Source organism: Syngnathoides biaculeatus, chromosome 23 (assembly GCF_019802595.1).
Source record: "Syngnathoides biaculeatus isolate LvHL_M chromosome 23, ASM1980259v1, whole genome shotgun sequence".
Lineage (NCBI taxonomy): Eukaryota > Metazoa > Chordata > Actinopteri > Syngnathiformes > Syngnathidae > Syngnathoides > Syngnathoides biaculeatus.
The window spans coordinates 10,845,579-11,052,667 of record NC_084662.1 but is presented as its reverse complement, the minus strand read 5'-3'; the positions used below and the strand labels follow the sequence as shown (position 1 = coordinate 11,052,667).

The 207,089-nt window shown below is 44.6% G+C and overlaps 5 protein-coding genes and 1 long non-coding RNA gene across 19 annotated transcripts; 4 read left to right on the top strand and 2 right to left on the bottom strand.

Annotated features, from left to right (window-relative positions):
* Nucleotides 1-32,979: 32,979 nt before the first annotated feature.
* slc25a47a (solute carrier family 25 member 47a) lies at nt 32,980-38,587 on the bottom strand. Of its 5 annotated transcripts, XM_061812085.1 has the most exons (7): nt 38,546-38,587; nt 38,278-38,369; nt 36,756-36,799; nt 36,605-36,676; nt 36,284-36,463; nt 35,758-36,013; nt 32,980-34,617 (listed from the first exon to the last, which is right to left on the bottom strand). In XM_061812085.1, exons 3-7 carry the CDS (start codon nt 36,786-36,788, stop codon nt 34,304-34,306), a joined length of 855 nt encoding a protein of 284 aa, XP_061668069.1. In that variant the 5' UTR covers nt 36,789-36,799; nt 38,278-38,369; nt 38,546-38,587; the 3' UTR covers nt 32,980-34,303. The 5 variants fall into 5 exon arrangements, with proteins under 5 accessions (XP_061668069.1, XP_061668068.1, XP_061668065.1 ...); XM_061812084.1 differs by lacking the exons at nt 38,278-38,369; nt 38,546-38,587 and adding an exon at nt 37,696-37,817; XM_061812081.1 differs by lacking the exons at nt 38,278-38,369; nt 38,546-38,587 and adding an exon at nt 37,430-37,673.
* Nucleotides 38,588-38,633: 46 nt separating this feature from the next.
* LOC133496459 (mitochondrial basic amino acids transporter-like) lies at nt 38,634-44,009 on the top strand. Of its 2 annotated transcripts, none has more exons than XM_061812087.1 (4): nt 38,634-38,725; nt 41,614-41,657; nt 42,365-42,448; nt 42,742-44,009. In XM_061812087.1, the coding sequence occupies exons 1-4, from the start codon at nt 38,698-38,700 to the stop codon at nt 43,405-43,407; spliced, it is 822 nt and encodes a 273-aa protein (XP_061668071.1). In that variant the 5' UTR covers nt 38,634-38,697; the 3' UTR covers nt 43,408-44,009. The 2 variants fall into 2 exon arrangements, with proteins under 2 accessions (XP_061668071.1, XP_061668070.1); XM_061812086.1 differs by having other exon boundaries at nt 42,664-44,009.
* On the bottom strand, nt 39,255-106,791 carry LOC133496464 (uncharacterized). Of its 4 annotated transcripts, XR_009793795.1 has the most exons (6): nt 106,632-106,791; nt 97,926-98,049; nt 51,982-52,110; nt 46,741-46,930; nt 46,011-46,126; nt 39,255-39,724 (listed from the first exon to the last, which is right to left on the bottom strand). It is a non-coding gene; the product is annotated as an uncharacterized LOC133496464 (long non-coding RNA). The 4 variants fall into 4 exon arrangements; XR_009793794.1 differs by lacking the exon at nt 46,741-46,930 and having other exon boundaries at nt 51,912-52,110; nt 106,632-106,790; XR_009793793.1 differs by lacking the exon at nt 46,741-46,930 and having other exon boundaries at nt 51,940-52,110; nt 106,632-106,788.
* Nucleotides 46,831-51,632, top strand: LOC133496457 (uncharacterized). Of its 2 annotated transcripts, XM_061812079.1 has the most exons (7): nt 46,831-46,945; nt 47,775-48,029; nt 48,364-48,660; nt 48,736-48,789; nt 48,886-48,990; nt 49,086-49,126; nt 49,201-51,632. In XM_061812079.1, the coding sequence occupies exons 1-7, from the start codon at nt 46,888-46,890 to the stop codon at nt 49,306-49,308; spliced, it is 918 nt and encodes a 305-aa protein (XP_061668063.1). In that variant the 5' UTR covers nt 46,831-46,887; the 3' UTR covers nt 49,309-51,632. The 2 variants fall into 2 exon arrangements, with proteins under 2 accessions (XP_061668063.1, XP_061668062.1); XM_061812078.1 differs by having other exon boundaries at nt 49,086-51,632.
* vrtn (vertebrae development associated) lies at nt 54,265-59,861 on the top strand. 3 transcript variants are annotated; one of them, XM_061812077.1, is made up of 3 exons: nt 54,265-54,416; nt 56,460-56,773; nt 57,655-59,861. In XM_061812077.1, the coding sequence occupies exons 2-3, from the start codon at nt 56,462-56,464 to the stop codon at nt 59,314-59,316; spliced, it is 1,974 nt and encodes a 657-aa protein (XP_061668061.1). In that variant the 5' UTR covers nt 54,265-54,416; nt 56,460-56,461; the 3' UTR covers nt 59,317-59,861. The 3 variants fall into 3 exon arrangements, with proteins under 3 accessions (XP_061668061.1, XP_061668060.1, XP_061668059.1); XM_061812076.1 differs by having other exon boundaries at nt 54,267-54,567; nt 56,441-56,773; XM_061812075.1 differs by having other exon boundaries at nt 54,268-54,567; nt 57,655-59,860.
* Nucleotides 106,792-112,029: 5,238 nt separating the features above from the next.
* syndig1l (synapse differentiation inducing 1-like) lies at nt 112,030-142,214 on the top strand. Of its 3 annotated transcripts, XR_009793908.1 has the most exons (6): nt 112,030-112,141; nt 112,888-113,321; nt 122,376-122,973; nt 134,886-135,023; nt 138,405-139,313; nt 140,891-142,214. XR_009793908.1 is itself a non-coding variant. In XM_061813127.1 (5 exons), exons 3-5 carry the CDS (start codon nt 122,470-122,472, stop codon nt 138,561-138,563), a joined length of 801 nt encoding a protein of 266 aa, XP_061669111.1. In that variant the 5' UTR covers nt 112,030-112,141; nt 112,888-113,321; nt 122,376-122,469; the 3' UTR covers nt 138,564-142,214. The 3 variants fall into 3 exon arrangements, 2 of the variants coding, with proteins under 2 accessions (XP_061669111.1, XP_061669112.1); XM_061813127.1 differs by having other exon boundaries at nt 138,405-142,214; XM_061813128.1 differs by having other exon boundaries at nt 112,888-113,325; nt 138,405-142,214.
* Nucleotides 142,215-207,089: the final 64,875 nt, after the last annotated feature.

Sequence of the window (207,089 nt, the reverse complement as noted above, 5' to 3'; positions counted from 1 at the left end):
ACTTGTTGAGGAATGCAGGTTGAACGCATAAAAAATAAAATAAAAGAAAAGAAATCACCATGGCGGGCTACGTGTGGGCGGAAGTAAGATGAAAGACCGCGAATATGATCTTTGTGTGTCTGTCGCATAAAAAGCATAAAAAAAACAAACAATGGTACAAAAACCATGAAGGATTTAATTGGTATTTATTTGCATCACATATTTTTGCTCTACATACTGTACTTTATTTTAGGAGTAGACAAAATCACTTGTTAGAGCGACGGTGCATTGAAATTCATTATTATTATTATTATAGTATAATAGTCATTAAATATCCTCACGTTTCCATTAGACGATACAAAATGGCCACCGTCACGGGTGACAGTCAAATAACAAGCGGGGTGCGCCGTTAACGAGAAAATCGAGGCGCAACGTCGAAGTCGCCGAAGAGCGGAGAAGGAAAATCGATCGACTGCTTTAATTGCCCGAGCGCCGAAAAGAAAACGACAACCGCTCGGAGCCCTTTTGATCTGAACGGAAAATGAATATGCTTCGCACGTCAGAGATCCTCCGTAGCTCGGCGAGGATCGGCTGAAAAATCATACCTGCGCCCGACGGGAAACATCAAAACCTTTGAGACTTGCTGATTCGAAGCCCATCAAGAGGCTCGTCACGTCAACGCTACGTTCGAGATCTTTGATCGCTCGAAGAGGGTCGTTTGGTATCGGAGCGGAGAGAGCCTCTTGCGTCGATGTACGATAAGGAGCCTCTGATTGTTTGGAGAGGATCAGCTGAATTTGAAGATCAATTAAAAAAAAAAAAATGCACGTGTGTAAGCGGTGAATAGAAAAGCGATAAAACCTTTGAGCCCGATTGAGTTGAACCTAAAATCGAGAGACTCAAAGAGGATCGCTGACTTTTGAGGAGAGCCAGTTGGGAACGGCAATCGCTCGAGCGCCGAACAGAAAATTACCCCAAGAACTTCAATATGCGACTGTGAACTTTGATCGCTTGAAGAGGATCGTTTCAAAACTGACACAAATTATTTCAAAACCGCATCGGCTCGAGTTATCCGATAGAAAACGAGACAATCGTTGAGACCAACATGCACTGGATCAGATCAGTGTCATCGTGTCTCGTTGTTTTCTCGCCGTTTCTTGTTACTCAACATCCCGATGGTGGCGGAACGGGACGTCACGTGATCGAGCCCCGGAGCGTGATTGCGTGATGAACAAAGTCGGTGGAAAAACAAAATAATCGTGATTTAGTTCCGGATGAGCGGCACGGTGGCGCAGCAGGTAAAGCGTTGGCCTCACAGTTCTGAGGACCCAGATTCGATCCCGCCTTTGTGGAGTTTGCATGTTCTCCCCGTGCTTGCGTGGGTTTTCTCCAGGCACTCCGGTTTCCTCCCATCCATCCGTTATCTACCGCTTTTCCCGGTCAGGTCGTGGGGGAAGTAGCTTCAGCAGGGATACCCAGACTTCCCTTTCCCCAGCCACTTCTTCCAGTTCTTCTGGAGGGACGCTGTGAGCGTGCAGGGCGCTTGTCACTTTCGGTCTCTCTTGAGTAACGAAGATTCTCATTTTTCAGAGAACACTCGGTCCCTTGCGACCCGACAGGTTGTCACGGAAATACGCGCGAGTCTCCCGAGCTCGTCGCGTCCGACGGCTTGAAGACCGATCACGCGCACATTGCACAAAAAGCGCACGCACGAAAATGACAAGCTATTCATATTTTTACGATTAGACTATTTTGCACAAGTTAAAATGCCGGGCCTGTTCCTACTGTCTCAATTTATTACGATTATAAATATGATGTATTAAGTGATTAAATTCTTGAACAGCCAACCTACAATTCCACTGCAACATGCTGCCAGTTTTTTGCCTTGGCCAATAAAGCTGATTCTGATTCTGATGATCATAAGTAACACTGCAGAAAAAGCGAAGAGGGAAATGAAACGACAGCCTCTATTTACATATCAATGTAGTATTATAGTTATTGTTGTTCTTTCAATTATTTTCTTAGCCGCTTCTCCTCACGATGGTCGAAGCATTTTCTGGGCAATCGCAGCTGACCTGGGGCGAGCGGCGGAGTACGCCCTGATCCGGTCGCCAGCCAATCGCTGGGACACCCGTAGACCAAAAAAAAAGCATCGGCACTCACTCCGGATTTAAACCGGGTTCTCACAACTGTGAGGCAGATGTGCTAACCGGTCTTCCAGTGTGCCGGCCAAACTGCAATATTTAGCTCAATGAAATATAGGAGCTATTCATTGATCAATGTACAGTACATATTTGTACACCTTCCGAGCAGCTTATCCTCACAAGGATCGCAACAGTGTTGGAGCCTATCCCAGCTATCATCGTCGGCAGGGTACACTTTGAACTGGTTGCCGGCCAATCGCAGGGAACATAGAGACAAACAACCAATCACAATCACACCTAGGGGCAATTTCGAGAGTCTGATTAATGTTGCATGTTTTTGGGATGGGCGGCACGGGGGTTCAGCTGGATAGCATTGGCCTCACAGTTCTGAGGTCCTGGGTTCGATCCTGGACCCGCCTGTGTGGAGTTTGCATGTTCTCCCCGTGCCTGTATGTTTTTTTTTTTTCCAGGCACTTCAGTTTCCTCCCACATCCCAAAAACATGCAACAAGAATTGGACACTCTAAATTGCCCCTAGGTATGATTGTGAGTGCGATTGGTTGTTTGTCTCTATGTTCCCTGCGATTGGCTGGTAATCAGTTCATGGAGTACCCGCCTCCTGCCCGTTGACAGCTGGCATAGGCTCCAGCACTCCCTGCGATCCTTGTGAGGATAAGCGGCTGAGCAGATGGATGGATGTTTTTGGAATGTCTGAGGAAACCGGAGTGCTCGGAGAAAACCCACGCAGGCACGGGGAGAACGTGCAAACTCCACACAGGCATGCCCGGGATTTGAACACCGGTCCTCAGAACTGTGAGGCCAACTCTTTAAGCAGTTGCTCCACCGTGCGGCCCATGCCTGTATAATCAACCCCCCCCCCCCTCCCAAAAAAAGAAATGTTAATTTTGTTGTCCCGTTCCCACCATTCCATCCCTCGTGAATTGACTGGACAAGCTGTGCTTTACGAACAAACAGCCATCTTGTCCCACCCCCCTCCCCTCTCTCCCCTTGCTCCCCACCTTTCTTCTTCTTCTTTTTTTTTTTTTCCAAATAAACTGTTGGAGTCCTTCTTTCATTAGACGCAGCCCCGATGCTGGCAAGGGACCCGGGTTCACGCGAGGACATCCCAGAATAGGAAAAGCAGGCTGGAAAGAGCCGGCAGCAAAGCACAAAGTGTGGCACGGATCCAGCTGAAACCATTAGGAAGTATGACTGGATTGTCATTGACTGCTATGCGTGTTGAAGGTGGCACACACACACACACACGCGCACACAATATCACACACGCTGTATACACAGTACTGACATGGTACATACGTCCTCACTGCGTGCGTGTGTGAACTAGTGCCACGATTCCAGCTAAGTCGAGTCTGCGACTTGCGCCTATTCATGGGCAGTCGGCTCCCCAGGCGGAGTTCGAGTGGGTTTGTAGTTGCCCGGCAACCGCCACGTACTCCTTCCCGGCCTAATCCGTCTGGACCGCTGCGGATGCATCGGCAGGCCTGCTCGCGCCCGCCGTCCTCCCTGTCCACCTCGCCCCACTGACGGACGCCGTGCCACAGTGCAGGTCATACAATTAGTGCAAAAAATATTTACAATTACCATAATTTACGTCTTATAAGCCGCGACTTATTTCCTGCGGCCTATGCGGTGATGCGGCTGTTTTGTGCATTTTTTTTCTAACGGCCACAGGGGGGGCACTCGAGCGGAAAAGGTAAGAGTGAGACCGGTGGAATATATGTGCCGAGGAAGGGACTTTTACTGGTCCGGCCCTGTTAGCGCAGCGCTGGCGTTAGCGGGGCAGCAGTTGCGTTAGCGCGCACTGCAGCGTTAGCATTAGCTTTATTGCGCGCGGCGGCACTAATGTTAGTTACACGGCTGCGGCGTATGTACCAAATGGTATTTCACAGTCGGCATCTTGAAAAAAAATAAAAATTAAAACCTGAAATGAAAACTTCAACGAATAAATATCTCCTGAAAGTTTTCTACAGTAATCCCCCCCCCCCAATAATTCAGGATAACTTGAAATGTTAATATTTCACCTATCATTAAAAAAAAAAGATGAAAAGATTCCCAGTCAGCAGCGTCACTTATAAAGTTAAATGAAAATGTAAATCAATAAATTGTCCCTTGCAGTTAACCCAGTTCTTTAGTTTTTAAAAACATCTGCGAGAAACAAAATTAAAAAAATCTCTCCACTCATCGCCAAACGATCTGGGCCATGTACCTATTTAAAATATAATAATAACAAATGTGGCAGCTTGAGCAAAAATGCTTGCCAACCTCTGATTTGGGAATCATACGTGCCAAAACAAATGTTTTTTTTTTTTTTTCAACTATCATCTGCGATTTCGCCAAGATATCAAAAAAGATGCTGATATGTGTCAAAATAGCAAATATAGGCGCCGATAGTTGGCCCAGATGACATTAAAGTGCTGCGGCCTTTTGCCTTCTGTTGCTTACCAAAACAGGAGCACCGACCAACGAACCTGAGCACTTTTCGCAGTGTTGATAATTACTGTATGGTAGGATTAAAGTGAGATCCCTGCGCAGTGTTTAAGTCGAATTTAAGATGGCATCATTAACAAAAATTTGTGTTTCAATGGACTCAAAATGTATCACGTTGTGAACCAAAAAATACCAGGGGAATTGTCTGTATCGGCGCGGTCATTAAGACCTTAAAAGTGTCTGTTGTGGCGCTGATAAAGTTGGCTAACCCTAAACAAAGCGGATAACAAGGTCTGATGCTTGACATCAGTGCCGACGCGGTAATCTCGGAGTCATAATTTAGGTTAGCGGCAAGGTTGCGCAATCGAACGGGATCCAAAACAGGAACAGGGACAACAATCCTGGCGATATCACAGATGATAATTAAAAAAACAACTTTGTTTTGGCACATATGATTTCTTAATCAGAGGTTGGCAAGCGTTTTTGCTCGAGGTGCCACGTTTGTTATTAATATTTTTTAAATAGGTACATGTGCCAGATCGTTTGGCGATGAGGTTGTCAAAATCTTGTAAGTGCAAGATTTTTTAAATTTTGTTTTTCACAGATCAAATTATTGGTCTGTTCCAATGCCATCTATTTTTGACACATTATTAACCAATTTAAAGTGTTCAAAACACCTTGAATATATGTACCGTAATTCCCGGCCTACAGAGCGCACCTGGTTACAAACCTCACCGACTACATTTGTAAAGGAAATACCATTTGGTACGTACATACGCCGCAGCTGTGTAAAAGCCGTAAGTGCCCACGTTGAAACACGAGATATTTACAAAGAAATATGGTACACAGAAAGAGGTTAATGCTAGCGTGATGCTAATGGTTACGCTAACAGGGCCGGTTAAAATAAAACTTACCGGTAAATATCACTGAGAAAAAAAACCAGCAACACAGTAGAAACACGCTAGCACAGCGCTAACATGCCGGTAAAAGTCACTTCCTCGGCACATATATTCCACCAGTCTCATTCTTACCTTTTCCGCACGAGTGCCCCTTCGCGGACGTTAGAAAAAAAAATGCACAAATTAGCTGCATAAAGCCCGAGCCGATAAACACAATAACCCGATAGAGAGATTTAACATAATGGGAATTTTAAAAAAGTGTTTTTTGGGGGTGGAGGAGGAGAGCTGAGAAATGTTTTTACATTATTTAGTGGCCACTTTTTCCAACTCCTCGTCCTTGTTCTCTCCTGAGCTGCCGCCGCCTCAAAATGCATCGTTCGTGGAAGATCGCACACACGCGCGTGCCCATCCGTAAAGTGTTGGAAGACGCGGTTCCACTCCAGTCCTGTGGGTGGCGGTTATGTGCATTGCAAAGTTTGTTGCGATCTTTTTAAAAACATGTTTTAATTCAGGAAACGTATTGGAATGCAAATTACAGATCAACATTTATTCAATTCTCAGCTCCCCCAAAATGCAGCTGCTGGCAATCTAAATCTCATTAAAAAAAAATGTCATAAACAGGACTTTATTATATCTAACGAACTTAATGCTGCATTCAAGAAAACTACAGCACAGGGAAATATAACACCTATTAAACCGAGCAAGCTCGGTCCTTAATGCATTCTTTTCCAACGTAGACAAAAAAACGTGGCTGGTGAGTGAAATAAGTGTGATATCCGTTACCGCGGTTATGCTAATAGCTAGCGGCATTGTTGATAGCCTTGTTAACATTTCTGTTTTACCAATTAACCTCAGGACGAGAGGTAAAAACCTTTCACACACACCCCCAACCCCACCTCAAGCGGCATTCCGTTAGTTTTCTCAGTAGGAAATTTCACAACTTTATTGAATCCAATATCACAAATGTCCCAAACTTTCTTTAAATGCAGCGTGCGAAGTCAGAGGTGAATTAATGTCTTTTTTTTTTTTTTTTTTTTGCACTTTTCCTTTCCTGAACTAATATTCACAATGGGGCCAACGCCATCGTTTTGCGACATTTCCCATCTGTTTCATTTTCCGGCCTCGTTTTATTTTTTTTTCCCCCTTTCCCAAGCGAGGGACTGCAAATGTCCCCGTTTTCTTGAATGAAACATAAGTCATGTTGACGAGCGGCCCCATCGGGCACGTTAGGTACATCCCGTTCAAAAGAATGACCTCGAGTAGCTTTCCGTCGCACTCATCCGAGTGGCGGCACGGAAATTTCCAAGCTTTATGAATGTGGCGTTGCGGTTTTCCACGTTCTCTTGAATGCACCACACTTTACATTTCCAATCAGCGCTGCGTCTGTAGATTATATATTCTTTTTAACCTTTATTTATTACGGTGAGACGATTGAGAAAAGGTTACGGCAATTTGTCAACTGAGTGTCAGTGAACGCAACATTGACAATGACAGATTTTGCCGTTTCGGGTGCGTCAATGTTAAACGCTGACCTGAAGTGACGTTCCGTCGCTAGCGGGAGATTGCAAATGTCCCACTTTTCTAGACTGCAACTGTTTTTTTTTTTTCCTTGGTCTTTGGATCTCATTGACTGATTCTCTTTGTAGGTGTGTTTTGATCTTTCCACTTCGTTACTGAGGGTTCAAACAGAGGGTAATGTGTAAATAACAAACGGGTGGGTTGGTGGGGGGGGGTGAGTTATCGGGTTCACATGGGGTTAAAGTGTTGCTCAGAACCGCTTAAATGGTTGACTCACGCTATCATCGCCGACATAAACAGGCAGCGGAGAGGCTTAAAAGATCAACTGTGTTTTATCGTCACGGCGAGAGAGGTCTCGCTGTCGTTCAAAGCACCTGACGGGAATACACGGGGGTGGGGTGGGGTGGGGTGGGGTGGGCTGGACTGCTGGGTTTGGGATGGAGATGGCGACGGGGAGGGGCGGGGGCGTCCGAGATGTTATCACAGGGAAAGTTCCAGCCTTCGGTGTCAATGACGTGCATTGTGACCGATGACATTTTAGAGGGGATCCGTTCACGAAAGGCGGGACGGAACAAACGGGCATTGATACTCGCCGGGCATAATATTAGATACACCCATGCCGGCCACTGTGAGGCGAGTCCGTTAAAAACATTTTAGGTGCTGTATTTTCCACACGATAAGGTGCACCTAAAAGTCTTTAATATTTCTCAAAAGCTGGCAGTGCGCCTTATAATCTGGTGCACCTTATATATGGATCATTTAGTGCAGCTCCTTCTAATGGGTGCATAACGTAACCCCAGCCTCTACTGTAGCGTCTATTCCATGCGCCTTATATATGAAAAAAGTTTTAAAATATGCCATTCATTGAAGGTGCATAATGGGGTGCGCCTTATAGTGCGGAAAATACGCTATTTATCAAATATCTTTTATTATTGTCCAGCTCACTTATCAAATTAATAATAGAAATGGAAAAATTGTGGAAATGATAGCGCTTCAAATAATTTATTCCATTGTCAAATATAGCTAGTTTTTGGAGGAACATTACAAAGGCGGTTTGAGCTTCAGGATAAGACTCCAAAACGTTAAAAAAATGTCAAATAGATTCACCAGTGAATTTAAATCTATATTTTATTGCAGATTTGTTCATTTGTATTCATTTTTTTGTCATTATTTTTTTCTTTTTTAAATTTGTTACTTTTATGTATTTAAAAATATATAGTTTTATTTAAAAAATATATAAATATGAATATATATTATGTAACTTTGATTTGTTTTCCATTGCACAAACCTTTTTGCAAAATATTTTATCTTTTTATTTATTTTAATTTCCTTGTCATTTTTTCTAAAATGTTTTCTTTTCGCTCTGTACTGTTAAGCATGCAACAACATTATTGGGCATCTTTGTCAATCAAACGTTGATAAATTTTTTCCAAGGGCAGAATTTTTTAAATCGGATCTTATGATGGTCATTCGGACTGGTTTGCCTAAAAAAGTGACCAGTGTAGCGTATATCACAAGATTAGCTTTGAAGTCGCGATTGTGAAGCTTTTTTTTTTTTTTTTTTTTTTTTTTTTTTTTTTTTTTAACCATGTTTGTGAACTACCGTTCTCTTGAGCGTCCTCTTAACACACGTCGGCGGAACAATAAAAGCCGGACAAAGTGCGCCCACGGCGTTTTTTCTCAACATAGTTAAAGTTGATCAACTACTTTCGAGTCAATCATTAGCTCGACGGAATCTGCCGAGCTGGTCCCTGGTGGAAATAGCGAGGCAATCCCGTCACCCCGGCTGCCCCCGCGCCGTATCGTGACGGGATTAGCGGGCCGGTGCGTTCAAGGCCTTCGGCCCCGGGGTCAAGGCTGACACGCAGAACTTGGGAGCCTTTGCGATACGTTCACGCGACGCAACATTTCAGATGAACATTGACGGAATGCAAGCAGAAAATGCGTCGGGCTTGTAATTTTAGAAATTTCCCACTTTCCCTCAATGCAGCATAACGGAGAGTCCCGCCGCCATTGTTGCGTGATGATCTTGCATTTAAAACCAATCGATTTCTTTTTCTAGTCAGAGATTGAAAATGTCCTATCGCATGGCGTGTTTCCCAGTTATCTGGAATTTAACATTGGGGGTTTCCCAGTGTCCTTGAATGGGGCATTAGTTCCAGTCACATTGGGTGCTGCCTCAGTAGGGAGACTTTGTGCGGTTTTCACAGCAAGAACTTTAATCTTGAAGATTTTAATATTCACAGCAGTTCTCTGAAACTAATAAAAATTAGAAAGCTGGAAACCGGTTCAGGGTGTGCCCTGCCTCCTGCCCGAGGACAGCTGGGATTGGCTCCAGGAATCCCACGACCCCTGTGAGGATAAGCGGATCAGAAAATGGATGGATGGATTTAAAAAAAAAAATTGTTCATTTTTTTGGGAACTAACTAAAAAACGTAATTGTTGTTTTATCCCTATGTATTCATGATGTTTTGGTTTCCCCCCTCCCACCACCCAAATCAGTTTCAATGGCCAAGTATCATCCATTGAGTCCAGTCACCCGGGTGGGTGGGTGTGGGGGGTGTGGGACACACCAACGCCTAAAGAAAATAGAGAAACTGTAGTCCAAACGGTCTAAGCTGAGTTGTTACGCCTTTATTATGATGTAATTACAATATAACAAGTAAATATTTTTATGTAATTACTATGTAACAAACTGTTTTTATGGAATGTGTACAGTTTTGTCTCTTAAAGTTGACCTCTTTTTTAAATTTTATTAGGAATCATTTAATTTTATTTGGTTAGGGTTATTTATGAATAAAAATATTAAATTGATGAATTGATTTCCACTTACAGATTCAGAGGAATGTTTGTTAGTATTAACAACAATAATAATACAACTACAAATACTGCTGCTAAAACTAATGCAATATCGTCATTCTATTTTTATGACTGCAGTTAAAACAGTTAACCTCATGAAGGCACGAACAGAATGTGTAAAATTTTAATATTAATATAGATATACAGTCAGATTTTCTCCGATTGGCATGTGGGTTGTAAAATGTATGCATGGCTGCAATGTGTTTTCGCCGTATTGCGTTCCGTAAAACGTACACGTCACATGTTAGTCATAAAACCTGAACGGCAATATCTGTTCGGTGAGATAACGTGGAAAAAATGTCCCAGTTTTCACTTCTTGGAATCTTGACTAATGCATTTAAATCTGACAACACTAGATGAACATTCATCTTCTACTTGTCATTAGCGGCGGCGGCGCAGACGTGCAAAAAAACAAAAAAAGTTAGCATTCAAACCAGCGGAAGTAACGCGTGTTTTTATTGGCCCGCAGCGCGACGACGAGCGCGTGGAGACGCGTTCTGCCGGTGACCTGTCGGAGCACGCTCGGATCATGTTAGGACACACGCGCGCGTTCGCGGGTTGAGTCGCTTTCACGCACGTGGGCCCGGGGTAAAGCGGTGCTTTCACGCTCAGGTCGTGCGAGATGTGACCCTGCACCTTGTTGTTGTGGTACTTTGGTCACTTCGTGTTCCCATAAACGGATCCCATGACGTCAACTCCTCAAACAGAAAGTCGCGCTAGTTGTTTGTCCGCTAGCGAGGGGTCAAAGGTCAAGCAGATAGCCGTTCACCATCCGTGGGCTTGCAAATTTGTTGACTTGGTGTCCAATCCTATGCAACACCCCCCCCCACCCCCTCCAAAAAAGTATTGTTTGGGTAGCAAAATTGTTCAGTTGAAAGAACGCTGGCCACGTTGCGTTTTAACATTTTCGACTGGCGCGCAAGTGTAAAAAGTAGCTTGCAGGTAGAGGGCGCTAGGACACTGCGGCTCCACTCATTAAAAAAATGCACATTTTATAAAATAAACATTTAAAATAAATTTTGACGCAAAAACGTATTGTTTTTGTTTTGCTAAATGGAAGTCAAATTTATTGCATTTTAACATCACTTTTGACATTATAACCTGAAACTTATCACGTTATAATGCAATAGATTTCCTTATAAATGTTTAGAAATGCATATTTTTAGATAAGCATGATGAATGGTTTTTTAGTCAATGTACAAGAAAAGTTGTTACCCCGGTCTCATAGTTCCCTTTCTTCTACATATAGGGAGCTAACATACGTTATATCCTAAGCCTAACCTAAAACATATACACATATGTGTACGTTCGCTGTGTTCATCTTTCTGAGATGAACACAGCGAACATGAACACTTGGCGGCAAGTTGTTGAATGGCACACGTTGAAGCATGCATGGGGATGTTTCAGACTGGCCGGAAGTTTACAAAATATACGCGCATTAATAGACTAATTAGACTTTTCAACACCGGGAGCGATCAGACTGTCATACTGGCCCCGTTAGCACTGCGCTAGCATGTTACTCCCGTGCCTCAGTGATTCTCATCTGTATGTTGTTTTTTTTTTTTTTGTTTTTGTTTTTTTAACCGGCCCCGTTAGCGTGGCGTTAGCATGCGGCTTAATCACAAAGAGACTTTTCAGCACTGGGAGCGCTCAGACCATCACACCCATTTGGGGCGCAAAAGTTTTTAGTCACAGACGCTCATTAAAATCTTTACAATCTTCAATTTTAGAGGTAAACACATTTTGGGTCTGCTGGCATGTGAAGTTTTTATCGGCGCTGTTTGTGTCACATCCTCCCTTTGTGACCTGAAGGAAATTTTTTTAGGGTACCGCCAAGTGCACCCACTTAAAATGCCGGTCGGTCTCGTAAATCCATTTCTTGAAAATCCACGCAAAACCGCAGCGTCGTGCCAAAATGGCTGACTTTCACACTGACACAGTAGTGCAGTGGTTCCCAAACTTTGTTTTTTTTTTTCTGGTCCGCCGCCCCTTTTTTAGGGAGATGAAACTTTCGGTGTGGCCCCGAGTTGAACTTGCCCCCGAGTCTTGTGGGCTCATTTGTTTCTAACTTTCCAGGGGCACTAATGAGTGAGTTTGGGGTGTTTTGTGAATGGAGAGCCCCCAAAAAAGTCAAATGAAACGTATAAAAAAAAAAAAAAAAGTCTCCCTCAGCTTTGGTTTCATTATTTGATTTCCGTATGACATTTGGACTTGACACACATCCACAGTGACACACTTGCACACAAACATACGCACGTAGTGGTTGGCAGAGTTTTAGGAAGGAAGGAAGTGCATGACATGGAGCCTCATCTCAAGCGCGCTATGTTGTTTGTGTGTGTGTGTGTGTGTGTGTGTGTGTGTGTGTGTGTACACAGCTGTTACGACACGATCGCTGTTGTAATTTTTTTTTTGCGATAGCTGCATGCGTGCGTGCACCCTTTACTCCCCACGCATGGCCAACCCCGGCGAGCACATTTCACTTGTTTGTTGACGTTACACAAGCGCAATCAACCGGTAAGGCGAGTCATCTATAGAAAAAGAACCACGTCGCACAAGGAGAACTCACGTGTGACGGTGAGGCGAGGGAAACACCCGCGGAAAATAGAGAAACTGTAGTCCAAACGGTCAAAGCTGAGTTGTTACGCCTTTATTACAATGTAACTACTATGCAACAAGTAATTATTTTTATGTAATTACCATGTAACAAACTATTTGTATGGAGTAATGTACATTTTTGCCTCTTAAAGTTGACCTTTTTTAATTTATTAGCAATCATTCAATTCCATTTCATTAAAAACGTTTGTGAATTAAAATATTAAATTAATGAATCGATTTCCACTTACAGATTCAGAGAAATATTTATGTTAGTATTAACAACAATAATAATACGACTACAAATATTGCTGCTAAAACTAATGCGATAATGTCATTCTATTTTTATGACAAGAAATATAGTTCTCCATTAATTATTTTTAATGAATTAAATTCAAATGACTTCATGATCTGTTTACTATCCATGCAGGGCTTGTAATAATATGCACCATTTTTTGTAAATTTTAATAACTACTTCACATACTACAATAATTGCCACTACGAGTGATAATTGGGCACAAAGCAATTTTGTGGCCACACCGAGACCACAAATTAGGAGGAGACTCGGAGACAAATTTCCCGTCATTTTGTTTCCCCGTCAAATCGCTTTGCTGCTTGTCGAACTGTGCGCTCATACACGCTGGAATGTTTATGAACCATAATTGTTCCCCGCCACCAGATATGTATGAACAAGCGCGCTTTCAAATTTGCGTCGCACGTTTGCAACAGTTTAACGAGGGTGACTGGTTCAGGTCAACTCGTAACGCAAGCCAAACCAGTTGCTGTTAGCACGCATGCTCGTGCTGTACATATAAGACCGTGAAAAGGTTTTTGCACCCTTCTCAAATTATTTTGTAATTATTAGCTCATCAAATGTAATTTTCAGACAAACTCAGTTTTTACATGATCATTTTATTTATAAAAGGGGAAAAAAGGCTGCCCTTTGACACGGGTTTTGTTCATAACTTTTATCGATAGCCGAGGCGTAGAGGGTGTCCGGTTTGGTGACCTCAGGATGGCATCTCTGCTCTTTGCGGATGATGCGGTTCTGTTGGCTCCATCAAGACGTGATCTCCAGCTCTCACTGGAGCGATTCGCAGCCGACTGTGAAGCGGCTGGGATGAGAATCGGCACCTCCAAATCCGAGACTACAGTCCTCGGTCGGAAGAGGGCGGCGTGCCCTCTTCGGGTCGGGGATGAGATCCTTCCCCAAGTGGAGGAGTTCAAGCATCTGGGGGTCTTGTTCACGAGTGAGGGAAGAATGGAGCGGGAGATCGACTGACGGATGGACTTTGTATCGGTCCGTTGTGGTAAAGTCCACAAGTCGAAAGGTGAAGCTCTCAATTTACCAGTCGATCTACGTTCCTACCCTCACTTATGGGCATGAGCTGTGGCTCGTGACCGAAAGAACAAGATCCCGGATACAAGCGGCCGAAATGAGTTTCCTCCGCAGGGTGTCCGGGCTCTTCCTTAGAGACAGGGTGAGAAGCTCGGTCATCCAGGAGGGGCTCAGTGTCGAGCCGCTTCTCCTCCGCATTGAGAGGAGCCGGATGAAGTGGCTGTGCCATCTGATCCAGATGCCTCCAAGACCCTTCCTGGTGAGGTGTTCCAGGCACGTCCCACCGGAAAGAGACCCCGAGGACAACCCAGGACACGCTGGAAGACTCGGGATCCCTCCGGAAGAGCTGGAAGAAGTGGCTGGGGAAAGGGACCTCTGGGTATCCCTGCTGAAGCTACTTCCCCCGCAATGGATGGATGGAAAAAATGTAAACATTCTGACTGGTTAGGCCAATTTAAATCAAACGTTTGGTAGAACTGCCAATGCGTCTTTCATTTCGTCTCACGCTTCCTTCCAGAATTGTTTCAATACAGCAACATTGGAGCGTTTTTGAGCGTCGTCAGTCTTTTTAAGGTCACATTTCACCCAGATTCAAGTCTGGACTTTGACGAGGCAACTGCAAAACCTTCATTTTGTACATGTTAAGCCATTCGGAAGTTGACTTGCTGGCATGTGTAGTCAAAAACTGATTGCCGTTAAAGAGGAGAATTTACGGTTCCATCAATCGCAGTCGTCCAGGTCCTGAATGACCAAAGCAGCCCCAAACTATCCCTTTCCCACCACTACCACGTTTGATTGTCTATATGACGTTCTTCCTTCTAAAATGCTTTGTCGGATTTATCCTAGATGTAACAAGACCTTCAAAAAAGGCCAACTTTGGTCTTGTCAATCCAGAAAAATGTTCAGGTTAGGTACCGACTTATTTCCTGCACCCGTATCGCACCTCGCAGTTTGTCCGTCAGTGTTTAGCGTTCTGCTGGGGGGTTAAGTTTACGGTTGCGTTTATGTCCTGCACCTGTGTTTGGTGCGCGAGCGCATGTGTAGCAGTTTTCCAGCTGTGACCAGCAGGTGTTTTCAAAGTGTGACTCATGCGATGAACGCGCCGGCCATTGCAACACTTCTCCCCGCTCTCCTCGCCGATGTTTACGAGACGCCGTGTCCTAGTTTGCGGAAGGAGAAGACGCGTTCCAGCTTGTTGCTGCGCTTGACCCAGTGTTTGTTTGCCACCTGGTTTCTAACCCCCACACCCGGCTGCAATCCGTCGTCCCGCGTCTGTCAAGCATTAGCCTCGCGCGGAGCCGTAAAAATCTCCTTCCAAGTAGCCGACTGGAAGCGGGAACTGTCGACAGACGCCCGTTGGAGCGCCGTCAGCGCTTCGCTGTTGTTCTTGTACTCATCTTCCCCTTGAGACGTTTCCACGAAGGCTGGCGTTTTGGGCTCTGGGATCGTGTGTCGCTCCAGGAACTGGCTGCCTCGCCGCTCGGTTCACGTCGTCAAATGCGCAAGACGGCCATTCGCTTTGCTCATCAACCGTGAAGGCGTGGTGCGAGCGCGGCGGCCACCCGCACGATCGCAACCGCATCCATTCTTAAGTCGTTGGAACAAATACAAGATGGCCCACTTTTTGCTTATTTAATCTCGCTTGTGACGCTTTATGGGGGAAGAAACAAATAAAATAAAACATTTTGAATAAATTACATTTGAAGCACTGGGCTTTGCCTTTTGTGATTTAATTAGACTTTTATTCTGTTAAAGAAAAAACAATTCAATTTCAAGGGTAAATGATAACCTAAAATAATATTGCCAAAATTACAAAATTGAATCATGAAAAGCATTTTTTGTTGTTATTGTTGTTTCAGGATATTTTTAATTTTTATCCTAGTGTAAGTCATCTTTTGGATTAAAGAAAAAAGTGCTCTACAAATGTATTATCATCATTAGTCTATCATTATTATACAATTGAAGAGTTTGTTTTCAAAACGAGACGTAGGCATTTTTTTCAGATTTACGAAACTCGCGCCAAAATTATCCATTCGGAGCTGGATAATTTTGGCGCGAGTTTCGTAAATCTGAAAAAATGCCTACGTCTCGTTTTGAAAACAAACTCTTCAATTATATATTAAAATATATTATTATTATCATTTTACTTGTTGTTTTTACCCAGGCAAACTGCACACAGGGGCACCCGGGATTTGAACCCCCGGTCCTCAGAACTGTGAGGCCAACACTCTAACCAGTTGCAAATGCATCATATAATCATTCATTATTACAGTTCTCCCCCCTCCCCCCATGTTGTTTTTCATACTTCTGTTCGTATGAGGAAAAAAATATTTTGTTCATTGCATTTGACGATTTTGTGGGCGCGTCAGTATAGGTATTCGATTGTCGTGAATTATGGTTTAATCGATTTTTAATCACATTGTTCATCTTTTCGAGAGATTTATTTGGGTCATGTCATGTCATTATCCAAGCCACTAATCCTCACAATGGTCGCGGGAAAGCTGGAGTTAGCGAGCTTTGGGCGAAAGGCGGACTACACCCGTAACTGGTCGCCGGTCACTTGCTGGGGAGATATCGACACCATCACTGAGCGGAAATCAAACCCACGCTGCCCGCACCAAAGGCTGTCGTGTGTACCACTATACTATCAGTGACTCAGCCTTTTTTTTTTTTTTTTTTTTTAAATATCATAATGTGACGCTTTTGTTACCCACCCGACCCCCAGCATATGATTGTGACATTTGGCTTTGTGGTTGCGTCGCATGATTTCAGGTTCCACTACCGGCAAAAACTACCGTTGAGCCGCTTGGTCCTGGACCAAGTAGCAAAGGGCCCCTTCCTCGTCCTCGCTCGTCCTCCCTTCCTCCTCGAGGTTTTCCTTTTGGTCCCCGATCTAGTTTCTTCTGGCTTTTCATCTGTCTTGGCCATTTCCCGTCCTCTCTTTTCTTGTCCTGTCCTCGGCTCACCTTCCCCCGCCTCTTGGCGCTCTCCGAACGCTCGCATAACTCAGCGACGCGCCGCGTCGGGTCCGGCGTGAGCGCTGAAGCAATGCGAACCATCTCCTCTTTTTCTCGCGGAATCCGCCTCATGAATTATTCGCCAACGCTTTTTCCGCCCTCGCTACCCGAGTTGGACTTCCATCACGTCTTCGACTGCGCGACGCCATCACGCCTTGGCGCCCGCAGTTGAAGAAAGAGAGGAGGTTTTTCGGTTCCTTTTGGACTCCGGATACGAACTCCGAGCCAAGGCCCGAGGACGCGAACTTGGCCTAAATGTCTCCGCTTGGGGCCTTTCGCTGGATTTTGTTGATACGGGGTGGATGGGTGCGTGGGGGGGAGACTCGCCTGACCTGACCCCAAGAAACTGGGTGAAAAACAAACGTAGATTCTCCCCAAAAGTGCCGATAACGTATTCAACCAAAGGTCAATTAAATCTTTTCTTTTTTAGGAAAGTCGGGCAGCAAGATCTTTGTAGCAAACAAATCATTTGTCTTCTTTTTTGGAAAGTGCAACAATCATACTTCATCTTCATTCAATTCAAAACAGTCAAATTTAAGTACAACATCATGAGTTTTCCATCTTTTTAGGACAGTGCAACACCAACAGTTTGTCTTCTTTTTCGGAATCATGAATAGTTTAACTGCAACATCAATAGTTTGTCATGATTCAGTCAACAACCATATCTTTTTTTAAGTAACGCGCAAGATAAGAAGAATAATTTGTCCTAAAGTGTAACATCAGTAGTTTGTCTTTTTAGAAAAGCGATTTCTTTTTAAGAAAACGCAGGAGAAATAGTTTATCTACAAAAAGTGCATCATAATGACAATCTTTTCTTTAATAAAATACAATGTATAGTTTGTCTTCTTTCTTATTCGAGTGCAATATCAACAGTTTTTCTTCTTTTTAAGAAAATGGCAAAAATAAAGAGTTTATTCAACTTTTTCGGAGAGCTACACATCAATAGGTTGTCTTCTTTTTAGCGGTGCGAAACATCAATTGTTTGACACGTTTGACTCGGTGACAAAAGCAGGCCACCAGCCAAAATGTCCAGCGAAACAACTTGATTTTGCCATTTTCTTAAAAAGAAGACAAACTGTTGATATTGCACTCCCCCTAGGAAAGAAAAAAAAACTATATGTTGTATTTTCTTAAAGAAAAGATTGTCAATATGTTGCACTTTTTTTAAGATAACCAGCCAGAGTTGTTTACGGAGTCGATGTGCGGCCGTCGGTCGACGAGCCGACAAGCTCCGTGCGGCAGAACAAACTCAACATTTGAAACATGGAGTTTGTAATTTGTCATTGTGACAGATGAATTGGAATGAATACTGTTGAAGTTTAACTACTTTTTTGTGTGTGTGTTTTATCTTTTAAAATGTCGCAGGCTGTGAAAACAGATCATGGGAGGTGAAGAAAGCTTTTGGGGCGTGATGTGGACTCCAAAAGCTGGAAACAAACATAGCAACCAAGTAATGTGCTTCTATTTATGTATATATGTATTTAAAAAAAAAGCCCAATTTGAATCAACACGTAAAAAGACATGATTTTTTTTTTTTTTGCATTTTTAGCTAAAACAAACAAAAGGTCGAAATTGTAACTTAGCTGAGGCAAATGTTTGTCATGTTTGTCAAATTGAAAAAACGCAATCAATTATAGTCATTCATTGTAACATTTTCTAACCAATTATTTTGCTCAACTGAAACTTTTGTATTATGATTATATTTTTTTTCCTCAAAAGGTAATTATCACAATGTACTATTAAAGTCAACAGATGTGTAAAGTAAATGAAAAAAAATACAATAAGTCCAATTTACAAAATTATGAATGAAAAATGTTAATCAAACCTAATGTAAATAAAAGTTTTTGATTCGTTAAAAATATCCAAAAATACTAATGATTTTCATTTTGTTCTTAGTGAAGTGATACAACATGTATTTTAATTATAAATGGTAGTTAATGGTGTATGACTTCTCTTATTGTTCTGCCTTCTATCGATCTTTGTGACATCAATTTCAACTACAGAAAGCCAAATATTGCTCCCTGCCCTCCCTGTAAAAGTTATTAGTCCAAGCATATTGCAGCTCAATGGCTGCCTGGCAAGATAACTTCCTGGTACAAGGTTTCCCTCTGTTGGTGAGGGGCGGTAAGTGCCCCACACAGTATCCATTACTCCACACAGTGCCTTCAAAAAAGACAAATCCTCTGCTTGTTTTTTTTTTTCTTCCTCTTTTGATCTTTTTTTAATCTCAGCCATTTTTAACCCCGAGGTGAAAATGTACGCGTGAGCATATGTGTTAAGTCTATTGACCGAAGCTTCTCCCGCGTATTTACGTTGAACTAACCGGAAAGGCAAATATGCATATCTGATAAGATGCGATCACGGCGAGTGGATGTGACCCACCGGCGTTCATGACAAAGATATTTTAAGGCGCTAACGCGTCGTAGATCGCCGTGCCAACCGCAGGCTGACGCCGAGACTACGGCGGCCCGGCCAAGCTTGCCCCTCTTCGGAACTGGTTGCTAAGCGACCAAAAAGGAAGTAGCCTGGTGCCGTTTCCCAGGAGGCCACAGCTTGACAAAATGTACTTGTCACAGTTTACTGAAAGTGGGATTGTGCAGACGAACATTTGTATGATTTAAAATGCAATTCATACGTTTCCGCCACTTTTGTCTTCGTCCTAGAGCTCAGAACACTGAGGACTCCGCTTAAATCCTTTTCCCCCCACTTTTCCAAAAGTGCTGCTTTCACTGCACTGGTTAGAAATACGCCAAAATCTGTGCCAGAGAAATCGCTCAACCACCCTACGTGCCGGATGATTCCGTCCACCGTCGCGGTGGCGCCGAACCGGAATTCAACACGGTTCTGGTGGCCAGCGGCCGTGGCACGGCAAAATGTTGAGACAGCATGTGCAAAAAAAAAAAAAAAAAATGGCACACTCAACGGTGCACTTCTTGCGCCAAATCTGAAAAGGCCTGCAGCCTTCAACAGAAATGATATAATCCCTAAATTATTCGTTTCATGCGCAAAGCATTGCAATGCGACCGTACTTTCTTACTTTTATAACGAGACGTATTAACATAAATACCGACTAATCTCCCCGGTGCTGAGTTATTTACCCCTGCGTAATGCTGTATATTTCCAAATATTTACATCCTCGACACTTAGCCGAGATGTAAGCGCCGTCTTTCTGTACCTAGTTCAGCTCGAGGATCAGAAATCAAGTTAATCGCCTCGTGTGCGGATTATTATTGAATTTAACTTGTTCCAATTACTGACGCGAACAAACACGTCCCGAACCATCTTAAAGCCTCGGTCATGTTTAATTAGCAACACAAACGATTTTTTTTAGAATAAATTGAATTGAGTTTAATGACCAAAAATGATTTTTAATAAATAACAACAAAGGAAAACAATTACAACACAAATATATCACATCAGAGACTCTAATGGGTGTTAAAAAGCCAGAGTTAAAGAAAAAAAAGTTAATTTAACATGAGACAAAGGCTTCAAAGGTAAATGAAAGCATTTTGAAATACATTCTAAAAGCAACAAGCAGAAATTTGACCGAGGGTCGTTTCTGAAGGACTGATTCGATTTTTGCTAGCTGCCGTAACCGGAAAAAGCTGGATTGAACCGCGTGGATGTCAAATTATTGCCAAAGTCTCGTCCCTATAAACATTCTAAAATAGAGATTGTAATGAAAAATACATATAACATTATTCACTTAAATGTCTAGAGGAAAAAAATAAATATGAGTGGAAAGCGCGTCATCCATGCACAAAGTTGCGGAAGTCTCATTCGACATCCAAGTGGTCGCCATATTGGCTGTATCTCCTGTCCGTGACATCACCCCGGACATTCGCCATTGAAAACACGCTGTGGCCCCTACTGTAGGACACGGAAGCTCTTTTCGAAGAAGAGAACATCTCGCAATCGAGTGAAGTGTCCGGGGCAATATCCCCCTATTGTTTCGAGCCATATTTAGATGATATGCGGATCACCTCTAACTAACGACAGACTCCCAGTCAGTATGTATGAGCCAGCCCGGCCGAAGCCGTCCGACGCGCACATTGACACATTTAGCACCCCTGTCATACGTACGCGGATCTTTTATGTTATGAGAGACGGATTACGTGGTCCCCCACCAAGCTTTCATTTTTTTTGAGAAGCTGTATACACACCTACCTGTCATTTGTAACCCACGATGCTCTCGTCCTTTGCACCCGTGCAATCCATTTTTCACGACAAAACGGGTCTCTTGGAAACTTATGAAGGGTAAATCCGTCCTCCCGAGTGTTCGAGCAAAGTGCAGCAATGCAACGAGCTGGCATTTTGGCTGACACGAAGGAACAACGAGCTACCTTCCCGCAGGTAAAACTAATAGAAACAAATGAGTCCACTTCAGGGCGGTCCATCCATGTACGTCACTTCCTGCTTCTTGTTGAAAACAAATCCCTGGAGAGGATTTTCGTGGTGGGAGTTACAAAAACCAATATAAGCCAAAATCATGTTTTGTGGTGGGGGAAAAAAACCCCACATGGGTCCATACCGGCTGCCGTTTTTCCATTAATAACATACTAAAAATCATGCATTTCATGACAGTGGCCCTTTAAGATTAGGTTGTTTAACGATGGACTTTTTTTTTTATATCACGGTAAGGCACCCATATCGTCGTCGTCATGTCAAAGCGGTATGTTTCATCGCCGGTTCCGGATCGGTCTTATCGGTCTCTCGGAAAGGTGGCGACCATTCAACTGTAGACTTTTAACGGGTGGTCAAAAAGACGACGGGACAGTCCAATTTGTGAGGACCACGCTTGGATCGATAAATGGCCGACTGATGGAAGCGGGGTCCGATGGTTGGACGGGTTGAGAGAAGGATTGATTGATGAGTGCAAAGATGGTTGGATAAATACTTTTCAAGTAAAAATGGATATCGATAGATACTAGCTAGATGACGATGCGCTAGCATTGGCTACTTTGCGTTTGCTCCCGAACGCTACGTGCACGAGCTCCTTCTTTCTTTCCTAATTGAGGCTTTTCCTGTCCCACTCTTGAAAACTACTCTGAGGGGCTGACAGAAATTCATCGGGACCCTAAAGTGTCGGGGGGCGGGGGCTCATCGAGGCAGCGTCATGCAAAAAAGCCCAAACAAAAGGAATTTGGTCAAAGTCATTGAGTGATTGCTATTTGGTGTGCGGCCGTGCCAGCTCTCCAGATAGATGCGGACAATTAGGCTTAATAAGGGCCCTTGCGTTTGTTCTCATGACCCCACAAAGGCAACAGCGGGGAGATACTCGGTCCCGGACTCGGGCGACAGTTGGGCCGCTTTGACCACAAAAGACTTTAAGTAGGGCAGCTTTTTAATTTGGAGCGTTTACGACTGTTTGGTGATATCCAAAGAATACCAGCGCTAGTTGTGCGATGCCAGCCTGCTGTGTCCGGCCTTTTGTACGAGCTGGAACACACGCTCGGATGACCCGTTGCGATGAGGGGGCGGGAGTGGGGGGTTCAGCATGCGAGACCTGACGTGAACTCTGCCGTAAGAGAACCGTGTTAGTGTGTGAATGAAAACTCACACTTTTGACTTAACTATAAGTACGAATGCGAGCTGAGTTTCGGTGGCTGTGGTAAATCTCACCAGGTTTATTTCACACCATGACAATGAGGCACTCTAAAGAGGCCACGCCTCCAAAGGGAAGAGGCCTTTTTGGTATTGAGGAAGCGCTAGCTAGCTAACAATCATGCGGGTAAAGGTGCTTAGCAGCGGGAGGGGAAATTAATGCCATACTTCCAAGTGCATGGGGGACCATTTAACCCCCCACCTCCCAGCTCCACCCCCCGGAAAAAAAAAATGAAAAATCACAAAACGCTTTATCTGCAGCATTAACTACCTCCATAGTCTTTGGACATTCTTTGCAATCATTTTCAAATATATAACGTAATATCTTTATGAACACCACTTGGAATTCACTTTGCAGGGTCTGAGACTCATTTCATCCCAATGACGTAGTTGTACGTCATTTAAAACGCAATCATTTGACGTAAAACTATGTAATTGTTTATTTATTTTTTTGCCATAGGCAACAGAAGGTGTTGATGTAACTCCTCAGTGAAATATTTGCGGAGGAGGATGAGAGTGAGTCAGCGCTCGATCCGGATTCATCTAAGTATTGGATACCGAACCAAAATACTCAATGAACAATGAACAAGTGCAACACCAAAGCATCGGTAATGATCATGTAAGTTGAAAAAGTGATTTTGCATTTGCGTGTGACAGGGAGCGTCCACACTGTTACAAAATATTTTGTGGTAATTGTTTATTTCTAGGAATGAACAGAAGAGGCAACCAGTAGCTGAGGTGACACGATTGGTCGCAGCAGCTCTCAGCGACGTGGAAGAAGAAACGCTCACGAAGTCGGGCGCCTTACAAAAGTCACCCACCAAATTTAATCATCTGAAATATTTGAAACCCGCCAACAAAAAGGTCAGATGAATTTCATAATACAGAACTCTGCAAATTGAATTAGATTTTCAAATGTTTGTTTCTATCTGAAATGAACAATGCATTTAGCTTGTATTTTCCCATTATTTCCAAAAATATATCTGACTGATTGACTGAAAATGTAATGTTTTTATGACAAAAAATGTTTTGTTTTTTTTCGCTACGTTATGAGGATAGCGCTTCACAGCGTATTTTGGGAAAAGTTAACCTGCCACGGAAATCAGGCCCTAGGTAATATGCAAGGTTTCTTGGTAGTCACGGTGTTCTATGTCTTTCCTTTGCACTTAGCATTTTTTTGGCTGACCAAATCAAATTAAAAGTCCTTCATGTTACCAGAACTGGAAAAATGTCAAGCTCAAACGACCAGTTTTAGTTCTACATGCTGAACTTTGAGGAAAAACCTTGCCATAATCCAACCTGCAAACCATATTCTCCACACGTTTTGGGAGTACCAAGATGGCGGCCAATTGGCTTCAACCAATCAACGATGTGTATGCGCTATTCAGTCTTTTCTTTTTTTATATCAGAGGTTGGATGTTGCAAGGTGCTTCTTTCTGCTGAGATCCCTGTCTCGCCCAATCAAAAGTTTTTGTTGTTGTTGTTGTCACGTACAGCTTTTGAAAAAGTCCAAACTTTTGAAAAAGCAGACGTCCACAGTTGGTGAAATGTCGTGCATATATCGCGTGCTAATCATCGGCGAGTCCCGCCATCCATTAGTTTGTTTGCATCGGCGAAGACGGCGACAAGAGCAAAGGTCCGAGCGGCGATGCGCGCGCCATTATGCAATTGTCAAAGCGCTCTGCGCAGGAATGTCGGCCATTATCTTGGCCGACATCCGCCGCGTTCCCATATGTCCGATTCAATGCCTCGCGAGGCATGAGAACGGAATTGTTTGTTTGTTGTGGGATAAAAAGTTGCCCCCCCCTCCCACCCTCACCCCCGCCTCTATCAATTATCATGTAGGGTGGTGTTGTTGGACAAACACGGCTGCCATGCAGGGATTGACAGCATCCGCCGTTTATGTTTATGGGAATAATGCGCGGGCATAATGCGGAAAAATAGCGGCCGGGCGTAATTGAGCGTCGTGGCTGGGACGAAAACACTGCGGGATGATCTGATAGGTTACGCAATAAATTGGGTCCTGACTATTATTTTGTCGTCGAGGGGAGGTCAGCATCAAACGGCGGTTTGAAGCTGCGCCGGCGGGAAGACAAAAACATAGTGGACACAAGGGTCCTTTTGTAAGGAAGCGCGCTGCCCTCTTGAGCCCGGGGGGGTGGGGGTGGGGGGGGGGGGGGTACACGAGGGTAGACTGACGCCTAGCTTGAATCGGTCTCTCGTGAGGCACGCTGGTGAAGGCGCTGGATTGAGTGTAACCATTATTAAGATAGTCGTGCTCTTATGGAATGGTGGACTAACGATGACACGATTAGCATTTATCCGCTAGCCTTGAGATCCATCTCAATTGTATTGTTCCCCCTCCATCCTCCACCCCATTAGCGCCATGTTTGGCTAAATATTATGTAAACGAACCCAAATGTCAACTAATGGTTTTTCTTCACTAGTAACAACAGGTTACTACTAGTCTGCACAAATGTCATACAAAACTTCTACTATTGCATGAATTTCCATACCTGTCAGCATTTTGGAGCGCCAACCTGTATAAAGTACAAAAAAAATCCTGAGCTGATCTGTATGATAAGGCTAACAATAACTCACTGACATTAGCTATTGTTCCTTGGTAGCCATTCTCAATGCCGACAATGTCAGCTCCAATAATCCCATGTATTTGTATTGAGGCCCAGGCGGCTAACTAGCGAGCATGCACGTTACATTAGCTACGAGCTAAGTCAAATTAATTTGAGCCACAAATGATCAAAGTCAAGATAAAAAAAGACACTCACTTTTTGTTGCAGTCAAGTAATATCCCCGTATAGCTCCTATCCCGATAGGTGAGCGTCACCGATAGCGTATCGTTAACAATTTGATCGATCGGGACAGGTAGCCGACAACCGGCCGGCGGCTCCTCGGCCACAGCCGCCATGTTTCCCGTGGTGAGGTGTCCGGCTCGGCGGCGCTCGATCCGGGGCCGAGGATTTACTGGAAAGTTACCGGAAATGAAAGTATTTTGCTCATCTAAATCAACATTTGCCGCTGCACTAAACATCATGCCCGCTTCGACAAAAGTCTTTGATGCAGGCTACGTTTGGAATTCCCCAGCTTTGGGTTTTCCCCACAATAGAGTCGACTAGCGCCGTTCTGGGCAAAAGCAAACGGAAATTTTCAGAATCCGGATGATTTGTGACATACGGCCGTATACGTATGATTCACCACAAAATCCGTATGAACTACGGCTAAACCGTACGAGTTGACAGCTATGAATTTCGGTACATCACAGCACAGAGTTCAACTGTTGTCTGTTGTAGTACCAAGACTGACCTGTAAGAGGCAGAGCAGTGCGCGCACACGGTCGGGAATTACACTAACATACACAGCACACACACACACACACACAAGTTGGTGTGTAAGCAGCGTGCCACAAACGCTGCATGTCGACCGTAATCCTTAATCTGGCGTGGAGACATACAGAATGTACACAGCCGCCAATTAATCGCTACTTACCCGGTTTGCGTAACGCAACACATCAAGGCTGCGAGACGCACTAATGACACACGTCCACTTTCCGATGTCGTTAATTAAGCGCAAACAACAACACAACTTTTGTTCAGGTATTATTTTCTTTTTGTAATCAGCCGGCGCTCGAGCCGGGTCACCGTCCGAGCACAAACGGCGAGGACATTCTTACGGAGGAGCGCGAGTTCAAGTTGCGTTTGCGGGCGCCAGACCAAACGCGGGTGCCGTCCTTCAAGGGGTCCTCCAAGCGAGGGATTTACTCGATGATTTGTGGGCCGTTCCCAGGAAATAGCCAGCCACCAAAGCCGCTTGTGCATAGAACCACAATAACCGAACTGATGATTGTTCGGACCAGGGTTGAGCAAAGTACGGCCAACGTGCGTGCGGCCTGTTTTCGGTTCTTTAATCTGGCCCAACAAGAATTTACGTTCATTTTCCAGAGTCCTTTAATATTTGTTGCGTTCATTTTGCACGTTTTTCTGAAGATTGGTTGATTAAAGTGTACCGTAATTTCCGGCCTAAAAGCTGCGACGTTTTTCACACGCTTTCAACCCTGCGGTTTATGCGGCTAATTTGTGCATTTTTTTCTAACGGCCGTAAGGGGACACTCGAGTGGAAAAGGTAAGAATGAGACTGGTGGAATATATGTGCCTTTTATATATATAATATATGACTTTTACCGGCCCTGTTAGTACTGCGGTAGCGCTGGCACTGTGCTAGCATGTTGCTGCTGTGTGATTGGCGTGTCTCAGTGATATTCACTGGTAAGTTTTATTTTAACTGGCCCTGTTAGCGTTAACGCGGTGCTAGCGTTATCACTAACATTAGCGCGGCGTTAGCACCGTGCAAGCTTTAAACTCTTTCTGTGTACCGTCTTTCTTTGTAAATATCTAATGTTTCAATGTGGGCATTTGCGGCTTTTACACAGCTGCGGCGTATGTATGTACCAACTGGTATTTCCTTTACAAATGTACTCTGTGAGGCTTGCGTGCGTTAATGCGCCTGCGCTACCGTTAAACTCGCTGTGTGCCGTCTTTGTGAATATCTCATGTTTCAGTGTGGGCATTTGCGGGTTTTTCATGGTTGCGGCCTATGTATGTACCAAATGGTATTTCGCGAGCGTTAAACTCTGTGTACGGTCTTTCTTTGTAAATATCTCGTGTTTCAGTGTAGGCATTTGCGGCATTTACACAGCTGCGGCTTATGTATGTACCAAGCGGTATTTCCTTTACAAATGTACTCATTGAGGCTTGCGTGCGTTAGTGTGGCGGCACTAGCGTTAAACTCTCTGTGTGGCGTCTTTCTTCGTAAATATCTCGTGTTTCAATGTGGGTTTCAACGTGGGCACTTGCGGCTTTTACACAGCTGCGGCGTACCAAATGGTATTTCCTTTATAAATGTACTGGGTGAGGCTTAGGCCGGGAATTATGTGAATCTCAATTTCTGCAAAAATAGGAAAACTATTGAGTTTCCTTTTCAAGATTGTTATTGCATTACATTATGTCGAGAGCAACCTCTTTCCCGACAATCAAACCACATTTGGTGACAGAAGTGGGGACTCAAAAACGTAGCGCAATGTTGTGAACGAATCCGCTGCGCAATACCAGCGACGCGCTCACGTCATTGAATTTCACGACGTAAATTGCAATTTACGACTGACGTTGTTTTCATTTTCTTCCACAAATGCGCAAATCAAGCCGCCCACCCCAAGGGGGAACGATATAGTAAAAAAACTACACCGGTGGCACTTTTACTGGGTCGGCGGCTTTGTGAGGTCATTAGCATTCACGGCAGCACGCTGACATCATCGCGTTTTCAGAATGAAGCTTGCGCAGTTGTAGCACGCCAGCTGTCGGTCGGCACGGGTGGAAAAACAACAACAAAAATATGACAAAAGGCGACGATAAAAGTTTGCCGAGCAAGCACATGAACAACTTCACGACATCGGCCCGCAATCTTATTTGCTTGTCCGCATCACGTTTGCACAGCCTCGGTCCTTGGTAACCGGCACTCGGGGTGGGGGGGGGTGCTTTTCACGCTAATTGCAGTCTGGGTCTATTTTGGGACATCTGCGCTCTCACGGCGGTGACGTGTGCTGCTGGGTAAAAAAAAAAAAAACAAAAAAAAAAATTTGCAGCAGCTCGGGCGGCCCCGCGCCCCGGCGGAAGCCGCACACGGGCGCGATCAGCGGGGGTGGGGTGGGGAATAAATAGCGGAAGATGAGAGAGCGACGGGGAGTTTACCGCCAGTGAACGGCGTCGCGCTACAAAAAGCGCAATTCAGCAGGCGTGGAGGCGATTCATAAAATGGAGCTTTCAAGATAACATCTTCCAGACCGAGTAATCTCGTATAATGCAACTTTTCATAAGCACAAAGAAAAATGACCACGTGTCTCTAGCGAGGGAGCTAAAAATAAGATTCTTCAATCGGAATTTTTGGACCGTAATCAGAACAAATCTTAAAATATCATGCTGCAACTGGTGACACGTTGACTTTGAAAAACATGTAAACATCACGATTATAAGTTTCAAGACAGTTTATGGGTGTCGCCATTTTGATTTGCTGCGAATAGCTTCGCTTGTGTGCACGTTTGTCATTCCTTCTGGTAGTTGATCATGGTTTCTGGATGCGAATAGTCAACTAGATCTCGGCACCAGAAAGCGTCCCAATAGCCGATCTCAACGAGCTGCGACAGTGGTTCACGACAATGGCGCAACCGAAACCGCAATGGAGGCCCCGACGGCTGGTTGCAGGCAGCGAGGGTTCACGGCGCCCAAATGCTCAAAACCAACCCTGGTTCTACATTTGGCCGAGATTCAGTGAGGGATCCTGGGTAATGTAAGCCATTTTAAACTCATAAAATAAGTACTTTTCCAGAGGGAGGAGCGGAAGCCAAAGTGCGCCAGCGTACATGCTTTCAAATTGGAGTTTTTATTTGCTAGACTATAACTTAATTTTGGAATAGTACAAGGACTAACAATAGTCATTTGTTACTGTCAGTACAACGAACAAATCAGTTGCGATAGGGTACAGCACTCCCACAACCCTTGTAAGGATAAGCAGTTTTGGAAATGGATGGATGGATTTTGAGGCCGGTGCAAGCGGTGGTTCATACCACATAAAATACAAAGCTAATGTCATCACCTGGTTCCTTTGAGATATTGTAGGTCGACATCAAGCGGGATTCAGAAAGGGAAGCAGATGCTGAGACCAGATCTTTACACCCAAGGACAGTAATGAGCAACACGCGGGGCAGCAAAGGCGGCGGTACGGGAATTTCACGGACTTGGAAAAAGCCTTTGACAGCCTACACACGAACACCCTCTGGAGGATTCTTTGTGCATAAGGAATCGCGAACGCGCGAGTGCTCATCAGCGAGTGCTTTTATGTACTTCACATGCAGACACCAGGAAAGGGCAACCGCACATTTCATGTGAGGGGGGGGGGGGGGGTATATGACAGGAATGTGGATGTCGATAGCGCTCTTTACCATCGGGGTCGACTCGGTGATTAGACAAAAAACTGATGACTGATCAAGAGGACTGGTTGCTTTTCTCTACTGGGTTGACATCTTGGTTCCTCAGTGCCAAATGTGATATCCACAAGTTAACAGCATGCTGTACTTAGCATGTAGCATAGTAGCTAATGACTAGGTTGATAACAAACTTATTAGAAGAACAACAATACCGGTTTAAAAAAAAAAAAGCTACTGGTTTGTCGAGTCCCCATTTTTAATGTCATCTTCAAAGGTGGATTCATATCATTTTAATCTAGTTTTATTACACATGATTAGCACGGCAATGTTAAAACATTGTACAGTGAATAAAGCTCTTGATGTTTACAAGGGACAATTGAGCTGGGGGGAAATAATGAATACATACCGTAATTCCCGGCCGACAAGAGCGCACCTCGTTACAAGCCTCACCGAGTACATTTGTAAAGGAAATACCATTTGGTGCATACATACGCCGTAGCTCTGTAAAAGCCGCAAGTGTCCAAATTGAAACGTGATATTTACAAAGAAATACGGTACACAGAAAGAGTTTAATGCTAGCGCCGCGCTAACGCGAGTGCTAACACCACACTAAAGCTCGCGCTAACGCTAACAGAGCCGGTTATATTAAAACTTACCAGTAAAAATCACTGATACACGCCAGTAACATAGCAGCAACATGCTAGCACAGCGCTAACGCTAGCGCAGTGCTAACAGGGCTGGTAAAAGTCACACATATATAAAAGGCACATATATTCCATCGGTCTCATTCTTACCTTTTCCGCTCGAGCACCCCCTTGCGGCCGTTAGGAAAAAAAAAAACCCACACAAATAAGCCGCATCACCGCATAAACCGCAGGGTTGAAAGCGTGTGGAAAAAAGTCACGTCTTGTATGCCAGAAATGATGGTAATATTATGTTTCCGGAATATGAATTAAACAGATTAGTTCACAAGTTTTCAACTATTTTGAGAAGCCACCTGCTGTCGAACAAAAGTGCGTGGAATTTGTTTACAACCAGCGCACTCTGCACAGTCCAGCACGAAAAATAACTCAAATCTATGTATTTCTACTCACAACAAATTTTACGAGTAGAAGTACATGGATATTGAAAGATGTCGCTTATTTTGTGTAGTCTTGACCAATGTGTCGAAGCGAACCACACACTGACGTCTTTTTTTTTTTTTTTTTTAGCACTGAATGAGCTGCTGCTCAGCCTCACTGATCTAAAAAAAAAAAAAAAAAAAGACTGGTGGCTCATTGGCCACCAAAACTGAAGTCGCCATCTTGATACACCCAAAACAACGGTGCCGACCTGTGCAGCGACAGCGATTAATCGCCAGTTTCTTTGAGAAAACATTCCACAGGTAAGTTAGAAAGATTTACTTTGACACTGTTATAGTTTGTTTGTAAAGGGGATTTTTTTTATTTTCTGATTAGCTTAATTCACTTGAACAAAGTTTTGTTTACGCTTGTTGTTGTTCACTGTTTACTCTCTACTTCACCTTTATGTGCCGACAGTTTTTCGCGAAAGTGTTGTAAATAATTTCCCAAACTTCATCAGTGATTAAGCAAGAAACGCATCTGATTGACTTAAAATTCAATGTTTTTATGACAAAAAATGCTTAGTTTTTTTGCTATGTTATGATGATAGTGCTTCAGAGCGTATTTTGGGAAACGTTAACATGTCACGGAAATCAGGCCCTAGGTAATATGCAAGGTTTCTTGGTCGTCACAGTGTTCTGTCTTTCCTTTGCACTTTGCCTTTTTTTTTGGGTTACCAAGTCAAATTAAAAATCTTTCATGTTAGCAGAACTGAAAAAAATGTCACGCTCACACGGTCAGTTTTAATTCTACATGCCAAACCTTAAGAAAAACCCCACCATACTCCAACCTGTAAGGCATGTCCTCCACACGTTATGGGAGTACCAAGATGGCGGCCAACTAGCTTCAAACAATCGACATACCGCGCGATGTGTATGCATTATCCAGTTTTTTTTTGTTTTGTTTTTTTTTTTAAGATCTGTGCTTAGCCTACTTCTACATCCTAGTTTACCTGACACCGCCCACCTCCGCTCTTAAAGCGATACACTCATAATTACAAACAGCACACAGCTTTATATCTGCGGGCATGACTGACCACACCCATACAGTTTCTCAAATGTTCTGTTTCGAGGCCCACGTTTGTCACCGATCGTGCGTCAAGTGCTGCGCTTAGAGCCGTGCGCATTTGCCGGAACGTTCTTGCTCGTCTGCCGTTTCCATATGCAATTTGTAAAAGTAAGTTTCTTTCAGCTTGCCTCGTTAGAGGCCGCCACAGCCGTGACATCTTATATGAAGGCTCATATTTGTTTGCTGCAGTTTTTACGCCGGATGCCCTTCCTGCCACAGCCCCTCTTGGGGGGCACCAGTGGGATCTGAACTCACGGACATTGGTTTACCAAACCAATGCTCTAACCACTGAGCTATGGGAACTCTTTCCATCTGCAATTTGTCCAGTTGTCGACTTGTCTGCAGTGGAGAATTATTTGCGGAAATGCACGAGAATACACTGGACTCATTTTGAGGCCTGTGTTCCATTTTTTGCCCCCAGGCCAAATGACATGCAGGCTTTAATGAAAAACAGCTAGCAAAAGGCAACATTCTGGATTTTTTTTTTTTTTTCAGAGCAAGACGGACTCCTAGAATTTTAGCACGGTTCCAAATTGTGGAACAAAAGTGCTTTCTCAAAGCCATAAAGTCGGTGTAATTGTTGCGTGAGGTAACCAGAAAAGAATAAACACATTTCTAGAGGCGCCGCAAAGCCTGTTATCATTAAAAACAACATAAAAAGCACGTTGGAAACCAATGCTGAAGGTATTTATGGCTTTTTGTTTACAGTCGGCAGGCCTTGTCCACCGCGCCAACGTTTCACGTGACTATTTTCATGTACGGCCAGCGTAAACGTGCATGCAAAACACAAACTTAATATAATGAACACGGCACGGATGACGCCTCGTCAAAATTATCAGTCGCCTTGGTTACGTGATGATGCTGCGGTCAGGTAAACATTCCTGAGACACGCTTGACCTCGGTTCATTTTTTGTTTTAATTATTTTTTTTATTCACTTGACCTTTGTAAATGTCATCCCTGTTCTAGGCACACAGAAAGCAAGCAAACAATTCATCCCCAAGAGGGCGCCATTCCCCCCTCCCGTCCAAACGCTGGCGAATGACGTTGGCGTCGGTTGTGTAACGTGGATTTTCTTTTTTTGCCTCCCGAGCTGCTCTCATATGCATTTAAGCGTACGTTTTACAGGTACGGGCATGTCACGCCGTTACACAACGGAAAAACATTTCACTAAGCAATTTGGGGCTGCCGTGCTCAACAGCTTACACACGCCAAAAACCGCCACCGTACGCGTCAGTATGGCTGTAGAACAATATTTGTACTCCCCACATAATTCACTCTTTTTTTTTAATTTGAAGTTTGAATTTTGACAACCATATGAAATTAACTTCCAAAACACGGAAAATCTTACAACATGCCCCTTCTTTGCTTTTTTTTTTTTTTTTAAATAACATTAACACATCTTCATCGAAAACCTTTATTACTCAAGGCACATCAACATTTAACAACGGATAAATTCAATGAGAAAAGCATTCATAGTAGGATATAACATATTCTCATGTTGTCAAGTCATACATAATTACAGAAAGCATGGTAATTTGCAGTGTTGCACCTTTTTTAATTTTTTTTTTTGCAGTTCTTACCAGGCTTGGGCTGCAATTGGCTTAGACGAGGGCGCCATCTAGAGGCCGCGGGTGGACTATTACACGAACAATGAAGTGACTTTACCTGAGCTTTCGTGACGTCGTCACATATTTAATACGCAAAGTATTAAGGAAACAAAACGTGGACCCTCAACAAATTGAACGATTCGAGATTATCATCACATACATATATATATAACGTGTCCAATATTATTTTTTTGCACCTACATGACGAGGTTCTAAAATGTTACTTAAAACATAAAAACACTTAAAACCAGTATATCAAAATCAGTTTAATTCTAATTGCTTTTTTTTTTTTCTTAATTTTGACATCACGTTCAACTTCTGAAGGCCCAACTTAAACACGTTGTTCTTAAACTGCGGTCTGCAGAATTATTTCCCACAAATTGTGTTCAATCAGTGCAATATAAAAAGTCAACGTCAATGTTTGAATGGCAGGATTTTGAGATATAAAGACACCAGTGAGCGAGATGAATTTCAAAACCTTTTGCCAAGTAAGGTGATTGGGTTGCAGAAGTGCACACACCCTCCTATATCTGCTGATGTGGACGTGTTCCAAGTAGACCAATTCCATTTAAACTTATGGGAAATGGGAGTCAGTACACACCATTGAAAGCGGCGCTGAAGAACCCAAAAGCATGATGCTTGCCAACGTCTTGCTTCACTGCAGGTAAGATGTTCTTTTGGTCATAAGTGATAAAGTTCAGGTTGAAATTGGGAAACGACTTGTCTTTTCCTCATTTTTCATAATCCTGGACTTTGGAACAGGGGTGTGTAGACTTTTTATATCAGCGGGTTGCATTGTGCCAATAAAACAAAAACATCAACTCGTTACTCCTGATTTTAGCTTTGAAGAAATTCAAATCTCTGACGTGCTGTGATGTATCATCAGCTGTCATGAACTCAATGTACATTAATATTGATTATTATTTTTTAGAAAAGGCATTATCATTATTAGGCATTATTTCTCCCCAAAAACATGAATTTCGAGGTCAACTTTTCGGACCTCTCATTCACATGTAACTCATTGTGATTCATTCGCGATTGGCGTTGCGACGATGAAGGACTTCTCACCTGTGACGGGTTTCTGCACCCCAAAAAACCGTCAACGGGACTCGCGCTCTTATTCCAGGCCCACCGGAGGGGGGGCGCCGCTGTCCGGCGTGGCCTGGAGCAGGCCGGTGAAAAGCTCGTAGGTGACGAACACCACCATGTTGACGGGGAAGGCGCGCACGCAGTTGATGCCCATGCTCCGGAAGAAGAGGCCCACGCCCTCGGCGCGCACCGTTTCCGCCACGCAGTGGACGAGCCCCCTGTAGCGCCGCGTCCCCCGGACGCCGTCCACCTGCAGACGCGCCTTGATCACGTCCATGGGCGTGCTCAGGGTCCACGACATCATACCCGCAAAGCCGCCGGCCAACATCACGGCGCTCCAGGCTGCGGGACAAAGTGGCAGATATGCCCGTCACTATCAAATGTTTTTACATTCGACTACCCAATAGATAGTTTGTCTTGGGGGACGGGAATTACGCTTGAAAAGCAGACTGACTAAGATCAGCTCCGTCTGCGCTAAATGGTGAGTATTCGCAGTTAGCATTGGAGTGCTGGTGATGACCATTTTTGTTTTAAACAACAAAAAACACTAGCATTTGCTCACTTGTTCAATCATGTTATTGTAATTCCCGGCCTCCAGAGCGCACCTGGTTATAAGCCTCAGCCAGTACATTTGGAAAGGAAATACCATTCGGTACATACATAAGCCGCACCAGTGTAAAACCCGCAAGTGACCACATTGAAACACAAGATATTTACAAAGAAAGACTGCACAGAGAGTTTAACGGTAGCACTGCCACGCTAATGCTAACGCTGCCGTGTTAATGGTGCCACACTAACGCTAGCGTGGCGCCAGCCTCATGCTAACAGGGCCAGTTAAAAAAAAAACATACCGGTAAAAAAAAAAATCACTGAGACAAGCAGTAACAAGCTAGCGCAGCGGTAACAGCTAAAAGTCACTTCCTCGGCAGATATATTCCACTCTTACCTTTTCTGCTCAAGTTCCCCCATGCAGCCGTTAGAAAAAATGCACAAATGAACTGCATCACCGCAGGGCTGAAAGCGTGTGAAAAAAGTCGCAGCTTATAGCCTAGAAATTACGGTAATTGTACATTACACATTTAATAGAGCCCTAAAACTCATTTGCCAATGCTCCTGTATCGTGACTGCCGACGTTTTCACTGGCCCAACAGAGCGTGTCCGTCCGGTAAACACGGACACCGCCTTAATGGTGCTGGATGGCGCAAATGTGCTTTTATTACTTTTTTTTTTTTTACAAGAAACAATTTTGGTGTCGACTAGCCGAGCTGATCTTAGTCAGTCTGCTTTTCAAGCGAATTAAAGTTGCTTTATTATTTTTATACAGCTATTAGAAAACTAAAGCTAAATAAGTCGGTTCCACGTTAGTGTTTCCCGGTTTCCAGCCGTGTTGTGAGCGTGAGCTTGGACTACAGAACCCGCTGACAACTAAACCCAAATGATCGGATAAAACTGACCGAGCGCTCGTCGGGCGTCGTGCTTCACCTGGCTTTGCTTTTCCGCTCTCCGTCAGCCACTCGCAAACGGTGTTGTACGTCAGAAAGTAGATGGCGAACCCGGGGCCGTCCCTCAGCGCCAGCGGCGTCGCCCCCCGGTAGAGCCCCCGCAGGCCCTCCTCCTTGAGGATGCTCAGCAGACAGTGGAACGGCCCCCGGTACTTGGGCTTGGTCCCTCGCCGCACGGACTCCGTCTGGCACTGCAGGCGCACTTTGACGATGTCACCGGGAGCGACCAGCAACATCTTGGCAGGGAGGAGGAGGAGGAGGAGGAGGTCACAGGTCAGGTTGTGATATTAGTAATATCCATCTGTCCATTTTCTGTAGTACACTTCCAAGGTGATATTATTATGTACATTATTTTAGGGAGATACGGTGAAAACAACAGTTCTGTATTTTAGACAATGTGCCTTTTTGTGCTTTTGTTTAACGGAAAGTACACAAAGCTATTCAGTGAAAATTGTCTTTTTAGGGATGATCAAATATTATCCGTACCGTGCAGTCGTGCGTCTTACCTGCGTTATTCCGCCCACCAACCCCGACAGGAATATCTCCGGCTTGGTGCTGGGACCGTGGGCGGCTCCCCGAGCCTGCTTTAGGCACTGCAGACAGTTCCTGTAGGTGCCGAACGCCACCGAGGACGTGATGGAGATGGTTGCCATGGGGACCGACATGCCTTTGAAGAAGCCGTGCGCCTGGTGACATCACGGAACTCATTACACAGTGAAGCGCCGCTTTATTAACGGAGATCAGTTATCTCCCTGCTACAACGCAGACTTAACCAAAATGAACGGAGAACTGTGCCATCACACCTAAAAGTGTTCGCATTCACTCACCCCTTCTTTGGAAAACGTGGTGGCGATGCACTGCCATATTCCCGTGAACTGTCTCTGGGTTTGTATCCGTACCTGGAGAAGGCACGAGATGATTTATTTGAAAATCATATTTCCAATTCCACATTTAAGTTAAAAAAGAAAATAAATGGACCTTGACAGTGTCCAGAGGGTATCCCACAATCATGCCACAGGCCCCTGGAAAAGGAAAGAAGCGCATCAAAGGCATTCTCAAGCATTTTCTTGCAACCTTGCATCATTTACTTTCCTAACTTTCTGACTTATTCTCATGTTGTCATAGCTTCACTGCATTCTCACAACTTATATAACCTTGCAAATTTATTCTTGAAACTGTCCCCCGCCCCCAAGTGACATCACTTCATTAGTCTTTGACAACTTAAGCTGTCAGGCAGCTCTAAATAATTTCCCAAAAACAAGGCAAAATTGACTAAATTGCACATTTTCCTTTTGTCAAACCTAAAGTATAGAAGGATAGCATATGAGGAAATGCACCCAAGGTTTCACGAGTTTGTTTAGGGCTCCATGACATGCTTTGGCTCCGTGAACGACTTAGCTGCGCCTCTGCCTTAGGCACCTGATTGAATACGGAAGCCGTCTCGCTCAGTTTACACCGTAATCTCGTATGCGAGTTTTGCCAATTTATACGAAAAATAAACACCGCGGTACAAGACAAAGGCGGGTCACTACTGCTTGACTATTACCTTAATGTTCTTGATAGCTACTTTTACGGTGTACTGTGGAGATATTAGCTAAAAAGGGAAGTGTAAGGTTACATGCAATAGCCGCCATGCTGTCGTTTGCTGTTACCTGCCAACGAGCCGGACACGAAATCGGCAACGTGCATCCTATCAGCATGTAGACACAACCCGAAATGAATGAATTACCGGGCGGGTCGCCATTCTGCTCGCCAGACTGTCGCCGCCTCGTCCCGCATCAACTTAACCTTGCTTCGCGAGTCTGTGACGTAAAAATCACGGGTTGGGAGCGTTGAAACGCAATGTCAGGGCCGCCCAAACAAGCGTCACCATCACTTCCGGGTTAAGTACACACAAAAAAAAATTGAATATATATACCACTTCAAAATCTCTTTTCAAGTAGGAAGAAATTCGCTCATACTGGCTGTTAACATCATACTGCGACGCATAAGTTTATTAAAGCCGTTATTTCCTCTTGCGCTAGCCAATGGCAGACGAGAAGAGCGTACGCAAGTAGCTCAGCGTCATTTCCTGAGCAGTGATTGGTTAAAAAAAAATAAATTGCAACTCTTACCTCATTTCCGATTATGCTGTGATGTCGGAAAAAAAAGATACCTTTGTGTTTTACAATCACATTTCACTTTACAAAAAACGGCCTCGTGTATCATACATACTGAGCTGTTCCATGTCAATTTTCGACACCAAAATATCAAAGCCGCTTTTTCCGTGACGTAACTTTTGCGGTGGTAGCCAATCGCAGGAGAGAAACAAGCATAAACGCAGGTGTTGGCTTGGTTTCCGGCCTCTGATAGGTCAAAAAGCAACCAAACTCCGCCCCCGACGTAATTCAAAAGAGTTCTCCCCGCGTGAGCCAATCGCGAATCCAGACACACAATCGCGGGCGGCTGTCGGGCTCGTACACGGTGTCTGATTGGCCAGAAAGAGGCAAAACCCGCCCACCTTGTCACGAGTTGACTTCCTGTGACGCTGTCTGCTCCAATCAATCTCTTTGAAGCACGTGACGACGCACGCACAAGGTGTTAAACGCGCTTCTGTGAGGACAACAAGGTCACACACTCCAGTCGCATTAGCATAAATAAACATCAAATTAGCGATTTGAAGATTTGCGCGACAAAAAAAAAAAAAGTCGTCGGGCAGGGAAGACGGCGCTAGAATAAACGTCGCTTCAATTATTTTGACAGTTCAGATTCACGCCTTCGTTACTCACGTGGGCGCCCAGGCAGTCCATTGACTGGGTGTGTGGAGGGGGGAGTGGGAGGTGGAAAGAAGGAGGCCAGATTCGAGTGTTTTCCACCAGAGCGGGGGGGTGAAGGGGGGGATTCACCACCGACGAGCAGGTGACAACGGTGACCAGCGCCGATGGACTTCCTGGCTGGCTGCATCGGCGGTAAGTGCCGATCTCCTTCACGCACACACCCCCCCAAAAAAGTGATGCAACTCCGCGTTCTGATTACCACGACAAAGATCGTCCACTCGGGCTTTTTTTTTTTTTTTTTTTTTGGCGTTGAATCAGGTGAGCTCGGTTGATGGTTTGAGGATGCTCGTGGGACTCTGAAGGGCCTCCACATCAAAACAATAACAAAGCACGAAGAGACCGACAATCAGCTGACTGTCAAATTCACGATTATGTTCGGCAGGTCACATTCGCTGCAGTTTGCTCTCAAGTGACATGGCTATAAATAGCAAAATATTCCCATTATTTAGGTGCAAATGATTGAAATGTCTATACGCAAATTAAAAAAAAAAATCAGAAATTTCTTAAAACACTTTTGCACTTTTAACGGTATGATGAATTAAAAAAAAATCATGTAAACATGCAAGATAAAGCGGTTCTATATTAGTACTGTTTATCCTGTATTTTATATAGTTATAATTTTTAAACTATATTATATAATATGATACATATTTATACAACATGTGCTGAATTTTTCATTATTATTTGAAATATACATCAAGTAAATGCAGTTTGCAGCAATTTCCTTCGATTTATAAAGAAGCAGCTTGTGTTGTTGTATGGGTGACTAATGCTGTGGTTGGAAAATACATATCTCGAAATAGAGTGTAGGGGGTGGACAACAACATTAACAACAATGCGTTACAGGGTAAAAAAAAAAAAAGATGGTGGCTCGGTAAATGATTGTCATGTGTTCAAGGATACGTCCTCCTTGAGCGTCCTTCTGTTTGAGGTGAGAGTGAAACGATAACTTAGCTAGCTAGCTGTCGGCGGCAGGTGTTGATAGCTGACACACGCGCGCGCGGATACGACACGACAAAGATGATAGGGTGGCCTTGGCGCGCACGCCCCTCCGCTGACCAACGGCAGCCGTCGTCTTCGCGGATGGACCGCGTGCCCGTCGACCTTTGCCCGGCCCACTTTGTGACAAAACTAAAATTGGAAAAAAAAATAGGTGTGAAGTTCATGTTGTTTTAACGATTGCATGAATACCACGAATAATAAAATCACTTGCTTCAAGCTGTTTGCCACGCGTATGGGTGGCAGCAAATTGGTGGTGCGCATTGTACATGGGTAGAAGGGTTTTCCTGATTTTTTTTTTTTTTTTAGGTCAAGTTTATGGGTGCGCATTATACTCGAGAAATGACTGTACATTGAAATAAACAAAATGACGTACTTAGCATGACTGATGAGAGTTGGATGGAGAAGAAGAAGGGGAGGCTGTGCTTAGCTATGGCGACGGAACCTGGTTCTCAATCCTCTCCATCTCGACAAGTATCAAAGAAGTTTTGTGATCTTTGTATCCGACATAGGAACGGAACCTTCAACATGCGCTAAAATACGGGCTCTGTCTTTAATAATTGTCACCGCGGTCGACCGACTGAAGCCTCGGTGGGCTTGGTGTCTCTCCTTTCTCCAATCTTTTTATGATCTCGAGCTCCGTTTCCGTGGTCATGGATTTTCTTTTGGCTGCAGAAGCATTGATAAAAAAGACACAGCTTTTTTCTTTGGGGTCGAAAAAGGAGGGCGAAAATACTCCCGGCGGACAAACATTAGCCAGACAAAATGGCGGACGGGGGACGGTCGTTGTAAAGTGGAAACATCTTAGGTCGAGACCGTCTTAACCCGAGGACTCCCTGTAAATAATTTTGACACTTGCTTGACGCTAACGTCGATTGTAAACCACCATAGACTGGCTGACGCAAATTAGCATAGCTAGCATAGCATTAGCACGGTAACTACGGACCTCCAAACAAGTGTTCCACACATTCCGACGGAGCGTAGAACAAACTTCACGGGCGTTTGTGAAAACGGATTCCTTAAACATCTGCGACTTAGCGACGAAACCTGATCTAGCAAAGTTCCGCTCGGCAACATTTCCCACGGCACCGTCCTTTGTCTCTTTCTTTTTTGTTGTTGTTGTTGTTGTTGTCGTCCCAACTTGTGTCCGTGACGCACTCGATCGAGGTCAACGACCGGCGTCGTTTGGGTCAAACGCGCCCACACGCGGCTCGTGTTCTTTTCCTGGCAGCCCGGGCTTGACGAACGGGGGGGAGTCACGTGACCCCCGTCGGACGCTTATGTCGGATTAGCTTTCGGACGTTTGTTTATGACCGAGGGTTGGGAAGCGCCCCGCGGTTTGATACGACCCCCCCACACTCCCCCCCCATTTTGAATCACGAGGTTTCTTTAAGGTCTTTATTTCTTTGAGATCACATTTGGAAGTTACATCATGCAAAAAAAAATTGCTCGCATCAACACACGTTGATTATTACTAATTATATATGTGTACTATTATTTTTAATTATTATTATTACTATTTCAACAAGTTATTTCAGTGCTTAATGGCATTTTTTTATGCTGTCAAATGATTTTCACCTGCGACGCATACCCTGCGATACATAAACGGCGTTCATTACTTCATGATGATGCTAACCAATGGTGGACTTTTGTCAGTTTTGTGGTTTTATGAATTTTGCTTGTCCACTTCAGAATCAGAATCATTCTTATTTTGTCAAATACATAAAAAAAACAATGCGTCTCCCGGTTGTTATTTGGATGCATTTTTTTTTTTTATAGATAAAATATTTTACATCCGTGTCTTGCATTCTGAGCGGCTTACGGAACGGAATCTACACTCACGGCATAGTCATCGAGTGTGAAGATTCTGTGCAGGATTCGGGTGACTCGGCCCGTCAACGGACCGGAAAGACGACAGTTGAATACTTTTGCCGCGTGCCAGCCGCATTCCTTATATGGGCGACGAAATCGCGTTCCACGCAAATGTTTTGACTTTTGAACGCGTTGTTGCTTGTCTTCAGGTGCTGCCGGAGTTTTAGTTGGCCACCCGTTCGACACAGTCAAGGTAAGAAAATCTCGGTGGGCGTTCATTTCCACGCGGAGTACAAAATACAGCAAAATTATTGGTACACACGAAAAAGAGATCAAGATCAAGATGTTGCTTTTAAATTGTGGTTCAACGTAATGATAGTTAAAAAAAAAAAAAAAAAAGGCAAGCGTTTGTTTCATGCTCTTTTTTTGGGGGAGCCCACTCAGAAGACTATTACAATAGTCAAGTTTAATTGAGGCGGCACGGTGGATCAGCTGGTAAAGCGTTGGCCTCACAGTTCTGAAGACCCGGGTTCGTGGGTTTTCTCCGGGCAGTCCGGTTTCCTCCCACATCCCAAATACATGCAACATTAATTGGACACTCTAAATTGCCCCTAGGTGTGATTGTGACTATCTCTATGTGCCCTGCGATTGGCTGGCAACCAGTTCAGGGTGTACCCTGGCCTCGAGCCAGCTGGGATAGGCTCCAGCACTCTCCGCGACGCTCGTGAGGATAAGCGGCAAGGAAAATGGATGGATAAGTAATGGATAAGGCTGGAAACGACGACGGAACCCTTAATTTAATATTTTGTTTGCGCAAACTTTTGAGCCAAACACTGCATTCAAAAGATTTCAGCATATTGTATTTTTTTCCATTTTCAAGTTACTCGAGTATTTTGGGCTGTACTTCCACGAAGCGCTCGTGACGTGCGACCTAAAAGTCGCCTTGTGTTTTTCCTCCAGGTCAGGCTGCAGGTCCAGAACGTGAACAAGCCGCTATACCGCGGCACCTTTCACTGCTTCCAATCCATTATACGCCAGGAGTCGGTACGTATACAACCGGACCTCGGGTGGGTTGCAATTTTTCGTTGGCATCAGAGCGCGAAAATACGGTGCATTCCGCTGTATGATGTGATAAATACTTGGGCGCTACTTTGTGGATTTCATCTATTGTCTGTAATGTAATGGATTTTCCCAGAGCAACGTCGTAGTTCAGCGTGTAACCCAGAATCCGAACCAGAATCGCGTGTCCTCCTTTGCAGATACTCGGCTTGTACAAAGGAATCGGGTCCCCCATGATGGGCCTCACCTTCATCAACGCCATCGTGTTTGGGGTGCAGGGCAACGCCATGCGCATGCTGGGCCGGGACACTCCCACCAACCAGTTCCTGGCGGGGGCGGCGGCCGGCGCCATCCAGTGCGTCATCTGCTGCCCGATGGAGCTGGCCAAGACGCGCATGCAGATGCAGGGCACGGGCGAGAAGAAGTCCACCCGGAAGATGTACAAGAACTCTGTGGACTGCCTGGTGCGTATCTACCGCCGCGAGGGCGTGTGGGGCATCAACAGGGGCATGGTGACCACCCTGATCCGGGAGACGCCCGGTTTCGGCTTCTACTTCCTGGCGTACGACGTGCTGACGCGGCAGCTGGGCTGCGAGCCCGAAGACCGCTACATGATCCCCAAGCTGCTGTTCGCCGGGGGCATGGCGGGCATCGCCTCGTGGCTCTCCACCTACCCGGTGGACGTGATCAAGTCCCGGCTGCAGGCGGACGGGTCGGGCGGCGTCCGCCAATACAGCGGCATCGCCGACTGCGTGCGGCAGAGCGTGCGCGACGAGGGCTACGTGGTTTTCACGCGGGGGCTGACCTCCACGCTGCTGCGCGCTTTCCCCGTCAACGCCGCCACCTTCGCCACCGTCACGCTGGTGCTCATGTACGCGCGCGGGCCCGAGGGGGGCGCCGTCGACTGCGAGGCGGCCCCCCAGACCCAGACGTCCGGCCTGTGAGCGGGACGGCGCTTTAGTCAAGGTCAAATGCCGTTGACCTGTTAAGGTTAGCGCGCATTTTTGGCTCGTTCTGAAATGTCAACCAGCAAATATCTTTCAAATAACTTTTTGTGAGTCACTACTCGCAAAGTGTGGGGAGGGAGAAAGATGAGATACATTTTTAACTTGTAATAATTATTTTTCCTCTGTACTGGACAACTGCTTTCCTTCCTGTACGAAGGAAATTTTAGGGCCACACTCAAAAACAGTAGAAAAAAAATGTGAGAATAATCCCATTTTTGAAAACAAGGTTGCAATATCATAACTGGAAAAAAAAAATATTATTTAAAAATCCAAATTTTGTTAGGAAAGTCTTTTTTCCCCCAAGTTTTACTGTATTCAACATATTATTAAAAGAGTAAATTATTAGAAAAAAAGTTGATAGAAGTTGATTTTTTTTTATTCAAAATAGTGGTATTTATTTCAAGTTTCAAAAATATATATTTATTAAAACTATACATTTTGTTTGGAAAGTCTTTTTTCCCCACCTTTTACTGTATTCATCATAATATTAAAAGAGTAAATTATTAGAAAATAGTTGATGGAAGTTGAATTTTTTTTTTTAATACAAAATAGTGGTATTTATTTCAAGACAGACAGTATTATCAAAACTGTACCAAAAAATAAAGTAGAAAGTTGAAATTTTTAAAAAAAAGTTTTGAGAATCCACATTAATTTTAAAAAAATGTTGCATATTTTCTAGGTATTTTTTCCACCCTCAAAAATTGAAACTTAATTTTTAAACTCATTTTTCTCCACCAAAAACGCAATTGTACGACCACAATATGCTTGTTTTCTTCCTATTGGAAAAACAACACAACTTTAATCTCGCAAGACTTTATATTAAAAAAATATATTAAAAAATTAAGCACCCTTATTAATTATTATTATATTATTACATTTACAGAGACGCTTGTGGAGGTCAATGATATTTTTTTTCTTTTGACTGTGGCCCTAATCCTGGTTGCTCTTCCTTGCTCTTCCTGCCTTACTAAGGACGCTCTTCTCGATGATATCGCCGAACGGCGTCCGATTGACGCCAGCGAACAAAAAAGCGCTTTTGAAACGCACAAGGTCGCGGCGTCATTTTGACGACGTAGCGGGAAAACGGACCAAAAACTCCCAACGGGGCGAACTCGGAAAGACGGATTCAACGTCGGGTTCTTGTTCTGCTTCATGGGTCAATGCGACGAATGTACTGTTATTTGCGCTCCAGCGGCTTTGATTGGACTTATTTATGTTCTGGGGAGGAAAAAAAAAAAATATCCAAATGAATCTCATTTTGTTTTCTGCTGCTTTTTGAATCCTCAATGCTGAAGTCGCGAAGAAAGTGCAAGTCAAGCTATGCAAACCGCTGAAAACAACTCCAAAAACAGTTTTATTATTAACTTTTTTTTGTAATTTATTGTCTGAGAACGGTTTATAGCTTCCTGGTGCACAAAGCAAACTTATTATTAATTTTTTTTTTTGGGTTACTGTGGCACTTGAAATTGTACAAAAGAGGCGTTAGACCTGCACAGAAAATAAAATAAAATCTCAGCTATTCATGGATGCATATTCGAGGGAGACAGTTTATATTTTTCACAAGTTTCTGCTTTTGTTGTATAAATATTTATTTAAAATTTCTTTCATTTTAGAGCCTTTTTTAGAAGATTTTTTTTAAAGGGAAAATGTATTATGCAGATGGAAACAAATTCCCTGAGAAAATATCTTTGTTTTCAGAATACAGTGTTAACTTTGAGGGGAAAAACAAAAAAAATAAAAACAAAGGTTTGAAATCATAATTTGTTGGGGGGGGGGGGGACACAAATACCTTTGTAGTGTTGACCATTTTTTGTTTTAATAATACTGTAGATGGTCCACGCCTTAATATTACAACTTTATTTTAATGTCTTCTTATTTTATCTCTTTTTGCTCAAAAAGAATTCCAAAGCATACCTGGACTGTTAACTTTTTTCCTGTGTGTCGCTTTTTTTAATTGCCTTCTGGCCCGAGCCCACTTCAAACATGGAAGCGCTTTTTTTTTTTTTTAACCACTGTTGTACAAAGAAATATGTAATTTAAATACCCCCCACTCCTCCCAGTTTCTGAATGTTCTAGTTTATTCATAATGTTGGAATAATCTGCACAATGTGGTTAATAAATTTATTTGTTGCAATGGTTTGGTTTTTAAATGTATTTATGTATTTTTTTTTCCATAATGGAATGAAGTAATAGTCATGTAATGTTATGAGAAAAAAAAATTCTTGTACCCTAACCCTAACTTTTTTTTTTCGGAAGTCTTCAATTTAACAACGAATTTTAATTTTAACAAGTTTTCTTTTCTTTGGAAATTAGCAGTGCTCTGCAGATTGACCACAGGGGGGCGACTTCATCGCCCGCAAACAAACTGCAAGATTTCAGTCTAAATTTTAACAAATTAAGAAGTAGAAAGTACAAATATTTGGTAGATACTACAAATGAAATGTGTCTTCAAAATACAATCCAAATCTATCAAACCTTAAAAAGGAAGGATGCAGTTATTTCCAAAAGAAACCACGGCACCTGAAGAAAAACAACTTTACCTGAGAGAGATCGGGCAGTCGATTTGCTTTCCATGAGCCATCATCCATTGCAGCCTCATAGTAACCAGTAAGCTTGGGCTTCGGGAGCTTTGCTGTAGCCATTGTGGAGTATCAAACTGAAATAAATGTATTAAAATATACATATAGATGTTATATACAGTAAAGCCGCGGTTCTTGAAGGTCCCCGTTTTCGAACAAATCGGTTTTCGGATGAAAATTTCGCCCTTTGTTGTGAATTCCCACGATACCGAAAAAGAAGGCAAGTTGCTTGTTTAAAGTTATTCTGCACTTTTGTTAATCAAAAAAGTTGACAAGGCCGGGGGCCGAGTCGCTACAGATACTTGCAGTGCACTCCCAGCCTAGCGTACTCTACTATTAAAGTGTACATTTGAAGCAAATAAATAAATATATTTCAAGTTATTTTATTATCTAAAGTATTTGAACTATACATGTATTTCTACGATGTAGTTTATGATCAGGAAAAGCTAAAAAAAAAAAAAAGCCAAATTTTTTTAGGGTTGGAACGCATTATTTCTTTTTCCATTCATTGGAATGGGAAACAACGATTCGGTTTTCGAACAAATCCCTTCTCCAACCGTTTTCTGGAACGGATTGTGGTCGAGAACCGAGGCATCACTGTATATATGTATGAAAATGCAGAAGAAGATAGGCCAAGCGAAGTGGAAACCCGCACACGTCCCTTTTAAGCAAATCCACCAACTCACGGTACCTCCAAAATAGCGACGGACGAGTCATCTTTTCACTCAAGGCAGTTGTTTAGCGAGCGAGTCAGAGGATGTTGCGTGCGTCGGCAGGAAGTGCGGCAGAACGACTCCCGTCAGCGGATTGACGGCGGCGGCAGTCGAGCGCGGCGCTCATGATGCTGAAGCGCTCCGCCATGCGACTGCTGCTCGTGCTTCCTTTCGTCGTCGCGGGTGAGAAAAACAAACATTTTTCGTGGCAAAACGGGCACGATGTAAATTTTCTTATCGTTGCAGCGAAGTCATAATGCTTAATTGTTAGTTTGGATTAATCATCAATTAGATGAGTATGCTTATAAAACATGAATTCCAGAAAAAAATGTCATCTCATGAGAATCGAATTGTATTTTTAAAAGAATAATATTTTTGGAAAAAACAACTTCTTTATTCAAAGATGTTGACTTCATTCACACTAGACAAAAGAAAAAAAAAGACGAAACAAAAAGTTTTATCCTGGAAAAAAACAAGTACGATATAAGAATATTATTCTTCCCAATTCAAAGTTTAATAATCATAATAATTTTAATTTTATTTCTTAATAATTGAATACATTTAGAGACAATAGTTGAATTCTCCCTAAGCTGGAATTCATGCTGTCTCATGATATAAATATATATTTTATACTTGTATATTTTTGCGTGTAATATATATATATATTTTTATACATCTATATATATTTTTTTCACCCCCGGAACAAATTTTTCATGAAAAGGCATTTTCATCTTAAAAGAATTCATCATGATTTGTCTATTATTTTTGCCTGGAATAAACAAGGATGAAGATTTTTTTATTTTTAAATGCATCTTAAAAGTTCCATTTTTTTTGTTACTAAATTATAAAGTTGTCACAAACTATCCAAGATTTTGGAAAAATCTGATATTTTGAAAAAAAAACATTGCATTTCTTTTAAAGGGATGTTTGAAAAAAAACTTTTTGAGTCTGCTCCAAAACGCTTAATAATCATAATAAAGCGCCGCACGCGTCACCCCCACCTCTCTTGCAGGCCTCAACGGCGGCGCGCTCGCTTTGGAGCTGTCGTTTCCGTGCGGCGACTCGGTGTGCTACCACATTTGGACGTTCACCCCGAGAACGGCGAGCGTCGACGTCGCGTTAGTGAGCAACGCCGAGATGAAGGCGACGGCCGCGGGCGTCAACGACCGGGACGCAAGATGCACGGAGAGGCTCCGGCCCCGGACGCAGAAGACGCGGGAACTTCATTACTGCAAATTCCCAGGAGAGGCCTTCGTGGCTCAAAACGGTTGGGAACGCCGTCATCGCACTACAACCTTTTGTGAGAATCGAATCGAGAATTACGCGTGGATGAAGTCAAATACATCCGTCCAAGCCATTCTCTGAGCCGCTTATCCTCACGAGGGTCCCGGCTGTCGTTGGGCATTGCACGTTTTCGGGATGTGGGAGGAAAGCGGAGTGCCCGGAGAGGAGGAAAAAAAAAAAAAAAGGGACGGGGAGAGCACAGGCGGGGCCGAGATTTGAACCCCGGGCCTCAGAACCGTTGCCGCCAAGTTTTTAGGGGAAAGAAAATAAATTTCCTTGAAAGTCAAGTGGTCTCACCCCTTGTGCTGTTTTTCCAGACGTTCCAGAGGTGAAAGCGACGCCGGGCGACGTCGTGTCTTTCCAGTGCATCCTGGTGTCGTACTTGACGCTGGGCCATTGCTTCGTAGCGGACCGGCTGGAGGTCTTCTTGCTGTGGGTGGACCGGGCCGGCGCGGTGGTCCAAGACACCTCCGGTCACCGCATCCGGCGAAAGTCACCGTGTGACGTCAGGTTGACCGTCACCTTGCAAGCTCCCGGGCGTGAGGCCTTCAGGTGCCGGGCTCGCGTGGGAGCGATCACGTGGACTTCGGTGGACATGCGAGTCCAAGTACCAGGTGTGCACCGATTCCTTAAAGGATCCAGAACGACATTCCGACCAAAACTAATAATGCCATTTTGACTGTTTATAGCTCCCAAAGGAAAGGGCAGAGGAGGCTTCACATTAGAAGGTGTAGAACCTCAGGGTATGGAACCAAGTCCGCTCATTTTTTCCCAAAAAAAAAAAAAAAGATGACCGCTGAAGTACAGCTCGGAAAGTGAGGTCCAAATTGTGTTTCCAGGCAACAGCCGCTTCCAAGTCGGCGTGGTGGTGGCGGTGTTGGCGTGCGCCGCGCTGACCGCCCTGGCCGCCATGTTTGTCGTGGTCAGGCGACGGAAGGCCTCGAGTAAGTCGAAAGAAAAAATATTACGTTGCGATACGACTTGCACAGTCGTGACACATGACATATTTTTGATACTTTTCGTCAAATGTGCATTTCAGACTTGGCCGAAGCCCCCTGCCCCATCGCTAATAGCAACCAGGCAAGTTTGGAGATTTCACGACTTGTTCGCGCTTGGACACGCCCGAGCTCACCGGAAAGTTTTCCGTCCCGCAGGTCCCGGACGACGTCGTTTACGCAGACGTGGTCCTCCCGGATGCGCCGGAAACCGTTTCCTTCTCTCACGCCGAAGACACGGAATACGCCTGCGTTCGATACCAGTAGTCGCGCATATGGCTTCGTCTTTTGTTATTTTGGATTTAATTTAATATTTTTGGGAGGCAAGCGTTGAAATGTGTACGTCAATGTGTTTAAGTCGTCTACCTCAAGCAACACCACTTCCCTCTTTTTCGGTGACAAAAAGAAATTAAGAGTTTCCTCTTTATGGGGGAACTGTCTGTTCTTGTTTTTCTCTTTTTTTTCAAGATTTTGAACAAATTTTTTTAATAGTAAACTATAGTCAAATGTATAGTAAAATTTCGATTTTTTTTTTTACAATAAAGAAAAACAAAATTCACGACTTTTTCCCCACATAAAGTTACGATCATACCCTCCTAAAATGAAAGCTATTTGCTTGGAATAATTTTTATTGACTCATGCTTTTTAAAAAAAAAATAAATTAAAGGCGAGTTATTGTAGGAAAAAATTATTATTATTACTATTGCAGAATCACGATTTTTAATGTATTATTTGCTTAATTAAGACTTTTTTTCTACAAATAATTGTATTTATAAATAAAATACATTTATAAATTTATTTATAAATACATTTATTTTATTCTCATAAAATTATACAAGTATTTTCCTTGTAAAGTCTTCAGAACTTTAATCTTTAAAAAAAATAAAAATCTTTTCCTTGAAAAAAAATGCCATCTTATTGCTGTTAAAATCCAGTCATTAATTTCATGACATTCTCATAATTAATGATTTTAAAATGAACAAATATTTCCAAGCTTTGTAGTTTTTGAACAATCATTTTCATAAATATATTTATAAATATGTATTAATTTATTTGCTACAAACAAACATCTCATTGAGAAATTTGTTGCTATAATTTAATAATGACCTGACTTGTTGGGGAAAAAAAGCCTTTGAATTTTTGCCAACATCAAACACTTGATTGCATAATAATAATGAATATTATTATTATAACTCATTTTAACCAGTTTTGTCCATCTGTTGTAGTACATTGTGTGGTTTATGTTTGAATTGGAGGTTGTTGCAGAAATGCAATTTTTTTTAAACATACTGTCTACAGTCTAGAAAATATCGTTGTTGACTAAATGCTCTATTATGAACTTTAGCCTTGAGGGCCGTTTTTTATTTTATTTTTGTTATTTTTAACACACAGAGACACACACACACACACGCCTGCCACACGCATACACCGCAAGACACACTCCAACACAGACTCAGCAGGCGAGAGACTGCCGGAGCCGGTCCCGGCGTTGCCCGATTTGCATTTTAAATGTTGCTCTCGGCGGCGCATCCCCACACCTAAGAGAGGTGTGTGTGCGTGTGCGTGCGTACGCGTGTGTGACATCAAGACAGAATTGTTTACAGGAACAAAACCCAACAGAACATGAAGTTCACTTTTTTTGTGATTATCATCCATGTGCCCTGCGATTGGCTCGCCTCCTGCCCGTTGACAGCCGGGATAGGCTCCAGCGCTCCCCGTGACCCGCGTGAGGATAAGTGGCAAAGAAAAGGGATGGAAGGATACATATTACACGAGAGAGTTGAGTACGAGAACTGCACGTCTGTAAAATACTGCCTCCAGGTGGCGGAGGCGTATTTTGCACAACAACTTCAGACAGTCCTCATAAACAAGCACAAACCAATGGAGAAGTCACAGATTTGCGCATCAAACGTGTGTACTCACAGATACTACACTCATCTGTTAGTTATGTTTTAAAACTTGGACTTGCAGTAGATTTTTTTCCAGTTTTGGACCGTAGCTTTGAGTCTAATTACTTTCATGGACTTTTCTAGTTTTGTCATGACAAAGACCTCTTTCAAAAACCTTTTTGATTGCAAAATTTTTTAATATGATATTCCAGATTCGCCTCATAATTGCTTAATTCAGTGATTTTCTTGTGGGGAAAAAAAAATCTCTAAATTAAATACTCAAACTGCACAACTGGCTAAAACTTTTCTTAACGAAATAAATTCTGTTAAATTTAACTTTAGTCCCAAATTTTACAATAGTAATCTCGTACAATAATTTTCAAATCTTTATTTAGGTGACATTTTTACATTTTTAATTATATGTCCGCTATACTTTATCTGTGCATATTTACATACATATTTTCTAATTTAAGGGCAGTATTAATGACAGAACTGTGGATCATGTTACAGCAGCTAACAATTTTACGTATACTTTTTAGAAATAAAACCTCTGCCTCATTTTTGATAAACACTGTATTTTATGGGGTTATTATTTTTTTATTGGTCATTATGGTGGTACTTAGAATTATTTGATTTATATTAAAATGTAAATGCCCACATTAAAATGATTTAGCTTTAATCTGTATTCAGAAATGTAAAATTCGGTTCTGGTGGTAATTTCCATTTTATGCCGGGGGGGGGGGTGATTCCGGTGACCCTTCCTTGGCAGAGGTCAGGAAAAAGCGCCCGAAGGAACGCCGAGTCTCTTTCAAACCTCCGAATGATGCACTTTCTTGCGCAACGATTTCACCATTGTCATTTCAAAACTCTTTTTTTTTTTTTTTAGCGAGCAGCGCGTAGAAAACGTACGGCGGCTTTCGACACGCGCCGCAACAATTTCAGCGGCGGAAAATCTTGCACGCGCTGTTTTGCGCAACTCACGCGCGGCGCAGGTCCGCGTCGTGCTTACGCAATCAGCTGATAAGGTCAAAGCCGCGAAGCCCATCCGAACCTGGCACCGGCGTGTCTGATGGGTCAGTGGGGGCCAAATGTTGCTGTCCCCTGCTGTTTGTGTGTGTGAGTGACTTGGGAGGGGGGCAGGGGGGGGGTGTGGAACAAAAGAGCCTTGATGACTGAAAGCCTGCAAAAGACAGTAGAGAGAGAGAGAGAGAGAGAGCGAGAGAGGTGTTAAAAAAGTGGAGGATGAGCTCCACGCCCAGTCTGAACACTTTACGCTCCAATCCACAAACGAAACTCACACTCCACTGTGTGCACGCGGCACAAAGCCCCCCCCCCGGAACAAAGCCCGTTTGGATGAGCACCGAATGACCTCGCGTGAGGGTTTCGGGAAATACTGTCAGCGGCCTTCCCTGTGCGTGGGGGGGGGGGCATCTTTTGCTGGATCCAGACAACCAACATCGAGCTAGCCCAGGTACACGGGCCCGTTTCAGGTCGGCAATCGGCTGCGCGAATCCCGGCGAGGTCAAAAATCGCACCGCCGACAGAGCAAAACCCTAATTAAAGAGTAAAAAAAAAAAAAAAAAAAATGGCAGCCGAGGGAAAGGAGAAGGTGCAATTCCAGCCGAAGTGCCAGGGATGGAACCGATTAAGAGCCGGACTGGGCCTTTGGACCGTCATCACGTGAAGCACAACATCTAAACGTGTCTTGAGCGCAATTAAAAGAGTAGCTAAAAAAAAAAAAAAAATCAACAGAAGAATGGTTGAGGAAATATGGCAGCGGCGTGCGGTAGAATGACGCCGCGATCCGACCCGCGCGACGTCCTCGACTGGAGTCGTCGGCGCCGCCGGGCGGACGAAACGCAGCGACTGGACGCCGGGAGGGGAGAGCTGAAATGGGGCCAGTCTAACTCCTGCTTAGATGACGCAAAGATGGGAAATTTGGAAACGCCTAGCAAAATGTCACAACCCACAACCGCGTCATTTTGCGTGAAGGTCTGCGAGCTCACGGGAGACGTCATAGACGGGCTAACGAATAGCATCTACGTGGCGGCCTTCTCACGCTTTAAGTAATGGACATTTGAACACAAACAGGACAGCAACACATGTAGACAGACAACACTCACTCTGCGAAGAGTTATTATAGTTTATGCAGTTTACTGAGCGTCTCTTATTTAGTCTCTCGGTGGCCAAGTTGGGCACGGCAATTAATCATGACGCAGAAACTGTCTTAAATCTTTAGATTGTATTTAGATATGTTACGCTGATTGATTGATTGATTGATTTTTGGGCGGCTAAAACAGATGAATCACATTTTGTTTAATTGCAATGGGGAAAGATGAATTGTTATACAGAAGTAATTACATTTGTATCCCTGTACTGCACTGTAGTCTACAATACAAGATAATCAGTACGTACATTCAAGAGATTTGACATGATTATATTTTAACATATTATAATACCGCCATTTAAAAAAAAAATGGGTGGCACGGTGGATCAGGAGTTATATGCTCTGACCGCTTTGTTCCGGTCACAACTGGAGCTGCTCTTTTTGGGGCAGCCCACTCAGAAGACTATTACAATAGTCAAGTTTACTTGAGGTGGATCAGCTGGTAAAGCGTTGTCCTCACAGTTCTGAGGACATGGGTTCGATCCCTGTTCTCCCCCGTGCCTGCGTGGGTTTTCTCCGGGCACTCCCGTTTTCCTCCCAGATCCCAAAAACATGCAACATTACTTGGACCCTCTAAATTGCCCCTCGGTGTGATTGTGAGTGTGGCCGTTTTCTCTTGATGTGCCCTGCGATCGGCTGGCGACCATTTCAGGGTGTACCCCGCCTCCTGCCCGTTGACAGGCGGGATAGGCTCCAGCACCTCCCTCGACCCTCGTGAGGATAAGTGGCAAACATTACTGATGAATGGATAAAAAAAAAAAAAGTTGGACTATAAAAAAGGGGGTAATGACAAACTCTGGATGGATCGCATTCTGTTGATCTTCATAGACTACATATGAAATATGAATAACACTAATAATAATAATAATTTAAAAAAAGGTTTTTGAGTATTTAAACGCGAACAACAAAGCAGCGTTACAGAGACCAACCCCGCTGAATGAATTTTATGTGAGTAACGGAGTGAGTGGCCTTTACTTTTAATCCCAAGCGCCGTTTGACAAACAACTTTGAACCGCTGACAAAACAACAACTAATCCGACCGAAAGTCCCCCACCGGGGGTGTCCTTTTGTTCACACTTCACATTGAAGTTGACCCTGACTGCAAGTCAGTCCTGAAAGTGGGAGGAAGGAGGAAGGAGAGGAGGAGGACGAGAAGGAGGAAGGAGGAGGAGGACGAGAAGGAGGAGGAGGAAGAAGAAGAGGAGGAAGGAGGAGCAGTTTCTTCCCCGATGGACAATTTCCTGAGGCTCTTTCTTCCCCAGCTGCGCTTAATTGTCTGTCACCTTTGGCTCACGCGATGGAGTGACGACGCGCTCGAGGCAAGCCACACTTTTTATTTTTTGTTATTTTGGTTACACCGGGGATGCCCGACACACTCCCACCCAAAGTACTCTTCTTTAGATTGATTTTGTTTTTCTTTTAAAACTGCGACCTTTCGATCCCTCCGCGACGTGAGCTCATCCTGCGCAGGTACGTTTGCCTTCGAAGCTTTCGCGACTTTTTGGGCGTTTGGAATCTTTCACGTCTTCGGAATTCGTCTTCAAACTTCGCTCGGCCGTGTTTTTGTTGTTAGTTTTAGTAGAAGATTTGATTCTCGGGGTGCACGAGCGGTTTCGAACGTGCGGAAAGGAAATATTGGTTCCCACCTTACGTTTTACGATAAAACATACACTATATACTTGAAAATTGTGTACATTTATCAGTTGTTATGATACAGCCCGATTAACCAAAATACAACTGTTTGTCGTTAAAACGACAATTTCACACGTTTCTGGCTGAGTTTGCAAGCTAGCAGTGATTTAGCTTGCATGTTTTGAATTTCAACCATAACCAAAATGATTCGTTTTAATTGATTAATGTATGAATCGAGTCTCACTGTGTTTTTTGTATTCGTGACACCATTCCAATCCCTCGTATGAGGTGTCCATTTTGAATAGTAGTTAACCGACCAAATGTTGAGTTAAAGTTAAAAATTCCTTTATTCTTAAAATAATAATAATCATCATCATTTTTGTGTCATAAGAGGCGAATCAACCGGTTGGAAAACGACCATTTCACCTCTCGTGCTCTTGTTTTAAATGAATTGTCACCATACACTATATCTGTTGAATTTACATTGAATGTAAATTTAGTAAAACACACTCAAACTTGTTTAAAGACACTTTTTTTTTTTAAAATCCATCCTAAACTTATTTGAAGATGGAAAAAAAAAGGGTGGAAATGATAGCACGGGGGCTTGATGTAGCGTGAATCTGGGTGAGTGATTTGCCCGTGACCCGTTTGAGTTTTCTCACGCCGTTTTACTGGACTGACACAACTGGGGCTCTCCAGGAAGTAGGAACTGTGGTACCACAACATACAGTACCGATGACCCAATTGAAGAACCTTTCACGATAAGAACCGAAAAAGAGCTCGTACATACTCATATTGTACATGTCATTAATCACAAAACTTTCTCTGACAAGAGTCTGCTAGCTTAATGCTAACACACTATCCAAAACACCACGGACGGGCTAACAAAATGGCGTTTAATATCACCGTGGCATGTATTCTTTACCGTCGAGTATTAATGCAGATTATACTGTATAGCAGTTGAAGAACTTTTCAAGATAAGAGCTCATACGTACTCATATTGTACATGTAATTACCCACAAAACTTTGTCTTACAACAGTCTGCTTGCTTAATGCTAACACACGATCCAAAACGCCACAGATGAGCTAACAAAATTGCCGTTTGTTATCGCTGTGTCATAACCCTTTTAAGAAGGTGACACGAATGGGGCAGCAACCCACGTGCACAGGCATTACTTAATAAATCATAGTTCCAGGCGTGTATTTTTTACCGTCGAGTATTAATGCAGATTATATAGCATCTGAAGAACCTTTCAAGATAAAAACCGAAAAAGAGCTCACACATACTCATATTGTACATGTAATTAACCACAAAACTTTCTCCGAGAAAAGCCTGCTAGCTTAATGCTAACACACTATCCAAAGCGCCACAGACGAGCTAACAAACGTGCCGTTTCAGATCACCGTGTTGTAACCCTTTTAAGACGGTGACACAAATGGGGCAGCAACCCACGTGGACAGACAATACTTAATAGCTCATACTTGCAGGCACATATCCTTAATGCAGATTATATAGCAGTTGTGATCGTATTCTTTATTTATATCTTGAAGTAAATGTTCTACAGCCTCCTGGTGCCCAAGGAATGTCAACACTTTGTTTTGAATGAGGTAGAGGTAGGTACAAAAAATAATTTTGTTGGGTAGAACAGACGACGTGTCCGTTCATTTCCATGAGGAAAAGTCCTCGATGCGTCTGAAAACCGTTTTCCAGCTTCTGTGATCTCCGACAGTCATGATCCAGAGGAACGAGGTGGTTCTGTCCGTCCTGAGGGAGCTCCAGGAGGCCACCGAGAGCTCGGGGCTGGACGCGCTGGTCCTGAAAGCCCTGGAGGTGGACCGGCTCCTGGCTCCCATCCCGCTGCCGCGCCTGCCCTGCCGGAGCTTCCCCGAGTGGGCCGGCGTGGACGACGTGGCCCGGGGCCTGTACCCGCGGGACGCCCCCGCCGACCTGGTGCCGCTGCGCTGCGAAGGAAAGGGCAACCTGCTGTTCGACGCCGCCAGCATGCTGCTGGTGGGCAACAGTGGGCTGAGCTTGGAGTTGCAGGTGAGGGCCCGTCAGCAGGTTCCCGTCGACTTTGACCAAGTTTGGGTTCCGGGTGTCAGGGGGACAGCACCAAGAGGCGTAGCGCTAAATCAGGGGTGGGCAACCATTTGACGGATCCTCATTCGTACGATAGTTCATTTCATTTAATAATAATGTTTTTGTTTTTTACTTTTGTATCATTTGTACAAAAATATTTCATTTAATGAATTTAATGAGAGGTAATTTAAAAAGTGACACATTTCACGCTCTTTGTAAAATATCATTTGACCTAATTGAATCAAAACATAAATGAAACAATTTTAATTTCACTAATGTTAGGATTCACGTAAACACTTTGGGATAACTGAATTGATATTTTAAAACAAAACAGCATTTAATAATAATGCTGATGTATTGTTATAATTTTAATATATTTTATATAATTGTTTTACCAATATTCCTTCATTGTATTGGTTATGATACTCCATGTCAATTAAATTATTGAACAAAAAACATGGTTAGATATTTTGATGAAACAAAAAAAACCCCACTGACAATAAAGAAGCTAATGTAATAATTCATTTTAATGCTCTTTTATTGTATTTAGTTCAAATACAAATTTGTTCATTTTAATAATATATATATTTATGTATTTACAAAAAAATCTATCCATTTTTGGTAAAAACACCAAAGTGAATGTACCAAATATTACAGGACTCCTCAAAATGTAAATGTCCAGCGGGCCGGATTAAACAACAGAGAGGGCCACTTGTGGCCCGCGGGCCGAACCTTGCCCACCCACCGTGCAAGTGCTGGGATTTTTTTAAAAAAAAGTTTATTTTTCTTTTTTTTTCTTTTCTTTTTTTTTTTTTTTTTTTCCTTTGTCTTCCCCCAACCATCAGGTGAGGACGGTCGTGGAAATGGTCCTGTGGAAGCGGTACTACCTGTCCGGGATGATCGACTCCAAGATGATGCTCCAGGCGGTCCGCTTCAGCCTCTCGGCCGAGGAGTGCGAGGCCACGCTGAACCTGTCGGCGAGCGTCCTGGAGGCCATCTTCGACGCCGACGTCAAAGCCTCGTGCTTCCCGGACTCGTACGCCAACATGTGGCACGTGTACGCGCTGGCGTCTGTGCTTCAGCTCAACATCTACTCCGTCTACCCCATGTTCAACCACAAGATCCGGTCCTATTTCAACCGAGTCATCCGGCCCAGGACTTGCCCCAAAGAGCACGAGCCTCAAACCTTTCACATCATGTGGTCCGGCGAGCTGCAATCGGAGACTTTGTTCCGACCCGATCACTTCGTGGCGCTGGTCCACGTGAGCGACTTTGCGTCGAAGAGCGAGGAGCCCGTGAAACAAGACTCCAAGTTCTCCTATCCAAGTCTGAAGGACAAGTACAACATCACAAAGAGGACCTTCTACCGCTGGAAGAGGCAGTCTCAGGAGCACTGCAAGAAGTCCACAGCCCGCTACGAGGCCAAGTACTTCCTGCAGGCGTGCTACCTGGAAGGGAAGCTCATTCCGCTGCACCAGTTCAAAGAGTTCTTCCCAGAAATCTCCCGGTCCTCCTACTACAACTGGAAGCAGGAGCTCCTCAAGTCGGGCGGAACCTTCTCCACGTCGTCGTCCACGGGCGAGATCAGCCCCGGCGAGAGCACGGAGCAGGAAGCCTGGTCCTCCCCTGAACTCAGACAGGACGAGTCGGACCAGCAAGACAGCGTGGCCGGCATGTTCGGCCTCAGCTTGGGGCCTCTGGATCTGGAGCGGGCCCAGAGCGTGGCCCACATGCAGCAAGCCAAACGGTGTTTGCAGAACTGCATCGCTACCAACGCCTCGTTCCCCTTCAGGCTTTTCAAGCGCAACTTCCCCGGCATCTCCAGGTCTACGTACTACAACTGGAGGAGGGAGGCCCTGCTGTTCAACGGAGGCTACAAAGCCAGCAGCTCCGACAGCTCGGACGCCGACAAGAGCCAAAGTCCCAAAAGCATCTCTCCGGTGTTGCACAACATCGGGGAAACGGCTTCACGGACCAAGATCTGGAGGCGGAAGCACAGAAGTTTCCAGCTGGCGTACATGAGTAAGAAACAGCTCAGAGATGTCGCCAAGCTGCTGGTCCGGAAGTCCAAATTGTCCTTGAGCAAGTTCAAGTTCAGGTTCCCAACTTTGTCCCTCTGCTTCTTCTGGCTGTGGCGTAACGGTAACAAAAAGAGGATGGCGTCGGAGGTCAACGCGTGGGACATCGAGGAAAGGCCGACAGCCTTAGTCAATTTCCGAGGTAGCCGCAAGGCGGCAGAGGTCCCCCCGCACGTCGGCGGATCCGGCGCGCCCCACCCCGCCCGCGGCCCGGCGGGCTCCTCGCCGGACAAGCAGAGGGTGGTCGTGGACGTCGTGGCTCTAGCCAACTTCAAAGCCAAGGCCAAGCTGTTTCTGCAGCGGCGCTTCGAGGAGAAGTCCTTCCCCACGTTCAAGGAGTTCCGCTCCTACTTCCCCTTCACCCCGCGCTCCACCTACTACATGTGGAAGCGGGCTCTGCACCACGGGGTGTCGCTGGTGCACGGCTGAAGCCCGCCACGTTCCCCGCGGTCGGAACATTTGCACGGGCGTGCCGGAGACCCGCGGGCAAAAGGCAGTTCAAAGCCCGGACTCCCTGCTAGGCACCGTACCGGGCACCCTTTACTTTTATCGTTGCATATCATTTGGATTGTTTGTATGAGCCAGGGTTTTTCCTTCTTTTTTTTAATTTTTTTTTTTTTTTTATTTTTTTAGATACTATTGGGGCTTGTACCAAAGACCAACACACTGTGAATGTACCATTTTTACCGAAACGCACCTTTGTGGTTATTCCAAAGACGCCTGAATGTTTCAAGACTACCTATTTTTTTTCTCTACATCCAGTGTTACATATTTGTCCTCACCTTGTATAAAAATAAAAAAAAAAAGTGCCTCAGAACTTGTTTGTATTTATTTCCAGTCAGAGGTCGAAGGCAAACTCCGCTGTAAGCTGGGAAAATATGTGCCAACATCAACAATTTGGCTTCAGTTTAGAGTGGAATTTGTTTTATTTATTTTTTTTTAAATCCTGCAAAACTGGACCCGAAGGCCACCATAGTTTGAGAGCGAACCACTCAGCATGCGTACGACGTGCAAACGCTCATCTTTTAACGGAGGTTTTGTGTGTTTTTCCCTCTTCCGTGCGGCTTATTGTGCTCATGCTAATGGTCAAGGGTGGAGTGGGGGGGGGGGTCTTAATTGTATGCGAGGGGGATCTCAGCGGTAGAGATAAGACTGGTGAGGTTTTTTTTTCTTTTCTTTTTTGTGAGGGGGGCTGAAGAAATGTAGAGGACGGGCGGGGGTTTGTCTCAGACACTTTGATCAAGTGATACCGCCACTCACTTGTAAAGTGGAAAAGTCAATCGTTCACTAGGTGGAAGTCAAAATTGACATCCTCCCAATCAGATCACATTTATGTCAATCAAAACGGGAAGATTATACCAACATAATAAACACGTTGTGAATTCATCTCAAATTGGAGCATTATTGTCTCGGAAGACTTTTACAATTCTTGTTTTAAGGCCAGTGAGGCGAGGCCTGAGAGCAGGGGTGCTCGATGCGTCGATCGCGACGGTGCCGAGGCAAAATTAAAAAAAAAAAGACATCAGCCGAAGTTCGTCTGCCAGCGGAGTGAAATATGTATTGTATGTATATGTATTATGGCCTCGGTGTCAAACTCTGGCCCGCGGGCCATATGGCAATTTCAAATTAATATTAGAGCTGGCCCGCCGGTATTAAAACAGGTATTACGCACTTGTTCGGTTCGATATTAAAAGGTTCATTTGTCCAACCTCGGCCCCGCGACTTTGTTCGATTTAAAATTTTGGCCCGCTGTGAATTTGAGTTTGACACCCGTGGTTTACGGAAAATACGACACCGACATTCCGCCGAAAAGCAAGCTGAGAAGGAGTAAAGTGAGCGAACTAAAATCCCAAATGACCATACGGCAGTCACTTTTCGCACAATGTAGTTCGACAAGCGTCGTTTCACATCATCGTCAATAACAATAATAATAATAACGTCGTCCCCCCCGTCGATCGCGAGAGGCTGCCTGCTTGAGAAGTAGATCTTGGGGTAAAAAAAGAAAAAAGTCTGGGCACCCTTGCCTTGGAGTCTTGATTCTGACATTCACTTCCAAATTTATTGTAGCACATTTTGTGCTGTAATCAATGACAATATTTCATTCATCATTACACAGATATAAAAACTGAAAATATGAAATTTCTAACCCTAGTTTATGAGCGATCGCCCAGTGTCAAAGTGCACCAAAGTAGAAGTTTTAATCAAGTTTATGCTTGTTTTTTTTTTTTTTAAACAATTTCAACATGAAGACAATTTTTAACTAACTGCCATTAATTCCAGAAAAATACTATATTTTGACCTGCATGTTATTTTTCTATCGCACAAAAACTTAATATTGCTGTGTTGTTTTTTTTGTTTTTTTAATTTGACGAACGCGTCTTTGGTGAGCACATTTTCAAGTGTTGTGTTGTGAGCGTTCGACTGCTTGGTGTGGGAATAACGAGCCTTGCATGATCTTGGGAGGATTTAGTGTCGGCGTTTGTTTACGAGTGAGTGGATAGCGACCGTTTATTCGTGGACAAAAGACTTGGGGGAGCCTCCATAGGACTCCCGCTTAAAGACTTGATTGGATAAAGTGGTGCTAACGTTTGATAACAGAAGATCGGATTTTGGCTGGTCTTCTAAGTAGTTAATCATCTTTTAATCAGTGCGGGGTTGAGCGAGCGATTTCATGACTTTTAATGATGGGACAGCACATGTAACTACACATTTTGTCCACTAGAGATCAGTATTGTGCTTTTCACAAGACTGCATGCTTTAGGGCTGGAAAGGGCTGCAAAACTTTTTTTGGGGAAAAGTTTATTCAACTAAGGCTTATAATGTAAGTTTTTTTTTCTTCAATGCAGTAAAATGTACTGTAGCGCCTCAGGAAAAAAAGTATTTTTAAATGACATAACACCTTAGCGCTAATGGTATAAAAGTACTGTAATTTGGAAATAAAGGGTTAGGGTTAGGGCTAAAACCTATGTAAAACATTTTCTGCCACGTTCGCTGTTACACTTGACACCTGCCCACCTTAAAAATTTAAATAAAGTTAAATCTTAAATCTCACCATGCGAGGAGACCATTTCAGCGTTAGCTGTTGTGCCCATGGCGGCCGCTACGAATGCTAATTGGAGCATGTTTCACGCTGGGCAGCAACTGCGCTGGAAAATCAACTTTGAGTTAGTAAATGACTGTCTTCATCTGCCGTGACGGCGCTTCAAACGCCAAGATAATAATTAGTAAACATAAATAATAAAAACGATCTTATGTGTTAGTGTTTATTGCCACTGTCCTCAAGCTAACCACGCTAGCTTACTATTTTTCACTTAATTATGTTGCTTTTTCCACTAAACCAGCTATTCTGCAGGATTTTGTCTGCTTTTACCAACCCAATGCTAAAGAGTGAACAAATATCAATCATAACTAATTCAAGTAATTTCTGGCCGATAAGCCGTGACTTTTTTTTCACATGCTTTCAACCCAGCGGTTTATGAGGTGATGCGGCTAATTTGCGGATTTTGTCTAACGGTCGCAAGGCGGCACTCGAGCGGAAAAGGTAAGAGTGAGATTGGTGGAATATATGTGCCGAGGAAGTGACTTTTACTGGTCTGGCGATGTTAGCGCTGCGCTAGCGTGTTACTGGCGTGTCTCAGTGATTTTTACTGGTATGTGTTTATTTTAACCGGCCCTGTTAGCGCGGCATTAGCGTTAGCACGACGGTGCTAGCGTTAAACTCTCTGTGTACTGTATTTCTATATAAATATCTCGAGTTTCAATGTGGGCACTTGCGGCTTTTACACAGCTGTGACGTATGTATGTACCGAATGGTATTTCTTTTACAAATGTACTGGCTGAGGCTTATAACCAGGTGCGCTCTGTAGGCCATGAATTACGGTAATTGTTTTATTTATAGCCTAGCCGGCTAACATACACATTCTGACGACGACGCATCAAAGCGCTGATGGAGCTCAGTCCCAATTCAGTGGTCGTGAATCCAGATTTTCCGTGACGGTACAGAGGAGTATTGAGGTACTATAAATGTGGAAATGTTTTTGTCTGTGAACACAGCGCAGCTTGGTCTTTGGGTCAAGAAGCCGACAGCTAGCGACATGCTTCTGACAGCACATCGAAATTTTAATCCGTACGAAAACGGCAGCATGCCAATGTGAACGTCAACAACTAGCATGGCACTAATGCAACTTGCAACTTCCTGTCGTTTTTGAAGTTTTTTCTTTTTACAAAGCATTTTGGTCTGTATGCAAAACAGCTGGTCTCGTTTCCTAACTACCACAACCTGCTGGCGGCAGAACATATTTGACGGTGGGGTCCCCCCCCTCACATAAAAAAAAAAAAAAACTCATTTTTCTTTTGGGATTATAGAAAGGGATTATGTAAACAACAATGGCAACAAAAGTGTGCGTGTTGCAAAAACCTGCGTGAGTTGGCGACAGTCATTTTCAGGGCAAAACATTGAGTGAATGGCATTAAGTGTATCCATCCATCCATTTTCTTTGCCGCTTATCCTCACAAGGGTCGCGGGGAGTGCTGGAGCCTATCCCGGCTGTCGACGGGCAGGAGGCCCGGTACGCCCTTGAACTGGTTGCCGGCCAATCGCAGGGCAGATGGAGACAAACAGCCGCACTCACAATCGCACCTTGGGGCAATTTAGAGTGTCCAATCAATGTTGCATGTTTTTGGGTTGTGGGAGAAAACCCGGACTGCCCCGGAGAAAACCCACGCAGGCACAACGAGAACATGCAAACTCCACAAAGGTGGGGCCGGGATCGAACCCGGGTCCTCAGAACCGTGAGGCCAACGCTTTGCCACCTGATCCACCGTGCCGCCTTCAAGTGTATCGATAATGGAAATAAACCAACCCCGGATTGTGTTTAATATGTTGAAATTGTGTCTCGGAGGACTGAATCATAGCACTGTCACTTGCAATCAAGTGTGTATTGTTTCACCAGAAGCCAAAGGGAGCTCTCAACTGGCGCGTCTGATTGCATTTGTTCATCCGCCTTCTTTAAAAGGTCCCGTCTGGGGATTTGGACCGTCGCACTCTTGTGTTCTATCCAAGAACAAGTGAAACAGAGGGGAAAAAAAAACCCCAAAACGTCCTCACGTGTGCATGCGTGGATTTAATGGCTTTAATATACAGCCGCGCGCGATGTAGTTAACGCGCATGAAATCACTCGCTCACATTTACAGCTGCGTCTAAATTGAATGCGGAACCAGACACGCAAAGGTGTTAAGATACACGCGCGCAACCTGAAGCCGTCTTACGACGGCGGAACTCCTCCGTGGAGGCCGCACGCAGCACATAGACACAAACGTGTCGAATCAAGTCGCGTATTGTGACAAAGACGACAAAAACATTGCACATCAATAAACAGAGATGTCACAAAAAAGGTTTGCACGTAAAATATCAACATTCCCCCCTCTAGTTTCTATGGTTAATATACGGCACTGGCATAGATAGTGCAGTTTAAAAGATACAATACAATAACTGCCTTTCGCTAGCCTAATGCAAAATGCCATAGATGGGCTAACGATTAGCATCGATAGTCGCTACATGTAGAATAAAATAATAATAAAAATAATCTAAATAACAATAATAATAAATAATAAAACAATTAAAAAACTAAAACAAAATAGTATTAAAAAACCCAAAACAAAAATGTGTACATTAGTTACTTTATGGGGATGGGAAACTTATTTGTCTGTGTATAACTTTTTGTACACACATTTACAATTGATTATTTACCAACCCAAACGTTATTTAAAAAGTATTTTACATCCCTATTAAATTACTATAAATTTATATAAATATTCTTTTACAGTAACCTTTTTTTCCACATCTTAGACAGTGCATTCATACACATTTACCATGACGAAATATATCCCAAAAAATCTACCATATCTACAAATGAATCAAATGTGGCACTTCAGCGCAAAACCTCGCTCAGTCATACTTGAGGTCCGACTTGTCGGGGTTCTGCTGTCCCGATCTGGGTCCTCCCCCTTTTCGTGTGGAGTCGACTGGCCGAAAAAGCCGCCAAGGCCGAAGGAGGAGGAGAGACGGGACGCTCGGGGGAGCCGACGGGAGGGCTGTACGACTGCGTCGGGATTCTCCCGCGACGGCGATCCCGGTCGGCCGGGGCTTCGCCCGGCGCCGCTTCGGCTAGCGCAGGACACGCACGCTCTCGGGCTGATAACGACTAATGGCTTCGATGCTCCCCTGACGGATCGGGCTCGTTTCCGATCGGACGTGCTGCCCGGCTATCGGGATTGGGACGCTCATCTGCTGCGCGGCCTCTGGACTTTTGTCCCCGGCGCTAATAAATCAAACGGCGGTGAAGTTGCAAGCCCACCTGGGGGAATGTTCCATTTAATTTACACTTAATGAAAAGAAACCGTCGCGTTTTCCCTCCGTCCTCCTGGACACAACAATAGGAACACCTACGCCGTCCAATACGTCATCAACAGATTCTTCGAGGATAATTCAAGTGTTATTGTTTTCTTGTGAAATGTTTTTCTTCCATTTTTAGCTTTCGACAGTGTTTTGGGGTTAGAAGATCAACGTCAATGTTTTGACGGAGGGGGTGGTGGTGGTGGGGGGTGTATTTGGGCTTCAGCCTTGTAAGTTTGCCCGTTTTCTCGTGCATTCCCCAAAAAGTGTAACGCCGACGAAAACTTACAGTATTTATTTGGGCTACATCCTATCAGCTTCTATCGGAATGCAGTAAAACACAACGGGAATACAAAGATATATGATAACAAATAACTTTGAACAAGATGTCCATATATAATTCCCTAAACACAAATTATTACGGTTCTCCCGGAGGTTCGCCATCAAACCCAAATATTTCTGCTCATTTGGTTTGTTTTCCCCATTCCGTACTATTCTAATCTAGCGTGGTCTTTTGTTTACTCAAGGATGTGTGATGTGTTTGTGCCGCGGATGCCTCAAGGCATCGCTGGATTTCAAACGACATCGCAGAAGGAGGGGAGGTGGGGGGGGGGGAGTATCAGGAGACGTTCCAGTAATAAACTTTGGATGTAAAATTAGTCATTTCTCAAAGTTGAGAGCTGTGAAATATAAACAGACTAATACAAAGTAAATAACTCACCCTTTAAACGCCTTTGCCTCGCTATAGACCGTTTTTGACCATGTGACTACATCCCGGGGCATGCGGCCATTTTGGATGGGTTCACTCTACTGACGCCCCGTTCACTCTACGGCTTTTGCATACAGACCGGAGTTACACAAATGTTCGTACAACTGTTAAAAGTGACGCACAATGGCTAAAAAGACTTTTGGAAAGTTATCAGGGCTCATTCGATGTTTCAAGAAAGCATTACGACAAGAAGGGCGCTTTGATCGACAATATCGACCCATATGTCTTGGAGGAACACAAATGCAAGAATTTCGAACTGTGGGCGTCAGTAACCTATCCAGACATGGTCAACTATCACCCAGTGTCTCCACACTGCTAAGGCTGGTCGACCGCACAATACAATTTAAATATGTATCGCGTGATTACAGTCAGCGTTGTGTTAAACTATGGTGATTATACCAACGAAAGAGGTGTAGATGATTATTTTCATTTTTGTTATCGAGAGGTAGAGAGAGAGAGAGAGAGAGAGAGAGGTTCGATGGGGACGAGTCCCAAGTGGAGCCCGCACCTCTTTCTCCGTGTCCACGGCTACATTTTTAACACAACTCACGAAACAGCTCGCGGTGCGGTAACTCGTTTTTTTCTGCAAACTTATTATAATAAAACGGAAAATGCGAATTTTGAGACACATTGACTGCATTCAGACACGAGTATTATGTATGCCCTTGGCCCGAAAGAACTTAGTTATTGGTAAGTAGGTGTGAAAATCTAAAAGGTATCCAATACTTACCGAGAACAAACTGCTCCGAGCAAACTCGGACATAAGGAATGACTTGGCTGCTCCATCGGCTCTGCTAATACGAGACAGTCACAGTTGTCACCGTTTGGTTGCTAACTGCTCCCGTTTCTCGCACTGGTTCTCGATCACAGCTGACAGTCGAATGAAAGACCACTTTCGTTTGAGCGCCCCCATTCATACGCCTTTACGGTTTGTTTGCCCAAATTCACCCGACCAGAATGGCGACCGCGTTCTAAACCGGAAGGTGTGTGACGTCATTGACTTATACGTACAGTAGCCCAAACTACTACAATCTAAGGCTAGCATAGCATTGTAGCATCCAATACTAAAACAGTCCCATCATAGCATAGCACAAACTGACTTAGCCTAGCAAAGCACTGACAAATGCTATCACCGGCTAAACAGTGACAGTAGCGCGGAATAACAACAACGTAATTGAACTGTTCCGTATTGGAGCAGAATTTAATACAACATGATACAAATGCTAATATCATGTATTAGTATGACATAGCACGTCACAGCAATACGGTGTAGCTTAAGATATGTATCGCAGTGATCAATGCTTTACGGTGTATGCTTAAAGGGATTAAAAAAGGATTTAGCTTTCTGTTTTGTTTTGTTCTCACGGCGGGGAAATGTTTCCCCGGCTCATCCGAAGCGAAACTCACATCCTATCGGAATATGATGGATGAATTGATGAATACCCCCAGCAGCTGCGCGGCCGCACTGGAAAGTGCGAGGCACCCCCCGAGGCTCCCGACTCGTCTCGCTAATTGCACATTTCATATTCAAGCAATGCTAAATGCGGACGCACGCTCCCGCTAAAGAGAAGCGTTCTGTAAGACACAGTTCATAAAAGATCAAGAAAGCCACTTGAATATTTCATGTTCATCTTCCCCAGCCGGCGGAAAAGTGACTCAGCACGGCCGCCTCGTGTTTATTTCCTCGCGCACCGCAAACTAACACGCGTCGCTTTCGTTTTTACGGGTGAGACCTGTGAGAGTGAGATTAACATCGTTGACGATTTGGAGAGAATTTTGACGCGCGTCTTGTAGGTCGATGCATCGATCCGAGATTTGACGGAGCGCTCGGAAGCACTGTCGGGGAATCAATCTGGTCGGCAATTTGCATTCCAAAAGTAGCTTCTTGTTAGAAAACAATTCAAGAGGAGGATTTATTTCTACTTTCACCCCCCCCCCCACTCGGCTGCACCACAAATGCACTCTATCAAAAAAAAGAAGCAGACAAAGATGCAGCGAGAGACCCCCCGAGGCGTCAATACTTGTTCCCAAGACCCTGAACCACGACAGCGCGTCAGGGCGCTCTAATTGGCAATCAACGTGCGCGCCTCGAAAAGCTGCTTTTCCCGTCTTTTGCTTTTTGTGTGATCGTATTTGCGAGGGTACAAATGAGGATGTTATCTAGCGCCTGATGCAAACAAAATAATTAATGTCACGATGCTTTGACACGAGCAAGCGCCGCTCTTAAACGGAGCCGCCGCGTTTAGCCCAAAAGTGGGTGGTTTGAATTAGCACCCCCACGTCGTGGTCTTTCACCTAATGAACATGCGGAATTATACACGGCGTTTCCCGAAAAGGTGCCGCAATCAGTTTGCCTCCATTTGACAGAAAAAAAAAACAAAACAATTGGAATTACTCCTAGCACCATACCGTACCGTACACACGTGATACCAAACATTAGCAAATTATACAAAACCAAAATGTGCGCTGTCACACCGTAACAGACTTTACACCGATTTTATTGGCCTGATCGCGTCGGCTAATACTTTGAAGTGTGATCCGGCTCGCAAGCCATGAACAAAACATTATGTAGCCTAGCAAGCTAGTGCTAGCACTGACGGTTGCGTGTAAACACGCTGCTGTTCTGTTGGAAACATGATCTTGGCAGAGCAGATCTTTAAAACTGACAATATAAACATCTTAAACCAGAAATAAAACACAAAATATGATTGCAAACCATATTAATATCATCCATCCATCCATCCATTTTCTTTGCCGCTTATCCTCACGAGGGTCACGGGGAGTGCTGGAGCCTATCCCAACGGGCAGGACGCGGGGTACACCCCGGAACTGGTTGCCAGCCAATCGCAGGGCACATTGAGACAAACAGCCGCACTCACAATCACACCTCGGGGCAATTTAGAGCGTCCAATTAATATTGCATGTTTTTGGAATGTGGGAGGAAACCGGACTGCCCGGAGAAAACCCACACAAGCATTGCGGACAATATGCAAACTCCACACAGGTGGGGGCAAGGATTGAACCCGGGACCTCAGAACTGTGAGGCCAATGCTTTACACACACAGTGAGCAATGATGCTCCATAATCTTTGCTAGCAACTCTGGCTAAACAGTTCCTCAAGAAAATAAAAAGCTTTGAAATAGTTGAGATGGATCACTTCAACATAGTTTTTTGACACTAATTATGACTTTCCTATTTGCATGACCAACACATTAAGTTTTCCAGCAAACAGCCATGAAATAAATGTATGTGATGACAAAAAATAAAATAAAATGGAAAAAAATGTCACACTTAAGAGGCTTTTCATCCCAAAAATGGCCGCTTTGGATTTGCCCAGCGTGACATTGGGCATTTAATCTGATGCAAATGTGAAATAAAATGCAGGGGTTGTCGAAACGGCGCCACGGCGAGTTTAATTGCCGCCGTTTCTAACGAGACACTTTCACGAGCGATCACGCTGCGAATCGGGAAATAAACCGCCACGATCCGACCCGCCGGAGCGCAGACGAAGACGCAAAAGCCTGGAGCCGTCCACGTGGACGGAGTCGCGCGTCAGGGGTCCCGAGACCCGCGCCTGCTCCTCAAAGCCACGCGAGCGGGTACATGATGCTAATCGCGTGGCGTGAACCCCGCAGGCGCCCGCCTGTATCATCTCCTCTAATACATTTTTGCGTGAGTTATTCCTCCGCACATCCAAGTGAAAATGAGGAAACGACGCGCTCCGAACGGTGCGCAAACGCCGACTGCCGAGGCCGGAGAGTCCTTTGGCCGAAATTTGCATTCGCGGGGCACGGTCAACCTTTTAGTCTTATTCTCTTTGTCCGCTTGTGGCGAAATAAAAACGTTAAAGTCATTTCAGTGGCATGGATGATGACTGAGCCTTTTAGCTAACACAGTCAGATTTCGAGGCATAGTTGGACTTCATTTTGTTCCTAAAAACCGATGCACCCTAAAACCTGAATTACTAATCCCAGGTAACGTGTTCACATATTTCAGTGGAAACAATTTTTTTTGGAACGATTAGCATAATAATCATTTTTAAAACCATCACAATCCATCCATCCATTTTCTTAGCCGCTTATCCTCACAAGGGTTGCAAGAACCATCATAATAATTTTAAAAAAACAATTACTAAATAAAAATGGTACCTGAAGTTCAGAAAGAGTAATATTACAAGACTAAATGTACCGTAATTTCCGGCCCATAAGCCGTGACTTTTTTCACACGTTTTCAACCCTGCGTTTTATGCGGTGATGCGGCTAATTTGCGCATTTTTTCTAACGGCCGCAAGGGGGCACTCCAGCGGAAAAGGTAAGCGTGAGACGGGTGGAATATATGTGCTGAGGAAGTGACTTTTACTGGTCTGGCCCTGTTAGGGCTGCACTACCACGTTACTGCCGTGTTGCAGTGATTTTAATCGGTATGGTTTTTTTTTGTTTTTAACCGGCTGTGTTAGCGCGGCAGCGCTAGCGTTAAACACTGTGTACCGTCATTCTTTGTAAATATCTCGTGTTTCAATGAGGGCACTTGCGGCTTTTACACAGCTGCGGCGTATGTATGTACCAAATGGTACTTCCTTTACAATTGTACTTGCTGAGGCTTATAACCAGGTGCGCTTGGTAGGCCGGGAATTACGGTAACTTTTTAACAATAAAGGCTTTGTTAGTTATTGGAAAACGTAAGCTTTACAATGACAAGAATGAAATCAAAATGTCCAGAAACTACTACAGTAATCCCCCTCTACTTCGCACTTCACCTATTGCGGCTTCAGCGCATGGCAGGTTTTTTCAGACCCCCCCACCCCAAAAAAAAAAAAAAGTCAGATTGGTTTCCAGTACGTAGTATTAACCATCATGTTTTTAGCAAATAATAAGATCAGTTGCTCTTTAAATTATATTACTGACAATTCCCTTCAATATTTTGATGTAATTCTCGTAAAATGTTTTTTTCACATAAGAAACAAGTAACTATTGAAACGTTTTCTTGTCTAACCAACCAATTTCTCTTAATTTTGTATTTTTTAGCAAATTTTCTGACTATGAATTAAAGGACGTGGATTTGCACCGCTGCACCGGAAGGCCCCCCCCGGCCGGCAGTTATTAGATGAAATGCCGAGATTGTATCGAAGCAATTATTTGAGCATCGGGAGAATTGTTGAGGGGAGCTAAATGACATTTGGGCTATTTTGCATTGAAATGAGATCCTGCAGAGCATCTTCAGTCATTCAAAGAAAACAAAACAGATTACGCGTGTACGATGCAGCCTCCTGAATCGAGAAATACTCCAAACTTATCTCCGCCTCTTCGACCTCTTCCTGTGAGGACAAATGGAGACAGAAGCAAGTCCCATCACTTCCCTCCGTTCCCCTGATTAATTAGTTCCAAGTTATCCGTGAAACTAATACGCCGATAAGGGCCCCAAAGATACACCCGGGCCAACCGCTGACGTGTTGCCCGCGAACTCATCAACGGCACAAAAGCGTGTCAAAGTTGCTTCCGTTGCTCGTTTTGGCCGGACGCACCCTGATGGCGACGTTAGCGCGGCTGATGAAGATACGATAGCGGAACCTCGGTTGCACCTGAAGGAAATGGATGTGTCAGCGACAAAGGCACGCCTATTAAACCAATCACCAAGTTGCTGGACGTCTGGTTTCACCCGCTTGGTTGTGCATCACCCCTGTGGATAACTCAATAGAGGAAGAAGGAAATAAATAATGGGCTCAAAAGTGGCTATCCATCCATTTTCTTTCCCGCTTATCCTCACGAGGGTCACGGAGCGTGCTGGAGCCTGTCCCAGCTGTCAACGAGCAGGAGGCCGGGTACAGCCTGAACTGGTTGCCAGCCAATCGCAGGGCACATCGAGACAAACAGTTGCACTCACAATCGCACCTTGGGGCAATTTAGAGTGTCCAATTTATTTTGCATATTTTGGGGATGTGGGAGGAAACCGGAGCGCCTGGAGAAAACCCACGCAGGCACGGGGAGAACCTCCAAACTCCGCACAGGTGGGGCTGGGATCGAACCCGGGTCCTCAGAACTGTGAGGCCAACACTTTACCGATTGAACAACCGTGCCGGCCCAAAAGTGGCTAATTAATTAATTTAAATGATTTCAATTGTAGTGAGCTCGCTAATATAATCATCATCAAAAGTAAAAAAATAAAATAATGTTTTTTAATACATAATAATAATATATATAATAATAATAAAATATATACACACATATATATATATATGTAGTCATTTTAAACCAGCTTTAAAAGCAAATCTGCAATTGTGAGTAGAAATACATACATATTGAGTACAAAGTATGAGGATAAGTAAGTAAATAATAATAGAAAAAAAAAGAAATATATGAAAAAAGTTAAAAGTGTAATCCTGCAAAACAAGCACAAGGAGGATTCACTTTTGAGCCCTAAAATATTTTTTTTTGTTCACTCACTGTTTGGGGCCCGGTACCAATTGCCGCGTGAACCAGTATCGTCCCGCGGCCCGTAGATTGGGGACCAACTGCTAAATAGGACACAAGCGAGTCTGTCTTGTGTGTTTAGTGCGTCGGTTTTTGTGCGGTGTCGCCGCGCCGCGATGTGCCTGCTGCAGAAGGCTCGATACATCGCCTGCGCTCCCGCCACATGCTTGGCTGCCACCTTCTGACCCCAGCGGCGAGTTTTTTTTTTTTTTTTTTTTTTTCCCCCCACCAGCCAAAACAGCTCCAGGCCTCTCCGCTCTCACTCGCGCAATAATTCAGGACGGGCTCCCGGCAGAGTGCTCGACTCAACTCCGGCCCGTCTCCAACTGTGCGCTTTCATCCATTTTAGCTGGAAAGCAGCACGAGCAAATCCCTCCACTTGGTCAATATTGTTCGTTCTGATAAATCAAAATAGTCGAGCATGACTAAGCGCTCAGCAATCGGCTCCTTTTTGTTTCCACCAGGGACTGGTGGAGTAAATTGCTTTTTTGGCTGGTTGGATTATTGTTTTAAATGAAACATTTAGCACGCCTGGCTCACAATTTATTTACAATTCAAGGCAAAAATAAGCCTCCCAGTCTGCTTGGCAACAAGCCGGGCTAACATCAGCATAACGGATCCCAGCAAAAGCCACGTTTTCAAAATAAAGCATGGCGGGATGATAATTACACTATTTGGCCCTATGGTGGCTTATTTAGCAATTACACTCAAATTATGAAGCGCTTATTTATTGAGTGAAACTGTTAAATAATAATGCACCACGTGACCCAAGAAAGTCTAGTAAAATTACATATTCATACAGCACTCTTTCATGTTACAGTTCTGACTTTTGTACAGATGCGTTAAGCAGATGTTGTCTGAGTGTTGCAGAGCAGATCGGGAGGGTTATTGCTTTGCGTTTTAATAAAACAGCCCATTATGGACTATTCCTCGTCATCTGCTGAACCTTTTATAGACAATTTATGAAATACTTTGGATGAACGCCCATTGAGAAATGATTGGCCAAGTCAAATTTTTGTTCTTAAAAGAAAATCAAGCAGAGGAATGAAAACCTTGACGGGATTTGGATGAAAGAAATTGCTGAAAAACAAATCACACGTGAATCAGCCACTGTCGACATTTTTTTATTTGGTTGTTATTCCGCTGATGTCGTGTCAAGAACGTAGCGCATTCACGTTGCTGTTGCCGTGCGTCAATCGAAGCTAAAATCACAGCTATTTTTCTGATCCCTCCCCCCCGTAATACACTTATTTCAGCGTCACGTTAAAAAGATGTCGCCGCTCTGAACATAAATATGGCAACATTCCGCGTCGACGTGGGAAAGGAAAAGAAAAAGCCGACGCGCGTGCGTTTAGAATTGCTTCTGTGATGCTAGCTCGCGACAGTGCTATTTGCGGGGGAATGTTTTTATTTGACATTGTCGGCGGAGAGTTTTTCCTCTGATGTTGGAAAAGCCGCGCGACGGGGAGAAAATTAGCATAAAAAAAAAAGCAAACCTGGAAAATGCAGCATCACAAACACGATGAGATCTCACAACAGACAGGTTGCAATGTTTTTAGTCGAAGGATGAATATGGAAGAATTTAACAAACGAAACATCAGCTTCAAAATAATTTGGGAAAGAGAATGAGCAACGGCTCTGACTGACTTTGTCTTTTATTTCTTTGTTTCTTTTTCCGAGATTGTATTTTGCTTCCAGTCCAAGACGTAATGTCAGAATATATCGACACGATGAAACGTTCCCCCTCCCCCCGTCGTGTTTACGATGTTTCACCCGACAACGCCAAGGAGCAACTTTTCGTCCTAACCTGGAACCGGCCGGCGTCCCCTCGGCAAAGATTGCTTCCCGGAGGAGGTGGAGGATGAAGAGAAAGATGAAGATTAAAATGGACTCTCACTTCACGCCTCTGCCCTCTTTCCACGCCGCCAGCCCTGAGGTATCGCTGCTGTAAATCTTTTATGACCGGCGGCGATCGGGATGGTCGAAGCTAGCAAGGCTAACCGCCGTTCTCATGCAGTACCATCTTAATTTCGTCCTCGAACCCGTGCAGATGTGCGAAGACAATGTCGCCCTTTTTCTGGACATTTTGCTGCTTCATTCTGTTGTAGTAGGCGACGGCAGCAAAAATCCCAGTGAAAAACTGCAATTGAAAGTTGGAAGATTGGAAGATGAGATACCAAGAACAAGGTTTTAGCGATTAGTCAGCTTCAAACATTGATGCGGAGTCGATCAAGCCAACTCATCGGTTGACTGGGGCGGTTTACTCATGACGGATGGATCAAAACAAGAAGTGTCTTTGAGAGATATTGTTCGATTGGTGAGTGTGGTAAGGAAGGGAAGAGACACGGGTCCAACCGGGTTGGAACAGCGGGCGGAAGGTGTGTGGTGAGGCCGGCCATGATGTACGGATTTGGGACGGTGGCACGGAAGCAGAACTGGAGGTAGCAGAAATGAAGATGTTGAGGTTCTCGCTCGGGAGCGAGCAGGTTAGATAGGATTAGAAATGAGCTCATTAGAGTAGGATGTTTTGGAGACAACGTTCGAGAGAGCAGACTTCGATGGTTTGGACATGTTCAGAGGCAAGAGAGAGTGAGGAAATTTGTAGGAGGATGGTAAGGATGGAGCGACCAGGCAAAAGAGCGAGAGGAAGACCAAAGAAAAGGTGGATGGATGTTGTGGGGGAGGACGTGAGGACAGTTGGGTGTCAGAGAGGAAGATGCACGAGATGGGCTTGGATGGAAAAAGATGACACGCTGTGAGGACCCATAACGGGACAAGCCGAACGGAAAAGAAGAAAAACATGATTATTAGTTTTGGTGGGTTCATGTTGAATGTTAACAGCGAGGTACGGACGTTTTTGTCCAATGTGGCGTTACGATCCTATTTCGGTCCTGCAAAGTCACATGACAAAAACCTAAACTTTCTGTCTTCATTTCCAGGGTGTCCTGTGCTCCGGTCCACATCACAATGCACCCCCACAACCCCACCCCCCCCCACCCTTCACCCGTCACTCCCCAGTTTCTGCAACAGTCCATTCGCTCTCCTTTTGCGTACGCGCGTAACCATGGCGACTGACGCACCGCTCAGGTTCCTTTGACTTTCAGCAGTCTTATTCTCTCCCCTAAGGAGCTTGTCTTTTTATCACGCCGAGGAAAAAAAACAACAACTGTAAATTCCAGGGCCGATGTTTTGTTCAAAGTGAAAAGAAAGCTGATTGATGTTTGGCTCGCCGGAACGTGTCACGGTTTACACAATGAGTGTGTGGAAACAAATTATGAATCAACCTAGTATCTTGCCTTACATTTTTGTTTAGTTTTGTGACCATCTTCATTTTTCACTTAAGTGTGTCTGAATAAAATATCTAAAACATTCTTTCATCAAAATTCCACAAGGTTCAAGACTTAAAGCCCAGCCACTTTTACACCATAATTTTATAACGAGAGGCAGTCCTATCTCGTGCAAATGAGCCACTGCTCACCCCCGCCCGCCACTCCTCGACTGCAAGGCCAAAGCTGGGTTGGCTCAGGAAAACCCTCCGGACCCATCTCAGCAACTTCACTCGACATTGGAGTCTGTGCCACTCATCAGGTACCACGCATCTCTGTCCATCCATTTTCTTCGCCGCTTATCCTCACGAGGGTCGCGGGGAGTGCTGCAGCCTATCCCAGCTGTCAACGGGCAGCAGGCGGGGTACACCCTGAACTGGTTGCCAGCCAATCGCAGGGCACATCGAGACAAACAGCCGCACTCGCAATCACACCTTGGGGCAATTTAGAGTGTCCAATTAATGTTGCATATTTTTGGAATGTGGGGGGAAACCGGAGTGCCCACCCGGAAAAAACCCACTCAGGCACGGGTAGAACATGCAAACTCCACACAAGCGGGTCCGGGATTGAACCCGGGACCTCAGAACTGTGAGACCAAGGCTTTTACCAGCTGATCCACCGTTCCGCCACCATGCGTCCCAGTTTGTGACATCATAATCTAGAATAATGTTGAACGCTCATAGAAATTTTATGAAATCGGCAGCCAACTAAAGATTTACCTGCTTTACAAGAAATGAGATGGTCAATTTTCTTTGTGTGCCATTTAAACATTCTGCTTTTTTTAAAAAAAATGTTTAGGAACATAGCTGTAACCGGAAACTACTAAAACATAGATAACTGACCTTGTCATCAGTTATTACAATAGGTTGTATTAATGTACATAGAGTGTTGCTGGCTGGAGGGATGCAGATGGGTTCTCACAACACTCCTATCACCGACACCGTTCACGCACGGCGCAAAAATACACCGCCGACCAACCGTCCCCTCCTCCGGAACGTCTCCCCGACCCAATTAAATCCTCCCGCTAAACTTTCCCCCGCCGTCGTCCCTTTCATTAGTCGCGTGGAATGGCTTTAAACGCGCTCCTCGCTTAATTGTTTCCGCGTGACGGCAACCAAAGCCGGGACGGTCATCAAAAGAGAAAACCCACGGAGGGAAGATAAACCGGGTGGGAGTGGAGCGAGAAGAGACAAGTGGAAACGGGGGAAGCCAAAAGAGGTGATTTTGCTCGGACCCTGATTGGAGGTACTGACGGATCGTTCCACGAGCTCGAACTGATCGGATTTGCGGAGAATTTATCGTACATCCACCGAGGGGATACGCCGACTAACCTTTAATGAGAATTGAGGCCTTTTGGATACACATACAGAGAATAACTGTCCCGCAAATAAGGAATTAGATTAATGTCAGATCCTCAGCATCCAGCGAGCGGTAAAAAAACCTTCTTCTTTTCCGACAAGAATATGATGATAACTAATTAAAAGATACACTTGAAGGTTGTCCCTCATTGTGAATGTCGTTCGCATTTGCCATCGGCTGTTTCATGAAGCACTCATGAATAATCATTTTTTATCCTCTGCCCGCTTTTCTACAATGTACGTACTCTCGTTCTTTTTTTTCTGAAATCCTCGGTGTTTGTATGTAGACGCCTTTCTCTTCCACCTTCCAAGGTCACGGTTGTCACTTCACCAGACGATTTTGCAGGTTTAAAAGAAGACTTTTGGACTTGAAACTTCAGTACATTTCAGGGTCGTTCCTTTTTCCTATTTAAAAAAAAAATATCTGCACTTCTTCGATTTCACCTGAGATACTGCAGATGTGCACAGTAGAAAAAAAAAAAAAAAAAAAAATAGCTCGGTGCTCTTATCTCCACTTTCCCCCTGAATAACTGCACCACTGTTTGTAGCCCACCGGTCCAACTCAGGCCTGAGTGTCCCCCCCCCGAACTCCCCCCGTCACCCGGCGACCATATCCCGTTACCCACTTTTGGACCATCACCATCAAAAAGCGCCATTATCTCCTCGCCGCGACCCCGGCGGCCGACCTGTTCTCTTCACGGTTCTCCGCCGCAAAGCGCTGACGCGGCGTTTACTCCTAATGGGATTTCCTTATCTCCAGTTTGTAAGTATTCCGTCACTCGGGATGGATCGGCCCGTTTTGCCTCTCTAATTCATTTCTTGACTCTCTCGTCCGCTCTTTGACTGATGAGATAAAATTGAAGTAGCCAGATGTTTACAGATTGTAGCACGTTAGGCACGTACTATGTTCCGCGTAAGCATTTGGAAAAAAAACCTCTTATTAGTAATACAACGGGGACCTTAAGGGTCTTACTGTTTGCCGGAGAGCTGTAGTGCTTTGGACTTGGAGTTTGAGATCACACTAGATTTAGAGGCGGGGTTATGGATTTGGTAGAGAGTTCTACTGATTCTGGGTAAGGGACGGATTTGGGTTTGAGGTTAGGTTCAACCAAAGAGTTGCACTGCTTCAGGATTAGGGCTGAGATTCGAGTTCTATTCCCTCAAGGGCATTGTACTGATTAGAGATTTGACCTTGTCTACGTCATCTAGTGCCGTACAGGTAAAGCTAGAAGAAGAAAAAGAGGAAGAGGTGGGGCTGAAGACAGAGTATTCTAATGACGTCGTCCTCACCGTCACCGCAGTTCATCCTGCCGACAACAAAGCAGCCCGACGGCGGCTCCCTTTTGCTCAGGTTTCCCGTCAAGGTCGCTAATGTGCCGTCACCGCCTTCTCCCGGCGCATTCTTCAACTTTAATAAGGCGTGCATTCTCTGGTGAACAGATGAGAGAAGCAAGAAGGAAACCGTCTGGGCTCATTTGGGAGATTGACCTCCTTTACGCCCCCCCCCCCTCTCCGCCAATCCATTACCGGCCGACCATGTTGACGGCGAGCAATGGCGACGCTCTCCTCCTTGACATTGATTCTGGTGATTTAAATCCTTCAAGTCATGACACAAATTACTGGTAATTTACGGCTACACCTCCGTTTGGCTCATAATACGCTCCGTGGAGTGTTCAATGTTCCTCCTTCTCTTTGTTCTCACGTCGCGACGCCTTCGCTACAAGGCCACTGACGCGAGCGTAAAAGGCAGGCGCAAAGTCGCGTACGGGTCTCTCGTGAAGCCAAAAGGAAAATGTAGCGTCAGCTCGGCCGCTTGAAATAGACAAAGACTCTATCTGTCCATACTCAGCATAAGATTTGCTCTTATTCATCTTTCTTTAAAAATGCCCGAGTAAGACAGAACTAGACCTTTTCATTCGACCACTATAAAAAGCAGACATGGTGTTCTGTAAAGAAATTATAACGTGTATTCGTCCAGGATAAAGTTCTCCGATGAGAGTATGAGGAATACAGTAGAATCATCCATCCGTCCATCCATCCTTCCATTCATTTTTGATTCTGGCCGACATCATCAGGGTCATCAGTAAATTTGAAGCTAACACAGAGGACTTTGGACAAGAGTGGTGGGGAACGTTCTGGACTCGTTGCCGGCCAATGGCTGGGCAGATACTGAATACATAAACAAGTGTTCAGACTCACAATCATACCCGTGGACCACTTTTACTTTTCAATGAAATGAAAAATGCATTATTTTGCAACATGCATAGGTCACACTGGAAGAGTCGGAGCTGAGATTCAAATCCTAAACCTCAAAATCCTCAAGTAGACTCGGCCTTCGCTGCAGTTCTTTCAGTTCTGCGCTGTGATTAATATAGCGCGTGCAGCTATCGCCCGCTATATCCCGTTGGATGTATAACTGTCCCGCCATCTTGTGTTTTTTTTCAAGTTAAACCCATGAAAAACCTCTTTGCTGAAGATTGCAGAAGCGACAATCACTTCTTCTTCTTCTTTTCCTTTCGGCTTGTCCCGTTAGGGGTCGCCACAGCATGTCATCTTTTTGCAATCTAAGCCTATCTCGTGCATCTCCCATTAGTCATCATGTCCGCCCTCACAACATCCACAAACCTTTTCTTTGGTCTTCCTCTCGCTCTTTTGCCTGACACCTCCAGCTTCAGCACCCTTCTACCAAATATACTCACTCTCTCGCCTCTGAACATGTTCAAACCATCGAAGTGTGCTCTCTTTAACCTTGTCCCAAAACATCCCAATTTGGGAACTGAGATGTACTAAGATAAGACTTGCTAAATTTCCTATAAGTCCTCACTGCCCTCGTCGTACAAGTTGTGAAGTTACTCACGTTCGATGTTTCTTCAACATCCACAAATTGATCACAAACGCGTCTCGTTGTTAGCAAGCTAAGCTAACGAATACTAGGCCGATATGCAAGTTTAAGTTGACGTTTCCACTCGCCCAACTTCTTATGAGTATTCACTACCCTCGTTGTATACGATACGTAAGGTTTTGCGGCCCGTGGAGATTCTAGCGTTTGATGTTTTCCTCCTCAGTAAATAGTCAAAAAACAGACGCGTTTTGTCGTTATCGGTTTAAGCTAGGCTAACTTTGGCCGAGCAGCTTCGACGCGAACGATAAGGCTCCAATTTGGGTACTAAGATTGCACAGATGGTGATTTTAGTCCACTGAAGTCGTCGCCAGGAGTGTCCCACGTCGAGGATTCACGACATTTGGTCCAGATTCGCCAGGATTTATAGAATTACAATCGGGCTGGTCAGAGCCCTCTGTTTACGCTGCTACCATTTGAAGACCGGAAGCAACCCCAAAGAAGCGATGATCACTATAACAGTGAAAATGGCTCCTTTTACACCCTTGGTCAAGTGACCCAGGAACACGACTGCGATTCCAGAGAGAGCAACATGACAGGAGGGCTGGAAGGGAAAATTGCTACTGAAACAATCAAATGCATCTTGTATAGAATACATGTCATTTGTCACATTCAAAGCAGCGCATCGGGAGACGCCTCCTCACACTCGGGCACCCCGGGAGGAACAAAACAAAACAAAAAAAAAAAGAAAAGAAAGGTGCTGTCATAAAGCGCTGAGCGGAAAATGTCCTTCCTCGCTTTAGTGTCGGGTGCAGGTTTTGGAGGCCTTGCAGATGCGCCACTCCAATCACCTTCGAAATGGAATTACGGAGCTCTTCACAGCTCAGTGGCATTTCAACGCTTTCAGCGATGTACGATGGGTAAAAAATAAAAAAATGAGTGGGGGCTTAGACAGGCAGGAAATTATTCCGGTAGGAGACTCAAATGTGCTCTCTCGTGTCTCATCTTTTTGTCTCTTCTGTTGCTTCCTATCCGAGTGCAAATCACAGTATCTTTAACCCAATGGAGATCGCATAGTTGGGGAAACTTCAGCGACGGATCCTTTTGAACCGGATTGCCGCAGAAATGCACTTCGCTTATCAAAAGCCGGCTTTCCGTCCCCCTAAAAAGCGTTCCGTCTGGTTCCGGGCGGCGGATGAAAACAAGCTCGGCGGCGAGCCGGCGAGAATCGCAACGGCGCCGTCAAGGAGGGAGATAAAGTCAAAGTAACCATTCGCGCCTGCTGAGAGATCTCATTTAAATGATAATGAAATCGGGCGAACGTAAAGTCCGGAAAAAAACAAGCCCGTTCCGTGCAGAGATTCTGACAAAGCACTTGACATTTCTATTTACATTTAACGTTTAGCTGAAATAGCAACGTCAAAAAATATCCATAACGTGGGTGCATCTTGGACTGAGAACCAAAATGGATTCCCTGACCGTAATCCGTCCGTCCATCCATCCATCCATCCATCCAACCATCTTCAACAACACTTATCCCGATGAGTTCCAACCTACTAACAATAACCTTACTTCTAAACCCGAATCCTAACCCTAACCTAAACGCCCAATCCTATCAGGGTTAGGTGAGGTTAGGTTGAAGCTTGGCCTTCGAAGCGTCGACATCTCTAAACCTGCTGCGCTGTGTGCCAATCGACCTGAAGAAGGCTCAGAGAGCCGAAACGTTGTCGGGCACGCATTACTGATGACCGGTCATAGCGATTCATCAATTAATCGATCATTGATCGATTTTGGATTTTTTTCATTTTTTGTTTCTTTTTTTCAACACAAATGATTGTTTTTTTCTTTTTTTTTTTCCATCTAAAAACATTCATTTTGGACTAAAATTCTACTAAAAAAACAACTTTTTCAGCATGAATACAATTGACATTTAAAACTTCCTTCATAAATAATGAATTACTTTAAGAAATAAATACATACAAAATGGGCAGAGACAGGGATGAGGGAGAGTTGACCCTTGTCCGGTATGGACGACGTCGTCAAGGCAACCGTCAAGAGCAGAGAGGTGGAAGGGAAGATGGGGAACGTCAAATTAATCCCGATCCTGGGACCAGTACTTCGTGTATCCGAATTCCAAGAGAGGGCGTACTCGGACTCCTTCGCCAAACCCCCAACGCTATCAATCTTAACTTATTAGCAGGTGTCCTCACACTAACTCTCCGGCCTTGCTGGGTTGACAATTCTCACGTTCCAGGACTAATCGTGACCGCTAACCCGGTCTTTACCCACAAACCCAACCCAATCCTGGCCCGGTGAGTAGAAAATGATCCTTGTGCATCAGTATTTCTGGTGGGATGATGCCTGAATTCAAGGGAATGGTCCAATATTCACCTGTAACCTTAACCTACTAACCCAAATACTAACCTTTAACCCACCGCTAACCCAGTAACCTTAAGACAAGACTCTCCTTGCAATTAGGAGTCTCTTGCGACTTTATAGCGGTTAATGGAAACTCATTCAAAAACCTTTAGACCGGCGGGGTGTCCATCTCACCTCAAGCTCGCACCTTCACCCCTGACCGCTTTGCTGTGGGAGATTTTAATTACCAGATGTCGCGACTTTACTCCGGAGAGGCGTGCGACGACCCCTGGGGAGGACTTAATGAGGGGTGGTACGGCGAGTTGAGGTGCGCAGAGGTTTAGGGATCGAGCACCGTGACGCGGTCTCGGACCTGGCCCTCAAACAGCTGGCGCCAGACCATGCAAATGTGACTGCGTAAATTAGGCGCACCTGTTGCCTAGCGATGACCTAAATATTGCGGTCGGACTGGAGCGGCGGAACATTTGTTGTGTGTCACGGCTCATCTGTACCTCAAAACATTCCCACATAATGACGGACCAGCCGGCCGGGTTGAATAACCTTGGTGGTCCTAGCCCGTTAAAATAATCCAACAAGTAGTACAGGAAACTCCACGCTATAAATATGCCCCAAAATCATCTTGAAACTTTCAAATGTCATTTCATACAGATTTTACACAATTACCCTTAAAGAAAAAAAAACAATTTTTGCGAAAAATGCTAAAGTAGTGCACGTGGTGAAGACTCTCACTTCCCTCCGCTAAGAATCCATGGTGAAATCGGCTCCGCAGAGCTCGTCGCACCGTCGAGAAGGATCACTACCCGACACTTTCTCGACACCACTATCATCTTCTGACAGCGCTTTTAGGGTGTTTCAGAACGCCCCCAAAAAATGCGACCTCAACAACTTTCTCAGTGAACAGAAAAAAATGAATTCTGTTGGCGAATTTACTGCGAAGCTCTCACTCATGGCGTCGTCGTACACTCGCCTGACTTTGGTGTCGGCAGCGTGGGTTCAGTTCCCACTCAGCGGCGGTGTGAATGCGAGCGCGAATGGTTACCCCGCGACTGACTGGGGACCAGTTCAGGCTGTAGTCCGCCTTCTGGAATAGGTTTCAGTGCCCCACAATCGTCACCTGGATGAGCGGTGTTGAAAATGGATGGAGAGATGGATGAAGTGCGAACATGCAAGGGATTATTGCGCACTGCAGCTTTTCGACTATGTATTTTCACACAAAAGCAGGATTGTCGGAATAGTAACTGCCTTCCCCAGACTCTAGAATTCTATTACGGTTGATAGCTGCCCGTGATGTCAAACGTGGAATGCTGGGCGGAGGTTGGGGGGCGGGGGGTTGGGGCGCTGACATTACCAGACTTCATTTTCTCCACAGAAATGGGACATATTATCATCTCCAGAGGATGGGAGGAGGGGAGAGTGGGGGGGGGGGTATAAAGGATGCCCACTTTAAGAGCAGATGGCATTTAAGACGAGCGCAGTCAACAGCAAATTTACGATCCTCTCGATGACGCACACGCCGAAAATCGATTTCCTGAACAGTAGTGATGAAATCCTCAGACAGACATTCAACCTTTAGCTCAAAGTTCTCCTATTCAATCTTTGCTACCGCTCCGCCTTGACAGAAAAGTTGTCTTTAGCCCCCGATGTAGCAATACATTGAAAGTGTGACGTTTATTTTCCTTTATTACACGAGACGAAATACCTTTCCCAGGCTTTCTTTGCTGCATGGTGCTGGAGATGGGTCGCTATTCTGTTCCTCAATTTAATGCCCATTTGGGGGCGTGGGCCTTGATTTAAGTAAGGTTGGTGCAAAAATGGCCGCAAACTTGGTGGCTCGGCCAAATGGTTGTGGAAGGTGAGCTCCAAATGCGTAAAAAACGCTATGCAGTATGAGATTTATTAGACCTGAGATGAATTGCGATGGGTGATTTTGTGTCTTTAACAGCATTTAAAGTGCCACGGTCATGAAATGGATGATTTTTTTTATATGTTATTAATGAAAAAACGGCAGCCGGTATGGACCCATCTGCTTTTTCACCACAAATCATGATTTTGACGTATATGGCTTTTTGTAACTCCCGCCATGAAAATCCTCTCGAGGGATTTGTTTTCAACAAGAAGCAGGAAGTGACGTTTAGGGCAGTACCGCACTCACGCGGACTCGTTTCTTTCTATTAATTTTACCTGCGGGAAGGTACCTCGTTGTTCCTACGTGTTAGCCAAAATGCCGGCTTGTTGCATTGCTGGATATTGCTCGACCCTCGGGGAGGATGGATTTACGCTTCATAAGTTTCCAAGAGACCCGGTTCGTCGTGAAAAATGGATTGGATGGGTGCAAAGGATGAGAACTTTGTGGGTTCCAAATGACAGGCAGGTGTGTATACAGCTACTAAAAAAACAATAGTTAGCTGGGGAGGACGTAATCCTTCTAGAACGTGACCAAAGATCTGGTCTGTAAGTCAGAGGTGCTAAATGTGCCGATGTGCCCGTCGGTGCCGTGTCCGCCGATCACGGCTTCGGCTGAGCTTCCCTGTCTCATAGTAGGTGGGCGGACTAGCCGCTTGGCTCATACATACTGTCTGGGAGTCTGTTGTTAGTTAGAAGCGATCCGCATATCATCTAAGTATGGCTCGAAACAATAGGGTAGTATTGCCCCAGACACTTCACACGATGGTGAGATGTTCTCTTGTTCGAAAAGAGCTTCCGTGTCTGAAGGGGCGTGTCCCATAATAGGGGCCAGAGCATGTTTTCAATGGCGAATGTCTGGGGTGACATCACAGACAGGAAATGCAGCCAATATGGCGACCACTTGGATGTCGAATGACACTTCCGCAACTTTGCGCATGGATGACGGCCTCTCCGCTCATATTTATTTTTTCGTCTGGCCATTGAAGTGCATAATGTTATATGTATTTTTCATTACAATCTCTATTTTAGAACGTTTATAGGGATGACACTTGGGCTTAAAAAAAGGCAAGCGCAGACAGCGTTGCCATAAGGACATAAAGGACGCAAAAGGCTAAATGAGAAATGATTTTTTTATATGGTCTCGCTATACTGCGGGTAAAGCTCACAGTCGGGTCTCGAACGCGTCCCTCGCCATAAACCGGGGTTGACTGTTGACTGTTTGCTTTCATTTTCGAGCATGGCCGTCAGTCTTTAGCTTCGTTTGCCGACTTCAACGCACGGTCCTTCTCGATGAAGAGACGCATCTACGACAAGGTTATTTCTGCCCGTATAGTATGACACAAACACGTATTAAGCTTTTGTCTGAATGCTCTGTACACAACGCAATTATCTCTGCGTAATTACCTCGGCGCAATATGATTGATTTCACAGCGGGGCGCCCTAATGCTAGACGACAGCAGCAATTCTTCTTCATTAAAGCGATACGGCGTGAAGACTAACAGCAGCTCCGCGTGAACTTCCCTCTTCATGTAAAACACGCTGAGAAATCCCGGTGGAGAAAGAAGACAGACGATTTCCATCGCGAGACGAAATGCATGCTAAGTGGCGTTCTTCTTGGAATGTGTGTGTGTGTGTGTGGGGGGGGGGGGGGGGACGGGCTACAATCGTGGAATGAAGAAAGAAAAAACAAGTGGAAAAAAGAAGCGAGACGTAAGGTTCTGAGGGTTCTAACTCAAGCACGTCTGGATTTTGCTTAAATGAGATGGTGAAGTCGAGTCGGTGACACGGCTCTCGAAAAAAATCCCATTGCAGGGGAAGTGATCGAGGTTAGCGCGTCTACGGATAGAAAAGAGCAATTTCTGCGACTGAAATCTGACATTTTGTCATCTGGCCCCTATTCTGCGTCCTGTGGGACTTGTGGTGCTCCACGAGAACATCACGTGACTTTTTTCCTTTGCAAGAACAGCGTGAATGTGCATCTTCAGAGAAGTTTGGAAGCCACGACAGTGAAGAAGTTCGAACTGAATATTGCAATAGTTCGTTTGTGTTCGCTGGTCCAGTTTGTAAACTAGAAATACAAATTTAAAAAAATAATGCGACGACAAACTCCGCAAACTGTCTCTTCGTAGTGGTTGCAAGAACGTGAACCTGAAGATGGTGCAGTAAGATAAACGTCCTCATCATCATAAGTTCAATATTTACGACTGACTGCTTTGCTGCCTTTGCTGTCCCTCAAAGGACACCGTACAATAACAAGGTTATGTATAATATGGCTCATAAAAAGTTTCAGGTTTTAAGATCGGGCGCGCCCAATTGTGTTTTTGTCCCTGAAAGGACACTTAAACGTACGTCAAGCCACGGATGGACGTCAGGACTTCCGCTTTCTGGAAAAAAAAAACACTTTTGTTTGCTAACTACTACTTCCTTCTTGAAAACAGACAATTTTGTAATTTCTGCAGCATTTAAGATGTGCTTGTATTGAACTGGCGAAAGGAATATTGTTGTAAACATTTCTCCGGTTTAATGGGTCCCTGGACCCCAAAAGATTGCCAACCTCTGCCCGATGCAACCTCTTCTCAACAACTCAACTCAACAGGCGCAGTAATGACCCCAAAACACAATCAGTCGAGCCAAACAGCTTAGCGTAGCCCCACTTAGCAGCCAGGTAGCACGCTGTGAAGAAGAAGAAGAAGGAAATAAACTGCCCATCTTCACGCTGAAAAACCTCAACAATCTTCCTCAGCATGGGGACCATCTGCGAAGCAGTTGGCGGGGGCCGTAATTGAGGACTCGCGGGTTAGAGACGAGGCCCTGGCGGAATACCCGCCCCTACCCCTCCCGTCTCGGCATTATCCGGCGCTAAGGACCGGGGGAAAAGCTGCCGCTCGGCTGACATTTCCATTTACATCTGCCACGTTTGGACGGTGGGAAGCGCGCGGCCGAAGACGCCGGACGACGGGCGGCAGGCGGCGGGCTCATTAGCGGTCGAGAGCGGCCGCGTGAAACAAACGCGCGTTGAAATAATATTCATGCGCTGATGTAGCAACAGGGCTTCATTGTGTATATTATGCACAGCAAAACTATTGAAGAAGAAGATTATTATTAAGATAAGGACTGCAAATGTTTTTGCCACAATTTGTGCTTCACTTCAATGGACATTGTGCCGCTCCTTACGGGTTGCACGCCTTGGCCACCTGGGGGCAGTATAATACAGACATAGGGATCACGACGAAGAAGGGTTTTGCAACTGACTCAATAAATCGCTGTAGGATCCGTCATTTTTCATAAAGGATAAGGAATATAAACCTGTGAGGATTGTCACAAGGACATCTGCATTCCCCAAATTCGCAAATTAATGCCAAATTACCATTTTTTGTTCATCCAACTTCAAAATAGTCAGCTCCTTTAGAACATCGAGGCAACAGTTTTTGACATTCCAACTCTAAATTGCGACTTTTAACGGAGTCCCACATTTTCTTTCAACTCATCCACACATCATTTCATATATTTCTACTTATTCAATTCCCATCACAGTGCAGATCTTTAAGTCAGTATTTTCAATATTTCCGATGCGGACATCCTACATTTCATACAGTTCACTTGATTCGACTATTTCAATTTTGCATGAACACTTCAGCATTTTCAACAGAAAATAACATTCTCAAACTTCCATCCATCCATCCATCCGTTATCTACCGCTTTTCCGGGTCAGGTCGTGAGGGGAAGTAGCTTCAGCAGGGATACCCAGGCTTCCCTTTCCCCAGCCGCTTCTTCCAGCTCTTCCAGAGGGATCCCGAGGCGTTCCCGACCCAGCCGAGAGACATAGTCTCTCCAGCGTGTCCTGGGTCGTCCTCGGGGTCTCTTCACCTCACTAGGGGGGCATCCGGATCAGATGCCCCAGCCACCTCATCTGGTTCCTCTCAATGCGGAGGAGCAGCGGCTCGACACTGAGCCCCTCCCGGATGACCGAGCTTCTCACCCTATCTCCAAGGTAGAACCCGGACACCCACACCTCAAACCTGATATGCGATTGTGTTGGCACTTAATTACTCAGTTAAAATATGTAATACTGTGTTGACGGATGACGGTAGATTTCAACATTTCAACAGACATTCAACATGTCTGAAAATATTCAACTTTCATAACCGGAGATATTAGATTTTTTGCTCGGAGAGCACTTCCTGGCGGCACAGACTTTTAAAGTTTGCATCCCGAAGGAGGCCGACCAAGCGATCATTCCAACAAGCACAACAAAGCAGCAGCAATTTGTTTACGCCAGAGCGGGGGGTGGGGATCAGGACGCCAGGCGAGGGAGCAACAAACGAGTCCCACGGCGCCTAATAAATGGCGTGCTTGATCCTGGCCGCAATTCCGCAATTGTATTTGGACATTGTGATGAATTGAGGACCGCGAGCTGCACTCACTTTTTTTTTTTCTTCTTCTCTTCTCTTGCATACGCACGAGCAATCACTCATACCGGCAAGCTGAGTGGCCTTCCTTGACACGACCGCTCCCGTCTTGACTCGAATTGAAATCCCCATAAACGCAACAACCATCAAGGGAATGTGAAAGCTGCCGTTTTTAAAAAACACGGCCTTTTAAATTTGGGCGGACGGAGCATTCATCTGAAAGTGAGCAAATTCACTATTTATATGGGGGGGGTGGGGGGGTGGGAATAAAAGAATAATAGTTTGCAATTTTAACGCCGTTCCATCGGGAGACCATAAACTCACAGCCTTGAACGCACCCGTCAAAATGAGACCCACGAACAAACAAGGAGTACTATTTACTACTTCAAAAAGTTGCATTTGATCCAAGAGGAGACTGAGGGCCGTGAGTAAAACGGTGGAATGTGCACTAGTTTAATAATAATATGTTTAATAATAATTATAATAATGTTTTTGGCAGGCATGGGGAGAACATGCAAAATCCACACAGGCGGGTCTGGGATCGAACCCGGGTCCTCAGAACTGCGAAGGCAACGCTTTACCAGCTGAGGCCACCGTGCCTGAATCTCCAATTTTGGGTTGTAAACCAAGTGGAGGGGCTTGTAACTTGAAATGAACATTTGTGGACATGTAGTGTAACTCAAAGGTCCCAATGCACTTTGGTGAACTCCTTCAAAAAATAAATAAAGGCGGGTTCAAGGGCGCTGAAGACGTTGGAGTAACAATGTAAACAAACTGCTCTACATCTTGCAGATATAGTATGCAATATCACACATAATATTCTATATGCATTACCCCAGTTAATTTTCCAATCTGCTTGATGTTTAGTCTTAAGATGCATCCCACGCAGTTTTTGACTTTGCATGCTGGTACAGCCCTCGAGCACTTTTGCACTTCAAGTAAGACCGAGTCCCAGTATGTTATGTTTACGTACTGTTGAAGTGTTTTTTTTTTTTTTTTTTTTGAGGTCCTCAGAGCATATGCGACGAGGATCCGGGAAAGATCGTCGGAAACCATATCCCGCCCGTTCGGGTTTTAAGCTGAAAAGCAGCGGCCGCGATGAAGGAGGAAGAAAAGACCGGGCCCAAATAAAAATGTTTACTGCTTGCTTTCACGCAAAGCAGCTTCTAATGGCGAGTCTTTTAATATCCTACAGCGTTGCATAAGCAGCCAGTGCTAAGTGTGTATGTGTGTGCCGCCCCCCCCCCCCCAAAAAAAAAGCTTCATCCTTGTATTTGAGCAATCGTCAGGCTCCCTGCCCAGAACAGGCTTGTGAGCCTGAACCCGGGCCAAATGACTACCTGCTTACAAGCATTAACGACGACAACGCGTGGATGTGGGGAGGAGAAAAAAAAAAAAAAGCATGAATAATTTACGTAAACAAGTGGAAGGGAAAGCTGTTTGGTGCCATGCCAACCTCCGCCGAAGAGGCAAATAAATAAAGAACGAAAGGAATGGAGAGACAGATGGTAGACAGGGTGAGACAAGAAAAGAAATTCAAAAAAAAAAAAAAAAGAGAGACACACCATCTATGTTGCCATGGAAATCGGGAGCCGCTTGCTCGGATGCTAGAGGATGAAGAGGTCACCCAAAAAAATAAAAACGAAAAAAATAAAAGTAGCACCAAATACTAAGACGATAATCTGATCCCAGCGCGAAGATCAATAATCGGGATCATCTCGGCAAGACGGCAAAATGAGACGCCAGCGCCAAATTAGTCTCCCAGGAAGCAATCGGGAGGAAAGTCGCAAATATTTCAACTCGCGGGGCCGCCAAGGCCTTCTAAATATCCCCAAAACATGCATCCATCCGTCTATTTCCTGAGCCGCTTATCCTCACGAGGGTCAGTAGAGTGCTGCAGCCTATCGCAGCTGTCAACGGGCAGGAGGAGTGCTACACCCTCAACTGGTTGCCAGCCAATGGCAGGGCACCAAAATATACATACAGAGCCTATAAATATATCCATCCATATGTTTCCTTTGTTGCTTATCCTCACGAGGGTCACAGGGAGTGCTGGAGCCTTTCCAAGCTGTCAACGGGCAGGTGGCGGGGTACACCCTCAATTGGTTGTCAGCCATTGGGAGGGCACCAAAATGTACAATCAGAGCCTATATATATATATATATATATATCCATCCATGCATTTTATTTGCCGCTTATCCCCATGAGGGTCACGGGAAGTGCTGCAGCCTATTGCAGCTGTCAACGGGCAGGAGGCGGGGGACACCCTCAACTGGTTGTCAGCCAATGGGAGGGCACCAAAATATACATACATAGCCGATATGTATATACATCCATCCATCCCTCCATTTTCTTTGCCGGGGTGGGTTTGGCACCCGCTCACCTGCCACACTAATGAGAACAGGAAAATGGATGGAAAAAGGGGCACGGAAGGGTTTTTTTTTTTTTTCCCCCTCCGTGTCGGGCTCCTTGCCGGCAAGAGAAAAGACTGCGCAAGAGGCGCTCCGATTTGGACGGCACTTTAGGGAGCGGCTGGGGTCAAGACACTTAAATGTCTTTAATCTCTCGGTCTCCTTTGGAGGCGAGCCAGCGGTGCGCTTTTAGCCGCCTTCCCCGGCCTTGCCTCTCCTTTGAATCGCATGCAAATTCACGAGGAGAGGCTCGCCCGTCTTGCCGCCCCCCCGCCCGCGTCAGATTCAATTAGTACAAAGACAAAAACAAAACAAAAAAACAAATCAAAGGCAGTGGGGGTCGTGGTGCGCCCGTGTTGCTAGGGAACCACAAACATCTTCATCGCGTCCTCTTTCCGCAGGACGTCGACGTGATCGAAGCGACGCGAGCGTGCAGGTGTTCGCCGACATTGATTGCGGCGGTGGGATGCGGTGCCGTCACTTTAAATGACAACGGGCGCAACCTCCGTATTGGACCTCATTAAGACACGGCAGGTTGTGGCCTGTGAGTGTGTGTCACACTCCCGGCGAGCCCACGTTTCTTTACAACGTTCGTCTTCCTTATAGTAAAAAACGTCAGTATAAAGCGTTTCTTACCAGGTGCTGCAAGGGCGCAAAAGTGGCGATACACTAATAGGCGTGAGCTGCAAATTACAATCAGGAAGATGTGCTGTCTCACACAGAAATGAGGGCAGTCAAAAGGTGGGAAGGGCTACAAAGATGCAAGAGATTGAAGATTTCTTATTAGAATCACATCCATTTTCTGAGCCACTTATCCTCACGAGGGTCGCGGGAATGCCGGTGCCTATCCCAGCTGTCATTGGGCAGGAAGTGGTTGCCAGCCAATCGCAGAGCACATGGAGACAGACAACAGTCACATTGTTTTGGGGGATGTGGGAGGAAACCCATGTAGGCACAGGGAGAACAGGCAAACTCCACACAGGATTTGAACTTTGGCCTTCAGAACAGTGAGGCCAATGCTGTACCGCTGCGCCACTGTGCCGCCTTGTTGCACATAATACTACCATAATTCCCTGCCTGCAGAGTGCACCTGGTTATATGCCTCACCCAGTACATTTGTAAAGGAAATACCATTTGGTACACACAGTGAAGAAAATGAGTATTTGAACTCCCTGCTATATTGCAACTTCTCCCACATTGTGATTTCTTGATTTTTCTTTTCAGATTATCTCTCTCACGGTGGACATGCACCTATGATGAAAATTTCAGACCCCTCCATGATTTCTAAGTTGGAGAACTTGCAATATAGCAGTGTGTTCAAATACTTGTTTTTTTCCACTGGACATAGGCCGCAGCCGTGTATAAGCCGCCAGTGCCCACGTTGAAACCGACATTGAAACACGAGATATTTACAAAGAAAGACGGTATGCAGAGAGTGTAATGCTAGCGCCGCCGCGCTAATGCTAACGCTAGCACCGCACTAACAGGGCCGATTAAAAGAAAACATACTGGTAAATATCCCTGAGACACGGCAGTAACACGCTAGCGCAGCGCTAACAGGGCCAGACTGGTAAAAGTCACTTCCTCGGCACATATATTCCACCGGTCTCACTTTTACCTTTTCCGCTCGAGTGCCCCCTTGCGGCCGTTATAAAAAAAAAAATGCCCAAATTAGCCGCATCACCGCGTAAACCGCAGGGTTGAAAGCGTGTGAAAAAAAGAAATGACGATACGTTATTCCCATCACCTAACGTTTTTTGTCAAATGACAACCTCATTCCCTTCATATTCCATTTTAATGAAGTTTTCTCCTCACTGCGTCACGCGAACGTGCACCGGCGAGCCATTTGTCGACATTATTCATGCCGCCCAAGCGTGGAATCGGCAACATTTGGCATCTCGGCAGCTAATGCCGACCTGCTGTGATCTGTACAAGCCGGCGCTCGCTCACCTGCCTGCTCGCGCGCCGGCGGGCACCAGCTGGAACGTCAAAAAAATGGACCTCGAGCCGGACCCCGTGAGCGCCGGCAGACCGTGGAAGCCGCAAACACACCCGAACGAGGGTGTAGCGCACGGAGATGGACACACACGCACGCAGAGTAGTTTTCTTTGTCTGAGAAGCAAAATGTGCAAAGTGATCTATACATATTTAATCAGATACATTTATGAAATAAAGTCAATCCACTGCGAGCGGTGATAGGGCGGCTCTCCGAAGCAGCCGTCGTGCCGCATTTCATGGCGCCGGTTCGCCTCTCGCCCCTGCAAATGGTTCTGCACACCAGCGGCCATTTTGCATCGTTCAAACACTGTCGCCAACCGAAACGGCAGCCGTACCAGCACCGAACGTCCCTAAAAAGTCAAGATTTCGCCTTCTCGTGATATCGTTCCGGTATTTGCTGACAGAATTGTCACGTTTTGGGTGTTGTCACAATTTGCCACAATTTAAAAAGAATATTTTAGTAAGAGTTTGGCCCGTCCCCTCTACATTTTTGACTGAAATTGCACTGTTGAACAAATTTGATGGTACATATAGTATTTGAGAGGGTAAAATAAATAAATATATATATATATATATATATATATTAAAAAACATTTTATATATATATACATGTATATATATATATATATATATATATAATATTATTATAATGTAATGTCATCTTCTTCAATTATTTCTTTGGATTTTGTGTCATGGTAACATTAGCTTCCAAGTTTCAAATGCATAAACTAGGGAAAGCTTCTTCATAAAAATGTGTGAAGTGCGCTATTCGGTTAAGTCGGGTATTTGACAGCCGAACATAGACATGACCCTTAAATGTACGTTCTGTGCGTTTCTTTTTTTATTTGAATTTATATGCGGACGGCACGGTGGATCAGCTGGAATGCGTTGGCCTCACAGTTCTAAGGTCCCAGATTCGATCCTGGACCCGCCTGCGTGAATTTCCTCCGGGCACTCCGGTTTCCTCCCGCATTCCAAAAACCTGCAACGTTAATTGCTCAGCTCCAGCACTCCCTGCTACCCTTGTGAGGATAAGCGGCTAAGAAGATGGATGGATGGATGATGGATGGATGGATGGATGGATGGATGGATGGATGAATGAATTTCTTTTAGGGGGCTCGAACAAACAAATACAGTCCTTACACCTCGACCTCCGTCGAGTTATATCCTCTGCACACAAATATTAATATTTAGATCATCCACCAACAATGAACGATAACCGGCTTCGTGGAGTCTGCAGTCCGGTTAGCGTTGTTGGAAAATTAATATTATCAATATTGCATGCAGATGCTTCTATTTGCATAGAGAAGGCGAAAATCTCCAGCTGTGCTGCAATTCATCTGGAGGATGGTGAGCAAGTTATTACTATGTTTTTATCCCTCCCATTATTTAAAACAAAACAAAAAAAAAACACCCGTTCAAAGTGCTGCTTAGTAGAAGTGGATCAACTGTATCGAAAGACGCTTTGAAATGTCACCGCCGACAACGAGCGGCGTCGTTTCCGTGTTGTTCCGTCGTGCAAGCGGGCGTGCTGTGACTTCCTTTCATGAGCAAAATTGGTTGCGCCGCCGCGCTCCCTCCAAATCAGACACACCGAATTCAAGTGAGGAGTCTTGCTGGGCTCTGTAAAAGTTACCAAAAAAAAATAAAAAATCTCTCTCTCTCTCTCTCTCTCTCTCTCTCTCTCTCTCTATATATATATATATATATATATTTTTTTTTTTTTTTTTTCTAGGTATTATTTATGTGGCGATGGCGTCCTTATTAACGATCAGCGTTCCAGTAGAACCGTATTTGGTGCCAGAAGTGTCGGCTAGGAATGTTTCCCAGTACTTCTATGAGATGGCAAAAATGATAATAGAAATGGATGAAAACAAAACAAACAAAAAAATCTCAGGTTTGATGAGTGTGTCAAAGAAATTATTTTTTAAGAACAACAAAATTGGTGGGCTGGAGATCATTTTTGAGCCAAACAGTTTGGGAAATGTTGACAGGCAGCTGGGGCAAGTACAAAAGCAAGAAAGAGGAAAACATGTCATCGGGTTTCAAAAGAAAGCAACCTGCTCGCGATCATTAAGTCCGAGCTGACAGAAAATTGCTATTTATTTTCCTCTCCCTCCTTTGAGCATTTAATTTTCTCTGAATGCGCCCCAAAAATGGAGCTGCCGCACAATGTCTGTCTTCCCAGCCTTATGGCTTCCTCTTGCCTGAAGTTCATTTTTGTATGAACAGAGTGAAGCCCCCCCCACTCCCTGCGGGATGGCACGGCGCTCAGATTAGGTCTTTGAAGGCAGCGCAATACTTTCCACATAAAATGCCTGTTTGAATGACTTCTGTGTCAAAAAAAAAAAAAAAAAAAAAAACAAAAGCGATTTTTCTCCACTGGAAGCTTATCGCTAAAAGAGCAGACAGTTAGAAGTTCTCGAGAGACGAAGAGAACGCTGACAAAACATGCGAGGTGGGCGGGTGGTGGAGGAGCTATTTTAATCCAACCAGGAGTTTTCAAAATCAGACTGGAAGTAAGCGGCACGCCTTTAAACAAATCATAAACACTAAAACAAAAATCATTCAAGCATTAAAGCGTCTCTTAGCGACTGTTAGCATTCACTATGTACAGAATGAAATCAATCTCGTCCGATACGTGACGATGGCGTATTTTGCCAATGTGACACACGCGGTGACAGAAGCGGGGCATCGAGAATGCACTACTAAGCCCTAAATAAGTTTCCTGGGCACTAGTAATGTCCATGTAGTACATCACATGACAATGGCATCTTTTAGCATTTTATTCAAAACGAATTTGGTGACAGAAGAACGATTGGTTGTTTGCCTCCGTGTGCCCTGCGATTGGCTGGCAACCAGTTCAGGGCGTACCCCGCCTCCTGCCCGTTGACAGCTGGGATAGGCTCCAGCACTCCCCGCGACCCTTGTGAGGATAAGCGGCTAAGAAAATGGACGAACGGATGCATGTTTTTGGGATATTTGGAAGGCAACAATTAGCTTGGCAGTAGAACTGCGTTTGGTGACAGAAGCGAGCCTCGTAAGTGTTCCGTGTTCCAAATTTCACACTGAGCTGAGTTCACGTGCGATTTCCTGGTCATGCCACGAGCGTCCAATGAACAACTGACTTTTTTTTTCCTTTCTATTAAAAAGAAAAAAATCTTTTAATCCACTGTTTGTTTGTTTGCTTATTATTTTGAAGCAACTTTGCCACATGTTTTTCGGACAAAATGGGAAAGCCCTGAGCGAGCTCCTCCTGATATTATATTAATAGGTCAGAGAGGTATTAGTAAAACATGTAATCACGATCAGTATATTGCAGCGACTAATCTTGTCAAGCCTAAGGGTATTTTATGTAAGTGGTACCCGCGTTCATCATTTATTTCAGAGTAAAGTTGGCTTTGGGGAAGCCGATATGGTTTGATTTGAACCCTCCAATCCTTCACTCAACTGCGCCTGCTACGTTGCGGGTCGAAATGACCCATTTGAAATGTAAAAATAAAGAACGGGTCAAACCAGAACAAATTGTGCTCCCCTCCAAAACAATGATGAACGTTGTTTTTTTTTGGTATAAGACATTTTCTGCTTAGGTCAAAATGCATAATTAACTTGTCCAATTAATGTTTCACATATTTGTCAAGTCAAAAACGGAAGCACGATCTGTGAGAAAGACGGTGATTAAAATTGTTTGGTAATTGAGTTCACGATGAGAATACAAATAAGCTTTGAATTTGGAAAATAAACGTCAGGTTAGAGAACAAATTGGATAACGAAGCAAGCCCCACATCAAATTGACCCGTGATTGCTTTTCCCGACAAATGAATGTAACACGCGGGTTGTAATTAATTATTAGCTTTGCTAGTTAACGCCCCCCCAAAAATTTCGGACACTTTTGGATAATTCAACACGGCCCCGGGTCATATTGACCCAGATATATATCACGGCCGCTCCTGAGAAATCAACATAACGGGAGGGTTAAAAGCACAAACGAGGGCTGCTCGTTCCCTTTGAGTGGGACGGACTAGCCACGAGCAAATGCGGCATGAAAATGGATTTGGCGTTGAATAATGCAAACGACGTGCGCTGAAATGAGCAACGAGGCAAACAAAACGCCAGACAAAAGTCAATCCTTTCGGCGCATTCAGACAAAAAGACGGTTAAATTAGCGTTATCTGCCGGGCTGTTGTGTCCTTCAATTCCGGACGTGAGGGGAAGCGACGGAGGTTTAAGGATGAGGAAACCAAAAAAATGGAATCTTTGTGTTGGAGGAGTAACCCTTTTTTTTTTTTTGTGGGGGCGTGGCTAAAACAACACCACGTGACAAACTTTGCAGCCCGGCATAAATAGCCGCTCCTTCGTTATCTGTTACCATTTTAAAAACGTGCAATATATTCCAACGAGCTCACTAAATGAAAATGTTGTGCTTTAACTATGCTTCGCCTTTTCCGTGTTTTTTTTTTTTTTTTTTTTAAAGGTTTCGCAGTGGGAGGCCTTTTACGGTATCGATGCGGAACGCTGGGGCGTTTTATGGAAACACATGGGCAAAGACAGGCTGGAGTGCAAAGAAGTTTGCACAAAACAATACTGATGAATATATTGGGAAAAGGTCAAAGTGCCCTTGAGTGCTTTGCATCGGTAATGTCAATAAGTGTGCCGTGTGGGGCTGCCGGCCTACTGGCCGGCCCGGCGGGCAGAACGGCCTCAGGGACCGCGTGAATATTACGTGCGAACAACTTTGTATTGCCGTTTCCCCATTTGTTATTAAACAATGAATTCAACTCACTGAATTACGATCATCAGGGATCCGCTCCGAGCCCCTTCCTGTTTGCGGTAGTCATGGATAGGCTGACAGATGAGGTTAGACTGGAATCCCTTTGGACCGTGACGTTCGCAGATGATGTTGTGATCTGTAAAAAAACAATAATCGTAAACCGTAATCCTCATCATCATCATCATCATCATCATTTCGAAGGTGACACAGCAGCTCTGTGGTTTGCAGGTGTGGCTACATTTCAAAAACTCTTCCAGCATCTTCTTTTTTTTTTTTTTTTTTTTTGGTTTCGCATTTTCTTTTCTGTTAGCGATGACGAACAGCGGCGATCCATCACACGTTGAGGTTCTGCCCAGGTGGAGATGCTTTCATTTCTGTTTGTTTGCGCTTTAGAATGACATCTGAGTCATACAGAACCCAATGAAATCTGTCGCCAGGCCGCATGCCAAGCGGCAAGATTACCCCCCGTTCCCCGGATACTGTCGACGTGCAGCTGCGGTGTTTTAAGAGTTGGATTTTGAAATGTATATTATATAATGTATAAGAAAAACCTGTAGATGGGTGTAATAGCCATCTACCGTCGGAGCGCCCCGGCAAGTTGCAGCCCTTCAGGATGGGGCCAGCGTTCTTTCATGCTCGCTCTCGCCGAGGATTCAAAGGGGAACAATCGCCGCGCTTGAGACGAGCTTCCTCGTCCTCCGCGGCTGACTTCAGTCGCTGTTTTAAAGCCTCGTTTGGGTAGCGCCGCTGCCGCGTGGCGAGGCGGAAGGAAGAATAAAGTTCCTGTGATGTGTCTGTCAGCTCCGTTCCCGACAGTGTGAGGAGGACGAGCCGAAGTGACTCGATGTTTTTTGCAGAGCCTCAACTGTCACAAGAGTGTCTCTTCTTTTCTGTCAAACATCACCTTTTGACTGCTTGATTTGGTCCTTTGACCTGAGCCATGTGGCGTGTTAGATAGGACTGAAAAACAGTTTTGTACTGATAGGGAGAACAGAAAAAAGACAGAAAGTTTGAAAGAGGTTCGTGTGTGACAGAGAGCAGATCAATGGAAAGGATAATTAATTTGACCTCAGAATGGCCAACTTGCGTGAGATATCATTCAAAATTAATACTTCTTTTGTTGTGACGTCAAAATGAGATTGGCTGATAATTGCTGCTGCTCGAGCGTCGAAGAGACAATCCACCCCTGTGATGAACTCAATCCTATTCTGTCTCACTTCGCTAAGGACAAAAAATGTGGCCGCCATGTGCTCGCAATCGAGTCTTTCAAGTCGAGTCCCGAGTCTTTAACACCGTAGTCCAAGTCTTAAGTCTTCTAGTTTTCGTCAAGTCATACGTAATCAAAACAGTGGAGTCGACTCGAGTCCCCATCGTATTATCTGCTGGGTTTGATCGAAGAAAAATATTTTCTGGCTTGAAAATGATCAACCAGTCTTGAAGTGACAATGAACCACCCTCAACTGTGGGCTCGAGCCCTGAAGAGACTGAAAACCACGATCTTACACTTTCGCCAAGGATCACAAATCCAGCAAATCTGTAACACAAGTACAAGTCCCCAATAAATGATCGTTTAATAATACAATTACACTCCACACCTGTCTGACTCGCAATTCTACTCGTCAGTTTTATGTCAGAGACCATGTCAGCTCGGGTAGCGCTCTTCGTCCGTCCTTCACTTTAAGGGTCCGGTGACCCCAAGAGTCGGGGACCAGCTTCGGGGGGAACTATAAAAAGACTTCAAATGGAGAAACACGAGGCCAGACGGCGGTGACGGGGGTTGGGGGAGGGGAGTCTAACCTGGGTGCCCTGAAACTACTCGCGGGGTCAGGCAGAATCCACAGAGTCCATTAGCGCATTAGGCAGCCCTCCGGGCCAGAAGAAGGGAGGGAGGGGGAAAAAAAAGCCATCGAACATTCCCATTCCGTCCTCCTCCACGCTCCCTAATGGAGCTGCAATAAGGTATGCGACCAAAGTGGAGCCAGGCTGAGTGACTTTAAGGGAGAGATATGAGGAAGAAAATGAAATGGGCGCCGCTGATGATCATTTCTCTTGATGGGGGCTCGGCAAAGCATCATTAGAAACCGAGAAGAAAGTGCCATGTGGCTCCATAAAGCAGGATCTGGAAAAACGAGAGCTTTGTCTTCCCGCATTGTCTTCCTCAACCCTGAAAGTAGCGAGACAGAGCTGAGCGCTCAGTAGACCTCCGCCAAGGTTGAACTGCTGACAATTCATCAGTTCTGCAAGTAGCGTAGTGTAGAATGGTGCGTTTTGATAACAACAAGGCTGCAGTGTCAACTCTCTTCGTAAATAGTGGCAGTACTGGAAAAACTCATTGAAAAACCATCTGCGTATACCAGAGGCACGAATGACGAACTGCAGTAAGAATCTGCTATCAACTGGGTTTATATGGAACCTTGTAATCCGATTACAGTCAATGAAGAAGCCCAAACTGAATGAAAACGAGAGCTGAGATGTTTTTAACTACCGGTACTTGTAAAATATCTGTAAAACGGCCGTTCTGGTTAAATGTAGTGGCACTACCAGATCGGAACAGATCAAGTCTCACATGTAAAAAATTGACCAGAATGGGTTGCCCTAGTTTATAGAAAATGACATTTGGATAAAGGTGTAAAAAATGTGAAATGTTTTGATTCACTTGTCGGGTATCTGCAACTTGGCTACTTGTCTGTCAGGGAACCACATCTAGAATCAACATGTCACAGGTTCCGGCTCGACACAAAGTTTAGTAGAAATGGTGTCGTTCCTGCGCGACCCTGCGATGAAACAGTACCGTTTTCCATTCGCTTTCTCGCTCGGCGGATGCCTCGTACGCTCACGCGTGACGCCGGTGCTAATAGGCATAAAGGGGAAACAACCGCCACGTGGTCCCGCGGGCTATGACGCATCCCGGTGAACTTTCAGTTCCACTCCAGAGGATTTCCGGGCCGCTGCGGAGCGTGCGCACGGTACGTTTGTCGCGTATGATGGATTGCCTCACTCCCCTGCTACTAAAAGGTCAGTTTTAGATTTAGAATTAAAAAAAATAATCAACGGGCCCGTTGGGGTTTATTTTTTTTAAATTCTATCTTAAGGGACGTCTATCGGCATTTTTCTGCTCACATCCGAGCTGGTCGCTCACTTTGTTTTCACATCAAAAGGAAGTTGGGCGATCCTGATACCAGCCCCCCGCGTGGTATTATTGTGCCATTTGCCTCAAGGCCGTCAAACAGCATCCAAATTTTGAGGCTGCGCCACCACCGAGGCTAATAAATGCACGATAAACCACCGACAAATCCGATTTAACTGTGTCGTAAATATTCAGGATTTAGCTGTAGAGTATAATTATTAGAAACATGAATTGTTAAATCATCCCATTAGAGACACATCTAAAAGTAACAATACGGAATATTGGGGTTTGCTCCCCCTGCAGGAGAAAAGAGTAATGGACTGTGTAGAACATGTTAGCGCTGACGCTAGTGCTCACGTAACATGAAGGATCCAACATCAAGCCTTCTTTCTGGAGAAAAAAGAATGGAAATGCCATTGATCAGGAAAATATGTGTAATGTGTACTAAATAGTAATAACTGTAACATGAGTTTTCCTGCCTGGTCCACCAAAACAGTTAAAGTATTGAATGCGAAAGTGGCTCTGAACAATGACACATGCACCAAGTAACATCAGCGCTTAGGCTGGGTGTCCAGGCTGGTCCAGCCAATATTACAGACCAATAAAAAATATGAACTGGCATCCCCATGGCAACGACAGAGATGGGCTCTTCTTATTACTACATTCTCGGCATAATACACAGACCTTCAGATCACAACGCATTGATTCATGAGGGAAATTTGAGGCATCTACAATGAAATTAACTCGAGGCAAAGCAGGCATGCAGAACGACTATCCGTCCATCTGTTTTCTGAGCCGCCGATCCTCACAAGGGTCACGGCGATGCTGCAGCCTATTCGAGCTGCCATCGGGCAGGAGGCGGGGTACACCCTGAAGTGGTTGCCATCCAGAGAAACAGATAACAGTCGCACTCACAATCACACCTTGGGGCAATTTAAAGTCTCCAATGAATGCATGTTTTTGGGATGTGGGAGGAAACCGGAAAAAAATATTTGAAATACTTAAAATGAGGAGAAGAAATAGCGGACATAATTTTAATTGTGGATTTTACTACAGTACTCTAGCTACGCTGAAGAAAAGTATTTGAACACCCTGTTATATTGAAAGTTCTCCCACTCAGAAATCATGGAGGGGTCTGACAATGACCCGAAGCACACAGCCAGGAAAACCAAGGAGAGCCTCCGTAGGAACCATATCAAGGTTCTGGCGTGGCCTTTCCAGTCTCTAGACCTAAACCCAATTGAAAATCTGAGGAGGGAGCTGAAACTCCATGTTTCTCAGCGACAGCCCATATTAACATATTATGTTAACATTGGTTTTCTCAGATGTTCACTTATTTGCAGCTGTATCACACAAATACGTCGTTAAAAAAAAATCGTACATTGTGATTTCTGGATTTTTCTCTTTAGTGGATATGCACCTATGATGAAAATTTCAGACCCCTTCATGATTTCTAAGTGGGAGAACTTGCAATATAGCAGGGTGTTCAAATACTTATTTTCTTCACTGTATGTTTAACTCAAAAGTTCGACTTTTGAAATAAAATGCAGTACAATACAGCCCATATTTGTGGGGCAAAAGACATCATCACCGTCCATGTGCAGCGTACAGTAAAGTCAAATCGCTGGCAAAAAGGAAGGAAGTCCTTTGCGACGTCGGCCATTTCGATACATCCGTCTGCGTCACCAGACCGGACAACTCTGGAGAATTTCACATCATAAAAGGGACCGAGGGAGAGAGAGACAGACTTTTGGGTGGAGAGTTGGGCACACAAGCACGGGCCTAAACGTCGGTTATCTGTTCAGCCAGATAGTCAACATGCCCCTCGGGGCAGGAGATACAGCAGAACCCCCTGCTGGACTAACATGGGGCGGAAATCTATAATGACTTTATATTGTAGATTTATTTACTGATCCGCCGTGCATGCCACGGATCTGCGGTGGTCTATTGTTGGGAGCCGCAGCGGATAGTAGTCCTCGCTGTCCACCTTTAGCAAAAGCGTTGCGAGCGAGCTGGCTGAGTCATGCAGAGGAAACATATTTGGCCCCCTCCAACCCTGAGTTCCCCTCTCACGGCTACGCTATTTATGCAAACACTCCATTCAGATGATCACATTGCTTGCTGCAGTGCCGGAATGGAAGTGGCTTCCGTCACGCAACATGTTGCCACGGTGACGGTCTCGCATTGCCTGATCCGCACCTAGCGGGAAAAACGCTAACCGCGCTCGCGTCCCACTGCGTGAAAGGCTCACGTGTCAGTGCAGGTATGATACGCAAATTCGAATATGGAAGCTTTTCCTCTTCTGGAATTTGGAATGGTGTTGTTTTTTTTTTTTTTTCCCAGCGCATTTCAAATTTATTTTGAATTACAAATTAGAAAATGGAGGTCGTGGGTTGAATTTAAAGGTGCCGAGACGAGCGGGTCAACTCGTCCAACCGCGATGAAACGGAACATCGTCAGACTAAGTGTTGGTATTACTGCTTCCGTTAGAGCCACAAAAAATAAAAAATAAAAAAACAAGGTCGCTCAGGCTGTGCCAAAAGTCCCATTAGCGATGATTATCATGCACACAGGCAACCATGCCGCTAGGAAGTAATGCTGTACGTGTGGAATACTTTGAGTGTTTCATTCTGGCACTGGAAGGATTAGTCTATTTGTAGCCCCCCAAAAGTGGTGGACCATCCAGGGCACACCTGTCGTGTTAGCGTTAGCATAGGTGCTAAATGCTGATTATAATCCCCCCCCCCCCTCCTTTCAATGTCATATGTTCCATTACATTAAAAAAATGACGCTTTTATACGTGTTTACTAGAATGGGAGCCTTGTTCATTCCGTCGTCTTTATTTTCGCAAGATAATGGAGGAAAAATTGCCCCTCGCTGCACTCACCGAGGAGGATTTTTGGAAGGGAATAGCAGAGTGTGATGTCGTTTTAATGAGCAAACATCTCGCTGTTCTTGGACGGCGCGCCTAAGCCAACACATCACGTTTGCTTGGAAATGGAAATTTTGGTGCTATGGATGCTTACGTCAAAAAGCACACAGAACTTGTTGAATTAGAATCACAATACACACACAATCCAGTGCATAGCATGAAATATATTAGTGAGAAGAATTAGAAGTGATCTTAATGCTGCTAAATATTAGCGCGCATGCTCCACAAATATTGCAAGTATGATCTAAAGGTTTCCTTCTAATTACTACATGCATATCTCTCCACTTTTACAATAATGTTCGCGCCAATGTTAGCACTTGCAGAGCACAAAAAGTGTCCTGGGTGATCACAAATAACACAGATCGTGAAACTAAGTGATTTAGTCTTGTCTTAATTGGTACGGGAAAAGTGTCTCTTCTTTGTCTCTGATGCATAACATTGCGTCCTGGCTGGTCAACCACGAACACAGACAAACCAAGTGATTTCGGTTAAAGGGAAAGCAGCTCTTCTCCGAACAACAAACAATTCAAACGACTCTCAGAAGCAAGCGACGGCTCGCAAACGTTAGCGGCTATGCTAGGTGTCCTGGCCGCTTCTCCATTATTCCAGACAACTGAAGTGATGAAAGTGGATCCTGGCGTGTAGGTGTGCATATGTGTGTTGTGTGGGATTCAAAGGCGAGTCTTGGCTGCTGATTACAGCTGGCAGCCTCGTACAAAACAAAGCTTTGATTCTATTTGCCTTTCTTGTGCAGTCCTTCATTGTGCCTCATTGAGGTTGCCTCGCAAGTGAGGCCACAATCGAGCGGACTGCACCTGGACACATTTGTTCTTCTAAAGAGAACACGTACAAACCCATAAAACACTGACAGGTCTGTTGTTTTATTAACTCGAACAATGAAGCCAGCTAGCATTCACGGACCTTCCTGGAATTCTTTGCCCTTGTTTCAAAGAAGCTCGCTAACTGCACTCATGGCTTTCAGACGACTGCTCTCGTAACTTTTTTTTTTTTTTTCACGAGATTTAGACAAATTAATTATTCATTCATTCATTTTCCGAGCCACTTATCCTCACGAGGGACGCCTATCCTAGCTATCGTCGGACGGTTGGTCGCCAGCCAATTGCAGGGCACACGGAGACAGACAATAATCAAACTCACAATCACACCTAGGGGCAATTTTTCGGTGTCCAATGAATGCATGTTTTTGGGATGTGGGGGGGGGGGTGAACCGGAGTTCCCAGAGAAAACCCACGCAGGCACGGGGAGAAAATACAAACGCCACACAAGTGGAGCCGGGATTTGAACTGCGGTCCTCAGAATTGTGAGGCCAACGCTCTACAGCTGCGCCACTGTGCCACAATATGAAATAATCTTTACAATTTTGTATTGTACAATTAATTGTTTTTTCTTTTTTTTTTCTTTTTTCGGAACGTTGAGAATGATTCCTCACAACAACGAAACCTCACGGCCACCGTCTTCATTTAGTAGCAAGTCTTGGCGTTCCGTCCCACGTCAAACGCGGCTCGTCGTCACCGCTGTCTCGCCATTCAGCGTGAGACTTTTCCCTAACGAGCTTCGCGGCGACATCCATCAAGCTCCTTTGCATCATCAGTATCTCATCTTTGCTGAGACCGACTCCTCTACGCAGGCATCAGGCAATATTTCAATATCCCCCCCCTCCCCCCCCACCCTTGGGGAACAGCGTGTCGATAGCGTAGCTACAACGAACAGCTGGAAGTATCAACATATTTAATTTTCTTTGGGGTTGCTTTACAAAAGAACTCTCTGGAATGTGTCCTTGTGAAGGACATGCAAGCGTCCATTAAAGACAAACGTTGGCATGCAATGCGTTACACGCAACAGTATGATTGAATGTGTGAATCGTTGATTTATGGATCCATTACACTAACACAAACTGCAAAATATGTATCGGTTATTTTGTCCATCTACATCCAGAGAACTTCATTTTAGTTCATCATGAACAAGCTTTCGTTACACGCTCAGTTGAGTCTTCAGAATGAGAAATTCCTACTCAAAACATTACCTGTATGAGATTATATGATGTCAGATTGAGATTTAATTTCCAAGCAGACAAATAACTATAAAATGAACGGATTATATTCGACTTCGGTGGTTGCTAGCAGTTGCCGGTTAGAGGACCCACTACCACTGCTGAAACAGTGCAATTTAATCTTTGGCATTCAGGTACGTTAAAATTAGCTTCTTTCCTTTTTTTCCCCCAAAAAAAAAAAAAACAATCCCACCGAGTCCTTCTCATTACCGGCCTTTGGGTCTCCCGCGGAGCGCCGGTCTGCTACTTTGATTCGACCACCTGTCTGTGCTGCTCGCGGCGTGCTCGCCCTGAGCTTTCAAAGCCCCGACACCTTGTCAGAACACAAGTTGCAACCCGAGATCGTTGTTGTCGCCCACCAGTGAAACAGAGGACGAGGACAAATCTCGCCGGCGGTGAACGGTCCTGGAGTAACGCAATCGTTTCTTACCTTTGCCCGCTTAATGCTACAATAAGACGTCCGACATTCTTCTCCCCGGCTTACGCGTGTTATTGAAAACAACAGATTCGAACATGGTTTTGCATAAATGTTGACAGCAGACCAGCATCAATTGATATGAAAAAGCAATCATTCAAGATAAAACTCACCATTAAACGCTGTTGCTGCAATTAGCGAGAGCGCTTGTTTTCTTTTAACGAGCCAGTCCCATCCTGCGCTAATGGGAGACGATGAGAGTGTTACTTATGTCCACTCAACTGCATCATTTTGTTTTGCTTGCCCTCACAGCGGAAAATCCCGCTTAGCCAAAAAAAAAAAAAAAAAGGATGTTGCTTTTTGTGACAGCTTTGAAGGCTTCCTTTGCTTTTCAAGCAAGCCTGTCTCCACATTTTACTCAGTGGCCTTTAAGCGTGAGAATCACCCGGAACCGAAAATCCATATTTTGAATAGGGTTGCTGATATTACTGTTAATGTTTATACCATAATTCCCGGCCTACAGAGCGCACCTGGTTATAAGCCTCACCCAGTGCATTTGTAAAGAAAATACCTTTTGGTACATACATACGCCGCAGCTGTGTAAAAGCCGCAAGTGCCCACATTGAAACACGAGACATCTACAAAGAACACTAGCGCCGCACTAAAGCTAACACTAACGCGAACAGGGCTGGTTAGAATAAAGCTTACCGGTAACTATCACTGAGACACGCCAGTAAAACCGGCGCAACAGCGCTATAGTAGTTATCTATAGCTTAGTTTATTATGGCGTTAGCTATAATAGTGCTAACGCTAGTGCACCAAGAACAGGGCTGGTAAAAGTCACTTCCTCAGCACATATATTCCACCGGTCTCACTCTCAACTTTTCCGCTCAAGTGCCCTCACGCGGGCATTAGGAAAAAATCCACAAATTAGCCACATAACCGCATAAATCGCAGGGTTGAAAGCGTGTGAACAAAGTTGCGGCTCGTAGGCGGGAAATTACGGTACTTCGTCCTCAACCATATCATGTGACTGAAACAAGTGGCTTGATGTGTACAGAGGCCCAAGCAGATGGAGGCACATAAAAAAAAAAAAAAAATGCGCAATTCCAACAAAAGGTTTAGTTATAAATGCCTCAAAAAACTAGAATAAAAATCTTTGATCTGGATTGGGTTTGTCATGTCATTATCCAAGCCACTTATCCTCAGAAGGGTCGCGGGAAAGCTGGAGCCTATCCCAGCAAGCTTCGGGCAAAAGCCGGACTACCCCCCTGAACTGGTCGCCAGTCAGTCACGGGGCAGATATCGACACCATCACTGAGCGGCAGGCGTGTGTACCACTACACCATCAGTGAAACATATTGGTCATTACATAATTACAGGAAAATGCAAAATAAATGTTTCTGTAGTATTGCCACTACAGATAGCCACTGATAACATGCCACTTACCTCACGTGATAAATCGGTTCCCGTTATCTATGAAATGAAAGGAATGTGAAGTTGTTTTTAACGTAAAAGAGAAGTCAATGAACGCAAGACCTGCTTGATGGACGTCATGAACCTTTTGAACATAAACACCAACATTCACTGCCGCCACCAACTGGAGTCGCACATCGCTCCTCATTTGCAGTCCCTCCTCTTACCCGACCTGCGACGGTCTCGTCAAGTGGCCGTTGGCAGGCCGAGCACGAAAGCATCCGTGGCCTCCGCCGCCATCGAAACTCATTTCGGAGCCGCTCTCCAAAAGGGATTAACACGGGAGGGATTGGAAACTCAAAAGATTGGAGGTGTGTGGGTGGGAGAGGGTGTGGATGGTGGGTCGGGGGGAGGGGGGGGGGGTCGCATAAAAAAAGTCAAGGTAACTCCATTTCTCTTTTTGCATCATTACGCTCAGAGTAGCTGCCTGCTGTCCGCAGGCGGGCGCTGTGATCAGGTGGCGGCCCTAATGATGGCTGGCAAAGGAATCATCTGGACACGACCGTGTCGGAGTCTCTGAATTTGCAAGGCCGGCCTGCAGGAACGAGAAGACTACCTGTGCAGTCGGTGGGGACCGGTAGAACAAATGACACTTCAGGAGGGGAAATATTGAGTTCGCGATCCGGTTCTGGCTCATAATAATAATAGTCCTCAGGGATGCAGTCTATTTGAAGTGGTGTCCACAAGACGGAGAGTCCTGGTGGTGGTATGCGTGGTGAGGAGAGAGCGAAGACAAGGTGAGGTCTTGCCAATTCGGTTTTTATACATAAACATTCATCTGTGAATTTTTGTCTCTGTGACTAAAGAGAGTGCCAATAAATCAGGGCGTACAGTTCACAGTGATGGGTGGATGGCAGCGTTGTATATGTTATCTAGCTTCTATCTACTCTATGTGCTGCACCAATTGCAAACACGCGCCACGTCAACATGACCACATTCCAGTATAGATGGGAAATTCTAAACCCTTTCATATGCCAACAAGGATTGCCCAAGAGAGATTCACAAAAGATCCCGGTGGACACAAAGATTGTGTCCATTTTCTTTGTGTTGAACCACAACCGGCCTTTCATGCGTGTGATTGCGTTTTGGCAGGTCTGTGCGAAACCCTCCAAAAAGGCCATTTTGACTCGGTCGGATTGAGTCTCTGCTTCCAGCTTGTTCAACCGGCCCCGGTTTTATCGCGTCCTGTGCCGCTCGCTCCCGACATGACTTGAAAGGAAGGAGCCATCAATACCAAAAATCCCTTGGCAGCCTTCACCCTCGGCGACTCCTCTTCAGCGCTCACAATGTCGAGATTGTGGGTCTTGATGAGCCGTTCCAACAGACGGAAAAATCATATAATGATTCACAATCTCGAGCCTGCATTCAAGTCCTTTCACCGAGATAAGATACCCTGAAATCTCTCGAGCCTGCCTTGCAACTCAGTAAATAAATCAATCAATGAATCAATATGGAAACATAGAACATGTTTAAATTACCGTAATTTCCGGCCTATAACCCGTGACTTTTTTCTTTCAACCCTGCGGTTTATGCGGTGATGCAGCTAATGTGTGCATTTTTTCTAACGGCCACAAGAAAGCACTCAAGCGGAAAAGGTAAGAGTGAGACCTGTGGAATATATGTGCCGAGGAAGTGACTTTTACCGGTCCGGGCCTGTTAGCGCTCCGGTAGCGTGTTACTGCCGTGTCTCAGTGATTTTTACCGGTATGTTTTTTTTTTTTTTTTTTAACCGGCTCTGTTAGCGTGGCGCTAGCGTCGGCGTTAGTGCTAGCACGGTGATGCTAGAGTTAGTGTGGTGGTGCTAGCGTTAAACTCTGTGTACCGTCCATCTTTGTAAATATCTCATGTTTTAATTTGGGTTTCAATGTGGGCACTTGCGGCTTTTACACAGCTGTGGCGTATGTACGTACCAAATGGTATTTCCTTTACAAATGTACTGAGTGAGGCTTATAACCAGGTGCGTCTGTAGGCCGGGAATTACAGTAGTACTAAGTCCTGCTGTGAATAGTGAAAAAATAACTGCCAATAAGACGCTACGAGACGACAACAAAGCCCAACTTTTCCATTATGGAATGCTATGGCCTAACTAAATGAAGCGCCTACCCTCACTTTTACATAGTTCTTGGCAGCAAGATGTCATGTGATGGAGCCAAAATCAATTTAGCTCCAAATTATTCCGCCAGGTAATAATGGGAATAATCTCTTTCAGGGTCAAACTGTCACCAAAATAAAGCCTTAGTTAACTGTGCATGCATTTTACAGAAACGTAATTTGGGAGAGTTTGGAGCTATTCCGAAAACGTCTACGAGTCAAAATCAGACAGCTGTCCTCGGGTCGTTATGACCCACCGTCATTTGTGTCACACCATTGAGTAATAAGTGTCGCAAATGAAGGGCTGCAATAACATGATATTTCCATGAACTGCACTACCGTCGTGGGCGATACGCACCAGACCAACTGACAAAAGGTGAAAATTTGCAATAGACCATTTACATTACCATGTGAAATGCTAAAATGTTCCCCGCTTTTAAAAATAAAATGGGTGCATATTTGGGCATATTAAACCCCCCTTAAAGGCGCTGCATTCGGAAAAGTGAATAATGATAATCGAAAACTGTGTCCTGCAGCTTCCCACGAAAGGTCCTGTTATCTAAAACGTCCAAATGTGAGTTTGCACCACCACAAGCGAGCAAGAAGTGTAAAAAGATAGCTACTGCAGTCTGCAAAAACAACATGAATTGATCATTTAGCAGCCGGCGTACAAGCAGCGCAGAAGGCAAAGCTGAGATATTGTGATTATTTCACAGTTTTCCGTGGAACCGCAAACAAACACATTTATTACAATGACAAATCCGCTCTCGATGCTTTAAGTACTTTTCCTGCATTTTAATGGGGACAATCAGCGCGTGATTTACGAGTCGAGAGAACATAAACAACTGTTCTGTAAGAGATATTGCGTTGCAAACAAGCAAGTGCAGTACATAATTACAGCGCTTTCTCGCGGGATGTTAATCCTGCAAATTTGGGGGTAAAAAAAAAAAAAAAACCCATCTCAGGACGTTTCATGGATGAGTGTTTCACCGCTATACGAGGGTTCATCGTTCGCACCCCGATGACTGCATAATGGACGGGAAGACCCCAGTTGCACAAAGAGACTCCTCTAGAAGCAAAAGGTGCCTGTTTAAATTCTAGGAAATAATTCTCCGCCTCACGGGACACTTCAGTCGGTACGCCTAATGAGATTCATTTTGTTTTACAGTCGGGCTCACTTTTGATACACTCTGCCGCTCGGAATGATTCGAATTATTTGTGATGACAACCCAAGACCAGCGTTACAAGCTGCAGCCGTGCTAGCTTAACATTTTTCAGGAGGTCGTAGCGTCGCCAGTTTTAACATTAGTGGCGAAGTTACTGGAGTTACATTCTTGCACAGGCACTTTTCCACCTTAAAGGCATCGTGTCCCTTTGACGCCACGTTACGTAGATGCGCCAGTCCAGCTGGCGGTTCCCCGAGAATTGTGCATGGCTGAATGGATTATGGACCGTGGAGGACTGGATCTGAATGCAAAGGAGGGTGGCAGAACTGCGCACATCTCGTTCATCCCCGTGGCCAAACCTCAACAAATTCCTGCGACTTATCAAGTCCACGCCGTACCTTCCGGTGTTAACTGTGCAACCCCAAAAAGAAGCTCCTGAGATGAACCCGAGCTTACACGACAGTCACCAACACTGCATTCGCCCGGGAAAATTAGATTGCAGGGGTGGTAATTTGATTACAATTAAAAACAGGATGCTTTTTTTCCCTCCTTTCTAAGAATGAAACACGCCTGAGGGAGAACTGAAGAACTACCAGAAGTGCGTCGGGGTGGTGGCTAATTGGTCAACAGAGGGTACATATAAAATCTTCCTCGCAGTTTTAAATGTGTAAATGCCTTTATGAGTTCAGTTCTACCTCATTTCTCCAAAATATTACAGAATTTCAAAAAAGCATTTTTGCTTTAAAGCAGATGTTTAAGATACATAAGAAGCTTCATCCATCCATTTTCCAAGATGTTTATCCTCACAAGGGTCGCAGGAGAGCTGGAGCCTATCCCAGCTAGCTTTGGGCAAAAGGCGGACTACACCCTGAATTGGTCGCCAGTCAGTTGCAGGGCGGATATCGACACCATCACGGGAATCGATCCCACGCTCCCCGCACCAAAGGCAGGTGGGTGTACTACAACACTATCAGTGACTCCTAACAAGTGTTAAGTATTCACAATCGTGTGAAGTAAATTTTATGTAGGGCGGCATGGTGGGGCAGCTGGTAAAGCATTGGCCTCACAGTCCTGAGGACCCTGGTTCGATCCCGGCCTCGCCTGTGTGGAGTTTGCACGTTGTCCCCATGGGTTTTCTCTAGGCACTCCCATTTCCTCCCACATTCCAAAAACATGCAACATTAATTGGACACTCTAAATTGCCCATAGGTGTGATTGCGAGTGTGGCTGTTTGTCTCGATGTGCCCTGCGATTGGCTGGTGACCAGTTCAGGGTGTACCCCACCTCCTGCCCGTTGACAGCTGGGATAGGCTCCAGCACTCCCCGCGAGCCACGTGAGGATAAGCGGCGAAGAAAATGGATGGATGAAAATTCATGTATTAGTTTTAGTGTTCTGCACTGCACTGCATCACCTTGTATGACAGCTGTTCCTAATATTTTGGCAACATTCCGTCGCTGACCAAGGGGGGGGGGGGGGAGTAGGAATATCTAAATAATAAACATATGATGAGATGGATGTTTGACAATCAAAACTGTAGCTTCTAAAATAAATGTTAGATTAGGGGGCTGTACCTAATGTTATGACCTATTAACTCGCCTGCAGGGGAAAAAAAAAAAAAAAAAATCAAAAACAATTTTTCATTTTCCCTAAAATGTGATTATTGTCCGTGTTTTGAACGTGGACTTTGTGATGCAGCGGGAGGAGAGCGGAGAAGCCGCCCACTCGCCGCACGCGGCTCACCCCGTCCGCACAACCAAACAGTCAGAACGAAGGCGCGCGACGGCAGACGGGCGACGCCGCCTCCCTCCGCTCCGCGCCAGGCTTTCATGGAAGGAGACGATTGGGCGGAAGCGTCCCCTCGCGTCCGCGCCGTGGCCGTGATTTAACGCGCTGCGATTTCGAAGGAGTGGGCTGCGAGACAAAGTGTTTCATGGGGAAAAGCAGAGCTCAGCTGGCGCACGCGAGACAGCTTTACGCGGAGGAGTTGAGCGCAGCCGCCGCTCCGCCGGCTCCGACGGACACGTCGCCCGTTCCCCCGCATGGGAAAGCCCCAGAATATGCGCTCGTCTCCAGGCTGCAGCGTGATGCCAGAGCCGGACTTGCATCGGGATTGCGCACAACTAACACGGGTAGGTAGGTCACTTCCTATTTTATTTCAAAGTCATTAAGCGTGAAAATTATTTCAATATTGCGATGCAACTGTATGCAAAGTGTCCACTATCGGCCTCATAATGATCACGGGGGTGGGGTCGGGGTTGCCGGTCCACAACTTGCACCTGCGCCTCGCATCCACACTCCTTTCATGTCCGTGTGTGTGTGAGAGAGAGAGAGAAAGATGATGAATCGGATAAAAGGGACGTCAAAATATGTCAGTTTTGCGTACTTTTCACAGCAACAGGAAAAAGCAAAGTAAGGCGAATAAATGCACGTCATCAAAACAATCTTGATGACCTCTGCCAAGCATAGAAGCACTCAAGTTGTTGTTTCACTAGAACAAGCGACATTTTCAGCAATAATCTGCATAAGGCATTTTTGCATTTTTTTGGGAAGGTTTTTTTTGGGATGAAAGCAATGCAGTCCTGATGAAGAATGTGGTTAGCAATGCTGGCAAATTTGTAAAGTGTATAAGATGAGGCTTCAAAATCATTAAAAAAAAAAAAAAAAAAAATCACGCATTTCTCTCGGTCTTCAAATGTTGTGAGCATGTCTGCTGAATACGCTTGAAACCACGCCCTGTTCGACTGTCAATCAAATATCATTTCTACAACCTGGAAGAATTGAAGCTACTTTGTCAAGCGTCTCATGCCTCCCCCGCCGAGTGGTTGCAGGGGCTTTTCCCACACGGCAACAACGAGGCGCTCTAAAATGACCATGCCAGCGCAAAAGACCTCGACTCCCCCCGCCGCTTGCCGTTCCGCCTTCTCTCCGTGCCATGGATGCGCTCGTGGCCGACGACGAGGCGCGCTCGAGTTGAAGGCAAGATTTTCAGGTTGTAGGCATAGCTAGCGACCGTAACTAATTGGACGTCACGCCAAATGCCTGCTTGTGTGAATGAAGGCACTGAAGTTCTTGTGTAGTGGAGAAACTGCTGGTATTTGCAAGTACGTCTTCAAACGTAAACAAATCATTGAATTCACTTCACAGGCTCTTTGAAACTGGTTTGTTCCATCCTACGAATAAATAATTACAAAGTGTAATTTGGTGTCTTGTTGAAGTCCTGGCTCAATAAGCAAAAGCACGAGAAATGTTTTTATTCATTTTTACGAGTGCCTCGTTTTTAGCACTACCCTGAACGCCCTCCTCGACCCCCCCCCCACCACCACCACCACCACCACCACCAATTTGAGCTTTGGGGCACCTGGGAACTACTTTTAAACTGTTGGCGGGCAAAAAAATGCTAACTGTCTCCTTTAAGAGAAGACAAAATTGTTGTTTGCTGCTCAAGCTGATGTGACCTTAAGTAGAGTCACCATTTTACAAAGCGGACATAACGGTAAGTAGACAGAGCGCACTACTTTGTGTTGCCTCAATCAGTCGGCCATGGAGACGGGTCGGGCCTCTCGGTGTTGGCCGTTATATTGACAGCAAGCTCCCGCTGAATTATTCAGCACTTCCATTTCCACCGGAGGATTTACACATCAAGGAACACTTAAAATCATCCGACGGGGTGGGTGGGGGAGGGTTCTGGATAGGCGTTATGTTGTATCGGGGTGCATGGGGGGGGGGGGGGGGGGGGGGGGTGGCTGACACGGGAGTCGTTTAATTCCAAAAAGTGGATTATGGCATTTTATATGGGTGGAATACTCCACAATTCACAGGGGAGAAGGACTGAGCCCTACTGCGAACGAATAACCGCCAGTAATTCGCGCCGCCGCCAAAACTATTTTCGGACTAGCCTATATTAATACAATTATGCCTTGACGTGCCCCAATTTGGACGAATATCGAGCAAATAAGGGCCTGTGATGCCCTCCGTGAGTCGTACTTTCAGCAATTTATTGAATGCGACAAACAGTCAAAGACACGAATTGAAAACAAGATGATACGGTCGATGAAACCAGAAATCTACCACAAACTATGATGTCAAACTCATAAAAATGGCTTCCCAGATGATTTGATTTCATAAAATGGACTGAAATTGCGCATTTGGATGCACATGTGGCATATTTTCGGAAACTTCCACTAACAACCCAAGCTAAACTTAGCTCCTCCCCAACACATAAAGATGTTTGTCTCTTGAGTCGAGATGTACTGGATCACTTCAACACACACTTCTTTGACACCAATGGCTATCTTCCTTTTAAAAAAGGACTTCAGTGGCATCTTCGTGACATCGTAGACAATTACAGATTCAAACGGGGAAAAAAAAGTGTGAATAGGTTTGGGTAGTAGATGTTGACAACTGATCGATTGCTCTCGCGTGCGCTCCGGATGACGAATGCGCCTTGAATTCGCATTCTGGACTCGGAGGCCCGGCACACGCCCATCAATAACGAGCAGACGTCTCCTTTCATTATGCGCCGCGCAGGCCGTCGCCGCTTTCAAAATTAAATCACAGGCGGATGAATTTGCCGGCGTCGGGCGGGATGGAGTGGCTTGATAAACATGGCCGACAGATACGGCACATTAGTATTCAGGTGTGCCCGGCCACGCCGTCCTCGGGGGGCCCCTCGGCTGATAATAGTCGGCTCGGAGGGGAGGGGGGTCAAAGGGCGGGAGGATGACTGGCGGTGGGCTGACGCAGGCTGACTGGCAGTCCGATGGGACGGAAATGTGTTGACGGATCGGGTGACCGCGACCCGTCCCCTTCTCGGACGCTAACGCGACGCTCCCTAATCTGCTAGCCTGGTTTCCGACACCGCGCGACCGCTGCGCTGCACTTGGGTCACCATGGTGATGTTATTGTTTTTTTTTTACCGACACGTTCAAATGAAGTTCAACCGGAGCGATTATGCCTCTGACTTGAATTAGTGGCTTCTACAAAATCCATTTCAAGCCCGTTTTACTGTAGTTTGCGACTTGAATTTAGAAAACTGCACGGTTATGTATTTTAATCTAGGTCCATGGTTCTCAGAAGATTTTTCCACCAACTATAACCTCAAAAAATACTTTCAAAGTATCACAATAGAGACCAATGCTAAATATATTAGCAAAGGAACTAGTGTTTATAAAAAATAGTCCTCACACCCATATAGAACATTTTTGTTAGCCACTATAACATTTTATACAGTTTGAACATTTAATTCAGTGATTCCTTTCCAGACCGCTAACAGAACTAGTACCAGACTTTGAGAACAACTGATTTTGATTTTGTGCCGTAGATGTAAATCCTTGGATTCTACAACATGGCAACTGAAGTTGCAATCCTTTTTCATCCTTCCATTAAAATTTAGAAGACAACAAAGTTCAGTGAGCGGATTTTGATCCTCATCTAGTTTGGAGCCTAGCTGTAGGAAGCGAAATTAAAAAAAAAAAAAAAAAAAATCGGATGTACGATTGGATTGGGGGTCAACAATACAGAGCAATGGAGAGTGTGGTAAGCAAGTGAAGGAACGAGTCCAATCGGGGTGGAACAGTTGGCGGAAGGTGTCTGGTGTTCTATGTGACAGAAGAGACTCCGCTACGAAGAAGGGCAAACCTTATAAGATAGTATAGTGAGGCCAGATTAGAGACGGTGGCACTGAAGAAACTACAGGAAGCAGAACTGGAGGTGGCAGAAATGAAGATGTTGAGGTTCTCGCTCGGAGTGAGCAGGTAGGATAGGATTAGAAATGAGCTCATTAGAGGGGCGGCCAAAGTTGGATCTTTTGGAGACGAGGTTAGAGAGAGAGCAGACTTCGATGGTTTGGCCATGGTGCTGAGGATGGAGCTGGCAGGCAAAAGAGCGAGAGGAAGACCAAAGAAAAAGTTGATGGAATGTTGTGACGGAGGACACGAGGACTGTGGGTGTTAGAGAAGAAGATGCACGAGATAGGCTTGGATGGAAAAAGATGCAACGCTGTGGCGACCCCTAATCAGGACAAGCCGAAAGGAAAAGAAAAAGAAGAAGTTACTACGTCTTGAATCAATAGATTTGCAAACACGGCAACGACCATCCGAGGGCGCATCGCATGTAGACGAATCCAGTTTAGTGGCCAAAATGAATCAGAATTTAGAAAAGAGCCATGTTTGGTGGATGAATCACTGAATTGTCATTGCAACGGAGTCAAGTGGAGAACGGCAGGCCAAATGCCTGACCCCCGGCGCATTATTCCGTCCGTAACACATCCACCCACCCCGGTTTGTTTATTCACAGTCTCGGGATCAAAAACACTCGCGAGTCAATGCAAGGAAAATACGCCGTCGCCACTCACTTTGCTGACATTGCATCGGACAAAAATCTATATACTCGTACAGGGCAGGTCCGAAGTCGGTGTGCACTTTTTGAGTTAGCTTATGAATTTTTATACAAATATCATGAATACATAGTTTGAATCAAGAACAAAGAGAGAGCGGGGCGCCCGACTTTCTTATCGGCTTTCCTTCGACTTTTTGGACAATGTCATCAGGTCAGGGAGAGATTAATTTTTTTTTTTTTTTTAAAAACATAATCCACGTCATCGTGTATTGCTGATGTGTGCTTTCTTTCTATTTTCAGTCTTTTATCTCCCCAACTCCATATTTTATTCCTCAGAAGGAAAAAGGCAGAAAAGGAAGGAGAGCCCACCCTCCATATTTCGAGGTTAAGGGGGGATAGCGCCACCTATTGTACATACACCAGCCGTAATGTGATCATCCTGTGTAATATTAATTAATTGCCGCACGGCGATAAAAACGTTGGGTTTTTTTTTTAGTCTTTTTGCACTGCTACAGTAAAAGCGCTGATTAAAACACCCCACAACAATCTTGTAGTTCTAATTTGTTAAATGGTTTATGATTAATTAATGCGTCCATTCTGGCTCATTCATAATTGAGTGGATTTTCATCAATATGACGGTGAGGTCCCGGGGTTAAGGCGGTGTCGTCGCGGCGAATTGAATCGGTTGCAACAATCCAGCCCGAAAATGAGTTCAAGTAGGAAAATTCTGAATTGGTAAAACATCGAAGTTTGGCACTCCGGCTTTCATTTAGTCAGGATGACAATTTATTAAACGACACGAGAGCGCAGCTAGTTTGTGGCCTAAATAGGTAGCCCTAGAATCAAATATCTAAAAATATGCATCAATTAAGAAAGACCCTAATGGACCTGCTCTCACAAAGAAAGAATTTAGCAGAAATTGAAACAAAAAATGATGCATTGTTACGACATCACCTCCCGACAAGCCAACGACACATTTCAGCGCAGCACACGCTTAACTTTGGGGATGCTTTTCTACTAAAAACAAGGTGACGGCGCCGTGCGCTTCCACGTCGGAGTCAGCGGTCGTTTCGGACCAGCAAAGTGACGCGCGGCGGCATGCTAAGCAGGCAGCAAGTACGGGACGCATTTTAGTCCGTTTCCCGCGGATAATCGCATCCATTTTAAGCGGAAAAACTCCATGAGTCTGCGTCCCCGGAGCTATTTGCGGACCTGCGAGAGAGACCAGAACTGCAATGTCAGGAGGGGAAGACCGACTGGGAGGAGTCCTGATAGCTTCGCTGGCTGTTTGAGGCACTTTTGTGGGAGTTGTGTTTTATTCATAGAGGTGAGGAGAGCTATACTGATACTGAAATGTGTCAGGAATGGAAAGAGTTTGTTGGTTTGGTTTTTTTCTGCACCTGAATAACTTTAGATTTGTTACTATTAGGAATTTTCAATACCACTTTTTCTGATATCAGTCCTTCTTCTTGAGTACTCACTGGTATCGATACTGATTACTGATACCACTCGTACTTTTGACGAGTAAAATTTCAACTTGTTTTGCTTGCTGTCTATGCTGACATATTCAAGACTTTTTTGGGGTTTAATCCTGTAATTTCTGGCCAATAAGCCGCCACTTTTTTCACACGCTTTCAACCGTGCGCTTTATGTGGTGACGCGACGAATTTGTGCATTGTTTTGAACGGCCGCAAGGGGTCATTCAAATGAGACCGGTGGAATATATGTGCCGAGGAAGTGACTTTTACCGGTCCGTCCCTGTTGGCGCTGCGCTAGCGTGTTATCGCTCTGTCTCAGTGCTTTTTACCAGTTTTTTTTTTAACCGGCCCCCGTTAGCGTTGCGGCGTTACCGCGGCTGTGCTAGCGTTAGCTCGGCGGCGCTAGCGTTAAAATCTCTGTGTACCGTCTTTCCTCGTGTTTCAATGTCGGTTTCAATGTGGGCACTTGCGGCTTTTGCACGGCTGCAGCCTATGTATGGTACCAAATGGTATTTCCTTTACAAATGTACTGTGTGAGGCTTGTAACCAGGTGCGCTCTGTAGGCCGGCAATTATGGTATGTTTATTTTCTTAATGTAATTCTAATGGCTGTTAATGATAAGCATTTTTGTTCCTCTCTCTTTGCGTTCCACTCCTTTATCCCCTGCGAATATTTCCCAAATCCCCTTGGATACTTTTTTTTTTTTTTTTTTTTTTTTTTTAAACGTACCTCAATCATTTAAATACCAATTTCCAGTCTGACATTCAACATTATTCTTCCACATCACCTAATTGCACAGCGTTTCATCTCACCGGCAACTCTGTAGCGTTCACTCCCGTAATTTCTGCAGAATTCTAGTGTCATCCGCACGTGACCTCTCTAATGCTCGTTTGTGACAATGTCTGAGAAAACGATATACAGTACGATTGCCGATAATGGGGCTTATTTGCACGTTAATAAAGGTAACCTATCAAGCGTTATTCATAGCCAATAACACGGAGAAGACTGCAAGCATATTGTAATCTATGTGCCTCGCATATAAACACGGTCTCATTAAGCGCACGGAACTAGCGCGAACAGCGCCGCACGATTGGGGTCGGGACCCCCTGACTTAATCTACATTTGGCATTTCTCTTCCTAATGCGCATTCATCAGATGAAGGTCAAGGGTGACGTCCCAGAAAAACAGGATGAGGGGTCGAGGGGGTTGATTGGGCCTGGGCAGAAGCGCCTCGATCGTGTTTGGATGTTTTGGAGGCTTTTTTTCCATGCCGTCGTTTCTCATCTGATTGAGGCTTGTTAACACGCCGGCGGCAACTTGACCATCGCGGCGGCCGTCCAAAAGAAAAGAAAATTAAGAACATTTAAATTCCCGCACTGCATGGAAAATGTATTACGCCATCTGAGACCACGTAAGATGAACTGCTTGAATGCAAGGTCGTTCTAAAATTAAATCACAATAACAGAAAGTTGCACTTGACAGCTCATGATGAAAGAATAATGTGCTTCATATTTTTCCCCTTTTTAAAATCAGAAAAATGCTGGATAACTGTAGTCATTAAACTTGGAAATATCCTCCGCCCACATTTGATGGGGCAGCCCAATAAGCTTCCAATTTCACTCACTTGGGTGAATTCACATGTAGGAGTTCCCCAACGGCCTGAAATTCACCCAAAATGGCGGTTTCAAACCAAAATGCTTAATAAATGTTTTCAACGCAACGCCCGGGTCCTTGAAACTTTTTTGGACGTCCTGTTATGATAGAAATCTTTTAGTAGTTACATTTAATTGGATTATTTTCCAACTCACAAAAAAATACGTTGTAGGAAAACACATGAGTCTCAAATGAACTTGCTATTCAGAATATTATTGCAATCATTTGAAGTGACATTTGACATTAGAATTAACGAAAAGAAATTTGGCGACAAATCCGCTACTCATGAAAGGTCAGGTTCACTATCGCTGAAGTTTTACTCGGAATCAGTCAATTAGCTAATTTTTTTTTCACTTGACCTTTAAAACTGCTAAAATGTTATTTAGAGGAGACGTACTATATTATGAAAAGTCACTTTTTATACTAATTTAGTTCAACTAAATCATTACAACCTTGATAATGCTATATTTGTATTATCTACCCGGCAGCCACGGCGGCCTCTTTTGCCCAAAATGTAAGTCGCCCATTTTTCTGTTCCTACACAGTCTCCCCAACAAGACTATGTGCAGAGTCTCAGTAGTAGAACACACGTAAACCGTCACACAGCAGGACATCCCGTCAAAGAGCGCGACGAAAGCGATACCATTCGCGCTAGCTTGCTGTCTGACCTCGGACAAAACGTGGCGGAAAGTGTCAAAACTTAAAGAGCGTGAGATGAATGGGAGAATCGTACGGTCTGATCCCCGCCTTATGAAGTTCGGCCAGGTTTTTCACTAGTTTTACAAGAGCTGACGAGCTTTCCTCCCCCGTACGGTCACCGACCGCTGTGGCAATTTTCATAGTTTAAAAATCTGGCCAGGTTTCGGTGGCAATTACGTTTGCCCGTCCGCTGTCTCCCATCCATCCCGCTTTGCCCACAGTGGCCTGAAATGTAATTGCCTTGGCCGCCGGGGACATTCCGTAAATGTACAATTAGTTATCAGTTTTACTACTCGTCAAGCACCGATGATTTTTATTCCTGCTCCTCGTTTGGACCAAAAGCACAAAGCGGAAAAATCAGCATAAAAAGTTCTCACCTCAAACTGCTTTATGGCCACTTTTCTGCTTGTTTCCCCGAGTGTTTGAATCTCGTTAACACAAACTAATGATCAACTAGTTTCTGTCCAGACATTTTTTGGAGCACACTGTCCAAAAAGCTCGTGCCACCAAAAATCAACACAATTTAAGCATAAATGCCACAGTACTCTTGGAGTTTGCAGCAGGCGTGAACAAAGTATGGCTGGAGGGCTACATATGGTCCACTCTGTGTAGTATTTTTTTACATTCATTTAGCTTTTTTCCCTTTAATTTAAAGAAATAAACAGGATTTAATGTAAAGAAAGAAATTAAAATGAGTGAAATGAGCACTTTAGCATTAATTTCTTTTTTAAAGTTTGACTGTTGAAATGATTGGTGATGAACTTTTATTATATTAATTATAAATGTGAAATAAAGTATGCGATACACCACATCCACAAAGGACTTGACAAATTTGGCTCCTCGGCACTACGGTTTGCCCACCCTTGGTTTATAACCTAATTGAGCAAATTTAACCAAAATTGAGTCCTCTTCCAACTGCTGCCAATTTTGACGTAGTTCTCCAAAGTCTCCAAAATGTCTGCTTGAGACTAAAGACTCCCCCCCCTTCCTCTCCATTGTCGTCTCTTTTCTCTGCAGATTTCCGAGTGCTGAATGCCACTAGCGTCTCGCGTGCACGCCAAGGAATCGCCAATCATTAAAAAGCTAGGCCACCTTTCGCCCCTTTGCTGTTATGGAGAACCTCAGTGAGCTCCAAAACCCGCTGCTAGACAAAAATAGCAAACACATGGTCAACGGTTATGGGGGCGAGTTTCCGAACAACCAGTACCAGGAGAACTTTATCAACTACTTTGGCGATGAGAGCGGCGGTGGCGACGGAAGGAAGCCGAACAACGTGGTGAGCGACGGCGGCGGCGGCGGCTACAATAGTAACGGGAAGATGAAGTCGCAGCAGCTCCTGGATGCCACCTCGCTGCATTTGGCCGTGGAGGCCTTCTACAGGCCCAACTTCATCCTGTACAAAGAGGATAACGGCAGCATCAAGGCCAAGGAATACAAAAGCCAGTGCTGTGAGACCACCTTCACGGAGAAGAAGGCCAAGGAGACGCCCAACTCGGGCGGAGGGGACGCGGCGAGCTCGGAGGAACCGCAGGCTAAGGCGCAGGAGGATGCTGAGCACGTCAAGATCCAGACGGTCTCGTACGAGGTGGAAGAGGAAGAGTATGTAGAGTATGAGGTAAGGCCTTCGGATTATTCACATCTCAAAGCTGCCTTCTGTTTAAGAAATACGTTGAGTTTCTTGAGATTTTATTGGATGCTGCTCAAGATATCCTGCGCCAGATGTGCCAAAACAACCCCAGACCAGAACAGGAACCAAAAGAACAGCGTGTCCTGCTTTATCTCCACGTTTCTGCATGTAAATATAACATATTCAGATGGTCTACCAGCCAACGATCATCAAATCACACTTGAATTTGTCCTCACGAGGGAACATTTTACATCGCGGCTCGATGATTAGATCACCCGCAAATTGCGTACTTTGTGATATTCAATTTAGCGGCGTACACCGGCTGCGGTGCGTTTGTGCAAACAGACACCGGGTTAGTTTTCCTGCAGAGGCGAACAAACGCTCGTATAAAAATAACACCGATAGGATTGTTTTGGGTTTTTTTTTTTTTTCTCCCCTCCCGCAACCACAAATCCCGTCAGAGCCGCTGACCTTGTCATCCATTTCCCACCGCTGTAAATTCACATCACCGTAAGTCTCCATTGCCAGCTCTACCCTGGGATATTAAGTGAGAACGCTGCATTAGCCGGACTGTTATGGCACACAAACACTCCAAAGGATTTAAGGGGGGGATTGGGAAGCGGGAATAGGGTGTCCAGTTTGACTGGTTGCCCTGCGAGGCTACCGCCCGGCAGGATTTAAACGGAATTAGTTGATAAAAAAAAAAACAAAAAAAAAAAACATGCGGCCGCTGAAACCGAATTGTGACCAACGGAGGAAAACTGCGACTCGCGTGTCCACGTTTGTGGAATTGTTTGGCTTGTAAATGAACGCTGAAAAGAACGAGTTGACTGGAGTCCGCTCCCAGGTGTTCAAACACATTAGCCTCTTGTTCGTGTTATTTTTCTCTCTCTCGCTCTCTCTCGCTCCACTTCACAAATGAATAGACACATATGAAAAAGATCATCATTAGAGGTCATCGTTTCTGGATGGAAAGAGAAAAATACTCAGTGGAACTCATTATATTGTAGACCACTGACTTTACCATCTCCCTTCAAGGAAGCAATCCCACGACTGCTTAACAAGATTGTATTATCCGGGATGGTTTTATTTTGGACCAAACATCTATATTAAAGAGTCTTTAATGGAGCCGGAGCACCAGACTGTGCCTTCTGAGAAGTGCTGCAGCACCGCAGAATTGTCCCCCGCTCCTTGTCCTTGCTGTTTAAACAGAACAACACCGCCAGCGTCTCAACTTTATTTCTAGAGTGCTTTAATCACAACCGTAGCTCTCCAACGACCGCAATATGAGGGCACCGAGATCGTAGCCGTCTCTGGCCGGGATACGAAAAATGACACCTTGCGATTGTGCCGCGCAGTACGTCGCTCACATTTGATATGAGCTGTGTTTAAACGTAAACACACAACTAGCCGAGTAGTTGTCCGTTGTCTGGTAACATTATACAGAAGGAAAGGTTAAATTCGCCTGTCCCATTTTGTTCTTTCGCTTGCTGCTCTTGACTTCATTTGAGCAGACCCTGTTCCTCTACTTTTCTCCTACAGGATATATTCTTCACTGAACGGACATTGGCGAGCTCCGCATCGGGGCAAAGCTCCTTGCCCCAGTAGTATCGTAGAAAAACGGCGAAAGTCCAATGGATAGGTTCCCAATTACGGCATCTTGTGTGTCACACAAGTCAGAGAACACATGTGCTAGTTGAAGCGTGAAGTTTTTTTTCACTATCGTTAATTTATCCGATGGGTCCAAGGGTGACGTCATTGGAAACCCATCCATTGCACAAAACACCGCTGCGATCGTGCAAATACCCCAGCACAGCCCTAAAAAGAGTGGAAAGAGTAAAACGAGGGAGAAAGTAACAGAGCTGCTTTTAAAAACGGGTTTTGATGAAGGGGGAAAAAGGGCATTCTAGTGGCAAATGGCCACTGAGAAGCCGTTTGTAGCAAGGAGACTGAAAAAGTCACAGTAAGGCATAGAAGTGAACAGTCCTGAAAAAAAGATTGGTGGATTCATGGATCACACAACAGTTACGAATTTTGCCTTTCAGCTCTTTGTTAGAGAATTGTTAGTTGTGGATTCAAAGGTTCAGAGAAGGTCAAATGAAGTTCGCCTGTTTGCGAATTTTAGGTTTATCCTGAAATGCCAACCCAAAAGCCCAAAATCTTTAACTTTTTGTGAGTGGCGCATACGTCCCTCAGCAGCCCAAATCTGCCGACAACATTTTATAATTAAAAGGTGCTACTTAATGCGTGGAAACGTGTTCAATGGTAACGTCAGCGTAATAAGGCTATCAAAGATCGGGTGTGACACGCTTGTTAGCGATTGCGGCTTTATGGTCGAAGCGTGCGCGGCTCGTCCGTTTCATCCTCACGCCTTCTCCCCCCGTTAAAATGATCCGCCGTTTTCACCTGAATACAAAATAGCACGGAAGCCGGAGCAGGATTTGACGGCCATCTGCTTGGCCACCCCCTGTGCGTGAAATCTGCATTTATCAGTCTATTTCCTATTTACTCGAGGGAGGGTCCGAGCGTGCGGATTAGCTGCTAACCCGAGTGCAATTTCAATAGGAAACAAAACAAACGAGAAAAAAACTCCACTCTGCACAGATTTTATCAGTCATCCTTTTGGAGAAAACTACGCATGATAGTTTGAGAATAAATGTATTCTCCGGCTAGTATTGTAGATAATGGCAGGTGTGATTGCAAGGGCTATTCATATTCACTAGCGGGAGAAAGGCGCTTATGCCTTCATTAAATGTAAAATATGGTCACGCCTCAGTTCAGCGCACACATATTGTTCGCCCTCCGAAGAGCAGAAAGCGGCAGCCGGAGTCATAAATTCTCATGAAATCTTCCACAGGTATCCTTTCTCTCATTTAGCAGTAAACGACAATAACGATCGGACCCTTTCGATGCGGCAGTAAGCGCCGGCTTGTGCGAGTGATTTGACCACTGGCCGTCCTCCGCTAACGGATGATATTTATCCCGGTGCACGGCGTGTCTCTCCCGCCTATAAAAACCGTAAGTGTCCCGAGGTGACTCTGGGAATGTAATAGCCTCGTGTCAAAATATACGACTGGAGGGTGGGTGGGGGGGAATACAGTTAAACCGGCCAAGCAGACGTTCGCCTTGAAATAGGATGCGGTGGAATAAATAACCCCCCCCGAAAAAACAAAAAAACACAACCATTAGTCTTAATCTAGTCGCAACTCTTTGACATATAAAGGAATATAATGGAGCCTAATTCTACTTTACGCTCTCGAGCTGCTCATTTATTGAGCGGACTCGCTCAAATGTCGCGGACGTTTCAATGCCGGCCTTGGGGTGAATTCCAAAAGGCGACGGAACCCGAAAACTTCCTTCAAATTTGCAAACAATAAAAGGGACACAATTTTGTGTAACTTGCGGTGTGTATGCCGGGCCACTAGTTGGCAGTGTGATTCAATTGCTGACTCATATACGTCACCAGAAACATTGGCAAGTGCCAATAAGGGCGGTCATCTGTTTCAATCATTTGGTTTTGTTGAGTCCAAACAATTGGCTAAGATATCAAGAATTTCGTGCGTACAGCCCGGAAGGCAGATTTCTTCGACTCCGTCGTATTGCCGCTGCTCTGTGACTAAAAATTAATAAATAAGGTAGTTCAGACTGACTTTATAAGAGCTCAATAATCATTAGATCGTTGAGGCTTCGCGTAGAGAAGGGAAGAAAAAAAAAAGCAGCAACCTAAGGAGGGGGCAAGTTCAAGGGAAAATGAAACAGACGTGCCCTTGAGCAGGTACGATGGTTAGCGAAACCGAATGAGTGCCGATTTAAATGTTCGAAATTCATTATCGCACGTTACTGCATTAATTTATGGGAGTACTTTTAACCACGGCAGAAAATAAACGAGACGGATAAGGTGGATGCATCTCGAAGGGTTGTCTGGCTCTTCGATTATATGACCGAGCAGTTTATTGGCAGTTGCTGAAAAAGGCAAACAGAAACCTTCCACTTCAACAATTTCCTATTCCAAGCAAAGCAAAGCAAATTTATTTGTATCGCGCATTTCATACACAAAGTAATTCGATGCGCTTCACATGATTAAAAGCGTTCAAATACAAAATGGAAAAAAAAACATTTGAAAATTAAAAGAGCTTTCACTGCAAGAAATATCACTGAAAAGTGGAAGTACTCTAAAACTGTAACCGTTTTTAATCTGGATTTGAAAACTGATACTTGGGGCTGATTTACTCAATTTTTTTTTCAGCCTAACAGCTAAATGCTGCTTCGCCATGTTTGCTTTGGACTCTACACTCCATTATTAGACCCGAGTCAGTCGATCTCAGAACCCTTCTGGGTTTGTATTCCATGAGTATTTCTTTCATGTATTCAGATTCAGGCAAGGAGACGAAGGCTTCCACTGAATAGTTTCGATTTTTTTTTTTCCTCAGTTTGAGATATGTAACGTCAACGTACTTCTTGTCACCACGACCCGTTTTTTTTGGGCAAGTCTCAGAAAATTACAAATAGGTGAGCGAAAACTGAACAAAATTAGGGTGCAGGCCCCAGTGGCCCAGTCCTTTACCTTGGGGATAGTACAAGGAAGGGTCCTCCTGCTTTAAACCAACAGCAATGCCAGGTTGTTGCCATGGCAACATGCCAGACCTGCGCAAGGCACATCAGGTGGTCTCTGGGATTGGCGAAAGGAAAATGGGAAAGCTGATTGATGTTAGATCAATGATGGAAAGAGTAAACAATTCTCTTTTGGTGTCACGGTATAAAATTGGTTAGTGGGTTGGTGCAAACTAACAGGTTCCCATTATCGTGCCAGCAGGCTGCACTGCTGATATGATATGACGATAATACGACAAACGTCAGATTTAACCAAAGCAGCGGTACACGGGAACTGGCGTCCACTTTTTGCAATGAATCTTGGAAATGATCAAATGATGCCATGCGGCAATCACACGAGATGTTGCAGGCAATAATCATAATAATAATTAAAAAAAAAAAACTGTCATGGCACCCATCTGTCGAGCATACCCGTTTTTGATTTGGACTCATTTGGGTAAATCCCCTGCAGATGTCTGCTTCAACTCAGAATTGCAGACTTCCCATTTAATTATAGCCAAGGAACGTTGCTACTTTTTAATGCAACCCAATTTTCCTTTCAGACAGTGAAACGTATGTCGAGGGCTTACTTTCCAAGGGGGCTCTCCTAAGTGGGTTTTGTCTTGGGGAACCTTCATATAACAAAGTATTTTTCACAATCATATAGAGCATTTGCTCAAATTTTGGAGTTTTCAGGCATGTTGAGGCCCTGTTGTCAGCTAATAATGGCGGCGTTTTTCTGAATATGAGGGGCTGACACATGTCCACGTAGTCCAACAATGAGCACTTGGTCGGATCTGTCCTCGGTTTACTGACTAGCAGAATAATGAGGAAAAACACAACTAAGATATTGCTTTTTGAGAACAGTGTCTCCAGAGTGGATTATATTTGGCATTAGCAAAAGCACGTAAGAAACCACACCAACTAAAAAAAAAAATCTATCTGACGGCCCCCAACTGCAATTGAATCGGCGCAATCAGCATCCACTGATCTGATTCAGACGTGGTGGACAGTCACTTGTGGAACTTTGCCTTTTTGCAAACAGTTGCCATCAGCTCCCTCCCAAACGGAAGCACGGAACAAATAATCTGCCGCGTCAGGTTCCCGCGCAGTTAAATGTTTAATTTACAAGGCGATACGGTTGCTTTTGCAATCAGCACAGAGCAAAATTCCCCGCAGGCCTCGGCTCTTTTTTACCCCACCAAATCCAGCCAATTATATCCGGCCTATTACGGGCGATAGGCAGCGTCTAATCACATTTTTGCAAATTACAGAAGCTCAGCTCAGTCACTTGGGTTGCCAAAAATCACCGCGCTCTGATCTTTCGACAAGACAATGCGTTTGTTCTCCGGGTTTGTTGATGCTCTTTGTTTTCGACCGCGCTCAGAGAGGTGTTATGATTGCATCTCGCAAGAAAATGATGTAAACACAGTAGGTAGGTTTCACTAATACTGCATTTCCTCTTGTTTCACTGCAACTCGTCGGTATCATGCTAGCTTTGATACTTTTTTTCATGCCAGATATTGCTTGCCATGTTCAATTTGGAAAGATATCCTTGAGTAGCATGACTATTGAACTCCGCGGCCTTTTTCTTCTCGTTTCCAGAACACGCTGTTCCATTGGTGCTTATCATCTTAAGATCTCAAATTGGGCAGTTATCAGCCCGCAGAGTCGGAGTCAAAAAGCCTCTTTCTGTCATTGTAAATGGCTGTGAAGTGAAAAATGAGGCACTTTGGGTTATTTTAAGACAACAACAACTAAAATGGAGAGAAGGCAATACAGATGCAAACACAAACGTCACGGGAAGACATTTGCGGGCGTCTGATTGCGTCAATGACTTGAGGTCGTTAAGCAGACAGATACCAGATTTAAAACAGATTTGACAGCGTAGAGGAGCAGCTGATGGCTTTGGGAAGAACGGGTTGTGTTTAGATGTGGATTTGGATGAAGTGCCAGACAGGAATACAGTGGTACAGACAAAGAATTGTGGGGGCTCTTAGTCAAACACACAAGTCTTACAGAGAAAAACGAGAACTGGGAAAAAAAAAACTATCCCTCCAAATGACGTTCGCCAGCCACAGGCTACAAAGTACTGCATTTTGTTTGCAGAGTAGGTCTCGCACTTGCCGCCCCTTACCAATAAGTTCCACTGCGCCGTAGAGAATAACCCGAAAACGAATACGAGTCGCAATCAATGTGCAAGCATGCGTCGTACATCTCGACCAACCTCTTCTCCCGTCTCAAGGACTTTTTATTAGCGGCACGGCGAAGCCACTCCCCTTTGGGAAGTGGCCTGTCACAGCGTCTTGGAATTATTAAGTCTTAAGACAAGCACCCTGCTCACCTCTGAGGCCTTGGGCTCCTGCTCCGGCATAAATTAACCATCTGGAGTAGGTGCGCGACGCAGAAGGCCTTGGCGTGGATGTCAAGACTCGGGTGGCGAGACTACAAGCGCCCGCTTGCGCGTGTTATCCAAAAGCGGAACAAGCGGCGCCATTTGTCGAGCCCTGACTCATCTACACGAGGGCTCGACTCTCTTTTTGATCATTTTTCAAAAAGTGGCCATCCGCTGACGAAGAAGCGCCGCACGCAGGTTTTGCCCAAATTTCAACTCTGCTGCATTTTTAATCAATTGCTAAATCGTCTTGCATGGCAATTCCTCATTAAGGTTGCTCTTTCATTCAGCCATGTAATTGAATTCCTGTTGGCGGCGAAGTTGTTCCTGTTGTTTTTAACTCTCCCATGAGCAGAAATCTTCATTCGTGTAATTTCTGGCAGCGACTTTTGAGTTTGGAGACCATTTAAAAGCCAGCTCTCATTTCTGTTTGGAGCTTTAATTTGCATTCAGATTCGTCCGCCGCTTTTCATTTGGGTAGTTGCGCCTGCATCTCACGGCACCTTGCATGAATACAATGTAGTCTCTTTTTCTCCACAGACGCTTTGAGCACATGAAATCATCACTCATAACGCTAGACGAGCCATACATTGAAATGTAAGGTAATGCGGCTCAACTGTTGATATGAAAGATTTTCATAGAGCAGAGAGAAGTACAACACTCTCATTGAGGCCGTTTATTAGACACACTCCTCGATGTGTTTTGCTGAAAATGAATTTTCGACCTTGGGCGAGTTGAGAAAATCAATCGCAGTTAAAAGACTTTTGTCGAGCAATCTGAAATTCTGATAAGTTACAGAACCGCAACAAATTTAGAGATCTCGTCTCGTCCTCTTCTCCACTGAACCTGCCAGACGGTCAATGACCACAATGATGAGCTGCCATTTGACTTTTAGCATAAATAATTATCATGGGCATGTAAAAATGAAAGGACAATGGGCAACAAAACAAAACACAGCAGGCAAACCTCTTTGTACAAGTATCTTGGGAGGATTGTGACAGCATCCATTAGCTCTTTGTTACCTGTCAGGCTATTGCCTCATGTTGACAGGATTTACGCCCCCAGTGATTCATGCGAGCGCAGCCTTTAGCCGCCCGCATATAGCCATTACTCGGCTTGCTCGTTAAATATCCGGCTGACGCGGTTCTGCTTAAAACAGACTTTGGGCGGTCGGGCTGTTCTTTTTTGGACGCCGGTAATTGGCCGACGGGAAGGCTTGCCGTAGGGATCAGTGGCCCGTTGTGACAGGATCTCGGCAAACATGAGCTAGATGGCTCAGATAACGCGTTTCCTATAGCTCCCAGCGCGCGGGTGGCTTTTGGACAACTCCATCCTCCAGTTTTTATGCCAGTTACTTTGAACACAAAACATGGCCAACATCCCAGCATAGGTTGTGTCCTCACTGGCCGTACAGAAATTACTCGATGCAACGATTGCGGGTGATTGCAACGGACATTAAGCAGAATTGAGGCTATTTCCTACGTTGGTTTACCAGTTACTTTGTCCCAATTTGCATTAGCAGAGCACTTTTTTTCCCCCCTTGCTCCGATCACTTTTTAGCAACAGCACACTTACTTGTTTCCTTCTCCCCGGCTCTATTTTGGGAGTCCATTAATCCGGCGTGTGCGCTACGATTAGTGGGGCCGGTGAGCAAAACTTGACCGCCCACTCGCTAATCCCGACATCAATCAAGTAAGCGGGCCGTGCTGTTACAATTAAATCGTTTCACTCCCACCGAGGACGGACGGTTACGCAAAGACGGTCGCATAGTTGAGGACGATAAGCTTTGAATGCCAAGTGACGCGGAGCGAGATGAGCTTCTTTGAGAAAATGAGGCCCCTTGTTTCATTTCATTAGAAGGGAGAAAAAGTTGTCTGGACTCGTAGAAAAACATTGGATAACTTTGAGGAAAATTGGTCTGCTAATACATAATTTTGACTTGACATAGCAATGACTTTTGTCACTTTGACAATGATATTTCCAGTCATATTGTTGGGGGGTCTTGTTCACGAGTGAGGGAAGAACTGAGCGGAAGATTGACTGACGGATCGGCGCAGCGTCTGCAGTAATGTGGATTTTGTATCGGTCCGTTGTGGTAAAGAGAGAGCTAAGTCGATCGACGCTCCAACCCTCACCTATGGGCACGAGCTGTGGGTCTTGACAGAAAGAACAAGATCCAGAATACAAGCGGCCGAAACGAGTTTCCTCCGCACGGTGTCCGGGCTTTCCCTTAGGGATAGGGTGAGAAGCTCGGTCATCCGGGAGGGGCTCCTCATCGAGAGGAGCCAGATGAGGTGGCTGGGGGATCTGATTCGGATCCCTCCTGGACGCCTCCCTGGTGAGGTGTTCCGGGCGTGTCCCACCGGAAAGAGACCCCGAGGACGACCCAGGACACGCTGGAGAGACTTGTGTCTCTCGGCTGGATTGGGAACGCTTCTGGATCCCTCCGGAAGAGCTGGAAGAAGTGGCTGGGGAAAGGGAAGTCTGGTTATCCCTGCTGAAGCTAGTTCCCCCGCGACCTGACCCGCAAAAGCGGTAGATAATGGACGGATGGATGGATTTCTGAGGGTGTTCTTGCAATATCTGAATGAGTGTTCATACCAACACTGTTTGGTCGTGTGTTAGCACACACACAACTGAGATCCACAACCCGCATTTCCAATAAATATTCCTTTTAACACAAACGGCGACAGAGAGAGTATACGAAGTAAACCTATGGCAAAACTGTTCCGGCATGATAACGCATACAAACGCACGACTAAACTGTCTAACGGAAAAGAAATTGTGCCGATTGAATGGAAATATAATCTTGAAGCAATGTAGCCAAAAGGAAGTGCACTATTTTGCTTTTGATGTAATAGTTTGCTGTTAAAAGGAGAGCTAAATGACTTCAGCCATGCAAATTTGAGCTCTGAGCTGAGTAAGAAGGGGTTCAAATATTCCGAAAGAGATTCTTCCATCTCTTTAAAATAGTTTGAGCTTTTCGTGTTACATTTTTTTTCCACGGTGGCGAGAGAAACGGAAAAATATTCACATACTGCAGACCATAAAAACATGCCAGGATTAAAGGTAATAAAGGGATTACATTGCCTCATATTGCTCAAATGAAAGAAATCTTAAGTATGCTACACTCGGCTGTGATTCAGAAATCTCTTTGGGTATAAAAATACATCATTAAACCTGTTTTTCTTTCGCTCATCCATTTATTTCTCATGTTCCAACCTTGCGCTGGCTTATTCTTCAAACGGGAAGCATCTTAACGTGGCCTTAATCTCTGATGTCTTTTCATTACACAACACGTCTTTGCTTTGTTGCCGGGGAAGGTTATTGATGCAAACGTGTATTAATAATACTGTATGAGTGACGAGCCAGTAAAAAAAGAAAAAAATTACACAGCTGCGCGAACCTGATTCAGTGAGTGCTCCATTCAAAGTGTACATTCAAGCATGACGTCTTCTGTCGTTCGGGCTGACGACCGTCGGCATCTCCATCTCCCTAAACTAATGAGAAACTAATGGAGCGAGACAAAAAGTCCATGAATACGAGCGTTCATATTACGCACAAGCAGGCAAAGGCTGGTCTGCCTTTCTCATTGTCTGAATGCATATTCTTTTCACTCCCACTCCCGTCTCTTGTTGCCATGCGCCCGTTCCGACAAGGATTCAGTGCACGAGAAGCCTCGGCGGCGATCGCACGCTCTTAAAGTGTGTGAGCTTGTTACCAATATGCACATAACTAAAACTTAAACAATGAACCGAGCCGAGTTTTATTCAGCCGACAGTCAAATATTAATGTAACAACGACGATGCACAACGCAACGGAACCTTTCCGACCTGTCAATCACTCGTACAAAAATAGCCAATCAGATAGCCGCATTGTCTTAACCCCTGTCGCCGTATTGTCCCACAAGCAATGCTGGTTGTCAGTAGCGTGCGCTTGGAAAAGTTAATGTTACGAAGGAAATGGTCCTAAGATGCCCTTGGGGAACATGCAATCCTGATGAAAGATGTCCTGATAAGTTATAAGGGGCCCGCTTGATTCATTTTCCAAAGCCTAAAACACAGTTGACGAAGTGTCTACGGTGGATTCAGGCTCGCGGAAGAGCGCACGTACAACTAAATGTGGACAACATCAACAAACACAAGGCTGTTTGTTCGAAGGCAAGTGAGGGAGAAGTATCTTCTCTTGAGTTTGATTGAATTATTAGCAGTGCTTTATACGTTGCAGGAGAACAACTTTCACTTTGTTATCGTATCACTGACCTGCTGAATGAAGTGCGTCATTTTTTTATGCCGAAGAGTCGGGTTAGTGATACGTCTATTTGTCCATTTGTATCACATCAGACTTTAAAGACAGAACACTGCGTTCCATTACGAACAAAGTCAAATGAATACACCCACTCACCTCTAAAGACTACAATGATATTACTCGAGATCTTTCCAAGTAAAAAGTACTCACCCTGCTTTACATGCTTAGTACGATTCCACTATTTTATCCTGTTGGATTTCAATATGAAGTTTGGTGAAGCGTCAAACTTTTTCGCATCGATCGGCAACATTTTGTTGTAACTCCGACATTGCGTCCTGCTCCCTGTGAAATCTTAAATTCTGTGTACATATCCTCGCGTGAAATAGTTGAGACCTCTCTGTAGAACTCTCTTGGACAAGTCTGACGCATTTGGCAAAACAACATACCGCAATATTATCTGGAATACGCGATAGAGAATCGACTTCAAACCTATTCTGGTCAGTCGCCATTTTGGAAGCTTGTGGGACCATGGCAAACGTAGCTAAGGGGGGCGGAGCCTAAGATATCCAGTCGGAAACATTACTCGTTAAGTTTTCAATCGCACGTGCGCCACCAAAAGGGAATTCAAATGTTTCGACGTGCATTATAAAGTTTGTGTCCCACGCAGACAGACTGCTCCAGTGACAGCGAGAGCGAGGACAACTTCATCGTGGTGCCTCCGCGGGACCACCTGGGCTTGGCCATCTTTTCCATGCTCTGCTGCTTTTGGCCTCTCGGAATCGCAGCATTTTATTTCTCGCAGGGGGTGAGAGCGCACAAACACACACACACACACCACACACACACACACACCACACACACACACACACTGTGGTTAAGACCATTTTTTACGAGGATAGTATTTTCACTTGCAGAAAGAAAGCCAGTACAGTATATTCGCCTGAAATGACCTCAAAACCTTGAGAACAGGCTAACACGCTCATCACCGAGTGAGATCCAGATTTGGTTGGAATCAGATACAGTTCAACGAGTCCCAAGTGATGTCACAACATTTGCACTCCTGCTGTCAGGTTACGTGCGGCGTAACAATCACACACACACACACACACACGTGTGTCCTCAAAACGATCACTTTTAAAGCTGCGTTGCTATAACAATCGCACGCTTGAGACTGAACATAACAAATATTAAAAAAAAACCATCAAGGGAAAGTTAATGCAATGAATACAATAATGACTGAAGCTAATTAATTACTTGAGCAAATAACAGAATTCTCATTGGAGTAATCTTTATTCAGCCCCATATGAAATCATAATCACACCGTAGTTGGGCACGTTACCGCTATGTACGGCAACATTATATGGTGTGTATTAAAAGCTACGTGCCATTTTCTGAGCTGCTTATTCTCACAAGGGTTGCGGGAGTGCTGGGGCCAATCGGGGTACGCTCCGAACTGGAACTGGTCGCCAGCCAATCGCAGGGCACGTAGGAACAGATAACAGTCGCACAAACAATCACAGCTAGCGGCAATTTAGAGTCTCCAAAGAATGCATGTTTTCGGGATGTGGGGGGGAAACCGGGGTGCCCGGGAAAACCCACGTAGGCACGGGGCGAACATGCAAACTCTACGCAGGCAGGGTTTGGATTTGAAACCCGGTCCTCAGAACTGATCTAAGTGAATAATACAGTTAATAACAAGTCCATTGACAGTGACAATTTTCAATTGATTTCATTTGAATCTTCTCCGTATCAAAGGGAGAACCCTGTCGATAAAGAAGTGTCATACGTGGTCGATGGAGCGCACGAGTCTTATTGCACATGGGCAGGGTTAGGATAGCCGCACAACGTGTGATGACATACACGCCAGTTATCGTTGAGTCTGCCGTCAAAACTACCCGGCAGAAAGAGCGGATTTGCCTCGTCAGGGCGCTAATCAATAACTGTCTGAAACGATCTAATTGTTCACTTGCTCCATTGATGGTTTAAAGGCATTCGAGAGCACATTAAGCGACGGAGTCCGTATTTACAGTACAGGCAAAAGAACCAAAGGCATCAGCGCATTCAAGTGGAAGTGGAAGCTGGGATGAAGACACAGAGTGAATTATCTAGTCAGCGGCTAATTCCATCCTTCTGGAATAATTATGTGGAAGTGATGGTCGTGTTTTAGCCGTGGGGTGGCAGTCCGGAGGAGTTCGTTTTACAGCTTGACAGCACACCTCGTTGCTCCTCAACTTTTGGGGCCGGAAGAAAATCGAACGATTTTGCAGACGCATGGAGAGCTTCATTGTTGGCCGTACGTCATTTAAAATGGGGCATTACTTTTCTGTCAGTAATTTTGCATAGGAGCTCAAACATGGCAGAAATCCTTCTACCACAGGCAATTTTCGAGTATTATTAAAGGACGAAACAATTTAATTGCTTTTGAAAGATGATTTGCGTCGGCGGATTGCTGTTTGAGCTCTTCAACCCAGTCAGATTTCATAAACTCAAAACAAGGACCGTAATGATTTCAAATTAGGGAAAAAGGTATGGAGGAGTTATAGATGGGGTAGTCAATTCATTTTGAAAGACATCTGGCAAATGATGGATGGTAAGGCACCTTCCTTGTCACCGTGCTACTCGTCACCGTTTTCAACTGATTGTCAAGGTTTGAGGGACTGACTCCCTGATAATTTTCATGATCTAATTAATTCAAGATGCAAGAAAATTCCCCCGATCCCGACGCAAGAACCCACTCGATTTTAACACCGCCAGCCATTCCCAGTCAACATGGGTATTTCGACATCAGCGGCAGTGTATGTGCAGTCGTAACCGCGAGATTGCTGGAGGCCCAATTGAAACGTTTCATTTTGCTCATCTGATGAATGTTGGCCTCGGGTGCATTCCGCGTAGAGCCGAGACCCGCGAAACAGACGATTCCGCCGAGGAATGCCAGCGCATTCTGTACGAGGACAAAATACACAAGTTAGCAAGCGTAACGAGGTTTGCGGAGAGCAGATCAACAGCGTCTTTGTCCCGTCACAAGGTTACCCAACACAGAGCAGCTAGATACTAAAGCATTTATTTCATTTACTTTTTTAAAGAGCCACACCTGAATAATGTAAACACGTTATGAATGTAATACGGCCTTGTTCATTTGATTAGCAAGCGGAACGGCGCTCTCATTATCAACACTTAATTGTGCGACTGTGTTGTTCGGAGATGCTGATGATTGTCGCGAGTGAAAGACGTGCCGCCGAGAACTCTCTCGTGATTATGTAAATGAACAGCCCACCCTTACGCCCTCCCAACAAGAATTCTTCAATAGACTGACGACAATGGATGGAAAATGTCCGAGCTAATCATTGTGAAACAGTCAGTGTAACAAGATAAATGTTGGGGTTGCAAAGCGTGCTCTGTGTCAACTGCATGTTAGCTTTCAATGCTAAGGGATGTAGCAATACTGTAGCTTCGCATTTTGTCCAGGAAAGGCACATTTAAGGGTTGTTTACGTAGAGCTATGATGCAAAAACAAAGACCTGAATCGTCCAAAACGAAGAACTAATCCCCTAAACTAAACTAATTCCTCCACAGCCTCATCTTTGCTGCTGTTCTCCAGGAAACCCTTGTTCTACATGTCGAAATCAAGGCCTAGCGCGTCGATCTGGCCCACCACGTCATTTTTTTCTCCTCTGTGACACACCAAAGTATGAAAAGGGTCTACATCATAATAGATTTGTCCTTTTCATTTTGGCAAAAATATATGCCCAAACAATAAATGTATATAACGACAACGCTGTTCCCAATTAGTAGTTTGAAACACTTGTTCCAGTGTAATCGTTGTTCGTTAGCGCTGTGTTCTGAGTTTTCCCAGTTTACTGCGACTCCTTCACATTTGTTTTCAGCGCATGCCAAAATGTGGGTATTTCTATCTTGCTCGTACAGTTGGGAGAGGTTGTAAATGTCTGTCCCTGAGTTTTCAAATGATGAATTTGCCATTTATCATCCGACGGCGCACATTAGCACAAGCCGCAGTCCTTGACATTTTCGTACTAATTGCCGCCTCTTAGCACGGACGCTGTAAACGTCAAGAGGCGCGTCCTCCAACTTTCATCATGACTTGCTCCGAATCAACATAGAACAAAAACTTCTGACCTCTGATGTTTTTATTTTGCTTTTTTCCCTTCCTGTTCTCTCACTTTTCCAGACCACCAAGGCGGTGCACAAAGGCGACTTCCCGCTGGCGAACATCGCATCCCGACGGGCTCTGTTCCTAGCCGCCCTTTCCATCACCATCGGCACCGGCATCTACGTGGGGGTGGTGGTGGCGCTCATCGCCTACCTTTCAAAACCGGGACACATATAGCTGATGCTGGTATCCGCCCGGAACAGAAGAGACCCCCGCCTGAAACCTGCATATTTAGAGGAACGTTTTTTTGGGTGGCTGTACAGTCCCCCCCCCCCATACGCCTGAAGATTCCCCGGATTGAGCACAGTGTCAGGGTAGGGGGCAAGTTGTAAGATGGAAACGTTGAAAGGAATGGATGTGTTCCTCATCGGCGGCCCAAATCGCATCACATCGCGCTTATCCCTCTCCGGATTGGTCGGTGAGCGTTATCGCAAGCCTCAGAAGACTAAGAACCACAAATCACGTCTTTGCTGCCCTTGCCTCCCAGTATCCTAAAAGAACTTTCAAGAAACACCATCACTGATAACAGCAACATTTCTTGCTTTTATGTGACCCACGGGAAGATGTCACAACCCATGTGTCAAAGCCCGTAAAACGCAACCGTCTCATGCCAGATGTTGTTTGCCTACAATCCAAATGTGCTTTGTTTTTGTTTTTTTTCACCCTCTGTCTGAAGACACCTTGATAAAGCAGCCTGTGGCAGAAATGTTGCATGCGTTACCGAGCGTTTGGGACAAATAACAAGAACAAGCCCCCATAAAGTACAAGCACTCCCTCCCAACCAACCGACAAGTTAACCAGAGAACTCAACCAATTATGATGGGAATTGTAGGAACACACTTTGGCCTTTTAAAAAGTTTTTTCTTTCCTTTCTACAAGATATCTGAAACAGTCGCCATGTACAGAATGCAAAGTTTAGCCTGAAAGGTAAGAAAAAAGAAAAAAATTCCGACCGGCGGCACAGTGCGTCAGCTGGTAAAGCGTTGGCCTCACAGTTCTGAGGACCCGGGTTCGATCCCAGCCCCGCCTGTGTGGAGTTTGCATGTTCTCCCTGTGCCTGCGTGGCTTTTCTCCAGGCACTCCGTTTTCCTCCCACATTCCTGAAACATGCGACATTAACTGGACACTTTAAATTGCCCCTAGGTGTGATTGTGAGTGCAGCTGTTTGTCTCTATGTGCCCTGCGATTGCCTGGTGACTAGTTCAGGGTGTGCCCAGCCTCCTGCCCGTTGACAGCTGGGATAAGCTCCAGCACTCCCTGTGACCATTGTGAGGATAAGCGGCAAAGAAAATGGATGGATGGATTTTCCAACCCCAGAGAAATTGTGGCTTGCCACGAGTTGCGATGAACTTTTACGCAGAGTCCACATTAACATGAAAATAAAAAATAAAGTGTATTTTTCAATATATTTGTTTTTAACAACCCTAGAGCTTTTTCCTCTAAAAACATGTGGCATTATCTCAAATATTTACATACATACTATACTAATATTCAAGATTTTAAGCCTACCGTCTACCATCGCTTTCGGTGAGTGGCACTTAAATTATGCATATGGACATAAATGTGCGTATATGTTGATGGGGGAAAAAGTCATCTCATTTTTCACACTTTTGATTGGCCAAAACGCACTTGAGTAATGAGTAATATGCTTACATATAACCCCGTTAAATTAAAATGCGTTTTTCTTGACCCAGCCGCAATATCTCCGATATGGAGAGACCACGTCATTTAAAAAAAAAAAAAAAAAGAGTTTAATTAATCTTTTCCTCCACTTGAAGTTATTAAAACTCACTTTCTTAGTGCCTGTTGTCACTCTCATTGGCGCACTCCTTCAAATAATAATTTATTCTTTTGAGATTTGGCAAAGGCCCCAGATTATCCACTGCCCACCCGAAGTAACTTCATTGTATGGAATCGTTCCTGTTGCCTCTAAAAAAAAAACAAAAAAACTTGAACATCCGGAATAAAATATTCAAAGCCAAAAGCAAGTTTGGTCTTCTACGGAAGTTGTAAATCACCCAGAATTTTTTGGACAAGCTTTGACAGCGTCGGACGGAGTGGGCGATCAATTCGGGTGCTCTGCGAGCAGTGCGCCGCCTATACCATGATTGATCGATTTTTTTTTTTTTTTTTTTTTGGAGGAGTTGGCTATTTAAAAAGCTTGAATTAAAATTGATCGTGCAGTAAGAGTGGGGGAGGGGGGGTGGCGCGGCGGCGGCAAGCTTCTTCTATTTTAGAAACAAGCAACTTTCTGTGACAGCATATGGTGGACAAAGAAGAAAAATATGTGTCAAAAAAAGGCTGATTAATTACCCGGGTGACTTTATTTTTGATTGGGAGTGCACGCCGCGAAAGCACAAGCGGCGACATTCTGCTTAGCTCCCCTGCATCAGTCATAGCTGACATTTATGGAGCACAATTATCTCAGTGTAATGGCCTGTTTTTTTCCATCTCTCTCTCTCTCTCTCTCTCTCTCTCTTTCTCTCTCTCCTTTCTCCTCCAAGGGAATGTGCACTCTCCGGAGCGTGGCCCATTAATAGCACAAGCACATTCGTTTCAATAATAGGCCGCGGTGTCAGCGGAGAGTAAACGGTCCGCTAAAGAAGTCGGCGGCTCCAGCAACGAACGCTTGGCTGCAGCGTGCTAGTTCCGACCCGGCGGCCACTTTTTCCTCCCTGCTGTAAACATGGAGTCTGTTGATTTTGGAACCATGAGATGAACTTTGGGCCGATCTGCGATGCCTGTTAATGTGTAGTATGTGGTTAACCAAGAGGTGGTCGAAGTACGGCCTGTGGGCCAAATGAGGCCTGATCTGTTCCATACTGTGTCCTACTGAGCATTAACATGATCAAGAGACCATCAAGGTCTTTGTGAGAACACGGTAAATATGAGCTGTGAAAAAAATCTGCCTTCTCGACTCACATCTTGTATCTCCAATTTGACATATAAGAAAACCACTGTGCCTGAGGAAAAACAACCAATCAGAAAGGCAAGGTGTGACTTGCATGGTGTCACTATAACCTAACCCTACTATAACAGAGAGCTCTACTTCTGTGAGGTAAATGGCGACTTAGATGTGTCAACGGACTTCATGTGTCTATATCTCTTTCAACGATCGTGCGTTTCCACACACCCAAAAAATATATAAAAAATCTAATTAAAAGCACAAGATGGGGCCAGACATGGCAGATTTTTTGATTTTGATGGAAAAAGTCAATTACTGTTAAAAAAAAAATACATGAAAAGGTGATTGCTCTTTAATTGCAAACTCCCCTTTAATATTTGTTGCATTCATATAAAAAAAATCCTCAACTGTATTCATAAATCTCGATAATTTATTTTATTTTATTTTGTATTTATTTTCACATTAAATAATTGCTTGTTCTGTTTACTGTAAATATCAAAAGAAGACTTTATGGACAGATTGAAAGATTTTGATTTATTTTATTAAATCATTTCTAAACTATTTCATCAAGCTTATTTATTAAAATGAACAAATGTGTTTTAATTTTGCATTGCAGTATAATCATTACTCATAACTTTTTTTTTTTTTTTTTTTTTACACCTGATCTACGACTGACCCCAAAGGTTGCCCTTGAGCAGACGTTTGCCCGCCCCTGGTCTAACCTCGCAACGACTGACCACGTGCTTTGTGTTGTATTGCACGTTCTTTGTTTGGCAAACTGCTTTTGTGCATTGAGCGGACACCTGAATGATTTCAGTGTGTTTTGGTTGTGTGCGTGCGCGCGCGTGCGTGTGTGTTGTGTGTTTGTGTACATAAAGAAAAAAAAAAGTGACATGTTCAAATGTAACGAGAAATAAATGGCAAAAGGGCCTTTCTCGAAAAAAGCTCCATGTGTGTTTCTCGGTGATTCCACGCAAGTCAGTCATTGGGATGCATACGCGGTTCTTCGAACGACGGCGAGCGATGACTCACTGAGCGTGCGTGGGCGGGTTCGTTCGGCACGCGCGCGCAAACGCACAAGGGCAAGTTTCTCCGTGTCCACATACAGAAAAGCGAAAAACAATTCCCTCCAATGAACATGAAGACGATTGTCAGGTGTGCAGGCGGCGGGTGGGAGGAGGAGGTCCCATTATGGAGTTGATGGGGGGGGGGGTGTAAATGGGGGTGTGCAGTGAGTCACCCACTGGCGCGGTTGTCGGGGGTACACGTCATCCAGATTCTGAAGAATTCTCACGGAGAGGACACAAAGCAAATTTGTGCACAATCTCATTGACATCACGTTCATGTCTTTGTTTAATTTTTGATATTCAAGCAACAATGCAGCTGAATTTGGATGCAGAACCAAAAGCGAGAAGGCAAAGTTAGATCGGGCCAAAGTTCGCCGATCTCCTTAAAACTGTCAGTCAAAGGAAGAATTTGGCTGATCAAGAATGATAAGATTTTGAATAATATCTAGCACAAGACGATAAAGGTAGCTGAATATAAAGCATTACCAGATGCTCCGGGAATTGTCTTTCAAGTTTTAGGAACTGATTTACTCAGATCTCAAATCGTGGGCGCTAAATTGCGTGTTCACTCTACCAAATTACACATGCTGTATGGGGGTGTGTTGTGTGTAATCAAATGAGATTGTGGAGCTATTGGCAAAATTGTAAAAGTGGAGGGGACTTCCTGATTCAAAAATCTGGGTTTTGCAGCTTTAGGTAGCGCTAATTTAAGAGTTGGAGAGCACTACAAGCACAAAATGAAGCTTAAAGTGATGGAATTGGAAGTGTTAGTGGAAGGCGCAAGCTAAGCCTGGGTATTTGCCCGGCAAAGTTTGCGGGATGTAAACTCCTTGTCTGAGGGTGGAACAAGTTGTTTATGGGTCAAGTCTATCATTCCCATTTTAGGAAACTCGGCAACTAGTAAAGTTCTTTATTTTGTTTGCCAGATCAAGGTAGGCAAAGTTCGCAATTGCAAAAACTATAACTAAATTATCCAATGTCATTCCAAAAGAAATTAATGTCCCTTTGTGGTATGAATGCTGTTGATTTTGAGCTTCCAACACAAGATGAGAATAACATCTCGCGCCAAAGTCTGAACAGGTCACCAGATCCTCCAGCATTTTTCTTGAAATCTTGAAAGTTATTGGTCCACGTAAAAGTATGAAGTCAGTTGATTTTGAATAAAACCTCAAATTCCAAACGCTCAATGCGTTAGCCTCACACCGGAATTCGTTTTCAGTGTATATATATTTTTTTTAAATCTGTGTTTTGTGAGTGTGTTCAAAAACCCATCACAGAATCACCTTGGACAGGATGAACGGCGGCTGAACAACACCGGGCGACCTTCCGCCGACATAGCGGTGATTAACGGAAGAAGTTACCGTGAGTGTTTGGAGTTTGAGTCAAAGGAAGACACGAGCGCTAACAATGAATGAGCCGTTTTTTTACCTTTAGAATGGTGCAGAGGACTGCGGCGAGCGACCAACTCCTGAAGCGAGCGGCCTTGGAACAACAGTGAGGAAGAAGAAACCTTTCCGACTGAGCTGCGGCCTGCGAGCCAAGGTCACATGACTTGACTGACAGGCTCGCGTCGTCGTCTCTAATTGACTCTCAATTATCTTAGACCGCCAATGGCTTTGTCGAAGCTCTGTTGACATCCCTGAGGGGACGGCGAGGCTGACAATCCAGCGCCGATTGATCTGTCGTGTTTCTCGCTATTTGAGAACGGCCAATTGGTGGGGAGTCAAGTCAAGTTTCCATTCCATCACCCTCAAACGACAGGACTGACGCTGAAAGTCCAAGTTCGCAATTTCGATTTGAAGCCAACGTCGTGTGACTGTGTGTGCACTGATAGGCTCAGCAGCCCAAATTGCATGTAAATAACATAAGCGGCATATAAATATATGTAAATATTGAAAAAAATCATACAGGTTTCGTTGGGCTGGGCTGATTCTTCCGGAAATTGTTTGAAATGAGGATAAGCACCAGATTACTCAACAGGCCGCAGGTTCAATAATGAAGGAGAAGCCAGAGAAAACTGATGTAAGCAAAGGGAGAACGCGCAAACTCCACGGAGGACGGCAACAGGCGAGATTCGAACCCGAGAGCACAGCAATGTGAGGCAGAAGTAGAAATCACTAGCTTGCCACGCTGCCTATCAAAATCACAATGCTTAGAATTTTCAAATTCATAATCAGAATTTGAATAGTGATCATGGAAAAAAACTTTGACTTACCGAGTTATAAATGCCGATGTCATCATGAAGGCCGACTGAAGAACCGAACATTACGTTGCCCGTAGTGGACCTAAAGCAGACCGAAAAGAGACCAGAACTTTAAAAGGGCGAGAACTGCATCTTGTGAGCTGTGTCGGGTGACAATTCTGCCCCGGTCAGACCTGAGGTGGACCCAACAGAGAAGAATGTGACCCACGTGACACGAGCAAAGCATCCTGGGAGAAGCAGGAATGCGCGTAGACTGTTCTTGCCAACATCATCATCAACATCAACATCATCATCATCATCATCATCATCATCATCATAAGCAGCAGCACCAGAGCATGACCGACTATGAGCTCGCATGAATATTCCTTAGAAGCGTTATCGTTTCCCCTTTCAACTTTTTCCCCCCCCGTCCCGCCCATTTTCCAACTCTCGGCTCACATTTTCTCCCAGCCGTGCTCTGATCTCCCTCCCGCCCGTTTTATCTTCCTTCTCTGTCTCTTTCTTTTTCCGAGGGTTTTTTCGCGGCAAAGGATAACGAGCAGATCCTAATTCAAATCAAGCATGTCCCGAAAAGTCGCAGCTATCTCGCCCGGCTTCAGACAGAAGAAATACTAGAAAAAAAGAAACGAAAACCTTTCCTCACTCCGCTGTCTATGAGCAGCTCAGTGCTAGTCGCAGGAAAACGGAGACTGCGGGGTAAAATCCTGCAGCCTCCACACCGAAGTTAACGTCAACCTAGCTTTATTTTTCATCATCAAAAGTTACCGCACATGTCACCCGCATGATACTGTTCTTGCGTTCTAGCCGGCAAACTTTGCCTAGGACCTGCAATGCCTCGGTCCAAGTAGCGTAAAAAAACAAAAAAATCAGACGGATTTCAGACGGCTTTGAGCGTTCCGTTCCCCGAGACCGCTAAACAAGCTCTTACGCAGACACACACACACACACACACACACACACACACACACACACACACACACACACACACACACACTCGAGGCAGAGCTGCAACAATCAGATGGAATTTCAACTGTCGACGAAAAGGCCAGCAGCACTCTGGCTGGCGAGAAGACACCGACCAGAGAGAGAGAGAGAGAGACAGACAGAACTGTTTGGGAGATGAAAAAAAGCAAAATCGATTTTTTTTTTTTGGGGGGGGGAGGTACTTGCTATTGCGCTTCAAAGTGGTTCATCCTTACCAAAAAGCAGCCCTCGATGACAAATACAAGCCAGCGAACAAGACAAACTAATTCATCCATTAGTCTAAAGCTTCATCCCCAGACTACCCAGGGAGTACGTTATCGTACCTGTTTTGGCCCAAAACGCGGTACAAAAGCCTCAGGAACGATGTAGACTAAAATTAAAAAAAAAAAATTATGGTGTACTGCGTGACCTCCACTTACACTCGATCATCAGAAGGAAGCTTCCGCTTTCAAATCTCAATAGAAGCTGAATTGGTGTCGCTAACACTTGCAAATGTCTTCCTTTCTCTATTGTTCCCCCCTCGTTTTGTCGTACGAAGCGTTCCTTCATTCTGCAGCACGCGGAAATAAACAAACAAACAAAAACGGGTTTAAACCAACTCACGAGATCCGTTTTGTAAACGAAACAAATCAAGGAATGAAAAATAACAAATGAAAAACTCGCCAAGGGAAACTTCAACAGGCGGCACAGTGGATCAGCTGGGAAAGCGTTGGCCTCACAGTTCTGAGGTCCCGGGTTCGATCCCGGCCCCGCCTGTGTGGAGTTTGCGCCCACATCCCAAAAACATGCAACAATAATTGGACGCTCTAAATTGCCCCTAGGTGTGATTGTGACTGCGACTGTTTGTCTCCGGGTGCCCTGCGATTGGCCGCCAAACAGTTCAGGGTGTACCCCGCCTCCTGCCCCTTGACAGCTGGGATAGGCTCCAGCGCTCCTCGCGACCCTTATGAGGATAAGCGGTGAAGAAAATGGATGGATGGAAACTTGAGCAAACAATCTGACGATTTTTTTTAATAAATTCAAGTGTGTTTAAATTATTTTACATGTGTTTAAAACACGCAAAGAGTAAAACTCTTAAAACATGTTTATATGTTGTCTTTGGTGTATTTTCACCGTTTGCAGCTTGGTCTGGAACCTGCAACCCACTGTTAAATACTCGACCAGAACTACAGTTACCCTTTTCCTCCAATTAAACACCAGGTCATCTCGAGAGTTGAGGAAAAACAAGAAAATAATGTTGTACAATGATGTGAATACCGACACCATAAGGAATTAAATATGGTGAAAAATCTGACAAGATAACCAATGCGCAAAGCCATTTAATTGAGTAACACGGCTACTAGGGCAGCAGATTATCTATCTACGCATCATCTTTTTGACTACACGCACACATACACACCGCTGCGAGAATGGAACACACAAGGAGTCGGCGATGCCCACAATCCCTCGGCCAAACTGACAAAGCCCAGCGGCACAAAACCCATCAGGAGGTCGTGAAGGCGAAAGACATCGACTACTGTCAGAAAACACACACACGCACACGCACACGCACACACACACACACACACACACACACACACACACACACACACACACACACACAGACACACACGTACGCACTTCAGGCTCAGGCTGAGGAACGAGAAGGGCAGCAAACAAGATCTGGTCAAATCAAAAGAAAAGACGTGCACAAAATAGAAAAAGAAAAGGTGTGTGTGTGTGTTACATTAATATAGAGTGTGTAAGCGAGGGTGGGGGGGGGGTGGGCTTGAGGAGCGAGAACCACAGAAAAGCAAACAGTGATGGAAGAGAGTTTCCAGATTACATTGGAAAGTTACGATGAACCCCCCCTTGCCTCTCACACACACGCAGCCTTTTTAGTTTCAAACTACATATGGTATTACGTGCCAAAAATGATAATCTCACAACATGGCGACGGACATCTTGTTTGAGTTCAGGCCTCCTGCACGTCGACAGCTGGGATATGCTGTAGCACTCCCCGCGACCCTGGTGAGGATAAGCGGCTGAGAAAACGGATGGATGGATGTTTTGATGTTGCACTTCCACAAAAAAAAAGGACAATCTGTTGATGCACATTCTTAACAGCAAATATTTTAAGCTTTTGACTACGCCCGCAGGTCCTTCTGACGAGCCTCCAATGAACGTTAAATGAACCAAGCCAACCCCCCGCCGGCGTGAAACACCTTCAGCTAGCGTAAATTGATCGGTGGGCGTCGCCGCTGATGCCCCCCTGAGAGTTTATCGGGGGTGAGCTCGTTTTTTCATCCGAGGTCGGAAAGGGGTTGAAGCTTTGAGATGGTGAAGCCCCCCCCCCCCCCCCCCCCCCACATACATACAGGTAAAGATCCATCATGTTGCCCGCTAATGAAGCCCCCTTCTCTGCAGCAGCAGCTCCCGGGAACATTTCTAGCGTTCTCCTACATTTAACACCTTTGCAGATCAGGCACCGCTACCGCCGTGCAGATGCTAATTAGCCCCTAATGAATTTGTATGGCTATCCACATATTCCACCGTTCCAATCAAAGCGATGATTGCGTTTTGTTTTTTTTTTGGTAATTGAAACAAATTATACACGCAAAGCCTTTTCCACCTACCCAGGTGCGGTCCGCACGCGGGCCAAATTGTTGTTGTTGTTGCTTTTAATGATCTCATTTGTTTCTTTGCCTTTGTGTAAATTGACGATCCGAGAACGTCGGGGGTGAGCGTTTAACGGGGCGCGGATACATTTTCAGACACACGCAATTATGTTTATTGCCAAAGAGGAGTGGATTAATGCGTTTCTAACCGAGCGACTGCAGGGATGGAGTTTGTTTTGTGTCTGTTGTCAGACTCGGTGGCGAGCGCTCCATTTGATGACTTCAGTATCTTAAAAGTCCGACTGTCACATTGCAAGTGTTGTATACAAACCATGTAAACTAAACAAAACCACAGCATCGACAAAACAAAATTGTGACACGTACACCATCTGGAGCAGTTCACAATTAATATCTATCTAAAAAAAAAAACCACCACAAAATCAGTGAAATATGTTGTCATGTCATTATCCAAGTCGCTTATCCTCACAAGGGTTGCGGGAAAGCTGAAGCCTATGCCAGCTACCTTCAGGCTGAACTGGTCGCCATTCAATCAGAGGGCAGATAGACAGCCTCACTGAGCGGGAATCGAACCCACGCTGCTCACACCTAAAGCACGCGTGTGTACCACTACACCATCACCTGATGTTGATCACTGTATAGAATGCATTCCTGTGTACATGGTGCTACAAATGCGTTTTGATAGTAAAACTTGGCTTGCTCAAACCAACCAATCAGAGGACGGAAAAATGCTGACATCATCTGGCTTTGCGGCGGTAAATATCAGGCAAGTGGATCTTTGGGCATGTCTGAGCTGCAAACAACTACAAGAAATGTTCGGTTGAGGTTATTGTTGCCAAAGGAGGGTCGATTAGTTACTTTCAATAAAATCACTCTGAACTGCTCCCTTTGCACAATTGTTATTGCACTATAACGGGAACCACGAACGGGTAAAGGGACTCCGTACGAGTTCCAAATGAGGAAGATTTTACATCTTGCACAACTCTTATTCGGGATAGTTCCTACAGATGGAAATGTATCTTGTTATTTGTTGTTGTTGCTTTGTTGTTCTTGTTCTGTATGTCGTACCAGGGCAGCACCGACAAATTTCTCGTGTGATTTTTACACACTTGATCAATAAAGCTGATTCTGATTCTGATATCCCATCACTTATTTGCATTAGCCAGAACTAGATAGTAGTAGAACATAAAAAGGCTGAAATGTAATAAATATGTAATTTTTGGAAAAAAAAAAAAAAAAAAAAAGATCCATAATCCACGCAACGCGATGATTTATGCGACTTATCGTTCATTGATTACGCTGACATTCACTCCGCGGCTAATTATCGCCGCCCCTACTTGACATTTGCGCACGGTGCTGCTTTGTATTGATTAGAAGCGTTTGCAGGGAGAAAGCGCGACTGCAACAATCTCTTTTCGACTAATCGCAAAAGTGATGAGGTTGAAGGCGCGGCTCGGCAACGGCGCCGTTACGGATTCACCGCATTTGTTTTTGGGGTGACATGGTGGAATCTGGGACCGAAGGAAGTACGGTGAACCCCTCGCCGATTTGGCGTGCACCAGTTCACTTTTTCGGTAAATAACTCACCGTTTCACAGCTAGATGAGATTTTTTTCTGCTCTTTCTGTAACACCAGTACCTTTTTTTTTCCCCCACCTTCCCTTGCGCTTCCGCTAATGGAGGCTAACAGTGCGGGAGCGTATACTATAGAGAATCGTGCTGTATCGAGGCAACAAAAATATAAAAAAAAGATACATTTATATAGACTGCCCTGTTTTTTGCTGCATTTCACACAGATATTGCATTCACGCGCACACACAATCCTGACCTTGGTGTGTTCCATCGCAAATCGGGCCTCGGCGCTAGCGGGCCTCTTGACCTGCATCGCACGACCTTCACGCTGGCGGATGCCGAGACCTCGCAATGAAGAATTGACGCGGGATTAGGTAGAAAGCTTTTGTTTTGGGAAGGGAATTGCTTCCCTGCTTTGTCCTTTCGGTAGATGATTCATGTTTTGTTTTTATTTTTGTCAGGGTTCCTTGCAGGTGACGCAGTTGCGTATGGAACATACGAGAGGTATAGAGCCCGTGCAACTACGTCACCGAAATCACGTGGTCTAACAAAGCATCGTTCAATGCTAAGTCGGATGGAGACGACACGAAAATGCGTCTCCCAGAGTTTTGTCCGATACCGTTAAACATTTAGAAGGCGATAATAAACAACGCTACGTGGCAAAATGAGACAGACTTGCCATAGAGGACCCATATTTAATGCCGAAGTCGATGTCTTCGCCGCTTGGACAACTGGATCTACACGTGGATCTGGTGAGTAAGTCGTCGAGATTTACACGGAAGAGTTTGAAAGCGTAGAAAAGTCCGGACGCATGCAAATACGTCTTTGCTTGATCTGTTCTCAATCAAGAATAAATCCAACATAGTGATGAAGCCACTAAGATTTTTTCAATACAAATACCAATATTTAAATAAATGACCCCTGGTTTTACACAAACTCGCATTCATTAACTATGATTGGAAAAAAAAAAAAAAAGGGTCTGCTCCTTGTACACGGAAGCACGTTGCGGCCACACGTTAAACTTCGGTGAACCTCTCCCCGACAGACATTCATTATTTTTTTTTAAATACGCATTGTTCTCAAATGAGTCCAATGCGTATTTAAAAAAAGAAAATAAACCGCTGGGATAGGCTTCAGCCCCCGTATACGGAAGCGTACAGTGCACGTTAACCTACGTAAACCTCTGTGTGACCGACGGTTTATTTTCTTTTTTTTTTAAATACACATTGGACTCATTTGAGAACAATGCATATAGGTCTGTCGGGGAGAGGTTCACCGAAGTTTAAAGTATGGCCGCAACACGCTTCCGTGTACGTTGGAAATGACACTCTGCCAGTAAAAATATAAAAATATATTTTATTTTTGTTTGCGTAGTATTATATTAGTCAGGCGCTGTTTGTTTATTCTTTATTCTATTTAGAGAGAAATTTATGAAAGTATAAGAGGTTCACAAACATTTCCCTCCCACTGTGCGTTCAATATTATGCGCATTTGCATACATACACTGTTAATACAATTATCCATATTCTGCTTATCAATTTGGACTCATTGTGTCGTACCATAATTCATGTCATTATATATAACTTTTATCAGTTTCCCACAGTAGTAAATATTGCTGCTGTTATAATTTGACAATTTCTGTGTCCACCAATTTAACGTGAACGTGGAAGCAAACAGAAGTAATATACTTGGCTAATAAACATAATTCTAATTCTCAAATCACTTCAACATAGTTCCACCAAGATAAGAGATCATGCCAAAGTAATATTTTCATTTTACAACTGGGCTTTGCCCTGAGCACAAAAACAGCAAGTAGATGACTTTCACAGAAGATTCCTAAAAAAAAAAAAAAAAAAAAAGTCGAATAGGGACACTTTAGCTTAATTAATATATTGGTATCAATTTATATATTGGTTCAGTCTAGAAAAAAATAGACCAAAGTTGAACGCACAAGTTCTTCAGCACACATTGGCCTGCACAAATGTGGTTCAAAGTTTTCATTTTTCCACACCAGCTGTGGGAATCCTCGCCTCGCTCTCGATATCCAAGCAATAATTTAGTTCTCTACCGCGGAACCGCGTGATAAATAAAGAAACGCCTTCGCCGAGCCCCTGACCCAGCGCTCGTAACAGCTTCTGTCGCAGCGGCCGTCGTTTGGCATGACAGGAAGCTTGACGAAATACGCGGGCCGGAGTCGCGCCGCCGACGCAGAGAGTGATGCGCGGAAGTCACGTCAGACGGGCTGCGTGTCGCAAGCTGACAGCGGCGACGGGCCCAGAACGTGCTCTATTATTCATGTGCATGACAAGTTAAAATCTAAAACCTTCGACAAGGTGGACGAGAACAACTATGCGCTTGCACGCAACTTCACAATTTATTAGAATATCATCCATCATGTTTCATTTTCTCTGTGGGAAATGCAGCTGTGCCTTGAGATCAATTGGCCTGACTGACAAGCTTTTTTGAGATACGAGCCACCACTGGGGCAATTTTTGCTCTGACATGCGAGCGGCAAAATTTAAGGATTCAAACCGCCACTCCCAATTCAGCTTTCTGTCAAACTAAACATAAAACAAAGAGAATAATACACAGTGCGTTCAAAATAAGCGCAAAGATTAGCCTTTGATTTTATTAGCTGAATGCTAACACATAATGGCAAATCCCATAAATGGGAAACGAATTGCAACTATGGGGAGGCGTTATAAAGTTTTAGGCAGCACATACGGTGGAGCAACGTGAAAAATTAAAACAGCAATACTCTCAGGAATATATTCTTTATCCTCTGCAAAGAATGAATATTATTAGTGTATCTTATTGAGGAGTGACCTGCCATTTTGTACATTGTGGCTAATACTGCCCACAGTACAATCACTACCTATAGAAAATGGATGAATCTACTGGATCTCATTAATAATGAGTTCTCTCAGATGCATAATGCATATATATATATCATATTACCTGAGGAATTAGTCTCCTCGGAAAGCTTCACATTACAGATGAGATTTGGGGGTAGATTTGGGGCGTTCCAGACCCAACCGGTCTTCCCACACATCATCCAGGCAACGACAAGGCACACGAGGCGGACGTGCGCCGCCTCTTAATGACCCGTAAGAGCATTAAATACGTCACGTCATAGCGGCTACCTGGCACACACTGAAGGGAAGTGATCTCCCCCACCCCCGCCCGACTTGGAACAGTAAATAATAATAATTCCTCCCAGCTGGGTGGTAGATTAAAGCGATATTTCAGCAGAAAAGCCTTAAAAGTGACGTGCTGACTGCAAGCGTTGGATGGATCGTACAGTGTCCTTTATCATGATGTCTCACTTTGCGTCACACTTCACATCAATTATTCACTGATAGGCTTGCTCGTGTTAGTGGGACACATTTGGCAGATTCACGCTCTTCTCATTTGAGATGATGAACTGCAGTCAAAACTGACAAAATTCCAGATTTAAAAAAAAAAAGAAAAAAATGTTGCATTTCACCGTCACAGACAGAATCGGATTCGTTAAAACAGGAAGTAGCGTTAATGATCACAATGCTAACACTAGCCTAAGAAACTTGTCAACATCACGTTAACTCTGCTCCATTCCTAAACTTCCTGAATTGCATTGCTAAAAAGATGAATAATTTTCTATCCCTGGCATTTCGAAACTGCAAAATGTCTCCCCTCGACCTCCCATTTTGCCCACGCTACACCGGCATCTCTTTGCGTCCGTTGCCTTTAAGACGCAGCATTTAAAGGCGCAAAATCAGCGGTCGATAGTCGTCTCAGCCCCGATGAATCTATTTGCAAATACTCCGCCGAGAACGTTTCAGATGAAAAGCAATTTTGCACAATTAGCAGACGCAATCCTCGGTGCGGCCGGTTCGTAGATTGGCTTCCAGGGTTTACCTGTAAGCGATCGATTGCAATCATGTCACGGTAAACGAGACAATACTTACTCCATCCATCTATCCATCCATGCATCAATTTTCTGAGCCGCTTATCCTCACGAGGGTCGCGCCAATCCCAGGTATCATCGGCACACCCTGAACCGGTTGCCAGCCAATCGCAGACAAGACTTACTATTGTATATAACGTACATTATTATAATGCTAAAATTGTACTTCCACCTGCTGCTGCACATGAACTCCAGTTATATGAAACGAGTTTGGTGTAATTTATGACTTTTAGCAATAAATGTCCTGGAATACATCCAAGCTCGAACGCGACGCAGGGAAACGGCATCATTATTCATCCTGCAAACCCTCCTCCTACGGCCCATTTCTTCTTCCACCAGAGTCTTGAAATCCTGGTTTCGAGCCGTTGGAGGAAAGGGGAAAAAAAAACAAAACAAAAAAAAAAACACTTTATCCACTGGCTCAAGCTGTCAGAAGCAATTGTTGCCTCAGCTTTCTTATCAGGCTGGAGATCCACAAGCTGATTGAAAGTGCACTCTCACGACAGGCTGGCTGGCGTGTCGCATTGACCTCGCTTGAATCGTCCAAAATTGTGCACCCGGGGCTCCTTTTGATGAATGTTATGTACGTTTGGCCTGTGAGCCTCTACATTTGGAACAGTTAGTTAAAATAACATTCTTTACAACCTGTTGTATAATTAATGCAGATCAAGGATTCGATTACCGTAATTTCTCGAGTATAATGCGTCCTGAAGTATAATGCGCACCTCCAAAGGAGACAAAAAAAAAAAAAAAATCAGGAAAACCCTTCTACCAATGTACAATGCGCACCACCAATTTGCTGCTACCCATATGCTCAAAATATTGGGAAAGATCTGTATTTATACTTTGTTAGGTTTGTTCTTGTATTGTTTTCGAACTATACAATGTGATTGTATTTTTAATTTTTCATCCATACCTAAATATTGATGCGCTCTATTAACTTTTAGAAAGTATGTTGGGAAAAATTTGTGCGTTATTTGAGAAATTACGGTACTGTCGCCATCTGTCGGCCTCCAGTTTGTCATTCAAATAGTGGGTGTGGCCTGACAGTCATAATAAAACCCTAGGAAGTCTGCCTAGCAACAAATAACCAATCACACGATAAAGGGAAAAATTGCAATTCTGTTATTTACTTATTTATTTGAGGGGGCTGCTAAATAATTTCAATTTTATCTGTGTGCGCAGTCCATAAAACTTTTTCACTGCGTAAAACTGGTAAACAGTTTGAGAGTACATTAAAAATAAATCCGCAAACACATCTGAGGGGAATTTTCGCGTTGTCCTGGGGTTTGGTAGTCACGTGATCTCCCGGGCTCGGCAAACTCAGTCACGACCCGTCGTCGGCATCTTGACGGAACAAGTGCGCCTAACACTAGATTTGAAGTTTTCTGCAGTCTACTCCCAGTGTAAAAACTTTTAAAGGTGCATGTAGGAGGACAGCCAGAAGCACTTTGGGGAAGCGGTGGCCCAAAAAGCCTCCAGGCTTAGACGCGGACACAACAGAACTCACCAAGCTGTGAGTCCGGGTCGGCTCTACAACGGTGACCTCCCGCAGGTAGTCCGCTGCACCGCTTCCTGTTTGCCTGCCCTGTGGACATAAAAAAAAAAAAATCATCATCATCATCATCCTCATAATAAAAAGAATGCATTTTTCATTTCCATGCTGCGCTGCTGTGCGGGGGGGATTTGTTTGCATGAATCGTGGCGCATTTTAAAAATTGTTTAAAAGCAACAAATATGCACACGCTGTCGCTGTTTAAAGCGTCATGCAAATCATTTCATTGTTGATGCGTGCAGCTTGTTATGCCTGCCGGATGTTTAATTCATAAAGGAGCGATTGAATTATCGCGCGCATTCTAACCCCAGAGCAGTTCTTCACACAAAAAGCGGCTGCAGGCCTGTCGTAAAGACTAATAAAAGTGCGGGTGCAAAATACCGCACGCATACATTAAGGAATGTGTGTGTGTGTGTGTGTGTGTGTGTGCGCGCTCATATGTATGTGCAACCTTGGCTCCTCATACTCTGTTAATTGATGTTTTGTCTCCACCAGTCACGTTTCTGTTTCTTTCCCAAGTATTATTATTTTGACCTCACGTTGCCTCGTGTGCCTCCCAGCCTTCAGACACACACGCACATGCACACGCACACCCAGCTGTCTAGGGGGATTCTTGTAAAAGCAACACAAAGTTCTGTCTGCGCAATATTTATCTGGATGCTGGCTTCCTTGCATAGCAATTTGGAATCCAATAAAGAAATTGATAATTGATCCAGAAATCTCATCACGTTTATACGATTAAACATCATCCATTTAATGGGTGTTAATAGAGTTTTTGGGTGTGCACCCCAACAGCATCGTTTTCACCCAGACGCCATTATTCTCTGCTGAGACTATTACACGTTTTCTTCTTCACTGTCAACTATTTTCCGTCTTTCCCTAAAGTTGAATCCCCATAGCCTTCCTCCCCTGGACAAAAAAAAAAAAAACGGTTTTATTGTTACCTTTTTGCACCCCTTCTCTCTACTCTGAATTTTAAAGGGAAGTGTCCTGGATGGCGACAATAGCGTCTACGTGACTGCTGAGCTTCTCACCGCTTCCCCTTCCACGATGATTCCATCTCCCTGAAGAAATGACCGCGAGGAGTTGGAGGGCAAGGAAAGACAGAGAGGGGAATAAAGCGAGATAAGCCGGAAGATTGTGCGTGTCTAAAGGGAGGAAAGGGGGTCACCTTATCAGACCCCCAACACTCTGGTTTCCGTAGGGGTTGGAGGGTGGGGGGGTGGTTCAACAGTTGAAGCTAATCACACCCGGGATCATGTCAAAGTCCGGCGGCGGGTTTTTGAGATATGAAATTGACCCGGTGGGCTCGGGGTGCAGTTTGCAATCATCCTGTAAAATGATAAAAGGGAGGCAGATGATTCATTTTGCGACCAAAATTGACTGCGGGAGGAAAGAATGTCAGCAGGGAGAGTTTTGTGCGCGACCAGGATTTGGGATATAGAAGAAAAGATACAACAGGGTGGAGTGGGAGTCCCCAGAATGACAAAACAGCTGGAAACACAGCAACAGATGCTAAACGCACGCCGTTAATATTCTTTCTTCTTTATATTTTTATACTTTCCATCTGTGCTTCATGCTGCACCGGTCGACCAAGACAATTTCCTGGTTGTGAAAGTGCCTCACGATGACAATGGCAATAAATCAGATATGATTCGGAACAGAAAGTAGATTGCAGCTACAGTGGCAGGTATGGAGGTAGCTAGAGTGGTAAGTAGGTTGGTAGGTAGATTACTTGGGAGGTACGGTGGCAACTATGTCGTTAGGAAGATAAGTACAATACAATGTAGGTTGTGTGGTAGCTAAGTTGGCAGGGAGGGAGGTAGAGAGGTAGGTAGGTTAACAGAGTTATGGTGGTAGTTAGGTGTGAAGGGTAGGTCTTCTGTGTTGGGTGGGGGGTATGTAGGTAATTAAATAGAACACTATGTAAGCTCCAGGGAGGAGAGTTGGCGAGGGTGGATGACTTCAAATACTTGGGGTCAACAATGCAGAGCAATGGTGAGTGTGGAAAGGAAGTGAAGAAACAGGTCCAAGCGGGGTGGGGAAAAGTGGGCGGAAGGTGTCTGGTGTTCTGTGTGACAGAAGAATCTCCGCTAGGATGAAGGGCAAAGTTTCTAAAACAGTGGTGAGGCCGGCCATGATGTACGGATTTGGGACGGTGGCCCGGAAGCAGAACTGGAGGTAGCAGAAATGAAGATGTTGAGGTTCTAGCTCATTAGAGGGACAGCCAAAATTGGATGTTTTGGAGACAAGGTTAGCGAGAGCAGACTTCGATGGTTTGGACATGTCCAGAGGCGAGAGAGTGAGTATATCGGTCGAAGGGTGCTGAGGGTGGAGCTGCCGGGCAAAAACGAGCGAGAGGAAGACCAAAGAAAAGGTGAATGGATGTTGTGAGGGAGGACATGAAGACTGCGGGTGTTAGTGAGGAAGATGCACGAGATAGGCTTAGATGGAAACACATGACACGCTGTGGCGACCCCTAACCGGACAAGCCTAAAGAAAAAGAAGAAAAGACTATGTGAGGCGGTAGATAAGTAGGACAATATGTACAGTAGGTTGCCTGGTAGGTGGGTGGTACATAAGTTAGGTAGGGCTGTAGATTAGATGATATCGCACTACGGTGGTCGGGAGAGTAGTGGATAAGTCGTTTGGTGCATAACAGCTAAGTTGGTAGGTAAACTGGTAGCTCGGTTGCATGTAAGGCAGGGTCGTCGCTAGTTACATTCAAGTCATTACACACCAATGGAGAAAGCCTTGATATGGCTACTATCATAGTAAAGCCGTAGAAAACTGTCTAAAAATATGAAATTCTCTCGCAAGGTCTGGAGAAAGTGTACCAAAGTGTATGACTTCATTTTCCAGGTCTTATCGGAGCTCAACAGATCTGCACAAACCTTTAATTACGGCGACACAGGTCATAAATTAGCGGTTATCGAGGACGCGGTTAATGAGTGGCGGCGCTGCGGAAACGGGCCGAAGATGAGCAGACAATGGGCGACCTTTGACGCTCCTCAAAGAAGACAAACGAGCTGAGCGACAGCCAACAGCGGCACATGCGACGGACCCCCCCCCCCCCCCGGCTCTCGTTTCCTCCTCCCTGTCCCTTTTCTGTGTGTGCGGCAGGTGCGACAAAAAATAAACAAACAAACCAAAAAACGGGACCTTTAGATGACTTTTCCTCTGGGGAAAAAAAAAAACCAGACAGACGCTTAATTTTTTTCTTTTTTTAAGTGTCCACAGTCGCGGCGGCAGCGTCTGCGTGTTCAAACACTGCAAAAATAACAAGAGGAATTGACTTGGATCTTCTCACGAGGGAATCCGTTGTGTGCTCTGCTCAAGCCGACCACCACTTCCCAAGCTGCCAAATCTAAGCAAAGTAAATAGAGCCGCGCCTTGAGATATGAATTTCATACGTTCCGTGTGTTGGTTTTTTTTACCCAGGAAAATAGCATTCTATAATCCATCCATTTTCTTGTGTCACTTATCCTCACAAGGGTCGCGGGGAGTGCTGGAGCCTATCCCAGTTGGCAACGGGCAGGAGGCGGGGTATACCCTGAACCGGTTGCCAGCCGATCGCAGGGCACATGGAGACTAACAGCCGCACTCGCAATCACACCTTGGGACAATTTAGAGATTTTGGGATGTGGGAGGAAACCGGAGTGCCCGGAGAAAACCCACGCAGGCACGGGGAGAACATGCAAACTCCACACAGGCGGGGCCGGGATCGAACCAGAGTCCTCAGAGCTGTGAGGCCAACACTTTACCAGCTGATCCTCCGTGCCGCCGCATTCCATAATATTCATAAATATTATTATTGGAATAATAATTTATTGCAATAAATACAAATGATTTATTATTTATTGAAAAACATCAAATTGAAAGGATAAATCAAAACGATATCATCTGTTAGAACGCGACATGGTAGTGCAAAATGTTACAGCATTGGCCTCAGTTCTGAGGACCGCGGTTCAAATCCTGGCCCCGCCTGTGTGGAGTTTGCAAGTTCTCCCTGTGCTTGTGTGGGTTTCCTCCCACATCCCAAAAAAACAAATTGCCCCTAGGTGTGATTGTGATTGGCTGGCAACGAGCTCAGGGTGTAACCCCGTCTCCTGCCCGATGATAGCTGGGATTGGCTATGGCGCGCTCGCGACCCTTGTGAGGTTTAGCAGCTCAGAAAATGGATCAATGGATGGATGAATTTGCAATAAAAAGCACATGTTCGCCGAGAGTCCCACGGACATCGAAGATGACGCCGCAGCTACTTTAAGCGAGTGCAGCTCGAGTTTGATTGATTTCAGCACGGGATCACTTTGAATGCATGCGCGCAAGTTTGAGTCGGCGGAGCGATGGGATTAATGTATGTCATAATTGGGGTGCTGGAGGGTCAGTGGATTCTTAATGGGGTTCTTCGAGGGCGGACCAGGTGCCGTTACATGGCCAAAGAAAAAGTGGTGTGGTCTTTCGAGACTTTTGCCTCTTTCGAGACTTTTGCTATCAAACAATGCCCATAGCAAAACATTTCATGGTGATGAACCTTATTATGTGCTTCTGAGGCTTGTTAAGAAAATGTTAAAGGAAGTAAAATGTCTCTTATTTGTAGTTATCCACGAGGCAACTGTGAGAAACAATCCCAATTCAACATCCATTAATAATCGTGATGCAATAAATAATATTACCGATAATTAAAAATAATAGACACCTTGTTGCTTCACTCTTATCTGTCCTTACAAAATCATCTTTCTTCTGTTCATTCCAAACCGACAAAATTGTATAAACATTGCATTAAAAGTCAATAATACTTTAAATACGTGCATATGATTCTGCCACATAAGTTGTTTAGCTCAGTTGAATTGGTATTTTTGCTTTGTCATTCTATTTGTATCTATGCCCATCCATCTATCCGTTTTCTTTGCCGCTTATCCCCACGAGGGTCGCGGGGAGTGCTGGAGCCTATCCCAGCTGTCAACGGGCAGGAGGCGTGGTACACCCTGAACTGGTTGCCAGACAATCGCAAGGCACATTGAGACAAACAGTCGCACTCACAATCGCACCTAGGGGCAATTTAGAGTGTCCGATTAATGTTGCATGTTTTTAGGGTGTGGGAGGAAACCGGAGGGCCTGGAGAAAACCCACACAGGCGGGGCCGGGATTGAACCGCAGTCCTCAGAACTGCGAGGCCAACGCTTTACCAGCTGATCCACCGTGCCACCTTGTATCTATCTATAAACATATAATAAGTATTAACCAGATTCAGTGTTATCAAAAGCGTAATTTGATAAATTCATGTGTTAATACAAAATGTTATCTAAAATACGTTTTGTTTTTAATCATGATTCAGTGCGAGTCAACAATGATAATAAGGCGACTATTATTGATACAAATCATTAATTATTGCATGTGACGTGAACGTTATCCTTGTGAACAAATCATGGCAAAACAACCATCGGGTATTTTAAAAAATGGGGCGGGAAGGATGCGTAGTTCGTGTCGCTGTTCCATACAGGATACAATATAGCCGAGGCAGAGTTCGTAGCCCGTGCCGCTTCTATACATTAAGATCCCTGAGCCTCGCCCGCAGTGTCAAAATGGAAATGACAGACAAGCAATCTATATGGAAATGGTACACGGCTCGAACAACGCACGCTATCCTGTAGGCTTTATGGACGGCCATGCTCTTCCCGTGTGCACGTGCATACACGCACGTGTGTGTGTGTGTGTGTGTGTATTGTTGCGCTTTGATACTTGCATCGGCTTTAAGAAGTCATTCCCTCGGCAACACCACGACTGTGTGACCTGCCTCGGCTTTCTGGAGAAAACAAGAAACTATCCATATCTTTATGATCATTCGGAGTAGAGAGGAGCGACGCCGTAAGTTGCACCACCTGCTTTCTATCAATATGGCGGAGGTCAACATCATAGAAACAACATGCACGTAGGAATCTGAAGGCCAACGGACAATTAATGGCTGGAATGTTTTTCTGTGCTCTCGATCCCATGGCAACAAGTCGTTCCGTCAGAAAAGGAAGGCCCGCAAGGCTCGCGGCGTCACAAGACCCAAGCTTATTTCAAACTACCGGTTTTCGGCCTTCGGTGTGGGCCAGACGATCGACCGGCTCGTCTACGACGGACGGCAACCCGCGGTGTTCGCTTTGTTTCGGTATGTGAGGAAAGGTCAGCGTTGCGTTGAGAGCTCGCCTATTAAAAGGAGTCATGTCGGGAAGAAGAAAAAAAAATGTTGTAGCGTGTATTTGAAATGCATCTTTTTGAGACGCCAGTCCCGGAATTCTTCTTGCAGGAAGCCCACTGGTCAAAGAGAACCCAACACACCAAGAGCGCAAAAAACATTTTTTTTTTAAATCCCCAGCAAAGGTCGAATTGGGTTATATGAAGGTACAAAACAAAGGAGTAGAAAACGTTTTCTTGATAGCGGCGCCGTTCCAGCCTTAATAAGTAGGTCACGCCGCTTGAGCGGTGGCTCGAACAAAACCCTCGGCATCAACGTCTCGCGGTTCAGGCCGGGTCTCCGCATCAAAGCCCGTTTCCTCCCCAAACCCCGACAAGCGACTGTCACAACAAATTAATGACGCTCGATGCGGCTTAGTGTTCACCTGGGGATGATCTTTTTACCTCCTTTTTGTGCGCGTGTGAAAAATAACAGCAGCGAAATTCCTTCCCAGGTAAATCCGAGAAATAGAACGTCTTCATAAAGGGTCCACTCATATTCTATTTGGAAAAAAATGGCCTTTTTAGGGGAGAGGAAGGAAGGAAATACCACAAAAAAGTAAGCTTTGATATTTGATTGCGGTGTTTTCTGTTTGAAACAAATGTTCAAGCGGAGGAGGAGGAAGAGGAGGAGGGGAAAATGCAATTTGCGAGGTTTGATAAAGGCTGGGTATAATGAGGTGGTGTGAAATGCCGCCTCCCGCCGCTCAACAGTTAAAACACAAACACAAAAGAAAGCGAGAGAGCGACGCCAGCCTCCGTGCTGGATGCCGCCGACGTGACCTGATCGGCTTAAAGAGCTTTCCAGCATTGGTTTTTGATTAAACGCTGTCAACGACTGCACCTGAGGGACCGGCTTGATTTCTATTTAATACGCGATACATATTCGGTTTTTCCACTGCAGTCCAGCAGGTGGCAGTAACGGACCATGCAAAGTGGGTGCCAACGTCACCATGCTTACAACTATTTTATTCCCGGCAAAACTCCAAGAGATGCAAGTGAACTGTCAGGGTCAAAACATCAAAATAAAATCCTTGATCTCTGCTGAGAAGTAATGCACACTTCCTTGACCTTGTTTTTTTTTTTTTTTTTTTGCCCAAATCAGTTTTGTGGATTTTGTGTAATCCTGCTAGCAAAACAACCAAGCAAATGAGGATGAAAACGTAACCCCCGGAGCTTCTGTCGCGGACCACGACGTACACGCGGCTCGAAAGCCACCTCTTAAGATGCATTGAAAGCTGAGGCCGATGGAGAATTTGCCATGTGGAAGTGGCGGAGCTTTGCAGCGACAGCACAAACATCCCTCTGGGGAAAACACAAATATTTGCCTCGCAAATGACGAACTGAGTGCAAAGTGATGCGGCGAAAAACTCTCCAAAGCAATTACCGAACGTCGTCTTAAGATAAAAATTCCCTGGAGGCCCGGAGAAGGAAAGAACAACGAAGGAGGGGATGATAGTCTATTCTTAGAAAGCTAAAAGGTCCCTTTGGACAGGTACTTTGCGGGAACACAAAGACGGATCCCCTCCTTTCTACGGTGATCCAAAGCCTGCTTCTCTTGAGCTGCTTCGGCGGATTATCATCGCAATTTTGAGGATCGTTCTTATCCCTGGCGCAGGCTTTTGATTCAAATGTAAATAAATAGGCGGTTCTCACAGTTTGTGATTTCAGTCATGCAGCGCCCGAACAAAGACTGCCTGACGGGTAAATACCAGTAGCGTCGTTACCAAGATAATCATCACGAAGTAAGTTACCATCAATGCACTTCAAACACTCGTACAGATAACATAAAACTGGAAGTTTTCCAGTCTATAATACGGATAATAGTTCTCATTTCTACAGCTACGCCGAAGCCCACTCAAGTGGTCGGTATGCCAATTTAAGAAATAAGATAGTTACTCCAAATTAAAAATCACAGCTTTGATGACACCGCTTGCTTAACATTGAGGAATAAATCATCCCCGTTTTCAAATGAAAATTTCAAGATTTTTTTGCTTCTGTTTTCGAATGAAAATCAGCACAAGAACGCCCCCGACAAAACCCAGAAATAAAAAAAATACTTTCATAAGCCCATTTTTTTTAGACTTGGGAATGGATTACTTCTTTTTCCATTCATTTTCATGGGAAACATCAATTCGGTTTTCGAACAAATCACTTTTCGAACCGTTTTCTGGAACGGATTGTGGTGGAGGACCGAGGCATCACTGTACGAGTGCTTTTCTTTCGCCTAAACAGATTTAATGATTAAAACAGTAAATATAGAAACAGCTGAAATTTCTCCTTTTTGGGAAAATGCAACCTGAATAATTTGTCTCCTTTTAAGGAAACAAGTGAATCAATAATTGGAACAGTACGAATTATTATGCGTAAAATGAATTTGGCATGCTCAATTTTAATGCCTCTCACCTGCAAATGAATAACTTGGAATACATAATTTTTTTTTAATAGCGATGAGTCAGACCTGCTCTTCAACGGTGAGCGCAGTAGTAGAGTAAAAATAAAAGAAGGCTTCGAGGTCTTGATGCGAACGCGCGAGCTTGCACACTCCATTACTCATCCAGACACAAAACACAAATATTGTTATTATTTCGTGAGGTGAGGTGCACTCGTGGGGAGCAGTTTTTCCATCTGCATTCCGCCCACCCTCACCCTCCGTGTAGCTGCTGCATTTCATTGGCGAGGACAGTCGATAAAAACGAGCGAGCATTAGTAAACGTTTGACGCTCTCTTCAGGACTGCTAATCGCCTCCAGTGTACATGCGGATATTCTGCAAGTGTGTAATATTGAGTGCTTCGCGTGGTCTACGCTATTAATACAGGTTGGTAGTGGTAGTCATGAGTAAGAATATGCAATGCCAACTCGATGTATTCAAGAATGTTCTTCCACACGGTCAGTCAGTCCATCCTTCTTTTTCTTTCAGCTTTCAGTCTCGTTATGTGGATCGATCACAACTTGTTGTTTTCCTTTTTCGTCCAAGACGTTCTGCATCCTTCTCTCTAGCACCAAGTGCCCTCGTGTCTCCTGTCACTACATCGATCAAGCTTCTCTGGGGGTTTTCCTCCCTAACAGCAAATGGCTCAGGATTGATCCCTGATGCACTCCCAGCTCCACTTTAAATTGCCCTGTCATACCGACAAGCACATCTCACCGCAGTTCTGCTGCCCTCATACATAACCCTTTTCTATTCTAACATACTTCTCTGCTACTCCAGACGTTCTCGTGCAGTACCACCGTTCCTCTCCGGGTACTAATTCGTAAGCTTGGTCTAGAGCTATATAATCAAAAATGCAGCTCCTTCTGACACACTCTGCCTGTCTCCATAAAAACCCTTGAGCCAAAAAATCCAACTGTGATCATCTTCCCTTCCATGCAAGGCTCACATGTAGTCACTTCCGCTCCACTACTCTTTCCCAAAACTTCATTATATGACTCATCACATTCGTCCTTCTTCCCACAACGATCTCTGTTGTTCTTAAAAATGGGCGCCAGCTTTTGGTCTTCCTTATCTCACTCACTACCAGAATCATTCTACACACCACCATTTTATTCTGTTTAGATACAACCGCCCCCACTACTGCTGTGCAGTCACTGATTTCCCTCAGATTATATCGTCTAGCGATAACAGTTCTACGTCACCCTATGCTCTTGCATCTTTTGGAAGAAAGCCTTCACTACGAGCGTCTGTCCTTCCAGGTACCCGTCCTTGAAACAACACCCGCCTACTTGTTCTCTTGCTGTCACGACATGTCCATTACACTCTGCCCCAATCACTCTCACTCTGTCTGGGATGCTCTCAACTACTTTTGCTAGCTCCTTCCAAAATGTCTCTTCTAGTTCACATTCCAATCGTGGGGCGTAGCCACTGAAAACATTTAATACAATGTCCTCGATTTCAAGCTTCAGCCCAATCTCTCAGTCTGACACTTTTTTTTTACCCCCAGGGTATTCTTAAACTCTTCCTTTATCATAACCCCAACACAATCATTCTTCTGATCTACCACGCGGGCCGTGACTTATCTAGTATGAAATTCGGTACTATATAGTCTATGTTGTTGACAATGTCGTGGTGACAACAAGTAAGTGACAACTGTGTAGTCCACTGTGTTTGTTGACATGTTCATGACAGTTAGTCACCTGTAACAACACGCACCGTAATTTCCGGCAAATAAACAGCGTCTTTTTTCACAGGCTTTCAACCCTGCGGCTTATGTGGTGATGTGGCTAATTTGTGCATTTTTTTTCCAACGGCTGCAAGGGGGCACTCGAGCGGAAAAGGTACGAGTGAGACCGGTGGAATATATGTGCCGATGAAGTGACTTTTACCGGTATGTTTTTTTTTTAAACCGGCCTTGTTAGCGCTGCACTACCATTTGCGTTGTGCTAGTGTGTTACTGCTGTGTTCCTGCCGAGTGTCAGTGATTTTTACCGGTATATATATATATATATATTTTTTTTTTTTTAATGTCCCTGTTATCACTGCATTAGCGCTGTGCTAGCGTGTTACTGCTGTGTCTCAGTGATTTTTACCGATAATTTTTTTTTTTTTTAAACATGCATTAGTGTTAGCAACGCGCTAGCGTGTTGCTGCTGTTTTTTTAAACCGGTTTCAATGTGGGCACTTGAGGCTTTTACACAGGTGTGGCTTATGTATGTACCAAATGGTATTTCCTTTACAAATGTTCTGGGTGAGGCTTATAATCAGGTGCGGCTTATAGTCCAGAAATTACGGTCATAGTGACAACTTTGTAGTCTCAAGTGTTTGTTGACATGTTCAGGAGAGTTAGTCACCTGGAACAACATGTGATCTTGACAGCTATGTACTCTTCAGGGTTTGTTGACATGATCAGTCGTTAGTCATGAGTAACAATCTCTAACAATGACTAATTTATACAGTCCACAGTGTTCATTTTCAGGATTGTCAGTTGTGGCTAAGGGGGTGGGTGATAGCGCTGAAAATTGGAAACAAGGGGTCAAAAATTGTCAAGTGGTGGGCTGAAACAATCCGTGCCTCCCTGTCATGACGCCACGCCCCACAGTTTGAAAACCACCGGTGTATTCTCGGGTTTTCATTGCCGTGGTCGACAGTTCGTCTTGCGTTACAACGTGCGACGCTGATTATTTTATGTTGATTACAGTGTAACCTTACACCGGCATGGAGAAGTATATGAGCAAAAGCGTAAAAATGTCACGGCCATTGACTGTAATTGCAGGCTTCGCCGTGCATGAGAAGAAGAAGAAGAAGAAAGGGATGACAACAGGAGGTGAGCCACGCAACTCCGATCCATCACTCCCTCAATTAACATTTGATCAGGATGGATGGTGGAGTGAATTGACATTTCATTAGTGGCCAGGTCAGTGTAGCAGCGTGTCAATCACGTTAATGGCCAGTGCAGGCTGGAGACTCTAATGAGGATGTCGCCATGCCTCTCCTTTTTATTTTATCGCACGAGAAAGACAAACTATGAAGATGTATCTTGACAATGCGTTTATTTTAAAACTTGAGCTTCTTGTGAGGACAAAATAGCCCACAACCTACTTTTCACCTTCCTCTATACATCATCTCTTGTTTCGGATTCAAAGTGCTATCATTTACTTGCACTTTCATGCGGTTATAATCCAATTAAATTGGAGAGCCGCCGATCAAGCTGCACCTAAAATCTGAATTTGAGCAGAACAGTCCTGTGCGTCATGATGCCACAAATAAACGAGGACGTTTTCAGCAATGTTCAACCTACAGAACCCCAGATATGGGATTAAAATACAAATTGTGTCCACAGTATAGCTACAGCGTGTGTACACACTAGTAATTTATGGCCACAAAATGTTCATTTTTAGGCAAGAAATACACATTTGGGAATAACATGCAGGAAACTCCGATTTGTGGGGACGCGATGATACATCACTATATCGACATAATGCTGCGAGTATAACCCAGCCATCCATTTTCTTAACCGCTTATCCACACGAGGGTCGCAGGAGTTCTGGAGCCTATCCCAGCTGTCAACGAGCAGGAGGTGGCGTACACCCTGAAGTGGTTTCCAGCCAATCGCAGGACACATCGAGACAATCACACCTAGGGGCAATTTAGAGTATCCAATTACTGTGACCATAGTTTAAATGCACCCCCCCATTCCTGTCTGGGGTGCCATACCTGTGCTAGTTTTCTGTGATTTGCCGAGGGCAGGGAAAGGAGGGCTCTCCATCAAGCTATCATCTTCTGGACCCTTGACGTGAGCGCCATCTTGTAACCAGCTGGCCATTTACCGCTTGGCCTGAAAGCTATTGAGTGTGAAAAGAACCCTAATTGGTCAATCAAGGAACAACGTTAGCGCGGCGATGGTGCGCCTCTCCTCAAATCGATGCCTCGCTGAATGGCACCGGGATCGGAATTCTGCTCGACGATGAGCGGCGTCTCCGAGAACTCGCGGGTGGGTTTGGTGGAAGGGGGGCGGGGTTACAACGTGGGAGCGGCTGTGACCTTTAAACTACAGGAAGGAGACGTTACCTATGGCCCTCCCCTGACACGGTCGATCGATGCGGGTGAAAACCTGAGTTAAATTGATGGCTTCCGTAATGTAGTCCATAGCGGACGTTAGCGTTTTAAAGACAAACCGGTGGTTTCCAAATCACTTCCCTCCGCAAGTGCCGACCAATTCCCGAAAGACTGCAGAGGGTCTCCCTCTTAAGGGGTGCAGATATTTATGCAACACGTGTGCAGGATTGTGAGTCACACCGTTCCAACGGTTCTATGCTTCAGCCCGCCGAACCTTTTCAGCCACTGATACACTTGGAGCACAAACCGGTGAGTCAGAACAAGCTAACAAAGACTGCAAAACAAATCAAATTAAACCCTAAAATCCACACATTTTTAACCAAGTTTGCTGTTGTACGGTATAATTTCCCGAGTCATATTTTTCAACATTTCCAGATAATTAGGAGGGGAAAAACAAAAAAATCAATAGCATCGCCTTCAAAACAACAAATGATTAAGGATTGTGTACTCTTTCCTCAATTTATCAACTTTTCTTTCTTCTCTTTGTAAAAGTTGGATCCGTTATGAGGGGGAAAATGCTAACATTCGTCCGGATGGCTACGGCTTATTCATGCTTAAATGTCACATTTACATTCTTTCCACCCCCCCCCCCCAGTGAGATGTGTTCGCTTAACCTTCAAGGAGATGTTGATTATTTTAACTGATAAGACAAGCATAAACTATACGTCTTCACTAAGCTATGACACTACAATCATGTATTCATCAGGGAAATGACAGAAAAGATGAGTATTTTTGAGATTTATGATTTTGCATATAACTGAAAATAAAATCATTTTTTGACATTTAAAAAAAAAAAAAAGGCCTGCTGACCTTTAAATAGCAGCCTTTTGTTCAACGGTGACTTAAAGTATATACGCGAGATGACATCGGGGGACTTTGCTTGCAGGCTAAGCAGTAGAAAGGTGAATGGATGCGTTCAATTCAAAGGCTGCGGTGCCCCCTAGTGCCGAATTCGGAAGTCATTCAAAGTGAAATCCCGAGCAGGTACGCCACCTCATTCCGATTGTGAAGTCCTCTCCAAGATGCTCCCCTCCGCTCCTGGTACCTTTGCAGCCCTGCGTGACCGTGGGGTGGGTGGGAGGTGGTGGTGGCGGTGGGAGTCCGGGGCCTGAATGGCTCTGCCCTCCTCGGGCCTGGTGGGAGAGGGAAAAGGAAGCCGTTAACGACTTCCTGTGTGATGCACACGTACAAACGGCATCTCCATCACACAATGGGAACGCGCAGCGAGGCTGTCATAACTCAGAAAGTGGTCACGGCTATTTCCGTATCCTGAATGTCACCTTTGCCATTACGAGGCAGACGAGGGGAAAAAAATAAAAATAACAAAACACGTTCACATTTGATCTTGTTGTTTGTAGTGAACAGTGGTTACTCTAAAAAGTCATTTTCAGTCTGCGACCACTAGAGAGAACCATAGCATTAGGATTGCACATCCCAGCCGCGAAGTGCATGCCTCTGAATGTCTGCGGCAGGCATGCACACAAATGCACATCTGTACTTTTGGGGATCTCAAACTTGAAACGTATTCTAAAATTGTACTTTGGGGTCGAAACCTGTAATTTGTCCTTAAAAAAAAAAAAAAAACACACGCACAGCAGCATGTAGCTGCTGATTTTTGAGTTTTGCATCATGAACCACAACACAAAGGAATGCACCATCCATCCATTTTCTGAGCCGCCTACTATCCTCACAAGGGTTGCAGGGAGTGCAGGAGCCGATCCCAGTTGTCAATAGGCAGCCTCAACCGGTTGCCAGCCAATCGCAGGGGACATAGACACAAAGAACCGCACTCACAATCACACCTTGGGGCAATTTAGAGGGTCCAATGAATGTTGCATGTTTTTGGGATGTGGGAAGAAACCGGAGTTCCCAGAGAAAACCCACGCAGGCACCGGGAGAACATGCAAACTCCACACAGGGAGGGCCGGGATTGAACCCGAGTCCTCAGAACTGTGAAGCCAACGCTTTCCAGCTGACCCACCGTGCTATCTATCTATCTATCTATCTATCTATCTATCTATCTATCTATCTATCTATCTATCTATCTATCTATCTATCTATCTATTTCGGGGGGTTAGCACAATACATTATGTATTTGTTAAACAACAAAATTGAAGATGCTTGTTTTTTTTTTTTTTTAGGCCTAATTCAGCTTTCACACATACTATTAACGTACATTTATTTCACGATCATATTCATCAAACTGCGCCTTTCACACAACAACCAAATCATTGCGTACATGCAGCGTTTGGCGTCATAATCTTACGTCGTTCATCTTGAAAATAACAATGAGAGCGAGCGGTACACTGCACCTCTGTACACATACAGTAAGGAAAACAAAGGAGTGTGTGTGTCTGTGGGGGGGGGTTAGTTAGGGCTGACAGTCTTAAGGGAGTTGGGGGGTTGTTTAAGGAGCCTTTGATGATGCTAAAATGCAGCCTAAGGGTGCCTGCAGGAAGGTAATAAATGGAAAAAAAATAATGCTTTTCTAAATACATATTTGGATTTGAAGTACTGTACTTAGGATGCTTAGAATGGCTTTTATTTCGTTCCCAAAACCGGTCGAGACAGATTGAAAAGGGCCTGACGGGGTTCGGGGAGGGATATAATAGAGCGCTTATCTTTATAGGCCTGGTGTCCGTGGGTGCATGTGAGTGTGCGCGTGAATTCATTGCGTGTGTATGTGTGTGTATATATCAAGAAAAGAAAAAGGTGGGGGTGGGGGGAGGGGTTGTCACTGATTAAAAAGGGGTGTGGGTGTGAATAGTGGGGTGGGGGGGCGATGTGAGGGTTCCCAAGGCAACCTGCTGCCGGTACTGGGTCCCAGCAAGGTGGGGGCCCCGCCTCGTCTCATCTGGAGCACATGCGCGCTGTTTGCACAGGCCACGCTGATTATTTTCTTGATCTCTCGGCACACGGCAGGGCCGCTCGGCTACGTCCGACATCCCCTCCGCGCGTCATCCGTTTGTACAGCTGGAATCGGAGTCGGACGTGCCGCAGGAACACAAAGAATCCCAAGAGCAACAATCAGACAGCCGCGAAATCTACTCCCAGCGGCCTTCAGGTTGAGGATCCCGAGCGATGAGTTGAATTTGGAGAGGGATGTCAAAGCAAGGAGTGAAGGACATGACCAGAATCACCAATTCACGGTTCACTATTCACAAATTAATGTGCAGTGAAAAAATATTGGAACCCTTCTCTACGGGAAGGTTCACTCCCGTTCCGTTTTCTTCATTTGTGATTAATGGCTCTCGCGGTGGATCGCAGGAGTCCCAGAGCTTTCCAAATAGCTTTTTAACCTTTTCCAGACTGCTAATGTCAATGACTAGTTCTCTGTTCTTGAGCTTCTTGGGATCGTGGGACCGCGCCATTGCTTTGCGAGTCACAAGTCGGTCTAAAATCTTTGCCCTCAATTCTAAGGTCAGGTCCCAAGTGGAGACGGGCAGGTTTCCAGTAGAGTCACAACTCCTAAACCTAAACTCGGAGCTCTGCTTATGTCAACCCGACAAGTGGAAGGTAAATCAAGAGACGAGACACCCCGAAGCCGCATCCCGAAGACCTCCGCGTTTCCTGTTAGTCGAAAGAACGTAGAAACACGCCGGGCTCTATTTCCTGATTCTCAGGCTGGCGAGGAAGGAACCGCCGTCTGGTCGCACGGTGCTTGCCACTTCCCCTCTACTCTGCCCCACCCTCACTCCCGACCTGTCTACTTTCTTCGCTTTTCGAGAAAACTCCTCTCTCCAGTCTTGCTGTTGTTATCCCTCACCGCTCTCCCACGTGGACCCACACAAAGTGGGTTTGGCCTCTTCCAAGAGAACAACAAGGTTTTCTCACCGCAGGCAGGATGTTCTTCACGACGCAGGATATTCAGTGACAGCAAAAACACCGCTTTCTATATTTACGAACGCTGTTTATGTCCTGGAATAAAATAAGGCCGAGGAAGTCGTACAGCGGAACCTGCGATGCCTCTAAATGCGTCCAGTTTTGGGGGAAAAAAAAGTGGCAGAAAATATTCCAATCTCCAACTACACAAATATCAAGCGTGCCTCACTAGACGACATGAAGTGAGTGTCAAAGAATTGCGTGATTTTTCTTTTACACTTTTGAGTCGCACTTGTTCCACAACGGTTAGCGGTTAGCAAAACAAAGTGAAGAAGTAAAGGCACAACATACAAATACCCCTCAGACAGCAAACTACTGGCCTGTTATTTAGTGTCATTTTTGTATTGTCTCATTTTTGTAGATACATTTTTCATTTTGTGTTTTTCTCTTTTGCAATTTAAATTTTTCCTCTAATGTGTTAAATTTGTACTTAATTTTTATTATTACTTCCCACAATTTTTTTTTACCCTACTTCAACAGCGTAGTAATTTTTTTCCCCAATACATTTCTCATGTCTTTGTATTTCCATATTTTCATCTGTTCAGATTAATTTCGTACAATGTTTAATGTACTATTTATATATATCATTGTGTAATACTTTTTGGTATTTTTTGCCAACAATTTAGCATTTTTTAGATTTTGGTGTTCATTTGATTGATTATTACATTTTTATTATTATTTTTCCTTTAATGTTTGTCATTTTTCAGATAATCTTTTCTTCTTTTGTCTGCTACCCTTCTGTTCGTTCCTAATTGTAAGTTGTTGTTGTTGTTTTCCACAATGGTCCGAACTCTTGTAGAAATCATTCATCTAGACCACAGGGAGCATCTCTCCGGGAGCCGGCCGACGCGGCGTTACGTGGGAATGGCTGCGTTATGCGTCCCTGCAGACCCGTGCGGTCTAGCATCATTGAGCGGGGCGGCCCATTAACGGGCCACTACAACTCACCGCCGGCATCGGGCAAAGGGTTGCTGCATTATTAACCAGACGCACTTGTTTACGTTCGCAGTATGACACGGACGCACACGTTGTTTACTGTCTGACCTCGCAATACGGCCCTCTCTCTTCCAATTGGGGTTACGAAAAGCTTTGACCTCACAGTTCTGAGGTCCTGGGTTCAATTCCGGCCCCCCCTGTGTGGAGTTTGCATGTCTTCCCGGTGCCTGCGTGGGTTTTCTCCGGGCACTCCGGTTTCCTCCCACATCCCAAAAACATGCATTAATTGGACACTCTAAATTGCCCTTAGGTGGGATTGTGAGTGTCCCCATGTGCCCTGCGATTGGCCGGCGACCAGTTCTGGGTGTACCCCGCTTCCCACCCTTTAACAGCTGGGATAAACTTCAGCATTCCCGTGACCCTTGTGAGGATATGCAGCTCAGAAACTGGATTGATGGCTATATGTTGGCTAACCCTCTAGTTATGAGCAACAATGGTAGCATTTAATGAGTGACGGTTACGAGGCAACCGCCTCCGAATGGACTGGTGTTGGATTACTGATCGCTTCATAATTAATTAGGGATTATGAATAATTGATTGAGAAGTGTTGGGTAATTTACAGTCGTGTGTAAATGGGAACCACTCCGCTGCCCTGACCCGAGTGTGTATGTGTGTTCTTTTGGTGTTTCAACTCAGGACTCAGTTCATTTCCTCCAATTTGCTACTAATATTTTTGTGTTTCAATTTTATATTTGTGCATTTTCCACGATGATTATTCTTATTTTATACCATTTTGAGCATTGTCGTTTTGGACCCTGATGGATTTTGCGGGTCTCATTTAACGCACGTGCCACTCGCAGGAGCAAATCCCTCCCTCAAGAGTCAATAAAACTCAGTCAAGTGGACGAGAAACACGGCGTTTTATCGCACTCGTCATACGGGATAGTCTCAAATATTCACCTATGGTCGCTCTCACTTCGCTTTTCCTTCTTTAATGCGCAAAGTTGTAAAAGGACTGTTGCTGTGGACGTTGGCATGGAAACCTTAATGACTGGTGCTGAGGGGTGAGGAGAGAAGTGTGCGCGTGAGCTTGTGTGTTCGCGCAATTGGAAAGAGAAGCAAAAGAAGAGCGGAGGATGTAGGTGAGAGGTAGAAGAGCGGCGTGTGGGAGTTTGAGTGGGCCGAAGAGAGAGCGGGGGAGAGAGAGGATGGCAGCGAGGAAGAAGAGAAGGGGCAGAGGGAGGGATAGATAGATAGATAGATAGATAGATAGATAGATAGATATAGATAGATAGATAGATAGATAGATAGATAGATAGATAGATAGATAGATAGATAGATAGATAGATAGATAGATAGATAGATAGATAGATAGATAGATAGATAGAGCGCAAAGGAACCGACAAGAGGGGAAAAAAAGGTCCTCGCCAACATTGTTTTTCATAAGCGCAACTTGATGTACATGAATAAAAAGTGTGCATTACAACAAAATAAAATGAAACGCGTATCATAAAGGTGGGGTAGAAACCTTCTATCTCCAAATACCTCATGTTTTTCTACAAATCTAGACTATTGGTGTCACACATTATGAAGCAATTTCACGTGTTGAAAGTAGATCGAGAGCAAACCTTTCAAATTCCCTCACTCTGCGGGGGCCCTGTGGAAGTTTGTCGCCTCAAGATTGAAAGTCTCCATGTTGGTGTAGATCAGCGGTTTTTGCTCTGCGACCCTTTTCTGCACTTCATGCTGAGTGTAACGTCATAAAGAAAAGCGTTCATGGTAGCCCAGCGCCACCCTGTCGTATCAACATTTTTGAAATAGTTTTGTATCATGGATGTTTTGTCGCATTTTTGTATTTTGGTGAATATATTTTATAGTTGATTTGTAATTGTTTTCTCTAACAGTTGCGTATTGCCAAACATGTGTGACTGTTATCTTTTTATATTATAAATATCAATACAATAATATAAGTAATCTTATTATTTTTTAAACTATCATATTTAATTTCCTATCTGGAGCATCTCGCTAGTAGAAGGCTGACTTTCAAGTTAAAAATGACTGCAAATTTATCATCCCGGACAGGTGACAGATCAAAACAATAAACAAAAACAAAGAAAACTGGAAAAATAAAATTATTGAGTGATCAGATTCCAACATTTTTTTTTTTTTTACTCAAGGGGCAAATATTTAAAAACAGTTACGGTAGCATTTTATTCAATGGCAGAATGGCATAATATGAACTTTAGAATGAGCATCTCTTGCTATGGAAAATAAAAACGTAAATATGGACTCGATCGGGATGCATTTTCAAAAGGACCAAAGATGGCGAAGAAGCCATGGAAAGAAATGGACACCGGGCCACTTTGCGCGGGAGACGCATAAAAGGCAGCGAGGGAAGCAAACAAAAAAGCGAGCGCCGGCCGTCAATAGAAAACGGAGGAGGCGGTTGAAAGGCGAGGCAGATTAGCGCGGTGTCGTTTTCCTCCTTAAAGGGCCGCCGTTGCGCCTGCCATCCGCCGCCGCCACCCCGCGTGGCCCCCAGCGCGCACGCAATGACCACGACTCATTGTGTTGCGCTTATGGTCACTGTTTAGATCACACACACATTGTAGTGCACACCCCTCTCATACAATGCATCGCGGGCATCGAGTTTCACTACTCACGTGAGTGTTTTTGCTTTCTAAAATCTAGCCTTGTCTAATATGTCAGCAATTTCCGTCAAATATTTGTATTGTAAGATTTTGAACAGAAAAAAAACCCAACATCTCTCGATTTGTTTGTGGAGTACTTGTGTGTGTTCCATCTAATATTTAGTCATGTTTCAATTTATTCATTTATTTCAATGTATTTTATGTCTCATATATGTGTGTGTCGGTGGAAAAGTGTTGGCCTCACAGTTCTGAGGTCCCGGGTTCAATCCCGGACCCGCCTGTGTGGCGTTTGCATGTTCTCCCCGTGCCTGCGTGGGTTTTCTCCGGGCACTCCGGTTTCCTCCCACATCCCAAAAACACGCAACGTTAATCGGACACTCTAAATTGCCCCTAGGTGAGGTTGCGAGTTCGGCTGTTTGTCTCAATGTGCCCCGCGATTGGCTGGCAACCAGTTCAGGGTGTATCCCGCCTCCTGCCCGTAGACAGCTGAGATAGGCTCCAGCACTCCTGTGACCCTTGTGAGGATAAGCTGCTAAGAAAATGAATGGATGAATGGATATTTGTGTGTGTGAGAGTGAACTTTGTTTTTATCCCAGTTTTGTAATTTCATCTAACGCTGAGGCATTTTCTGTCACCATTGTTGACTTTCGATTTCGATAATTCTTCACAATTTGCCCAGATTTACCATTTCTTTTTAGCATTCATATTTAAGAGGAAAACTATAATCAATAAAAACGTGAATATTGTGATAAAATTTGACTGAAATAAACAAGATGTGATCTCAGCTCTTAGAAGTGTGAATATAAATTCGGTAGGCAGGGAAAAAAAAGTGTTTCCATGCCAGAGGACGGATTGAACCCATTCACTCTGATAGCGTCGCAGATCATTCGTCGCTAGTTTTAACTTCCCCCCCAAAATTTGGGGGTTTGGAATTTCATAGTGGGGGTCCCCGTTTGGCAAAAGGAAAGCGAACGGTTCCGCCCATTTACTGACGAGCTTGACAGGACGTAAAACGGCAGACAGTTTAACGGTGGGCCTGCAGTTCGTTGCGTCTGTGTTTGTGTCTCGTGTCGACAACGCTGGAACTTGGCTCGCTGCCGGCTGATGACCTCGCCCGGGGGTCTCAAACTTGTCCGAGGTTGAGCATTTTGACCGTGTGACAACCGCCGGGCAGGTTTACAGGCAGAGTCAGGAAGGATGTACCTGAATAAACATGTACCACGAAAAAAAAAAAAAAAAAAAAGGTAGTCATTCTCTTTTTACGGTGTGCTCAATGTTTGGGTTTGTTCGTTGGCATACGTGTTGGTGATTTAAGAGAGGGAGCACGGGGGGGGGCTCATGTAAATGGGAGGGGGGGGTCAAGACCCCGGGGAGCCATCAAGCTGAACTCGCTGTTCCCGGGGACGTGGCCTGGGAAGAGACATCATGTCACGGTGATAAAACCAACATACACACCCTGTCGAGCGGCGGGCGGGGAGGGATGGATAAATGGGGAGATGAGCGAGAGAGCGGGCAGGCAGGGCGGCGGGTTTTAGTGAGCATCGCAGTGGAATTCATACGGAAATATAGATTTTAAAAGTAAGGAAATGGGACAAAAAGAGATAAAGGAATACAAAATAAGGGTTCCACATATACATTTTGGAACAGCATTGGACATATGGAACCAGCAGGGAAGCAAAACTGTACAACGTAACATAATAGTCGGATTGCACACTGACATTTTTTTTATCCGATTTGTTTATAATGTTTATTTTTCATGAAACATTTTTTACTCTCAAAATTAAGAAAAATATTTCTTCCCTTCAATATTTATTTTGAAACTTTTTTTATTTTTGTTGTGATAGTTTTCCTTTTCTAAAAACATTATTTCTCACAGTTTTTTAAATTTTGTTATATTGTTTGATATTTTATTAACTGTTAGGGTAGTATTGAGACAATTAATTTTTCGATCTTTTCTGATGTTTTTGTAATTAATTTTTTTTACATATTTATGTTTTTACATTTTTCCCCCTATTTTTTTATTTGTCTCTCCAACAATCTTATTTCTCCTGTTTTTGTTTTTTGTGAGTATCCCCTTTTTATGGTTTTCAATTTTTATTCCTACTTTATATTTCTCATTTATTATTATTTATTTGCTAATCATGTTGGGGTATTATTTATGTACAGTATTCATTTTCATATTATTTTTACATATTTTGCAAATGTTATGTTTGGCAATTATTTGGATGTATTCAGACCCTTTTGTGTAATATTTGTCTAGCTTCATGGAATACTTTTTTCCCCATTTTTCCAATTATTTTTTTCCTAAAGAATCTATATCTGTCCTAATGTTGATTGCTATTTTTCTATTTCTTCTCAATTCTTGGCACCCGTTTTAGCTAATATTTTTGTATTTTGTCTCACATTCATCAATTTGAAAGATGAATTTTAAAAAATATGGTTCCTCTGGCGCCATGCACGTCACATATAAGTTTTATAACAGCACCTCACACGTGCATCCCGAGATATCCCCAGCGGGCTTGCAAAACGACAGAACATAACACGCGTGTGCATTTGTGCACAGAATAGGAATCAATAAAGACACCACCTGCATTTTCATAGCCTCAAATCTCACAAGAAAGCAAACATAGCGAACCGTGCACGTTACAACGGATTTAATGGCTCTCTCGTCTTGTGGCCGTGACATCATTGTTTTTACGTCCCTCGGAACGTGAACACGGACACGCACACCACATTGTGGACCGATTCCACGTCCGTTTCCTGGTGACACAAGATGCACTTCTTTTCCCTCACCGCTAAGAAAACACCCATACCGATATCGTATCGGTGACAATATCGTACTACGCGTATTCGTAAAAACGATCAGATACTACACCAAAACGCGGGGGACGAAAATTTCAGGTCGACAGAAAATGATGCTTTGCATAATAGATGATGAACTCCGCTCAGATAGCAGCCTCCGTCACCGCTCCGGTCCGTGCTGGTGGGCTCCGGCCGAGCCAACCACGCTTCCTACACGGAAGAGGGTCAGGTGTGGTGTCCTCACGATAAAGGTAAAGATTAAACTACGCGAATCCCATTACACACCGACCTATACAGTGAAACCGCATAAGTGGTTCCTTTGATCGCGTTGGCATCACTTGCAACTGTGGCAAGCTACTAGAGCTGCTAATACATAACACTCTTCACAACTCGCTTTTTTTAAAGAGAGACCAAAATAAAGAGAAGTAAGTCATCGTGTGATAATGTAGCACTTCAGTTGTTCGGCCAAGTTTTAGAACTAAAATCCTGTTATTGGCTACATCTAAGAGAAATGTGTGGCAAAACTGTTAGAAGATGGATGTTAAAATGTCAGGAATGAAAAGTTGTTCATCTGAAACGTGTTATATTTGTGTGAAACATCATGATTCCGTTTTATGTTTTTAAACAGTATTTGATTATAATCAAATGTTCATCACAGTTGCGAGACATGATAGAATTATCTTTTATGATGACTGGTATTGGGGAGTACTCGTATCTGGTCTGGAAAAAAAAATATCACGTGATAATTTGACATCGTATTGTATGTATTGAAAAGATTTAATATTTACGATTGTCTCTCCCGATTGTTTACTGCAAGAGTGAAAATGTTAAATATTTGTCCCGTATTTGTTTGCATTAGTCAATGACGAAGGTCCGAGCTTCACCCGCAGAGTTCCGTTGAGTCTCTTTAGCTTCATTTAAAAATACATATTGCATTTTGTATTCCATTCATCCCTGTCAACCTTTTTATCCCCTGCTCAGCTCATCGCTGAGTCCATGAAGGTAAAAACACCCCTGGACTCTGTCCCACATGTGTCCCCACCGAGCGCTGGGACGACGATCAAAGCCTCTTCCTTCTTCTTGCGGGATCAAACGAGGTTAAAATATTTACTGCTTTGTGTGGCGCTGGGGCAGAGGGTCCCCCGTTCGCAAGATCAGACAGGAAGGATGCCTCACCGGCGGCGATAAACAACCACCAATGGCCGCAAAAAGAGACTGCGTCACAACATCCTGAGGCTCGACGTGCGTCGCTCAAACATTATCTCTGTCATTTGACACCTCGGGCTTTCTTATTGCCATCTATAAAGTGCTACTAAGAAGTTGGTTACAGAAAACAAGCAAATATTTCATACCGAAAGAGCATATGGCGACTGTAAAATGGATGGTTTCAGTTTATAACTGCGATAAAAAAGCCTGCTAAAGTCCATTATGAAAGGAATTAAATGTTTTATGGCCCAAGTGGATAGATAAAGCACACGGAAATGACTTTGCTACAGAGCAGTCGAAGCCACGATTGACAACAAGTTTTCCTGCAATAGAACTACAAACCATGGTGTTAAAATATAAATTCATCTTGAATTTATTTTGTGCAATCACTCATGCACGCACAGCTTTAAAACTACACTGTCCAAATAATTGCATTGTACAGACATATCAAGCTAGGTAACACTTGGCGTCAGCGCATTTAACTCTAGACTTTGTTTTCTACGGCTTTGCCGCGTAAGTTGGCCGGCTTGTGATGCTGCAGGCAGGCAAAAGTCTGAAGGACTCACTCACAGCCCCATTTTGGAAAATAAGCAGCTTGCACACGATTTCCTTTATTGTTTATCATACGACATACATATAACATACTTCAGAAGAATGAAGATTAGCTGAAGTAAAACTGGGGCAGAAGAGGAAGAGTGAAGCTCCAGGAACAAGCGATAGCGAGGGTGGGTGACTTCAAATACTTGGGGTCAACAATACAGAGCAATGGAGAGTGTGGTAAGGAAGTGAAGAAACTGGTCCAAGCGGGGTGGAACAGTTGGCGGAAGGTGTCTGGTGTTCGATGTGACAGAAGAGTCTTCGCTAGGATGAAGGGCAAAATTTATAAAATAGTGGCGAGGCCGGCCATGATGTACAGATTAGAGATGGTGGCACTGAAGAAATAACAGGAAGCAGAACTGGAGGTGGCAGAAATGAAGATGTTGAGGTTCTTGCTCGGAGTGAGCAGGTTGGATAGGATTAGAAAGGAGCTCATTAGAGGGACAGCTTAAAGTTGGACGTTTTGGAGACAAGGTGAGAGAGAGCAGACTTCAATGGTTTGGACATGTCCAGAGGCGAGAGAGTGATTATATTGGCAGAAGGGTTCTGAGGATGGGGCGGCCAGGCAAAAGAGCGAGAGGAAGACCACAGAAAAGGTTGATGGATGTTGTGAGGGAGGACATGAGGACAGTGGGTGCTAGAGAGGAAGATGCCCTGAGGTTGTAGCGACCCCTAACAGGACAAGCCGAAAGGAAAAGAAGAAGAAGAAGATACTTGATAGGTTGGCATGCAACCCAAAGCGCCAACTATTTGTATACAAGTAGCTGACAGGTCAGTTTTCCGTAGCACGCCGAATCCTGGTAATACCATTAAAATATGAATAAATATTACATAGCAGCACCAAATCAATTTGTGCAACAGGTGGGGAGATTTGGCTAGGGAAGCCATCTTGACAAAAACACTGAAAGAGCACCTCGACTCAAGGCTCTCAGTCCCCAGCTGCTATCTCAGCCTCGCAGGCCAGGTGTGAATATTCATGTTAAAACAAGAACCGTTCGTCTCGGCAGTATTTGTATAGTGGGGCCGCAGGGTCCGCATTAAAGAAACCACTCCGGGTTCCATTCATTGCCAGCAAATATGCAACGTGTTTTCCGATGCATCCCTTATGAGCGCTACGTCATAGCGTCATGCACATTGCTTCAATTAATGAAGTTTGCGCTGAAGGTTATTGGCTCGCACTTAGCAAGAATGTTATCAGAAACAAACGCAGCAGTTAGATCCACACCCACCCCTCTCTGACCCCAAATAATTGGCTTTCTTCATCCCGGAAGCTTTGGATGGCACGGAGATGCTGAGCAGCCTCGATATCCTGGTCTAGGGAACAGTTGGAGGCACGCTTCCTGCCTACGCCCCTTTCACAGATCCAACACCAACAAATCACTAGTTTTAAGCCCTGAATGACCCCGCCGAGCTCCTTTCCCAGTGGTGTACTAAGCAAAGAGCCTCAATTACTGGCTATGTTTTGGCCAATCCTGTCAGTCAAACAGGGACCTCTCACTGGGCAGGAAGAGATTGGGCGCAAGGCACAAGAACAGATGGTCAAATGGCCTCAGTTTGCTTCCACTTCAGGTTTCAGTGATTCTCACATTTCAGATTTCAGCTGCCGGAAAGTGTGATTGTGTCGAGCTCACACCTCCAACAAGTCCAAACATCACCACCAATCCTGAACTCACGCACAGATCGCTGCGATTACCCACTGTCCTCTTCCGCACAGGAACGTCTCCGTCAAGACCGTCAGTTGCGACAATTTTAAAGGGGGCGAGAGGAGTCGCTTTGATTGGCTGTGAATGAAATAGCTGAAAATGGTCCAACAACCCGCCCACAACCAGACCCGCCGTGCCAACCTTGTTTTCGAACACAGCTCGCATGCGTGCTCGTCAATAACACAAACCAACACGATCTGGCGCTACAAAACAGTTTCTCAAAGATTGTCTGTAAATGTTGCGTTTTTTTTCACCCATTTCATTTGGGTCTAGTACAACGCCAGGGTACAATTTCACACCATTGTGTCCCACTTGGGCCGGGGGCACTGTTCATTCTTGAGGGCATCATGGGAATGCAATTTCCACTATGAATGAGCGATGGCTGATGATTTAAACACACTTCCTCCATGCTGGCAAATTTATGTGGAGCCAATCGAGGGAAGCGGTTGTTTTTCTGTTCATCGTTTTCCATTCACTGCACCAAAGATGGAAGGAAACTTAAACACAGGCCTAACTCATTTATATATTTTAGCTTTAAAACTATGTTTGAATGGCTTTACATGACGGAAGAGTTTCATTCTACTGAAATAGATTTTCGCTGAATTATTTTAAACCTATTTGATGAAAATACTTTTTTTTTTTTTTTTTTTTTTTAGAAAGCCGGTCCACTTTGCTACACTCCACACAGGCACGGTTGGCTTCACTCGGCTGATGCTACGCAGATGGCCTCCGCCAACCGTCGCGGGACACCCGATGCCGCCGCTGATGGATCTACAAGTGTAACGTAACAGCTCCCTCCTTTCATTCGACAGCCGCCCGATTTCATCGGGACTAACGCCGATAAAAGTGACTCGGTTACACGTGCGCGCTCACACGAGCTGCAAACGCACTTCCTTCATGCATGGAGAGCCATTCTGATCGCTTTCGTACTCAGCATCAAGTATTAATCATGACTAAACCTGCCGGTCAAGCTCCATTAAGGAGAATACTTGTTTTCAGTGATGGGAAGTGATTTGTAGTCGGGGATCGGATTGCCTGAGTCCCTGCCTTCAGCCACCGCCCACCTCAAACTGCACCCGACCCCTATGGCCCCTCGCACAGGTGGTGAGCCCATGGGAAGGTGGACCCACATTACCCTTTCAGACTGTGCCCGGCCGGGGCCCATGGGTGCTGGCCCGGCCAGCAGGTCCTCGCCTTCGAGTACCACCTCCAGATCTGTTGGCATTTGTCTCCCTCATAACACGACAAGCAGCAACACCTGTATTGACCTCAAAATCTGCCACTTACAAGAATCTGTTAACCATTACATTGGTTTAAAAACCCACATTTTACAGACATACTGGGTGAAACCCTCTTCCATGCCTAGCTGTTGAAAAACGTACATGAACATAAAAGGGAAAGCGTTGGATTCCCATTTGGCGAATATAAACGTCCATGGCAGTGAATGAGTTATTCAAACGCAATTCAGAGTTCACGCTTTTACTTTTTACTCAAGTAAAAAATATGGACCACAATCTTTAAGTACAGAAAGCTCTCTACCTCTGCTTAATTTCATTTCAAAAAGAAAACAATCCCTTGCTGCACATCCGAGAGGCGGAGTGTACTTAATGCCGGGACCAACCATTGGACCGTCCATAACTCTTGACAGGGGCAGGCGGTTGGGAGGTTTGGGGGGTGCCCACCACCTGCTCTATTTCACACATTGTGTCACACCTAAGGGGCCGCCACATCTCATGCCATCCCGCAACGCAATAATTACTCCGCCACACGTTTGGATACCATCAAACTCGGCGCAGCAGGGGGGGGCGCTTGGTTTCGGGGGAGCCCAGCTGTTACCATGGCCACCATCACTCAGGAGACTTTGGAAGAGAGATGGATTCGAGCTCCATGATAGGCTGCAGGAAGATTTTTACCAACGGGTACTGTTGTTATGCAAGCACGGCATCCGAGTAGGCACATTCGTCAAGGCTGGCTCGTGCAACTTGGTAAGTGAGAAGGGTTGGCAGCGGAAAAGCGGAAATCGGTATTTCTTCCCTCATTTTACAATCAATTCAAACAAAATTGTCATTGAGTGTTGTCTCATATGATATGTGTTTAAAACCACCAAAATAGGAGTAAAATATATCAACCATCTAAGATACTGCTCAGGTCAGATACCACAACCAAACTAATGCAGAAAGGAACCTACCAGGACTCGTAGATACTGTACTGGAGGGAGTTTGGAGGGGTCTGTGTGGGGGGTTACTAATGGGGACCAGAGGTCTGCCTCGAATGTGATCCTCACCAGAGGGACCAGGCGGCTGATGACTGATCTGGAGGGGTGGTGTGGGAAGGTTGGAGGGGGGGTTCATTAATGACCTGCTCAAATCGTACAATAACAGTCAGCTTTTATCTACCCTCGAGAAAAAAGCCGTATCGCCGCGACTTCTCGGATTTGTCCCAACACAGCAACATCTGCAAGCCATTCACTTGGAAGCAGTTCAGGATGAAAAGATGCTTGCTTGTCCGAAGGATGGTTAAAGGAATTCATTACGACAAGGCCTTGTTTGCTGCAATCTTTACAATCAGTCCATTGTGCCCAAAATCCTGGTCCGGTACGTACTGTAGTTCTACTGTCACAGTTTGGTTTATATTCACCATAAAAAGTGCACTAACTATAAACGCTTGGATATTTTCAAGTGCAATAGTTACAGTCTGAACTGCCTAAATAAATAATATTATTGTTATTACTCATTTCAAATCAGTAAAAAAAAAAAAAAAAAATTTAGATACTGCCAAAAGCAGCATATCACTAGCCATGATGTCCTTTAGCCAGAATCTAAACTTCCATTTGTTTACAAAAATAGAAGATGTGTGCCTTGACTGCGAGGCAGTTTCAACTTTTTAGTGAATATTTCCAAAATTCCTGAGCTAAACATTGCAAGGAATGCCTGTTGAAATGTTTTACCCCTTTGCAACACTCCTGTTGATAAAACTGTCAACTTAGACTGGAACAAAAGAATCATTGCCAAGAAAATGTCCGAATGGAACAAATTCGGCAGCATTTTTTTTTCCACTTTTGGTGTGAATGGGAGTGCATCGTACCATATGAACTGTCCAAACAGTGAACATTACCACATTTACGACAGCTCCTGAACTTTGGTCCTAATCGTTAAAAGTTCCCGCATGAATTAGCTCGTCGGGCTAATCGGTTTGGTCGCAAACGGAGCCGGGTGATGTGTGGCAGATGTATAGTGATTAACGCTGCCTGGGCCAGCCAGCAAGGAGGACATTAGCAGAACAAACATCGTTGAGGGCAGCGAGCAACAAGAGACCCGCTTATCGGGGTTCTCGGAACTCGAGCTCAATTAATGTGTGCCGACGCAGTCACCTCCATGTTTAATGGTCCAAAGGAGAAAACAAAAACCTGGTCACCTCAATCTCGAAGTGCCTTAACATGGCGGCCCGTGACCGACAGCTCAGTTGTTCTACATAATAATATGTAATCACATCAATAACACTCATCTCAAATAATCGTGAAAAATCTTGGGTCCGACATCAATGAGTTTTTCTGTCTATCTTAAAAACATTGGCTTTAGCGTTTGTCCACGATGCAATATTTTAAATATCACTTTGAAAATGTTTCCTCCCGCCGACTACACCTGCCAACTTGGTCGCCAGCTAAGAATCTCTCCAATTAGCAAATCATCATTCAAAAACTCACATACTTGCATTTTTTTCTGTAAAACTGAGCGAAAATATTCTCAGAAAAATGTAGAGATGAATTTAGAGGAAGAGTAGCTAGCATTGGCCGGCAGCATGATAGCAAACAGCAGCATGATGGAAGATTCAAGTAGAAGTACGATAGACTCCTTTTGGCTTGATGGAGGGGAAAGCAGGGAGACAAACTTTTCAAATGATACAAGTAACAGATCAGATCGCTATGGGCACAGGTGATCAGTGAGTAATGAACGCAAATTTCCCCGACGTTCCAAATTAAAGACAATGCGCCATCTGAGTTATACTGTACTGTTGAGGCTAAGCTAAATCAGCGGTTTGCGGTCTACTCGGGAGACCCAGTCCTCACCCTGTGAACTTAGACTTGACATGGACGTTGGCACGCAGTTGCCATTCTGATGTCCATTGTGCCCTGGTCTGTCATTAAGACTGTACAAACAATGGGCCGAATGAGCGCTGCCACTCTAAACAAGACCCCTTGTTACAATGGGCAGGCACATCCCAGGCGGGAGCGAAACGCAGCGCAATTCCAGCTGTAAATCATACAGCAAGCAGTCAAGTCACGTTCAGAGGGGCTCTAAATCACGCTGTGCGGAGTGAAAAAGTTACCCGTGTCCGTGAGGAATTGCCATGAGCTCACTGTAGAGGTCCGACTATGGGACACACGGTACTTTTACTTCGGTGCCCAAGATTATTTTAAGAAAGCTACTGAAGGATTTAATAGGTCATAAAATGATAATAATGTCAAAAGCTTAATTTAGGACGTCGAATTTAATAAAACATTTTATAGATGTGCACAACACACATTCAGAGTAAAATACTTTAATACTGATTTTTTTTTTTAATATGTGTCTATTTTTGATGATTATTAACGGCAAATGAAAACCCAGCAGTCCACATTTCTAAACTCCAATTAAATCATAATTTCAAGTTTTTTTGAGTCACCTTGTTCAGTTGAAAACATTAAAAAGAAATTGACGCTTTGGGGGGCTGCTAGCAATTAACAGCATTTTATTTCATTTCAATCGGGAAAATTGATTTAATATATGACTGTCTTGAGTTACAAAGTTGGTGCCAAAAGAAATTAAACTTGTAAGTCAAGGTATGTTTAAAATGTGACATATGATCACATAGCATAACTGTAACTAATAAAATTACCAGTATCTGCAAGTGCCTTTTAATTGAAGCTTTCCGCAAGGCTTGCTTTTCCGAATTGTTGTACACTGGCAAAAACTTTGGCCATGATCATAAACATACCATGACAGTAGATGAAAATCTGTAAATAGTTGAGTGTTGTTCATACTTTTATCGCTTTTTGGTTCAGTGGTTACTTAGTCTATCTTAGCACAAATCTTGACTTTCACAAATGCTTCTGCGATTCATGTTCATTTTTCCCCCCCAAACAAATCTGTGAAGAAATCTTCAACCTGCGGCGTTGTTGAAAGCGGAACATTTTGAAAATGGGATTTAAAACATTTCAGATGCTAGATGCTAAAGCCCACTAGCTTAGCAGTATTTTGGCGAAGAACAGTAGTGATCCTTGCAAGGTGGCCATAAAAACCCCCACACATTGTACACTAATTACCGTTAATGTAGTTTTTGTGGAAACTATAAATGTATCAGATGTAAGCATGGGCCGCTCTTTGGGAAATATGGTATGACCCTCTGTCAGCAGCCCACATAGAGTCAAGTGGGAAAAAAAGGACTATGGTATTTAACGTCTCAACACGTTTGCACAAATGTGTAGGCGGCACGCCCGTCCTGGGAGGTAACAACTACACAAACGCAGCAATTTATTACTATTATTATGAGTCAGTGTTTTGCAAACACTTTGCACGAGCAGGTGCATCCGTTAGTCTAAGAGCGCAATTAACACGAAGCGCGGCCAAACACAAAACCAAAAACAAACAAAAAACAATACCTAATAAAGAAGTGAATTCAGATAGCAGCGTAATGGCCAAAATGATTGACTCAAACAATTTTGGGGAAGCTTTTTAGCATAGCTTAGCACGTAGACCACAACACTACAGAGGCCCAAATGAGAATATTGTACTAGCAATATATGATGCATACAATAATTTCTGTATAGCACTTAACTATTCATTCATTTAGTCATCTTCCGTTCCGCTTATCCTCACGGGTGTGCTGGAGCCTATCCCAGCTATCTTTGCGCAAAAGCCGGGGTACACCCTGAACTGGTCACCAACCAATCACAGGGCACATAGAACCACCGAACAAATTGCACTTACATTCACACCTAGAGGCAATTTAGAGTCTCCAATTAATTTTGCATGTTTTAGGGATGTGGGAGGAAACCGGCTTACCTGGAGAAAACCCACATAGGCACTGGGAGAACATGCAAACTCCACACAAGCGAGTACGGGATTTGAACCGCGGTCCTCTGAACTGTAAAGCAGATGGGCTAATGAGTTTTCCACCGTGCCGCCAGCACTAAACTAATTTAGTCCAAATGTCTTAAAAAAAAAAAAAAAAAAAAAGGCTCAAAAAAACATCGTGAAGTGCTCAATTGTAGTCTTTTGTTTTCAGTGAAAAATGTAAGAATTTGGACAACAGTGAAGCTACAAATGCAATTTAGCCTCTTGAAGGCTGAAGTTCTGCTACAAATACTCCAAATAATGACTTGAGCCAAATCAAATTCCACTGCGCACACAAACACGCCCGCACGAGCAAAACGTGCACATCCAAGAAAGCTCTGTGGAATGCCATTTGAGAGAATAAAGTGAATTAAGGATTGATTAATGTTATTTGTTAATGTACGATGTTATCGCCCCTTTAAGTGAGTCATCCTAGTTTGACATTTGTAATGAAATGAAATCTTCCTTTCAACATGTGTTGCCGTGTCACTGTTATAGCTTTTACATTGTTTTGTTTATTTTAGAAAGTAAAGGGAAAGACTCGTCGCAATGTTCCAATTCCAAAGGAGGACGCATTAAATTACCTTGATGTAGCAACAAAGAGCACCTTGGCTGCCGAGCCAACGCGTAAGTAGAACAACGTGTTTCTCTTCAGAAACAAGCTTGCAAAACACGCTCCAAAATGCTGCTGTGACAAAAAAGCGACACACGTATAAAACACACAAATATAAAATACAACGCACGCATGTTAACGCATTTGCCAGTGTATCCTGGCCAAGGGAGGAAACGGCATGACAGTATCAATAATGGGGTACACGCGCATTGCCAGAGCGATTCCAATGAAATGTTAAAAAGCGGCGCGTGAGAAATGCGTCATACCAGTATCGAAAAAGAAGACAACAGCAAGTCAGAACTACGCTGTGGGGCAATGCCCCAAGTTTGCAAGAAGACAAATAAGGAGGGGTGGCTTTCAGATTAAAAAAAAACAATTGAAGCACAGCATCACAAGTGAACAAAATCTGCACGCGTTTACATTCCTAGGAAAAACAACAATTTTCTCGTGATTATTTGTTTTTTTTTTTTTTTTTATTATTTCAGTTATGGCATCGGCTACATTATAACTATGTATATTTTTTGTTTTAGTGTTACAAATGTTAAAAAGGCTATATGATGGCCACAAACCATCGTAAAGAACATTTTGGGTGTTTTCACTGGCAATAGCCACATCCATCCATCAGTTATTCGATGCTTATCCTCACTAGGGTCGAGGGAGAGATGGAGCCTATCCCAGCAGTCATCGGGCAGGAGGCGGGGTACACCCTGAATCGGTTGTCAGCCAATCGCGAGGCACATGGAGACAGCCAACAGTCGCACTCACGATCACACCTAGGGGCAATTTCGGACTCCAAAGAGGCACGGGGAGAACACGCAAATCCACATTCATAAAATATTGATAACGCTGTAATAACCCGAGTGCGGGCTTTATAGAATGCTTGTCACTAATGTTTTGATCAACTGCTACTTCACAACGACCACCCACTTGGCAAATAGCAGGCGCCATCAAGCACTTCTGCACATTGATAAAAAGCAGCGTGTCATTTTCATGCCGCCAATTGACACGTCGGCCGTGGGAACGAACGAGACCCCTCTCGCCGCATTTTTCAGACCACGTCGACGATTGCGAAGCGAGCTGTTGTTTTAAGATAAAAGTCTGACACGGGGCTTTTTTTATTTCTCCCAGCTTGGCGTGCCACTTAAAATCGCCACGCAGCCGAGTCACTTAACAAGAGTCACATTTCACCTCCTAAATTGGGTCAGACAGGTACCGGTTTCCAAACTTCATGGCGGCTGGTGTAATTGTTTTTTTTTTAATTGCAAAAAAAAAAAAAAAAACGGCAAGTTGGGTTTAGTAAGTTCTCAGGGGGAAGGAAACGTTTAGGACAATTTCCTACTAAGACGAATGTTAACCCTCAAAGTCGCATAATTTCTCAAGTCGACAAGATCAAATGACGTTTAAAAGGCACCTGAACTTCGCACAAAGAGTTCCATGTGGGACTCGGCCCTTTTTTTTAACAATGCCACGTACTTCAAGGGGGCTGGGAAAGCTGAATGGAAGTCCAGTCCGTCATTATTGTCTGCATGTGCGGCCGCCGCATTGTGCCCACCGGCTGCCCCCCCCCAACCCCCACTACACTAATGGCTTCAACAGAAGGAGGGCCGCTCGAATTAAAGGATTGGTTTTTCCGGTCTCGAAAAGACGCGTCGGTGAGCTCACCAAATTCACCTTGGATAAGTGTGTAGAAAATTACAGCGGCAAGAAGCCATGACAGGTTCTCTTTTTTTATGGCGAATCAACTAATACATCAGCGCTCGAGGCTTTGCTAGCATTTCATGGCGTAGGAAAAAAAGTGTAACTTGTCTGGGATACCTGTTTCCGATTTGGGCCTATTTGAGCAAATTTCCCAGTAGGAGCTCATCAAAGCCCTGCAATTTGAATTAAATCCTTTTAGTATAACCATCCATCCATCCATTTTCTTCACGGGAGTGCTGGAGCCTATCCCAGCTGTCAACGGGCAGGAGGCGGGGTACGCCAATCGCAAGGCACATCGAGACAAATAGCCGCACTCACAATCACACCCAGGGACAATTTTGAGTCTCCAATTAATGTTGCATGTTTTTGGGATGTGGGAGGAAACCGGAGTGCCCGGAGAAAACCCACGCAGGCACAGGGGAGAACGTGCAAAAGCCACACAGGTGGGTCTGGGATCGAACCCAGCTCCTCGGAACTGTGAGGCCAACGTTTCCTAGCTGATCCACCGTGTTGCCTTAGTATAACCAAAACAACCCAATATCATTTTCAAACTTTCCAGGGACTACAATGAGTGATTTTTATGGGGATCATGGTGGGGATTCCTTAAATTACATACATTTTACTGTCATAGTAAAAAAAAAGGAGGCTGAAGACAAATCCCTGGGGTGTCTCTGTGTGCAGGAAGCAAGTAGAGAAGGTGTTGCTTCCCATCCAGACATCCAGACTGTGGTCCATTGCTGAAGAAGTCCAGTTTCCAGACACTGATCTACCGATGTCCAGGCTGCTCAGTTTTGTAACCTGATTGTGGTGCACAACAGTCTCAAATGCTTAACTTCCAAAGGAAAATAAATAAAGTTTGGCTGAGGAATATCTATTTTGTGTCCCAATCCTGGAACATTTCTGCCACACACTGTGAAGTAAAAATTGTGATTCCAGGAGGATCCTGGACAAAAACCTACCATAAGTCGCTCAGTTGCAACGCCTAGAAAGTTTTGGAAAAAAATAAAATAAAAAAAAATAGAAAATCAGCGCTAACCACCAGTTCTCCTTCGATCGAATTGAAATTCATCTGACCTGCCGATCACAATTGCACAAAACTGTACAGGAATTTGGCCGTTTGGGGTTGTAACAGACATTTCAGGCAGATCCCAGGGCCAAAAATCTACAGAGCATTGTGTTAGCCAAAAGTGCTTGATGTTAAATTGTTGTACTTTGTGTTTCCAGGCTTGCTTTCAGGCACTCCGACTGTATGAAAAAATACTACAGTAAAAACAAAAGACTCAGTGACTTGGCATTTTGTCATCACCATCAACAAGTTGCAGCTTTTCTACTTGCTACTCAGGGATGTTGGCATATAACACAAATATATACACACACACACACACACACACACACACGCATGTAGTAAGTATACAGATGTCAGCATTCAGTGATCACAAAAGTTTCCACTCTTGTTTTTATTCTCATTGTGCTGTGCTCTGTTAGTCCCTGAGGGGAGTGGAGATGGGGGCACGCTGTCAGGCAGATAAGGAAAACAACAATGAACACACGAGAACGAGACTGGCAGCTTGCGAGCGCGAAACATGCGTGCGATATTTCGATAAGGCAACACGTAAACTATTTGGACTGTTCTCGGTAAACACGCCAGGACAAAAACGGCCATCTGTACGGTTGACGAGGACTTGCAGAACAGGAGACTATGTCGAATACTGAGGTTTATGGCGATTTGCCAGTCGATGAGGCGCTAACATCGAGTTAGCGTATAATGTAGTTCTCCATCGTGTTCTACATTTTTACACGGTACCCCTTCTTGCACAAACAGATGGAAATCATCAGTACAAGATGAACATCAAAGTCATAATAAAACCACTACCACCGCTAAATATTGTTAAAAAATGACGACCATTTGGCAGCTAGCCAGTCGGCAACTAGCATAAAAAGCCAACGTTGCAATCTATACATTCTCACAGAGTGCGCCTTCTTACCGAAAGTGACACCATGGCACCTGTCGCAGAGGATCCAGATAAAAGTTCTTTCTTCACAAGCAGCGTGCGAAGCTAACCTAGCATTCTACTCTAGGATCCGCTCTGGGCCCCTTCCTGTTTGCGGTAGTAATGGATAGGCTGACAGATGAGGTTAGACTGGAATCCCCTTTGACCAGAAAAAGATGACACACTGTGGCGACCCCTAACGGGACAAGCCGAAAGGAAAAGAAGAAGAACAAGATTTGGTGCTCCTTCTTGTCAAAAAACACAAACATCTTCAATGATGATTTGAGCAAGACAAGAAATACGGTGAGGACTGTCCTGTATTTCGTGATCATTCAGGTACGTTGGAAGCACGTCAAGACCGATAAAGACACCCAAGAACCGTTTTAAATTATGAAAGAAATGCATAATGCCTCCTTTGAAGCAAATCACTTTATGTGAATGTCAATGTCACCCCAAAAAAATGGGTATGCTTTATTTCACCCCTTCTTTCGAGACTCATCTCATGAGAATTTTGCATGCTGGTAGTTCCTCCCTGATTGCTCTTTGGCCCGTGATGTGTGTGTGTGTGTGTGTGTGTGTGTATGCACGCGTGCTTTTCCTCTATGCTCAAAACCAAAATTGAGACAATCACCAGGCAAGCTGTCATTCTTCCAGGCACTGGAATGTCGGGGGGGGGGGACTCCTTCACATTTTAGAGTCAGAATGAAAGAGGGAGGTATAGATTGTCGGACTGCTGGCGACTCCGAGACTGGCGCATTATCAATGAAGAGCTAACATTAGCAGACGGGACAGAATGTGGTGACGGCAGTCATGCATGAGCGAAAGTGGAAACGCAAATGAAATGTATATCGTCTCGTTTAAGTGCGCTCGGTTTTGCTTGAACTTCGTGCAACCACGCGGCGAAACGTAGCGATAAGCAACCGCAACGAGATCCAACATGCAGGATGAAGGGAGAAGCCGCGTGACCGCGTCGCTTATGAAGCTGCTGAGTGTGAAATACGTCAATCAAATTTGCGATGTGTACCTTGATTTTTAAATGAAATCACATCGGTTCCCAATTTGACCCGGGGTACGTTCGATGAATCAAAAATAAAATTAAATTAAAATCCCGATAAACGTCATTATCAACTCAATTTGCAAGTATGTGAAAGTCACTAATTCCGATGTACCTGCGTGATGATTATGTACGTATTTGGCTCCAAATGTTCTGAAATCATTTTCACACAATCAACTAATTATGCTCGGCACGTCAGCCATCTTTTAACGAACCTCCGTGCGTGTTTTTAGAATGTGGGAGGAAGCCGCGCTCGTGGAGAAAAGCATGCCCGGATGGATGGATGTGCCTTGGCTCGATAAACGTTGTGAAACTAACCAACTATCTTTTCTCGACAGCATCCATGCATCATGCTTTTGTGTCTTTGTACAATCCAAAGAGACATGTTGTCTGCCATGTGAAACACTGCCTGCAATACACTCTAATGTGACTCTGTTCTTGAGTGGCATGAGATGAATTGGACCTAATTGATCCTCAAACCTCGCCCAGATGGCTGTTGTTTGTTTCTGTGCGTGTGTGTGTTGTGAGGCCATGTGTTCCACTATATGATGGAGGGGCTGCTTTACTCCCACCGAATCAAACTCTGGCCAATGTCATACTTGTGCCTTAGGGAGAAAATAACCCTGGGAACGAAGCCCTCCCCATCTCGACCCCCCCGATCCAAAGAGGGGGAAAAAAAAAAAACTTCACTCGTTACGTATAGGACAGAGTCTCGGAAACCAGTCGATTGGTAATCTGAACGGTCCGATTAAGTACACATGATCTCAAGTCGAAGCGTGACCCAAAACCACAGAGAAAAGGCAATTATCATCACTGCAAAAGTGATGTAAATTATTCCACTTCTTAAGAAGCTGTTTTCGGATCTAAAGAACACTGGGGATTGAAGAAAGCTCACTCCCAGAGTCCATTAAGGGCCCCCACAACCATTTAGCCAACAAATGGCATCAAACCAGAGCCCCCGTGATGGAAGCAAACTGCAGCGAAATTACCCTCAAATTTTGAAAGGTCATTATTTTGTTTCTTCCACAGCAGAAGATGCCCCGGGGGTTGCTTTAAAACACCTGCCAGTTAAAAAGCAAAGACAAAACAAGTGAGAGCTACACGATGCAAAAAAAATAATAATGAAATAAATAAATCTAGATGCTGATGAGAAAAAGGTTGCAGCATGGGGAATGTTTCCACATCTCCAAATAAGCAGACGGGAGTGACACGACCCCAAAGTGCTGAGGTGAGATCAAATGATTCTGCTCATTGTCTTGGGCCTGAACGCTAGCAACATTTGCACATCTAATAGGATCACATCCATCCATCCATCCATCCATCCATCCATCCATTTTCTTCCACTTGTCCAAGCTTGGGTAGCAGGACCAATGCCTTGAGCAGGAAGCTCGGATTTCCCTCTCCCCAGGCACTTCATCCAGCTCATCCAGGGAGACCGGAAGGCGTTCCCTGGCCAGTTGGGAGACGGTCTCCCCAGTGTGTCCTGGGTCGTCCCGTGGGTATCCCCTCCTGTTGGGACATGCCCCGAACAAGAAGGCATCATAATCAGAACCTCCAGCCACCTCATCTGCCTCCTCTGGGAAAGAGCAGTGGCTTGACTCCGAGCCCCACCCAGATGACCGACCTTCTCACCCTCTCCCTACTTAAACTCGCAAGTACGGTATCTTTACTTGTATATATTAAAAAGTGATAGCTGATAAATTTGCCCAATGCAATTTTTGCAATTAGAAGGTTGGAGCCACGCACTGTAAAGGAGAGGAATTAAGATTAGCCAAAGTAAAACAGAATATATGTGCATGAATGAGAGGGGCGAGAGGGAGAAGCAATGGCGAGGGTGGACGACTTCAAATCCTTGGCGTCAACAATACAGAGCGACGGGGAGTGTGGTAAGGAAGTGAAGAAACGGGTCCAAGCGGGGTGGAATAGTTGGCGGAAGGTGTCTGGTGTTCTATGTGACAGAAGAGTCTCCGCTAGGATGAAGGGCAAAATTTAGAAAAGAGTGGCGAGGCCGGCCATGATGTACGGATAAGAGACGGTGGCCCTGAAGCAGAACTGGAGGTTGCAGGAATGAAGATGTTGGGGTTCTCGCTCGGGACTGAGCAAGTTGGATAGGATTAGAACTGAGCTCATTGGAGGGACAGCCAAAGTTGGATGTTTTGAAGACGAGGTTAGAGAGAGCAGACTTCGATGGTTTGGACATCTCCAGAGGCGAGAGAGTGAGCATATTTGCGAGAAGGGTGCTGAGGATGGAGCTGCCGGGCAAAAGAGGGAGAGGAAGACCAAAGAAAAGGTCGATGGATGGTTGGGACGGAGGACATGAGGACTGTGGGTGTTAGAGAGGAGGATGCACGAGATGGGCTTAGATGGAAAAAGATGACACGCTGTGGCGATGACCCCAAACGGGACAAGCCGAACGGAAAAGAAGAATTTGTTTGTGCATGCTAAAGCAGTCTTTCAGTGTTCCCTGCAAAGAACGGCAACACAACAAACGGGAAAGCAATTAGATGGGAGCAGGTGTATCTAATGAAGAGGCCTTTAAGTGTATGTTGTTCCCATACAAAGAACATGCAAACAAATGTAATGAGGACGAGAGGGGGAGGGGGGAAGGGTGGGGGGCCGTGAGGGTCAACAAAGCGGTACACTCAGTATTGTTGTCAGTGCAACCATGACGACAAAGATTGCCTCGATGAACAGGTGACTTTTAACCGGTCTTTCCAGATTAGCATTTGCACCTTGACGAGGCAGAAGGCGGGACGGTTCCCAATGAGTATTTCACCACCAAATATATTGATATATATCATTTACATAATAATAATACTACACCGAGAAATACATGGTGATAAGACAGAAAATGACCACAACGCAAGTCTTCGCTCACATCTCAAATCATCTTTTCCCTTTGACATTAATGGAAATGCTGTTTGTCATTTCCAGCCTTCCCATCCATCCATTTCCTGAGCCGCCTATCCTCACGAGGGGTTGATATATGATGTTCTATTAGAACCACACAAAATGTGATCTGTTTCCCCACACAAGAACAACCTCAAATCCAATTAATTAAATTCTCAGTCATTTTTAAAAGGTTGAGCACTTTCGTCGATTGTATTTTTTCCCCACTTTCATTTTTCAATCTCCACAACAGCAATAGCCTGAGGCTGTCGTTGAGGTTGGCCCGTGTCACGCGCCAAAGTAATCGAATCCCTCCCTTGGAGCCATATTGTATTAAGGTGTGTTATTACTGCCACTCATAAACGCACTTGGGCCTGCCGTCCAATTGGCCCGTTTGTCAGGTCGGCGGCGTCGTTACGGAACAACAATCATTATAAATGATCAGGAGTCGTCAAAACATGGAATTACGCTGCTTTTTCAAATAAATAAATGAATCAGCTTTTTGACATCAATGATGATTAGTTGAGCAATATTTTTGACGGACCGGCATAGGAACAAATAAAAATAAAAGATTAAAAAGACAACTCACCATCACGTTGAATGGAGTAGTTGTAATAAGCGGAAGACGTGCGCTTGTTTCTCTTCAATGCGGGGGTCCGATCATGGGCTAATAGGAAACACACGATATGTCCGATTTTACTAAGTTTGGATTTTTTTGTCCCCCGCTGTCATTCCAGTAAACTGCATTGCTAAAAATATTTACAAGGATTGCACATGCACCACATTTTCAGAATAACTCACTCCCCGCGAGCCTCGTGGGGATAAGCGGCAAAGAAAATGGATGGATGAATGGTTAAAGTAGAATATAAACTGCCTCCCTGATGAAGGAAGCCGAGTTTGCACTGACACGCTTACATCATTGATATGTTAAATGTACTCTATTCCCAAAACATCAGCCTAAATTGCATCATGTTGATCAATTATGGATGACATCATTAGGCAATGGAAAACACACATCCAAATAATTGCAGCGTCTGCCGGGCGGAAGATTTTGGTGTGTGTGTGGCGGTGGGTGGGGGGTGATCTGCTTCTCGCGATGCTCATCCACCGTTATAAGAACTCGGCAGCTGCTCCTGGGCCTCCTTTGAGGGGATCAAGGAAAAAGCCCCCCCCCCCCCGACTCGTAAACAAACAAGTTCAAAACACGCCGCAAGCTGGACGGCTGCAAAGAAAAAAACAAAAAGAGTGTTTGTTTGTGAGAACTCGTGTGAAAGTCCGAGGTTACTTCAACGGAAGACGACGGCGCGAGAGGCGACGCGTTTTGATCCGAGGCTATTTTGCTAAATTTACACGGGCATTAAAATGACAGCACCTTTGAATCTCTTTCCGGATTAAATTTTAGGATGTGCAAAAAGAAGTTGGAATTGTCCATTTCATGAGAAGGAAATGGGAGACCAGTCAAAATAATCAAGAACGATTGAGATTCTTGATTTTTTTTTCAAGAGCGTCTCTCCCAATATCGGCTCGGATAGGCTCCAGTTGGCCTCCGACTTTAATGAAAAGCACGATATGAAAAGTGATCCATGCTAATTTTCATTTGCCTGTCTATGGCACATATAGCTACGCTAATTTCGGTAAGATCGTCTATCGTGTTTTGCACGTTAGCATTAAGCAAGTGGACTTTCATTAGACAAAATTAAATGTCTTGGTTGAACATTTTGGTTTTTAAAATATTAAATGTTTGAGTAAAATAATTTTAAATGCATTTAAAGCGTGTGGAAGGGAAAAACTTTTTTTTTTTTTTTCTCAATAAAGTCTTTGTATTGCGGCATTTCCCCTATTTTGGGTGGGTCTGAAATGTACTGCCTCTGATTAATGGGTTCAGTGTATTCGATCCATCCATCCATTTTCTTCACTGCTTATCCTCACGAGAGTTCTGGAGCCTATCCCAGCTGTCAACGGGCAGGAGGCAGGGTACACCCTGAACTGGTTGCCAGTCAATCGCAGGGCACATCGAGACAAACTGCCGCACATACAATCACACCCAGGGGCAATTTAGTGTCCAATTAATGTTGCATGTTTTTGGGATGTGGGAGGAAACCGGAGTGCCTGGAGAAAACCCACACAGGCACGGAGAGAACGTGCAAATTCCACACAGGCAGGGCTGAAATTGAACCCGGGACCTCAGAACTGTGAGGCCAATGCTTTACAGCTGATCCACCGTGCTGGCCTTCTCTGTATTCCCATTATTTTTATTTTGTTATGATTGTTAGGGGGGGGGGTGAGTAGCTCATTTCAAAATCATGAACGTTGTCCAACCTTTGAAGACCCCCCCCCCGTCTTACGCTAACGAGACAGCGACCAGGGAAGTATGGAAAGAAGAGAGGGAAGCTTCCTGTTTACCAAGTGATGACAGATGGAAGTCGAATCTGCGCCGTGAAGGAAGGAAGCGACGACCGCGGTGAGGGGCGCCCATTAAAAAATTGCTATCAAAGTTCTCGATGCCGCATTTTTAAAAGGAATTGATTGGCCTTAAAAAGGCGAACGAGAGCCCGCGAGTGTCGGCCGGCCGAGGAAGAGGCGGAGATTCGGTCCGGCGATGGCGGCGGCGGCATGTGACGCAAGACAGGAAGCCACCTGATGTGAGAGGGGTCAGATGAAACGCAACACGGCTGACGGTCGCACGGGGGGCAGGTGCTTCCTCCGCCCCACGCACGATCTCACACACACTATATTAGGCTCAGCTGTGTCAGAGGCTTTCCCAGACATCCAGCCCACGCCAGCACGCGCATCCTCAGACGACGAGGCTTCGGGACGGGGGCCAAGGTGGACGGAGGACAGCGCACGCACGTACGCACGCCTGCGCGACCAGGCAGGAAATTCTCGAGAGCGTTTGCTGGCCTCCTTGTTCAGGCGCACAGCCTTCATATTTGATGACAAAAACTTTTAAGATTCCAAAGGAAAGCACAGAAATAAGAACGCCCCCCCCCATCCCCACTTTTACGTACAAGAGGGATTTGGAGGGTTCATCCTTCCTATCTTGTTTCCTCTTTTGTGCAGGAAAGCTTACTTTAGTGCGCGGCTTATCCATATGTGCAGCGCATCCGGAAAGCATTTGAAATTTTACACCTTTTCCCCCAAACTGAATGATTTTCATTTTTAGTTCCTCTATTTTGTCGTGAAAAAAAAAAAAAAGCAAAAGCAAATTTATATTTGGAAAAAAATAATAAAAACAAGAAATCACACGTGTTGATAATCCAAATGTTTCTACTAGGGATGTTCCATAAATAATATGTATAATAGAATGACACATCGGCACGGTGGTCAGATGGTAAAGCGTTGGCCTTACAGTTCTGACGACCCGGGTTCAAATCCCCCCGCCTGTGTGGAGTTTGCGTGTTCTTCCGGTGCCTGCGTGGGTTTTCTACGGGCACTCCGGTTTCCTCCCACATCCCCAAAAACATTACTTGGACCCTCTAAATTGCCCCTAGGTGTGATTGTGAGTGTTCTCTTGATGTTCCCTGCGATTGGCTGGCGACCTGTTCAGGGTGTACCCCGCCTCCTGCCCGCTGACAGCTGGGCTAGGCTCCAGCACTTGTGAGGATAAGCGGCAAAAGAAAATGGATGGATGGATGGATAATGACACATTATTGCGAACAAAGACCTTTCATCAATTCCGACGCACGTGATGATTTGCCTTAAGTATCGGTGGCTGGTATCAGCAGCCTCCACAACTACCCGGTACTTCATTTCTACAGTTGAATTGGAATCCACCTGCGATTAATTCAGTTGATGGACCGGATTTGGAAAGGCACACAACAGTCTCTCACGGATCCCATAATTGATTGCATGCCAGAGCACTAAAACAGAAAAGCAGGAAGTCAAAGTAATTGGCTGCAGACAGGACCGAGGAAAAAATATGATGCTGCTCTGAAGTGGCCTCCCGTCATCTGCAAACGGCAGAGGTTTGGGACCACCAGGACTCCCCCCAAGAATTGAAGACCCATCTAAAGCGAGCAATTGGGGGGAGGGACTGGAGATCGAAATGGTCACTCTGTCAGACCAGACTACAACAAAGTAACGAGGAGGATTCCTTTAGCAAATATTGACATTTGAAACGAAGACGGGTTACAAGGAATGACAAACAACTGCCTAGTTGAGACGGGGGAAAGGTGCAAATGCAGCCGATAGGAGTCACGGCTCAACCTATTTTGAAATGGGTCCAAAAGAAATTAATTATGACCGCAAATTAACTCCACAACGATACAATCAAGTTTCATTGATTCCATTTCAAAAGGACCCATTTTAATTTTCCAGACGGAATGTGGGTGAAACAAGAACGTACAACTGCCGACTGCGCAGCGAGAGAAGGATCACATCTCTGATGGCCAAAAATCCAAAAGTCATAATTTGTGAAGGGAGGGAAAAAAAAAAAAAAAACTGCGACGCTAGTCATAAAAATACATGAACTGTCAGAATATTGCTAGAATTGAGCACCAAACATTATTATATGAAGAGTATTAATTTTAAAATGACAAAAACAAATCCTAAAACATTAGAATAGTGTCATTTCATTTGAATATGCACTTCATCATTCACACCGCAGTTATTTCATGTTATCAATCATTTCTAATTGCAGTTTTATCGGAAACCCGTTTAGTGTTGTGCCCTCAGATGTTGGAAAGGAGAGCCAGTCTCCGATGACATTAGCTAAAAGGCATTTGCACGGCTGCTGTTGACCACAGCTCACACTCACACGTAGAATTGCAGACATCACGCGCTGCTACGTACAGGATTTGGTATACATTTTACACTTGCAAATTTGTTTTTTTTGCATTCAAATACATCTGCCATGTGTTTTATACGTGTGTGCAAATAGATATAAGTGGGTTTTAATGCATTTAAATATGCTTAGACGTGAGTAAAAATAATAAGTAACAATTGAGTCATAATTTTGCAGGAGTAACGGCGTGAGAAAAAAAATGAGTCCATTGAGCACCTTGGGACCGCCTCACCTTTTTTTTTTTTTTAATTTATTTATTTATTTAGTCAAGGCCAGGAAAAAGCGAAACAAAACAAAATAAATAAATAAACTCATTCCCGTCCCCACTTAAACGAATTTTTGGACATCTCCCACCGCTCTCGCGCTCGCTCGAATGTACGCCAGCGCACCTCATACCCAACAAACACTCTGGGATTGTTTTGAGCTGTCTGGTGGAGGAAGGAAAGCGGTGTGAGAAAGTGGCTGTTTTTTCGAGGCGGACAGGAATTGCCCTCACGGTGCACGGTTCCTCTCCTCGCAGCGGGAACAATGCCGTGGCGTCACACCCCAGCGCTGACCCTCGCCGTTTCACATGGAAAAATGTTCCGAGAATTCCGCTCCCAGGCTTTGGCGGTGCGAGCCCCCGGGCGGGGAGGGAGCGTGCAGAGAGCGAAGGTAAGCGGTGCCTCTGGGCTCATTTGTTGCTGCGGCAACCCACCATAAAGCTGATTAGTTGGACGGCGGCGGGGGCGTGGCCGGCAGTCATCCTGGGCAGACGGCTCATTGTTGCGCCTCGCCCGCTTTGTGCTAAATGCTAATCACCGCTAAAAACACACCAGGCCGGAGCAATACGGCGGTGCCCCGAGATGAGAGTTTAATTTGTTCCGTGACCACGCTAATAACGTAAACCAAAAAGTTTCAAATCATCATTTGAAATGAATGGTGGGAAAAAAAAAAAAAAACTGTGGTACAGTTTTTGACAGCAGTCTAGAATAGTGAATTTAAAAAAAAAAATAAACGGAGTAATAATAAAATTGAATACAATGTAAAGGATGAAACTGTGCATTGTGACTTAATGCCACAATCCAATTCATCATGCTGCTCCTTCCAGTGTGCCTGCCTTGGGCACCCTTAGGCAGTTTTGTATAATACAGTCATGCAAATAAAGACAATTTGTTGATTCTTCTACTACTGTAAGTGACTCAGTAGGATGCTGTAATAGTTTTTTTTTTTTTTAGTATTGTCATATCTGTCTGTCTGCATGTGTTGCTCTGCCTTTTGTGTTCATATATTCATTTCTTCTAAAACTGCAACTATCAATGCCAACAACACAGTGTCAAACAATTGTACAACTGTTTTTTGGAGGGCGGGGGCACGTAAAACATTCCAAACATCTGATACTCTCCAAACGCATTAAAGCCATTGCATCTCCAAGCTCATCCAACTGCAGGAGAGTATTAAAAGTCATAATTCCTTTACTGCAAAATCAAGCTATTTTACCGTTTTAATGGCCTCCTCCTGCGGGAACGTTATACTCCCACTTGGTGCTCAATAACCCTTTTATATGTCCTCGTGAAATTGAAACGTTTGCATAAAAACTTACAGTCTTGGAGAAAGGAGACAATGTGAACGCAACGTTTATCTTTATACAATTGTGCGCGAGACTACACAATTTTCAAGTACTCGGAACTGTTTAATTCCTGAACAGAGAGCCAGCTGGAACACTGTTTCCACTTTCCTCTACTTATTTTTATACTAACGTATGACTTTTATTGAGACCCCTCTAAAAATAATATTTGCCAGGTGGGTTTAAAAAAAAGCTTTTCTCGTGTGTTCCATATCATACAATACATACAGTATAATATTGAATTTGTCATTTTAAAAAGTTGTCGGCAGCAAAAGGAAATAAAATGTCTATAAAGTGTGTAAACTGTGCTCAGAGACCCAGATAATTGTTTATACGTTCAACTGGTGCTTTACCAGATTTTGCAGATGCTCACTAAGTCTCCGAACAGAAAATACAACTTGTTTATGTTAAACTCTCTAACCTCTTGAACTTTGGGTCCTAAACTTGCGAAACTAATCCACTTTTCAGTTGGAGCATGAGAATAAAGCAAACTGCTTGCAAAACGTTCAACATGAGAATATCGTGAACCTCGATTTAACGGAATAATCGTAAAAAGGTCGCCTTAAAAGCAACAACACTGAGCTCTGACTTGGCGGAGGTAACAAAACGATAGTCCGGCATGTTGGTCAACCGCGAGAAGATGTGTTAGCGCTGGTGTTAAATATAGCTCACCTTGGTAAACAACCTTGTGATGTCAGCGATGATCCCGGGGCAAGGATGAGGCCAATACACAGGAAGTGGCTCAGCAGCAAGCTGCATCCCATAATAACCAGTACGACAAACGCTGACAAACAATCTGGAACGGCGCGAGGTGAAAGATAACGCAGATGAGGCATAATCTCCGACTCTGAAACCACACAAACAAAGCGAAGAGCGCAGAGAGCTTGTTTACCGGAGAGACGCGCAACGACACGAAAACTGTGTATACAAAGATGTAAACGCACAAAGTGTGACGGACATTTGTTGCACTTTTATGTCTCAAGACCACCTAAAATCACATCAGACTGGTTGACAAACAGCTGGAATTTGTGTTGGAATTGCCTGCAAACGCACAGAAATGTGCTGGCGGTTATTCCGTTATCGTGTTCCGCCTCTTTGGATGACAGCAACTTGAGCGAAAGCATCTGCCGACCATCTCACCCCCTTCATTACTTCAAATGTGAGGCAACCGAGCTCTGACGACGTTCGTGCTGATGAACGACTTTTACTCAGCGGCGGGCCGCGCATTTGATACCTGGACCTTTAGTCGGAATTTTCCGGACTTGATCCACGATCACCGCTACCATCCCTCATTTATAGAAACCATCCATACTGCACAAAAATGCAATGAAACCCACACACGCACATCATCTGGAGCAGATCAGACTCAATATTTATCTATCCAACAAAAATAGATCATACTGAACAGAGTATTTATTAAATGTCTTCATGTTTGCAGGGCGTTGCTTATTGAGGTTGGCTGAAATACGGTTGTACTGACCAACCAATCAGAAAACAGAAAGATGAGGTCGACCTAAATTAAAAGCCCCATTGCTAATGTAGTTTAAGTTAAATCTCAGCCAGCATTACTGATTCTAACGGCCATGGGCATATTACACTGACATGGCAACACGCGGATGCTAAAATCTGATTGGAGGAAGAAAAAAAAAAAAAAAAAAAAAAAGAAATTACAGGAAGTAATGTACCCAAGAAAGATAGAATCAATAAAGTCTTGGGAATAAATCAATAAAATTTCCACTTATCAATCTATTTCTAATTCTGGTCATATACAAGGGTGGGTGGTTGGGTACACATGATGAAAATTCTGAATGAAAACTGGAAACTATGGAGGAGTCAATTGTAAAGACCACTTCAGTTTTGCAGATTTTTTTCTGGTGGGGGAAGAGCTAAAACGGAACCCAGGGACACACCTGGGCCATGGCATGGGTTGCCCTTCAACCACAATATAAAAATTTCATAACTTTTGTTCGCATCAAAAGGTATCCAGCACAATTGTGACATGCAGTTAGCTAGCCAGTTATGTCTACAACCCAAAAATGCGCCTTCCCTTTGGATAGTCCGCAGACAAGTCAGCTTGGAGCGCCTCGTTGTTGGCAATGCGTGTGCATACGTCATGGTGAGAAAAACAGAAAAGAAGAAGAAAATGTTTGACTTGACAGCCAGCGTGGGGACCGGCGGCTTTGCATGTTCCAGACTAGTTCACCCGCAAAGTCCTGACCTGACCTGACCTCGTGAAGTCTACCTTGTTCCGAGCAGCACCAAAAGCATCCTTCTCGACACGTGCGCACCGCGCAGCTCTTCATCCCCCTCCCAACTCGGACTACTGACCTCCATCGCGGGTGGTGAAGGAGGGTGGGATTGGAACTTGAAAGGCAACCTCGGTGACTGTACTTCACACCTATTACACCCGTGCACACACATACTGTCACGAACACATAGACAAACACAACACACGGCAGCCTGGGCGTTGAAGATAAGGAAGGAGCTGTGACAGAGAAGGATGAGGGGGAGGGGGGGGGGATTGGAGGGATGAAGTATGCGCGAGCGTGTTTGTGTCTGTTTGTGGCTGTTTTCTTTTTTCAGTGGGGGGGGGGCACTCTGCAGGACGTCCTGAAAACGGCGAGATTTTGAACGTAGCTGAATGAGCGTACAGGAGCAGGACAATTTTGAAAGCCGTTAAAGAGAATTGTAGCAACTATCAGTCAGAATAAAATGGAAACCTGCCAGGCTCCGCCTCCAAAAGGTACAAATAAAATTAAAAACAAACATGGCATTCTGTTCAATATTTTCTATTTGCATTTTTCATGTTTAAAAACTCTTCTGTTTGTTTTCTGATTTTTTTTATTACAGAAGATCTGTTCTAGCCACACACGCCCTCTGCAAACAAGTACAGTGCAGCTCAACCTCTGCTATATAGATGTCATCGGTAATGAGCGGTATGATTTTGGTCATACGTCAAATCAGGACATCCATCTTCAAATGAAACCAAAGCCAAAAATCAAAATGTCTGGTATTTTCATAGCCTGAAAATTAAGACTGCTCAATTTCCTAAAATGAAGACAAATAAATAATGCTGCACTTAACTAAAAAGAGATTATACAAGTGATCTAATCCAATCGCCGATCCTCACAAAAAACAACCTCCAAATTTATATTAACGAGATGTGTAAAAATTAAGTTAAATAAACTTCAGTTCAATATTTTATTTTTATTTCTTTCATGTTGAAAAATGTCAGACTGGCGATGAAAATGAATTTTACATGTAAGAATGTGCTTGATGGTAAAACCAGAGTGTGCAGCATTTTCTAGGAAATTCAATAGAAATACACCCACTGAAAATCAGATTTAGACGAGAAAAAAATGAAAGAGCAAAGCAAAAAGCAAATTGTGTGTCATCTCACAGGCGATCTACATATTGAACATGTGAAGGCTTGTGAAATCATCTGGGTTTTTTAGGTTATGTGCGTTATTATTGGTGCAAAATAGGTAATGGCCCCTCTCTGACACGAGTAATATAAATGGGGAAGAGGGGGTGAGAGGCTTACGGGGGCTTGTCCCTTGGAAACAACATTGGAACCAAAAAGGAAGACCAGAAGAAAAACAAGAACCCCTCCCTGTTTGGCAAACATGGCGGATGCGCACGCATTAACGCTTGCCCCCTCTGGAAGGGACACTTTCCACCTTCTAGGGCTCAAAGTCTAATATTAGGAGGGGGAAAAAAATGAATGTGCATTCTCCCAAATTTGAAGGCAGGACATGTTTGCCTCCATATCTGGCAGACGTGGATGGAAGTTGGCAGGGTGCCTCGCAGGAGCAGGTGCAGCCGTATTTGGAGATAACAGATCGGCGTAAAGCACGGATTGGGGTTTTGGTTGCTCTGCGTGGGGTGCGGGTGACCCTGTCCGTGTGGGATTACAGGATTTTGGTGGCGGTGCTGAGGGAGCGGCGGTGGGGGGGGGAGTATCGTGCATCAGCCTGCTCCGTTGCCGCTGCTCCAGTGCAGCATCGTGGAAAATGCTTCTCGCTGGTTTCCTGTCCATTGCCATTATCAGGCCTTGTTGATAGACCAGCTTCAACCCCCCAATTTCCTGCCTCTCTTCCTCAACCTTTTCCACCCCGCTTCCCCTCCCACACTCGGCTCGATCCCATGAATCACCGCTGCCACGAAGAGGGGGCGAAGGGCTGGCCGACCGCCCGATTTTCAGCGCGGGGCGAGCTCACGCCGAGCCTATTCTTCCGACATCCCTTACGGCGTCCAAAGCGAATCGCTCGGTGACAAATGTTGAGTCACTTTTTGCATGAGGTCATTTCTACCCGAGAAAGCTGCCAGGATGGAGATTGTACTCTTTGTGAAATACTGGAAGGACCTCGCCGATTGTGGGTCACAGCTCACGTTAGACCAGTAGGAGATGGCTCTGAATCTCTTGGGCCGGGACCTTAATCACAAATTTGACATGTGATCAAGTTCTGACCTTGAGAGAATTTCAACGTTCTAATTTGTCATTCTTTAGCCTGTCCTGACTACAACTTTATATAAAAATATTATGCACTAATTACAACCAAAATATGGAGCTTGTTT

Excerpts from the sequence above, each read along its gene's own strand:
- vrtn (XM_061812077.1), top strand. The coding sequence starts at position 56,462 with ATGATCCAGAGGAACGAGGTGGTTCTGTCCGTCCTGAGGGAGCTCCAG. Across the intron at positions 56,774-57,654 it reads GGCTGAGCTTGGAGTTGCAG|GTGAGGACGGTCGTGGAAAT; the intron begins GTGAGGGCCCGT and ends CCCAACCATCAG.
- syndig1l (XM_061813127.1), top strand. The coding sequence starts at position 122,470 with ATGGAGAACCTCAGTGAGCTCCAAAACCCGCTGCTAGACAAAAATAGC. Across the intron at positions 122,974-134,885 it reads AAGAGTATGTAGAGTATGAG|ACAGACTGCTCCAGTGACAG; the intron begins GTAAGGCCTTCG and ends TGTCCCACGCAG. Across the intron at positions 135,024-138,404 it reads CATTTTATTTCTCGCAGGGG|ACCACCAAGGCGGTGCACAA; the intron begins GTGAGAGCGCAC and ends TCACTTTTCCAG.
- LOC133496457 (XM_061812078.1), top strand. The coding sequence starts at position 46,888 with ATGATGCTGAAGCGCTCCGCCATGCGACTGCTGCTCGTGCTTCCTTTC. Across the intron at positions 48,030-48,363 it reads GGCCTTCGTGGCTCAAAACG|ACGTTCCAGAGGTGAAAGCG; the intron begins GTTGGGAACGCC and ends CTGTTTTTCCAG. Across the intron at positions 48,991-49,085 it reads CAGGCGACGGAAGGCCTCGA|ACTTGGCCGAAGCCCCCTGC; the intron begins GTAAGTCGAAAG and ends TGTGCATTTCAG.
- slc25a47a (XM_061812081.1), bottom strand. The coding sequence starts at position 37,466 with ATGCACGTTGCCGATTTCGTGTCCGGCTCGTTGGCAG. Across the intron at positions 36,464-36,604 it reads CCACGTTTTCCAAAGAAGGG|GCGCACGGCTTCTTCAAAGG; the intron begins GTGAGTGAATGC and ends TGATGTCACCAG. Across the intron at positions 34,618-35,757 it reads GAGCGGAAAAGCAAAGCCAG|CCTGGAGCGCCGTGATGTTG; the intron begins GTGAAGCACGAC and ends TTTGTCCCGCAG.
- LOC133496459 (XM_061812086.1), top strand. The coding sequence starts at position 38,698 with ATGGACTTCCTGGCTGGCTGCATCGGCG. Across the intron at positions 38,726-41,613 it reads CCTGGCTGGCTGCATCGGCG|GTGCTGCCGGAGTTTTAGTT; the intron begins GTAAGTGCCGAT and ends GCTTGTCTTCAG. Across the intron at positions 42,449-42,663 it reads CCATTATACGCCAGGAGTCG|ATACTCGGCTTGTACAAAGG; the intron begins GTACGTATACAA and ends CCTCCTTTGCAG.